At 38.6% G+C, this 288,358-nt stretch overlaps 13 protein-coding genes, 1 long non-coding RNA gene and 1 pseudogene across 36 annotated transcripts; 6 read left to right on the plus strand and 9 right to left on the minus strand.

Annotated features, from left to right (window-relative positions):
- The first annotated feature begins 242 nt into the window (after nt 1–242).
- LOC104591479 (RNI-like superfamily protein) lies at nt 243–3,156 on the plus strand. 2 transcript variants are annotated; one of them, XM_010250322.3, is made up of 2 exons: nt 243–2,297; nt 2,439–3,156. In XM_010250322.3, the coding sequence occupies exon 1, from the start codon at nt 762–764 to the stop codon at nt 2,235–2,237; it is 1,476 nt and encodes a 491-aa protein (XP_010248624.1). In that variant the 5' UTR covers nt 243–761; the 3' UTR covers nt 2,238–2,297; nt 2,439–3,156. The 2 variants fall into 2 exon arrangements, with proteins under 2 accessions (XP_010248624.1, XP_088760619.1); XM_088904493.1 differs by having other exon boundaries at nt 2,946–3,156.
- Nucleotides 3,157–3,815: 659 nt separating this feature from the next.
- LOC104591478 (F-box family protein) lies at nt 3,816–8,437 on the minus strand. Its single transcript, XM_010250321.2, has 4 exons — nt 7,677–8,437; nt 4,882–5,015; nt 4,390–4,572; nt 3,816–4,112 (listed from the first exon to the last, which is right to left on the minus strand). The coding sequence occupies exons 1-4, from the start codon at nt 8,293–8,295 to the stop codon at nt 3,948–3,950; spliced, it is 1,101 nt and encodes a 366-aa protein (XP_010248623.1). The 5' UTR covers nt 8,296–8,437; the 3' UTR covers nt 3,816–3,947.
- Nucleotides 8,438–20,738: 12,301 nt separating this feature from the next.
- LOC104591477 (uncharacterized) lies at nt 20,739–22,786 on the minus strand. Its single transcript, XM_010250320.3, has 3 exons — nt 22,206–22,786; nt 21,963–22,092; nt 20,739–21,837 (listed from the first exon to the last, which is right to left on the minus strand). The coding sequence occupies exons 1-3, from the start codon at nt 22,336–22,338 to the stop codon at nt 21,012–21,014; spliced, it is 1,089 nt and encodes a 362-aa protein (XP_010248622.1). The 5' UTR covers nt 22,339–22,786; the 3' UTR covers nt 20,739–21,011.
- An 18,116-nt stretch (nt 22,787–40,902) lies between these two features.
- Nucleotides 40,903–42,969, minus strand: LOC148792006 (uncharacterized; annotated as a pseudogene).
- Nucleotides 42,970–43,143: 174 nt separating this feature from the next.
- Nucleotides 43,144–51,848, plus strand: LOC104591476 (histone deacetylase 6). Of its 2 annotated transcripts, XM_010250317.3 has the most exons (6): nt 43,144–43,977; nt 44,969–45,409; nt 45,515–45,657; nt 49,926–50,016; nt 50,126–50,253; nt 51,427–51,848. In XM_010250317.3, the coding sequence occupies exons 1-6, from the start codon at nt 43,438–43,440 to the stop codon at nt 51,476–51,478; spliced, it is 1,395 nt and encodes a 464-aa protein (XP_010248619.1). In that variant the 5' UTR covers nt 43,144–43,437; the 3' UTR covers nt 51,479–51,848. The 2 variants fall into 2 exon arrangements, with proteins under 2 accessions (XP_010248619.1, XP_010248621.1); XM_010250319.3 differs by lacking the exons at nt 50,126–50,253; nt 51,427–51,848 and adding an exon at nt 49,272–49,423.
- A 2,587-nt stretch (nt 51,849–54,435) lies between these two features.
- On the minus strand, nt 54,436–57,067 carry LOC104591475 (cyclin-dependent protein kinase inhibitor SMR6). Its single transcript, XM_010250316.3, has 2 exons — nt 56,328–57,067; nt 54,436–55,090 (listed from the first exon to the last, which is right to left on the minus strand). The coding sequence occupies exons 1-2, from the start codon at nt 56,633–56,635 to the stop codon at nt 54,973–54,975; spliced, it is 426 nt and encodes a 141-aa protein (XP_010248618.2). The 5' UTR covers nt 56,636–57,067; the 3' UTR covers nt 54,436–54,972.
- A 9,937-nt stretch (nt 57,068–67,004) lies between these two features.
- Nucleotides 67,005–114,933, plus strand: LOC104591472 (uncharacterized). 19 transcript variants are annotated; one of them, XM_088904086.1, is made up of 64 exons: nt 67,019–67,588; nt 78,736–79,137; nt 79,326–79,755; nt 80,408–80,613; nt 80,710–80,862; nt 80,989–81,123; nt 81,614–81,754; nt 81,878–83,281; nt 83,365–83,493; nt 83,577–83,807; nt 83,916–84,068; nt 84,195–84,314; nt 84,510–84,671; nt 84,782–86,512; nt 86,641–86,769; nt 86,855–87,076; nt 87,182–87,340; nt 87,435–87,554; nt 87,751–87,909; nt 88,059–89,375; nt 89,457–89,673; nt 89,919–90,076; nt 90,221–90,295; nt 90,564–90,686; nt 90,820–90,942; nt 91,032–91,973; nt 92,056–92,172; nt 92,271–92,504; nt 92,608–92,763; nt 92,909–92,989; nt 93,151–93,273; nt 93,393–93,536; nt 93,644–94,408; nt 94,521–94,637; nt 94,734–94,961; nt 95,071–95,226; nt 95,393–95,470; nt 101,681–101,803; nt 101,921–102,109; nt 102,196–103,137; nt 103,214–103,345; nt 103,436–103,597; nt 103,666–103,896; nt 103,986–104,141; nt 104,288–104,365; nt 104,528–104,650; nt 104,769–104,957; nt 105,053–105,994; nt 106,109–106,225; nt 106,323–106,556; nt 106,648–106,803; nt 106,950–107,069; nt 107,281–107,439; nt 107,552–108,817; nt 108,918–109,011; nt 109,087–109,208; nt 109,289–109,369; nt 109,478–111,106; nt 111,263–111,556; nt 111,665–111,937; nt 112,041–112,313; nt 112,399–112,641; nt 113,026–113,526; nt 113,611–114,933. In XM_088904086.1, the coding sequence occupies exons 1-64, from the start codon at nt 67,547–67,549 to the stop codon at nt 114,694–114,696; spliced, it is 21,297 nt and encodes a 7,098-aa protein (XP_088760212.1). In that variant the 5' UTR covers nt 67,019–67,546; the 3' UTR covers nt 114,697–114,933. The 19 variants fall into 19 exon arrangements, with proteins under 19 accessions (XP_088760222.1, XP_088760206.1, XP_088760212.1 ...); XM_088904088.1 differs by having other exon boundaries at nt 108,921–109,011; XM_088904080.1 differs by having other exon boundaries at nt 67,017–67,588; nt 108,918–109,208; nt 111,269–111,556.
- On the minus strand, nt 67,822–117,103 carry LOC104591474 (uncharacterized). Of its 2 annotated transcripts, none has more exons than XR_016085793.1 (4): nt 116,898–117,103; nt 116,565–116,681; nt 87,396–87,525; nt 67,822–70,837 (listed from the first exon to the last, which is right to left on the minus strand). It is a non-coding gene; the product is annotated as an uncharacterized LOC104591474 (long non-coding RNA). The 2 variants fall into 2 exon arrangements; XR_016085792.1 differs by having other exon boundaries at nt 116,565–116,733.
- Nucleotides 117,104–117,128: 25 nt separating this feature from the next.
- LOC104591471 (S-adenosyl-L-methionine-dependent methyltransferases superfamily protein) lies at nt 117,129–118,637 on the plus strand. Its single transcript, XM_010250313.3, has one exon. It carries the CDS (start codon nt 117,524–117,526, stop codon nt 118,529–118,531), a length of 1,008 nt encoding a protein of 335 aa, XP_010248615.1. The 5' UTR covers nt 117,129–117,523; the 3' UTR covers nt 118,532–118,637.
- AOAT2 (alanine-2-oxoglutarate aminotransferase 2) lies at nt 117,463–133,877 on the minus strand. The gene is given in 12 exon segments (XM_088904097.1): nt 117,463–119,830; nt 120,023–120,160; nt 120,279–120,388; nt 121,757–121,821; nt 122,064–122,129; nt 123,920–124,051; nt 124,152–124,236; nt 124,238–124,323; nt 125,387–125,532; nt 131,934–132,051; nt 132,279–132,394; nt 132,790–133,877. Coding segments are annotated over 10 exon segments (915 nt in total). The 5' UTR covers nt 132,007–132,051; nt 132,279–132,394; nt 132,790–133,877; the 3' UTR covers nt 117,463–119,816.
- A 9,119-nt stretch (nt 133,878–142,996) lies between these two features.
- Nucleotides 142,997–149,794, plus strand: LOC104591469 (uncharacterized). 2 transcript variants are annotated; one of them, XM_010250310.3, is made up of 7 exons: nt 142,997–143,533; nt 144,238–144,688; nt 144,872–145,093; nt 146,283–146,456; nt 146,873–146,979; nt 148,361–148,692; nt 149,022–149,794. In XM_010250310.3, the coding sequence occupies exons 2-7, from the start codon at nt 144,440–144,442 to the stop codon at nt 149,501–149,503; spliced, it is 1,566 nt and encodes a 521-aa protein (XP_010248612.1). In that variant the 5' UTR covers nt 142,997–143,533; nt 144,238–144,439; the 3' UTR covers nt 149,504–149,794. The 2 variants fall into 2 exon arrangements, with proteins under 2 accessions (XP_010248612.1, XP_010248613.1); XM_010250311.3 differs by having other exon boundaries at nt 143,395–143,533; nt 144,328–144,688.
- Nucleotides 149,795–155,936: 6,142 nt separating this feature from the next.
- On the minus strand, nt 155,937–219,110 carry RST1 (ARM repeat superfamily protein). The gene is made up of 25 exons (XM_010250308.3): nt 218,589–219,110; nt 218,225–218,506; nt 217,853–217,936; nt 217,418–217,694; nt 200,362–200,606; nt 199,571–199,751; nt 199,293–199,480; nt 198,982–199,082; nt 191,002–191,077; nt 189,510–189,641; nt 189,284–189,365; nt 176,883–176,955; nt 175,752–175,914; nt 175,506–175,636; nt 175,314–175,405; nt 171,771–171,865; nt 171,467–171,682; nt 171,140–171,217; nt 168,871–169,053; nt 167,039–167,938; nt 166,670–166,966; nt 162,580–163,242; nt 162,315–162,462; nt 159,821–159,939; nt 155,937–156,389 (listed from the first exon to the last, which is right to left on the minus strand). The coding sequence occupies exons 1-25, from the start codon at nt 218,979–218,981 to the stop codon at nt 156,030–156,032; spliced, it is 5,559 nt and encodes a 1,852-aa protein (XP_010248610.1). The 5' UTR covers nt 218,982–219,110; the 3' UTR covers nt 155,937–156,029.
- An 8,127-nt stretch (nt 219,111–227,237) lies between these two features.
- On the minus strand, nt 227,238–234,685 carry LOC104591466 (AP-1 complex subunit mu-2-like). The gene is made up of 11 exons (XM_010250306.3): nt 234,211–234,685; nt 233,580–233,726; nt 233,427–233,489; nt 233,097–233,273; nt 232,911–233,014; nt 230,105–230,212; nt 229,875–229,971; nt 229,672–229,769; nt 229,352–229,493; nt 229,055–229,177; nt 227,238–227,627 (listed from the first exon to the last, which is right to left on the minus strand). The coding sequence occupies exons 1-11, from the start codon at nt 234,337–234,339 to the stop codon at nt 227,529–227,531; spliced, it is 1,287 nt and encodes a 428-aa protein (XP_010248608.1). The 5' UTR covers nt 234,340–234,685; the 3' UTR covers nt 227,238–227,528.
- A 5,191-nt stretch (nt 234,686–239,876) lies between these two features.
- Nucleotides 239,877–241,831, plus strand: LOC109114350 (Tetratricopeptide repeat (TPR)-like superfamily protein). Its single transcript, XM_019196703.2, has one exon. The coding sequence runs from the start codon at nt 239,931–239,933 to the stop codon at nt 241,578–241,580; it is 1,650 nt and encodes a 549-aa protein (XP_019052248.1). The 5' UTR covers nt 239,877–239,930; the 3' UTR covers nt 241,581–241,831.
- Nucleotides 241,832–278,580: 36,749 nt separating this feature from the next.
- Nucleotides 278,581–279,395, minus strand: LOC104591464 (oleosin H2-like). Its single transcript, XM_010250305.3, has one exon. The coding sequence runs from the start codon at nt 279,291–279,293 to the stop codon at nt 278,826–278,828; it is 468 nt and encodes a 155-aa protein (XP_010248607.1). The 5' UTR covers nt 279,294–279,395; the 3' UTR covers nt 278,581–278,825.
- Nucleotides 279,396–288,358: the final 8,963 nt, after the last annotated feature.

Consider the following 288,358-nt stretch of genomic DNA (forward strand, 5'->3'; position numbering starts at 1 on the left):
TAACACAACGTGAGTATTCTCAAAATATACAAGACTGGTCTATACAACTAAATAATACACGATGGAAAGGAACCAATTACCAAACCAACCAAGCTAGTAACAACTCAATCTTCTATCAAGTCTGATCAATTCAACCATACCAAGGAATCAAGGAAACTGCTTTTCTTTTCTGGCCCATCCATCCATTCCAACTCTTTAATTTGTAAATGGCAAAATTTACTAATTAATTTGATTTTTATTTAGTTGTCAATTACCATAATTTCCATGCTCTCCCCTCTTTTTATTTTACTAAATTTTACATTTGGAGTTTAACCCAATATTCCTAATTCAATTTCCTATATCTTATCCCTACCTCCTCCCTCCAGAGAACAAACATGTATCACAATTGCATCTGCCACGTGGTCGAAACTCTCAACTTTTTAAACTCTTCTCTTCAACTTCGCTATGCCTCGACGCAACTCTCTAGTCTACGTCGCATTCGCATCCTCCTTTCTTCTCCTTTATCCTCACGACTGTTTTGCTATTGTTGTTCTTCTTCTTCTTCAGCCTGCTTCTCCCCAACTAGAATCGAAAGTCCAAAAGCTAGCTAGCTCTTCGATTTTCTCTCTGCTGCCTACCTTTACAATCGAATTCGATTCTATTCCCCACTCCCTAGTATTTGGTCTCTATCCATCTCCACCAATTCTTCAATAAAAGGACGACGTCCTCTTTGTTACTTTCTAGAAAGAAGAAAAGGAAGACGATTGGGAAGAGTAAGAGAGATGGATAGTTTACTATGCGATGAACTTGTTCAAGAAATATTTCAGCGCCTCCCACCGTCGATGTCCTACACCGTTCCGCTTGTCTGCAAGCGCTGGCTCTTCCTCCATCGGACCTCTAAGTCTTCCCTTTCCGTTCGTCTGCCTACCCATCCTTACTCAATCTCTTCCTTCTCTTCTTTGCTCTCTCGTTACCCCCGTCTCTCTTCCCTTACCGTCATCATAGATAACTCCAGTACTCCCCTTTTTTCATCGGATTCTAGTGCTGAAACGGAAGCCGTTCATGGGCCCTCCTTATTCTGGGATCACCGCCTTCTTTCTGTGGCTTCCAATTGTTCTTATCTCCGCCGTCTTCGATTCTTAGCCGGACCCGTCTCACCCTCTTCTCTCGTTTCTCTATCTTCCTCCTGTAAACACCTCGTCTCTCTTAGTATCTCCTCTTTTCGCCCTTTCTCATTCCGTTGGCTCACCTCCTTTCCTTCTCTCAAGGAGCTCTTCGTCGTTGAATCCCATACCGCAAATTCCATTCACTTTCCTACTCTGGAATTCGATTCCGACGACGATGACGATGGAACCCATACCTCTCTGCCAGCGTCTGAATTGCCTTTGGAAAGTCTCTGCCTGACGGGAATCGGTGCAGGCGATCGCCGGATGGGTTGGCTATGGAGAAGATGCACAAAGCTCCGGAGACTGCAATTGCGGAGCTGTGAAGGTACGGTCGACGGCGCCTCTTTTTCTTCCTTCGTTAGGTGCTTGCAAGGTCTCCAAGAGTTGGAACTCAGGACATGTAGGACGATTGCGGATGGGGTCTTGTTACGATTAGCTGAACACGGAAGCTCTCTCAATTCTCTCCTTATATACGATGGAGGTAGCAGGGACGGTCTCCGCCAGTTTATAAGGCGTTGCAGCTCCACCCTGCAGAAGCTTGACCTGCGTTTACCTCTCGACCTCGATAACGACCACCTCTCCGCTGTTGCGGAGAACTTTCTCGGTCTTGTCAGCCTTCGGCTCCAAAGTTGCTGCCTTGTCACAGGTGAAGGACTCAAGACCCTTGGGACGGCCATGAGCGCCGGACTTGAGGAATTGGCGCTTATTAACTGTGACGTGGTTGAAAGAGAACCTGGATTGCTAGTCACCTTGGGCCAGAGCCTAAGAGTGCTCAGGAAGTTAGATTTGTCTCATAACGAGATGTTGCTCGATAAGGAATTTGTTTCCATGCTCGTTTCCTGCAAAAATTTGGTAGATATTAAGCTGAGAGGATGCAAGAATCTCACGGATGTTGCACTGGTTTCCATCTTCAAAAACTGCAAGCTTTTGGAGAGTCTGGACATTTTACACTGTTGTTGGATTGGGGCCAAGGAAGTTGAGTTCTTTGTTCTCAACCACCCAAGATTGAGGCGGCTTGAGGTTGAAGAAAGCAAGCTATCTGGTGGTGCTAAGATGTGGGCATCCCAGAAATTCATCGAATTTGTTGGTTGATTGATGAACCAATGAAGGAAGACAACCAATCAATTTTACGTTAGGTTTTAAATGAAACAGGTACATGCATATATATACATATATATCAATTATAAATTGCTTTTGTTTTAACCTTCGATGTTGTGAAATAGAGCGAGGAATGCTCTCCTTCTCCTTCCTCTGTTAATAATCTTTCATATGTTCGTGATATTCAAATCATAGTCTCAGACTGGCTTCTTCTACTTACTGGAGTAAGAGAAAAAAGGGGGGCGGGGGGGATACACTTGGTCAAAGAACTCTGCAACAACTACAAGTACTCTTAGTACACCTGAAAATTCAGTGCCACGTTTGGCCTATTTTTACAAGGATTCGATGGATGCTTCATCTGGCAAAACTTTGGTAATCGAGCAAATATATATTGTTTGAGGACATTCATTGGTCTGTAGTTCTTCCGAATTCTAAAACCCAATATGCTTTACTAGTTTTCTTTTATTTAAACTACAGTAACATTTTAGAAGATTGAGATGTTAAAATCTCAGTATTAGAACTCGATGAGTTGATCTGAACTCAAATCATTGATCAAGAATCTGTACCTACCTGATTTTTTTTTTTAAAACAATCAGGGTGGAGAAGCTTCTAGCCACAAAGGTCTTTGTTACACCTGTCTCTGTTGTGTATCTTGGTTTTTATTTGACCACAGTGACAGGTGCGGATGCTTATGGTTTTCAGGTTGAATAGAAAGGGCAGGGATGCCGACCACTTGATTTTGGTAGGAGATAGCAAGAATGGAACACGAATTCTCTTCCCTGTATTTTCTGTAGAGAACAAGAAGTCATAAATGTAAAGGTAGCTTCAACCTTCAGACATGACAAGAAATTACCAGTCCCCATGGTTTTGATTGGGTGATGATATTGATTAAGGAGTATATTGTCCAGCTGCTCAATTGGTCTATGAGCCCGGTCGGTCATGACGCTGTTCTAGCCAACACAAACAGACATGAGAAATATTAGCATACGAGGCTTACGAGCCATCATAAACTTTTCTGAGAAATTAAAACGCGGAATGCATTGAAACTTGGATTATATTGGTAGCTGGCTGGCTGGCTCAGGCATCTGTATCAAGTTCATCAAATTATTATATTATTAGCTGCTGCAGCAACTAGCCAAATACCTGTGGCCGTGATTTACCGAGTAAGAAATTATCTATCTATCCAGAAAAAAAGGAGCATAGGAAAAATAAAATTAGTATGGACTCTATTCTCTTCCAGAAAAATAGGCAAGTAATCTGTATTCTGTATAAGAATAAAACCTAGCTGCCACGTGCGACCATCTATCCTGACCAGAATATCCTTATCTTGTTGGGTTGTTCTGGTTGCTTGTACTGTTTGTTACCGGCGCATCTGCTGAAACATGACAAGTTGATAACTCAGCACCGACAACTCTTAACCCCTGTGTCAACTTCTTCTTTGGTGTCCAGGGCAAGGATGAAATTCACTTGTTGGAAATGCTTGGTTTGAAGTAGTTTTAGAACGGTTCTATACCAGCAGGGGAAGGACAAACTTGGCTAGGCAATTAGTGTAACATCAGAAGGGAAGTTAAGTTATGCATGGGTACAAAAAAATGCAAGTAAAAATATAATGTACACAAACTGTTTAAATACATAGCTCAGCAAGAAGGAAGAGCCCGGTAAAAAATGTAAATGTGATGTATACAAACTGTTGAAATACACATCTCAACGAGAAGGAAGAGCCCGCCAATTGTCAGCTAGGTGCATGGCACGGTCACGTGAAGTTGCAGAAAGCTGTTGGAGGATTACATTCTTAACATGAGCTGCAGCAGTTTCACCTGCTCGTGTAGCAAGCTCGAGGTAGACTACTGCTTTCATCATTTCCCCTTCCTGCCCAATTAGGAAAAGATTGTATCAGTGCACATAAACAGAGAAAGAAAAGAGAAATTAATGGTTTAATGTCTATAACTAGTTGTTTCATATAGCAGATGGCTTAGCCAAACGTGGTGTGTTTTTGGATCATTTGTATAGTTACGAGCTTCCTCCTCTGTAATCTTTTGGGGTTCTTCCCCTGTTTTGTACATCTTCTCATGTACCCCTTATTTCTTTAATGAAATCTGGTTAAATTCCTCTCAAGAAAAGGAAAGGTGGTATTTGCATTACATACAGAGAAGAGACTAAGGCCATGCTCGAACTGAGCTTTACTATGGCCACGATCAGCAGCCCGCTTCATCCATTTCCTTGCTTGTTGATGATTGTGCACCAAACCTTCACCAAATGAGTAGCACAATGAAGTGTTGTACATAGCACGCACATACCCACCTTCTGCAGCTCTAAGATACCATTTAGCCTGAACAAATAAGAAACTTCTATCAGTAAAAACATTCTTGGTCGGGATGCATAGTGGTAAAGAAACAAGTATGATTAAATTGTATCTTTAAATTATATCTTGGAATTTGAAGTACCAACAATTGAAACCAGAAGCATTGAGAAAGGGATCTCTTTCAGAAAATGTAGGAAGTAAAATCACTAAAATTGCAGATACAAATAATTTATCAATGTTTTAGGGGACTACTGGGCTAAAGAATTCAACAGCTTTCATGGATATTCTATTGATTCAGAAAACAATAGATGAACTGAGAGGGGCAAAGGTGCATACAGCTTCAGCTAGATTAGACTCCACTCCACGACCTTGATGCAAACAGAGTGCAAGCTGGTATTGAGCACGGACATGGCCAGCAACGGAAGCTTGGTATAACCATTTCATAGCTTCCTTTGGGTTAGAAGGTTCAGCTGCAAACATGACAAAGGTTATGAACACATGAAGTGAGAATGTTGAATGAAGCCTATGAATTTATAGCAAATTACAAACAACTCCCTATGTGCTATTGTGCATCTCATGACAAACAACTCCAATATCATTAGATTGACTGCAGTATGATTAAGAATGTTCATATCACATTCAATTTATTAACAGTTCACTGAGCAGGAAAAGAAAAGCAGTTTAATGCCATATTTGGATTGGGCAGAAGAAAACATGGTAAGGATAGAAAAAGTCTTACTTGGTCTCACGATTAGGTCCCCCTCTCCCATACATACACACACCATTTTCTTTTCCTTTCAAAATAACGGCTTTATTTTTTTATGGCTTTGCTACTCCTTTCCACATGTGTATTATTGGGGAAGGGGGAGGTTGGAGCACTTTATTGAAGTTGCCTCGGCATTTTTTGGCATATAACTGATGCCTCTAGACACAGATATGGGTATGGCATCTGCTGAATTTAGATTTGTGGTGAAGTATGGTGAATACAAGAATAACACCAAGGTATAATCTTGAATAAGTTTGTGCATAGAACTAAAATTCAAGCAAATAAAATAAGAACAAGCAAGATTAGGAGAGAAAGAACAAGTTTTATAGTGAAGCAACACAGGGCCCAGAAAGGGGAGAATAGAGTGACAAGAAAACAAAAGGAAGTTGGAGATGCATACCTCAGAGGCTATTCACAAACTGATCTCAATTTTTTTAATTGTAAACTGATCAGGTAATTTGATTGAAATGATAATAAATGGTGCACAAAGATAGAAAGAAAAATGAGGGGTAAAAGCCCTCGAAAGGAGTATAAAATAAGAGCTAGCCATTGCTACTCACCCCCAGTATGACAGAATTTGAACCTATTCCAATTCCAATCTATCCTACCTATTTACCCTATTTTCATCCCCGGACCTACTTAGGCTAACTCCTAATCCTATAAACCCATCTAGAGCAAGCTTACCCTACATCAATTTGGTATGAAAATAGTCAATCTTACATCATCTCCCTAAGCAGAATTGTAAACTGATCAGGTAATTTGATTGAAATGATAATAAATGGTGCACAAAGATAGAAAGAAAAATGAGGGGCAGAATCCCTCAAGGAGTATAAAATAAGAGCTAGCTATTGCTACTCTCCCCCAGTATGACAGAATTTGAACCTATTCCAATTCCAATCTATCCTACCTATTTACCCTATTTTCATCCCTGGACCTACTTAGGCTAACTCCTAATCCTATAAACCCATCTAGAGCAAGCTTACCCTACATCAATTTGGTATGAAAATAGTCAATCTTACATCATCTCCCTAAGCAGGTGGGAAAATTTTTTTTCACTGTACAGAGAGCGCAGCAGCTCATATGGTGGAAGGTGACTCTAAAAATGTAATAAGTTGGGCCAATAGTCTGCAGTATGGCCCATAGAGATTTGACTTCTATCTCAATGGGATTAGGGATATATCTGCCAATTTAATCTGCTCTTTTAGATGGATCCCTAGAGATTTCTATAGTGTTGCTGATGGATGGGCCAAAGCTGGGGGTGGATAGGGATATTTTTGTTCCCATGTATCTCCTCCCCTTTTCTAAGTTACATCCATGATATGGTCCTATAAATGCTAGCAGAGACCACACTGCCTCATGTTTTACTCATCAATTTTGAGATCTTTACACTATATTGAGGATGAAGGAAAAGATCTCTCAGTTCTCACATAGGCAATATGATGAAGTATTTGATTTATCAGTTGATTCAGTTCCCCCGTGTTGGAAGCTAGAAGGAGCGCTAAGGAGAGTTCAATAAGGACAACTGTTTAAGCAGTTAGATGAGATCTGATAACTCATAGGCCCATAGCTTAACAGTGAACCTTGATAGAGTACAATAGAAAAAACATAATTCAATTAGCCAACCTCAAGCAGTTTTGAATTGAGCCAAGTAAATATTTATTGTCATCACCACGGTATGGGATTCCTGGCTAAGTTCTTGCATTATACACCAAATGACCTGATTCTTTATTCTTAATGCCACAAGCTGACAGTCAACAAAATCACCTCTACTGCCATGATGGAGGTGGGGGGATTGCCATTCTATCCACAAGCTGGTTCTTAATTCTTAATGTCACCTCTACTCGCCCATACATGACAGCAGAGTCCATAGGGTGATGATAGCTGAGCCCATAAGGCCAACACCATATTCGCGCTAGAAGCCAAGAAAGAAGTAGCTATGAATCCAATAACTCTGACAAAACTAACCAAAGAAAAGAAATGGACTCAGCATCGGGTGAAGAATGAATTTGAAGAATTCCACAATTCACGCCTACAATCCGGCAGAAATGAGAGTGTGGAGCAGAGGATAGGAAGAGATCCAATGAATTCTATCACATCAAATTTGAAGGTCTCTTCTCTGATTGCCAAAGAAGCACAATCATTATCTTTCAATTAAAACACTTCATTAACAGAGACCAATCTAACTTGTTTCTCGACAATTCTCATATGCACGGCAACCTAGTAAAACTGCAGTAGATATCAGAATATCAATATAATGAAAGTCCTTTTCTTTTTGGATTGTGGGGTGGGAGGGAGGTAGAGTATGAGAAAAACTATGCACACAAAACTAAAAGAAAACACGAAAGAAAGATCTGTAGAAGCAAACCTTGCAAGTAAGAAATCCCCAAATTACACTGCCCAGCAGGATCACCGAGTTCAGCAGCCTTCTTGTACAAGGCAATACCCTCCCCCTTCTTGCCTATCTCCCAGTAAATTAGACCGGCATCGACCATGGCAAGCGTAGAGCCACGGGCGGCACCCTTCAAGAAGGAATCAAGAGCCTTGTCGAGGTTGGGGCGGACCCCACCGTGGCCATGCTTGAACCGCTTTCCCCAGCGGAGGAACAACATAGCCTCCCTGAGAGGTCGAAGGGCGTCCCGCCACGAGCGGCAAACCAAGGAAGCCGATTGGAGATTTGAGAGGGTGAAGGAAGCTGCAACCTTAGCCAATACATCAAATGGTAGTAAAGAGAAATCATGGTGGGCAATCTGCGAGGACGATGCGTTGGTATCGAAGCGGCTGCGACGGGTCGACTCGGTTCTTCTAGGTGCGGAAGTGACGGTAAAGTTGCATCTGCTTCCACAAACCTCTAGATGTCGTCGTTCTTGTGGCTTGTATTTTTCGTTGCTTCTCCTGCTCTTTCTGTCGTTGTTGTTGTTGTTTCCCAACGAAAGAGCTGTGATCTGTTCACCGTCTGCGAGGAATGCCCATGCTCTCTGTTTCATTTTCTTATCTCTCTCTCTCTGCTCTCTTGCAGTGAGGTGAGACTAGAGAAAAAAAGGGAGCAACCGAGCGAGAGGGCGGTGGTTGAGTAGGTCGCGGAAAACGGAAGGGGGAAGTGTTAACTACGTCCACAAAAGAGTTGAGTTGGGTTTGTTTGAATCGTACTTGTCCCGTTTTCAGACGGTGGATAGTAGGGGTGTCAATTGGACTGGATTTGGTCCGATCCGGTCCAGTCCAATTTAAGTCCAATGATTATTTTGGACCGGTCGACAGATTGTCCAATCTGTTCAAATTCCTGTTAATTTAGACTGGTTTCAACTCAAACTTGGTCCATTGACACCTAAGTTCTTATCTTCTATCAATGGACCAGATATTGGCTCAATCCAATATAAATTCATTATGGATGGACCAGGTCCAATCCAATATGTCATATTGGTCCATTCAATCCGTCCAAATTCAATGTCTTATTGGTCCATCCAATCTGTCCAAATGGATTTTGTTTTGGACTGAGTCCAACCCAAAATCGGTCCATTAACACCCTTAGTGGATAGGAAACAGTGCGACAACAAATGATTATAGGGGTGCAAGTTGGGCCGGCCCAGCCCGAGCCCGAACCGGCCCAACCCAGAATTTTAGACGGGCTGTACTTGGATTTTTGGTCCTCGGGACTAAGAAGTCGAGTTTTTTATTTTTCGGTCCGAGCTCGGGCCAAGCCCTTAGGTAGCCTGAACTCGGCCTGAGCCCGTCACAATATATATATATATATATATATATATATATATATATATATATATATATATATATATATATATATATATAAATGTTGCATACATATTTACATATATACATATATATTATATATGTATATATATTTGCATTAATATATTTATATATATAATTTTAGAGTGGATTCATTGACCAACCTGAACCCGGCCCGGGCCTAAGCCCAACTCGAATGCATCAAATTACAAGGTGGGCTGGGCTCGAATTGGGAAAACTGGGCTTGACCTCGAGATCGGGCCTTAAGCCCAAATTTTAGGGTCAGACCTGGGTTGACCATAAATCCAGCCCAACCCACTCGACTTGCAACCCTAAAAATGAATATTATTACTAAAAGTGTTGTATATCCACCGTACACATGGAATGCATCGAGTTCACACACCATTAACCAAAAAATGGATCAGAAAACTGAGAATGATGACTGATGAAGTGATGATATTGATACCCATTAGAGACGTGGGACATATTGGTGGACCGATTCAGTCCGACAATTTTATATGGGCTGAGCTTGAATTTTGGGCTTTTTAGTTTTTTTGGATTAGACTCGGGCCTGGCCCTTAACCCGAATTTAGTGCAAGTGCAACCTACTTAATTTGCATCCTTATTGAAGTTAGAATAAATGATAAAGATTGATGGTGTGCACTCCGATAGCTCCCTGTTGGATGATACTTTGGACGTTGGACTAGATAGATTATTTGGTCGAGCTACAAAGAAAAAGAGAAGATTAGAGTACTTGGGCTACTTTATCCAGTATGGGCACTCCGATGCTTAAGTCAGCGAACTGGAGATTTTTCTGAGAGCTAGGAAGCAAGAGAGAGCTAGAGAGCTTGAGTGTTAAATCATGCATACCTTATGAGGTTAGAGGTGAGGCCCTTATATAGGTGGGCTGCCGTGAGCCTCACGAAATGCGTCTAGGATCTCTGACCCGTCTGGTTCGGAAGTGGTTTCACGCTTAGAGATGGACTTTGTGCAAGTAGGTAATGTTTATTCAATCATGCCCGGAGCGGGCGGGGTGATAACCAGCTTTTCCAATGTGGCATTTTGATCTTGGGGAATTCGAAGGCGATAGTTTGCATAACGGGGAGGTTGCTCGGCACATCAGGGAAGTCACTAATCGGAGTGAGGTCAGATTGGTGGAAGCAGGTCACCTCTTACGCCGACTTGAGGTCCTGCCAAGGTGTTTGCAACTCGGCCTACCGGGGTAGTACCGAGGTTGCTGAAGTGTCCGAAGTGGTTTGCTTACGTTGTGTCGAGGTGTCACTCTACTGTTCTTCAATGCCATGTGTCATGATATCATTGGAGGACCATATTATACCTCATCAATTGCCCCCTACTTCCAAGTCCAACGTGGTCAGTACGACAAGGGAATAGTTTTAACCCGAGGTTATTTGATCCAATTTCCATCCTCATTTATGGTCCGATCAATGGCTCGAGTAGGGCTGTTCACGGGTCGGGTTGGTTTAGTTTACTGAGGTTTTTCCAACCGACCAGATCTGGTTGGGTTACCTGAGATGGAAACCGAAACCGACCCAGTGTTAAGCAAAACCGACCTAGTCGGTTTGAGTCGGGTTGGGTCGATTTCGGCTCTAAGTCCATCCATGCCCCCCATGGCCACCTAGTTTTCTGGAAATATATTTAAAACTGAAATATGTATTTTAGAAATATATATATATATATATATATATATATATATATATATAAAATATACATACAAATATATTGGAAAATATATTTTCTGGAAATATATAACTGACATATTTCATAATATATATTTTTTAGATATAGATATTGGAATATATATTTTTAGATATTTCAGTTTTTAGTTAAGTAGGAACTAAGTCGGTTTGGTTCGGGTCAGTTTCGGTTTTCACACAAGAAAACCGAAACTGACCCGAACCATCGGTTTATGAATTTGTACAACCCGAAACTGACTGGTGCTGATGAAAACCCGGACGACTCGGGTTGGGTTGGTCGATTTGGTCGGGTTGGGCCTTCTTATGAACAACCATAGGCTCGAGATCGAGTTCGTTCGGTTGGTCTGGCCTAGGCACAAGGTAGCATACCAGGGATGCGTGGATGCCACACAACCATTAGGTTGCATGGACGTAAAAAATGCGCTAAACTAATTTTGCCTCGGAATACGAACCATTGCATCTGTGTGAAATGTTAGATGCAACTAATCTCAACCGTCCATAGTTTGGTTCATTCGTCTATAAATAGGACCCTCAAGGGCCCATTCCTCTCGTCCCTATCTTTGAAATTCTGGTGAGACCACGAAGCTCGATGTTATCGCAATGATCAGTGTTGTCGGCGAGGTCGGTTTATTCATCCTAGGTGAGTCATCTCCCTTAGTTCTGTTTTTGCTCATAATGTTTGATAGTGAGTTCGGGGAAGAGAGGGATCCGCCCTTCTAGGCCGAGGAAGGGACCTCGACTTAAGACTGACGGGGTTTTCACAAGAGGGCCTCGTCTTCTTGTAGGGCTAAAGCACTAGACCAGTTTGATCCCACCGAGCTCTTTGCCGAGAACATCATTGTGCTTGCAACTCAATATAAGATTCTAAATCAGTTCGGATATTCCCTTCCCTATGGGAAATACCTACAGGAGCACAAGGAAGATGAGGTCATTGTCTTCGAGGAGGCCTTGAAAGTGGGTCTTCAGTTCCCCCTTCATCCACTTATCCCCGAGGTGTTGAACTATTATAACATTAGCTTAGGTCAGCTTCATCCCAACTCCATTAGGACCCTCGTCGGCACTATCTCCTTTTGTCACCACATCGGCCTCCCCCTAGATGTTAAGACCATTGACAGCAAATTCGACATAAAAAAAAACCCTCCAGTACTCTTGAGATGTACAATTGTTACTTGTCCTACCGCCTTAGGTGTAAGCTGATGAATGGCTTTCCCTCCAAAGTAGCATATGGTTGTTCTTGACAACCTGGAGAGAGGGAGTGAGGGACATCGGGGAGGAAACTCTCAGTGAGCAAATGCAGGTCCTAGTGGACTAGAAGTCTATGTTGAGTGAGTACTTGTCCGAGGAGAAGTTGATCTAGGTTGAGCTGAGTGCTTTGGGTAGGTCGTCATCTCAAGATTGAGCATTTTCTTTTTCTTCTTTACTTTCTTTTCTTTTTACACTCCGTCTCACCCTTAAATTTCTCGTCATGTCAGGCATGCCAACTTTCGGGTTGTTCCAAGTTGTGAAGAGGAAGAAGAGGAAGGTGGCTCACCAAGAGGACCTTAGGTTGTTTCTCCAGAGACCACCGTGTGAAGTGCTGTTGTGACTGTGCCGATAATTGACCTAGTCGAGGGAGATCAGCCATAAAGGACCTCGCTAGAGACTGAGGCCTCCCCTACATCCGAAGAGCCCCTTCCACCACCCAAGATTGAGGCGACCGGTGGTTCGAATGTCGAGACCGATCCTGAGGAGAGGCACACAATCATGGACTTCAAGACTGCCCTGGTGAAGAGCAAGGAGGTTGTCTTTCTTGAAGAGGTCGTGAGGCTTCACAAATCACGTCCCAGTGAGCTCGGTGGAAAGCTTATGCATTGCCTCATGGTGGTATGTTCCTGACCTTCTTGTTGTATTCATTCCGATCTTCATTCTAGAATTATTTCCCTTTTTCTCTTTTATAGGTGAACACTTTTGTGCATACCTTGTTGGGGCAGGCTGAGGGAGGTTTGGTGAGGGCCTAGGATGCTGAGAAGGAAGCGGCGGAGTACAGGTCCCGAATTGAATGGGTTGTCTATCTCATCGGCGACCTAAAGGATGAGCTCATAGTGGAGCAAGGTCGCACTACGGACCTGACGGGGAGGTCGAGAAGCTAACCAAGGAGCTTGAGCTCAAGGACCAACAATTACAGGAGAAAGAAGCCAAACTCACCGAGCAACAGTCAAAGTTTCTCGACGACGTCCATGTTGTCGAGGTCCAAGCAGTTTAAGAGTTTAAAACCTCGCCCAACTTCGTAAATGAAAGGAAGGAGTTCGGGTCTAGCACCTTTTGTTAGGAATTTAAACTGTGTCGGATGTTAGTGGCTTCGGTGTGCCTAGAGTTTGACCTCAGCAAAATAAAGTCATCGGCGTTCACCAATAAGATGATGGGTCGGGTTGATCAAGAGCCTAACTCCGAGGAGGAGAAGAAGGATGAGGTTGATGTGGTCAGCGGCGGCACAAACTGCGAATCTGATGCCAGTATGAAAGGTGTGGGAGCATACGAGCCCCAGAATATCAGACTTTTTGCCTTTGTTCTTGGACCCCCATATATATAAGTTGTATGTCGAGCCTCCAAGTTTGGCTTCCTTTATATTTTCTATTGAGTAGCAATGTACTCTTTATTTCTTCCGTTTAATGGAATAAAATTTTTATATATACCGTGCCCCTCTTTCTTGCTTTGTACTTTCAATTACTAGAAAATAGGTTGTTTTAGAAACGCAATCAGAGGTGTTGAAATAATGATGTGCACGAGTTGCCTAGGTGCCAAAGCGATTAGACTCATAATTTCGGCTAAGTCAAAAAAATACCGAGTTGTCAAACTGCTGAGATATTCCGAGATCAGCGTAGGGGGCCTTAGAGCTAAAGTGCTCATAGCGTAGATCGACTAGACCAGGTCACTGGGGTAGGCAGTCTTAGTTTTCACACCCAGTACAATTTGCAATCTTTGCGGACGCAATTCGAAACTTCGGAACTCTTCATAGACAATATCTCCTTAGGTTGTTGACATTCCACGCACAGGGTACTTGCCTCCCTTCCAACGTTTTTAGCTCGTATGTACCCTCATCGATCACCTTGAGAACTTTGTAGGGGCCTTTCCAGTTTGGACCTTGCTTTCCCATGCTGGGCTCAGGTACCATAACCTTCCTGAGTACCAGGTTGCTAACTTGAAATTGACGTCTCTTAACTCGGGTGTTATAATTCTGAGCTACTCATTGCTTGTATGCCGGCATCCGAGTATAAGCACAGGCATCCGAGTATAGGCAAAGTCATAGACTTCTTCCACTAGGTTAAGGTTAGTCTGTAGCTCGTCCTCGTTAGCCTCCTCATTGTACGTCTCAGACCGCAAGGTCGGCACCTCGATCACGATTGGGATGACAACCTCTGTCTCGTATGTTAGGTTGAAAGGAGTATACCCAGTTGCCATATTGATAATAGTTTGATAAGAGCAAAGGACACTGGGCAGCTCATCCACCCACAAACCCTTGGCTTGAGAGAGACGAGCTTTGAGTCCATGGAGTATCGCCCTATTCGTCACTTCGGCCTGGCCATTTGCTTGGGGATGGGCCAACGAGGTGAAGTTCTATTGGATTCCCATCTCTGCACATCAGTTTTGGAACTTGATGTTTTCGAATTGCTTCCCATTGTTCGAAATCAATACCTTGGGGAGTTCAAATCTGCAGGTGATGCTCTTCTAGAAAAAGTTTTGCATGTTCCAAGATGTGATGGATACCAATGGCTCGGCTTCCACCCACATCGTAAAGTAGTCAACTGTGACAACCAAGAACCTCCTTTGCCCACTCGCAGGTGGAAAAGGATTGAGGATATCTATCCCCCACTATGCAAATGGACATGGGCTGGTAAGGTACGTTAGGTCGACGGTGGGTAGGGGTGTCAATTGGATTAGATTTGGTCCAATCCTGTCTAGTCCAATGTGAGTCCATTGTAAATGGACAAGGTTCAATCCAATCTAATGAATATTTTGGACCAATCCAATTCAATGATTGGATCGTCCAATCTGTTCAAATTCGTTTTGGTTTAGATTGGATTAGATATTGGCTTAATCCAACCTAATCCAATATAAATTTATTATGGATAGACCAGGTGCAGTCCAATTTAATAAATATTTTGGACTAGATTGGTCCAATCCAATTTGTCTTGTTGGTCCGTCCAATCCGTCCAAATTGATTTTGGACTGGATGGGTTCCAACCCAAAACTAGAGGTGTAAAGTGGGCCGTGTCGGATTGGCATGGCATGGCCCACGAGCGGCCTACACAAAGTGTAGGCTGTGCCGCCCCTCCTCATTGAAAAGTTTGGGGGTCGGCCTGACATGGCCCATGGCCCAAGCCTGTGTGGGCTAGTGCCGTGGGCCGGGTTGGCCCAAGTCGGGCCATGGACCAGGCCAAAGCTATTTTGCCTATTTATTTAATAAAATTGAAAAAAAAACTTAAAATTTTAATTTTATATGAATTTTAATGTATACAATTGCTTATATATACACACAATAATTAAATAAATTAATATAATAAAAATGAAAACAATTGTTTATTTTATTAATATATTATATACTATATATTATAATATATTTATATATATTATATATGGGCCGTGCTAGCACGCGGGCCGCGGGCAACACGACCCGATTTACACCTCTACCCAAAACTAGTCCATCGACACCCTTACCGGTGGGTATCCCTTCCTAACAGGGTAGGTGGGGATGGATTTTGATATTCTACAACTCATATGAGTATAAGGTATGGTATTAGGCTAAACCAAATCCTTCCTGACTCACATATTGTTGAAAAGCATATGGAACTCGTGTATTAGGTGTTGAATTTAATAATATTTTAAACTTTATATAAAGGACAATTAACAGTTTATGTGTTTTTTACTTGTCTCAATCAAATAATTGAAAATTTTGTTGTTTGTTTATGTTATTTTACTTGTTTATTGTTTATATATAACAAGAAATAATAAGAAATTTTATGTGAGTTCTAAACTCGTCCTTATCTACCCTTAAACATGAGGAAGATAGGAAGAGGGTTTTGCATTTTCATGTATAAAGAGGGTTTAGATTCTCAAAATCCAAACTGATATGAGTTTTGGAGTGGGCATTTGTTGGGAAGTTTTAAGAAGGCGGGTAGAATCTAGGATTTTCAAAACCCTCGCCAAACCTTCTCCATCGCCAATTCGCCATCCCTATTTATACCGTTTAGTAAAACAGGATTTACAAAATGCAGCAATGGATTCATTTTCTAAGGTGGGTTCCACATGGACAGCCTATATGCTATATTTGATGAAAAACCCAAATCAGCCATGTCAAATTAGATCATTCTTGGTGTGCCCATATCAAATTAGAACAGCCAGTGATCAGTGATGGTGTGCCTATATCAAAATTAAATCAGCCGCATGGTGAGTATTCACAGCAAATTAAATCAATCATTGGTGTGCCCTATGTGATATGTCCAAATTCATTTGGGGTCAGAACAAGAAGAGAAGAAGAGAACCCACTGATAATCTTTCTTTTATCGTGCTTCCAATTTGACTAATTAAAATGAAGCGGGTAAGAAGAAAGACCGTAAAAATTAATCACAGTTAAAGAGTGATATGTTCTCTGATAAGATGTTGGACGCACGGGATTTAAGGATATGTCTCATTTGCCATGGATCCCTTTCATGTGAAAGGTACCTCTGGTGGGACCCTTGAAACATCATTCTCTCCGGACTCCACCCCATGTGCAAGATTCTCATTCTTAACCTCAGAGAAACCTAATACAACAGCTCTATATTCACCAAGATTGGTAGGCTTTTCCAGAATACCTTTTTTATACTCCACACAGTTCAATATAATTTTGATATATAGGAGTTACTGAAGTGCAGTAGAAAAATAAAACTATGCATTCTCTTCAATCGCTGTTAAATAATCTATTTATCTTATTATTCAAAATAACCTGTGCTATTTGATCTAAGTTGATCTCAACAATCGGAACCGTAGACATATATTGAAAAGTTCAGGAACACATAATCCAATGGTGTGAAACTGTGAATCACAATTTTGTCCAAACCTTGATAAAGGAACCAGGCTCAACGACCACCCCATCCCGAAGGCGAAATCGGATGGGCTCCCCACAATCCACAGAGCGCCTCATGAAGATGTGCTGTGGGGAGCCCATCCAAACTCCCCTGCTATCTGCCTCCTCCCTTTTGAAAAAGAGGTGGAATCTGTTTACACTTTACAATAAAAATTGTCTCAATACAATTTCAATTTAAGATATTTCATCATGAGATTGGGACCCATAATGCTACTCAACACAGATCATAGGAATTTTTTTTTGTTGTAAACAGATCCAGACCGTTAATAAAAGTAGCACTGCTTAGAGTTGTGTAGGCTTGATGGGCTCTTGGGCCAAGATTGGCCAAGATTGGCATTGATGGGCTCAATGGTGAGTGTTGTTGGACTTTCCTTCACTAAAAGAACTTGAAGGCTTTTCATATGGAGCATATCTTGCAAAGCCCTCTCAATGGGTACTACTAACTTTGGGCCCATGGGCTTAGCAGAGATCCAAAGGTTGGACTTAAAATCCCAATATCTAATATAGAACACGGGTGTAACTTGTAAGTGAGTAAGCCCAACCTCGATGGATTCTTAAAGTGGGCGAGCCTGACGTATGAACTCCTTAGATTGATTGCAAGCCTGAGATCTAACCGGAGTCCAAACCCAATTGAAAGGTCACAAAGCTGAGCAAAATTATTTTGACACCCTTTTGGTTAATTGAATCAATGATGCTTCTCAGTGATCTAGTCTATTATAAGCGATAAATCGGTTGTATCATCATAAATTCATTTGACAACATCCTTTGTCGTTTAATCTGAAAATGAGTGATGACTACTCACTAGAGAGTAGAGCCATAATTGTTTGAAGGAAATAGGTTTGAAAAGTCGCCACCTGTATACATCATTGTTCATTGATAAATTTCACATAAAAGTTGCCACGTGTCTAAGTAAAAAAAAAAAAAGAAAAGAAAAATTGGGATCACCATTTAGATGGGTCCCACATTAATTAAACGGTAGTTAATAGTAACACTAAGAATCAGCATAAAGCAATGATGCCAATTTATTAATTGTTACAACTGCCAATACATATCTATATTATTCATCAATCAGATAGTAAAGCAATTACCTAATCTTTTTCCAATCTATGAAGGGAGGGTGTTTTAGGTGAAGTGGACCCAATTCATCAATACATTAGATACGTGGCAAATGAAGGGACAATTAACCTCATCATAGTCATGCAGATATAGAGGCAGCTATTTGTTTAATGGAATCTTATGGTCTATTGGCATTTCAGGTTAAGCAAAAGATTCGAGTTGCTGTACAACGGTAATAGCAATAGCATTACCCAGTTAGCATTATTGAAGGAGTAGGGCAGTGGCGCTGTGCAGTACTGAGTACTCTCAGAAATGCCAAAACCCAGTGGATTTAGACATACTCGATCACATATTCACATACTCTGGAGTAGCAGAGGCGAGGACAATGAAATGAATGGTCCACGCGATTTTCCTGTACATTGTTAAAGAAACCAGGAAAGGTCCCAGCTCGGTACTTGCAAAAAGCTTTCGAATTTGAACGTAACGAAGCCTCCAAAGCTGATGAGGGTCATCCGGACCCGGTCATGGTCCACACGACTTCTTCGTACGTATTCACCAGCAGCTAGCGGGGAAAAGAGAGCGAGAGAGCGAGAGAGAGAGAGAGAGATGGAACAGCTAGTCCGGCCGGCCTGGCCTCTCAAGAAATTGTCTGTTTGCAATTTCAATCAACTTTTTTTTTAAGTGGATATAACATTACCCAGCTCCAGCTGTTGAATTGGAGCTGCTCAGAGCATAAACCAATGTGGAAGCGTTTGATGCAACGCGTACGCCAATCTCCAAACTCTTCCAAATTAAACCCATTTATCAGCCCATTCCATCAATCTCTCCACATCTGCTCTTCTCAAAATTGACAGCGATGTGACCCCCCCTCCCTCCTTGAACCGCTGAACGTACGAGTATAATATATATTTATATATATATAAAGAGAGAGAGATTCCATAACCATCATTTCTTATCTGTTCTCCGTACGTTCAAACTCACAGCATTTTTGAATTTCAAGAAAGAAAACTAATAAAACAATCAAGTTTAGTGTTTAGAGCCACTGTCAAGTGTCTGTTACCGGTAATTGCAGTGCCACGGACGACTGCAGCAATTTCTCTGTTTATGTACCCAGATACTGTAAGAGATCATTGATTAATGATTACCGGAGGCGGAGCTTGGACGGAGCGCCGGAAATTCAACTATTTCCTTTGGTTTCAGAGGCAAAATTGTTGCTCTGAGTTTGGGTTGTTGAATTGAAATGGGAAAGTTCAAAAACCCTCGATCTTCAAGGTATGTAGACGGAAATTTGGATTGGAGAAGGCCTGGACTCTGGAGTCTGGAGTCAATCAAAAGCAGTAGGACTGACTACTGAGGGCTGGCTGAATAGAGAAGCCCGTTCAGGCAAAATCCCTTTTCTTTAGCCCAGGCTGCCCAGCGTAGAGGGATGTCCTGCTGGCTACTCCAGAACCCAGACCTTCAGATAGAATTCTACTGGAGTACCGGGTTCCTTGTTAGAAAGCAAAGGAAAAAAAAAATATATCTGTTTTGATCCGAAAATCTTCAAAGAAGTAGTATTACTCTTGATCCCAAACGCTATCTGAGAACCATATATAATATAGTACCTAGTACGTACTAGCAATCTGCATTTATTTGAAACTATTCACAATTAATATGTAGGTGACATCATTGTGTGCAATGGATGTAGCAAAAATTCCATAATTCTCTTCTCCAGTCGCGGTTAAAAACGGAAGAAGAAAAAGAAGAAGAAAAATCAACCGTGTCTCTTCCCCCGTTCAGGTTCTTTGCTTACAAGAATGGGTGTTTCTTATCAGTCTCTGGACTAAAATCAAACTCATTAATTAATGAGCCATGAATCTAAACCACCTAATTAGTTTTAATAACTTGACTTGGATGATTTTTGCCTCGTGACATCTCCAACTGGTGGTTGGTTGTCTGTGATGGACGATGCTGACAAAACTTGATCCAACTCACTAAAGTCTAAATAGCTAGTTACCTAACCCAAACCAAATTCAGTTCTGGAATCAGGCTCCTATATGGTTGAGGGTGGACTGGAGTTGGAGTTTGGACATTTCTCAACCCAACCCGAATCGAATTCCCATTACTACTATACCAGACCTGGCCCCCCTGTTCCAGAAAGGGACAATCTACGCGCACGGGAGGGGCTAGAGAGTTAAATCACTTCCCAACCCAACCGACCCATGGCGGAGGGGCTCACTGCTCAGAGAAACAAGCGACTGGCCAAGCTTGCTTCTTTCTCGCCCAGACAAAATGGTGGCCATCGTCCCAATTAATCCCACAGTCGGTCATCTCCACCATGAGATATATATGAACCAACACATACATGATGCAAGTTCAGTTCGTCGAACATGGATGGGCCTGGTCCCTCTCTTCTTTTTTTTTTTCTTTTCTTTTTAATTTTTGCTCAGACTTGGTTTCTTTTTCTATTGACGTGGTGACAGATAAAGTGCTGAAGAAATTCTTGTCCACCCTCCACGCAACACCATATGAACTCAAACTACTGGGTAGAGTAGAAGCTTAGAAAATGATTGGAAGGAGAAAACCATAATAATGATGATACAAAAGAAACAGAGAGAAAGTCAAGGCCGCATTTTTCTATTCTGTAATTAGTGTTAACCCAGACAAGAAACCAATAACAATAGTAATAGTAGTAGTTGATTAATATTAAAATTTTCTGGCCAAAATCAGTATCATATTCTATCATGAGATTACTCATTAGAAGCTAGAATCAACTTCCTAATGGGGCTCAAACAAACACAGTCAACAGTCACCACTCATTCTGCAAAATCCATTTACAGAATAAGAATTCATTTTAGTTCACACAATTCTAACAACATTATTTCACGACTTCTGTTGACAAGAAGGATTAAAAAAAAAAAAAAAAAAAAAAAACAGAAAAGGAAAGCCCAAAGGATCACCAACTCAAACCTTTCTCTGTAGGATCTCTCCATGTACTGTCAACATCTATATGTGTGTTCAAGCGAAGAGGGAGGGGGTTTAAAATCCAACAAGAAAAGAAGAAGAAGAAGAAAAAATTGGTGGAACTAGGTGACGAATTTACAGTCTAGATATGCTGGAACATATCAAAACCCGCTCCAGTTAGGTCCTCAGATAGTGACGTCAATGGAAAGCTACTGAAATCATCTGAACTCTGTGTTTGTTTTTGCTCATCTTGCCATGAACGTAGCTCCAATTCTTCGGATTTGATCCCGTTGAACTGAAACTGGAAAACAGGTTCCAACCTGGTGTCAGAAGAGTCCCAACAGAAGCTTGCATTGCTGACCATGTTGTTCATCTGAAATTCTGCCTGACTGCTCATGTTGCAGCTGTTACTAGAACTTTCCTTTGTTTCGTTGTAGAATAAGCTGCTCACCCTCGAAGTTGAATTGTTTTCGGAAGTATCTGTCTCAGTCACACTAGTTAATTGGGGCATCGAAGTAAACCCAAAATCAAAGGTGGTCGCCAAGTGGGCCTGGTTGAAAGGTCTGAAATTTTGGTGATGTTGAGACACGAGGTTGGAATTTGTTCCAACAGGATTGATACCCGTTTGGAATTCAAACAAAGGAAAGGGATCAAAGATTTGTTTTGTCAGAAATTTTTCTTCTGAAGTTCCATCGAGTCCGGCAACATGGTAGCCCGAACTGTTAACGGAAAATGCCTGCCCAAATTCCTCTGAGCTCTGTGTGCGTCGAGGCCTTTTAGGCTGAGACGGCTGCAAGGAATCTTCTTCCCTACTTTTCTTGTCATCCCGTAATTCAGCTTCACACAACGGCTTGTGGGTGTTTGGGTCAATTCCTTGTTGCTTCAGTTTCTTCTTCAGGCAAGAATTCCAGAAGTTCTTTATCTCATTATCTGTTCTTCCAGGTAATTGTGCTGCAATTTGAGCCCACCTGTAATTCCAGTAAGAAAGAATTAAAATTAAAAGAAAAAAAAAAGTTCAAAATTCATTTAAGTTTTGTTCTGCATCGAGAAGTATATATATTTTCCAGAATCACATTCTCGAGTGTCTGGATACCTGTTGCCGAGGGCTTCATGGAGACTGATTATCGCATCCTCCTCTTCCTGTGAGAACATTCCTCTCTTAAGATCTGGTCTCAAGTAGTTTATCCATCTGAGCCTGCAACTCTTTCCGCACCTTTGAAGACCTGCAAGAAGAGAAGCTTAGAATTAGTGAATTACCAATTTACTACACTACACTACACCATGGATTTCCATGGAAACTAATTAAGGAGGAGACAGCCAGATGATTGATTATTACCTGCTTGTTTGGGAACTGAACTCCAACAGCCAATACCAAACCTAGTGATGTGGTTGAACAACTTCTCGTCCTCCTCAGGAGACCATAAACCTTTCTTTAGCTTTTGTTTAAAACAACAAGAATGGCGCCCCATTTTTGAGATGACGCCGATGATGAGGATATCGATGTCTCTTCTGGGAATTCAAAGTAGCCACTTGCTGGGAAGGCTCAAGGGTTTATACATGATGAAGTGAGAGAAAGAGAAGACGGAACACCTCTTTATTGATTTTGCGTGGAAAAGTTAAGAATATTTGTCCATGATTTAAAAGAGGGGGAGAAAAGTCATGCTTAGGTTTCAAGTTATTAGAGAGAGAGAGAGAGAGAGAGAAGAACCCAGGAAGGTGAAGCAATCAAGTGGGATTTACGCAAGTCTGGTGATGCTTTGCATAAGAAATGAATTGGATTTTAAGATATCTCTATCTCTAGAAAAAAAAGAAAAAAAGAAAATGAAAACAATCATAATGGAGAAGAACATCTCTCTCTCTCTATCAAATGTAAAGTAGAGTTTATTAGTGAGAGTGAGTTGTTAGCTTGGCTTCAATAATTTAAAACTTGTTTGAAAGGAATTTTGTGCTAAATACAGAAAAGAAAATAAATTGTCGGCCGACACCAACGGCCCGATACGCCGTCGAGCGTAAAATGGTCCCGGATCCCGGATTTGCAATGCTAGAGCGTGCGTCAGGACTTGCGTCTCATTCACCCGTATCGCCCAATCTCAATATGTGGGCTTGGCGTTCGTCAGATCGTTGACCACTACCCGGATCAGAGATTGTTGACCACTTCAATATCTTGTACATTACTCCCCATTAATTGCCAATAGACTCTCTGCTCCAAGGCCGTTAGTGACGTTTCTCACAAGGCACTGATCATCGATCATCAAGACTCAAGCACCAGGAAAGTTAAAATGTGCACGTGGTCAATTAGTCATGTTTAGGAAGTAGGACAGGATCAACTACTGATGGAGTAGGAGGACTGTAGGATCTCTCCTCTCCTCTCCTCTCCTCTCCTCTCCTCTCCTCTGGCTCTGCTTAGAAAACAACGAAGAGTAGTTTATGCAACTCTTTAATTTGATTTCTTCCAATTGCAGTTACAAACAAGGTGTGGAAATTGAGAGTCATCAGTCATGGGATCCCACCTTATTCTAAGGACAAAATAAATTTCCAAGAGTTGCATACGAAATAAATTAACTCGCTGTTTACTGTAGATGTGGGCCAGGGCCAATGGACCATACCTCCCGAGGCGTTGAGATTCAAAGATTCCAACCCAATTGCTTTTTTTTTTTTTTCGTGTGTGTGTGTGAAAAATATTTTTTATTTCAAATTTCAATAGGAGAATAGTAGAAAGAATACCATCACCCCGAGACGAGAAAGAAATCAGAAACGTTATAAACGTTTTCTATCCTATTCCTTCAACAGTAAGAGACGAGACGAATTCACATTTGAGAATGAAATTAATCGTGTGTTTCCTTTTCCTGTGCAAGGTTTTTTCTTAAAAAGGCGAAAGAATCTCAAGTATCAAGTATCAAGACGGAGCAACAAATTGTTTGTATTTAGAGATCCTCTAGGATGTAGAATCCACCACAAGATGGAAATGGAAAACGCTGTTTGGATTCCAAAAATAGCTTCATCACATTCACATCAATTGAATGGGATATGGAACAGAAGGGCCCAATCCTCATACGGATACGTATTGTGTCGGGTACCATCCATGATCCATCCCGATAAAACGCGTTTTCTGAAAACTCGAAACAAAAAGAGACATGTTCTATCGATTCGATGCGACCGACAGCCACAGGCGACAGAATCAGAATACTGAATACACCTTGGAGTGTATACGTGTTTTTATATTCTTGGATTTACGTAGCCAGCTCGATACACCTAATCCGTTCCGGCATCAACCGCTACCAGAACTGGGTTTGTACTTTGTACAATCGGGATCACGTGACATTTGTTCTATGAACCGTTGGATTCAGATCGTCTGGTTTGATGAACCGTCCGATTGGTGTCAATGGGGGCGTTACTTGTAACGCCGTTCCAAATGGCAGATAATCAATCAAAACCCTCCCTTCTTGCTATTATATATTGGGAAATCGTAAGTACAGCTCATCTAAAGGTACAGATTTGCCAGAGCGAATGATTAAGATATCGAGATTCGAGGGGGAGTATGTCCCAGTTGTGGGTAGAAATGCATTTAAATATCTTGCTTCTCTGTATTTTTCATTTGCTCATCCATCATCATGTTATGTTATTCGTACAAGAATTCGTAAAGCAAAAGATTAATGGGATTTGACCCAGTCACCCCTGATCAAGGTGTTACGTGGCCAAATTAATGGCCACGTGATAGACCATAAGCATTAAATTGGAGTTTGACGCAACCATCCAAAGAGCGCTGTAATTCTATTATTTATGGAGTGTACTTAAGTAAATAAACATTTAATTAATAGGTTCGTTAACATCGTTAAATCAGCCTGATTTCTTTTTCTTTTATTAATTAATTTTTATTTACAATGTTTGTTGGGTATGCAAGTTTGTCAACAAATTATAGCAGCCTTAATTATTTGATGTCTGTCGTTTATCTATTTTTTCTGGGTGGGGAAGGGGGAAGATCTGATTTTCTTGTTTATGCACGTTATTTTCGTGTATATTGAATTGGTTTACTTTACCAAAAAAATAAAATAATAAACATTGGTTTGGAGTTTGGACCGTTCCGGTAAAATGGAGAAAGAGACTTTACGAGAGGGGAAATTTTCCCTCGTCACTTGTGACTTTTTATCCGCTTATTTTTGTTCTTAGGGTGTGCACGTTGGATCACACGTGAAACATTACATGTTGATTCTTTGAAAGTTAATAAAAGTGTTTTATTCCAAACGGGATTTCCTACTCACTTTTCTTATCCATTTTCTATCTGCCGTTGAATTATAGTCACACATCTCTTATCTTTATTATAAATTGAGACATATATAGTTGTAATTCATGGTGGATAAAGAATGGGTAAGAAATGTGAGTAAGAAATCAGGGTTCGTTTTACTCAGGGTTTGATTGGGAGAGAGGATTTCAAATCAAATTAAATTATACATATATCGATTTATGATTTGATTTAATTTCTAAAATTTAAAAAACTAAACAAAAACCATAAATTAGAATTTGAAATTATCATAAACCAAATCCGATTCGGTTTAGCAGTATGGACTGAATAATGGATACCCCTAAGCTAAACCCAAACTTATATACATTGTCCCTCAAATTGTAAAGGTGGTGCACCTCCAATAATCACACAAAAATTACATGCTTAGAAAGACAAAAACACCCCTTTAATTTTAATAGATCATTATCTTAGTGATTGCTTAGGCTTAGCTCCATTGCCTCTTTCCTCTTAAATCTTACTTAACACCAAGCTAAAATTAGAAACCATGGGACAACTAACCATAAAGAGTGGATCAACGAAGGAAGGCTTCACGCAACAAAAGTGAGGGTGCATCTCCCATCTTCAGTCCATTACAAGACAAAGTAAACTCGGGCCGGGCTCTGCAGTTTTCTACTTTTTCTAGTAAATGCATATCTGATCACCAAGAAGAAGAAAAAAATCGTGTCTTTTCAAAAGGCTATACATCGAACATGGAAAACAAGACCTATAAATGGGTCTAAGGTTTTTATAATAACAACTTTTCATGTTTTAGGCATCAAGACCAGCCAACCTATCCAAATATATAAAAGAAAAAAAAATAGTCATATAAAATGGCCCATCACACAATGAGTCCTAAGGATAAGCATCGATCGGACTGTGGTTTTTTGTTTTTTAGAAATAAGCAAAGGCAGCACCTTAGCCGAGCTAATGGGGTATAACCTCTTCAGAGCTACGAGTATCTTAGCATTTCAGATCTCCACTCTTCCATTGACAAGACTTCCTTGTATTAGAATTAGATAGTTGTTTGTGATTTGAACAATCTTGGACTACTTTCTACTCCTTGTATAGTGATGAGGTTTATTATGTACGGCTCAAGTTCGTAATGTCATGTATCCCGAAATGAAACTAGAATGTACCTTTTGACACTAACAAATTTTGACTGCAAGATATAAATTCTTTAGATGGGGTAAAATATTTGCCTCCCCCCCTCAAGCCTATGGGCTACGGGTGAAATTTTTCCGGGTTAGGATATTGTCAAAATTTTAATGAGCCCAACCCCGAAATAGTATAAATTATTAACTCGGGCCAACGAAAAGGGGAGGAAAGGGGGGGGGGGGGGGTATAGCCCTTTCCTAAGCTAGAAATACTTCAGTTAATGCCCAAATCAAGCGGTTAAAATAGTTTTCTTAAACTGATTTATGTTATAATTAATCAATGTTTTACTTGGGGTATCTCATCTGAAATATAGCAATTCAAGAGGCCTAGACCCATCTAAGGGTCCTGTGTTCCCAAACTCAAGACAGCAAGGCACCCCTTTGAGAAAGATGCCCTTTGCCCATTAATCAGGGTGGTCCATCTCCTCTCCTTCTCATCATCAAGGACAGAGTGTGTCCAAACATCCACCTAAGGGAGAAAAGGTCTTTCACTTTTCTCCCTAAGTCTAAACTCATTTGGATCGACTGTGTTGGAACAGTGAGTGGTGAACAGATTAAAGGCTTAGAGCTAACATATAGATATAATAGAGAGGAGGCAGGTAGGGGATCCCTCTATAACAGATACTTCTTGCCCACTTCCATGTTCCACTCTACTCTATTCCAAAATTATATCAACCGTTATTTAAGTTCACCAGAAACAAGTAAAAGACGGTACTTGTCCCAATAAGCCTGTCCAAGTGTCCACGTAGATAAATGTTCACGCGTCAAATCTCATTGATAGACCAACGACAAGTCTCATGTGCCCAATAGAGGCCCACCAAAGATGGCCTAACTGCCTAAGTAGTACTATAGATATTGATAAGTCTGGAGAGCATATAAGGCTGACGGCCTGACCCGATTTGTTCAGGCTGATTCAACGTGAGTTGATCAGGTTCTCAAAGCAAAATACAAAAAGCTGGGGCGGAATGGTTGTCTACAAGTCATTCTAAAACCTTAAATTAGTCCTGTTTGAGATAATGTCCCTGCCTCTGTCAAGCGTCAACTTCTCACAATTTGGGTTTATTTACCTAAATTTTTACACGAAAAAAATTGGAAATTTTAAGCTTCCAATTCTGTGGTTCGGAAGATTTCATGTGAATTATTGTTGTTTATCACACCCCGATTCATTCTTTTAGTTTTTAAGGTAGGGCCTTAACGCCTTAAGCTGCATTTGGTTTGGGGGAAAATTTTGGTGGGATGGAAGGAGAAAGGGAAAATGGGTGTAAAATTGTTATGTTCCATTGTTTGGTTGTAAAAAGGAAAATAGTGGAAACATATCAGCCCTAATAAAAAAGAAATAGTCTTTTTAACCTATGGTTGAACCAGTTTGTTAAACTTTTTTTTTGTATGCCATTATCATAATTAAAAAATAATTTTTACTTATCGCACTTGTTTTTTAATATGATGAATATATAATATTTGAGATATGAGATTTTGAAAGGGGGGACCAGTGAAAGTTTATACCTATCTCCTAGGTGGGTAAATTGATTTTCCCATTTAGGGGGCATTCTTTTTTTGGATTTTGAGAGGGGGGAAAGTTGGTCAATGGGAGAATCCCATATTCATTTTTCATATTAATGTAAGGATTAGGGAAAGTTTATTTTTCTGGTACCCATCTCCTAGGTGGGTAAATAACTTTCCCACCTAGGAGGAAAGTTGCTAATACTTGAATGGGACAAAAATGTCCATTTTAATAATGGATTTTTATGATTAAAATGGCCATTACCTAATTTACCTAAGAAATAAAAGAACATGGGTAAATGCACTTACTCGGATAAGTGTTTCCTAGAAAAAACTTATCCAAGTAATTGCATTTCCCCGGGAAAATAACTTACCGAAAAGCGAACAATGCCTTATTATTTAATTACCACATCATTAACTGAACCATTTAATCCCATACGGTTGAATCACTAACCTGTCCCCTAAAAATATGTGCTTTTTTTTTGGTAGAAATAGGAGGAGCTACACAAGACGGAGGGTAGCTCGGCCCCAAGCATCACAAAAACAAATAGAACTTAGGATTCTAGAGATAGAAGGAGGGCAAAAACTGAGAGTGCTGAAAATAGGTGTTTTCGTGTTGAAAATAGGTGCTTTTTTATGACAAACAAGTCTCTCCCTCATTTACACTATTTTCACACCAAAGTGGTGTGTGATTCCACTTCTCAAAAATTGATAATTATAATCCTAACTTTTCTAATCTCATCTCATGGCATCCCACAAATTAAATGTGGGAATAAAAAAATATTTCAAAATATTCTTTTATTTTTGTTTTTCTCTTTCAATACCACAAACCAAACGCAGCCCCAACGAAAAAATTGGATGAAGTTGGTGATGGACTTTATTGAATCTGATTAGTTGCCATCTCTACAGTCCATAGGACCAGTCTATCTTAGCATTTAAGGCTTGAAAAATGAAAAATGTGTTGGGATTGGCTCTTAGAAGATTCCAAGCCAAGACACAATTTGTATGGATTATACGACAGGGACCGGCTTGCCACTAAAAGAAATGGCAAATAGAACCTTCAATGCCCTCCGGCCACATAAAAGAAATTTCGATATGGAGTGAGGCTGATGTGATGTGAACAATCTAGCTAAGTAGCTCTACGCATTTCTGATTTTATATTTGCCTGAAAACGACAAATTTGATTGATTCCCATCTCTTCAACCTTTGATATAACTAGAAAAAGGCTTCTCTAGGCTCTCCAATGTTGCATTCGAAAGGGCGGATGATTGGGCAAAACTTAAAAAATTGGAGGATTTCAATTGTCAAAAGGGAGAGTATATTTCATTTCCTTTGTTTGCTTACTGTTTGCTTTTAGATGATAATTCAGATCTCCTATTCACAACAATCCTAGCTACACCTACCCACATGATATTATAGTTTATATTGGGAATATCTCTCCATGAATAATAACATGTAAATAATATAGATATTTGTGGGTAGGATATCCGAATTTAATAGATGAAGGGTAAAATCCGAAATACTAGTGGGGTTTAAAGGGTGAAAAAAACCCTTTTGTAATGAATTTATTTGAAAGTTGAAACCATTTCAAATTTTAATGTTTGGAAATTAATTTCTTTCAGGCGTGAAATCTAAAAATCTATGAATTTATTTTGTCTTTTCGATCCTTTGTTCCAAACACAACCTAAAAGGATATGGTGGGGATTCTTTTTTCCCTCCTATGGATGGTGACTGGTGAGAGAACTTGGCTCTTCGATTGGATAGATCATAAAATATGGTCATGGCTTTGAGAAATTTGTTTTCACAAAAATGAAATTTGAGCTAAAAGCGCTATTATTTTGTGTGATGGAGTTAGCAACTGAGGAGAGGCCACGAATAATTCTTAATTCTTATTCATAACAAATCCAGGGTCTGGGGTCAGACGGTCAGAGGACTCAGAACCAATCTGGGGCCCCACAACTTGCCAGCTGTCCTATATTAGGATGATCAGACTTACCCTTAACGTTATTCCCTTCTGAAGACTAACTTGCCATTTGTCCTATACTTGGGCCATGCTCAAGTAACATTTCCATTTGAACTCTTGGAAAGCTCTCAGAGTCAGTGGATCGAGAACGGGTGGGTTCCATGATCCATCCACAGACATTTGATCATACCGATTTTCAGTTTATTTTAGGACCTTTCCTAAGTGGGACCCCTCCAGTGGTGGACTAGAAGTGGTGGGGATTCAAATGGATTGTCCAGATGCCCCCCTTTCTTGACAAGTTGACAACCATTATAATTGTTGATAGCTGCATTGTATAATGCTCACAGCCATTATATAAGTCCAAAAGCTAAAAGCCATTGCTGAATAATGTTGTTTCTTAATTTCATAACGGCTTTCGATTTTTAATCATTCCCCAAAAACTAAAATGCATTTCTGGTATATTTAACTTTGCTATTTATATTATATTTTATATATAACATTTCTAATAATGGGGTTGTTTGGCTTATTCATTGTCATGGACCTTCATGGCCTGTAGTTTGTACCAGGTGGGCTTTTCCTTAACTTTTATCTTTATTGGACCAAATGTCAGAATACAAATATTGGATTGGAGCTCTTTTTCTCTCTATGCAACCAGAATTATACTATTTACCGAAACAAACTAGGATTGTTCATGCTTTGTAATCGAGACAAAAGATTTGTCTCTGCAGCTATATATATAATATATATTTTTTAAATTCCGTGTGTGAAACAACTTTTTACTCTCCATCAATCAAATGAAAAAAAGTATTCCAAAATGGTGGGGTTTTATTTGCACTCACCCATGTCTAGTCCTGTTCCTTGAAATTTTGCTCACATGGAACCTTTTTTTGTTACCATGTTTTTGTTTGCTTCATTTTATAATGATTCCTTTGGCTGTTTGAAATATGAATATATATATATATATATATATATATATATATATACATATATTGATATATGGGCCACTTGTCAAGGTAAGAGGCCTTCAATCTTTTACTAGTTTATCATATTTAATTTTTTAGAGCCAATGATGAATGCGCACTGGTACTGGTTTTCCATTTTCATCGAATTATGTTGCCACGTATGCAGTCGCATGGTTACGTCACCGTGTCCAGCACATTACGTGTCTGTACTCTGTATTGGAAATATTAGAGAGAGACATAGAGTGGATATGATATCTTTTTTCTTTTTCTCCTGTCGGAAACCATCAACTTTGCAGATTTTATAACGTAGACGCCGATATCATTGCTATTCATCAACTCAACACGTGGCATCATACTATCAACCGAAATCGAGATCGGTTTCAGTCAGTGCAAAGCCCGTTTGAACACCGTTTAAACAGCATTTAAAGCCTTGCATCCTTTGGGAGTATCTCTCTATACTTCTGTGCTTTATTTTTATATTATGAAGAGATATTCTCAATTTAAGGCTATGATGGCTATTAAAACGGGTTTGGCACTGATTGAATTCGATTTTCTATGAACCGGTTCTTTTTATACATACCTGTCAATAAAACCGATTCACCCGAGGCGGTCAATCACTATTCACTTTGTCCAGACTCTCCAGTTGGGTATTTGGTGGAGAAGATCAGAGCCGCATCAAATTTGGGATAGTCATGGTGGCTTGACCAACCAAAACCTATTGGTATCTTTCTAGTAGTATCAAATGAACCGAGTGGGTAGAATGTGGTGAACCGGTTTGACCATATGGTTCATGGGTCTATTTATAATACTCAATTATACACATAAACCTACAATTATATATGTTTCTAGAAAAGAAAAAGAATATGAACCTTGCCACACAGAGACAGTCTAAATCAAACAACAAAAAAGCTTCCTTCCCAAGAGATGAAGACCCGAGACATTTCTTTTTCCTTGATCCATCCTTCACCCCAAATAATTAGGTCTTTTAGCTGGCTCATGAGTCATTAAGTACTTGCTTGTCTCCATTAAAAGGGATAATCTGGGTGAACTTGGTCCATTTGTTTTAGTAGTGGGATATCCAATCACTTGTTGCATCACATAGACCTCACTGTGAGATGAGATGGACCCGATGGTCATGGTGTATAAATAATTTCTCAATCCACCACCCCCAGACTTAGGGTTTCAGATTTCAAAAGACCCCAAAAGAAAACTCTCAATAGAAACCACTAATCTTAGGTCAAAAAGTTCATTAGATTGCCTTGAGAAGATAAACAACCATATCAAATCACCCCTGATCAACAAGTCTTAGATCCTCCCTCTGCTCTCAAAATTCTCATGACTTGACACCAACTTTAGCCTTTAATGAACGCTTATAAAAACACTTTGAGTGACATCAAGTGGCCCAGTTCTTGTCCCAACTTTCTCATTGACAAATAGCAATTTTTAATTTAGGTTAATTATAACATATGCGCCGACACCCACCCATCCACAGAGTTTCATCCATGATTTATATTGAACCTTCAAGCACAGCCAACTTCATTTATACAGAACTCAACCAGTATTCAAGTACACCTAACCTTGGCATCAGCTTGTATATATAATGCCGGTTATGACATTCATTCAGGAACTTCATAAAACCATGGTACCTGCTGAATTCAGAAACCCTCTTAAAGAGAATAATGCTTACCAATTTTTTCGTTGGAACTAAATGTAGTCATCTGTGCCAATAAAATAGAGGGGAATTTGGAGGGAATTCTGCCCATCCTTTAATATATTATATATCGGTTTTTTATCATTTGCGCTAACTAGTCAGACAGATTTAACTTCAAACTAACTTGATGTTTAGTTATTTTATACCTTTACAGAATATTTAATAGCTGATGATGATGATGATGAAGATGATAGACATATTACCTGCAAAGGAAAGCGACAATGTGGTTCTTCCTTCAGAGAAATTTATTTTTAAACTAATCTCAGATCTAAGCCAGTTGTGTAGTATAAAACAAAGGATATCACACTATCAAAAAGAAAGAGTCCTGTAATTAGACCAATAACGGCTATTTTTCTATTTCAAATCCCCTGATTGATTGTGATTTCTGATTTTGATAAGCTAGCTTAATTGCCCAAGAACTTGGATATGCCCATGTGTAAACCAAATTAATCAATATTAGTGTTGGCAAATGAAATATATGAGCGAGGAGAAGGGCTGAAACTATTATACTATGGAACCTGTTTTGTATGAAAAAAAATAAAATTCGTGTACTATTATTGCTTAAGCAGAAAGCAATAATATATGGTCCCAACCAATCACTATATATATATAAAAAAAAGGATTTTTATGACCAAAATTTTAGTTCGTGTCCATCTGAAAGTGAACCATACCATATGAGGTCACTATATACATGGATGGTCCTTTTCTTTTTTTCTCCTACAGTAAACAAAAATTGAATGGGCAATATCACTATGACTGCATGATTTTTCTTGTCAAACTTGAGTAAAATAATTTAATCAAGAAAGAATTGTTCACTGTTCCAGCTCAATCTCAATTTATAAGGACTATAAATACAAATATGTAGAGTGTAGAACCTTGTATTTTGTATGTATTTATATTTGTACTCATTCCAAATTGAGTCGGATTAGACAATCGCATTCCTATCCATTTATACTAGTGCAAATAAAATTATACTACAATCAAACACAGCCTAAATAATTCTAATGGTTCACTCTGCAAAAATGATTCTTATGTGACCTTTTCATCTATCTCAACATTATATATGATTTTAAAATACAAACTCACCATCGTCCTAACACAATGGATAGGATTATTGACAAATCAAAATGTTACTTTTGAGAAAATTATTTTTTTATAATAGGATATTAGATACCTTCACTCTAAAATCTTCATCTAAGCCTTATCTCAACCATATATTTATAGCATCGGCTACATGAATCCATTATTAAATCAATTAATAAAAAAATAGGGTTCACGATCAATAGTTAGAATATCATCAATCATTATGCCTTGAATTATAAAGATGTCATTCAACTGAAGGCATTTTTATTTGTCACATACAATAATTATTTCTTTTCTTGCTTTGGATATGTGGGGTCGGCATATGATCTTAATAAGCAATGTATCCAGACGAATTCAAAGAAATCAAAGGATACCAGATATGTAAAATGTACAGAGGTTCAGGTGCAGAAAACCCTTCTTCATGGGTGTAAATTGTAATTAAAATGATGGGTATTATTGGGTCCCCAAATAAAGATGGTTCAGCTCTGATTGATAAACAATAAAAATAAAATAAAACCACAGAAAGATCTACGACTAAATGTCTTCATTCTACGTGTGAACACATTCTTTGGCGTATTCCCAATTGATCCATTCCTTTCTTGATGTAAAATAAAATAAATGAATAACTAAATGGCATAACATTATGAAATCAAATTATTTGCTTTATATGGGAAAGATAAAAAAGGTTTTAGCTCTTAATATAATGGGATAAAGACAATCCTCCAAAGGGCTAAGGCTCTTCCCCACTGTTCAAGACTCAGGGCTGACTTAAAGCTTACGATTATAAAATGGGATATATGCTTTAAATTAGAGGGGGCAATTTTTCATTCAACCCGTTTAATTCACTCAATCCACTCACTATATAATTTCTCCATTATTTGGTGGGGTTTGAACTGGTTTGATCAACTATTGGATCAATTTAAATATGCTGGGTCAGGTTGGGTTATAGATAATCATTGGTTAATCATTAATAGTAAAGTGTGAATTTTTTAATCATTTTTCTTTAATTTTTTTTTATTTGAGTAAAATAATTTATAACGAATGGATTATTTATCTATTAATTATTAATTAAAATTAGTTTTGACTTAAATCAACATAATTCATCCAAATTGACATAAATCCAAATCAACCCGACCCAAGTCTAGATTAGTTCGACTCAGTTAAGCCTGGTTCGAATACGAATAAACCCGATTACCTCGATTTCATTCATGTGGGTCGGCAATCCAACTAGAACCAAACCTGATTCAAGACGGGCCAAATCCGGTAGTCTGGCCTAATCCAGATTCAGACTGGTCTGACCCAACCCTAATCCAAGACACATGAGCTACTTAGCTTGACCCGGTTTCGGATCGGTTGGCTTCGTCCGAAACCCTATGCAACCCAATATAGATTGGTTCAGGATGACCTAAAATTGAACCGGTCTAGACTGCCCAACTTGACCCGTTTCAGGTCAGTCAACTCAAACCTAAACCCTTGTACAACCCGAATGGATCGGTTTAAGTCAACTTGTCATATGTTGAATTGGTCTGATCAGATCGACCGAATCCAAACAGTTCGACCACTCTTGATGTGATTAGCTCGAAGATAAATCCAGTTAGATAGTTCAAGTTGGTCTCATTGGTTTGAACCTAAGTGGTTCGGTCAAACTCGAAACCCGAACATAGTCAATTGGCTTCAAGTGATTAATTGCTTTTTATTCTTAAAAATAATATACATGTAATGTGACTTATATATACAATAGCTTTTATGACCACCTAGCTATGACCAACTTTTTTTTCAAAAGGGAGATTTTGTACTTTTAAGTTCATAAGTATAAAATAAATGGGTTTAGATGGGTTGGATTGGATCAAGGTGGGTTTGGGTTGAACCCAACCCATTTTATTTTATTTAACTAAGTCATTAATGGGTCGACAGATTAAATGGGTTGGATTGAACTCAACCCAAACCAAACTCAACCCAACCTGCTCAATTGCCACCACTAGCTTAAATACAAGTATCTAGTCCTGGTCGAACCATCTAAAATAAAATTTTCATTTTTTTAGCAAACAAAAAATAAAAAAATTGTTCTTGCATCTTAAATGAGAGTCTGGATGTCTTGCCCACAAGAACTCGCCCACGTCTATCCACATAACATCATATTCGTACATAGAAAATATCTCATCCTTCTATATAGTATTATGCACAGAGAGATGTTACTAATGCATGAGATCGTATATTATGGGTAGATGTAAGTAGAGTTTGTGTGAGCAGAAGATCTAGAGTCCCTAAACGAATATAATAGGGAATAAATAGGGTATTGGGTCTCCTCTTTTCATGCTCCCTGAAAAAGTTTTTCTTTTTCAAAAGATGCAAGTAAAACGAAGACTTAATCTATGTGATTCACCTAAGCTCTTTGGCCTGCATCCATTAATTCTCATTGATATTTGCTTTGGTAATGAAATGAGTGACATTAGTCCTGAAATTGTTAGTGGACCAGCTCAAACAAGCTTTCTCTCTTTCACCAATGGGCTATTGGTAGATGATAGATTAGGGTGGGCTGGTTTAGTTTTCAAGGCATGACTTTCTTAATGATGTGCGTGACACTTCATTCTAGTAATCAGTCATTATGAAATCGTGCTGAGTTGCATTGTTTTCTAATCATGATATTTCTTACTACCAAAGTTACTTTTTTCCTTAGACTTTTAGGGGTAGCATATTTCTTACTAGGCTTTCCTGCCAACATGGACCACCTGACTAGCTTCTCTGATGGCAGACTAGAAACCTTCTGATTCCTTTCCTCCAAATCAGCTCCCCTACCATTTCATGTTTTTTTCCTGATGTGATTGCTCTTTTCATCTTTTTCTTACTTTAAAACATAAAAACTGGACCGGATCAGAAGTGTTTCTCTTCTTGTTTCGTGGCAGATATTTTACATGTGTACAGAGAGCTGCAATTCTGATACATGAACGCTTAACCCTATCTCGGCCAAGTTGAGTTGCACCCCACACAGCCACATTAAATGTGTCCATGTAAAGTGATGTGATTACAGAAATACCCTTATATGAAAGGACATAAATGCACTTGACATTGACACGTGTAAAAGCAAAAGCAATGGCGAAATTAGATCTCACACACTAAATTAGCAGAATTCGGATTAACTGAAATTAATGACGAGTTTCTACTTCTACGCCAGTAACAAATTCATGAGCCCTACCTACTATAAAAGGTACAGGCCACAAGACATAAAATCTTATCATTAATTCCACAGTCCGCTGAACAATCAAAGCCATCCGCTAAACCTTGCTCAAATTAGCATCCTTCCAAAGAAAATATGTGATTTTGATATCGATAGAGACTGTCAACTCTACAAACCCATGAATCATTAGTTGCTTATATGGGCTTGAGGTGGGTTTTTGTTTAAATTTCATTCACATACAATTGTACAAAAAGTGACGGGGCCTATAAATGCAGTTCTTTTTGGGCCTAAACTAGATAAACTTTTCCACTATTACATGGTCATTGAGAGTAGTAATAAGATCGCATCAGCGCCTCGCATACATATCTCAGCGTGAATTGAGAACATCTCCCATAATATTTATCAGTGAAAGATGTTTTCAATACATGGTTGGAATGTGATGTGGGATGCCGATGTAAACTCTGGCCTTTTTTGCGGGATCTATAATCCGTACTTCTATAGGAGCCAGCTGGTCGGGAATGCCACTGACCCAGTTTCGTTCAGAGGAGTGAGGAATCCTTCCCGGCGATAATGTGGTCTGGTTCCTCCTGTCTTGGCTGAATGCCTCTGCCTTGTTCTGGCTGGGGGATGGGTCATGGGTGCTAGTTGTGGGCCGTCTGACTAGTTTTTCTTCCATATAATGGTACATCTCATGCCTTGCACGGATGTTCTTAAAAAATTGTGATAGGAGCCTCATGACAATATGAATTGAGCCAAGTGGTATTAAGTTCCACGCAAATTATTTTTGGATTATATATGTTGTCAAATAAATTTGTGATGATTTTTATTATTTATTTTAATTTTTATTATTTTTATTAATTTTGTTTCTCTTAAATGTAATGCACAGACTTTGTTAAGTGATATTTAGTAAGAGTTTTAGGACATTTATAATTAGGCCAAACTGAATTATATCCATCTTGGAGTCATTTTTGGGTTATGTATTGTCTAATAAAATTAAATGAATAAAATAATCTAAAAGGGATCAGGGAGAGGGAGATTTACCTTTAGTAAGTTAAATTACAAAAATTATTGATTTTCATTAAATTATATTTTTATTAATTTGTATCAATTTTAACTAATAAAATAATTTTTGCTAAGCTTATGATTAGAATTAAAAGAAAAAAGAGAAAAATTCTGCTTCTTTCCTAAAATAAAGCGTTTTTAGTGTATAAATGGGTTTTCTTCCACGCCTTACAAAATGCTTAGCAGTTGAGGTTGGAAACTTGGAATTAAGCCCAGCCTAAGTTGCACATTTAAATGTAGTGCCCATTTGGGAGGGATTTCAGGTTGCGGCTTCTGGCTTTATGAAGTGGGCTTTACCTAGACAGCCCATATGTTATGTTTGGTGAAAAGCCCCGAAAGCCCAAAACAACTGTCTTTTAATCAGAGTAGGATTTTTCATTGAAGCAGTTCACTCAAAGCATTTTAATCAAAACTTCAGCCCCTCCCAAACGGCCCCATATTCAAGATTTGAGATGCTAAATTTATAGTTCCTCGTGAATTGTGATAGGAGGGCGAAGCATATCTAATATTTCCATGTCCTGAAAATCTTTTAGGCTGTGTTTGGTTTGAAAGAAAAAATAGGGAAAAGATGGAAAATATAGGATAATTATACAAGGTTTGTATAGATTTCCCTACCTCTTTCCCTTCCTTTCCCTACCTTTTCTTTCAAACCAAATACAATCTTAGTGATACAAGTAGAATCACTAGCAGTTTTATGTTTTATTCCCTTAAGGTTTTGTTTATAGGCTCAGTTTGGAAGGAGTATAAATACAAAAATGTAGAATGCAAAACCTTATATTTTGTATTATTTTGTATATTTATATTCGTACTCTTACCAAACTGAGCCTAAACCACAATATTTCACCAATCAGCAGGTTGAGTCATTTGAATTGTTCCATATATTTCTAAGTGGATCAAATATACACTTCTCCTCAGTGGGTCAAATACATTAAAATCCAAGGTCTGATTTAACATGCGATTAGATTCAAATGATGTATTTATGCAATTGGATTGGATTTGGATTTGACTATCCAATCTAATTATATTAAAATATTTATTAATTTTAAAAAATATATATAATATATATTATAATATTTAAAATTATAAAAAATATATTTTTATAATTTATGTTATATATAAATTTATATATACTAAAATTCAATATGAATTTACATTAATTTATTATATATAAAAGTTTAGAAGGAATTATCTTTTTTATTTTTTTGTATTTAAAAATTAAAGTAAAATTGAATTAAATCCAAATCCCTTGGGATTCAATTCCGAATTTCGGATCTAATTTGATGCAAGATGCCAAGATTTAATAAATAGGATCGGATTCGGATTTTTCTGAATGATTCCGACCGCGTTACAGGATCTTGGATATCCATGGGGTTCACCTTGATGGGGTCCATGAATCAAAACAGAATGGATATGGATCCAATAGACATGTGGATGTGGGATGTATGTCTCTGGTGGGAATACGTGTCAGTCAAGCAGGAGACGGAGATTCCCGCGCGGCCGCACCAATGCTCTGATCTGTTACCGTGGGGCTTCTTTTCGAGATCACAGGGCCCGCCCATTAGGCGCCTCGTATGCACATTTGAGCGTGTATTGGGAGCATCTCGTGCTTGTCATTGGAAAATGTTTTTAATATAAAGTTGAGATGTATTTTGGGCGTAGATGTAAATTCCTGATCAGTTATAAATAAAATAGGGTAAATTAGAAAGACTCTCTTTATTATAAGGTCAGTGACAAAGACCCTACACTATTTTTTGGGACAAACATCTTCCTGAACTTTGACTGTTAGAAAAGACTCTCTTCATTTGCCTTCCGTCAGTTCTCCAAGAAAAATTCTCACCTGACTGTTTAAAATTTTCTAAATACCTAAAATATCCTTTTCTAATTTACCTTTTTTCTCCTTTTCTACTGTGATCTTCATCCCATTTACTTTTGCTCCATGACGTCTTTACAAGATGTTTGTTTCTGCAATCAATATCTGCTGTTGAGAAGCTGCACATTCTGGTGTTAAGGAATGGGTACTGTCGAAAGATTGTTCCCTACATTGGACACTATCGCTGATCTCAGCAAACTAATCTCGTAGGGGAGGCAACTGGATAACTGGTTATTTAAAAAAAGCACCTCCACCAACTGTGCCTTCTGAATCGGCCAAGTTATTAAATGAAAATTGAGTTAGCTGGAGGAGGTGAGTCAGATGGCAAGTTACATGGTGTTTGGAAGTGTGGGTGCTTTTTGAGACAGATTTTCAAGGAAAAACGTTTATGCTTTCAAGACTCGTTTTTCACAAAAAAACGCTTCTACCATGTAGACAGTGAGCAATACTATACTATTTGGATAGGAGATTTTCATCACTGTTTTTCATGTATGTGCTGACAGGTAAGCAACCATAATAGGATACATCAGTCAACTGTTGAAGGAAACGATTCACTGATTTGACATTTCATACATCGGCGGAATCCCAATTTTTGAGGCATGCCCGATTTTTTAATAATTGGCTGAATCAAACAATAAGATACATGTGCATTTGTTGAAATGCCTATATGGATCCGACGTAATACCGTTTTTTCAAAAAACAACTACGATTCCAAACATTCCCTTATTCAGGAGCCTAAATAGAAAATCCCTTATAGTTGCAGATCAGCAAATTTAGTGTTTGTGTATATGCACTTAGAGAGAGACCTACAAATATTATTCCCTAAATGTGTGACAATGGTGTAATCATTTCTATAAATAAATTGCAGGAGGTTGCCTCCTAATTCCCTCTCATTCCAACACCTTGATGAATGGGTACATGCCATTGGCACAATCTGCACGGGGTGATGCCAGAAAACATAGATATGAAGAAAAATCAATAACCTTAGGAAAAGGATCTCAGATATATTGAGGTTTTCAAGCATTTGATAATTTTCTGCACTCCAAAATTTTGCTATAATATCTCTCTTTATGCTACACTCCTTTCTCCTGATAAACCCCGTTTTTCAGTCTCAGTCAGTTTCCTTCATAGGTGTCCAATCTTCTTGCTGATGGCTTTTTCTTGCCCATGGTGTAGAGGCTTTAGTCGAGAATAATGTTCAGTAAAAAAAAATTATAACCACTCCTGTTTGGTTTAGGATGAGAGGGATCCTTCAATGCCAGCCTGGATCTTTTCTATTGCCGACGAGGAGGTACAGTTGAAGTATTAGTGCCCCAGGACATCACAATTGAAGTACTAGAAATTAGAGACATCTGTAACTCAGGAGGAACATCATACATGACACTTTAAGCTTAATAGGACCTAAACTCACAATCACTAAGGCCATGTTTGGTTTACTGTTCTGGGCCTCATTTCTTTTTTTAATTCTTGCTTATTGTAGGCAATAATGAATAACATTACAGTGCTTGGTTACAGAATTCTTGCCATGGGTTATATTCTTTTTAGAATGAAAAATCAGCCCCATAGAACAAAAATTGAGTATCTTGTAGAATGAAAAATAATCATGCCCCATCTTGTTCATTTTCATTCTTTGAGGAAATTTTGCCTACAAAACTACTACCATAGATATTTACTTTCGTGAAAGCACTTTTACAAAAACACTTTTATAAAAGTACTTTTACAAAAACACTTTTATAAAAGTACTTTTACGAAAGTATTTTTATAAAAGTACTTTTGTGAAAGCACTTTTACGAAATCACTTTTATAAAAATAAATTTATGAAAAGTACTTTTACAAAAGCACTTTTACGAAATCACTTTTATGAAAGCACTTTTATAAAAGTACTTATAAAAAACACTTTCATGAAATCACTTTTTACAACAACACTTTTACGAAAGCACTTTTTACAACAACACTTCTATGAAAAGCACTTTTACGAAAATACTTTTATAAAAGCACTTTTGTGGAAGTACTTTTTTATGAAAGCACTTTTATAAAACATCTATGCCAACAGTTTTGGGGACCTAGGCTGGCGGTTTATGAATACTGGCACAGTTTTTCATTTTTTTTTTTTTTTTGAAGAATGAAAACAAGCAATATAAGACACTTGTTAGTCTGAAAGCAATTCATTTTTAGGAAAAAAGTGTTTGGTTCATAACAGTATTTTCCCATTCTACTGATTTTTACCCATTCTTATCAATTTTAAAATTTCATCACAGGTAAAAATAAAAATGAATGAAAATTGAACCAAACATAGCCTAAATATCCATTGTCAAATTTCCATAGATTATCCGTGTAACCCGACAACCAGCACTCAATTTTGAAGTTTTTGCTAACCAATTTTGTGGTGGTTTGTTTCTCACAAGTAGATGGTGTGGCCCCTCTGCAATCGACAGGGCTTTTGGCTACCAATAAATCATATGCCTGGATTGAAGGGTTGTTTTTACGAAAGAAATACAGCTGTTCATAATGGTGAAGCAATGAATATGTAATGTAGTACTTGTACAATACAAAGGATGCGTTGGTAAGGGTAAGGGTGCTTAGGAAATTGAAAACGGTAATGACATTTCTCCATTTGCGATCTCTTATAACCTCCTCAAGACCACCCTGTGAATCTGTGATGTAACCTCCACAAAAAGTCGATGTAAATCTAGAGACTTCCCACACATGGTAGGTACCATAAACTTAGTTCCCAAAGACCTGTGAAGATCCTTCAGTGTTTCAGTGAACATCTCTGCATTTTGAACAACTTCCTCATATTTTGTAACCAGCGAAGGATGGAGCTTAGAAGGGTCTGATTCTTTATGTGTGTTGTTGGATGGTGTTTGTGGAGACATTGTTGTTTTTGTAGTGGTAACCATTGAAATCAACACCAAGAACTTCCTTGCGTTTTTGTCGTCCAGTGGGTGATCACAGTAGAAGCCGGTGTAATTGCAGATTCTGGGGCCTACTACCAGCATTGTTAATGGTAGAAGTCGGAGTTGGGCAATCTTCTCTGCCCTATTCGCTGGTTTCTTGTATGATGCCGAGAAGGGAGTGAACGAACAGACACCCCTATTTGTTGGTAATGTAGGTCAGCCGGAGGTGGCCGTGGGGATGTTTGTTCCGATTGTTATTATTCCCGTCACGGTGGGAGTGGAGGAGGAGGTGGCAGTGGCGGTGTTTCTGTTACTTTGATGCGGTGAATGAACAATTACGTTTAAAGGTTTTTTGGTCAGTGATGTTTTTAAGAGAGAATGACAATGAAAAGAAAATAGAGAAAGATTAATGGGGTACTTTGATGATTTAACGTCTTTCGTTACATACGTAAAAGTTTAGAGGGTGTTTGTTGCAAAAAATTGTGCACGGTATTTGTGTACAAGCGGGGTCTTTGTAATTTCCCAATAAAATAATCCGACTCGAATCTCGAAGACCCGATTTGCTCGCTTCTACACTTGTACTTGATCGATTGATTCTTCATCTCTTCTCTCCGTGGTAAATGGTAATGAAATGACGAAGGAGACTGGTTTAGTTTACTACTGATCCTACTCAAGTGCTGCTTCTCTTGTATTCTTTCCCTCCAATGCACCCGTAGGAAAGAGGCCCTCCTTAGCAACTAAGGCGCATTTTAGCAACGGTTGACACGATCTTAACGTGCACTCCGCTACAGAAGCCCTCTTGCTCCCGCATTTATTCGGTTCTTTCTTCTCTACTCTAGTGTCTCTCTCACTGAGTCTCTGAATCTAAGCTCGCGCGCGCGCGAGAGAGAGAGAGAGAAGAGAGAGAAGACGATGGAGGATGCCTCTGGGAGCGCGTCTCTCCCAGGAGGACCAGACGCCAAGAAGCGAAGGGTGTGCTACTTCTACGAGCCTTCAATCGGAGATTACTACTACGGACAGGGCCACCCAATGAAGCCCCACCGCATTCGTATGGCCCACAACCTCATAGTACACTACTCTCTGCATCGCCGGATGGAGGTCAACCGGCCTTACCCCGCCGGCCCCGACGACATCCGGCGGTTCCACTCCGATGACTACGTCGAATTCCTCGCATCCGTAACACCCGAAACTCTTCACGATCACACACACTCCCGCCACCTCAAGCGCTTCAACGTGGGTGAAGACTGTCCCGTGTTCGATGGCTTATTCCCATTCTGCCAGGCCTCGGCCGGGGGATCCATCGGTGCCGCCGTTAAGTTAAACCGCGGGGATGCAGATATTGCTTTGAATTGGGCGGGTGGGCTGCATCACGCAAAGAAGAGTGAGGCTTCTGGTTTCTGTTATGTCAACGATATAGTGCTGGGGATTCTTGAGCTTCTCAAGGTGCACAGGGTAAGAAAGTCATTTATTGTTTTTTTTTTCCTTTTTCTCTCCCGTCCTAAGTTTGCGTAGCTGAAATTATTGCATTTTTCTCTTTTTATTTTCCATTTTCTTTTTTTTTTGTTATTTTTGGGTTTTCTCCTCTCTGTTTGTTTTGATCCTTATTTATTTATTTATTTTTTAGCTCTGTAGTTCATGGCTTCATGCTTCCGTATTTGGTTATTTGTACCATTTGTGTTATTAATCTTTTTTTTTTAATTTTTTTATTGGGATGATTTGTTATACATATGTACGTTTTCTATTTTCTTTTTTGGGTTGCTTTTTCGTGTTTTTGATTTCTCTGTATTTTTATCTATACCTTTTTCTTTATTTGGCAACCATTTGTTTGGTGAGTCATTTCTCGGTAAATATTTACTAGTTATATTTCTGGGTATTCCTTTGTCTACCGTGCCTTTCTTTGATATTTTCCTCAAAGGGATTGTTTACAATTTTGTTCTTATATGATTTGCTGAAGGCTGCCTTTCCCCCCTTATTTTACCTGGAACTCTCAGTACATCTGAGTTTGAATGGTGAGATCCATGTTGGGAAACATCATAGATGCCCATATCATCTCTAAATTTAGTTTTATATAAACTACAAATATAATTTTCTGGGGCATGAAGCAAATGCATCCTTTTGGAAATGATTTCTGTTCAATCTACATAATTTGGGGTTCACTGAATTCAAGAGTACAGTAACTTTAGGTTCATAATTAGGTCAGTAGAATGAACCTGTAGCTGTTTGGGTGTTGCTTGTTTTAAATGTGGAGTGATGGTCTAGCGCGTTATATGTAGTGTATATGGATAGGATATCAATTGTGAAATCCTCACTTTTTCTTCCTGATATTTTATTCTCTAATATCAGCTTATAAACAACGAATTTGATACTTATCTGCTTTTTAGATATCAACTTTGTACATGTGGATGGCAATTATTTATTTGATCCATTCCATTCTATTGAGCAGCGTGTACTGTATGTAGACATTGACATTCACCATGGAGATGGTGTTGAGGAAGCATTTTTCACCACTGATAGAGTCATGACTGTGTCTTTCCATAAATTTGGGGACTACTTTCCCGGGACTGGGCATCTTAAGGATATCGGAGCAGGCCCTGGAAAATACTATGCCATGAATGTCCCACTAAATGATGGAATGGATGATGAGAGCTTTCGTGGTCTATTTCGGCCAATCATTCATAAAGTCATGGAGGTTTATCAGCCAGATGTGGTTGTTCTCCAATGTGGTGCCGATTCATTGTCAGGTGACAGGTTGGGTTGCTTCAACTTGTCTGTGAAGGGTCATGCAGACTGTCTTCGCTTTCTCAGATCATTCAATGTTCCTCTGATGGTCTTGGGTGGAGGAGGATATACAATCCGTAATGTTGCTCGCTGCTGGTGTTATGAGGTATTTTCTGCCCGTCGCTGCTCTTCAGCTTCTCTAGCGTTTGTTTATGATCTGGCTGGTCTTGAAATCTAAACTTTCTGGGTTTTTATCTGTTATCTTGCTCAGACTGCAGTTGCAGTTGGGGTGGAACCTGAAAACAAACTGCCATACAATGAATATTACGAGTACTTTGGTCCTGACTATACTCTTCATGTTGAACCGAGCAACATGGAGAATCAAAACTCATCAAAAGATTTGGAAAAAATGAGGTAAGCTTCAAGTAATATTTTACTGTTGTTTTTGGCCATGTTATAGTTCACTATACTGGTCCCTGGAGTTTGCACTACAAAAATTGAATGATGTTGTAATAGCCTGTAGTCAAATCAAACCATCGATTCTACATAGACCTGTTCACGGGCAGGGCTTCAGGCTCGGCCATGAAGATTTTACACTGCTTTGCACTTGGGCTTTGGGCTTGGCCCATTCAAAATTTTCATGACTCACTAGAGAAGTTTATAATGTCTTCATGTTTTCAACATCTATTCATGCATGTTAGTTTCCATCAAATGATTGAGATGCATATCCACATGTTATGTCATTCTGGTATTGGATGATGAGAATGCTGTTGCTAAAACAGCAACTTGTGGCCCTGCAGTTATAGCTCAAAATTTCTTGTTATGTGGATGAGCTGATATAATATATTAGAGCAGTTTTGAAGTTTGAATGCTGAAAAAATATTATGCCAGAGTTTCAACTTTGAGTCTAGGAGTTTTGAGACGAGATTCCCTTCAAGCAAAAACTCTGTACACACTCTGAAAGCATGGGAATCCAACCACACATTGGGAACATCTCCCCGTGAGTTTAACATACATGTTCGGAGATATTCCCAATGTGTGACTGCATGCAATGTGCACAGAAGTTTTGCTTGCAGGAGATCTGGGTTCAGGAATTTTGGCTTATTTAATATGCTAGTCCAATTCATTCCAGGATCTTTGTACATTTATGGCTACTTTCTTTTTTTTTTTTTGTTTTTTAAAGGAAAATTAGACTTTATACAATCTCTTTTTGGTTCATGGAACACTTGTTTTAAAGCCCTTACTAGAAAATGATTTATTTAGTCTACTTAAAACCTTTTTAGAAACTATATTTAGTTTGTTTTCTATCATATGTAGGTTAAAGAGCCATTGTATGTGGTGCCTTCTTTGATGCTTTTGTAAAATGAGAAAATAATTCTCCTTATTCTACTTTTCGTTGTTTTATTTATTTTGTTAGGGTTGACTCATCCATTTGCTCAAGTGCTAGGAGCTAGGTGCAGAAAATAGATAAGGAATAGTCTCCCGCCAATGTGGGGTCTGGGGAGGGACAGATGTATGCAGCATTACCCCTGCACATATAGAAAGGCTGTGTCCAAGATTTGAATCCTAGTCACCCAGGTCACGATGGAGCAACCCAACCATTGTGCAACATGCTATTAGCTGTGTTGCTTTTGTGCTTCAGCATTATTTACTAAAATCTTGAGGCATTTAATATATGAACAACATGTTTAAAGATCAAAATGCTTTTACTAAAATAGATAGATAGCATTTAGTAAGGTACAACAGCTTGAACGGTCTTGATAAAGGGAGAATAACTGTGCAAAGAAGCCCATGACCTATGCCTCCTGTTAGTATATGTATCTAGGGCAGACCCCTCAACACAATTCAGCTTGATTTACCCCTTCTCTTGGCAAGGAATATGCATGTACATTAGCAAATCACCTAACACATCCAAATGGCTTTTTTCATTCTATAGGCTGTATATCTTGCTTGTCTAATTAAATGCTGAGGATGCATCTTTTTTTTTTTTTTTAATATTTTTTTGAAGGGCTACACAACGGGGGGTAGCCTATCCCCCGACCATAACCCTCCCAACCCAGGTGCAGGCGGGATTCGATCCCAAGTCTCCGCTACGACCAGCAGGAGATCTTACCAACCAACTGGTTGGCGCCTTGCGTTGAGAATGTATCCTTACCAGCTGAGAATCTTCTTCTACCTCCAAAATTGTCTATCCAAATGAGAAGCTGAAGAACCATAACCCTTGTATAAGTGATATCAACTTGCTTAGAGTCTCTCTCCCCTATAGGGCCTGAGTGGACCGTCAAAACTTTTCAATTCTGATTTGTAAATGCTCCATCTATTCCTTAGCTTCGTGGGTTCCCAATGCAGCAGCCATTGAAATTGAGTTTGGTAACATTTAGAAGACCAAGATAAGCAAGGTTTTGCTCTTTTGTTAACATTGATGCCATGTTATACCATGTCTTCATGATATCACCAACGATAAGTTCCCTGAACTCCTCTATTCTCATCCGGTGTGCCACTTGGACTGTAATCAAGACAACAAAATCAGAATATAAGGATATTCTACTTCTTATGGTTGGTATGTTAAGAGATGCAACTTTTTCCCATGAAAGAGTTAGTATTTGAACTTTTTTTATATACATATGCATGTCTGGAAGTAGGCCTGTAAATGGATCGAATTCGAATCGAATCAGGCTAGATTCGAATTCGAAATCGATTATAAAAAACAATATTCGAATTCGATTCGATATCTGACGGATATCGAATGTTTCAATTCGAATTCGATTATTAAATCGAATATTCAAATTGATTCGAATTCAACCGGTATGAGGCCTAGAATCTTAAATGACTGAGTTTGCAAAGAAAAGCAAGTGATTAGCTTGAGAAAAGAGGCAGGGGATGGATGGCGGCAGTCGTGGGTTCCTGGCGGTGGGCCAAGTGTGAGTGTGTGACAACGGCAGTCGTGGGTTCCCGGCAGTGCAAATGCGATGGTAGTGACTAGTGAGCAGTGTTGGCCAGTGATGCTGGACTGTTGCAGCACAATGACCGGTGATGCTGGACAGTTGAGGGCCTTGAGGCATTGAGCTTGAGCTTGAGCAGCGGCGAAGGAGATGGTAGTGTCCGGTGACCGGTGCTCGACTGCTATCACTGATGCTGCCATCGGTGCTCACAGCTTGCAAAGATTGGGAATAAAAGAGACAGAGGGAGAGAGAGGAAGAGAAGAGGAGGAAGAAGAATGAAATTAAAACTTAAAAGAGGGAGAGGAAAGGATGAGAGAGAGAGAGAGGAAGGGTTATCGAGAATGACCACTCGAGTAGGTCAGTAGGTGTAGGTGACATCATTGCAGCTAAGATGTCAGCTTGTTTATGATGGACATGACCCCTCCTTAAGACTTTAAGTTTAAATTGATATAACTCTTATATTTTATTATATTTATTATTAATATATATTAAATGTATATAATTAATTGAATTCGAATTTTAATCAAATCGAATCAACACGAATTCGAATTCGATTCAATTACGTCGGATATCGAATTCGGAATCAGATAGTCGAATACTGTTTACACCCCTATCTGGAAGAATATTTTTTCAACAAAGAAAAATGCATTATTTAGAACTTTTATCATTTATTAAAATTGTAGGAGTTGTTTACTGTTCCAAAAAAATTGCAGATGTTAATTAATTTATTGATGCTGCTTTATGATGGGCAAATGGAGCTATGTTGGCAAACTGACAAGACCATGCATACACCATGCCCTTGATGTTATGCCATCTAAAATTGATACTTCGAAGATACAAAAAACAAATAGTTTAATTTTGTACTAATTATACATACACCATGCCCTTGATGTAGCTTTCCAAACTAGTTCTGCATCAAAAAATTATTACCTGACCTCCATACATTTTATAGCTCATAAGTTATTATTGAAGGATTTCTTATTGTCGAGATGTGTCTTGGATTTTATTCATTTTACTGATGTTGATATACAGATCTGATTTGTTCCTATGATCATCTATTTTCATTGGGCTAAAACTCTGATTTAGGGACGTAGAGCCTGTGGATGTGTCTGGGGCTACCATAACTTTTAAGCTGTTCCATATTTCAAGCATCAGATGGGCCATATTACTGGATCAGCTAGCACAAAATTAGCAAGCAGCAGAGATTGTAACCATTTCAAGTCAGATGACTAATTTAGGTGGGATACCAGTGTATTCAGGATCTTAAAACATAAGGCAAGCAGCAAATTGTGGGGCTGCAGACCCATCCATAGGTTCTGTGTCCTCACAGGAGGTGCATGAAAGTAGGAAATTTCAATGCATGGTTTCTTCTCTTTTGGCCTTGTTTGTTTGCAATGCAATTTCATTTGCATTGGTGCAAAAGTATGGAATGAGTTGACTCCAAAGTTTTTTTCTGATCAGTCAAATTTTGGATTTGATTTTTATATGGATTTTACTTTATTTTGTTTATTCCCAGTGCACATGAATCAAAATAGAACCTGAAGCAAAATTAAGTAAATCCTGAAGCAAAAATGAATTGAAATTTATAATTTTCTGATTTGCATTCCCATGCATTTGTACTAGTGCAAATAGAATTGCATTACAAACAGAGTGGTGCAAATGGGAGGTGGGAAAGCAGATGAATCTGCTTTTCTATAACCTTTATTTATTCTAAAATATTTCCGATATGTATTTTTGCAGAAATATACTGTTGGAACACCTTTCAAGAATACAACATGCTCCCAGTGTACAGTTTCAGGCACAGCCTCCCAGTACCCAAGTTCCAGATGAGGTGTGTACCCTGTTACCAAATTGAATTGCTTTCAGGGAAGGTATATATTTCTTCCCCTTTCCCTTTGTTTTTCTTGGTTCCGATCTTTGCTTATCTTGGTTGGAAATAGGGAAAAGAGGGTATGGATCAAAGGCCAAAATGTCGCATTTGGAATGGTGAAGATTATGGGTCTGAATCTGAAGAGGATGAAAAGCCTCGTCGACATGACAACTTAAACATTGTTGATCAGGGCATGAGGTATTTACTGTGTTTTGACCATACAACAATATGATGCCAAAATAATTGTAGTAACAACTCTTGCCAAAAAAAATAATGATGATGATGATTCATCCATGCTTTATCCTAACTATATGGCGTCGGCTACATGAATCCTGTTTCGCCAATCATTTCTATTTAAAGCCATATCCACTGTTAAATTACAAGTGCTTAAGTCATTTTTTACTACTTCTATCCATGTCCTTTTTGATCTACCCCGAGCTCTTCTATCCCCTTCAATGTGTAACAGATCACTTCTTCTACCCGTGTTGTTTCTTAACTGCCCAATACTCGCTCCATACAACATAGCTGGCCTTACAACTGTTTTATAGAATTTTCTTTTTAATCATAGTGGTATTTGCCTATCACATTCACATAAAAGTACAGATGCACCCTTCCATTTTGCTCATCCTGCTCTAATTCTTTGGTTGACATCCTCAATCTCTCCCTTGTTATGAATTGTAGAACTAAGGTACCACAAATGGCCACATTGAGTTTTCTCTTGGTCTCCAATCCTAAGTGTATCTTGATTTACACTCCTAGTATTATTAAATTTACATGTCATATACTCTGTTTTAGTCCTTATTTAAAACCTCTTGTTTCTAAGGCATTTATCCTTAAGCTTAATTTTACATTTAATCCTTCATTAGTTTCATCAATTAAAACAATTAAACAATGGAAAAACTATTTTATTTATAAAAAAGAAAAACCATTTTGGAGAAACGTGCTTATTTGATGGACCATGTGTCTTAAATGTGCAAGGGGTTTCTAGATTGACCATTGCCAAGCACCATGGTCTTCACTATTGAAAAAGTAAAAGGTTCCATAAAATTCTCCAGTAAATAACTGGCACTGTCAGCAAAATGCACGTCTCACTGAGACTATTTCATAGGTACTGGTTGATTTGTTTTAGTCTAGGCATTAGCTTATTTTTGTTGGAATACATGTGCTAATGCATTTTTGGTGGAACCTTTGCATGTGTGTTAGAAATGTGGAGGTTTAATAAGTTATCCTGTTCTGCTGAAAGCATTGACTACATTTTCACCACATGAAGGAGGGTAGATATAGCTTTACAATTTTAAGATGCAAAGTGACATAGTCCCCCAAGCTTTTATTCTCATTCACCTGAAAGTTTGTTTCTGATTTTCAATCCAGAGATGTCAAAGACGAAGTTATTGAAGAAAGAAAAACTGGGGAAGAACAGTGATCCTGAGTTGAATGGATGAAGCTCCATCAGGCCTCTAAATGGAATATTTTTATGTTCAGCCCAAATTGGGGTGGTGTTATACCACAACAGTAGAATATACCAACAAAGTATCAATTGGAAATTCTCTTAACGAGCTTATTGATAACTGTAATCTCGGATGCTATTTTCACGGGCATGGGAGGTAGTAGGCATTTTTCCGGGTGTCAAAGCCACTTATACCTCACTCCTCCAACCTTGATACACCTGATGCTCCTTGACACTTGGTCTCTTTGGGACTGAAAAATTATGGATCATGTTGTTAGTAACCAAAACCATAGAATGTATTCAGTGAAGAAAACAGGGAAATGAAACGCGTTACTTTTACCTAGAGAAGATACCTAGAATCTGTTTTCCCTTCTCTCTCCTCTCCATAGTTTTGTGCGTGCAAGGTGGAATAACAACTGACGAAATCTGGCTTCTGCGCAATTTGGAATTAAAGTTAAAGTTGAGTGTCTACGGTCTGCCTATTAAGTTGTGTTTTGGAACATTTAAAAAGGCTTCCTAATTTTGGTTGGCTTGAATTGAATACGACCTTTATTTGGTTTTTGCCCAACTGCAACTTGATTGGGTGATTTGATTTCTACCGGAAACGCAGGGGAGGCCGAATATGGATTATGTATGGGCCACCCAGTTCACAATTTGGCCTGGCCCATTATGCCCATATGAGTTGTTTTCTGATTCTATTCTATCATATCCATAGGCATACAGTGATGACTGTTGGATGGTCCGAATCATATGATCAGTTTGATTTGGACTTTTGAGCTGCTGGCTTTTCAATTTCTCAAAATGTGGCGATGATCTGGATCTTCCGCTGGAGTGGGTCTGGGTCCCCACCACCATCTTTTATCATGCTTGAATTGTGATCCACGTGGCTTGAGATCTGAGTTAAAAACTGGAAGAATCACATCAATCATGCAGGAGGGATTTGCATGATGAGTCAATTTGTGTGAAAGAGGTCAAAATTGGACTGGTGTAATGTAAGCTGCAGCTGTAACACTCAGACTCTCAGTGCCTCCAATTATTTACGGGAGAGGGGAGACTTTGACTAGTGAGTCTTGATTGGCATTGGCAATGACATACAAGAAGAAGAAGACAGATATCAAGGTTATTTTGGTCACTTCGTTGAATGGTCAGAATCAGATTCAGAAATCAGAGAATGATGATGGGGGCATGTGCATATTCGACATTTCATATTGTTGCCCTAAGACAAAGGCCGCAAGGCGGAAGGAGGGAAATACGACCGAAAGTTCAAGGGCCTGAACCCGTTCCTCCGGATCGCCGTCGCAAGTTGCAAGTTGCAACCCCGGTTTTCCCGGAGTTCTCTTTTTAGCGCGAAATCGTGTTCAGTCTTTCTTAAATTCGTTTTTCCCACTCCCGCCAAAAGTTTTATATATATATATATATATATATATTATTACATAAATAAGAAGGGGGGCAGAGAGAGAGAGAGAGGGTAGGACGGGCAGGTCCCGGGCAAACGGCAAACGCGTTTAGGGTAGGGACTTGGGGTTGGGGTGATCCCATCATCCTGATTCTCTGATGCATTTTTGGGTAACTCAACATTACAAAACTGGGTGGGATGTGTGTGAGATTATCCAAATCCTTTTGAGTTGAGAATCTTGGCCTCCCCTTAGGATTCCTTTACAGGCCCATGTGTGATTGTCTACGCACATACATGGGATTCCCTTTTGCTAATGTCATTAGACAATGAAATTTGGGTTCATCTTTATCCATCTTCTTTCCCTTTTTAAGTACCCTCTCCACTCTCTCTTCTTAATCTTATCTCTTTTAGGCTTTATTGTTCAACTTTCTATACCTACTCACTCCATATGGTTAATCCATTCTTAGCTTAAAAGCCTTTTCCCCAATACCCGTATGTATGGACTGACTGATATGTATGGATTTTCTATACCTACTGTTAGTTAAGTTGCTTTGCGTTATGGAGGCCTCCACACAAGGGTTATGGAGAAATACTTTGAAATTTGCTTCCGCCCTGTGAAAAGTTAAACGATTGTTGCTGCTTGTTACTGTTAGTTAAGATGATGGATAATCGATCTCATTGCATCTAAGGCTCAGTTTGGTAGGAGTACAAATACAAATATGTACTGTGCAAATACATACAAAATACGAGGCTTTGCACTCTACAAATTTGTATTTGTACTCTTTCCGAACTGAGCCTAAGATGAAAATAAGTGTTGGGCTGTTTTAGCAGATACAAAGGGTTATTGTATTGTATAATTGTATGATATGATAAATGTGCCTGCTGTTAGTTAACTTGGTAGTTGGGATCCTAGTTCAATAGATTAATCATTTATTTGTGCCCCTTTGTAATGTCAATATGTTTCATGTAAATCCTGCAACTGTGTTTCTTAATTGTATTTGTATGTTCACAGACTCAGTTCCCCCACCCTTCTTCATGTGCCTGGTTAGTTAACTTGGAAGTCATGTCCCCTCTCTGGACTCTGGACACACCCATGTGTCATGCTTTTCATACTCATAGGAGACTTACTTAATTTATTACTGATGAATATTGCTTGTCTCAAGTCTCTACCATAGGCTAAAATACTTGAAAGTTATATATATACATCCAACCCAACAAACACTCCTCCCCTCTCCTATTCGTTTTTTGAGCCTCCAACAAGGCGTTGATGAAAACGTTGCAAATGTTATACGAAATTAGGGTAAACATATGTGTATGCATCAATCTCTTGCTTTATTTCTTGCTTTCTGGGCTCAGTTTGGGAAGAGTGCAAACACAAATATAGTTGGTTGATCAGTGCAAAATCTTGTATTTGCACTCTTCCCGAACTGAGCTTGATTACAAGGAGAAAGTCGTGGAAGCTGACGAACGCAATGATGTGGCATTGTACATTATCTCTCGAGTCTTGACCAATATAAAGTACTTGAGAGACGACCAGTGTTACTAGTACAGATATACTCTACTCTCCTTTCACATTTATTTTAGTGCTCTGGTCCCAGGAACAATAAAACTAACCACCACCACCACCCCCAGTGTGTGGGGTTAGCTACAAAGATTTCCCATACACATAGAAATTGGAAGGAAATAACAGAACCGTGCATCCCTATCTATCTATCTATTTAACTGATGACTGTTCAATTATCAATTCAATGAACATGATATCGTAACTTGTCACCTCAGATCAGGAGAAATCGCCTTATCAGAAACGAGAGCCCTTATACTGATTTCCTTCTTTCCCCACTGGTACTTGAAGATGGTGCTGAAACATAGGTGACAAGCATTGAATGTGAGGACAGTTAACCAACACAAGTTTGTGTTGTAATTGCCAGTGGACCAAAACAGTAAAGAACCTTCAGCCTACACCGTTAATTGTACAGGAATTTCACCCAACAGTTTCCTTCTTCATTCCCTAATGCTAATGGTGTAGAGTATAGACCGAAGGTTAAGGTTTTCTCTTGAGAAAACCCAGTGCATGTCAAAGCTTTAGATAGATGCAGACTCCCTGGATTATTGTATCCTTGCCTCTTGCCTCTTCTTTCCTGTGTTTTTGAATTTTGATAGACTCCTGGCTCTCCTCTCCTGTATACTTCCACCTTTTAAAAAGAAGAGTTTCAGTTTCACGTAAGAGCAAATCACAACATTATTAAATTAATCACTACTTGGTTAATTATGGTTATCAAAACTGTTCTGAACATGCTCTTCCCTACAAATCTTTGTTTATTTCTTTATTATAGATAGAGAGAAAGCCCTGGATTAGGTGAACTTCCCCTTGTCACTTTTTAAGAACAAATTAATATAAAAAATGAAAGAAAAATCCTTGATTGAACAATGAACATGCAAAATATTTATCCTGTCTACTCCATTATAAACAAATGGGCGCTGAATACATCACAATCTAATCTAACCAGAACTAAACCATTTTAGCATTAGAAAAAGGGCAGGGGGAAAACAAAATCATTTTGGTCAAGCGGTGTAATACAACTAAAAGCTTGAAAGAGTACCATACAATCACTGGCATAGGATTCTAATCCATTACTCCATATGCGTTTGTCTTTTATTATCGCACAAGCATTGCACAAAGAACCTTCCCATGCAATGGAGTCGGAGGGTGTAGTGTATGTCATCATGTGGGTGGGCCACACATGTGAGTGTGGGACATACGGCTGAGGGTAGCCCAGAGCATAAAAGGTACTGGGTCTTCACACGGTATAGGATTTGTCTCAGTCATAGTCAATTAGATTTGAAACATCAGTTGAGCACCTCAGCCATGAAAAAAGATTTACTTTTCCATATCTATGCAAACTTTTGGCCATCTAGGTTAGAATCTCAGATGAATATTGACTTGCATATGCATTCCCTATTTCCTCTCTAGCTAGTCTCTCTCTAGAGAGGTTTTTCTTGGGGTAGGGCAGTCTGTATCAATTGATATTTGATACAGAGAGAGAGAGAGAGAGAGAGAGAGAGAGAGAGGCTTAAAGGAAATTCTAATATGCTAATTAATCTTCAAAGACATCAAGCAAATGCTAGTATGCTACAAAACTCCGTTGTATCATACACAATCAAACTTAGTTTTGCTAATGGTGCTACTCCATAGAGTCTGCAGCTTTACACTATGTTTGGCCTATTGGTCCTAGGGAACTCAGATATACAGTCTGCCTTAGAAACTCATGAGCCAAAACTAAAGCCATTTCATATGTTATAGCTTTTGTACATCAGCTCTCCTCTCTATCACAAAGAACAGAGAGGAGATAGAGAGAAAGAAAAACAAAAAGAAAAAAAGAACAGCAATAAGGTCGGTCGAACTTCTCTTCTCCATCCAACGAGACTCACTTGGCTCTCTGGGCAAGGCGTATAAATACAGTTTCTAGGTCTGGAGGAGTGAAGAACTCCCTAACGCCGTTAATATGACACTTTGAAGAAGGCCTACGCTTCCTTGGAGCCGGCGGGCACGGCAACCTCTCTGGTATCCTCGCTTCTGAGGCCGTGGGAGTAGTCGAACATTCCTCATCGTCGTTATCGCCATCCTCCTTCGGGTTCGTACTTATTGATCTCAAAGGACTTCGTAACGAAATTCCAGCGATGACCCATTTCTTTCCTTCTGATTCTCCATCTACTTGTGGTTTCTCGGGAAACCCCATCTTCGATTAGAGAAAGACGGATGCCTTGGACCGAAAAAACAAAACAAGAAACAAGAAAGAAACCTCAGAGTCGGAGCAAGTACTCTTCTTCTATTCGACTGAGCCAAATAAAACAAGAGGTACAGAGCAATCCCAAGTGAAAAGAAATATATGGGTTTTATCAGAAAAACCAGAGAAATCAGCAACAGGAACTTAGCCCGAGAAGTAGAAGAAAGGGAAGAAACAAAAGGCCTTCCTTTATCCCTCTGTTACTTACTCTTTTAAGAAGCTGGACTCTGTGAGAAAGAGTAAGAGAGGACGCAGAGAAGGGGAGAGAGGTATATATATATCGGCTGAGGACGCAGAGAATAAGAGGCAGAGAGGAGAACCCGAGGAAACCCGTGACCTAAGCAAAGAAGCCGAAGCCAATAAACAATAAGAACAAGTAAAGATTGTGAGAGTTAAGAAGTAAAGAACCAAAAAAGAAAGAGAGGTGCGGCGAAGCTGCCCGTGAAATTTGCTGTCTGACCGCGGGCAGCAGACGCAATTGACTTGAGTTTTGGCGCCAAATTTTTGTGGTACGGTTATATTAACGGCTCTCCTTCCCTCTTTTTCACGTTTGCTTTCCGAATTTCTACTCGCATTGGCAATTTATTTCCATTCTCGTCCATCTGTTCCGTCCTCTGCTAGCTGGCAAGTGTAGAATACACTAAACAGGGGCCAAAGAGTCTCAGTAGGAATGATAGGAAAGAGCAGCTTTTTTTCTTTGTCATTGTGACAATCATCAAGGCTCCAGGCTCCAGCATGGAGGATCCAATGGCTAACTTTGGTGGTGGGGCCCCTACAAGTTCCCTACTCCTTACACCTTACGTGGCAAATTTCACTCTATGGGCGGCCCTACAGGATTATGCCCAGAATTTAAGAGAAAAGGGGTAAGAATAACTAGAAGGGAACTCCTCAAGTATAAAGGAAGACAAGGTGGAAAGTATATCCCAGACAATCTAGAGGTGGAGACCCAAAAGGATTCATTTGTTCTTCACACCAAATTCTAAATTCTCATGTGGATTGTGGAGGAAAGCTTTAGCTCATCAGTACTAGACTACTAGTCCCCTCCCTTCCCTTGTGAAAAAGAGAAGCCTTTTCACCCGTTGTTCTTCCATCGAATTGAAGAGAAAAAAACCATGCCAAGAACTTGGAAGCTGGAATCTAGAATATTGCCTGACCAATTGCAAAGCCCAGATTAGCCACGTCACCCATCCACGTGGCTTAAAAGATGGGATTTTGTGATAGAGATTTAGATGACCCAATTGGGAAGAATATTCCTTTTCATTTTTTCCCAAGTGGATTTGATTATATCTTGTCTCCACAGAAGAGGAAATTAACAAAAGCTTTGCGAAACCTGGTCCAGCTATGTTTTCCTCTTAGACGACATGGTAGTTTTAGACTGGTTGGTTCACCAAATTAGCCAATGAAGTTAATCAGTTTCTTCTGTTTTTCGAAACAGAATTGCATTGCAGTGGCCAACCTTTAATCAATCTAAACACAGAGTACACATCATTATTATTACCATGTACTATCATATATAAACGGAGTTGATTTTGATGTCGTTAATGGTGATACTGTGTTCCTTTCAAGATTTGATTCCAAATGTGAAGTGTGAACCTCATTGAAAGGGACAAACAGTCAATTACTGGGGCCTGTATAATGCAATATTTAATATTCTTCTTTTTCTTTTCTTTTTAATCTTTAAACTACAAATCATATAAACAATGCATCCATATAATTGGTGAAGTGAAGTGCTGACTGCTGACTGTGAAACCACTCGAGCAGAGTAGTTCTAAAGTGTCTCTACTATTTTTCTTTTTGAGGGCTGTTAGTAACCTCCACATGAAACAATATGGGCCCAAGGTATTCAATCTCTCTCCCTCTAAGTGGACCAGATATCATGGCGTGATCAGTCAGTCTCTGGAACTTGGTTTTGCTTAGAGAAAATCCTTCATTAGACAACTAAAATATTGCAGCAACTCTGCAAGCCAGCCAAGTAGGTTCCACCAACAATAGGAAATGAATTGAAGAATGTCGATTTGCACTCTGCAGACACTACAAGTCTTGACAAAGTGGCCCAGTCTATATGCCCCTCTGATCTCTTTCTCTGGGTTTGCATTCGCTAGTGTAGAAGCAGCTTAAATCCAGGTTTCCAAACCATCAACCCATCTTAGCCTCCTAAGTGCTTATATTGAGGGCACACTTAATCTGTTTGATGTTTTTCTTTCCCCCACCTAGGTAGGGTACTTTTCAGTTTTCAACCCGGATTTTAACTCCAGGAGGGGTCCATGTTGGGCATTTTATTTCATCAACCGATTCAGCCAAATGAGTGGTAGATGCAATTGGGGAATAACAATGATGTGTGGGATCAGTCAACAAAGTTTAAGGCAAAGTAACACATTCTTTGTCACAGGTTCAATCCAAGCTTACCAACGACCTGTTTGAATCAATGAAAAACAAAAGAGAAAAAGAAAAAAAAAAAGAGATTGCTTCACAAAGCATTACAATTTGCAACTTGGAAATTCCAACTTTTGAACTTTTGCTTTATTTAAGGTGCTTTGTTATTCTTTTATTTGGGGAAAACCAGATGCTTTAGAGCCTTTAGTTTGGCATTACAAAAAGAGGGATTATCTTGGTTAACCCCATATCATTTATGATACTTCCAACAGGACCTAAAAGAGAAGATTTGTCAGCTTATGTCCATGTCCAGTAACTGAAGAGAGTGGAAATATCACTAAAAGAATTATAAGCTCGACTGGATATTAATGATAAATCTAATTACTTAGAAGAACCACAATGAGGGTTACATTACATAATTATAATCTATCTATTTTTTTAATTTTTTTTTCATTGAAGAAGAATCTATTCCATTCTCATTTTTCACTTTTTTGCTTTTCTCCCCTCTCCCAGTTAGCTTTATTACCAAAACTGCTTTCTGCATTGTTCAACCCATGGCAAGAGAACCATATAACCGAATATCTTGAAAACTTTAGGAGTGGTAGCTTAGCTAACAATAACCAAGCCTCTATAGTTTTGCCACATTCACCACCTCCACGATTCCTATGGCAAAGGATGGTGACCCCCTTTTAATTTGGGATGTTGGTTCTTTCTACTTTGGAATACCTTCCATGAGAACAGGAGCTTCAGTCTCCATGGCAACTTTATGCAGGATTGATTAATGGATATTCTTACATAAACAACAAAGTATTTGGATATTCTTACTTTCTTAGAAGAAAGTGGTTTTCACAAAAGAACGGAATTAGAATTTAGAAACAAAGTGTAGGAATAATCAAGACTTGCAATGATTGATAAAGTGAAGAGGATATGCCTAGATCCAAATTCATCGAATCTTATTGATTGGACTAGGATTGTATTTCGATATCAAATACGATTGATTAAGTGAACAAAAAAATTATCAGAATTTTAGGTGCCGCTATTAAGAAAAATACATTGAAAATAAATTTGATATTCTATATTATAAATAAAATGACTTAAAAGTTATATCATAAAAGTTATTTTCAAGTATAAATTACAGGATAAGGGCATGGCTGTCAGTCCAGTCCCAACCTGAACCATTGACATCATTATTTGACCTGTTCATGGGCCCGGTACCCCGATGTGTTAGCTCAGCCTGACCCATTCTTTGTTGGGCTTGGACAAAATTTTAGGCCCATGGGCTTGGGCTTAAACATTCTCAAATAAGCCCACCCAATATTATTACATATAATAAATTATATATAAATAGTATATAATATAATTTAGCTTATTAAATTATAACCAATATCAATTTACAATTTGGATAGTAGAAATTAATTTATCGGTTTATTAAATTATTATCAAATTAATATAATATTAGTTTATTAAATTACACCATAGGTAGGAGTTTTTATATCTAGACTGAAATTTGAGCTTTACATAAGGGCCGAGCTTGGGCTTAAGATCTAGAGCCAATGGTCAGGCTAGGCTCTAGCTCAGACATGTTTGCCAACCCAAACATGGCAACCCATAAACAGGTATAATCACTAAAAATCGATGTTTATTTGAGAAAAGCATAAAGAAAACACATTTAAGATTTCATACATTCTCTTGGGTTTAAACGATTTTATTCTTCTCCTATTATTGATTATTGATTATATGAAGTTCTAAAGGGATCCCATTTTAAAACTTTCTTTTTCTTTTCTAGAAAGAGAGCAAAGCTTGCTCTAAAGGGATCAGGGTCCATACCCATATCGGGTTTGGATTTCCTACCAACTTGCTTGTACTGTCCATTCTACAAACCCAATTGAATAAGACCATCAGCCTTGTGTTTAAGGCCATGTTTGGGAGTGTTTATGTTAAAAATAAGTGCTTAAAAACAAGCGCTTATTCGGATAAGCACTTATTTGCATTTGGCACCCAATTTTTTCAAGTGCTTCTTTTAAAAAATAAGCACTTATTTCATATTGGGCATTTGGTAGTCTTTTTCTCTAAAAAACATTTAACTAAGCATTTGTGACTATTTTGTCATTCATTTTCTTTCAAATTTTACGAAAGCACTTTTGTAAAAGCACTTTTATGAACGCAACTTTATAAAAGTACTTTTATGAAAACACTTTAATAAAAACATTTACAAAAGTACTTTTATGAAAGAAAATGAAAGTACTTTTATAAAATTCAACTAGGGATAATTTTGAAAGAGAAAAAAAATTAAATAAGTGCTTATTGTATAAGCATTTAAAAATAGCTGGAAATTTGGCTTAAAAATAAGTCCTTATTTTTAAAATAAGCACTTATTTTGGGCTTATTTTCCAAACACCAATAAATGCTTAATGGTGTAGTCCTGGCCCAAATAAGCACTTATTTTTAAGCACTCTGAGACATGGCCTAAGAGTCAGAAGGTGTTAAGCCCCTCCATTAGACACTTTTTTCTAGAAAACGTTATGGCTCAGTTACATAGGAGTACAAATACAAATATATACTGTGTAAATACATACAAAACACAATGTTTTGCACTCTACAAATTTATATTTGTACTCCTTCCAAACTGAGCCTAAATTTCTTTTGTGCACAAAATCTACTCTTAGTTCCTTTCCCCTATCTCCTCTCTACTAGTTCACAGAAACCTACTGTGCCCATTGTCTTGGGAGCTTATTGTGTTCACCAAAGCAAGAAGTATATCTCCATGCCCAATTTTCATTTCTCTCTTATTAGATAACCATCTCCAGTTAGGGAGGAAGGAGTACAAATACAAATTCAAAAATGCAAAACACTGTATTTTCTATTGTTTTGTATATGTAGTTGTACTCCTTCCAAACTGAGCCTTATATGTACAAATAAATTCTTTGACCATAATCAATGAATATTTCAAAGTCGGATGAATTTCTGAAAATAATTTTTGATGCAACCATTGGTATCCTGTTTGTGATGTTCATTATCTCTAGCTATATGCGTTGACACTAATTAAGTTGCCATCGGTAACTATAGAAACAAATAGGTTATAAAGAATTCAGTTGAACCTGTTTAGAGTTAAAGGACAAATTGAATTTATTAGTGTCAAAAGCGTAAAATGTTACATTTAGTATTAGAATGGATTCTGAAGGGCGAAGGTTATTTATCATCCGCACTTAGGCACTATACATCTCAAGATCTCAAAGTTAAATTACTGATATCTTAGCTTTTCCTTTTCTTTAAAAGAAAAGCCCAAAAAATACTGATATCTTAAACTTAAATCTTGGACCTGCAATTCAAAAATATTATTTTATCAATTACAAAAAGGTAGGAAAAAAGAAAGGGAAAGACAGAGAAACCTATACAAGGTTTATACATGCTTTTCTTCCTTAACATAGCCTTAGGAAAAATGTTTTAAGGGGCTTCTAGGAACGGATTGGATTGGATTCGAATAAGGGTATATTCGAATCCGGTCTGACATTGTTTATGTCGGATTCGATCTGATCCAAAAATCCAATCAAATCTGATAGGACTCCATCTGAATCTGAATCCTATCGGATCTTCGAATCTGATTTAGCCCAACTTGTTTTTTTTTTAATTAATAAATTATTAAAAGAAAAAAATAAAATATATGAATTTAAATAAAGAAAAAAAACAAAAAATAAGTATTTTTTAATTATTTTCATCATATACATACATGCTTTTTATAAAAAAAAATAATAATATAACAAATTTATAAAGAATACAATATAAATAATATATTTATTAATAAATAAATAAATAACATATATATATATATTATATTTATATTTATAAATATATAACACGTTTGATCGAATCTTCTCGGATCCAAAAGAGATGATCCAAATCCGATGCGAAAATCGGGGTGATCCTATTTCCACCAAATAGGATCGAATGTCGGATGATCCGATCCATTTGCACCCCTATCAATATCTTCCCACAGTTATTGAACAAGACTCAACTCCCAATGATCTTATTTATAATAGGGTCAGTAGAATGGAGAGTTGAAGTTGGGTAGGCAATCCGGGCCCCACCTAGCAAAGAACATGTGCAAGAAACATTAGCAGTACTGAATTCTGAGTACCACCTAGACGTGACCTAGTGCAGGAACTCTATCGACTTACATATTCTAATTCCATTAGACAATCTTGTGTTGAGAGAGAGAGGTTATCTTGGTCCAACCAACGGTTCAACGTATAGTTGTTGTGGGAAGTGGAGTGGGAGTAGTTAACTTGAAAGGTAAGCCTGCGGTCCTAATCTTAGACTTTTGAATGAACTCGATCGAATTCTGTTATCTCAGGTAAAACACTAGCTAGCAAGGGATGAAGGAACTCTCAGTCTCAGTCTCAGAGAGAGACGACGACACTAAAGAAGAAGAAGGTAGCTCTATGACGACTGTCTATATATGAGGGAGGACTCCCTTGGTTATTGCTAGAGATAGAGATAAGCAAGCATAATTAAACAAGACGTACAATTTGAACTGCGTGCACTCGTACATAAAGATTCCATGCCCAGTTACTTCAATCGTATTCAAATATTGCACTTCATCTTCTATATCCAACATGATCATTTCTCGCTCTAGCATGGTCTCACCACATCGGCCTCAATCCCCACACAACCCACAAGGCCGGTGGGGTCGGTTGGGCAGATGGGCGGTGCCGGTGCAGCGCTATCATTTACCGCCCCAAGAGGACACCGGCAAATAAGTAAGGGAGATGACGAATAGCCACGCCGGCCGGCCGTGAGACGCATCATGGAGTGGTGGTGTTGTCTTTATCAGTCTTGACTAGGAACCCTAGCTTTAATTTGGACGACTACGATCTTTTTCTGTTTGTCTTACATGATTTTCCACATGGGTCCCTGCTGTGCTCAGTAGTCAGTACTATAAACAACTCATGAAGAACCAACTATTAATCAAGATTATCATCTCTACATACCCTTGTTTTGTTTTAGGAGATTGATCTATGGGCATATTATAAAACATGTTAAAATACCCATTATGATTTATGACCTCACAATTCACATTATATAAAGCGGTTGTTTGGTTTATCAAAACTTAGATACTAACCTTCTCAAGTAGACAAACAAAAAACTAAAACCTTCTCCCACCGGCCAGGCACAGGCGGCCACCACCCAAATCCATATTTTGTACATTTCTCCCGGCCATCAATCATAATTTTTGTGACTTGTCTTTAAACAATTCTTAAGGAAATAAACAATTAAGGCCCTGTTTGGTTCATGGGAATAGAGGTCTGAAATTAGAATCGAAATGAGCTATTCTGGTTCCCAACTGTTTGATTGGGTATAATTGGAATTTCATTCTTATTCTTGCTGGAATGGTCTTCTGCCATTCGAGGGAATGGCCTATTCTATACTCCTCTTTTGGGAATAAAATCTCATTTCTATTGATTCCCATTTTCATTCTCATTCTTATCTGAATCAAACAGACTATGAGAATAGATCATTCCAATTCCATTACAAACCAAACGGATCCTAAAATAGAATCCCAGCACCGGTAGGAATGAAAGGCAAATCGTTCATTCCATTTGGGTATTTTAGTCATTCTAAACTGAAAACATATAAAGAAGAAGAATAAGAGTACCACCTACAATGTAAAGTAAAGTGGCAATGTCTGGTCTATTTTAGCTATTTTTAATAAATTAATTAATTAGATAAGAAAAAAGGAGAACAATAATTAATGGTAAGGATAGGAAAGAGAAGGTGAGAGCCTCCTTTTCCGATTATAATACGTAAAGAATAATTTCTGAATAAAAAACCAACATGATGGAGATTGGAATTAAGTGGGGGGTGGGGGTGGGGGTGGTCATTTCATCACCACGTAAGGGGCGGCGAAGGAGGACAAGACCAAATTATTTTGGTCGGCGATTTTGATTTTCTATTTTTCTTCTCTTTCAATTTGTTCCATTTTGCCACCCATCCATGCCTCATGTCTGTCCTAGCCATTTAGCTAGCCAGCTCTGCAATACTTTCTTTCAATTTGTCTCATTATGCACTATAAAATTAGAAAAGAAAAGTTCAACTCTATTTTATGCTTGTTGATATGAAAAATATTTCGTTTTTAGCCACAACCATGTACTCCATTTTCCTCTAAAAAACACTAAAACCCACCTTTGATTTGAATTTTCTACCAATATAAAAGTATAAAACCTTTGATTTGAATTTTGCAACCGAAGCAATTGATCCAAGGATGTGGTGATGTGATGGGGTCATCCAACAGCTTCTATGCATCAACACATGTACTGGTTAATAGTAGCCTTAACTTAGATTCTACAATTTAATTATTGAGGGTAAAGGCCATGTGACTGACATTTGATAAAGGGCTCAGAGAGAGAGAGAGAGAGATTTGATAAAGGAAAAGATGGCAACCAGGATAATAATCACAGTTTAATGGAATAACTCATATCTTATAAAGACAAAACATATCTCTTTCCATATTCTTCTGCATGTCTAAAGTTCTACGACTTCATCACCTTTTTCGGAAATGCTGATTTGAAAGGGAAAACAAAAGTTTTTTTTTTTTCTTCTTCTTTATTTTCTGACGGACCGCCTAGAATATTCTTCACTTGTAATTTAATTTACACTGCAAAATCCAGACCAGAGTTTCTTATCTGTTAGTACTTAATGAATCATGAGTTAGTTAATGGTGAATCAATTCATAGTTCATACTTCATAGGAAGGTCTAGAGAATTTGGCAACCATGAACCAGACCACCCATCTGATCAGTGATCCTCACTGCACTGGTCATATGTACTGTCCTGTTGTTCGTCTCAGCGGTTCATTCTGGTGGTCACGGCGTGCGGAAAATATTTATTTCCCACCAGCAACTTGACAAAGAGTTATTAATTGGTGTCAAAATTGGCACACAAACGGTGAGGTGGCAAATGTGGACATATCTGGGATCGCCAGCTAAGCTCTCCCAGGAAATCCCCCCCACCAGTTGGAAGAATATAAAACCAAATTAAACCTATCCTCGTTCAGTATAGTCCACAGATTGAAAATCAAAACTTAACTGCAACTAATGAAAACAGAGTTTTGATTTGGTATGATCAAAGAGAGAAAAAGAAAAACTGGTCTAATCTGGAAGTTTGATGAATCATTCTTTAATTATACTAGTCGATCAGAAAATGAATAAAATTGAAGGAAATATGAGGAAACAAGTAAAACCCATTCATTCTAGATTCTCTTTATTGTTTCAAAACAAGGGGAAATCTTCAAAACTTTATTGGACCCATAACATCAACTTTGGTTGTGATGCACCTGTTGAGTTTTAAATTAATGGAGGAAGTTCCTGGGTTCATGGGACCATTTATTCCTTGCAGTGGCCACAGTTGATAATGTTAAAAAATATTTTTAGTAGGCTGAGACTCTCGAAATGGACTGATATTAGATGTCTTTAGCATCCAATTCGTTGAATATCAATGTCATCACCAAGTCATTATTGTCATCCAAGAATATACATACACTTGGCCTGAATTCTTTAGAAACTAACAAAACTTGAATCCTTTCAACATATTCCTGATTGTTTTTTTTTTGACATTTTCCTCTTTATTTATTTCATTTATTTAAAGCTAATTCATATATCATACTTAACTATTAATATTTTCACAGTAATATAGAATGGGCATTAATATTAATAATTGGACACCAAAACAAATTAAATATAATCCCACCCAAGAAACTAGAAAGACAGATACACCCATGCATGGGGAAAAAAACCTGAAATTTTCATATAAATATACCCACTTTTGAAAGATAAGCAAGTTTTACATCAGGAGACTAATCACTGAACAAATATCTATCAGAAAAAAAAAAACGCTACTGAAAAAATAATTAAGGTGTCTTTCTGTTCCTGGGCGTTTAGATATTCTAATAGCAGTCAAGGACGACGCTGTATTTTGCCAGGGGGAGCTTGAATTGTCAACAATGTCCAAAGTAAAACTTCCATTTTTTTTTTATTTTTTTTTATCCTAGAAAGGGCCCAACAAGCCAGAGCTTTAGATGGCCTCCTGACAAAAAAGTTGTTCCATATGTGATTGTCAATAACCTTCTTTTACAGCCAAAGGGAAAACAAGAAAATTTTTTCCCAACAATAATTGCTATGTCTATTTCTTCCTATTTGTAATTTGAAATTTCCAAGGAAATTTGTATCAAACCACAGGAGCAAATGATCCATGAATAGGATGACCATTGCTTATCTGGCCAATACTCAGAATGGTGGTTATATAACAAGTGGCATTTTGTCACTTCTGCCTACTTTAGAGTTCACCCCAGTATAGCTTCAAGGATTTTTCAGCACAACCAGGGATATGAAGAATCCTACACATTAAGCTTACTTCTGGAGTTCATCACTATCAAAGGAAAGTCGTTGAGAGTCCAGACCATCTCACCTTGATCTGAAGCAGTCCAACTGCATCAACAATGACAACCGAAGCTGAACTATCAGAATCTAGCTCTGCAATGGTAAGCAATATCACTTGTTTACTTCTTTATTATATGACTCCCTTTTGATCTTCGTGTTGTTTAATCACATACTGTCTGTATTGCTTCAGAAGAATTATTCTTGGTTTAGAACTAAAGCCGTATATAGTTGAAGATCTTACCCAATCTTAATGTTAAAGTTAGTTTCTGAAATACAAGAATCAACATATCCTAGTTATATTGTTGAGAGATAACTTGCAATTTTTGTCATACAGAGCTTTAAATCTCTATAAATATGAAGATCGGGCTCCTGTCTTAATCTGGTTCTGAATTCCCAGAGCTCCACTGGCTTGTCGTGCTTTCATTTATACAACCATAAAAAGTTTGTTTTCCTTGGTCTTTCTATTTCTCCACTTCAGATTAGAATGGGAACCAACAGGAATAAAAAGAGAGGAAGATCAAGAGAAAAATTATTTAAGAGTTTCTGGTTTCTTTTTGTTTGCATCTTATTACTTTTGAGAAAAGCAAAGCAAATGATATTTAGTTTACATGCCTCTTACTCTGAAAGAGAACTTTTAATTCACTTTGTTTATTTGTTTATTGCTGATACTATATATATTTTTTTATCCTCTAATTTATAAGCATAACTTGTAGTTTATCAGATTACTCTTTCTAAAAGGAAAAGGAAAATGAGGAAAATTGCAGGTGTCTGAACTTCTATGATGTGATCTGGATCTGATTATTTCATGCAAATTTATTAAGAAAAAGAGGGAAATAGCAGGCGTCTCTGTTTATCAGGTGGACATGATACCATTATCATGGTCCACTAAACACCTTATTGTCACGTAGTGCACATGCAAGAATGACCCACCCACCATTTAACTGGTCCCACTTTTGGGATCTCTTAGTCTTAGCCTAGATACAAATCCAACTAAAATTCTGTAAGTGATCTTCTCCTGTAGACTTGTCTTCATGTGTACGTGTAATGGCATTATGGCAATATCTATGATGCCGAAAAGGTATGATACCTGTTGAATGGTTATCTGAAAAAGATTTTCAGCTATCATGCTTTTCAGATATCATAATACGTCTCTTATTTATTTAGGGAAAGATCTTCAGAGTGTCATGCGGCCATTCTCCTTTACTTTTCTTTAGCTCAGTTTGTTTTCGGTGCAAATATGAATCGGATGCAAATTTTGCACTTGGTTCAGATAGATTAGTGATCATTTTCAGACATGGCCTAGAAATTCAGCGCCTGGTCCATCCTGTCCTATATATAATATGCATGGTTTTCAAAACCGAACCGGACCGGACTATCAGACTGGAAAAACCAGGAACCAGTCAAGTGATCGATTTCGTTTTTCACCAAAACCGGATTTTTGTTAAAAAAATGTTGATTTGGTCAATAAATCACAGACCCGAGTGGTTGAACCATTCAACGATTTTGACCACTTTCAATTTTTTTTTTTAATTTTTTTGTCAGAACGGGGCCGATCGTTCGGTTCGAGCAATTGGACCATTCGACCCAAGAACCGAACCCCTAACCGGTTTATTATCCGGGTCAGTTTTAAAAACCTTGATAATATGTTATATAATGTAGAATATAAATTTTATGGATATATTATATCACATATGTTTAATATTTCAAAAATAAATACAATTTTTTTTTTTTATATCAGATACATTAAGATCAATAAAACAGAAAGAGGTACATAGATGAAGAAGGGAGCTAAACTCTCTTAGCTCTCCCAAACTGGATGGGGATTACAACAATGCCCAAAACAACCGGTTTTTTCACACCCCTTGTTTGGCCAAAGTTTCAGCAAAAGAGTTAGCATCTCTTTTCACTCATTGAAAACTTACTTCCGTTCCTTGTAAAAGCTACAAAATTCTTCTTTTCTCATAAATATAGTCCTACCGTCCAATCTCCTCTTCCTGAATCCCTTTCAATTGACAGCTTATTGATATCCAGCCAACATTTCAGCCCTTAACAAGTCACCCACCCCAATTGGAGAGTAGAGAGAAATAACTTTCTCTTCATCATTCCTGAAAACACTGTCAGTTCCTGAGGGACCTGGATTTCCTTCATAAATAAATAAAACTCATAGGTCAGGAAACTGGGCTTGATCTATAACCCTTATAACTGCTGAGCCCAGCCTGACCCGGCCCATGATCACCCCTAGTTCATATTTGCAATCATTTGTTTCTATCAGATGCAAAAGTTGTACTTTTTATCTCATTTGTACTCATTAGCAGTGCAAACTTTTTATTTATCTCATACAAGGTGGAATTATTTTTACTTCCTCTTTTACTCCTCAAAAACAAACTTCTTGTTGCCTTTTTTTTTTCTTTCACATAAAGTTATAAACTGGGGATAACATCATTTACTTCTCATTTTACTCGCAACAGACAAAAACAGTCACCTGATGCGGAAGTAAACCAGAATTTATACTTGGCCCATTTGCACTCCCATGCATTGACACCACTGCAGAAGGAGCCTCTCATAAATGAGCTTTCCGAGGAGTAAAATTGGAAATAAAATGGTGTGATCCCTACTTTTTTTTTATATGAAAAAGAATCGAGGAGATGGAAGCTTTTTTGCTGGGGAGGAATCAAATAGAAAGTAAATTGATGTGATCTCCACTTTATGCGAATCTGAACTAGATAAAAGTTTTCATGCAGTTCAAATTTGCTCTTCGAACAAAAAGAGCCTTTAGCACTTATGTATTGTACGTTGCAGCCTTAGATTTTTATTATAAATAAGTTAATATTCCATTGATGTATATGCTCTAGGGGAACGATAACCTGTTCTCATAATAGGTATGCACGTAGGTGAAACATTTTTTATTCAATGGGTCCCATAAAAAATGCCTCTTACACGCATGACTGGCCTAAATCACATTTCCTTTGTGCATTCGACATTTCTACTCACTTTTCCTACCCACTCTCTACCCACCGTGTATAGGACCATATCAAAGCAAAAAAAAAAAAAAATGTTGAACGGATCATTTGGGCGGCAATAAGTAATATGCTCCTCCGCCTCCAGGGTCAAATACCATCCCTGACATAAAAGACCCTCTGAAATTCTGAATTGCCAACGTATTCAGTTCCCAAGTACATGTTAGCTGTGCTATCTGTAAAACATAGGACCATTTTCCCAAATCCCAATTAAGTGATTCTGATTGTCGAAGTCGATGTTTTCAATCCATTCCATTGTTGAATCTACCGATTGACTTATCAACCAGTCAGATTTGTAGGTTCATTACTTCATTTAGCCCCCAAACCGTTTACCTGCAAAAAAAAAAACATGGGCTTCAACAATGATCATTCAATTGAATTTTTGTGTTTTTAACCATTTTCATCCTCAACAATAACAATTCTCATTTGTCATACTTATTATAATATTAGAGACATGACCAATTTTTATTTTTTTCTTTGTATTTTATTTATTTTTATTATTTGATTTATGACATTATGGACGGACCCATTTGACCGTGATGGGAAAAGTGGTTGTTTTCTTAAAACAGTAATTAGAGTATATATGAACTCTTCTAGTTAAAATGCATGGCATAGGGACTGTTTTGCATGGTGGTGGAGGTGTGGAGCATTGGGCTGCAAATCTCCCAATGAATAGGAAGATTGAATGGTGAACTTGTGGAACCCTTGGAGCTTGCCACCTAAGCTGCTTAACTCAAATTACTTAGTTGTCTAGTTTTCTTTAATAGGTGATTCATCTAGAATCCATTTATAATGTGATGTATCAAATGATTCAAAACTGTTTTTTTTTTTTTGCTATGGAAGATATCAATGTGAGAATTAAAGCTGGGAAATAAATTCACTGACCAGTTATTCTTCCTTACTGGTTGAATATTTCTTTCTAGTCCGAACTTATTCCATGGATCATGAATTTTAACTCATCATACCAAAAAGAACAAAAAAAAAAGAAACTCGCTGATTTCCTGATAAAAAAAAGCAACCACAATTGGAATTTATTGATCATATGAAATTTATAAAAATCTAAAATATGATTTATAGTGGAAAAGGATAAAAATAGTTAAGTCTAACAATAGTAAGGAAATCTAAGGGTCCGTTTGGTTCGTAGTCGGAATCGGAATCAAAACCCTCCGGAATCGGAATCGGAATGGCCCATTCCCATAATCTGTTTGGTTCAGACAGGAATGAGAATGGAAATTAAAATCAGCAGGAATAGGATTTCATTCCCAAGGGAGGGGCAGGGAATGGCCATTCCCTCAAATCCAGCAGGAATGAGAATGGGATTCCGATTCCGCTCAACCAAACAGTTGGAATTGAAATAGCCTATTTTGATTCCGATTCCGAACCCCTATTCCTGCAAACAAAACGAACCCTAAGTATTTCTGGGGCCACCTTTTGGTTCTATGATAAAATCTTGGGCTGATAAACATGGGAAAGCAGGGTTGAGTCTAACATAAAAGCCAATTCATGCTAAAATGCGGGAGGTTAGGTCTATATCCAGTCCACCTCCTAAGACCCCCGTTAACAGAGAGTCCTTTTTTCCCCCAAGGTACCCATTTCTTCAGATTGTAAATTGTTGTCCTCTAGCAAGACAGACCACAAGACGGATGAAAAAAAAATGTTTTAGCATGATTATTAGGCCAAGTTTGGGAGTTCTTATTTGAAAACAAGTCCTTACTGAACAAGTGTTTTGTCTAATAAGTGCTTAGGAGTGTTTGGTGAAAAAACACTTATTTTAAACTGTGGCAGTATAGGCATTTTCAAAATGATGTGGCAGGCCAAGATAGGTCAGAAAGGAAATAAGTACTTGTTGAATAAGCACTTAAAAAAGCCCAAAATTTGAGCTTCTCAAATAAGTGCTTATTCTGAGAACAAACACTAATTTCCCAAACGCAAATTAGTGGTTATTGGTGTAGTCCCAGCCCAGAAATAAGTTCTTATTCGAATAAGCACTCCCAAACTTAGTCTTAGAAACATCATTAAAAAAATAAACCAGAAAAAGAACATGTTCACTTGACATTATCTTGAAATCTTTTACTAGAATTGCATCAAATATATTCTCTTGTAAGCATCATTATCTTGAAATCTTTTGATGGAAAGCATATATTCATATCCCTAGCATTTCAATGTGCCCTCCACAATAATCTTGTTAATAACATATTAACATATACCAGTAAGAAGACCTTCAGTAGGTTTTATAGGCATAAAACCGGTAAGATTTTTAAATACTCTAATTCATGTCTTACCTTGGCACCCTCCCTTGAAAGTTTCTTCTGGTTCTCAAACTTGATCCCATGATAATCGGTGCTACTTTTATTCTTGTACATTGGCTTCATGCCTTCATGGTGTTTTTCCGACATCCATATGGACTTCTTTTATAATTACAAGAACCTCTCCCATACAATAGCTCAGTTCTAAAGCATTATCTCTCATCCTTCTCAATCTTCTTTAACTTTGAACACCCTAATCTGAAGCAAATATATATGACATTTAACCATGACAAAGGTCCTGTGTACAATGAGAAGCTGTACAAAATGAAGGACCTCAAAAGAAGGCCATCCTCAAAAAAGTATAATCAGAAGTACTATCTCTAAAAACAGTATGTATAGACATCTAACTTCTCAAAACCAACTTCAGTAGCAGATTTTTTCTCAAAAATCCTATTGTTCCTTTCTGACCATACAGCCCACAGAACTGCCGGAGGAATGGAATTCCAGCATAACTTTCCTTTCTTAGACAGCCCCTGGATATGCCACTCCTCTAACAGAGCTCTAACTGAGGCTGGCATGCACCGGCTTAGATTCAGGGATTTGAAGAAGTGTGACCAAACTACAGAACTAAACTTGCAATGAAGGAAGAGATGCCCAAAGAATTCTATTTGCGTATTGCAAAAACAACACCAATCTGAAAAATTAGGACAAAAGTAAATCTGACTTCTAAATCTGATAAGAAACTTGATTAAAGAAGTAAAAAGTGAGAAAGGAAGAAGAAAACAACAGAATAGAAGAAGGGGATGGAGAAGAAGAGGAAGAAGAAGAGGGTTCGATAATCACCTCTCTCCCCTCACTAATCCTTTTATTAATCTTCACTAATGTGGTTAATTACAAATCAGCCCTTAAGTGGGGCATCCAGCTAAGCATAAACTTAAAATAACTTAAAAGAAGTTAACAGGCCCATTAGCATACAAAATAAATAACCTACTACTGAAACATAAAATAGACACTAGGGCCCATTCGGCCTAGTCTCTCTACACTCCCCCTCAAGCTGAGCATAGATATCAATCATTCCCAGCTTGCTTATATAGTGTGTCAGCTTCCCTTTTGGAACACCTTTGGTCAAGACATCAACCAACTACTCTTTTGAAGAAATAAATGGCAAGTAAACCTCTCCTGAAGCAACTCTTTCCCGTATAAAATGTCTATCAACCTCTATGTGCTTAGTTTTGTCATGTTGAACAGGATTATGTGCAATGTTGATAGTAGTTTGGTTGTCACAGTAGAGCATCATTATCTTTTCATAGTCAACACCCAATTCTTCCAGAAGTGATCTTAGCCACAATAATTCTGATACTCCATGTACCATTGCCATGTATTCTGCTTCAGCCGAGGATTTGGCTACTACAGACTGTTTCTTACTCCTCCATGAGACAATGTTCCTCGCCACTAAAGCACAATATCCTGAGGTGGATCTCCTATCATCAATACATCCAACCCAATCAGCATCAGTGTATGCTTCCAACTTTGTGTGTCCATGTTTGGCAAAAGGAATACCTTTCCCTGGAGTGCCTTTCAAATAACACAACTTTTTCTGCAACAACTAAATGTGTCTTTGGGAGAATGCATAAACTGACTAATAATACTCATTACATAGGAAATATCTGGCCGAGTCATGCAGAGATATAACAATTTCCCAAGCAGTCTCTGAAACACTCCCCTATTAGGCAACAATTCACCATCAGTGGCGGAGAGCTTATGATTGGGATCTATAGGGGTGGAAGCTGGTTTAGCATCAAGTTTACCAGTCTCTACAAGGAGGTAAAGAACATACTTGCATTGAGAAATGAAGATACCATTCTTGGATCTAGAAACTTCAATTCCCAAGAAATATCTGAGATCCCCTAAATCCTTGATTCAAATTCAGAGTTAAGAAATCTTTTGAGCTTAATCACTTCTTCGGTGTCATTACCCGTGACCATAATGTCATCAACATAAACAATTAGAAAAGTCACCAAAGAGTTACTTCTTTTTAGAAACAAAGTATGGTTAGATTGGGTTTGTGTGTAACCAAAGGATACAAGAACAGCTCAGAATATCTCAAACCAAGCTCGAGGAGACTGTTTGAGACCATAAATAGATTTCTGCAGCTTACACACCTCCCTTGCATTTCCTTTCCATACACCTCTGGAGGTAAAGACATAGAGACCTCTTCATGGAGGTCTCCATTCAAAAAGGCATTTTTAACATCAAACTGGTGAAGGGACCAATCAAAAGTAGCAACTAGAGACAACAAAACTCGAACTGAAGTCATCTTGGCCATAGGAGCACAAGTCTCAAGGTAGTCAATATCATACATCTGAGTGTAGCCTTTAGCAACCAATCGAGCCTTAAACCTCTCAATAGTGCCATCACAATGGTACTTAATGGTGAACACCCATTTACAACCCACTAATTCCTTCCCTTTGGGCAAATCCACAATATCCCAGGTATGGTTCTTATGCAAAGCATCAAGTTCAGCCATCATAGCATCCCTCCATTCAAGTTTGGACAAAACTTTTGGTACAGACTTGAGAATCACATGGGTAGAAACAGAGGCAAGAAAAGAGTAATAGGTAGGGGATAGAAGTCTATGGGACATGTGTTTGGAGATACAATGTGATGTGCACTTCCGCTTTTCTTTTCGAAGGATAATAGAAAGGCCAAGGTCTGGAAAGGTAGGTGGGTCAGAGGAGGGCTGACCTATTACCTTAGTAGTGCTGGGAGGTGCAAGAGGCTTTGCGGAAGAAGTGGAAACAACTTGCCCATGCTTGAGTCTTTGCCGTTGGTACGACCTTTGGAGCACATGATGTGAAGGAAATGTAGGAGGATGAGCTGGAGGAGGAGGGCGAGCAGGAACATGTGGCGGAGACATAGTGGAAGGGGAGGCATCAGAAGAAGATGACTCAAAAGGAACTGGAAGAGGAACAGTTGGAGACATAGCAAATGGCTCCACAGGATGCTCCCCCTCAAGAGAAATACCAAAGAAAGGAATGGACTCTGTAAATGTGGCATCCCTAGAGACAAAGCGGGTGCCATGAACCGGATTAAAACAACAATGTCCCTTTTGTGTGGAGGCATATCCTAGAACGAGACACTTATGTGCCTTAGGCTCAAATTTGTGTCTCTGATGATTATGAACACTTAGTATGCCTTGGTTTCTTGCAGTATTCACATATCACTTCTTCCCGGTTGGACCTTTCAGCTTTATTCCAGCATGTGCAAAATGTTCTGTAGGTGGACTATGTAACTGCACCTGTCGCCTACTCTCTTCACTACTTACCATAGCATATGCCTAAGCAAGAGTGACCTCATCCTTCGCCAGAATATTCTGTCTAGTAATGTTAAACTTAGGGTTGAGTCCTGTAAGAAACTTAAACACCCTGTTTCGTTCCACCAGTTTCCTAAGAGTCTCTACATCATTAGTACTCTCCCAAACAACTGTCTCCATAACATCAATTTCCTGCCATAGTGATTTCAGCATGGAATAGTAGATCGCTACACTCTTCTCCCCTTGTCTCAGATTTTTCACATCACTTTTTAGCTTATAGACTCTTGCCACATTCCACTTTTGTGAATATGTTTCTGTAACACTGTCCAAAATTTCCTTAAGTGGGGTGTCCAGCTAAGCATAAACTTAAAATAACTTAAAAGAAGTTAACATGCCCATTAGCATACAAAATAAATAACCTACTACTAAAACATAAAATAGACACTAGGGCCCATTCGGCCCAATCTCTCTACAAAGACCTTTTTTCAGCAGCATTTCTTTGGGCAAACACCTCTCCAGAGCTGCCACCCATAAAAAAAGACTTTTGGAGAAGCCAAATTCCCCCAAATGGCTTGACTGGGAAAAGGGACTTCAGACCTTCCCACAAGAAAACTGTAGAAGGATTTGACTGTGAAATCTCTAGATTTTGACCACTCCAATAGGTGTTGCCACTATTTCATTAAACATCAAAAAGGCTCTCTGATCCTTTCACTTGATGCACATTACATAAGGTCAACATTTTTTCTCTTTTCTTTATTTCATCCTTTTAAGTTCATTTGCATTTATATCTTGAGTCCAATTTAAGTTGAAGCATGTCATAACCTTAGTCTTGCTTGTTTTCTATTGGGTTTTCCCTCTTCATGAGGATGAGTTGGTTATTCTTAGCCTCATAGCCTCATGGAATGGCAGCCTTGTGACCTCACAGGATTGTGACCTCCATCCCTGCAAATCCGCAGCCTCACTAAGCTCCCATGGCTAGGTGACCCTCTGTGGCTCCTCAGATGACAGTCTTTCCAACTCCACCTTGTCACCCCTTGGACCTTGGCCTCATGCAGCATCCGGTCTTACGATTTTCCCCTTTGTCTTCGCAAGCCGGCCTCACCCTCTTGACATTGTTTTCTTCATTGGGCCTCATGGATGGTGGCTCCTCGACCTCGTGCCTCTTGGTATTCTGCAAGCCCATGATCCTTGGTATTTCAAGGACCCTGTGACTCTGTGACCAGATGATTAATTATTCTGAGCATCTTCAATGATTGAAGCATTGGAAGATCGACCATACTCTCATCTATTTATTTGTGTTGCTTCATTCATTTAGAGTAGTAAGCAAGTTTGTATCAGCCACTTGTAAGCGGTGTGATGAGTGAACACCAAGGCCATCCTCTGCAAAAGAGGAGAAGAGTTCATCCTCTTGATATGTTATTCTCTAATAGAGACCAAAGAGGTTGTAATCCCACTATTGTAAGAGATAGTGGAAGTTTCCTAGACTAGTGTCCTTTGGTTTTTCCCTTCAAGTTTTTTAGAAGGGCTTTCAACATTAAAGTGTGTTTGTTTCCTGTTCTTATTATTTTTATTTGTCATTTCCATCTCATCTATTCATTGTTTGCTTTCGAAATCACTCACCTCCTTCACAACATTTTCTTAGCTTCCTTTTTAACATTTCTTATTATCTTTCTAAGCTTGTTGTTTATCATCCTTGGGAAGCCTTGTACTAAACCTGTTATTTCTAGGATTTTGAACTTTGTCACTCCATTACCAAGCACATTTAAATGATTGCCTTCTATAGTTTCTTTAATGACCTCTTTCTCTTATCTTGCATATATACCTATCATCTCATGTTATATAGAATTGATTTATTCCTCCCAAGTATATTCCTTTACTTATCAATTTGTCTTATAGCATTGAAGTTTTCTCCTTTCAGATTGTACCATCCAATTTTTGCACTTATCTCTTTCCCCTCTTAATGCAAGCACCAAAACCACTAAAAGTCCTTGTGACATGTACCTCACCATTACTATGTAGGGATGTGTCTGTTCAGAGAAGGCCAACCAACCTAGTAATCCTCAATGTGGCAACATGGCTGGGGGGTCCAAAAGTACCCAGCATGTTATAATATCTGGTTTAAATTCATGGGAACATGTTTCATCCCAAAAGCCCTTTTTTCTGTGCTCAAAATTAACCTTCCTTTATGGGCACTGATTAAATTCAAACAAAAAAATGAAAAATTGGATAGCTAACACACTAGAGACACTCAAATACAAGGTGAGTAAGGGATCATAGCTGATAGAAAGTCTGGATTGACCATGCTATTCTACTCCTATTATTTATTTATTTATTTATTTATTTATGTGTGTAGGTGTGTGCATGCATTTATGGATGTACAGTTAGCTTTTGTCAGGATGAGAAATTTTAAGTCAAAATAATTGATTAAATATTTATCACTAAAATTTGAGTATGTGAGAGTCCAAGAAATCAGGAGTAGCTGTAACCTTTACAATTTATATGCTACAAACCAGAAATTATGGAAGTTGTGGTTTGTCCAGAACATAGTAAAAAGTTACTTGATACTTCAGTCTTTTGTTTATAACTTGTGCAATATTAAATGGTGTTTATCCAAAGGTCAGGTTTCTAATTTCCTTAATCTTGTATCTGTACTTAAATCTTCTTTGTTGCAGAAAATAGAAGGGGAAACCAAAGAGCTGAAAAGTGGCCATCTTGAAACAACTGTACATGAATCTTCCTTAGGAAAACTGCAGAAAGTTGAAGGTGGTCTTGTCACACTATCTGAGATTGTTGGAAACTCCACAACCATGGAAGACTCGGAAGCAGCTCCGAATGATAAGAATGAACTTATGAGTCCCAGTATTGAAGGCAATTTTGGTCTTCCTGAGGGTGAAAGTTTTTTGGTATCACCCTCACTTCCCAAGGTTGCTTCAAAAGAAACCTGCAGAGCATCTGACATTGGTGAGACTGATGAAGAACTGATAGGAAAGGAAGGGTTGGAGAATGGAATACAACTGCAGAAAGATCAAAGTGTTGCTGAGGAAGATAAGCATGACATTCCAGAATTAGAAAAGGTTGATCTTGTCTCAGTAGAATTAAATAAGAACTTAATTTTTTTTTTTACATATTTCTTACTTTCCTTTGTCCTTTCCATCACTGAATATGATAGTTATTGTCTTTTGTTCTCTCTCTCTCTCTCTCTCTCTCTCTCTCTCTCCTTTGGTGTGCTTTAGCTTCTACTGATATAGAACCAATGATGCAGAATCTGGAGTCAGTTGATCCAACTGGGAAGACTGGATGCCCAGAAATAGAGAGAAGAAGAGAGAATGTGGATAATTCATCTATTACACATCTATTGATTAAAGAAAACGCAGAATCAAGTCATGAAGTCCCCAATCTTGATTCAGGGAAACAAGTTTGTCAAGAAAATGTAGCTCCTCAAGAAAAGCACATTGAAGCACAGAGGAAAAGCATGAAGGAAACAATTTCAGAACAGGAGGAAATTGCAGACAGGATGCTGGCAGTGGGTTTGAACTTACAAACAAGTGGATTGGAAGTTCAAGAACCTGAAAAATCTGGTGCATTGCACATTGAGGAGAAACTGGAGGTCAAGGATACCAGTGATAACATGGAAGTAGAGATGGCAAAGCAAGGAACTTCTGGGATAGGCTTGCATAAAATTGAAACAGAATGTGAGTGGCTTGAAAATTTTTCCAATGCTCTTTATTATAAATCTCACTTTAGTAGTAACAAAAACAAAATTATTCAAGTGAACTGCATTCAAAGGTGGCATCTAGTATTAATATGATAATGCCATATGAAAACTAACACATAACGGTATGCTGCATGGAAAGGATACTGATTAAGCACTATATTTGTGAAAGAGTGTAAGAATTCTACATGAAAATTATCCTCACAAGTGGGGATTTCTGGAATATGGTGCATTGGCCAGGTGGATCAGGACCATAATACATCGGGTCCCTAATTGAAAGTTTCCTCTTCAATGGTCAAATTGATCTGATGTTCAAAACTATGAAATCTAGCCCACAATCAATTAGATTATTTAAGGAAGAAATCTGTAGATTAGATAATCATGATCATCTCACCCTATTTGACCTGCTCAATTATGATTTAGATGTTGGTTCTTGATCACCACTAACATATATATCATGCCCTAACATTCCATAAAATGTATTACTTATGATACTTGGATAATAGAAACTAAATTGATAATACACATAAAAAGGAATTTTATCAATGTGGAAAGAAGGAAATAGAAAAAAAAAAAAAGAGATAAGAAACCCTCCATCCAGGTTTATGACTGTCTTGAAACATTTGGTTCAGGCAAGATAATTGAGAAGAGAATTGAGGTGGATGGTTCCACTACAAAGCAAAGTACTATATTTGTTAGAAACGAAACAGTTGACTATTATGGCCAAGAATACGAAGACAACAGTCTGGCGAAATCACACCGTGATATGAATGGTGCAGATCAGAATTACAAAACAGATGATGCTGAGACTATTGAGCATGCAGTCATAAATGGAGAGGTCCGATCAGAACTGAGTAATTTTATTTTTTATTCCTTTTTTTTTTTCTTCTGGACTTGTACATAATCTTGAACTATTTCTTCAAATTTCATACAGGTGCCTGAGCAACCTAAGAAAGTTGGTCCAGATGGCACCGAGCAACAGGTCATAAATGAAGAAGGCACTTTTAAGGACCTCTTGATGGAATTTACCAGGGAAGAAACAGTTACAGAGAGCTCTACAGAAGACAAAAAGGAGCCCAGTGAAGAGGTCACTTGAGTATAAAATTTAAAATTTAATATGACCTTTTCTTTCTTACTTAATCTCTCTAAGTTGTAAACTGAAAGTCTATTTTCTACTTCTTTGAGTTTATTTTCTTCTACTGTTTTTTGTTAGGTTGAAGTTGCATTTGTTAAGCAGGTAAATGAGGGACCTGGAACAACTAGTGGTGGTAAGAACACAAAGGAAGCGATAATGGAGGAGAATAACACTGTTAAGGACCATTCTGCTGCTCTTGTAAAGGGGGGCAAGGTAAGCTTGAATATGATATTTGAAGTTAATTGCTAACTTTTCTCTAAATTATGTTCTTCATTAAAGTAGAAATCACTGTGTGTAAATCAGGACGAATTCCTTGTGAAGAGAAAGAAGAAGAAGATGAAGAGTTTCAGCAGTAGAGAAGAAAAGAGAGGAAAGAAAGAGTGGGATGATAACCAGAATTGAATTAGTTCTGGCCGCCAACCCCTCATTATATTTTATACTTAAAAGAATGAAAGATTACAAGAAAACCCTTAGTAGGGCAGCTACTAAAGTAGCTGAACAGTCACAACTTAAAACACATAAGCTAATGGGCCTAAAGCCCAACAACTTCCTAACTTAACAACTTAAAATAAGAACAAAACAACTGGGCCCAATAACTAGAAATTGGCCCAACTCAACAATTAACATTAATCATAACATTCAATTTGCATCTCTCTTTTGCTCTTATTCATCTTTACTTATTCAAGCTTCATCTATTATGCAGATGTCTGGGGAACTTGGCATGGATAGTTTGGGAAAGCACTATGAGGAGCAGATTGCAGAGGAAGATAGCACTGTTGAGGACACTTCCAAGGTATCTACTGAAGAAGCAGTTAGAGAAAGTTCTTGGGAAGATGAAATGGAGGTAAGCAAACTAAATGCAGAGGTCAGATTGAAAATAAAATTGAAGCTTAATCTATGACTTCATTCTTCCATAGTTCCATTTAGTTTCTGTTTTAACTTCCACTTGACATTATCTGGTTAATAGGTTAAAGACTATGGCTTAGAACCCACAGAACAGAACTTTGAAGCAACAGGTTGCATAAAGGAGACAGAAATGATGACTTCAAAAAATGAAGGGAACCCAAATAATAAGCCTAATACTTCTTGTGTTACAGAAATGGAAACACTAAAGAAAGAAAAAAATAGCAATCATGTGGGGTCTGAAGAGCCACTTAAGGAGGAATTACAGAATGCAGAAAACCCTGAAGAAAAGTTGGAAGGTGCTTGCAATCTTGCTCCAAGTGAGAAGATTCTAGTTACAGATGAGATGAATTCAACTAGCTCAGAAAGTCCACGAGTCAATTATGTGAAAATTAAGGAAACCTCCAACATAGGTGAAAATGTGTGTGAGGAGATTTGTGGAGCAGAACTAAATAAAGGTGAAGGTGAACAGAATAGAATTAAGTGTGAAATACCAGTGGGAGCAACTGATACAGTTTCAGGACTTGAAGACCTGGGTACCAAAACAACTAGTGAAGAAGAAATTACTTATGGTAAAGCTCCCATAGATGACAAAGTAGAAGAAAATGATCATGGACCTTCAACACTGGCATCACAAGAACAGGAACTGAAATCAATTAAAAGCAAGGATACAGAAGATGAGATTTCAACAATAATTGAAGCTCAAGGTGAGAACCTGGAAACCCCTTTAAATGCAAGCATGGAAGAAGCCAAGATGTCAGAGGACATTCGTGAAATGCAATCTGAAAATGTTGGGAAGGAGAGTCCAAAGGAAGAGCTCCAAGAAGATGATGAAAATTATATCATTGAATTGAAAGATGAAACAACCATAGAGAGGGAAAGAACTACTGAATGTACAAAGACAACTGAGAATATCAAACCAGAAATTTTGAAAAATGAGGAAATTTTGGAGGCAAACTCGCAGGACAAATTAGATGATGAGGAGCCATTTGTTGAATTGTCCACAGATCATCAAAAACCTGGTGTATGTGCAAACATTGGAAAGGATGTATTAAACATGGAACAAGAGAAGGCAACTATTAAAGAACTTGATGAAAGCATCCATGAAGAAGGAAAAGAAGGTGATGAGGTTGACAATGTCTCAGCTACATTGGAGCAGAATCCTGGAAATATTGATCCGATAGAGAAGCTTGAAGGAGCCTCCAAATCAGTGACCAAAGATCAAAGACATGTCACAGTCCTAGAAACCAAAGAGACCAAAATTCAGGAAGATAATATGACTGACAAGGACCTTAATACTACTGCACCTATTGAAGATCAAGCATTTACTCAAAGCTTTCAAGAAGATGAAAAAGAAAGCATGAATCTTGAGGACAAAAGGCCCAAATTAGAGACAGAAGATCACAATGAGAAAACAAAGAATGCAAAGGAGACCATCAAGAACATTCTTTCAAATAAAGATGAAGAGGTCAGAAGGACAAACTTCTAAGGTTTTAATTTTTACCTTTTTCAATACTTTGTTTGTTATATTGAAAATTGTCTGTTATACAGGTTAGTCAAGGAGAACACAGAACTGATGCATGTGAAAGTATTGAAAAACATATTAAAGAGGAAGAAGATGCTACCAAGGAAATCAACTCAAGATCACATGGAAATGAAATAGTTGAAGCCAGCTCAAATGTAAATACTGCAGCACAAGCTCTCATGTTTCCCCTCCTTTCCTATTCCTTTTTTTGATCACTGATCTCTAACATGTTAAATAGGTGATGGACTTTGATCTTGCATTGACTAAGCTCATAATCAAAGAATCCGATGCAGTTACTGATGACAGCATAGATGCAATGACCTTAAATGGCAAAGTACTGAACAAGAACCTTGAATCTTCACCTCTAATAGAACCATCAAAAGAAGAAACAGGAGAAACAGAAAGTAGTGAGAAGCAAATGAACATCCCTTTTTTGGTGTCTGAGGTGTCTGAAGACATAATTAGAGAGGTTTCATGAGAATAAGAATTCAATAATTCCCACTTAATTCTTTCTTTTCCCATTTTCCTTTCCTTTTTTGGCTTTGAGCTTAAGCTTCAAATTCTAACATTCATACAGGGGTTTGAACAACCTAAGATAGTTGATGCAAGTGAGGAATCAAAAAAACAGGTCATAGATGAAGAAGGCATTGCTATCACCCTCTCCATGGAATCAACTAAAGAAGAAGCAGTTGAAGAAATCTCTCAGGAAGCCAAAGAGACCATAGGAGAGGTTAGCTTGATACTTAATCTGACATTAAATTTTTTTTTTTATTTCAACTTCATTTAAGTTGTAATTTATGCCTTTTCCCTTTCTTTTGACATCTTTTGTTGAGTTGAAACTTCATTTGTTAAATAGGCACATGAGGAACTTGCAACCAGTGAAGGTGAGACCACCAAGAAAATGATTGTTGAGTTAAGTAGTGCGGTTGAGGACCACTCCATAGTAACTTCTAAAGAAAGCTCTCAGGAAGATGAGGTTAGCTTGAATAAGAGATTGGAAGTTTCATAATTTGACCTTTTCACTCAACTATGTTTTATTTTATATAATAATTTGACCGTTATCTCGTTCAAATATCATATCCATGTTGTTTGTGTGTGTGTTTTAATGTTCATGTTTGTGAATTTGTACCTTTTGGTTTTTTGTCAATTTGAAATTTCATTTATTATACAGAAACATGGGATACTATGGACAGACAGTGAGGGTGAGGTCAAAGAAAAACAGATCACAGAGAACGATAGCATCACTGAAAACAGCTCTGAAGTACCCATAGAAGAAGACACAGCTAAAGAGAGCTTTCAAGAAGAGGAAAAAGAGGCCAAGAAACCTGAAAATGTAAGCTTGAATCCACACATACATATATCAAAGAAGAGGAAGAGAAGATATAAAGTTTGAATTTCAATCTCTTACTACTAATTATTATCTTGAATCTGATTTTTCAACAGGTTCAAGAAATTGAATTAGTTTCCACAGAGCATAACATTGAAATAACAAGTCATACAGAGGAGATAGAGATGATGACAACTTCAATCAATGAGGAAGAAATACTGCAGAAACAAAAGAGAGAGTATTTGGAGAGCAAAGAGAAGCTTGTCTTGTGTGGGGAGAAAATCAAAGTGGATTTAGAGAAAGAAGAGAACACAAGTAAACAACTCAATACAGAAACTATTGCTGCGGTGACAGAAGGGTCAAGATTGCAGGAAGCTGAACAAGGATATATACAAGGTGCTTCTGACTCTGATTCTGAAGATAAAAATAGAATAACAATTGAAACAAAATCAAGTAGCTTGCAGAGCCTACATGTTGAACATGTGAACCTGGAGAAGAAAGCCAATTTAAATGTGAATGCAGGCAAGGAGATTCTAGAAGCATCTGAAAAACTGGAAACAGATGAATGCGAACAGAGAATTAAGTATGAAATGCAGGTGAGAGCTTCTGATACAGTACCAAGTTTTGAAATCCAGGTTATTGAAATAACCATTCAAACAGAAAAGATTGCTGCTAAATTTCCCTTAGATGACAAATGGGAAGAGAGGCTTCATGAATCTTCTACATCATCAACCAAAGGAAAGGAGTTCAAGTCAATTGAAACAAGCAAGGATATAAAAGATGAGGATCCAATAGAAAATGAAACCCAAGATAAAAACCCGGAAAACTCTTTATTTTCCAGCACTATGGAAGAGATGTCCACAAGGAAAGAGGAGTTGAAAATGCTTGAGGAAGTCCATCAAATGCAGTCCGAAGGTATTAAAACAACTAGTGAAAAAGAGATTAATTATGGTAAAGCTCCCTTAGATGAAAAAATAGAAGAGAATGTTCAAGAATCTTCTGCACTGGCATCACAAGAATGGGAGTTCAAATCAATTGAAAGAAGTGGGGATACAAAGGATGAGAATCCAACAATAAATGAAGCCCAGAGCAAGAATGTGGAAACTCCTTTCAATGAAAGCACAATAGAGACCAAAGTTTCTGAGGTCATTCTGGAAATACATTCTGAAGATATTGGGAAGGAGAGTTCAAATGAAGAGCTCCAGGAAGACACAGGTGAAAAGGATGTCCAGGTGAAAAAGATGAGTCCAAATGAAGAGTTCAAAAAAACTAAATGTACAGAACCCACTAAAAATATCAAACCAGAAGCAATGAAACATGAGGAAATTTTGGAGGCAATCTCAGAGGACAAATTATATGGTCAGAATCCATTTGTCAAATTGCCAGAAGATCTTGAAAAACCTGGTGTATGTTCAAACACTGAAAAGGATGTCCAGGACTTGGAGCAAGAGAAGGAAACTATTAAAAAGCTTGATGAAATAATCGAGGAAGATGGAAAAGAAGGTGATCAAGTTGAGAACTTTATGGCTATATTGGAGCAGAATCCTGGAGATGTTGATTCAGGTGAGATGCTTAAAGGGGCCTCTAATCCAGTGACTAAAGATCAAAGTTACATCATGATCCCTGACACTAAAGACACCAATACTCAAGAAAATCATATGGCAGCAAAGGACCATAATACTGCATCTGTCGAAGAGCAAATGGTTACTCAAAGCTTTCAAGAAGATGAAAAAAGAAGCAGGAATTCTGAGGACAAAGGTGCCAAAATGGACATAGAAGATCACACTGAGAAAACAGAGAATACAAATGAGGCCATCAGGAACATTCCTTCAAATGAAGATGAAGAGGTCAGTTTTTTTTTTCCTGAACTGGTAAGGTATCATTTATTACAAAATGAAGAAAACTTATCTGTTATACAGGTTTTATTTCCCCCTTTTGAATTCTTTGTTGTGTTGAAAATTTATCTGTTATACAGGTGACTCAAGAAGAAGACAGAGCAGATGCAAGTAAGAACACTGAAAAACCCATTATAGATGAAGAGAACACTGCTATGGAACTAAATACAATATCACTTGGAGATCAAACAGTTGAGGTCAGCTCAAATGTAAATATTGCAGCACAAGCTTTCATGTTTCCTTTCTTTTTTTTACTATTCCTTTATGATGACTAAGTTGCAACATGTTACATAGGTGAGGGATTGTGATCTTGCATCCAATAAGCTCATAACCAAAGAATCACATGGAACTGCTGATGACAGCATGCAGACAATGGATGAGGAAGAACTGAATAAAAACCCTGAATCTTCTGTTATGGAATTCCCACAAGAAGAAACAATAGAAAAAGAAAGCAGTGAGAAGCACATGAATGTCTCCTCTTTGGTGCCTGAGGAGTCTGAAGAAAAGATAATAGAGGTCTTATCAGAATAAGAATACATCTTTTTCCATTACAATTCTTTATGTTCTCCTTTCTTTCACTTTGTTTTTAAGTTGAAGATTCAAATTTTAACTTTAATATAGGAGTGTGAAGAACATAAGATGGTTGATGTTGATCCAAGTGAGGAAACCAGACAACAGGTCATGGATGAAGAAGGCATTGTTATCACACTCTCCATGGAATCAATGGATGAGGCAGCCAAAGAAATCTCTCAGGAAGTGAAAAAGGAAACAATAGGAGAGGTCAGCTTGAAAATAAATTTAGAAAATAATTTGAAATTTTTGTCTTTTTCACAACCTTTTGACATCCTCGGTTGAAATTTCATTCATCAAATAGGCACATCAGGAATTTGCAACCAGTGAAGGTGAAGCCACCAAGAAAATGGTTGTTGAGGAAAGTAGTGCTGTTAAGGACCACTCCACATTACCTGTCAAAGAAAGCCATCAGAAAGATGAGGTTAGCATGGATAAGAGATGAGAACCTTGATACTTGACCATTTAATTCAACTCTAGTTTGGAACATTATCTCATTCAAACATCATATCCTTTCTCTTCATGTCTGTGTTTTTGCATGAGTCCAAGTATGCATTTCTGTGCACATGTCTTCATGTGTGCTTATTTTCTGTCAATTTGAAATTTCATTTATTATGCAGAAGTATGGTGTACTACAGACAGTGAGTGCAGGTGAGGACACAGAAGAGATTATACAGAATGATGGCACTGTTGAAGACAGCTCTAAAGTGGCCCCTGGAGAAGAAACAGCTAAAGAGAGCTTTCAGGAAGACGAAATAGAGGTTGAGAGACATGAAAAAGTAAGCTTGAACCTATATATGCATATATCAAAGGAGTAGAGAAGAAGGATATATAGTTTGAATCTTAAATCTCTCTTATGTTTTACTGAAAAGGATCTGTTTCATGTTATTTTCTGTATTAATTGTTAACTTCAAGCTGATTTAAACAGGCTAAGGGCTTTGAAAAAGTATCCACAAAGACGAACACTGGAGCAACAAGTTACAGAGAGAAGATAGAAATGATGGAGCCTTCAAAAAATGAGGAAGAGATACTGCACAAACAAAAGAAAGAGGATTTGGACAGCAACGAGAAGATTGTTGTGTCCGAAGAGCATATTAAAGAAGATTTAGAGAAAGAAGAGAACAAAGATAAAATCCTTGACATAGCAACCATGACTGTGGTGACAGAAGGGGCAAAATTGCAAGAAGATGAACACAAGATGCTAGGTGTTTTAGATTCTTCTTTCAAAGGTAAAAACCTAGCAGCAATTGAAACGAACTCAACTAGCTTACAAAGTCTATGTGTTGAACACATGAACCTGGAGAACACAATCAATTTAAGTGTGCACACAGACAAGGGGATTCTTGAGACAACAGAAAAAGTGAATACAGATGAAGATGAACAGAAAATGAAGATGGGAACTTTTGATACAGTACCAGGTTTTGAAGAGCAGATCATTGAAACAACTACTCATACAGAGATTACTAGGAGTAGAGATCAACTAGAGAACAAAATGGAAGAGAAGCTTCATGGATATTATACATTATTATCCACAGAAAAGGAGCTCAAGTCAAATGGAACAGGCAAGGATGAAAAGGATGATGCTCCAGTAGAAACTAAAATGCAAGATAAGAAGAAAATGCAGTCTTCTACACTGGCATCACAAGAGGTCCAAATGCAGTCTGAGATTAGTAAAACAGAGGTCACTTCTGGTAAAATTCCCTTAGATGACAAAATAGAAGAAAATGTTCATGAGTCTTCTACACTGGCATCACAAGAACAGGAGCTCAACCCAATTGAAAGAAGTGATGATATAAAAGATGAGACTCCAAAGATAAATAAAGCTCAAGATGAGAACCTGGAAAACCCTTACAGTGGTAACATGACAGAGAGCAAGATGTCTGAGGATATCCTTGAAATGAAGTCTGAAGATGTAAGAAAGGAGAACTTAAGTGAAGAAAAGAATCATGGAGATGTTGATTCCGGTGAGAAGCTTGAACAGGCCTCCAAAACAGTGGCTCAAAATCTAAGTCATGTCACAATCCCTGAAACCAAATTGACCAAAATTCAGGAAGATATTATAGTTGACAAGGACCATGATACTGCACCTGTTGAGGATGAAATGGTTACTCAAAGCTTTCAAGGAGATGAAAGAGAAAGTATGAATCTTGAAGAGAAAGGATTCACATTGGAGACAGATCACACCAAGAAAACAGATAACACAGATGAGACCATCCAGAACATTCTCTCAAATGAAGATGAAGAGGTCAGATGGTCAAACATAAAGGTTTTATTTTCTCCCTCTCATTGAATTGTTTGTTATGTCAAAATTCTTTCTGTAATACAGGTCACTCAGGGAGAAGGCAGAGCTGTTGCCAGTGAGAATATTGAAAAACAGAATATGGAGGACAATAATTCTACTAAGGAAGTCAACATAACATCATGTGGAGATAAAAAAGTTGAGGTCACGGACACAATGACCAACTGTGATCTTGTATCTACTGAGCTCATAATCAAAGAACCAGATGCAGCTGCTGATGATGACACGGACACAATGACCTTAAAGTTAAGGAAAAACTGAGCAAGAACCCTGAATCTTCTTTCCTTCAAGAACCATTAAAAGAAGAAACAATAGAAAAAGAAAGTACTAAGAAGACCATGAATATTTCCTATTTGGCAATATGAGGTGTCTGAAAAACAAGCCTCGTCAGAACAAAAGTTCAACAATTCCCAACTTAAATCTTTCACGTCCCTTTCTTTCTTCCACTTCTGTGCTTCAAGCTAAAACTTCAACTTTTAACTTTTATACAGGAGTTTGAACAACCTAAGATAGTAGATGCAAGTCAGGAAAACAAAAAACAGGTGATAGATGAAGAAGGCGCTTTGATCACACTCTCCATTGAATCAACTGGAGAAGAAGCAGTTAAAGAAACATCTCAAGAAGCCAAACCAGAGAGCATAGAAGAGGTCAGCTTTAAAATAAAATTTCAAATTCAATCTCTGAAGTGTTTTTTATTACATGAACTTCATATGGGTAGTAATTTGAAAATTTGTGTCCTTTTTCCATTCTTTTGACATCTTTTGTTATGTGAAATTTCATCTGTTAAAAAGGCACATGAGGAACATGCAAGCAGTGAAGAAAAAGTTAAAGAGATTAAAGAAGGAAAAACTGCACCTGGTGGACAGGTTAGCTTGATTATAGAATTTGAAACTTATTTTGACCTTCCATCTCTTTCTCTAAGTGATAGTTTGGAAGTTCATTTCCTAGTTCTTCCTTGAGTTTATTTTCTTCTATTGTTTTTTTTTCATTAAGTTCAAATTTGAAACTTAATTTGACCTTTCTTTCCTTCTTATTTCCATCTCCTTCTCTGAGTGGTATTTTGGAAATTCATGTCCTAGTTCTTGAGTTTATTTTGTTCTACTGTTTTTTCGTTAAGTTGAAATTTCATTACAGGTAAATGAGGGATTTGTAACAACCAGTAATGGTGAGAACACAAAGGAAGGAGTAGTGGAGGGGAATAGCAACATCAAAGACCATTTTGCTGCCCCTGTTAAAATGATCTGTCAGGGAGACAAGGTAAGTGTGGATATGATATTAGACGCATAAATGCATCATTTCTAATTTTTTTTCTTTTAAACTATTGTTTGCCCAATATTAATCATGTCATTCTCTTTTCATCTCACTTTTGCTCTTTATTCATTTGTGCTAGGTTGAAGCTCCATCCGATATGCATATGTCTGAAGAACTTGACACAAATAGTGCAGGAATGCAGTTTGAGAAGCAGATTGCAGAGGAAGAGGGCTCTATGGAAGCAGGAAAGCTCAATATAAGGGTCAGCTAGAAAATAAAATTAAACTTAGTCTTTGGCATCAACATTTTGGTTTCAGTTTTGATTCCAACTAGAAATTATCTGGTCAATAGGTTAAAGAGGAGCTAGAACTTGCACAACAGAACATTGAAGAAACAGGGTGCAGAGTGGAAACAGAAGAAGCAAGCTCACAGGAAGTTGAACCTGAAGAAGGGAATCTGGGAGTTGTTTATAGTCTTGCTTCTGAAGAGAATATTCCAGAAATAGCTGAGATGAATTCAACTAGCATGGGAAGTCTAGAAGTCAAATATGTGGAAGTTAGAGATATGTCCAATTTAGGCAAGAATGTGATGGAGATTCTTGGAGCAGGACAACTAGATGAGGGTGCAGGTGGGCAGAACATAAAAAAGTGTGAAACAGTAATGGAAGCAACAAATACACAACCAGGATTTCAAGACAAGGGTATCGAAACAACCAAAGAAACAGAGATACATTTTGGTAAACCTCAATTAGAGGACAAAACAGATGAAAATGTTCAAGAAATTCCTACACTGGCACCAGAACAACAGGAGCTCAAACCAATTGAAAGAAGCGAGAAAAGAAAAGATGAGACTCCAAAAATTAATAAAGCCCAAGATGAGAATCTCGAAAGCCCATTCAATGCTAACATGATAGGGCCCAACATGTCAGAGGACATCCTTGAAATGCAGTCTGAAAATACAAGGAACAAGAGTTCAAATGAAGAGAATACTCCTGGAGATGTTGACTCAGGTGAGAAGATTGAACAGGTCCCTGAATCAATATCTGAAGATGCAAGTCATGTCAAAGTCCCTGAAACCAAACAGACCAAAATTCAGGAAGATAATCTGATTGCCAGGGACCACAATACTGCATTTATTGAAGATCAAATAGTTCCTCAAAGCTTTCAAGGAGAAGAAAAAGAAAACATGAATCTTGAAGACAAAGGACCCATTTTGGAGACAGAAGATATGACCAAGATACCAGAGAATGCAAATGAGACTAACAAGAAAATTCTTTCAGATGAAGATGAAGAGGTCAGATGGTCAAACTTAAAGGTTTTGTTTCCCCCTTTTTCAATGATTAGTTTGTTATGTTGAAAACTTGTCTGTTATGCAGGTGGCTCGAGGAGAAGACAAAGTCTATGCAAGAGAGAATAATGAAAAACAGAATATGGAGGAAGAGGACACTGCTAAGAAACTCGATTCCATATCACTTGGAGATGAAACACTTGAGGTCAGATCAAATATAAATATTGCAGCAGAAGCTCTCATCTTTCCCCTTCTTTTTTCCCCATTCTTTTTATGATTACTAAGTTGCAACATGTTAAATAGGTGAGCAACTGTGATCTTTTATCAACTAAGGTCATAATCAAAGATTCAGAAGCAGCTGCTGATTACAGCACAGACACAACGACCTTTAAGGATGAGGAAAAACTGAGCAAAGACTCCAAATCTTCTATTCTTACAAAGCCACCAAAAGAAGAAAAAAGAGAAAAAGAAAGTAATGAGAAGAACATGAATGTCAGCTCTTGGGCGTCTGAGGAGTCTGAAAAAAAGGTTAAAGAGGTGTCACAAGAATAGGAATTCAACAAATCCCATTTTAATTCTTCTATCTCTTCTTTCACTTTTGTGTTTCAAGTTGAAGGTTCAAATTTCAATCTTCATACAGGAGTATGAACAACTTAAGATGGTTGATGCAAGTGAGGAAATTGAAGAACAGGTAATAGATAAAGAAGGCCTTACTATTACCCTCTCCAGGGAATCCAATGGAGAAGAAGTAATTGAAGAAATCTCTCAGGAAGCCCAAAAGGGCAACATAGGAAAGGTCTGCCTGAAAATAACATATGAAACATAACCTCTGACGTTTTATTTCTTATATCAACTTTGTCTAGGTGATATTCTGAAAATTTATGTCGTCTTCCCTTACTTTTGACATCATTTATTGATATGAAATTTCATCTACCAAATAGGAGGCCCATGAGGAACTTGCAAGCAGTGAAGAAACAGCTAAAGAGAGCTTTTCAGAACACAAAATGGTGCTACATGGAGAGGTCATCTTGATCATACAATATGAAACTTAATTTGACAGTTTTCCTTCTTACTTCCATCTCTCTCCTAAGTAGTAATTTGAAATTTTATGTCCAAGTTCTTCATTGAGCTTATTTTCTTCTACTTATCTTTTCGTCAAGTTGAAATTCTATTTGTTGAACAGGTACAAGAGGTAACAGTAACAACCAATAATGGTGAGAACACAGAGGAAAGAACAGTTGAGGGACATAGTACCTTTAAGGGCCACTCTATTGCCTCTATTAAAGATATATGTGAGGGAGACAAGGTCAGCTTGAATATGATATCAGATGCTTAATTTCCATTTTTTTTAACTCTATTGTTTCTCCATGATTAATTGGGACATCCTCTTTTCATCCCTCTTTTTCTTTCATTCATCACTGCTAGGTTCAAGCATCATCCATTATTCAGATGACTGGGGAACTTAACACAGATGGTGCAGAAAAGAACTCTAAGAAGCAGAATGCAAAGAAAGATGGCACTGTTGAAGAAACCTCCAAGGAAGACGGAATGGAGACAAGAAATCACAATGTAGTGGTCAACTGGAAAATAAATTAGAACTTCATCTTTGACTTTACTATAAAGTTTTGGTTTTGGTTTTGGTTTTAATTTTAATTTCGAAATTGTCTTATCAATAGGTTAAAGGGGAGTTAGAACTTGCACAACAAAAAATTGACGCAACAGGGAGTAGAGAGGAGACAAAAGAAGCAACCTCACAACCGGATGAAGGTGCATGTGGACAGAAGATAACAAAGTCTGAAAAGCCAGTGGGTACAACTAATGAAGTATCAGAGTTGGATGACAAGAGGAATGAAAAGACCATTGAAACAGAGATCAATTCTAGTAAATTGCCCTTAGATGACAAAACTAATGAAAATGTTCAAGAAGCTTCTATGATAGCATTGCAAGAACAGGAGTTCAAACCAATTGAAGGAAATGAGGAAACAAAAGACGAGACTCCAGAAATAAATGAAGCCCAATATGAGAACCTGGAAGTCCCTGACAATGCTAATACAAGAGTGACCAAGATGTCTGATGACATCCTTGGAATGCAGTTAGAAGATATGGGAAAGCAGAGCACAAATGAAGAGCTGAATCCAAGAAAATTTGATTCAGTTAAGAAGCTTCAACAGGCCTCCGAACCAACGGATGAAGATCAAAGTTGTCCCACAGTCCTAGAAATGAAAGAGACCACAGTTCAGGAAGATATTGTGGATGCCAAGGGCCATAATAATACTGCATCTATTGAAGATCAAATGGCTACTCATAGATTCCAAGGGGATGAAAAAGAAAGTATGAATCTTGAAGAGAAAGAACCCACAATGGAGACAGAAGAGCACACCGAAGAAAAAGGGAAAGCAAATGACACCATCAAAAACATTCTTTCAAATGAAGATGAAGAGGTTAATTTGTCATAACTGGGGTTTTACTTCCCCCTTAACTCTGACGTTTGTACTTATTGATTCTTAATGAAATTTCACAGTTATTGATAAAAAAAAATCGTTTGCTATGCAGGTTATTCAAGGAGAAGACATGGCTGATGCAAGTGAGAATATTGAAAAACATATTACTGACAAAGAAAGCGCTGCTAATGAACTCGACTTCATATCACTTGGAGTTGGAACAGTTGAGGTTAGTTCAAATGTAAATTTGCATCACAAGCTCTCATCTTTCCCCTTCATTTTTCCTATTCCTTTTATGGTAACTAAGTTGCAACATGTTAAATAGGCGAGGGACGGTGATTTTGTATCCACTATGCTCCTAATCAAAGAATCAGATGCAGCAGCTGATGAAAGCACAGATACAGTCACCTTAAAGGACAAGGAAGAACTGAACAAAAACCCTGAATCTCCTCTTACAGAACAATCAAAAGAGGAAACAAGAGACAAAGAAAGCAGTGAGAAGCATAAAAGTGTCTCCCCTTTGATGCATGAGTTTGAAGAAAAGACTAAAGAGGTCTAAAAAGAATAAGAATTCAAGAATTACCATATTAACTCTTTAGCTTCCCTATCTTATTTCACTTTTCTTCTTCCTATTGAAGCCTCAATTTTTAACCCTCATGCAGGAGTCTGAACAACTTAAGATAGTTGATGCAAGTGAGGAATTCAAAAAACAGGTGGAAGATGAAGAAGATACCATTATCACCCTCTCTGAGCAATCAACCAGAGAAGCAGAAGTTAAAGAAATCTCTCAAGAATCCAAAGTGGAGATCATAGGAGAGGTCAGCTTGAAAATAAAATTATCACCCTCTCTGAGCAACCAACCTCTGCCATTTATCTTTTATTTACATCAACTTCATATAGGTGATTAGGTGATAATTTGACAATTTATATCTTTTCCCATTCTTTTGACATCTTTTGTAATGTGAAACCTCATCTACCAAATAGGCATATGAGGAACTCGCAAACAGTGAAGAAACAATTAAAGAGAGATTTCCAGAAGACAACATGGCACCTAATAGAAAGGTCATCTTGAATATAGAATTTGGAACTTAATTTGATCTTTTTACTTCTTACTTCCATCTCTTTCCGAAGTTGTAATTTGAAAGTTTGTCTTAGTTCTTCTTTGAGTTAATTTTCTTCCACATTTTCTTTTGAGAACAAGAAAAATATAGAGATTCATTAATGAGCTAAAATACATTTACAAAGTGATAAAACCATAAAACATGTACAAAGAAAGAGAAACTATACAACCAAGGGCCACTAGAAGGACAAAAAACCAACATACACTTAACCAGGCCCTTAATTACAAATAAGGAAAAAAACTACAAGATAGATAATGAAGCCTCAGGGAAGATAGCAGATATCCAACAAAAAATAGTTTCAGTTGCAGGCTTGCAGCCCTCAAAAAGTCATCCTCTTTCCTTCCAAGTTTTCCATGGATTGCAGCTGGGATAGGCTGCTAGACCTTCCTTCCTCTGCTGTTGAAAGCCTGAAGCATCCACCCCTCCAAAAAGTGTTGTAGGAGTCAGACCAGATTGGACAATCAAACCATAAAACTTGGGAACCAGAAGCCATTCAAGCCTTTTAATACCCCAGTTTTCAGATTTCTGAAAAACCGGTATAATCAATCAAATCCCATAGAACCATTGAAAACCGACCAGATTTTAATGATCCAGCCAGTTTTCATGACCCACCCAGGTCAATAAATCACTAGAAACTTTAAAATTTTTGAGAAAATTTAACCAAGATTTATTGAGAATGGGGGGGGGGGGAACAAGAGGAGATATACAAAACAGGGAGGGAACCCCTGCAAGTTACAAAGGAGGAAGCTTGTCACTATACAGATGCTCCAAATACACACCAAATTTAGCTAGGCCATCTGCAGTATGATTGTATTCCCTAGGAATCCAAACTAAGTTAACATTCAATCCATCCAAAGAATCCCAAGCTTCAGTCAGATAGTGATAAAGTCTCCAAGGGCCCCCTTTTTTGTCTCTTAACCATTTTATTGTATTTGCTGAATCACCTGCAATGATCAAATTCTGAATACCCAAATTCTTAATTATCCTGATTCCGGTGAGAGCAGCCATCACTTCAGCCTTTATGGAGTCGGCCCAACCGATTGGGCCACTAAAAGTCCAGCAGATATTGCCCCTTTCGTCCCTTACTGTACCACCAATACCTGCAAAGCCCGGATTGCCTAAGGCACAACCGTCAAAATTAAGGGTTATCACACCTTCACTGATGGAAGCAGGATGCCTCAAGGGAGTTTGCTGAGGATGAGGCAGAAACAGAAAGTGGTGAATATTTCTGATAATATCATTGACTGAAAGTCCTTTAAATAGATCTGAATTCACCGACCAAAGGATGCAAAGATAGGTAATATCTGAGATTAACTCCTCCAAGGTTCTGCTTTTATTGTCAAAGATATGGGTGTTTCTTTCATCCCAAACGCCCCACATTACTGCATGAGGCACTGATTGCCAAAAGACTTTACCCCTTTTGCTAAGCCCTATTCCTTGCCATTGATTCAAGTTGTCCATAATGTGTTTTGGAAAAGCCCAACTGTACCCTGCCATATTCAAGAAATGGGACCATATCCTTTGAGTGAAGCTGCAATGAAGAAGGATGTGATCTGTAGATTCACCCTCGCTAAGACATAAAATACAAACATGAGGAGAAATGGAGCATCTTCCCAAAAGCTTTTTCTGAAGGAGATCACAAGTATTAACTTTTTGGAGACAGGCCTCCCAAACAAAGAAGCAAATTCTTGAGGGGATGTGGCTGCACCAAATTTTCTTGTAAGGAAAAGAGGGATGCTGATCTTCAGCAATCAAAGCCCTGAACATAGACTTAGAAGAGAATTCGCCATTTGGGTGAAGGGTCCATATTCGGGTGTCAGAATGAGAGGGGGATATATAGGCATCTTTGAGGGTTTGGATTAAAGCTATTAAATAAAAAATCTCCGAGTCCCTTAGGGGTCTTCTAAGGTGGAGGTTTAAAGAATTCTCGGCGGATTGGTTTGGGAGGCAATCAAAAATAGAGGCTTTTTGGACAAGGGTGAGGTTAAACAGCCTAGGGAAAGAGGCATCCAGGGTAGATTCCCCCAACCAAAGATCTTTCTAGAATTTAATTTTAGAACCATTTCCCACTTTATACCTTATAAAAGGAAAGAAAGAAATATGAATGGAACATATACCTTTCCAAGGATTGATGGCCTTTATCATGTTCAAATGGAGATTGCAACCCCACCCGTTTGTATTTCGTCCATATTTACTTGAGATGACAACAGTCCAAAGAGCATTAGGTTCTTTCGGAAATCTCCAGAGCCATTTGCCTAGAAGAGAGGAAATTTTCTCTTTAAGTTGTCCAATACCCAAACCACCTTCCTCTTTTGGTCTGCATACTTGTTTCTAGCTGACTAAATGGTTTCTCTTATCTCCACCACCTTCCCAAAGAAAATTCCTTTGAAGATTCTCAATCTGATTTCTGACTTTGGTCGGAATCTGGAAGACAGAGAGAAAGTAGACCGGCAGATTTGATAAGGAGGCCTTTAAGAGAGTAAGCCCCTTTGGAGAGATAACACTTTTTCCAAGTCAATAGTTTCTTCTCGCATTTCTCCAACACAGGACTCCAAAAGTTGAGGGATTTTGGATTCCCTCCAAGAGGCATCCCAAGGTACGTAATGGGGAGATTCTCCACTTTGCACCCCAATAAAGATTTGAAATTTTCTAGAAGATCCACTTCCACTGAGTTGATAGCCACAATACTGCTTTTGTAGAAATTAACTCTCATACCAGTGAGAATATCGAAACATTCAATTACCATTTTAATGTTTGTGATGATAGTTATAGAGGCATCTAAGAATAGGATTATGTCGTCGGCGAACTGTAAGTGAGAGAGGTGAAGTTTATCCCTACCCACTTCAAAACCTTTCACCAAGTTGAAAAGAATTGACTTGTCAAAGAGATAATTAAATATATCCATCACCGAAGTGAAAAGTAAAGGGGAAAGAGGGCAACCTTGTCTTAGACCCCTGCTTGCCTTGAAATAACCTTTCGCTTCACCATTTATCAATACTGAAAACCATGGAGAGCCAATACAACCTTTAATCCACCTGATCCAGTTTCTCCCAAAACCTCTTAGCCTTAAGCAATCAAGAATGCAGTCCCAATCCACTTTGTCATACGCCTTCTCAAGATCAAGTTTCACAAGGACCCCCGGGATCCCAGAGGATTTTTGTCTTCTACACACTCATTTACAAAAAGAATGTTGTCCACAATTTGTCTTCCTTTAGCAAAAGCAAACTAATTTGGGGAAATTAGATCTTCAAGGACTTCTTTAAGTCTGTTGGCCAGAACCTTTGCCAAAATTTTGTATATGCTCCCAACCAAACTTATGGGTCTAAAGTCTTTAACTTCCAAAACTCCCCCTTTCTTAGGGATGAAGCATAGAAAGGTAGAGCTAAGGCCCTTGTTAACAATGGCAGATGAATGGAAGTCCCTAAAAAACTCCATGAGATCTGACTTTACAATTTCCCAACATTTTTGGAAGAAAAGGATAGGGAAGCCATCCGACCCTGGAGCCCTATCACTATCCATGCTGAAAATAGTCTTCTTGACTTCTTCCTCTTCAAAACTTCTTTCCAACCAATCCCTCTTTTCAGCTGAAAGGGTAGTGTCATCCCAATTAAATATTGTGAATTGATTTTCACTATCCTTGGAGTAAAGGTTTTTAAAGAAAGAAAGGAAAGCTTCGGAAATTTCCTCAGGATTCTCCACTTCTCTCTGATTAAGATTGAGCTTAGAAATAAAATTCTTCCTACTTCTTCCCGAGGCATAGGTGTGAAAAAATCTGGAATTATTGTCCCCTTCTTTCAACCATCTCACTCTTGATCTTTGTCTCCAATATATCTCTTCCCTTCTAACTAGTTGCTCCCATTCTTTTCTTAATTCTGCTCTTTTATTTCTGTTTAAGGCATTGAGGGTCCCATTTTGCTCTCTATTGTCCAAGTCCTCTAATTCTGAAAGTATTCTTTTTTTCTCCTCTTCCACAGCTTTAAATTCTTCTCTTCCCCACACTTTAAGATTTTTCTTCAAAGCTTTTAGTTTCTGAAGAAGTCTGAATCCAGCCCAACCCTCTACTTTGCAGTCTTCCCACCATGTTGCAACCTTTTTACTGAAATCTTTGTGTTGTAGCCAGAATCTTTCCAATATGAATGGGGTCTTTCTTTTAATTATTCTTTCGGTGTTCAGCAATATGGGCCAGTGGTCTGAGATACATCTTGGACGAAGTTCTTGACACAGATTTGGAAATCTCTCCAACCAATCCTGAGATAATAAAAATCTGTCAAGTCTACAGCTTATGGCATTTTCTTGCATGTTTGGCCAGGTAAAAAGTCCATTGGTAAGAGGGAGATCACATAGATTGTGTCTGTCAATAAAATTAGAGAAATTTCTCATGCTTCTGGTTGGGGTTCTACCATTTGAATGTTTTGAACTGAACCTGGTGACATTGAAATCACCCACTAAACACCATGGTATGTCCTCCTCCTCATGCAGGGACTCCAACTCAGCCCAAAACCTCACTCTATCATAGGGAGAGTTAGGACCATACACACCAGTGATGATCCAGCTGAAGTCATCTTTAATATTAGTGAACAGAACCGAGATTGAGAATTCACCTCTGTCAATCTCCAAGCCTGAAATTTCATCATCCTTCCATGCTAGAATGATACCTCCAGCGAACCCCACAGCTGGAACAGCAGTCCATTTTCTACCCCTTATTCCCCATATGGCTTTCATAAGTTTTCTATTGATGACTTCTTTTTTTGATTCCTGAAGGACAATTATATCTGGATTTTCTCTCTTCAATGTTTCTTTCACTAAGCTTCTTTTGAGCTGACCTCCCAAACCCCTAACATTCCAACTTAGTATCTTCATTGAGTCACTTTGACAGATTTCCCCTTATTCATCCTATTTCCTTTAGAGATGCGATCCCTTATACCCCACTGAAGCCTTTTTAGTTCTTTTTTAGGACCTTTTTTTCTGTTCTTCTCCTGGGCCTTTCCAGATATAGTCACCTCTTTATTAAGGATTCTCTCCTTTTCATCTTCTTTGTCTTTTCTCACAATTCCCAAAGTTCCAGCTATATTGTTCATTCCCAAATTCTGTCTCCTTCTTGCCACTGCTTGGTGGAACAACTGTCTAAATTGGAACGATCTGCATTGGGTGGGATGGCAACTCATTTGAACCTGAAAGAGTGGAAGGGGAAAAAAGACATGAGATGTAGAAGCAGAGCAAGAAAAAGGAGGCTGAAGAGAAGACAGAACCGAATGGGGGGCGGGGGTTTAAAATGCCAATAGAAAGATTTGAACTCATGACCTCTTGATTATTTATGTCAACTTGTTACCATTAATCTATCTTGTTATGGTCACTTGCATAAAAAATCAATGAAGTAACCATCTAGCCACTGCTTTTACATGTGTTTTAAATGACATAATATATTATATATATTATTTGTATGACTCATGGTCAAACCGTTTGACCCATGACCCAACAAGCATTCCAGTATTTTGTGCAGTCCGAGTCTTACAGTACAACATTGCCTCCAATAGCTCTGTCAATGTTTGAGGACATACCAAATTTACACCTAGGAGGTTTGAGGAAAAAACATCCACACCCTCCATATAGGATAGCAGTGAATAAAGAAACAACTGTTGCATTCCTCATGCAGGCTGCAGAAAACACACCTTGTATCAACATGGATGAATGGATGATGCCTCTTTTGCCAAGGTTGTCCTTTGTGAGGCATTTCCCCAACACAGCAAACCAGTAGAGAAAAAAACAAAACACTCATGAAGGAACTCCAGCAACGCAAACCAGATTGTGGGGGAATTTTGGACATCAATCCAAAACAGGATTTTCTTATACTTCTTTTTTCATTAAGATGAATTTTCATTTGTTTTTTATCAATAATTGATCATTTTATTAATTCAATTTAGGAAAAAAATATTACAAGCATTAGTGGAGAGATAAAATGCTTTTATCTCCCCATACAACTTTCCTTACAATTGTGCCCAAAAGATTTGCTCCTTCCACACCCCTCGCTTGGCTAGTTTACCAACCATGCTGTTAGCTGTCCTTTGAACCCATTGAAGTCTCACTTCCATCTCTCCAGTCTGCCATAAGAACTTTTTTAGTTCATCCATAAAACCTTTCATTTATTGAATAGGTATATGAGGGACTAGCAACAACCAGTAATGATGAGAACACAGAGGAAGGAACAGTGGATGGGAATAGCACCTCTGAGGACCAATTCGTTGCCACTGTTAAAGAGATCTGTCAAGGAGACAAGGTCAGCTTCAATATGAAATTAGAGGCTTAATTTCTATATTTTCTCTAAACTCTATTGTTTTTTCCAATACTAATCACAGCATTCTCTTTGACTCTTATCTTTTTCTTTTATTGTTAGGTTCAAACTTCATCTTTTATGCAAATATCTAGAGACCTCGGCAAAGATAGTGCAGAAAAGGACTCTAAGGAGAAAGTTGCAAAGGAAGATGACAATGTTGAAGACATCTCCACCATAACCATTGAAGAAGAAGCATTTAAAGAAAGATCTAAGCAAGACAGAATGGAGGCAGTAAAACACAGTCTAGAGGTCAGCTAGAAAAAAAAGGAACTTAATCCCTGACTTTACCATTGGTTTTAGTTTTAATTTCAACTTTGAAATTACCTTGCTAATAGGTTATAAAGAATATGGAAGCCATGCAACAGATTGGAGCAACATGGTGCAAAGAGGAGACAGAAGAAGCAACCTCACAAAAAGTTGAACTAGAAGAAGATAAGCTTGAAGTTACTTGCAATCTTGCTTCTGAAGAGAACATTCCAGAAACATATGAGATGAATTCAAGTAGCTTGGGAAGTACTCAAGACAAAAATGTAAAGGTTAAAGAAAGCTTCAACATAGAAGAGAATGTAGGAGAGGAGATTCAAGGAGCAGAACAACTTGATGAAGGTGAAAATGGACAGAACATAACAAAGTCTGAAAAGCCAGTAGGAGCAACTAATACAGAAACAGAATTGGATGATAAAAATAATGTCAAGACCAGTGAAACAAAGATCAATTCTTGTAAATTTCCCTTAGATGAAAAAACTAATGAAAATGTTCAAGAATCTCCCAAAATGGTGTCACAAGAACAGAAGTTCAAACCAATTGAAAGAAACGAGGAAACAGGAGATCAGACTCCAGAAATAAATAAAGCCCAAGATGAGAACCTGGAAACCCCTGACAGTGCTAATACAAGAGAGCCCAAGATGTCTGATGACATCCTTGGAATGAAGTTAGAAGATATGGAAAAGCAGAGCACAAATGAAGAGCAGAATCCAAGAGAATCCGATTCAGGTAAGAAGGTTCAACAAGCCTCTGAACCAATGGGTGAAGATCTAAGTTGTTCCATGGTCCCAAAAACGAAAGAGACCACAATTCAGGAAGATATTGTGGTTGCCAAGGACCATGATACTGTATCTATTGAAGATCAAATGGCTACTCATAGCTTTCAAGGAGATGAAAAAGAAATCATGAGTCTTAATGAGAAAGGACCCACATTGGAGACGGAAGATCACATCAAGAAAAAACAGAATGTAACTGAGACCGTCAAGAACATTTTTTCAAATGAAAATGAAGAGGTCAGATGGTCAAACTTAGGGTTTTTATTTCTCCATGTGGTTTGATTGTTATGTTGAGAATTTATCTATTATGCAGGTGATTGAAAGAGAAGACAGAGCTAATGCAAGTTGGAATATTGAAAAACATATCATGGACGAAGAAAACACTGCTAACAAACTTGATTCCATATCACCTGGAGATGAAGCAGTTGACATCAACTCAAATGATGTAAATATTGTTAGCACAAGCTTTCATCTTCCCTCTTCAATTTTACTTTTTTATAATAACTAAGTTGCAAACTTGCAATATGTTAAATAGGTGAGGGACTGTGACCTTGTATCTACTAAGCTTGTAGTCAAAGAATCAGATGCAGCTTCTGAAGACAGCACAGAAGCAATGAGCTTAAAGGATGAGGAAGAAGTGGACAAAAACCCTAAAGAAACAGTTTACATCAGCTCAAATGTAAATATTGCAACACAGGTTCTCATCTTTCCCCCTTCAATTTTACTACTACTTTTATAATAACTAAGTTGCAATATGTTAAACAGGTGAGGGACAGTGATCTTGTATCCACTAAGATTGTAGTCAAATCAGATGCAGCTGCTGATGACAGCACAGACACAATGAGCTTAAAGGATGAGGAAAAAGTCAACAAAAACCATGAATCATCTCCTCTTACAGAGCAATCAAAAGAAGAAACAAGAGAAAAAGAAAGCAGCAAGAAGCAAATGAGTCTCTCCTCTTTGGTGCCTAAGGAGTCTGAAGCAAAAAATAAAGAGGTCTGCTAAGAAGAAGAAAACAACAATTCCCATTTTCATTTTCACTTTTCTGCTTCCAATTGAAGCATCAACTTTTAACCTTCACGCAGGAGTTTGAACAACTTAAGATAGTTGATGCAAGTGAGCAAACCGAAAAACAGGTGGTAGATGAAGAAGGCACCATTATCTCCCTCCCTGAGGAGTCAATTGGAGAAGCAGCAGTTGAAGAAATCCTTCAAGAATCCAAATTGGAGGGCATAGGGGAGGTCAGCTTGAAAATAAAATTTAAAACTCAATCTCAGAATTTTTTCTTTTTCTAGCATCAACCTCATATAGCTGGTAATTTGAAAATTTATATCCTTTCCCATTCTTTTGACATCTTTTGTTATATGAAATTTCATCCATTAAATAGGCACTTGAGGAACCCGCAAGCAGTGAAGAAACAGCTAAAGAGAGCTTTACAGAAGACAAATTGGCACCTGATGGAAAGGTGAGCTTGAGTATAGAATCTGAAACTTAATAGGGCCTTTTTCCTTTTTACTTCCATCTCTTTTCCTAAGGGATAATTTGGAAGTCCATGTCCTATTTCTTTGAGTTTATTTTCTTCTACTGTTTTTCCACAAAGTTGTTTTTTTTTTTTTTTGTAAAACAGGTAAACGAGGGACTGCCAGCAATCAATAATGTGGAGAACACAAAGGAAAGAATAGTGGAGGGGAATAGCAACATCAAGGACCAATCTACTGCCCCTGATAAAGAGATCAATCAGGGAGACAAGGTCAGCATGGACATGAAATTAGAAGCTTAATTTCTATATATGTCTTTGGGCTCTAATTTTCTCCCAATATTAATCATGGAATTCTCTTTGACCCCCCTCCCGTTTTCTTTTATTCTAGGTTCAAGCTTCGACTATTATGCAAGTATCTGGAGACCTTGACAAAGATAGTGCAGAAAAGAACTTTGAGAAGCAGATCACAAAGGAAGATGGCACTGTTGAAAATACCTCCATCATATCCACTGAAGAAGAAGCACTTAAAGAAAAATCTAAGCAAGGCAGAAGGGAGGAAGGAAAGCACAGTGTAGAGGTTAGCCAGAAAATAAATAGGAACTTAACCTCTGACCTTACTCTAACATTTTGGTTTTAGTTTTAACTTCAATTTTGAAACTAACTTGTCAATAGGTTAAAGAGAATGAGTTAGAACCTGCACAACAGAACATTGAAGTAACAGGGTGCAGAGAGGAGACAAAAGAAGCAACACCACAGGAAGTTGAACCAGAAGAAGAAGAGCTCAATGTTGCTTACAAGCTTGCTTCTCAAGAGAATATTCCAGAAACAGCTGAGATGAACCCAAGTAGCTCAGAAAGCCCAGAAGACAAATATGTAAAAGCTATGAACATCTCCTACTTAGATGAGACTATGGGAGAGGACATTCAAGGAGCTGAACAACTGGATGAAGGTGAAGATGGACAGAATATAACAAAATCTGAAACGCTAATGGGAGCAACTAATACAGCATCAAAATTGAATGATAAGAGTAATGAAAAGATCAATGAAACAGAGAACACTTCTGGTAAGTCACCCTTAGATGACAAAATTAATGAAATTGTTCAAGAATCTTCTTTGATGGCATCACAAGAACAGGATCTCAAACCAATTGAAGGAAACAACGAGACAAAAGATGAGACTCCAGAAATAAATAAAGCCCAAGATGATAATTTGGAAACCCCTGACAATGCTACTACGAGAGAGTCCAAGATGTCTGAGGACATCCTTGGAATGCAATCAGAGGATATGGGAAAAGAGAGCACAAATGAAGAACAGAATCCAAGAGAAGTTGATTCAGGTAACAAGCTCCAACAGGCCTCCAAACCAATGGATGAAGATCAAAGTTGTGCCACATTCCTAGAGACCACAATTCAAGAAGATATTGTGGATGCCAAGGACCATAATAATACTGCATCTATTGAAGATCAAATGGCTACTTATAGCTTTCAAGGGGATGAAGAAGAAAGCATGAGTCTTGAAGAGAAAGAACCCACACTAGAGATAGAAAGTCACACTGATAAAACAAAGAATGCAACTGAGACCATCAAGGGAATCCTTTTAAATGAAGATGAAGAGGTCAGATGATCAAACTTATGGGTTTTATTTCTCCCTTTCTCAATGTTTTCTGTGTTATGTTGAAAATCTGTATGTTATGCATTATTGATCAAAAAAAATCTGTATGTTATGCAGGTGACACAAGGAGAAGACAGAGGTGATGCAAGTGAGAATATTGAAAAATATATTATGGACACAGAAAACACTGCTAAACAACTTGATTCAATATCACTTGGAGATGAAACATTTGATGTGAGCTCAAACATAAATATTGTAGCACAAGCTTTCATCTTTCCTCTTCATTTTTCCTATTCTTTTTATGATAACTAAGTTGCAACATGTTAAATAGGTGAGGGACTGTAATCTTGTATCCACTAAGCTCATAGTCAAAGAATCAGATGCAATTTCTGATGACAGAACAGACACAATGAGCTTCAAGGATGAGGAAGAATTGAACAAAAACCCTAAATCTTACCCTCTTACAGAACAATCAAAAGAAGAAACCAGAGAAAAAGAAAGCAGCGAGAAGCCCATGAGTGTCTCATCTTTGATGCCAAAGGAGTCTGAAGAAAAGACTAAAGAGGTCTAATAAGAAGAAGAAAACAACACTTCCCATTTTAATTATTTCACTTTTCTTCTTCCAATTGAAACTTCAACTTTTAACCTTCATGCAGGAGTGTGAGGAACTTAAGATAGTTGTTGCAAGTCAGGAAACTGAAAAACAGATGCTAGATGAAGAAGGCACCATTATCACCCTCTCTAAGGAATCAAGTGCAGAAGATGCAGTTCAAGAAATATCTCAAGAAGCCAAAACGGAGAACATAGGAGAGGTCAGCTTAAAATAAAATTTGAAAATCAATCTATGAAGTTTTTCTTCTTCTCACATCAACTTTATATAGGTGATAATTTGAAAATTTATATCCTTTTCCCATTCTTTTGACATCTTTTGTTATATGAAATTTCATCCATTAAATAGGCACATGAGGAACCTGCAAACAGTGAAGGTAAGGCCACCAAGAAAATGATTGTTAAGGAAAGCAGTGCTGTTAAGGACCACTCCACAGTAACTGTTAAAGAAAGCTCTCAGGAAGTTGACGTTAGCTTTAACAAGAGATCTCATGCTTGATATTTGACCTTTTCATTCAAATTCGCTTATCTTTTTTTATGTAATTAAACTGTTTTCTTATTCAAATATCATATCTTTTTTGTTTGTGTGTGTGTGCATATATATGCTTACTTTCTGTGTTTGTCATGTGTTTATATGTGCCTTTGATTTCTGTAAATTTGAAATTTCATTTATTATGCAGAAGCATGTGGTACTATCAACAGACAGTTCAGGTGAGAAAACAGAAAAGCATATCATAGACAATGAAGTCACCAATGACACCTCTGAAGTACCTACAGAGGAAGAAACAGATAAAAAGGGCTTTCATGAATATGAAGAAGAGGCCAAAAAACCTGAAAATGTAAGCATGAATTCATACATACATACATACATCAAAGAAGAGGATTTTTTTTGGATAATATATAAAGTGTGACTCTTAATCATTCATTTTATTCTGTATTAACTTTCAACAGGTTCAGGAATTTGAATTAGAAGCCACAGAGCAGAACTTTGAAGCAACAAGTGACACAGAGCAGACAGAGATAATAGCAACTTCAATGAATGAGGAAGAACTGCAGAAACAAAACAGAGAGGATTTGGAGAGAAGCAAGAAGCTTGTCATGTGTGAGGAGCAGATTGAAGAGGATTTAGGGAAAGAAGAGAACAAAAATAAAAAAATAGATATGGCAACCATCACCATGGTGAAAGAAGGGTCAAACTTGCAGGAAGCCGAACAAGGAAATATGTATGGTGCTTCTGACTCTGATTCTGAAGATAAAAATAGAACAACAATTGAAACAAAGTCAACTAGCCCAGAGAACCAACATGTTGGACATGTGAACCTGGAGAAGACAACCAATTTAAGTTTGAACATAGACAAGGAGATCCTAGCAGCAGAAGAAAATCTTGATACAGATGAAGGTGAACAGAGGATAAAGTGTGAAACACAGGAAGGAGCTTCTGATATGGTACCGCTTTTTGAAAACCAGGTTATTGAAATGACTGCTCAAACAGAGAACACTGCTAGTAAAGTTCTCTCAGATGACACATTGGAAGAGAAGTTTCATGAATCTTCTGTATCAGAAATGAAAGAAAAGGCACTCAAGTCAATGAAAACGAGTCAGGGTATAAATGATGAGGTTCCAATAGAAAATGAAGCCCAAGATATGAACCTGGAAACCACTTTATTTTGCAACACTACAGAAGATATGTACACACAGAAAGAGGAGCCCAAGAAGCTTGAGGAATTCATTCAAAAGAAGACTCAGGATATTGAGAAGGATAGTTCAAAAGAAGGGCTTCAGGAAGATGGGGGCATAAAGCTAAACAGACCCACTGAACTAGATTCTGAAGAGTGTATCTCTGAGTTTAAAAATGATGCTATTCAAGAGATGGAGAGAACTAATGAATGCACTGAGCCTAGTGCTTATAGACAGCCAGAAATACAAAAAGATGAGGAGAGTTTGGTGGAAAGCTTAGAGAAGGACAAATCAGATGGTGGACAGCCATTGGATGAAGCACCTGAAGATCTTGAGAAAACTGATCTGACTGCAAACATTGAAAAGGATATCATACACTTGGAGAAAGAGGATGATCATGTTAAGAATGTTGAAGAAAGTTTTGAGAACATTCCCGGTGAAGGTGACCTTGAGCACATAATTATGTCAAGGACAGGAAATGACGGTGATGAAATAAAAGAGGCTTCTGATAGTGCAAAAAATGAAAGTAATCTGGAAGAGGTCAGTGAAACATAATCTGAATATTTCAATTACTTCCTTAATGTGTTCTCCATTTTATTCAACAGATATCAAATTCATTAATAACATAGCATCTTTTCAGCAGAATTTTGGAGATGATGATCCATGTGAGAAGATTGAAGGGGCCTATGAATCACTGCCTGGAGATCAAGGCAACCAGATATTCCCCAGAAATGGTGAGGACTGTGAGGTTAAGGTCCACAATACTGTGTGCTTCAAAGATCAAGTTGTTAACCAAAACTTTCAAGCAGATGAAAAGGTTACCATGATTCTTGAGGAAACAGGAGCCAATTTGGAGGCAGAAGATCGCACCAAGAAAACAGAAGATGCAAAAGAGACCATGATGGATGGCATCTTAAATGACAGTGATAAGGTCAGATAGGTCAAACTTCTTTTAGTTTCCATTTCCCTTCTTATTTTGTTTGATATGTTGAATCTTTGTCTACTGTACAGATGCCTGAGGGAAATGACAATGCTGATGCAAGTGAGAGCACTGAGAAACAGACATCTCTTGGGGATGGAGTACTTCATGAGGTCAGCTAAAACTTTGAACATTGGTGCATAATGTCTCAAAGTTCTACCTTTTTTATGAATAAAAGTTCTACCATTTTTTCCATTACTCTAATCTTATTCATTTAACAGATCACTAAAGAAAATGATGAGAAGACAGAAGCAATAAACTTGAAGGATGAGGAAGTTCCAATTAACAAGCCTGAAGCTTCTCCTATTACAGAACTATTAGAAGAAAAGATAACACAAAAACAAAGTACTGAGAAGTTTGCAGATGGGTCATTGTTGGTCTCTGGTGTGTATGAAGGAACAATTAAAGAGGAGATTTTGGAGGGAGCAGAGAAAAGTAATGAAAAGCTTGATGATGCATCTGTTATGACAATAACAGAAGAGACAAGTTTAGAGAAGAGTGAATCAGAAGCTGAGAGGACTGTAGAGGCCTCTGGTGTTGGTTCTCAAGAGAAGATCTCAGAAACAGTTGAAAAAAATGAAACTAGTTTACAGCATGGAGAAATCAAAAGTGTGAAGCTTGATGAAAACTCCAATCCTGTGCAACCAGTTCTCACCATTGAAGCTATGGATGCAGAAAAGGAGGATGTCATTGTGGAAAACCTGGTTGCAGATGAAGTTGAAGAAACCAACAGGTTTTCTGATAGAGTATCTGAGTCCAATGATCAAGGTGTTGAGGTAATTGCTGAACCTCAAAGCACAACTGAGACTAGCCCACAGTGTGAAATCAGAAGAGTGGAGTCCAATGAAAACCCCAACCCTGTACCTTGGCTACAGTCTAAAGAAGCCAACAGTGTGAAGTCTGATGAGAACTCCAATCCATTGCCTCCACTACATCATGAGGAAGCCAAAATTTTGGAGAATGATCAGAAATCCAATCTTGTGACTCCACTTTCAACCATTGAGGGTAAGGATGACAAAAAGGAGTATCTTCTAGTGGAAAACATGGGCGAAGATAAAGTCAAAGAAGAAATAAGCAAGTCTTCTGATACAGTATCCCAATCCAAAGATCAAGGTTTTGAAACAATTACCGAATCTGAGATCACAGTTGATCAGACTCCCTTAGCTGATGAATCAGAAGCAAAGCTTCAGGATCCATACGCATTTGTTTTGGAACCGGAGGTTGCAATGGCAACCTCAATTGAGAAAATAAAAGACAAGATGTTTAAGGAATATGAAACCATGGAAGAGAAGAGTTCAGATTTTCCTTTTATCATGGAGACATCAAAAGAGACAAGCTTTCAGAAAAAAGAGATCAGGGATCCTGAAGTAGTGTTGACAGTGGGAATTGAAGGTACAGAGAATCAGAGCTTAATTGAAAAGATGTGCTTGCAGAGAGAAGAGCCCAGGAAACTTGCACAAGCATATAAAAAGGGGCTCGAAGACATAATGGAGAGTCCAAACACAGAATCCGAGGAAAAAGTAGTCCAGAAGCTGGACAAATCTTTGAAAATAGACATTGAAAAACAATTTTTTGAGACAAAAGATGCTCATTCACTCTTGGAGAGGGAAAAAATTACAGTAGTGAATGAACCCAGTGAATGTAGTGAACATCAGACTCCGAAGGATGAGGAAACCTTGGAATCAAACTCACAGAAGGAAGAATCAGAACGCCAGAAGCTTGAAAATACCTTCAGTGAAGTTTTTGAGGGACCTGAAACAGGTGGTGTAAGAGCAGACACTGAAAGAGGTATCCTGGAGAAAGATGGCTGCAATGAGAACTTTGAAGAACACTCTGAGGAAGAGAGAAAGGTATGTGAAATAAACAGTGTTATCATAGAGAAAACACACACACACACACACAGAGGTAGAGCATGCCTTCCCCTCTCTTCATCACTAAAATAAACCCTTAACTGGTCCTCCTTTCTTCTGCATTTGAATTTTACTAATCTAGTATCTGTGAATCAGAATCAGAATTTGGATGCAATCGATCCGCACGAAAAGATTAATACTGCAGAACTAGAGATCACAAATGAGAACCTCAACCTTGAGAAGCTTGAAAAGATTTCTCAATCTGTCCCCAAAATCCAGATTGATCAAATACTTGCCAACACAGAGAAAAACAAAAATAAGGAAGATGGAGTCCATGTCATAGACCAGAGTACTGTATTGGTTGAAGAAAGTCAGCATCTTGAGAAGGCTGAACAAGATCAGTGTGAGGAAGAAAATGAAGTAAATGACATTGCAAGAGGAGAGGAAGAGGTCATTTGGACTATAAGAATTGACTTTATTTAGTTCTCTCTCTCCTTCCCCTCCATTCTCTTAGTATTTCTTACTATTTTCAGTTAGCTAAGTCAAATCTCTATGCAGGTGTCTGAAATGATTGAGGATCACACTCCAAGTGAGAAGGTTGCAGAATGGATACCTGAAGAAAAGGGAGTATTAGAGGACCAACACCCTTCGTGTGTCACTAAAGAAGTGGCTAAAGAGGATAATCAAGAAGGAAAAGAAGAGGTAAAGAAGGTTGAAGAGGATGCAACTGCATTGGAGCATGAAGATCAGATTAAAGAATTGGAAGGTGTAGAAGATCATAAAGAGAAAATAAATGAAGTAAGACTAACATGCGAAAATTCCAAGGAAGAGGTCACATGGAACATAAGAAATGAAACTTCATTTAGTTTCTTCCATATCCTATTTTTCTTTTCATGTGTGTGCAGTTTGTAATATTGAGGCTTTACCATTACAGGCATCCAAGGAACTTGAGGATGTGAACGCAAGTGAGAACACTAGAAAAGTGATTGCAAAGGAAAAGAGAGCTGTCCTGGACTCTTACCTAGTTCCTCTGGGAGAAAAGATATGTAAAGAGATGCACGATGAAAAGGAGGAAGAACATGTTCTAAAGGTGGCAATTAAATTGGATCACAAAGATCAGACTTACAACGTGGAGATTGAAGACGAACTAAGAAAGAAACTAGATGAAGCAAATGAGAGTGCAAAGTGTGAAACATTAAATGAAGAGGTCTGTTGGTGTATAACAACTCAAATATCACCTGTTCTGTGTATCCTCAAGTGCTGTTAAGTTGAAACTTTATCTCTTTGTACAGGTGTGTTATGAAATTAACAATGCTAAAGCAAACGAAAAAATTGAAAAGAAGATTAAGGTGGAAGAGCAAGCTCTTAAGGAAACTTCCATAGCTTTCAGTGAAAATGAAACAATCAGAAGCCAACAAGAGGATGAAAAAGAGGGCAAGAAGATTCAGGATGCAACTAAATTGGCCTCTGGAGATAAGAATGATGAAGAAAGAGGCAAAAAAGATATGACAGGCTACAGTATTGCAAATGAAGAGGTCAGTTCCCAGAATACAAGTTTAGACCTTCCAGCAGTGGGTCTTTGACTGTCATAATACACTTTCATAAAGTTGCTTTTTTTCTAAAAACAAATTTTACCAAAAACATTTCCTAAATTTAGTGGCCTATTAATACCTAACTATAAAGGTACTAAAAAATAAGAATCCCTCTCTAATCATGTCCAAAAGGTACAATCTTATGTTGGTTAAATGGTGGCTAATCAAACATACAACCTGATGGCTGGATTTCTTTTTTTTTTTTTTTTTGATGAATGAAGAAATTTGTTAGTTCAGAAAAAACAGTACAGGACTGGATTTCATTTTTTTTCTCTCTCCTTCCCTAGTCTTGTATAAATCAATTAAAATGTTCACCCTCTAATGCAGGTCAAAAGCTCTCACTTTATATTGGTGGAACAGAGGTTAGAAACTACAGGTTCTATCAACCAGACAGGAACTGTGGCCATGGAGGACAAGCAAGAAGTACAAGTCAAAGTAGGCAACATGCCTGAAGAACTCTCTGGAGTTGTATCTAAAATATCAGTTCATGAAAGAATGAAGAAAAAAGAAGATCACTCTGAAAGCAGAATTGAAGATACAAGCTCTCAAAAAGACCTTACTGAAGCAGAGAATCTTAAGAGCACTTTTTCTCACAGAGAATCTAGTCCAAGTGGCATTACTGAATACTTGCACAAAAAAGACATGGAGGTTCTAACCAGTGACCCTAGCAATCCATCTCTCACCAAGGCTTCACAAGAAAAAGCACCAGAAAATAGAGGCAAGATGGCAAGAGATGAAGAGGTAATAAGACAGTCGGTATTTGTCAAACAAGCAGAAGTTGAACTGAGCATCCCAAGAGACGTAAAAGAAGAAAACATTAATGATAAGGTGAGCCTTAACACCACAGAAATTGAAATTTTAAAAAAATAGGGAATACTATGAGAAAGTTTCTAACACTCCCCTGTTCTGCAGGCTCCCATAGAAGAAATTCTAAAGAAGGAAGGCAAAGAGAAGTCTGAAGATGGCAAGATCCATGAAACAATATGTACAGACCAGAATGGCGAAACCAAAGTTCAAGAAAGAGAAGACCAGTTTGTTGTCTTATCTACTGAACAGGCAACTGTAGGGAGATGCATTAGAGATGACACCGAAGAGCTTGATGCCGCTTCTAATTTTGTACTCAAACTCAAAGAGAACAGCCATGTGAAGACTGATTTGGTGTCTGAAGCACAGATTCAGACAAATGAAGAAACAGAAAGCACAAATATAGAGGATGCCGGTAGTAGAAATCAGAATCTTGATCTTTCATCTGATATCCAGCATCTAGCCAAAGAGATACCAACAATAGATGGCACTTTGAATGTTCCAGAAGTCATTGAAATCTCCCAGAACATTGAGATACTCGAAGAGGCCTCTGGTGGAATATCTCAAGAAAGGATCTTGAGAAAAGAAGCTTCAGTTAAGGGCACAGGGACAAAGATTCCAACTGAAGACAGAAACATTACATCTGTGCCACAGCATACTATTGAGAAGACCTTACAAGAAGCAGAAGTGACATATCAGAGACCTGGAGAAATTTCAGGAACTGAGCCAGAAGAGAAGGCAGTGGAATATGGAACAAAGAATGGAGTGGTTGATGAAGCTGGAGAAACAATTGAAGAGGTCAAGCCTTCAGATACAGATAAGGTTTCATTATCTGATCTCCTACGGAGACCCACAAAAGAAACTTTGCAGATGGTTGCCCAGGATACAAAGCCACCAGGCAATGATGACCAATTGGAAAATAAAGAGGAACAAACCATGCAAGTGGAAGAAGAGAAAACAGATGAAGAAGAGAAAGATGATGAGGAAGAAGAAGATGAACACAGAAAGGCAGACTCAAGTTCTGATGCCCCACTCCTGGTAGAAGCCTCTAGAGATGTGGATGCTAAACGAACCCATAAAAAATCTCATAACATACTGTCAGGTGTTGGGTCCAAGGTCAAGCACTCAATTGCCAAGGTGAAAAAAGCAATCACTGGTAAGTCCTCCCAACCAAAGCCAGCATTGCCCAAATGAGCGAGCAGATGACTGTTGGCAGTTGAAACCAAGTGAATGGAGGATCTAGTTTGAAATCATTTCAGTGGTATATTTACTAGTAGTATTTTGTTGGTCTGATGTTTTCCTGAGGTCTGAGCACAGTACTTGTACATTTTCTGTTTAAGTGTCAACCACCATATTGTATGAGTGTATTAGCTTTAGTTTGTACATACGACTACATGGGCACCTTCTACACTATTTATTCTATTATTGCAACTGTCAGATAGAACTTTAAAAGTTCTAAGTTAATAAATTTAGGGAAAATTCCACTTTAGTACCCTAAACTTTGGGTATAGTGTCAAGTTAGTACCCGAACTTTCGGACATGTCACTGTAGTACCTAAACTTTCAAAAAGTGTCAAATTGGTCCCTGCCATTAACCAACCGTCAGTTATCTGTTGAAAATGCCAAAACTACCCTTCAAAAGAAGACACTGTTCATTGTCTTCTACCTTGAGACTGAACCGGTTGAGGTGTTGAAACCTGCATTACTGAAGCCTATTTAATTGGGGTTGGAGCGGTAGTACTTTGGTAAAAGATTCAAAGAGAGGACAGTGATACTTCTACTTCATCCGAATTCCGACTTTCAAGCTCAGACAGTACCAAAGAACTAAAGACAAACTCAAAACCCTTCCATCCGACATGTCCACCATGCCGGACTTACTTGTTTGGTCATCATAAAATACAAGGTGATTAAACAAATTGAAAAAGTGAATTCCACATCCTAAAACCCTCTTCTTGTCTCTTTCGTTCTTTCCCCTTCCAATTTCCAACCATTTTTCTCCCTACGCGGACTCAGAATACCGCCCAGGATTTTCAAGACTGGCTCAGCCTCTCTTTCATCTTCTCCTCTCCCGCCTTTCTCTTCTCCAGTCGTTCATTCTTCAGCTGGTAAGGCGTAAGAGAGGACTAGTCCGTTTTTGCATTTATTCTATGATTTTGTTATTCTCTTTTATTTTTAGTACTATTTTGTTTTTTTCTTAGTTCATTTCATGGAGAATATTCAGTTCATCAAATGAAGGGAGGATCTAGCTAGCTTCCTCTGTAAGGTTTGAGCTGTAAAACGAAACCTTTAGCCATCTTCAATGCTTTTTCTCTTATAAGATTTTGGGCCTTAGGGCTAGTATTTCTCAGTAAAATTCAACTGGAGTAAGGCGAAGATAATGAAGAGTCTCCTTACTAGCATGTTGCCTGTTAGGGCTCCGATCCCCCACAGTCAAGATGAGGTCGAATATTCGTTTGCTATGGAGTACCATGGTCCTCCTGTCACTTGCGACCTCCCTCGAGCAGTGCCGATTGACATCAAATGGATCCCGACCGCTACTGTGGTTCCTCCTACCACTCATTGTGCCAGATCCTTCTAGCAAGAACTCCAAAGAACTAACCCTAGGTTTTGACAAGATTGTTTCTCCCACATCCGTGATCGCCTTTGACCAGAGAGATAGAGGTGGTCCTGATTGTGGATTATCAGGTGAATTTAGTAGCTCATGCACGTTAGCATTCTCACGAGTTGAAGGGGGTAGCCGCCGCCTCTGTTCGTTTCAAACAAAGGAGGAAGGTGAATAGTGCCAAACAGTAGAATTGACAGGGAATCAGGTAGAAGATAAGGGTAGTTTTGACATTTTCAATAAATAACTGACGATCAGGCAGGGAGTCAGAGACCAGCTTAAGTATACAGTTCGGATACTAACTTGACACTACTCTAAAGTTCAGGTACTAAAATGGAATTTTCCCATAAATTTACTATAGAAGCATATAGAATAGATTCGAAAGGGAGAGGCAGAGAGCAACTACGAGACGAAAAATAAACAATACGAGAAAAAAATAACGGAAGAACGAGACGACTCACTCTTTGTTTTCCAGGTGAGAAAAACGTGACGACTCACTCCTTCACCAAAATAAGGAATCAAAGACATCCATGAGCCTTCGTACAACTTGCTCATCCCGAAATCCTCACCATCCATTACTTCAAAGAACAATATGTTTCAGCAGTAGAAGCAATAATTGAATTTCCATGGCTACAAAATTGAAAGTATTATATGCACATTGACTAACAGAACTGGAATGCATGAAAAATGGGTCAGTTTTGAGCTCGGTTTTCTAGCATAAACACTAGAAATGTATAAACAGAACAATCCCAATAACCAGAAGAAGAAGAAGAAGAAATCATTCAACGTAATACCTATTTCACATGCTCCGCCTTCTACTCGTTATGGGAAGAAACGCACGAACGCCCTTCCAAATTTCCTACCCACTCTCAGTCACACATATCTCAATTCATAATAGAGATGTATGGCTCCAATTCACGGCGGGTAGAGAGAGGGTAGTAAAAAGGAGTAGGAAATCTCGAGTGGCCGGAGGGAAGGAGTTAGGGTGAGAAATTAGAGAACAAACCTCGAATTCTTCAGTTGAAACCTTTTCCTGTTTCTTCGGTTCTTCAATCTGGATTCGCTATATCGATTTCCAGCATCCAACACCTATTTACTTGCCTGATGATTAATCAACACCGTTCAGTTATTGGAGCAAGTCTTAGAAGTTGGAACGCTCACCCTCTGATTGAAGCCTAAAAGTAATACAAACGGCGTACCGAAAGCTCCCTGATCCAATGGTCCACGATCACTAAGCAATAAGCAGGAGTGCAGGATGCCGGTCCATACTGTCGGTCATAATTTTAATAGTGAAGGGCATAATTGTCTTTGTAGCTTGTAACTTACAATTTATTAGAAGCCCCCTGAAGGACAGAAGGAGGGTAACGCTGGAGGAAGCACTCGCCGAGGAAAGGGATACAGATTCTTCTTTCCGCTTGAAATGAAATCAGTTTCCCATGGCTTCATTTCCCACCAAATCCGACCGTTAGGCTTACCCGCTTTTCAAACTTCCCGCCTCCCTTCCTCGTCAACCCTTCTAAACATAAAATTGTTTCGCAAAAATCTTCCAAATCCAAGTGGTTTCCGGGCATTAACTGTCAATGCTCGACAGACCCATTCCTCCGACGCAAAAACCAAGACGCAGGATGACGGCATCCCCATCGATCTCGTCAAGGTCCTCGTGAAATTCAAGTCCAGGTACAATTACATCAGAGTTCTTGAAGTTTCTAGAAAGGCCGATCACCCGTTTGCAGGGTCCAGACTCCTCTTACTCGATGGTCCCGGAAACATCCACAGCATATCCTTCCTCTTCAAGTTACTTACCAACACTTACTTCGATGCCTTTGCTACTCTCCCACCAATTTTACCTCCGGGGCCCTTGGGCATTCTTGGTTTTGGAGCAGGTTCCACCGCCCGTTTGATCTTGGAACTGTACCCAGAAGTCGAAGTTCACGGCTGGGAGCTTGACCCGTCTGTGATTTCGGTGGGTCGAGAGTATTTTGGCCTTTCCAAGCTCGAAAAACAGAACCCACAGAAGCTTTTCATTTATATAGGAGATGCACTGAAAGCCAGCGTTAGAGATGGGTTCTCGGGGATTTTGGTCGATTTGTTCGCCAAGGGCAGTTTGGTTACCGAGCTTCAGAATCCAAAGACATGGAAGAAACTGAAAAGAAGTTTGAGAAAAGGGGGAAGAATTATGGTTAATGTCGGAGGAAGTTGTGTGGAAGCCGAGGATCCAAGAAGAGACGGGAAATTAGTTATGGAAGAGTCTTTAAAAGCGATGCATCAGGTCTTTCCGGGCCAAGTGTTTGTTTTGAATCTTGGAAATAGGAAGGATGACAGCTCGATCGCTCTGACGGGTGAGTTGCCTGATCCCAGTCTGTGGAAGCAGAAGTTACCTTTATCCTTGAGATGTTATGTGGATATGTGGGTTCCTTTTCATGGATAGTATGATTTGTTCGTGTTCTCTATGTCTGTGGAGCTTTGTGTTGTATCCTACAGATATGTTGGGATAATGAATGATTTAGCAATATTTAACTTCGTTCTTTTTTTCATTCGTGTTTCACAAAATACGCATTTCCTCGGGCAAAATCAATTTATTCACGTCTTTTCTATTAACCCTTCTATGTGTTTATGCCGGGACTGATTGTCAAAATTCTTACTAGTATCTTAAGTTGTTATAGTTGTTTGTGGGAAAAAGTGCCTTTTTGCCAAGTTAGCACTAGCGTTGTTTGACGGTTATTTTGGGAGATTTGCACAAACACACAGAACATTAGAAAGAGATCCAATGGCTGTTTTAAGGATATTGTTGCCAGGTCTGCAACTGCAAATACCTTCTTAAGGTTATTCTGGGAGACTTGGTGCAACCATCAAAGGATGAAAGGAATCAGGTGCAAATTTGGAAATTTGTACCAATTGCACAATGACGGTTCATCAAAGTAGGCTATTATGCTTAATGTTCCATGCATGCTGCACTTGTTTGAATTTGATTTTGAATTGATTTCTGAAGCTAGAAAATGGACACTTCTTTAAATGGTGTTTGGTTCCATTGCCGTTTATCTGAAAAACACCACACCACATAAGCATCTCCACCAATAGACTTTGAAATGTTGTTTAATTAAACCATTTATTAAATAAATGTTTTTCTCGGGTTGTATGAAAGCTCTGTTAGGAAAAATGTCTTTTCTATGTTCCCCCAACATTTGGGCGTTTTTTCACTATGTAGCTTATGTGCTGCCTAGCTGTCAAAAGAACACTAAAAAATGTTTTTCAACCTTTTTTTTTTGTTTCTCAAGGAAGATGTACAAAACGTTTATTTAATAAATGGCAATGGAACTAAACAACCCCTTAGTCTTAGCTTCAGAAATTTCCTTTTGACTTTGTTTCCTACATGATTGTTTTCTACCGAAAAAATCCCCATGATTGGTTAAGGACAACTCCTTTTGTATCATGAAGGCAAACAATAAACCAGATGATTCACAGCCAATATACTTTACAAAAACAAGGACAGATTTATTAACCCAAAGATAGGATAAAGTGTAAAAGGTTAATAATAAGTACATTAATTAATTTCAAGAGCTGGAGAAAATAATAAAAATTGGGATATTTAGAATCTCTTTACATCCATGAATAGCCTCTGTGGTCTCCGTATTGCTCCATGAACTCATCATTGAACTTCTTGAAACTGGCCATGATTGCAGGCATATCTTCTTCAGCTGGCAAAATGGTTGTCATTAAGTGGAAGGCCCTATAAAAGAAGCAAATGAATCAACCACATTTCAAATTAATTTGTTGCAAGAAATGAAAATATAAATGCCCCTTGGATATACACAACAAGATCTCTCAAAAACATATAAGAGACCCAAGCATCTTCGAGAGAGCACAAGAATATCTCAAGAAAACAATACAATTAACAAGTACTCTTCTTTCTGGCCAAAACCTGAACCGGGGACCATGGAGATGCCTGTTGCTTCCAAAAGTTTGAGACAGTAAAAAACATCAGGAACTTTTCCAGCCCTTTTGGCAGTTTCAATTGCTTTTGGTGGTAGACGCATCTGTGGGAAGGAATACATAGCCCCTGAAACCGGTATTTTAATAAGTAGCCGATATCTCAAGATTAAGGAAACATATCACAAACTGTAAGAAGATACTAATGTGTAAAATGGAAGAAGGATTGCCCTGAAATTGTTATTTACCTTCTGTGAAGTTGCAAACAACATTTTTACAGCTGTTGAATCCATCAGTCATAATGTGTGCTCTTCTTTTTAAGGCTGCGTTTGGAAACAATGCAAATGGAGTGTAAATCCTGGTTCAGGGTAAATTTGCACTCTGGTTCACTTTTCCCTGTGTTTGGCAACATTACATTCATGCATTGACAAAATGACAGACCAATGCATATTTGCATTGATAATAAGATGTAAAAGTACACCAATAAAAAAAAGTAAATTTGCATTCAAGTGGGCTTTTGATAAAAAAAGCATATGCTTTATTGAAATTCATATTTGCATCCATTACAGCTAAAAGTCTGTTTGGTAAGAAGATAAAATTGTCAGTGCAAAATTAACCCAAGTTTGCAATTTATATGAACCGTTTTACACTCTACATATTTGCATTCACACTTATTTGCATCGTTTCCAAACACAGCCTAATGAATCAAGGGTAGCTTTGCTGCATATTTTGTAGTTCAAAATTCAAATATGTATTTAGTTCATTGTCAAATAATAGAATGCTAACTGGAACTGTATGGTGACACATTCATCAGTCCAGCCCATGAGAATTAACATTCCCAAAATTGAAATTAAGCAGACAACATGACCATCCAATCAATCGCATCCTCCAGATGGGCAAAAGAAATAGTGAAAGATGAAAAACTGCTGGCAAAGTACCACAAAAGAGCAATTATCATCATCAGACAAGAGAGTGGGTTATGGCCAAATCTAACAAGGCCACCACTCATTTGTTATAACAGTTTGATTAGCATGTATGTCTTCATTATAGATGCATGTGCTTAACAAATTAATAAAATTCCTTAATGAAATTAGGAAAACATAAATTTAAAAATTAAAGAAAAAAAAGGCCATCACCCAATGTTGGCCCCAGTTACCTGGGTTCTTGGGAGGGGTAGACTAGGTATGGTCCTAACCTCTGGCATTTCTTCACACAAAGTGGTCGCCCTCAGACTCAAATCCATGTTCTACACTTGCTAGCCTGAGATTTAACCATTACACCCATTACACCAAGTAATGGTAAAATCTAAGACTGACAAGAATGATATTCGAGTCTGAGAGCTTCCACTTTGTAAAAGAAAATGCACAAGGTTAGATCCATATCCAGTCTCACACCAAGATCCTGGATAGCCTGGGCCAACATTGGCCACCCTTTGTTTAGCCTTGTACCTTGCTTTGTCATTAGAAAACCTTTTATTATATGGCCTACAAGGCTACAACAGTTAACATTATATTTCATCTTGCATATCAAAACAAGTTTTAATCTGTCAGGATCAAATAAAAATCGTCCGTACTTTCTATGAAGATTCTAGGTAAATCGGAAAAAAAAAGAGAAAAAAAGTGTATTGGCAGTGAATTCAACTGCAACCAGACAAATTGACAACAAAAGAAATTAGATTGCAGGGAGAAAAGTGTGATCTACAGGAGTTGAACTGTAGCCATCATACCTCTCTGTAATAAACTTCAAATACGAAATGTCCCCTGGCTTGGGTGGGTTAACCATCAGGCTTAGCTGTAAAAAAAAGGGAAAAGAAAAAGTAATTATTAGGTTTAACAGGTCTAATAAGAGAAAATGGGGGCAATCCCAATAGTACCACAAAATAGAATCTTCTAGGGATTAAAAGAAATTAACCATACTATGCAGTCTGTGCTTAAGTAAATTAATCTTACTTTTTGCACAAATATTCCAGGAATCCAACTAATGTAACTGCAGTATAACTTGCAAATTTCATTTTTTTGGGATAGGAGACATACAAAGATCTGTATGGGGACATTTGGACTGAGTGATATGGATGCAACCTTATAAATTTCATCAACAGTCTGCAACAACAGATTAACATTTAACAGAAAGAAGATGAATATCGATAACCTAGTACTGCTTAGTTCAACTTTTAATCGCCTCAAAGTGGAAGTCTCGTTTTCTCATTTGCTAGAAGGAAGGAATCAACTTCATCATCATCATCACCCAAGCCTTATCCCAACTAAGGAAGGAATCAACTTACAACCAAATATTGGCATGAATACTTTGATATTGGAGGAAATATAAGGTAATCATCGTATATACTTTTAAGAATGGACCAACAATAACAGATAGAACCTGACAACATAAGGTTATCTAAATTCCTTAAGCTAATAATTGGCCTGTGGTTGTCACCATGCAGTGCTAAAGATTTCTTTCATGTACAGTTTCCCACATTTTTATCAACCAAATGAATGTAACATTTTGCTCATGTGCTAGCACATTATCATCTTGATAAGTATTTATTTTTCACTTGGCCAGACAATCCTCCAACTTCTATCCTTGATATTTTGAGGGAGGACTCTGTTATATTGAGATATTTGATGTTGGTGAAATGAAATTTGGCTTAGGCCTCCAAAAAAAAGAATGAATTAACCATGTTATGTGCCTAATGGTATATCTGTATTAGGCCTACCTTGTATGACAGCTTAAATTTGTTTGTGTTACATCATTTTTATCTTATTGAGGGAGGAACAGATAGAACAATATCTGAATTATAAAACATTAAATCCCTCCAAATATTTGCTTGGTCCAGGCTGTTTTCTTATATTAGACAAATGGCTTGTAATGTTACAAATTAACTAACCTTGATGTGCTAACAACCTCCTCCTTCAATAGTCATATGGCATCTCTCCCAGAGGAAACTCAGGTTTAAACCCAAAGAATAGAAGCAGGTGAAAAGTTCCATGGTATGGCCAGTAGGCCTTGTGTAAGTCCCTACTCACCAGCTAAGCCGGTCAGTCCTACTCCTACCTGCTTTAGGGATCCATCTTAACATTGTCTTTTTCTTTCATTCTTCATCATCTAAGCCTTGTCCCAACTATTTGGGTTTGGCTACAAGAATCCTGTTTTTCCATTTCATTCTGTTCAGTGCCATGTCCATTGTTAAATTATGAATGCTTAAATCATTTTTCACTACTTCAACCTATGTCCTTTTCGGTCTGCCCCATTCTATTCTAGCCCCTTCAATTTCTGACAGAACACTTCTTGTGGGTGCTGTTAGATGGTCTTCTCACATGTGATTAAACCATCTTAGTGACTTAGTTTACTTTCTCTCATTTTCTCACCTATGGGATCTATTCCTAGATTCCTTCTAATGACTTCATAAAATTTGGTTATATCATAAAATCTCAGGCTGGTAAGCATAAGAACATGAGTTTAGTCTGAGAGTGACTGTGTCATGCAGATAATTTTGGTGGTAGGTCTCTATCCAGTTCACCCCTCTCAAGATCCCAGATAGCCGGACCAACATTAGACAATGCCCCTTGTTACAATATAAAAGTCAATTCTATAGTTCAATCAAATATGTATCCTTATGACTCTCTGGTATGGTGAACAAAATCTAACCAGAACATATAAAATAGGACATAATGATGAGAGTCCTGCTATGATACTGAAAAGGTATGGTTACCTAACAAGTAACAAACTGGTAATCAATAAATCTGCATATTTGTTCAAATTCATGTTTTAGGAATAGTACCTTTTCAGTACTATAAAAATTGCCTAAGGATGTCCTTATAAACTATAAATCAGTAACAAATTCTCACAATTTAATTAGACCATTTAAAGCAGTTAAAGGAAAGAAGTAGACCTTTGGGGGAATGTTTGTCATCTCAAAGTATCCTCCTCATTGTCCACATTCACCCCAATATCCTTTGGAGACTGTATGAAAAGACACGAGTTGGACCTCCTTGCTTATGGGTGGGCCCAGGTCCATCAAAACCTTGAAGTGTTTGCAGACCAGTTAGTTTTAACAGGAAGAGCCGCTCTCAAGCACATAATAAAAATTAAGGGCAAGGAGCCAAGGACCATAAATACTATACCTTTTTTACACTTATGAAAGGACGCTCATCTTGGTATATGTTCTGCTGATAAACTTCATCTGCAAGCAGGACTAAGTTTTTGGAGACAGAAGTGTAGTATTTCCTTTAGATTAGCTTCACTCAGACACTGACCAGTAGGGTTTCCTGGATTTATAATTACCATAGCTCGGACCTGATCAAATCCATTACATAAGAAATAATTTAGTGATAATCAGAGTCTCCAATATGTGCAAGTTGAAGAAGACAGAAAAGCTTTTCAATAACTGTACTATGGTTCACCTGAATCAATCAAGTCAGATATCTACCCTCCTGTATACTTTTTTTATACACTGACCAACAGTTGAGGAATTTTCCTATATTTTAATCAGCCCCCCCCCCCCCCGGGAGAAGAACATTAAAGAATCCAATTTAATATCAAAATATCAGGTCCATATGCAACAACATAGAATTAACTGTTACCGTTTGATGAATATCCCATAGAAAATCTTCTTTGTTACAAAGTTGCCTTATTCATGGCTCTTTGGATGAGTAAGACAGAAAAGAAGAGGTATAAATTGTTTGCCAGTGAACAAGTTTAGATTTTCACATTGTTGCACTATCCAAACACAAGCATGGAAGAGATACTGGCATAAAATTTACACACACACACACACCAAAAAAAAAAAAAATTGAAGGATGTGGCATGGACATGGGACCTGTTTTGAAGTACCCATGTAGCTTAGGATGTATATATAAAATGAGTTTGCTCTTCAGTATATTCAGGACCTGAACCTAGCTCTTTTTCCAATAAGTGCACTCCTATTGCATATGCCCTATATGTTTATCACTCATTTGACCAAAAAACAGAAAAGGTTTACAATTTTTATGTTGTCTGAATTTTTAAGCCAATGATTGATGAACACAGCAAGGCAGTCATAACTTGTTTAATGAGAGCCTTTGCCTGTTCCTAATTGCAGTCCACATCTTACCCTTGGTTCAAGCTAACATCATGTTGGCAGCCTTTTCAAGCATATGAATTTAAAAGAAACTTCTTGAAACTTCACTAAGTTAATGAGACTGATGCTATATTTTGACCATTCAATTATCTCATAGGGACTTCACAAAAATTTTTTAGTGGTTCAGGTAAACTGAGTTAACCATGGATCATCTCATCAATTGAAGTGCCAACCACACCTTAGGTATTGATTGCTAAAAATATTTTCTGTGCTTTATTGGAATAATGAAGGTGCACTCACTGTTATTCCTCTAGAATGAGCCTGTGCAACTGACTGACGAATGTTATTAATGTCGAGACCCCAATTTGCTGTCTCTTCCAGGTAATATGGAACAAGAGAACCGCCGAATAGAGATATTGTAGCAGAGTACAGTGGATATTGAGGTACTGGGACCAAAATCTGCCAAATAAGATTATCCACCAAAGTGGATCTAAAAAGCATAGGAAAAAGAAAAGTAAACTCTGCATGTAAACAGAACATAGAGAGACAAGTATCCTCCACATATAAACAGAGAAGGAAGATAAGAAAAAAGTGAGATGAGATGAGAAGCATTCTTGCAGCAACCAAGGAGAAAAGGAAAAAAAATATTGGCTAAGGCTGTGTTTGGATAAGCTTCAGGATTTGTGCTTTTAAAGCCCAAAAGCACAAAGTTCCAATTTTAGTTTTGTGCTTTGAGGTTGGGGCTTAAAAGTGCTTTGGCTTTAGATTGTTATGCTTTTAAAAGCAATTCTTACGAAATGCTCAAAACACTTTTTGGTTCATTTTTGTTTCCCACAGCCCAAAGCTCAAGAACAAAAGCTTATTCAAATCGAACCAAAGTCATTCAGGAGTCAGGACTTGCCCCATCCTTTTCACCACGGATGATGGTATTCAAGTTCTGCTTTACCCCTTTGCTTGCACCATTTGTGAGATATATGAGTTCTGGGTCACTGCATATGGGTCCAAATGCATTAAGCAACTCAGCTTATAATTTAGGAATCCAAAAACTTTTACAGAAGATTCGATACCTAACATTATTACCTTGTGTTTTCTCTGTTGCTACAGTAGTCCGAACCAGTAGAAGAGGAGAAGAAGAAGAAGATGAAAGAACAGTCGAACTTAATAGGTTAAACCCTATTAGCCGACCCTTAATATTGATTAGGCTCTAATTAGTAGTATAAAGACTAAACTGCCCCCACTTAAGTATGGGACAGGAAGTCTCTATAAAGACTGCCACATAAGCACATAACTTAACAGAAGTCAATTGACTAATCTACCCTTATTCGGCTAGCTCTAACACTCCCCCTCAAGCTGGAGAATATATGTCATATAATCCCAGCTTGTTACATATATAGTTCACTCTTCCTAAGCTTAAGTCTTTTGTAAACAAATCTGCCCACTGATCACCTGAGCCCACATGTTTTGTGCTTATCTCTCCAGTAAGGACCTTCTCCCTCACAAAGTGGCAATCAATCTCTATGTGCTTTGTTCTCTCATGAAAAATAGGGTTGGATGAGATGTGGAGTGCAGCTTGATTGTCACAGTACAATTTCATAGGTTTATCCATGGAGAACCCGATGTCTTGTAGGAGATTCCTAAGCCATACTAATTCACATGTAATGTGTGCCACAGCTCTGTACTCGGCTTCAGCACTACTTCTAGCCACAACCGTTTGCTTCTTACTCTTTCATGTCACAAGATTTCCTCCAAGAAACGTGCAATAACCTGTAGTAGATCTTCTATCAGACACAGAGCCTGCCCAATCTGCATCTGTATACCCAATTACTTCAAGTTTTCCTCCTGGTTTGTACAATAACCCACGGCCCGGAGCTCCCTTCAGGTACCTTACAATTCTAAGAACTGCATCCCAGTGAGGTATACGAGGGTTCTGCATAAATTGACTCACCACACTGACTGCAAAGGAGATGTCTGGTCTCGTGATAGTCAAATAGTTCAGCTTCCCCACTAGCCGTCTATACCTTCCAAGATCATCAAATATTTCCCCTGTATCATTGCTCAACTTAACATTTGGTTCCATAGGAGTTTCAGCCGGTTTTGCACCTAACAGTCCTGTTTCATCCAGTAGATCAAGAACATATTTTCTTTGGCACAGGTTTACACCTTGTCTTGATCTAGCAACTTCTATACCCAAGAAATACTTCAATGTCCCAAGGTCTTTTGTTTGAAAATGATTTTGCAGAAAGACCTTTAGTTTATTGATTCTCAATTTGTCACTACCAGTTATGACAATATCATCCACATAGACCACTAATAAAATCTTTCCGGCTTCTGAATCATAGCTGAACACTGAGTGGTCAACCTGGCATTGTTTCATTCCAAAATTCTTCACCACTTCACTAAACTTCCCAAACCAAGCACGAGGCGATTGTTTCAAACCATAAATTGCCTTTTTCAGTCTGCACACCTTACCATCCTCCCCCTGAGCAACAAACCCAGGTGGTTGCTCCATATATACTTCCTTCATAAGGTCACTATGAAGGAAGGCATTTTTAATGTCAATTTGAAACAAGGGCCAATCATACACAACTGCCAGGGAAATTAACACACGGACAGAGCCAATCTTAGCCACTGGAGAGAAGGTCTCCATATAGTCTACTCCATATAATTGTGAATAACCTTTAGCAACAAGTCTGGCCTTCAGACGCTCCACACTACCATCTGGCAAGTATTTAACAGTATATACCCATTTACAACCCACAACATGCTTACTAGGTGGAAGAGTAGTGAGCTCCCACGTGTGAGTATGCTGAAGGGCAGAGAGTTCCTCCTCCATTGCCTGCCGCCACCCAGGTGAGCTAAGAGCCTCTTAGACATTCTTACGTATAGAAATAGATGACAATAGTGAAACAAACTGGCGATGTGAGGCGAAAAGGCGAGATACTGAAACAAAATTGGAAATGGGATGGAAGGTATAACTACGTTTACCTTTTCGTAAAGCAATGGGTAGATCAAATCCTGAGGGTTCAGGAACAGGAGCAACAACAGGATCCGCAGACAAGGTAGAAGCTGGAGGAGGAGCCGGTGTCTGTCGATGAGTATAAACGTGCCGGATCGATGGTCGTTCAGTAGGGATCTGCACGGGAGGAGGTGAAGGGTCAATCCCAACAGGAACACCCGGAACGGGATCACGGACTGGAAGAGGAAGAGGAAGCAAAGGTGGAGACACATATACTTCAGGTCCCGAGAAGAAGGGGACAGACTCAAAAAAGGTGACATCAGGGCAGACATAGCACTTCCGAGTAATGGGATTGTAACACTTGTACCCTTTTTGAGTCCGAGAGTAGCCAAGAAAGACACACTTAATGGAGCGTGCATCCAGCTTGTCTATTCCATGACTCAAATTGTGAATAAAGCACACACAGCCAAAGATACGAGGTGTTAATGGAAAGGGAGACAAGGTGGGGAACAAGATAGAGAAGGGAGACCGACCATGAAGAATGAAGGAGGGCATCCAATTAATGAGGAAACACGCAGTAAGTACAACATCACTCCAAAACCGTTTAGGAACACTCATATGATGAAGAATAGACCGAGCAGTTTCAAGGAGATGACGGTTCTTTCGTTCAGCCACCCCATTTTGTTAAGGAGTGGATGCACATGAAGTTTGATGGATGATGCCATGCTGTTCTAAATACTGTTGAAAGGAAGTAAGAAAGTATTCACGACCATTATCTGAACGAAGAATTTTGATTGGAACACCAAATAGTGTACGTATTTCAGCATGAAATTTTTGAAAAATGGAAAATAATTCACTCATTTCTTTCATTAAGTAAATCCATGTCATCCTTGAACAATTATCAATAAAAGTGACAAAATACTTGTAACCATTATAAGACTCTATTTTGATCAGGCCCCAAACATCTGAATGAACCAAAGCAAAATGACTCAACATACGACTTTCAACTCTAGGACTAAAGGAAACACGACGATGTTTCCCATACTGACACGACTCACACTGTAACGACGACAAATGACTCAAAGACGGAACCAGTATCTTGAGTGCCTTGAGAGATGGATGTCCCAGTCGACAATGCCACTGTAGAGGAGTGAGAGAAGTCTGAAGTGCAACTGACGATCCACCACCGTCAAGGTAATACAATCCACCAGCCTCATGCCCCCCACCAATCTTCTTCCCCGTCTTGAGATCCTGAAAAACACAAAAGCAAGGGAAAAATGTAATAGAGAAATTAAGAGTCTTGGTTAATTTACTAACAGACATAAGATTGAATGGATATTTGGAGACATATAGAACAGATGATAAAGAGAGAGAAGTCACGTCAACATTACCAACACCACAAATGGGAGAAGAGGAACCGTTGGCAAAGGTAACAGTTTGAGATGTGGAAGTTTCAGAGAGGGAAGAGAACACACCTAGAGTCCCGGTCATGTGATCAGAGGCTCCAGAGTCAATAATCCAGGGAGAGGGTTTGGATGATAGACAAGCTATACCTGAGTGGGCAAGGGTGGCAGTAGTATGTTGTGAAGTAGTCTGGAGGAACCGCTCATACTCATCACGCGGTACACTCACCATCTCCTTCCCGGAAACAGATGTAGATGTGGAAGGAGTTAGATCTGCCTGTTGGTTATCACTGACATCAACCCCACCAGCTACAGCATGATTGGCCCATGTAGAAGGAGGGTCATGGAGATCATAACAGAAATTTACCGAATGTCCGTCCCTGCCACAATGGGTACACTTCCTTGTAGAGTCACTTTTTCCTTTGCCACGACCTCCCCCTAAGTCACGACCACCACCACGGCAAAATACGGAACCACCACGACCTCCTCGAGAGGCATGTCCTCCCCCTTTAGTACCACGTCCACCTCCTCTGGCTATCACAAATGCTGATCTGTCAGACTGTCTGGGATTCTCTATAGGTCCCAAAGAAATCCTACGAAGTCGTGCAAACATTTCCTCAAGTGTAGGAAGAGTAGAGCTCCCTAATATTTGGGCCCTAACTGGTTCATATTCTGATTTCAACCCCACTAAGAACCTAGTGGCATCTAGTTGTTCCCTCTGTTGTTGCTGAACCTTAACATCTTGAGTGAGGGGATGATAGACATTGAGTTCATTTCTGAGGTTCTTCATACTGGCATAGTACTCTTCTAGGGTTTTATTCCCTTGCTGCAAATCAAAATACTCCTGATAGAGCTGATATACCCTTGTAGTATTATCCTGCCCAGAATACAGCTTCTTGGCATGTTCCCATATATCCTTAGTTGTATCTAAGAACATAAAGTTGGCACTTATTTTGGGTTCCATACTATTCCATAACCATGTCATAATTTGGGCATCTTCCTGTTCCCAATCATCAAACCCTGAAGAGTCAGCTGGTGGTTTATCTTCCTTCACATGCTTCATTTTCCTCTTTGCCTTGAGAAAAACTCCTACTGACTTGGCCCATGGAACATAGTTCTTACCATTAAGTTTAATTGAAGTCATCTGTACACCCAGATAGTCAAAGGGAAACACCACACTAGGTTTCTGATCACTACAGCCATCTCCAGTTGCTGCCATGATGCTCTTCCGATGTTGCTTCTAATCTGAATTCCCAGTCACCAACTAAGTACTGTTGTCAGGAGTTTGATGTTCCAGAAACTACAGCAGTCCCCAAACACAATGATAGGTACACAAGCTTTTGTTCTTGTTCACACCACTACTGATTTCACAAAACCATGAATCACACTGACATTAATTCAGCATTTACTCACAAGCACCATCACACAGCCATAGCTGTCACACATGGTGCAGACCTGTCTGACCTTTTTCAGAGGGCACTACAAGTCCAAAGAAAACTCAATTAGTGCCACTGCAGTACCCCTTACACCATTCGGCCACCTGCAGTAACCCTTACATCATTCGACCACTATAAACACAGCCTGTTCTTGGACATTTTTCCAAGAACCAAGGCAACAAACAACCTAGTTCTCTAGGTTCTGATCAGTCCTCACAGATTTTTTGAAGATTTTCAACCCAGAAATATCAACAGCACAAAAAAAAAGGAGGTAACCAACCTTCTTTTGAGAGCTTCAGTCGACCATTCACTACTAAAGTTGTTCTCTTGAAAAAAAAAAACAGGTTATGCGCAGAGAAAGAGGAACTGAGGTGTTCTCAGACCTAGGCTGAACCTGTGTTCTCCACTGTCAGCCCAAAAAGAAGAAAAAGAAGAGGCCACGAACAGAAAGGAGCAGGTCATGAATCTATGAGGAGATTAGAGGGCAACGTCCTGCTCTGATACCATGTTTTCTCTGTTGCTACAGTAGTCCGAACCAGTAGAAGAGGAGAAGAAGAAGAAGATGAAAGAACAATCGAACTTAATAGGTTAAACCCTATTAGCCGACCCTTAATATTGATTAGGCTCTAATTAGTAGTATAAAGACTAAACTGCCCCCACTTAAGTATGGGACAAGAAGTCTCTATAAAGACTGCCACATAAGCACATAACTTAACAGAAGTCAATTGACTAATCTACCCTTATTCGGCTAGCTCTTTTTTTTTGATGAATTATTCGGCTAGCTCTAACACCTTGGATACCCATCACGCCTTTCAATGAACTCTGCAACCTCCTTCCTTATTCCTGGAAATCATCCAGAATCACTATAAGCACCTAAGTTTTCAAAAAATAATGCATAAGTAGGTTATTCATATTGTCTTTCATTTTATGGTCTTTCCCACTCCTTTCATATTTAATCAAGACCAAGTTCTCTACAAAAGATAGAACATGGTGATATCTCGAATAGTAAACACTTTTTCATGCATGAACATAATATGCAAGATATATCATACCTAGACCACCCGATGTCATTGAAAGATAATGTTTGGATCTTGCAATAGCATCTGCTGGGAAGATGAGTCCCATATTAGGATCATCTAATAAAAATGGAGCTTGACACAGAGCCACCACCTACAATAAGAATTATTGCATATCAAAAACAATAATGGTGGGTCAGGCATACCAAGAATAGAGCATATCCGAGCTAAAAGAATAAAATTTTCTGTAAACAATTTTCCATTTAATTTTCAGTAAAGATTTCATAAAGCTAAATACATATTCTTCAAAACTAATAAATTTGAAGATTAAAACAGATTATTCCTATAAGAGAGTAAAGAAAAAGGAAACATAAAGGCTACCTTTCCCTACATTTTCCTTCAAACCAAACATAGCCAAATTGTTAAACAACCTGCCGAGGAAAGATCAATGGCTTCTGTCCTAGAGCATGAGGGTTGCCAACATTTGTAAAAATAATCTGCAAAAGACAACTGCAAAGGTAAGAAGGGCGAATAACATACATTTAAGAAAAAAAGGAGCCATTAAATATAAAAAGATGAATAATATTGAAATAAATCAAAATCAAAATTTGAAACATCTATATACTCCTATAATTTAGCTAGGTTAAAGTATCATAATGTAATCAGAGACCAACTTACTTGTATATTCATATAACGATTAGTACCACAAAATGTGCCACTTTATTAGTTCACATTTTACAGGAATATAATGACAATCTACTGTACAACCAGTGAAAAGCAAGTCAAAGCCCATTCCCTAAAGTTGCAGCTAGACAATGCCAATAATTAAAATAATGATGACCAAAGAGAAGAACTATATATATCTTGATCTAAAAAAGAGAACTATATCCACCTTCTTTCCTTCCTTCTGAAGCTCAGAAGCTCGAAGATAGAGCTCGTCTCTAACAGCATATGCAACCTTTTTCACATTTTCATTAATCGAATCATAATCTAATGGCTTTGGTTGCATGATGTTGATGTCACTGATATGAATATGAACAGAGGTTCAGCAGACACCTACAGACTCGGTTCACAACCTGAAAACCTTTCATGGAAATGAAAAGGATTCAGAACTTAAAAAAAGAAATAAACGTGGTGAAAGTGAACATATTAAACCCATCAGAACATAGAATCAAAGAAAATAGTAATTTTTACACTTTGCCTACCATCACAAGAAAGACAAAAGATACCTTGTTCTCTTTTGGTCAGTGGAATGAGGTGCCTCAGTGGCCATATAAATTAAAAAAAAAAAAAAAAGGAGCAAAAGATCACCTGTGGTGGCACATTTCATAACAGCCCGCTTTCAAGGGTAAGTAAACTATCTGGCATATGTTTGGTTTCATGTGAATCTAACTTTCAAGTGGCAGGAGTGTATTCCAGAGTTCAAGATAAGGAGAGGCTCGGATCGCACAGTGCTTAGAAGTTAGAATGAAAATACCCGACCCATTCCTCAAGAAACAAATTTTGAATCGTGTTTTGTTTCGAGAAGCAAAAAGAAGTTGCTTTTTTTTTTTTTTTTTTTTGCTGCAACATATCAGATTTAAGCATTAAAATCACCAAGAACAAAAACAATAACATCAGGGGGGCGTTGAGTCAACCCAGGTCTGAGATAACCTACCATCCCTATAAGAAGTAGCAAGTTTATGAGCTAATACATTTTCTTGACTCTTAACATGAAAGAAAGACACAGCATATAAATCTGAGAACAAGGACAGAGTATCGTTAATAATTGGTTTACTACGCCATGAGCAAAAAGTGAGGCGTCTCTTCAAGCAGTTGATGTCTGTTGAATTATCTCCCAAAATGTGAATCACCTTGGCTAGTTATTTCTCAGCAGGGAGAACTGCCTTATAATTAGCGGTGAGTAAAAAGAATCGAAAAATCAATCGACCAAAAAAATCGATCAAAATCGAATCGAAAAAATCGATTAATCGAATTGACCGGTTCAGTTTCGATTTGGTGTTTAAAAAAATCGAAAATATTGGTTCAGTTTCGGTTAACCAATATAAAAAAACGATGGTTAACCTAACCAACCAGTATACATATATTTCTATATTATATATATATATATATATATTTAATATTTTTTATTATTATAAATTAATAAATATGTATTATATATAAATATATATTTATAATATATGATATATTATTTATTATTTAAAATATAATATTTCATATATATTTATAATTTTTTATTATATATTTATATAATATATATTGTAAAAATAAAAAAATAAAAAAACTGATGAATCGAACCAATAATTAACCAAACTGATCAACCGATTAATCAATTGATTTCGATTCAGTTTCAATTACCAGTTTTTTAAAAACCGATAATACTGATTCAGACAAAAAAAAAAGGCCCACGGTTCACCGAACCGCGAGCACCCCTACTTGTAATAGACAGCCCAGGCCTCAGCATATTCAATATCTACCACCTCCAAAGCATCAACTCCAGCCTCCAAAAACTTCAGGGTTCTTATTAACCAAAACCCAAGCACTAGTTGCTTTCTTATGTTTCACCGCACCATCCACAAAGATCAAAATCTCCGCTTGAGCCTGCGACAATTATATTCCATTTGTCTATCTTGTCGAGCTGTGGTGACAGCATGTTATGTTCAACACTAACCCTGTGTGCAGAAGCCAATAGCCATTCGTTTCATTTGAGAGGACTGACTTAATTACCTCAAAAGGGGTAGAAGCCACTGCTTGGAATATGATTTGGTTCCTAGCATACCACAATTGCCATAAAATGTAGACTGTAATGAGAAAGATAGACATGGATTGCTCATTACTGATGCATACATTTTGAATGCAACCCTGGATCCAATCAATTAATGATGAAGATCCAACACTAAGTTCAGGGCGCCAACACAATGGAGAGCCCTACCAAACTGCACGAGCATATGAGCAGTGCAAAAAAATGTGTTCAACAGATTCCACCTCGTTGCATCCCCATGGATAATAGCTTTCATGATTAGTCGAAAATAACCTGTCTCTAGTCTTGAGTCCATTGTGCAGAACTTTCCAAATGAAAAGCTGAACGCCATGATACAAATGCAATTTCCAGAACTTCTACCAGGAGAGATCAACTTGAAGATCCATTTGACTGAAAAGGAACCAGTCTTCTCATAAATCCACAACCGAGAGTCCTCTGAATGTACATGTTTAGAGATGGGAAATTGTTTAACTGCATTGATGGTCAAATGTATCAATCCTTGATGTCATAATTAAAAAATAATAATAAAAAAAAAAGATAAAAACACACAAAATTATAAAAATACAAAAAAATATAAAAAATATTTGAGCACATTTATAATATTGTATATTCATCATATTAAACAAAAAATGTGACAGAATTTACTATCACCATCATCATAAAAAATCGCTCATGTCTTTGAAAATAGTTGAGATCTTCTACCAACAAAACACATTCCAACCCTCTAACAGTGAACATATGAGCATGAGATTGGGACCCGCCATGTATGAGATGTGCAGTGAGGTCATGTTGGTAAAGGGTTGGAACGTGTTATGTTGGTAGGTGGTTTGGACTCCTTTGATAACGACAAATTGTTGTTTTTTAGGGAAATTGTATAAAATTCACTCTAACATTTTATCATTTCTCTTAAATTCATGATGACTTTTCAAAACGTCTAGGGAACCCCATGTCAGTGAGTTTTTGTTTTCCAAAACTCACCATCCATTAGAGCATTGTTACTGTACATTGAAGAAGTTGTCCACATCAACGTAAATGCAATTTTCATGACCAAAATGCCCCTGAATGGTGAGTTAGCCTTATTAAACATATTTTTATGATTAAAATGCCCTTAAATGCCCAACTACCTTGTATATAAGATTTCTACTCATGGAGAGACGTTTTGCTCTCATTGTGCTACTTGAAAGTATTCCAAGAAAGCTTAAAAATGGGTTTTTGGGTCAAATAATAACAGGATTATTTTTGAAATATTGAAAATGGGTCAAATAATAACAGGACTAATACCTGCTAGTCCGTTTAACTTCAAGTTACTGACATGAGGTTTCCTGAACGTTTTGAGAAGTTATGGTGAATTTAAGAGAAATGCTAAAAAGTCATGGTGAGTTTTAGACAATTTCCCTGTTTTTTAAAGCCAAAAAACAAAATTTAAAGTCCAAATATTGTATGATTTATGAGACACGATAAGCAATCATTGGATGAAAACATGAATTTTCAAATCAGAAATTCAATAACATGTTATGTTGTTTCAGTTTTGAAACAAAAAACAAACACATACAAATAATAGCATGTGTTTCAGGGCCAGTTTGGTCTGTAGTTGGAATCGGAATGGTCTATACCCATAGTCTGTTTGGTTCAAACAGGAATGGGAATGGGAATGGGAATTAGAATCAATAGGAATGAGATTTCATCCCCAAAGAGGGGCAGGAAATGGCCATTCCCTCAAATGTGGGAATGTCATTCCAGCAGGAATGGGAATGGTATTCCGATTCCACCCAACCAAACAATTGAAATCAGAATAGCCCATTCCGATTCCAATTCCAAACCCTTATTCCTGCGAACCAAACACAACCTCAGTATTTTTATTTCAAGAATCAATTTATTTTCTGACCAGATGATTTTGATTTGTTTTGAAAAATTGAAAAGCAATTCACATTAAAGAACACCCCTTAAAATGGTCAATGTGAGTAATTTTTTGAGTGAACAGGATTAATCATTCCTAGCCTATCCCAGCCCAGGCCTACATATAATATAGGTTCAGGCCCAACCCCAACCAAGAAACGTTCAGATATAAAAATTTTTTACACGTTATATTATGCTTTACCAAAAAAAATGTAATAATTGTATTATATAAAATATAATATACATTATACATTATATTTTTTACATGTCCAATACATATATACATAGGCCTGAAAAAGCCTAGTATGTAGTGCTAAGCTTGGGCCTAGATTCTAAGCCCAGGGCTAAGGATATCAATGGACCAATTTGGATTGGATTGGATGGATTGTCGGACCAATAAGATATATTGGATTGGACCAATTCGGTCCAAAATATTTATTAGATTGGACTGGACCTGATTTGTCTCTAATAAATTTATATTGAATTCAGTTAGATTAAGCCAATATCTGATCTATTGATATAAGATAAGAATATAATTGTTAATGGATTAGATTTGTTGAATTGAAACTAATCTAAATTAAAATGAATTTGAACAGATTAAATGATCTGAATATTAAATTGAATTAGACTTTATTCATTTGTAATAGACTCAGATTGGACTGAATCGGATTGGACAAAATCCAGTCGGCCCAGCCTGACCCAATCCATCATCATCCCAAACATATAATCGAGTCCAGATTACATGCCAACAAAATACGCTCCAACACTCTCTCCCAGCATCGTAGAACACCACACATGTCATACATATCGGGTCCCAATTTTATAGTGAATCCCACTCTTAACGTGAGATGTGCCGTGCAGATCATATCGGTAGAGTGTTGGGACGTTTTTCTTTTTTTATTTATTTTTTTTTAATTTTTAGCAGGGGATCCCAACTCTACATAATCTTTTTGCATCGCATCGTTGCATGCTCAGAAATTAAACAGTCAGAAAGTGTTGATGGACCAAAGACGTACACTGAATTTGGCTCCAAAAAGAGCTGCCATAATAAAATACGAGAACTAATATAAAACAAAACAAGTTTATGCAACTCTTAGCACCTATGGAACCAGTGAGTTTGTGGAAAGGAATAGTGAAACTAGACTTTTCCAATAACGGTTATAATATGGCTAATAATCCTAAGAATACATGAACATATAAGGCTCGTACAAATGCAAATATTTAAACCTTATATCTATACTGTACATATTTATATAACTCAGTTTGGGAAGAGTGCAAATATAAATATATTCAGTGCAAAACCTCATATTTGTATCTCTAAGTGTTCCATTTATATTGAATATATAATATATTTGTATTTGCACTCTTTTCAAAATTAGTCTTACCTAAAAACATGAAAAAAAAAAATCTAGCTATGCTGGATGGTGGAGTTGCGGTGGTGCTGGATGGTGGCGGAGTGGCCGTGGTGGTGGAAGTTGTGACGTTGATGGCCAGCTTTTGACCCAACGCGCAGTGCTGGCTGAATGTACAGATGTTTGTTGGCCTGCTGAGGTGATGCTGATTGTGGCCGGGCCGTTGTTTTGAACGGGACCAATAGTGCTGCTGGCATCGCAGTTGTCGAAAGCTGTTTTGGTAACTTCCGCCACGTCGTGTTGCGCAATGGTGAAGTTGAACACTATAGAAATATCGTGGAGGAGGAATCAGATTGGAGACTGATTCACTGAAAACCATAGTATCTATCTATCTAATTAATTAATTGTTCAGCCAAACGTCAGAAGAAGAAGACCCCTTAAAGATAAGAGAGGTAATTAGAATCTTACGGAGAGTGTCCCCGACCATGAAGGTCTTCCCAGAAGCCCAAGTGGATTATGCAATAGAGCTACCTGGAGGGACAAGCCAAACCAAGCTGTCTCCGACCATGTAAGTTGCCGGTGATCTGGAAGGGGTGGGAGTCGGAGCCGTAGCGGCAGTATAACGTTAATGGCTAACTTTTGGCCAAACGCGATGTGCTGGATGAAGGTGCAGATGTAGAAGTGCTCGCCTTGTGGAGTTGAGGATGATTCTCACAGGACTGGTCGATTGAACGAAGCCGATAGGGCTGCTGCTGTTGCAGGAATCGAATCCTTCTTTTGTCACTTGGGCCACGTTGTATGCTCCACTGGTGAAGTTGAATTCTGCAACATGTGATTACAGAAGATTTTACTTACAGAGTCATAAACGTATTTGATCAAACTTTGTCGTAAGTGGGTGGAAGTGGCAGCTTTGGGCAGAGGCAGAGGTGGAGGTGGGCGGAGGCAGCAACAAGCGGCAGTGCGATGAATGATTTGCAAGAAGAAGAAAATGAATAGTATTTTTGTTCTTATTTAATATTATTTTTAAAAAATTAACATATTTTAAAAATTTTATTAAAAGTATTATTTTTATTGATATTAGAGACCAAAAGTTGTCTTTATTCGCTATAATCCCTATTTAAAAAAGTAAGCATTTGAAAAAATTGGATGTCAAATACAAATAAGTGCTTATTTAAATAAGCACTCCTAAACATGGCTTAAGTTATTTATGTTTTTCTTTTTTTTTTTTCAGATCTATGTGAGACCTATGAAAATTTACTTCCTTAGGTATCATTTACCCAAGTAAACGATATTAATCTCCTATACAGAATTCTATCATGGAGAAATTGACAACATTGGAATGGAATAAAATTGTCTGTGGTTTTTTTTCTGACACTAAAGTCATTTTCTTATTTATCTGAGAAGTAAAAGGACATGAATAAAACACAGATAAGTGGTTTCCGAAAAACGAACCAGGCCTAAAAAGATAAAATATTATGAAACAAGAAGGCTAATTCTGATGAGAGAGTTGCCGCTTAAAAACTATAGCTTGGCAAATGAGGCACAAGTCAATGGGTTGGCCACCAATCGGATTGCTTAACAAATTAATAGATTTGTTTAACCGTTAAGCTTAGTTTTGCATCAGCTCCATTGTTTTAAGTTTCATTGAAGGACTTGGCTTGGGATGGGCGGCAATGTATCAATTTGATTCCTTTAATTTATATACTAATCAATTATTTTTCCCTGGAACTACTAGGTTTGTCCCAACTCCCAACCCTTTCCAAGGGTTAATTAAGCTTATATAGCTCTCTACTTCTGTTGTCTTTTTGAATATTTTTCCAATAAAAAATTTGAGCTGATCGATGACTGTCCTCTTCTGTAGATGGATAGATGGATAGTGAAACTGTTCAGCTAGGACATGGTATTTCTTAATTGATTAATCCATAAATCAGATGTCTCGTGTGTTGAATTAAACCTGAAAAGGGTCGCACTCTTGACAGGATCCAATTCACTGAAACCTACCAAGGTAGGACTTTATTAAATACTCTCTAATTTATAAAAGACAAACTGATTATAAATTTATAATGCCTTCAATCTCCATCAGTGTTAACTTTTACACTAGACAACTGCCTTGAGACACAGTCCAAGAGCATCTCTGCATTATTTTATGACGAAATAGTCCTCCTTTAGACTCTCAAACAAATCACGGATGCAAATATAAAGTGACACTTTTGGATTATAATTTATAACTAAACAGGTTCTGTGTTCATGGATGGATTGATATTGGCTTTGTACCTTATTCCTATTTCTTTATGTACTTGTTTGCGTGTGCATAGGGACCAGAGATTAATTAGGGTTAGCCTTCAAGGTTACGATTAGCTAAAAATCGGTTTTAGGTGTCAAGGGTACCTGATTACCCGGTTATGATCAGATGTATGTACCACCCGCTATAAATCGGATATGGGTCCTACTAGTTTTGGCCTAATCAATTGGGTCGAATCATAGGGGGTGTAAGCGAGCCAAGCTTATTTGTCGGCTACTCGGGCTCCCTATGCTAAATACTCGAACTTGACTTAGTCTAGTGGTTGGTTGGGTTGAGTTTGAACTTGACAATATTTAACTTGAGTGGCTCGCAAGTCTAATCAAGCTCATAATAAAATATTATTTTTTTAATATTTCTGTATTTATAATACAAATGTTTTTTGATTTTTTGAAATTAACTTATTTATAATATAAATAAATACATTTATAATAATTGATTTTTATTTATAATATTAAATTATTTACAATTTTTAATACTTATGTATATTCAATTGGAGTCGAATCAAGCTGAGCTTGAGTAGCTTGTGAGTATCAACTTGAGTCGAGTTTTATTCACATGAATTGAGTTCGAGGCAAATACATAAAACTTGATCGATCTTGAATTGATTTCAAACTTTATATTTATGAATCAATCTCAATCTCGATCTCGAATAGATTAATACTTGACTTGATTACAATCTTAATTGGATCTATCTAACCAAGGAAAGGTCACCATTTCCACTGATATCTAACCAAGAAGAGATATCAGTGGAATCTGATTGTCAAACTCTAGTGCAAGTTTTGAAGATAGGAAATTTGGATATGACTTTGGATGCAAACTTTTTGTGTATGGATATCAAACTGCTAACTGAAGACTTAGCTATATTTTTTAATCATGTAAATAGATCGTGTAATGTTGTTGCACATATGCTAGCTAGAAAAGGTCTAAAAGAGTTTGGATTGTTCTCCCATGATCCACCTGGGTGGGTCCAAGGTATGGCCAACCAAGACTTAATTAAGCCTTAACTTGTGATGTTTTTGTTATGCTGCTACTTGTTTTAATGAACTTTATCTTGTTAGATTCTACCAAAAAAAATGGGCTGGGTTTGGTCTAATCCGATCCAGTCCAATGTGAGTCCATTATAAATGGACCAAGTCCAATGAATATTTTGGACCGGTCCAATTCAATGTCTGGACCATCCAATCTGTTCAAATTCGTGTTGATTTATATTGGTTTCAATCCAAATCTGGTCTATTGATAACTATATTCTTATCTTATATCAATGGACCAGATATTGGCTTAATCCAATCCAATCCAATATAAATTTATTATGAACGGACCAGGTCCAATTCAATCTAATAAATATTTTAGACCGAACTGGTCTAATCCAATATATCTTGTTGATCTGTCCGATCCATCTAAATTGATTTTAGACTAGACGGGTCTGATCCAAAACCGATCCATTGATACACTTAATTGCAACTGCGGTGAGGTTTCAATTTCATGACTTATCTATTTCTAGTGGACCCAATGGGGAATGGGTCCAGAATCTCCGGTGTGCAGTGTACCTGGACATGGACCCCACAAGCTTTCTTGACCTGGATTCCACCTGTTTGCACCTGTAAGCTTAGAAGGAAAGGAGATTGGCTTAACATAACTTTCACTTTTCCACATGTATGGGCGTGGCATTAGTGTGAAGCCATGCCATGCACATTTGCCCCCACAAGTCGAGTCAATGGATCGATCAATGGAAGCCACGCCCGCGCAGAATAAATGGGTTTACATGTTTATCAGTCAAGCATATTTAGTGCACCATTCACAACTTTTTTACCCCTCAATCTAAGCTTTTGCTTTTTAAAATGGGTTCGAGTTCGATATCCAAATTCCAAATCATCTTCTTCTGTGATAATTTGACTACCGACCAGAATAGAATATACCCTAACCACAAAACCCCACCTAATCCGAAAATATTGCGTGCATCTGTAACCGATGTAGTTAAGTAAAGTATCAAACAAAGGACAATTAACTTTAGCTTTCAAATTTCAACGTCAACAATTACAAATTTACAACCTCCGATCTTCTTGGGTATTTACAATATTGGCCTGGGATTAAGGTACCGTTTGGTAAGTTTCTTTAAAGAAGATTTTTCAACAATCCAGTCCAGATGATTAAAAGGCATATTGTGTTTTGAGATTTTGTTTTTAATGATCAAAATCTTTTGATAAACATCTTGGTCTTTTATTGTCTATCGAACTGTTAAATGAAACGTTTTATGGAGTTTAAATTAGTCCCACAATGTTTCACAGCACATCCATGTTATATATTGGGAACATTTCCTGATGATGATATCATCATTTTTTATATTATCATTGAGAGATGTTCTCAATACACAAAAGGAATGTGCTGTGGGACGTTCTGGGGGGCTGATTTGATCTCCCTTTTATCTGCAAAAAGATGAAAAGCAGCTTTCCTTTGAAACTTCCTGGTTTTTTACTGTTTTGAGTTTCCACGAGCTTTGAGGATGTGAATGTTTTTTACTTCTGATTTAACAGTCTTCAAAAAATTTAAAAGATCTTTAAAAAAGATTTGCCAAACAAACCTTAATTTAGACTGGGCTTCCCCTTTCGGGCCGATTCTCATAATAAGGAGCGGTTCAGTCTTCTTGCTGTTGTAGTGTTTGGGCCTGGGTTGGACCCGATAATGATTGGGTTTGGATCCAGAGTTTGTGATAACAGGACCAAAAATCACCTCTGTAATAGCCAAAACCCAAAATGCCCCTTTAAAAAAGAATGAATATGATGGTGTGATTGATGCTCCACCAGAAATGTAGACGGTCGAGATACCGAAAGGTGTCACCGACCTAATATTCCTAGCCGTTAGATGCGAGAGTCCTTTACGCCATCGTCATCCGAAAGAGATTTTCTCTGCAAATTCCTTCCACTTCCAGCGATTCCATCGTTTGAACTTTTGAACTTCAGACTTCGAATGTGATTTTTCACAAGGACGAAAGTACCCGGGAAAACGACATCGGTGATTAGCTGATTATTATCTACTTGTAACCGTTTGTTTCTTTCCCGATTCTTATATAAGCAGAAGGAGCCCTTCTCGACGTTCTCGTCAAGCGCTGGTTACTCGGTTTCGAGCAGAGCTTCAAAACCAGAGCTGCAATGGCGCTTGGTTCTTTTACGGTTATACCCCTAACTAGCCATTCTATGGGAATGAACTCGGCTGATTCTCTCGGACCTAACGTTGAAATCAAGGTCAATTTTATTGGATGAGCAGAGCCATACTATCTGAAACTCCAATATCAAGTTCTGACAAAATAAGCTGATCACTCAACAGAACGGTAAGAACTTCTATCATATTGGCGTTTTTCTTCGTATTTAACGGACTTTTCAAGTTTTCTTAAGCTAAGGTTTCTTGTTTCTTACTTTCTGTTTTGCTTCAACTGGTTCATCTATCTGTTCTTGTGGACAAATATTTAAGAATAAGATAAGTGATAGTTTATGAATCAGGAGAAAGGTTACAATGTTTGGTTCTTTTCTGTCGCATTTTCACTGTACATACGAAGAAGTCAAAAGTATTTCAGAAGTTATTTGGTGCTGAAACTACCGGAGCATCTGATTCTTCCTGGAACAGTGTATCCATTTACTTTTGTTTCTCTGCTTTACATGTGGATAAAAGAATTGGGTGTGACGTACCTAAACTTTTTTGTCTGTGTCATTTTCTAATTTTTCCTGATATTTTTGAAATATCATTATGTGAACGGAGGATAAACCCTGTTCACTTTCAGGTGCCTTATCCTCAGCGTTATGTTCTTTTCCTCTACTTTTTTTTGCTCCAATTTTTCCACTGATTCCAATTTAACTCCTTTGGGTATCTCAATCATGGTTTGCAAACAGATAAAATCCTATTCTTTTCTCCTTTTTCTTAGGAGCCCCAAACCAACAGCCAGCTTCTCTCGGGACATCGTTCTTATGCCTTGGTTTATCCTCAGATTAGGATAGTTATAAATTGTTACAAATAGTGACATTCTTTATTGATGTTCAGGAATTAAGCTGGGAATCAGATGACCATCACAGCATTCTTTGAGACCGTAATTATGAAGAAGAAATATTTACACTGTATATGGATATGCAGGAGAAAGCATTTTGGAGTATGTGATGTTATGGGTGCAAACTTTTATCAAGGCCATGAGTTGTCATATAATACCCCTGTGGAGATTGATAATATATGAAAGGAAAATTGAGTGATGGATTTTAAGAACCAAAGGCAACAAGAATTAGGAACATTTTTTGTTTCAGAGCTCAATCTTCCTCGCACAATGAACCTAGATATCACAGAAACTCTGTCATCAAGTTTTGAGTTGGATACTTCTGTCATCTCCTGTACGGAGTTTCTGGGTGCCGACTGCGGGGACACTTTACCTAACAAACTGGAGGTGGACGAAGAACATGATTCAAGATCCAAGCGTCTAAAACTAATGGCCCCAGCTAAACACGTAAGTGTGAGCAGGACTTTCTCTGAAATTATATAATAATTTATAGAACCTTTCCAGTATTTACTTATTTATGTTTGAATTATAGTTATAATTTTTCCAAGTTTCACTCTGTCACTCTTTATGATCTGGATATAAGCTTTAGTTTGGTACTTGAAACTAGACTGATTGATTTTCTTTGCTCAGTGTTCTTATCTCACCATACCAGAAAATTTGAGTCCTTTAGGATTGACTTTGAGAAAAACTCCATCTTTCTTGGATCTTCTGGAAAGCAAGTTATTTTGCTCCAGTTTTTCATGTTCTGAGAAAAGGACAAATCCAAATGATGGTGCCAGTGCTCCACTAATCAATGGGAAGGCAAAGGCTTCTAACTTCTCTGCTTCACTCCTGAAAATTGGCTCTTGGGAGGTAATAAATTGATTTCTTTGCGGAATAATCTATGCTATTTTATAAAACTTGCCTATCATTATGGAAAATGGTAGAATTAGGATACCAGAGGTAGAAAAACTGCTTAGTTTTATATATGGCATCAACAGAATGCATAGTGAATACTAAATCTCTGGTATTCAAAGTGAAAACAGAGACATATTTATTTTATAAGGTCTGGGTAAGAGTGTAATTATCTGATTTGGATCTTCTATTTATAGGACAGAGCGGGCAAAATTAGTTGCTTTTGTTATTTTCAAATAAAATTTAAAATCTCCTTGCCATTCTTTGCAGTCATCATTCTCTTTTACAGATGCACAAAACATGCCTGCATATAGTCTTTTGTGGCAGTTCAAACAGACGCTTATCTATTTTGTTAGCTGTGGATATGGATGATTTTATGTTAGTTGGATCTTCCTTATAGGACACAGTGTCTAAGTCAGTTCCTTTGCTATTTTCCAAATGAAATGTTAAAATCTCCTTGGTTTTCTTTTGAGTCGTTATTTTCTTTTATGGATATATAAAATAAGATATGCCTATTTGTAGTCCTTTATGGCAGTTAAAGTTTTCGTATAAACTGATATTTTATTGTAGTCCTTTTGTGGCAACTGCACTGCCAATGCACTGACTAATTTATACATAGACACATAATGCAGTTATTTTTTCTAAACCCTAAATTTACTGGATGGAGTGGCATCTTAAAATTTTAAATTTTATAATAGAAGAAAACTAAAAAACACCTTTGTTTGGGGAGAGGGGATGTTCCAACCTTACCCAGTCCTTTTAAGTGTATCTTCTCAAAAACCCTTCCCACAAGCAAATCGGAGAACAAGAAGTGGGGGCATAAACCTTTAACCATTACAACCGATTTAAAATGAGAATACAGAAAACAACATACCAAGTTGCCAAGTCTGATATCTGGAATGGCCGGTTTATCTAACCTTACAGTCCCTGTTTAATGAATCATAATATGCTTTCTTGGGTCATTACCTACAGCAGAAATGAACAAGAAATGTCACTTGTTGAAATTAGGAATATTTGGTTTTAATGTTCTTTTCAAAAGCTTCCTTTTCAACCATACTTTGCCTCCATGCTCTTGATTAGAAGCACTAAATTCTTCCTTGTACTGTCCTTGTTAATATAAACTTTTTTCCATACAATTTACTCACAGCGTGTTTCACGGTACGATGGGGAAGTGGTGGCAAAATGTTACTATGCAAAAAGGAAACTTGTATGGGAAGTATTGGATGGAATGCTCAAGAACAAAATAGAAGTGTTATGGTCTGATATAGTTTCCATCAAAGCAACTTGCAATCATAATATGCCTCAGACACTTGAAATAGAGGTAATTGGAGCAAACTCAGTTCTATTACAAACTCAATCTCTGAATATTGGGATATACTAGATTATGGGTCATCATGTCATTGTCATGTAAGCATGATAAGAGGATTTGGTCGCAAGGGATATTGTTGTTGATTATCCATTGGACGTCAACTTTACATTTCTTATACCATTATTTATTTCACTTTTTTAGTTTCATAAGCTGGTAGTTGAGATGCACCATCTTAATTGACTGACTGGATTCATAAAGATTATATACTGGCAATCTGGCACACAAAGTTAGAATATATTAACAAGACTTTAATTGTGTAGAAGTAGGATATGATTGATATGTTTCCATTAAGTTTCCATACTAAATTTACTTTTACTACTCATTACTAACCAAAGACATTTAAACCTAAAATACCTTTGAACCTTCAGTTGATGAATCCGCCTTTGTTCTTCCGGGAGACAAATCCACAACCTAGGAAGCATACTTTGTGGAAATCTACTGGTGATTTTACTGGTGGGCAAGCATCAATCTTCAGGCAAGATTCTCTGGGATTAATTGAAACCATAACATTGCATTACTATCAATTGCTTTATAATTATCAAATCAAAAAGTCCAAAACACATTTCAGAAAGGATTTTTAAGCATGGACTACCAACCATAAAGCAGAAAAGACCTGCAACTCTTGAAGGAGTCACCACTCCAAGCACTGTGGCAGATCTTCCCTTTAACTGATAATGCCTATCCTCTTTCAATGATTCAATGAATCAACAAAAATAACAGTGCATATGTTTATTAGAGACCAGTTTGTCAATGGTGCAAAGTCCATCTCAATTTTGTCCTCTTGGTGTTTCATTGACGCATTAAATCCAATAAGGATGTCAACCAGACCTGGCCTTAGCCTGATAATGTAGTTTTTAGCATGTTTTTATTCCCTTGGATAAAGGAATAGAGGCTTAAAAGAAGATGAACGGACAAATCAATAAACAAGAGCACAATGGAGTAGTGAAACCCCGTTGAGTTGAATATCCATTTTCAACATTCCATAGGGGTCAAATACTAATTTGCTTTACATAGTTTTCAAGGTGTCTAAGCGATTCTGGGCGACACTGGGGCGCCCTAGTCGCCTAGGCGATAAAAATTTTATAATATGAAAAACTGACTTTTGGCTAGTTTCCTAGTTTTATATACCATTCAGCATGTATGTTAATTGAAAAATAGCAATTCTCTTTATTAAGAACATTAAATTTCCTCTAAAAATGTGGCAAATCATCACACCTAAAAGATAAAAATCTTTTACATATATTAATTTCATTATTTTCAAAAATAATACTACTATAATAAGTATTTAATAGAGCAAGTTCATATTAATTAGCAGCTAAAGAAGGTTATTAACTTTATATGATAAATATTCAAGATGGAAAGTAAAATAGAAAAAAAAAACAAGGATGGAGTTTCTGTTTTATTTAATTAGAGAGAGAATAGAAAAAAATAACTTTATTATTCTATTGTTTCTTTCCCCTTTCTTTTCTTTTCTTTTTTTCTTTCTTTTTCTCTTCTTAAAACCCTTTGATCTTTTAAATTTCAATAGGAAAATATTAAAACAAAATATAATTGATATATAGCATATAATAAAATGTATTAACACATACATTAATAAGATACAGCAATATAAATGATATTATAAAAGGCGCCCGCCTTGTCATTTTTGTCGCCTAGGTGGGCGCCTAGTTGCTAAAAGTCAAGGCGTTTGGGTGAGGCGCCCAGCCAAGGGCGCCTAGTCGCCTAGGCAACACCTCGACAACTATGATGCTTTGTATCCATATATAACTTTTGTATTTTCCTTGTTTTCATGCAGCATTCATGCTATCAACTAATAACACTAAATTATTGTTTTTTCCTCTATTATGTGGTTTTAGGAGACATTTTCTGCAATTCCCTCAAGGAACTCTACAGAAGCACTATGAGAAGCTTTTGCAGTTGGATGACAGACTGTTTTCCCTTAGCAAGAAACCTTACCCTTCCTTTGATTCCCCATTTTTTGATCTAGATAAGGTACAAAATCATCACCCAAATGATTATAAGTCATTCAGATTGGAGGGACAAAATTCAAATCTTCCAACCGAGCTGCTTGGCTCTGGGAATAATGATGGCTATTTGGAGGAGTTCCATTGCTTCACCATCTCAAAAACAAAACTTCCAAGGCAGGATTTGAATCTAGAAGACAGAACTGTTGCTTCTGCTGAAATAGGTTCTGCCAGCTCTTGTTCTCTATACCTGATTTTTGTTTTTATTATCATTGTCAGTATTATCTAGTACATTACTAGTAAAATACTCTTCTTTTTACATAATATCATATATGTATATATTTTCTTAGCTTTTATATCTCAATGTTAAACTCTATAAGTGATTTTCATTTGTTCTCTTCCATTAAAATGGTCAATCTTGAACATTGCTAGGACTAATATGTAGAAGAAGATTGAAAGTGTGCCTTCTCAGCCTATTGGGGTCCTAGTGGACATAGTTTGCTTCATTCTTAATCTTGTGTCTTCGGTAATACTAAAAAAGAGTTTCTTGCAGGACATGATAACAGTTGTTTAGCTCATGGTACTTCAGTCTCAATTGAGAAAGCATTCCCCACTGTATTTGCCTCGTTACCATCTTCAATGCCTGATTTTGGTGCAGTAAGCTTGACCAAGTGCTACAAGTATATGAACAAGAGAACATATGAAGGAAAAGAGATATTGGGCTACAATCTAGCCATGTCAGAGATTCCTGAATGTAAACTCAATTCAAAGGTAAAATTTGACTCCACCTCTGATTTGAAACCAAATTGCTGGATCTCAGAGATTCAAACCAATTGGAATCCAATCAGTTCATGGAAAGGGGTTGGTTACAAACGTGAGATGGATATGTACTTCAGTAGTGGATTTTCTTATTCTGAACAGATAGGTAGCACAGAAATTTTGGGCAACTGTGATGAATTATTGGCAAATATATCTTGTGCCACCACCTTCCCTGTTTTTGTTGTAGAGGATGAGGAAGTACCTAAAAGGTGGTAAACGAAGTTGTTGACTGGGTACCATGGATTTGAACAAGTAGATGACTGGTGGGTACCATGGATGTAACCAACATATTTCATACACGTTTGAAAGTTGCTTCTTTCTTTTCTTTTCTTTTTATTGTTCTTTCTGTAATTGATTAAAGATGTAAGTAATGAATTATACAAATATGTACATATCATAGTATGAAAGGAAAACAGCTCCCATTGATTGGGTGATGTGATCATCGAAGTGATCCATATGGTGGATATGAAAGAGCTTAATTAGAAGTGTTTAGAAATTTGCAGCCAATACTCTATAGATTGATGTAGACTGACCTTAATTGCAGGATGTTGGTTGTATTAAGTTTCAGTCATCTCTAGTCTTTTGATAAATTCGACTGAAACAGATGATAATTTTAATATATATGCATATATCTATATAAATTTTTTACCAAAGGACTGTAGGTTCAAATCTTGCAGTCGCAGGAGCTATTTTTGGCTTAATTTTATGGATATGTGATATGGGGCCATTCTAGTTCATTTTATCAAGGCATGGTGTTTTAGTAATGTTTGATTTATTTATTGATGGCATATAGTAAGTAACTGAATACGATGGATTTGATTCAATTTGAATTCAGATTCATCCAGATTGGCCTTGTCCCCAATACTAATCTAGTGCCCTCAGAGGACATTTCTCAAATTAGAGCATCTCCGCTTTGGTAAAGACAAGAACTTGATTTGTCTTTGGCAATTTGGGCAGGCCCAACCTGAGTCCAAATGGACCCAGCCCAAAACTTTACACAGACTGGGCTTGGATTTTTAGTCCTCAGAATAGGCTTGGGCCAGCCGAACTTGAAGCTGGCCCAATTAATTAACCTGGACTGGTTGGGGCCAAGCCCAACCTAGACTTAGGGTCAAATGGTCAATTCCTTGACATGTCATGCCTAACCATAAACGGGAAGTTCGTGCTTCTTTGTACTCCTTAACTCTTGTTGCCAACAGCTATTTTCATCTTTGGGTGAAACTGAATTCATGATACTAATGACAGTATAGCGGATATCTTGAATATGATTCACCACAGAAAAAAAAAGAAAAGAAAAAACTCATGAATACAATTTTGTTGAGTCTGGATTTCCAATTCTGGTCTCAATTGTCAATCCAATTAGAGGTGGTCATGAGACGAGCTATTCGAGTTCGGTTCGTGAGAAGCTCGGTTGTAGGTTCATTTATTATCGAGCCAAGCTTGAGATGATAATAATAATAATCTATATAAATATATTAAGCTGAAATGTGTACGTAAGAAGGCTTGATGATGAAGGAAATGGAATCTAATAGTATCTTGTGCCTTTTTTTATGAAAATTACAATAATGCCACTCTCTCTCTCTATATATATCTCTTTTTCTTACAAATTACAAGAATGTCATCTCTCTCTCCCTCCATCTCTCTCTCTCTCCTTATAAATTACAAAAATGCCACTCTCTCTTCAACTGAGGGAGACCTTAGCTCGGCATCTCGGTTACTAAGGGATCTACGTTGAATTTCTAAACTCAAGCTCTAGTCTCTAATTCAATCGAGCTCGAGCTAGACGACACCTCGACCATTGAGGGAGACCTCGGCTCGACACTTCGGTCACTGAGGGAGATCTCGGCTTTGCACCTCAACAACTGAGGGAGACCTCAGCTCGACACCTTATCAACTAAGGGAGACCTTAGTTCGACACCTCACCTGCTAGGGAAACTTCATCTCGACACTTCAGCAGTTGAGGGAGACCTCGATTTGGCACCTCGACAATTGAGGGAGACTTCGGCTTGGCACCTCGATTGCTTGAGAGACCTGCAATCAAAGGTAGTCGAGCTCGAACTTTCAAACTTTTGACTCGAGCTGAGTTCCATTTCGAGCTCAAATCTCTAATTCGAATCGAGCTCGAGCCTGATAGTTTATGAGTGAGCCCTTGCAACGCAGGGCCCCCTCCACTAGTAACTAGTTATTATAATTCTTAATTTTTAAATATCAAATAATTATTTTTTTATTTTATAAAACATTTTTCTCAAGTCGAACTTGAACTGAGTCGAGCTCAAGCCCGAGCCTCGTACTGCCTTTGGCAAGCTGAGCTATTCGGCTCTGCTATGCTCGAATCCACCCCTAAATCCAAGTACAAAATGAAGCCAGAGCCAAAGCCCAGCCCAAGACAACCAATATTACCAAATCCCCTGCCGTTCAGAATGAGCCCGTCAGAGACCAAATAAAGGCCTCTTCTACGAAGAAATCATGCACCTGATCCAAACACCAAAAATCGTGTGTTCAGATCTCCTCTCCGTCCAGTCCAATTTGCCATCTGGCGACCCTTCTCCAATCTCCACCTTCATTTTCTACCACATCTCTTTATCACGTAAATCCATTCGAACTGGTCTCCAAAGCAAAGGAATGGCGTCCATCTTCTTCGCCTGTAAAACCATAAACCAACAATACAATACAAGGATAGCCAAAGCTAGCCTCATTTCCAAAATGCTGGCGAAATTTCAAGAAACACATCAGTTTAGTACATAATAGTGATAATACACTGGTCTGGTTTGCTTCTGCTGGTTTCTCAACTTCTGTCACTTGAGACAGATAAGACCCAAGAGCAAGAGATGGTCGTCCCAACTCCAAACTGTGGGCTCAGCAGCAGTTTAATCTTCTCATCTACCTTCTATCCGTGTTTACCTAATTCCAAATAAACAAAAGAATGCCAGTTGACATACTCATATATATATATATATTCTATTCAAGTGTCTCAACTGAGTGATTGACCCTCGTAATCAGTTGCCCTATATCCAATTATCCATTTCTAAACTGGAGATCCGGTGGTACTTAGGCCACCAAACTTTGTTTGTGTGTCCCACCTTATGGTGGGTTCCACTGCTTATTCCAATCAGATGGTGACGAAGCAACCTACTTGATTGAGACCCACAACCCAGAATATATATATAACTTGAAGGAACATTCTATATTCTGGAAGCGACTCAACAAAAATGAAGAACCAATTAACCAACTCCGGCCACGCCCTCTCTCATATATTGAATGGCAGCCGCCATTGCGAGTAAAGTAACCACCTCTCTCTCTCTCTCTCTCTCTCTCTCGTATACGGTATATCCATGATACTGGTCTAGATGCCGTCGGACGACCTCGGAATAGAAATTCGGAGATAGATGGATGTAAGCGTGTTCCCAGCAAAGCTATTCGTAGCAATGTTGCTGGGACTCTTCCTTCTTTTACGCTGTTTTTCAGCAAATGCCGCCTTGTTTCCTTCTGGTATTCTTCTTTCCTCAGCTTGTTTTAGAATTAATGAATTTCGTGTTTTCAGCAAAACATGCACGCAAGTGTTGATAATTATCCAAACAAGTCTTATGACTTGGATAGATGTAGGCATGCTCGCTCAGAGCCGGGGCACGTACCAAAGCCTAAGAAATGAGAATAGATTTAAGCTCATGAAAGTTAAAAGCCATGTCGTTCGTCTGGGTAATCTTAATTTTGGCTGTTATGGTTAATTAATTTCTATTTCTGCTCTTGAAAGGTGATGAGATGGGTTCAGGAACATTTTCAGGATGTCAGGAAAGCTCAAGAAAGATGAATCCAAGCAATAAAGCCGATAGTGAATGCGGAAGTCGAGTGATTCCTGGAAAGAGAGTGGCATCACCTCGAAGTTTAAGATCAAAATGGCCTCCTGGACCACCATCTCCAAGTCGAAATCAGCCAAAGATACTTGGTTATGGATCGCCACCTCCCGGAACTAGACGAAACTAGGAACTCCATCTCCATGTATTTATTATATGTAAATACCGATTTTTTATTTAATACCAGAGAAATCGACTTCAGTTTATGTAAATGGTTGACGAGTTTTCATGTTTTTTGACTCGTGGATCGTCGTGGTCAACTTGACAACAACTACACAGCGGGACTGAAACCAAATTCAGTGCCACGACATGCGTGTGAGACTTCAGGCAGATTACAGCCCTCAAACCCTGCAATACTGCATAGAAGCTTTAATTCTTAAGGCACAGAACCACTGGAAAGTCAAAAAGTGCGTTGTCAAAGCAAAAAGTTCCCGAAAGCCCTTGGGCACCCAATCGTCCGATACCCTACAATTGAGGATTAATCAATCAGTGGGACCATGGGCCCATACCGCCATACGGCTAGGGATGATAATTTGTACCCCTGATGGGGAGGGTATTTTCGTGAATGACGGGTTTTGGGATTTTATAACTTGCGTTTGGGTAGGGTATTGTGTTAAGGCAAAAGCCGACCTCAATTAGGATATTGTTGGAAAGCATACAAATTTTATATATTAAGTTTTAAATTTAATGATATTTTGAATTTTATGTTAAAGATAATAAAAAATTTTGTTATTTATGTGTATTATTTTATTTATTTATTATTTATATATAATAAAAAATAATAGGAAATTAGATGCAGGTTTTAAACCTAATCTGTCCCTACCCTTGAATGTGGGGAAGGTAAGGTCAGAGAGGGTTTTGCATTTTTATGTGGGGAGGATTTAGATTCTCAAAATTCAACCCCCTACAGGTTAGAAGGTTTAGAAAAGTGGTAGGTCTAAAATTTACAAAACATTCCCCAAATCCACCCCGTTGCCATCCCCAAGTGACCACTTTTTTGTACTATTTTTAATTTAATTTTTTACTAATAACAGTAACACCATTAGAGTTGTCAGTGGGATGAACCAGTCTCAAACAAATTATTAATAAGTTCTGTAAAATAGAGAGCCAGAATCGAATCAACTATTAATCGGGATAATTGGGGCAGACTCGATACTCAAGGTTTAAAGTATCGATACGCATTGATCCGTATCGACTGATACGTATCATTCTGGGACCCCTTTGATACGTCCCTACAGTGGTGTATCGGAGGTCTGACTGGTTCAGGGGGTACCGGGGTAGACCTAAACCGGCCCCCCTGAACCGGTTGTGATAAAAAAAATATAAAAAAAGCAATACAAATGTGTATCGATTCCCCTGATACACCCCTACCAGCGTATCAGGCGTATCAATATTTTAAACGTTGTCGATAATTACCTATGGAACTTTTTTTTAACACTAATCTAAATAAAAACGGCACTAAATTGGGAACTGTATGTACGTTTGATAAAACAAGCCTCTTTAACCAAAATTATCATATATATATATATGTAATATGAGATTTACCCTTTTAATAACAAACAATTATGTCATTAATTACACAACCAGTTTGGGTTTTAACAGTTCGAAACAGCAAAAACTGATCCTGATCCACTGTTATTGGGATGCAAAACTCAAAACCAGAATCAATAGAATGATTAGGTCAATTTGGTTCTATCCCAATCATTGGCTTCTCTAGACATCATGAGTTGACTCACACACCCAAACAATTAAACCACTAAACTGTTGACCCAACGGGAAAAGCAATTCAGATAACCACAACACCTTATTGTAGTGCGGTTCAGATAACTTCCAAATTAATTTTTTTACAAGGGGACCGAACACATTGAAGTGAATTGTCACTTAATTTATGATTAATACTCAATTATTACTCTTCCTTGTATAGCCTTGAAACTTTAATCAATAGACACCTCTACAAAGGTTATAATCAAAATATGAGGTAATCAATTAGGCTACGTTTGGTTCGAAGGAAAAAGTAGGGAAATCTTTACAAACCTTATATGGATTTTCCTGTCTTTCCCTTTCTTTCCCTAACTTTTCCTTCAAACCAAACATAACCTTAGTTGACAAATTGTCCTTGCAACATCAATTTAAGTGAGTTTAACTCAGATGAGGATTAGGTTGATGTATAGTGTCACAGTATAATGTGTAGTATATCATTTCGTTATTTTTCTATCTAGTCCATCAAGAGATATCACTCCTTTAGTGAAAAAAATTTGATAATTTGTAGGGCAGTTGTCCATCACATGTATATAATGGATCAATGACCATTATTGGTATAATGATATTGAGATGGATGAGCGAAAAAACTATGAAAAATGGGATAGGAAATGAAACTATTGGTAGGAGTTCATAAATAGCCCCAAAAGGTTATAAAATGAAAGAAAAGGACCAAAGTGGCTTTATCACATGCAAAAAACAGACCATGTACAGCATCAATGAGAATAGGGTTGCAACCGTGGGCTTCAGCTGAGCTTTTGCTAAATTTTGAATGGACCCAATCCGAAGGTCCGAGCACAACACAATGTAAAATCTTCCAACTCAAGTACTCAAGTTGTGTCCGTAGGTTAGAACAAGACAACAAGTCATTTATTGCAAACTGAAGTATTTAGAAGGAATATGGGGCAGGCCAAAAAGAGACTTGAACAGTGGATATGGCAGAATACTTGAGTAGAGAGTGGAATGGCAAAACAGGAGTCTTGTCATCAGTCACCACACCTTATCTGGTAGACCTAAATTATCATATCACCCCCACATGGTGACGCTGACACCAAGTTGTATTTTATTTTTCTGCTCTACCCCAATTACTAGCATTGAGTCTTTATATACAGCTAACTGCGACACTGGTACATTCAGAAAAACAAATTGGCAAGCCTCAACTGCTTCTCAAGAGGCAAGTAGTGTTTCAAGGAGACACAAACATGATACATGATACGTGAAAGGAAAAGACCATTTACGTTCTCACTCTTGTCAATACCCTGCAAACTAAAGTTATCGTCTCCACTTGCTAAATGTGAAGCCCAACCATAGATACGTTCAGTTGATGTCCATAGGCTCAACACTACAGATTCTGCAACTTCCTTCCAGCTGCTTTCTGACAAAAGAGAAGGAAGCGTAATTGGCAGATCACTCACCACAGCAACTGGATCCAGAACCAGCAGAGGCATATATTTGCAACAGCTACTGGATAATAGGCCTATAAATTGCAGCGCCTATATAAAAGTAGATTTTGTCAGAAGAGAAACAAACAGAAACATATCAGTGGACATCTGGATGGTAATATGAAATATAAATAAATAAACAGAAACAACCAAGCATTAGGAGCCATGTAGTATGAAATTATTTATTTTGAATTTTTCATGCCTTTGAAAGCATGGGTTTATCATCCTAAAAGGATTAGCTTTGTTTGTTAATTAGAAGTAAAGTTTGTTTGACTTCAATTATGTTTCTGGTGACATCCCTGTAATAAATCGGTTTTAGAACATAAACTCATGATGCCAAATTTTAAGGACAAATTCGATGAAATGATTCCATTCATGTCCACCAAATTTCCTCATTTAGTTTAACCATTTAACTCTTAATCAAATTCTCTCTTTCCAACAATTAGGCGTTCAGAAGTTTTGGGCAATTACATAGCCAATCAAGCTCAACAAATGGGTTTCCCAAGGCATTAAATTATGATATTAACAATGTGGCACTAAAAGTTCTTTTAATTGAATCCTTAATGAGAAAGATTCCATTTGGAAGCATATCTCTGAGACCAGTTCAGGGCTCTGATGATGTATCAGATCCCCATAGATGGCTTTGGGACACATGAAGCCATGGCAAGTTCAGCTTTCAGCTGGTCCAAATGATACCCTGTCAAGCTGAGACTGGAACTATTAATGTAGAACCCCTCCCCCCTCCCAAACCCCCAAGAAATCCCCCATTCAGAAAGGACCTTAGAAGTCCAAACCCACTTCCTTCCAGCCAAGAAAAACTTCCAAAAAAAGAGGAAAAAGTGACAACAGAAAGACCAAGGTTAATGCTCCAGAAGTGAATATCAACCATATTCAGATCAGAACCAGATGAGAGCTGGATATCATATATTCTCGATATTTAAGTAAAAATATCTTCTGAGTTATGAACCTAGAACATTTTATTTTAAAAACAAATCAAAGTGCTCAAAGTCTCAAACCAACTATGCTAAAAATATAATACAGAAATATCAAAGGGTTGAAACTGAGAGCCACTTTGTACTAAAATGTCACAACTTAGGTCCACATCAAGTCCAGCCTGGGCAGATAGGAACAGAAATAGGTAATGGCCTCCTATAAGAAATAAGTATATTTAACAAATCTGGTATCAATTACATCATACAAGATTGAGGTAAATGTGATTGTGATCTGATTACAAGTGCCTCTACCATTTAAGATTCAGATCCAGCTTAAGATAAGATTGGGATCTGATCTGGATCATGATGTAATCTTTAACAGCCTTGGAGTGCTTTAAGGAGAACTTAAACATTTTGATAGTTGTCTACTTAGGAAATCAGGTTTGTGTACAAATGGAGATTCAGGGGTATGTAGTGGATCATGGATGTTAATTCAGATCAAACAGGAAATTAGCTTCCTTGCTCTCTTATTGAACACTTTTTGATGAGTGCTGACGTCCAATGGATGAACTAACCAAGTCTAGCACTGGAAGATGTCTTTCTTATATTATGCTGACTTAAAGTGAGCTTTGGACTTTTATTATAATAAGTTAAATTTTCATTAAAAGATGAAATTACAAGAAAAGGTGAAGAGATTTCACCTTCAAGGAAAAATTACTTTTTACAGAAACACAATTAAACCAAAATGTCAAAAAAAAAATCATAAAAAACAAAACAAAAATGAAAAATCAGCACCAAAGGACACTTTAAGTCAAGAACCCAAGTTGAAGAATTTACACTATATGGGGCCTGGGCTTTTGAGCTGGTCCCATTCAAAATTTGAAAAATTATCAACCCAAGTTGCTCCCCTACTTCAAACTTGGAGTGTGCCATCATTAATTCAAACAATGAACAGATATCAACCATTTTCCATCTACTATTTTGTTGCTTCCCTTGAATATTCTTCTATTTCTCTCCTTCCAAATTCCCTAACATGTTGCAAAAGGAGCCATCCTCCACACCACTTTTGCCTTCTACTTTTTATCTTACTCCTTTATATTTGCATTTGTTCTTTACCTCTACAACAAAGTTCCCATTATTCATTTAATGAAAGAGATGATTTTTTTTTTCTATTTTTCTTTTTGAATGGGAAATTAGAAATACTTCACCTTAATAATCTCTATTATGTTCAGTGTACTTGAAATTCTTCTAAGAGTAATATCTTAATTCCCAAATGACCAAAACATAGCAGTGTAGCTGATGTCCGACCACTAACATCTCTAGCCCAATGAATTCCCCTTTCCACTGCCCAATTACCTCTCCAATTCCTAAAGCTTTATGGAAAAAAAGAGAAGGTTTGATTACCACACAGAAACATGAGAAGGGCATTCCTTGTTCCTTCTTTGAAGCATATTGCTTGCAATTATCATTTTGAGAACCATAACCCAAACAAATGCTTTGAACATGTACATGAAAGAGGGTTCCCAATATTTTTCATTGAAAGCGAGAGTAGACGGAATAAAGAACCAAAGCACCTGGCATAAAAATCAATCGGTTCAAGAACTGAATCTCTAGGATCTTTCAAGGAAGAGAAGTTCATAGCCACCTTTAGAGGGTCAGTGAGATCCTCATTTCCAAAATTCCATGCCTTCTAAGATTTCTATGAAGATTTAGATTTTACAAAAGACAACTCATAGAAGAAAAGACAATGTTTGAAAAAGAGAAATAACTGAAAACAACATAAAACAAGGGAATAAGAATAAAAAGGGAGTATCTCTCTACCCCGGGGTCCCAAAGTATCACTCAAAGAGGCAGTGACAACAATTTTATAAGAAGCAAAAGAGAGAAATGTCAGAACCATCTTATTTATGAAAGACAAAGGATTTAATTCTTTCTTACTCTTTAAATATTATCAACAAATCAAATTGTAGCTATCTAACAAATAACATTAAACAGTAGCAGCTATGGCAGAATTTCTTCCTAAATGTCATATGCCACAAGTCAGCAAAACACTTAAAATGGCACTCAATTTGCCCACAATAGTTTACTTGTACATCCAGAATTCTTTATAAAAATTATTTATAAAAGAAATGAGAAACTATATTATATATGGACAGTTAAGCCTTGCAAATTATATAAGATACCTGATCAATAAGACACAAACAGCATGCATCATACATGTCATTTCTTTGTAGATATTTAAAATGGCACTCATGCATAAATAAAAGAAATGAGAAACTATATTATATATGGACAGTTAAGCCTTGCAAACTATATATCTGACCAATAAGACACAAACATCATGCATCATACATGTCATTTCTTTGTATTGTTCTGTATCTCTTGATACATATCCCCCAAAACAACAAATAATCACATGAGTGTGCAATTAAAAAAAAAGAGAGATTGGAAACAGGTAACAATTTTTGAAACATATCATTCAGAAACCAACATAAGTTTACAAGTATCTTCCCTAGATTCACATATCTTCAAAATAGAACATGTTCATACCGTGGAAGGATAATTTGTTATGCAACTAATATCCACTGCATCAACAAGCCATTGCCTTTTGATACCTCCATCTGCATGTTGAAGAGTTGAAACTACTTCTACCAATACATTCCAGATACCTGCAGTTTTGAAAAAATAAAGAAAAAGTGCAGAATAAGTATTACAAGCAAAGTGCAAAGCCTTGGATGTTTGCATTGTCATCTCTGGAGCAGTCATATACAATGTTCAGAGAACCGGACTGGGCATTGATTATGTTATAACATATTTTTATTTTATTTTATATTATAATGTAATGTAATATAATTTATACAAATATATTATATATTATATAATATGCACAATTATATGATATATAATTATAGATATAATAATATTAATTATATGCATATTTTCAAAATATATAATTGTATTCTTCTATAACATATATATTTTATTTTAGTTTCAATTTTTTATATTAAAATTAATATTTGAAGCAAAAGGCGTTTTTTTAGCAAAAACAGTGGGGCGAAGCGCCTTTTTCACGTTGGAAACATGTAGATCGCAAAAAGTTACCCCAATCGGACATCCGAGTTATGGCCTTTAGAAGTTCACATTTATGTGCAAAAAGAATTGTCAAAATCCAGCCGGTTTTCTAAAACCAGGACTGGGTCACTAATTTTCCGATTTGACCATCTGGGTCACTGGTTCTGACCCGTTTTTTTCCCGGGTCATGGTTCAACGGGTCCAACCGGCTGGTCCGGTTCATTTTCTAAACACTGGTCATACATGCATGATCCCAGTATCGTACATATGTGCAATGCATGTTGGTTCAACTCATCAACCACCATAAGCTGGGCCTAGAACATTTTAGTGGCCGACAAGGTGAACCAAACCCTTAAACATTTTAATATGACTAGCTATGCTTGATACTAAGTTTTAACCTCAAATTATATAATCAATTCAACTAACTGGAGAACTCATTAGACCTGTAAAAACATAAAGCCAAAGAAAAGATCACATAATCCCTTCTCTCTCACTTCCATCACTCTTAAACATGATCCCCAACTGAGGCAACTAATTGGTTTCTCAGTTCAGAAAACCTAAGACCATTCATAGACCCTTAATAACTTTGAATTTCCAGATTTTTTAGTATATATAGCCCAATGCATGCAAAAACAACTTAATAAGTCTATTCTAAGGTTTAAATAAATAAATGTAGAAAAACAGCCTAGATATCAAGGACAAAAAAATGGATATTCATGATTGACAAAGGAAAAGGATTTAAGATCTAGATTAAATGAATACCAATAGAAAAATGGGTGATAAAATAGAAAGGTAGTTCAATTTAGGGGATCTAAGAACAAGCATACCCAGAAATAGCTTTAAAGAAATTAGTAGAAAATAAATGGTATCTAAACTGACCTGAGGCTGGTCAAGTAGGACATGACAGATGTTTCTCGCATGGTAGCATTTAGATAACAGGACCAAAGAAAAAGACATTAAAAAATTACTCGGGATAGACTTATCAACTGCTCTTGCAATGCTACATAGAATGTTTAATGGAAATCAATGGTTGTTAGCTAACAGAAAAAAGACTATTTAATTTCTGAGAAGAAATAAATCAAATTAAAGATCATAGAAGAATTTTAGAAAACTACTCAGGATAGATTTATAATTGCTCTTGGAATGCTACAGTGTTTCTGGCATGGTAGCATTTATATAACAGGAGAAAAGAAGAAGACATTAGAAAACTACTAGGGATAGGCTTATCAACTGTTCTTGCAATGCTACAGAGAGTGTTTAATGGAAATCATTGGTTGTTAGCTAAGAGAAAAGTGATTATTTAGGATTTAAGAAGAAAAAAAGCAAATTAAAGATTATAGAAAAACTTGTAGAAAAAAATAGTCACAAAGAGTTGCAATAATAGGTTCTCTATGAACCAGCAATTAGAGGTTTTGAAGGCGTCTGCACCTTAAAGAAAAAATGAACTAAGATTATATGATATTAAACCCAATAACCCATAACAAACTAACTCTCCCATGACCTAAAAATCCATTTTCTCAAAATAGACTAAATCATCCCATTAAGAGAAGAAGATAAAAAAAAAGTTTTACTACCCAAGACTCCAGTAATTCTAAAATTAGTAAATACACATCGGTAGTAAAACTAAGGAGATTCTGAAACCTCCAAAGCAGTGCAGGCTTAAGTTTGACCTTCAAGTGCACAACTCCTATCAGATCCACACCATCAAACTAGTTGTTCTCTTTATTCTTCTTGATTTCTCACTCTTAAGACAAACCTTAAATGGTTTGGATTTACATTGACCAACCTCGAACCCAACAGTCATAAAATCAATACAGTACTGGAAAAGCTCATCATAGCTTGCTCTTTCGCATGCATATATTCCAAGGCATGCATGCCATCATGCTAAAACATTGATGTTTATGCACAACTCTAACATGCATATAGTTATGAACTAGCTGCATGTATAATTTGTTTATGTTTAGAAACGAACCAGCTGATTCTGTGTTCAGAATATAAGCTTTTAATTTTGCCAACTCAGTGAATGGAACTGAACCAATCATAAATAGCCTGGCTCTTGCTTGAATTCTTTTTATGGTTTCTGCTAATTGTCTTCCTTGTACTAAACCCACCTCTGGAACCTGTATGGTAGGAAGAGCAGTTCAAGTTATTAAGAATCAAATGAAGGCTAAGATGCCAAAGAAAGATCACTTAAATTCTGAACTGCATATCAGATAATTGTTAGCAGGACTATATACCTCCAGAAGACTCATTAGGTAGCCATGACGAGCCTTTCTCAAGCATCTTACTGCCTCTAACCACTCTTTATGAGAGTTTGCCTGATCAGGATCAAGGTTGGCATCAAAGTGCATTACAGGCAAGAAGGCAAATAGCAACCCCATGCACTTTTCCATGTTTGTTAGATACTCCGCAGACTCAGTGGAGGCTTCATCAAGACACAGGTTCAGACCCTCCCACAATGAAACTCGCAAGTAACTTTTCTGAGCTGGATTATAAACCTGGTATGAAGAAGTTGGAGAACATATGTAATCAGCCATATGATCAAACAGTTTCTCCAGCCTGGAACCAGAGAAAATTTTTATCAGGTCTGCCAAATGACGGAGCAGGAATGACTGCAGATTCAACTCTAGTGTCCTGAACCTTGGAAGGTCAGAGAGTTCATCAAGAAAAAAGAGGAGGGAACTCAGTTGGTTTGCATGAGCTAATGAGAACTGTATGCACTCCTGTCTAAGGTTTCCTTTCTTAACAGCCTGACCTGTGGATAACTTTCCAGATATTTGATCCTCATATCTCATGCAGCGTCTGATTATGGATCCCCAATCCACTGAGGGCAATCTGGGAGCTCGTGACAGGTACCTTAAAACAGCTGCAACTGTGTTTACATCTGTGATGGCTCCCATCTGAATTGAAGTCAGAATACAGTATAGTGATCAGTGGTTATTATAAGCAGATAAGCTAAACAAAGAGTGATTGCATAAATAGGTTAAATAAAATATTCCTAACTAAAAAATTGACAAGTCATATAATGATATTTTTTAGTGGCTATTGACAAGACAAAGTTGTTATAGCACAATGAATTGATGAAGCGCAATTAAAATGAAAATCACTACACTATAAGTTTCATGTTATGTCAATATTTAAATGTCAAAAATTAGTCACTTAAGCCCCAAAAGACAGATAGTTCTAAGCTGAGTATATTTTGAGATACCAGTCTAACACAAGTCATTTCACAGAAATGTGTAGGGGTGAGCATTCGGTTTATTTGGTTAAAAACCGAATTTATAAAACATAAAACCGAACCAAAACCAAATTATTAAAAAACCGGAACCAAAATTTTCGGTTCTGTTTTCGTTTTTTTCGGCTAAAACCAAATTTTATTAATATTATACTAATACATATTATAAATTATATATATTAATATATTTATGTATATTATAATATATGTAAATGTTAATGTATTTTATATATTTTAATATTTTATATAATGTATATTATATACATATTATAATATATTATGTTTTACATATTAATAATATATATTATATTATGTATATAATAAATTTCGATTAATTCGTTTTTTTTCAGTTAACCGAATTTCCAATCCTGAAAACAGAAACCGAATCCAAAATTTTTTAAAACCAAAACCAAAAATTTCAGTTCATTTTTTCGGTTTTAACCGAACAATTCTCACCCCTAGAAATGTGAAAAAGAAAAGAAAATGCACTAAAAATGAGGTTAGATGTTGTTGATTGGGTTTATGTGAATGAATCGGGAGAGGAATTCATATAATGGACTGAATAATTCATGGTGTGAATTGAATGGTATATAGGGATATATATACATGATTCATCTGAATGTATAAGTTTTTCTTTGAACTTAATGCATTTCTATCTTGAGAACTCTAGTCGAGAGATCAAAGGGTTACTTGATAGAAATAGATTTGATATATCTTGGGAAAGAACATTAAATAAATTTGGAAAAACTTCAGCTTATGGAAATGATAAATTATCTTGGTTAATCTCATCCATTAATATTCATTGGAATGGTTAGGCGGACCAATGGTCCTAGTGATTTCAGTTAATCGTTGCATATTCAGCTATTGATCATCCTTGCTTTTATTTTCTTTTTCTATTTTTAATTTTCAGTAGTTCTTATTGTTGGATCTGAATTTCGGTTGTCCAAATAATTAAGGAAGGTTGTAGTTCTAATACTTATTTTGTTAAATCCTCGTGGGAACGATATCTTTATACTACTTGATAACTAGTGCACTTGCTAGGGTTATAATCATAGCTATCAGCTATGACTAGGGCCCAACATCTCTTTCTTTTGGGCAAATTGGTGCTCATGTCTGCACATTAGTTTGAAGGGGAGTGTGGAGATTATGTGACTTGATGCATCTTAATAGTATGGTCCCTATTGTACTTTGTACCTTGTTCTTTATTCTTTTTTTTTTCTCTTTCAACCCTGTAAGGAAATTTCTATATTTGTACATATCTTTTAATATAAATGAAGCTCTTTAGGGCAGGGGTCAATTCATTCTAAACACCCCTTAACCATTTTAAGCTTTTCTCTATTTTAAGTCAAGAGGGTTAATATATGTCTCAGTTTTTGTACATATCTCAAAGTTTTAAACATAAAGGCATGACACAGCGTTCCACTATCCTAAGGTGTAAGCCTCCCAAGCATGGATTTTGTAATTAACAAACAACTGAAAACTAAATATGTAAAAAAATATATTAGATATCCCAAAAAATGGAAAAATTATAATAACATATAAAATTTCATATTTACAACTTCTAATAATAAATCCATTAATTTTAAATATAAAGTTGAAGTATCACCATTCATAGTTATACAAGTATTATCAGCTATTAAGTAACAATACATTGCTTTACAAAGTTGCAAATCACTATGTCAAAATTTAACAATTCACATAAATTGCATATTATTAGCAAAATCTAGTTTGTCATCTCATATTGAAATGAATGTATAGCATTGAAAGCAATTAAAGCAATGGTGCCAAAAGTTATATTTATAGTATTTTATTATAATAAACAAGTCTGGAAGGTTTTCCTCATTTCTTTTTATCAGTAACAGAATTTCATTATATTAATATATAAAAACAACAGTACAGCAATCATAGAGTTAAAAAGTCTTAACACTCCCAAGAAAGCAACAACAAGCTCACAATACAGCCCAGTACAAATGAACCCTTCCCACACCCTGTTTTGCCAAAGCATCTGCAAAGGCTTTTGCTGTTCTTTTCACCCACTGAAATTGTATTTCCACCCCCCTAGTTAGTCATTTGATTTCCTTTCTTTCATTAGCGAACTTCCAAAGGCCACTTCCCCTCTGCATCCAGTTCAACACCAACTTTGAGTCCCCTTCAATAATTAATTTTTGTATTTCAGTTCCTTGCTCTTTCTAATACCTTCCAATACAGCATAGATCTCAGCTCTCAAAGAATCTCCAATCCCAATGGAGCCTGAAAACAATGAGGAAGGTTTTCCTCATCTCTTCTAATGTTTAATATGTAATTGTGAACACAATGAAATGGTTCTCACACTTCCATTTATTTTTTTTATCAATACTCGCACTCCTATTTATAACATCTCATTTTAAAAATTTGGCTTAAACGGTAAGAGTGTATGATGGTACTAGGCAAAACCTAAGTGCCTCCAAACTATGAGTGTATTCAACAATTGTGTCTATGCCTCTCTTGTATGCCAGCCTCAGTGCCTTTTAAAACAGTGATCAAGAGGGATCTTCACTATCATCTTTATACATGTACTGGGTCTCAAAACTGGCACATAATTGATCCTTTTCACAAAATGGAGATAATGTACTCCACAAGTAAGCTTTCACATCAAATGTACACTTCTTGATTGGAGCTTCTAAAGGCAAATAGATAGATTAATCTTGATTCTGGTTTTGGAAAATGCAAATAGAAATTCTGTAGCAGATGCCTTAGCTAAACAAGGGGTGGAGAGAGGTTCATTTTTCAGGGCATAACTGTAAGGGATCTGATTGTAGGGGGAGAGATAAAAGGTTTTATCTCTCACAGTCCAGTTGTATTTAATGTATTGTACATTCCTTTATATTAATTAATAAAAGGTTGAGTTATTGATAAAAAAATGCAGATAGCAGTTTATTGATCTAGAAATTGATAACATATCATATGAGAATAAGCAAATATGAACAAACAGCTTCCGTAAGGTGCCAAAAAAAAACCATATTTCATAGGAAAAGAATACATCTACAGAAACAAAAACATATTAAAGCATCTCATCTCAATTAGCATTTAAAAGCTGGTAAAAGAAAACCTACCCCAGAACAGTCAAGATCCAAAAGCCACATGCTAAGCTTCAAGACTGTACTGTCCTCTGAAAAACTTTGTGAAACAGGCATATGATCATTTAGGTTACTCTGAGGACTATCTTTCACAGCTTGGAATTCCTTGGACCACCATTGATGTCTAAGAAATGAAAGAGCCCAGGCAGCATGTCTTCTTAGTTGCTGGTCCTTGGAATCCTGTGCAACTAGGAACAGCTCTTGCATGTAGGATGTCGATAGTGGCTCACAAACAGGACATGAAAGGATAGGCCCTCTGATATAAGGTGAATCCTGTCAACCAAAACTAGATACAATTAATTGTGCCAATGAACTAGGGAATAGTATCTGGTAGAGTGTAATCACCTTTTGCTCATGTGCAGCTTGCAAATTGGAGGGCCAAGAATATACACCAGTAGGAATCCCTGCACCAGCACCCAATGCATTAACAACTCCAAGCATCCCACCTAAGTGAATTGTAGAAGGATAAGGATTGGTGTAACATCTCCTAAACAATTCCATCAAGCTTTTGACATCTTCAGCTTTAATAGGATGTGATCCTTCACTTAAAATGGATGAGAGGAGGCTTCCTGCTCCAAGGCATGATGCCATCAACAAACTCGGATGGAAATTTCCAGATTTTTTTACAGAAAGAAGTTCAGAAATTAGTTCTCTGTAGCCATTGACTAGATGATCTAGTTCACCATCATCTATGAGTTCTACCCTCCGGAAAAAGGCAACCACAATTGGCAGTGCAAGACAGGAACCCACTGATAATGATATCTCCGGCTTCTCATTACCGCCACAAGGGTTTTGAAGACCAGGATTCACAAACGGAATCCATGATGTAATCAAGGCCTTTATCTTGAGCAAGGCGTCATGGGCCCCATATCTGTATATTGTGCTAACAGAATTTCCTAGACCAAGGATGAGTCCTGCAACACCCCAGACATCTTCCCCCATATTATTACTGTTATTGTAAGACAATTCAGAAGTTCCACATCCATCCTGATGATCTATGTCTACGGGAAAATAATCACAGAGACTCTGCAGAGAATAAGATGAAGATGGAATAAACTGGCATATCTTCAGAGCTAGGGTCCTAACAATCTTTCCAAGTAAGTTGGCTTCCTTCATCTGGTCAGTCTCTTCTACCAAATTAAAATCATCAGCAGCTTCATCACCAGTAGGAAGATCTTGACAAATAAAACCCAGGCCAACCCCACAGGCTCCATTGACAAGAATGCTTTTGCTATCAGAAAGAACCTGAAAGAATGTAAACCACCAAGAAAAATGTGGCAGCAGCAGTAATCCATTTTAATATATAATTCATAGTGCATAAATTCAGAAAATAGGACCCAATGAAAAAATAATTCCTGGAGACAACCAGTTCGGTGGTATTTTAATACCCAAACATTTAATATTAAAAATATTTGTACATTAAAGATATACTGAAAAAGGAAAATGGATAACTCAAAAATTAGTGCCTTGCTTCAGAAAGGCATATACCTCACCTCACACCTTGTGCATTGCACCTCTGGTGCTAAAAGGCCCTTGTGCTTTTCTTTCACCTTGAGCTTTTAAAACATTTGATCATAGAACCCTGGTTTTCATATTTTTGAAAAACTAGGTAAACAATCATTGACTTGGATGTTTCATTATGAATAGGAGCTCTAGTTACAAATATGCAATTTAAATATTCAAACCTCCATTACCTTTTTATCTTCAATCTAAGACACAAACCATTGAAGGATCACCTTATTTCTCTCTATCATTATTTATAATAATTAACATTCTCATAATAAATATGCTTTTGTTAACAAAGATGCAACTGCTTTTGGGTGGGGGCGGATATTTGGAAAATGTCTAAATTTTACTGTTTGGATTCACTCTCAAAGTTAAGCCTAATTTGAAATGTCTTCCCCTTCAATTCTTGGTTTTTGTTTGATCTGGAGTTCCTTTTTTTTTTTTTTTTTCTTTTGTTGGGGAGAGGGGGTAGCTATTTGAATTCCAGGAAATCAAGGTGGGAGTAGGAAATGATTCCAATTCCATCCTAGCACTCCATTGCAACTACTGCGCCACCTCCAGAGGAACATAATGGGCAAAAAAAAGAACATGTACAATAAAAAAAATACCATGTGTAAAATAAATCCACGTAGTAAACATTTCAAACAATATTGTATCAGAATTCTATCCACCTTAAGAAGTCCACTAATGATTTGAAATTTCTGCTTGTAATCAGTTGCATGCAAACCAATTGAGACAAACCCAAGTGCAATTGCAGCAGCCCACTGCCTATGTTCATGCTCGTACTGAAGCAACCACTTCAACAGGAACTTTGAGGCAGATGATGCCACTGCATGAGCAGACGGAGGTAAAACCTGCCCATAAGAAAACATGTTAAATGAAATGAGTACAAAAGACCAGATCATGGTAATAGCATGGGAAAAAAGAACATATTTTTCTATCGCAACCAAATAGGACCATAGAAAACCCACAACTGCACGACAGGCTTCACAAGTATTAGTAGTACTACAGGCAATCGGACGTATTGTGAAATAATCACTTTTGGTTATTTGAGAATGAGAAATACAAAATCTCCACCAAGGATTTTTCTATTTAACAATCAAAAATTGTATTAATTATTAATGAGTTGTAGGGACAGGGGTAGCTTGGTTGTTGTGGGAGATTGACAAGTTGTGATCAGTTGGTGTCTATCGAAGACTGAAGGAACTTAATGTTTAAGATCCAAATCACAAGAGCAATGGTTTATCCTTCCTGTCTGAACTGTTTATTCAGTTGAATTCCCAGGTCCACTAACAGCTTAGCAGACAGTTTAGCCAGGTAGAGGGTTAACAAAAGAGAATTAGAATGAAGGTGCTAGGCCCAGGGGAACTTCTGTAATATGTTTTAAACTTGGACTTTTTGATTCTGTTAGCCAATGGCTGTGAAGCTTTTTTTCTCCTACCTCTCTAAGTAACTTGGAGTGTAGGACTGTACTGTATATAAACAGTAACTTTTTTAATAGAATTTACTATTAATAATAAAAAAAAAGTACAAAGCATAGGAAGAAGCATACAGGCAGCTCAAGGACATAAATGTGTATATCTATACTGCAAAAAGGTTCCATTGAATAGATTGGTCCTCACAAACCGATTCTACTTTTGCCCAAAAATTAGCAGATCTCCATACCCAAAATGGATTCAACCTGGAGGTTAAAAATCTCAGTTTTATAACCTGATGGTCAACAACCTCCAAGGGCCACTCAATATGCTTCTTATTCGATTTATCACAATCTAGAGTCTCCCTCAGTGATGCCTCAAGTACAACAAAAGCCAATAAGAAAGCCCCTTGAAGTAGTGACAATGGTTCTGCCCCCCTCCCCCTAACTTCTACTTAGAAGACAATATCCCATGGAAACTGGTAAAATAAAACCTTGTATCAAAAACAGCATCTGACCTTCTGTGAAAGCATCTGTCATCTTTTCTGTTCTTGCAGTTTTGCAGCTTGGATGGGAATCTCTTTTATCTGTATCAAGTATCACTTGTTTGGCCCAGTGAAGATTTTTGTCATCTGCACTGTCACAGCTGAAAGAACCTTAGCCCCTCCTACTTGAGGCTAAAATAGAAAAAAGAAAAAAGAAACAACATGACCCTCTGGAGAATTCTTTCTTGTGCCTTATTCCTAATAGAATGGATATTGAGACATCCTATTGTGGAGGCTAGGGAGTTGGCATCCAGAATAAACTCCTCATTCTAATTGATTCCAAACTCAGCTAGTGCTCTAATTGCTAGCCTTGCCAGAAATTCTTAGAAGAATTTATACAAGTCACTTGTTTAATCTCTAATCAGTTACTTAGAATTATAAGTGAAAAGTATACCATGTATTATGTAAGAAGAAGAGAGAATATACGAAAGAGAACCAACCAAAAAGCATGAGACATGTGCCTCTATTCCATTTATAAGTCAACTTCTAATTACAATAAAATGGTCAGTTTATCCGCGGTTGCCATTATTCCCTATAACAAAGAAAAAACTAGCACAAAATAAAAAACAAAGCAAATATATCAACAGAGTCCTAATATTGAAAGAGCATTTTTTTATGTTAAATCGACTTGGGCTGCATTTCCCTTCTTTCTTATTAGTAGCATGTGATTGTATTCATGCTTCTTTTCTGTTTTGATGGATTTTTCAAAACCGAGTACCATCATATCAATCATTTTGACATGTATCTGGGAATACATATCCCCTTCACTGTAAGCTTTCCTTTACTATATAACAAAATAATGGCAATGAAAGGAATAACATAATTCTTTTAATCTGGATACCAATCAAAAACAGAAATAACTTTGACCTAACATGTTTATCTATTAGGATCTGGAAAAGGAAAGCTATTTTCAGCAATGCTCACATCCAAAAGCATTTATGAGAATATATAGCAAGGACCACAAGGTATAAAAATTCTTACCACACACAATGCACCCATGGCTAGTGCCATGTTCTCAGCAGATCGGGGGATAGATTCTTCTGCAATTCTACAAAGAATCTGCATAAACTAGGAAATTATTATACTGTTGTTTAAAACCTATGCATTTAATAGAATGCAATGCAAAACCACATATAGGCTAAGAAGGAATCTCACAAGCGACAGCAGCAGATAAAGTAATCTACATGAATTACAACATATTTTATACTAATCTGGCAAAAAAGAAAAGATGATGGACCTAATGTTTTTCTTTTCTGGAATTAATTTCAAGCACCATCTGTACAGTGATCTGTTGGAGGGACAGCAAACCTTGAAAATATCATTAGCTGCCTTTGAAGTTTTATCCAACACACTGGATGGAGCCTTAGCATCAATAAACATAACAACTGCCCTCATCCAGCGTTGCATGAAGGGTTTCCAAGATTGCAGAGAAAGAAGTGCTAGCAGAATATTTCTTGAGAGCTGCAAAGATTCAGCTGCTTCAAGCAAAACATCTTCATGCATAGCATGCAGGTCCAATAATTCCTGAAAGCAAAGTACAATATTCCTAATTCAAAAGCATAATAAAACCAAATAAAGTATCTTATCATAAAGCATATTTTTACAATCTTACCTTTGACATCCCTAGGTTATGTAAATTTTTTGGGGTAAAGGAAAGACATAAAAGAGCTGCACCAGCTAATTCATTAACATTCTTGCTTGTTTGTCCTGCATGTGAAAAGTTAAATACGAACACTGTAAGAGAACAAACCAAATATAAGAATGCTTCATACCATGGTTGTTTATATATAAGTAGGATGAGTTCCATTTCTTAGATAGTTTTTGATTTTCATGTCCATATCTATTGTTCTACTTTTAATTTTTATAATTCAGAGTTTTGTTAATTAAAATGATCTCTAACAGTGCAAAGCTGTTATGGTCTGCCTCCTTTCCCCATCAGGTGAGAAAGAAGATTACCACCAGAATCTAGATTTTTATGATAGATGATGTTTGAGAATTTCCTTGCTGTTATCACTTAGTTTATGCCAATTCTGGCCAAAGAAAGGATCTGGTAGAGCCCCCTTCCATTTCTTCGATTAATGACTTTCATCTTTTCTTCTCATTTTTTCTCTATTTTGTTAAAATCCTTGTTAGTTTCTGAACTCTCATTTTTTATGATAAGTAGAAGTCATTAAATCATATTAAGCAACTGAAGTACAATATTACAAAAACCCTAACAAGAGGCATAAGATGCAGCCTCAAGAATCGCACAAGAGATACAATTATGCCCAAAAAAAAACTGCCCCTATGCACCCCCTGTTTCGCTAAACCATCAGCTATCGCATTTGCTGTTCTCCTTTCCCATTGAACATTTACCTCCACATTGGAGGTTAACCATTGATACCTTTTGAGAACCTCCCTATACTTCCAAAGATCTGTGTCAGGATTCTTTAACCAGCCCACCACTATATCATAGAGTCCCCCTCGATGATCAACTTATTTTTTGATCAGCAAGAAATTCAGAATTATATAAACAATAATTGTTCTGGGCACGATTGTAATCTTGTAAAGTTGTCTGGTCTCAATGGTCAACTTGTTCTTTTATAAGAAACGGTAACTTTCATTAAAGATATTAAAAGGAGAGTACAGTTATCACCACCCAAAGGATGGGTGGAAAATCAGAATAAAAAGTCTTACATACAAGCCCAAGACAAAGTCTCCCTAATAACTCCTTGCTTAGCTAAGTGTCAGCCATTCCATTTGCTAACCTTCCTACCCAATTAAATTGCACCCAAGTTCCCTTGCTAAGCTAATAATCTCTTAGAGGCCATCTAAGTGACCATACTCCAAGTTTCTACATTGCATCCACCCTATTACCAGCTTGGAGTCTCCTTCCACTTCTAAGTGTTGCATACCCCATTGTTTTGTCAATTTCAGTCCTTGAAGTAAGGCTATGACTTCTGCCCTCAAAGAAATCTCCCACCCCTATCGGGCCTGAGTAAAGGGCCAAAACTCTTCCTTCCTCATTTCTGAAGACACCCCCAACTCCCAACTGGCCTGGATTACCTGATGAGCATCCATCAAAGTTTAATTTCATCCTTAACTGAGACGGTAACCAAACCTCAATGGTCAACTTGTTTTTTTTTTTTTGATGAATAATGAGTGATTTTATTAATAGATTAGAGGCAAAAAGATACACAGAAAGTTCCCAAGATGAGACACGAGATGCAGCCTCAGAATAAAACACAGAATTACAGTTTAGCCCAATACATCTGGTTCCTATGCACCCCTTGTTTAGCTAGTGAATCTGCTAACCTATTCGCTGATCTTCTTTCCCATTGGAATTGAACTGACATGTTTGTACTTTGTAGTTAGCCATTTAAACCTTCGTAAATCCCCTTTATAGGACCAGGCTGCTGTTTCTGGTTCTTTTAACCACTGGATCACCAGCTTGGAATCACCTTAAATTAACAGCTGTTCACAATTCAGCTCTCTGGAAAATTCAGCTCCTTGTACCACAGCTCTAATTTCTGCATTAACTGAATCCCCTACTCCTATAGGTCCAGAATATAAAGCAATGATTAGTCCGTCTGTATTTCTGAACACTCCCCCAACACCAGAAGGACCCGGATTGCCTAAACTGCTACCATCAAAGTTGAGCTTAATGATACCCTCTTGAGGAGGCTTCCACTCTATTGATGGTTTAGGTCTCGTGCTAGAACTTTTGGCCACCACTTCCTAATTTCTCCATAAATCATCAAAGGAAAAAGGAGAAAATAGTTCCAAGGTTTTCACCCAATTGATTGCTCTATTAATTAAACACTCCCATACAATTACCTCATTCCTCTCCTCATCAAAAATCCTGGCATTTCTTTCCTCCTAAACAGTCCAAACCAGTGCAGCCCTAGCACACCTCCAAATATCTCAAAGGCCAACTAGAAATCAGACAACCTAACTCCTCAGCTACCTCACCCAATTCCTCCTCTAAATTCAGCCCCACTACACAACTCCTTTGAAAATTGATTTTTAGCTTTGACACAACCTCAAATAGTTTTATCACCCCTTTCAAATTCCTTGCTATCCAAGGATCCCCAGTCACACAAAAGAGGATAGTGCCATCTGCAAACTGTAAGTGTGTTACCAAAAACGCCCTCTCTTCCAACCCTCCATCCTCTAATCAAATCCATCATGCCTGCTCTCAAGATACGTCTGCTAAAAACATCTGCTATCAAGGTAAAGAGGAAGGGAGAGAGGGATCCCCTTGTCACAAACCTCTAGTAGCTGAAAAGAAATCTCTAACCAATCCATTAACTAGCACTGAATAATGAGCAGTTGTCAAACAACCTTCAATCCACCCACACCACCTATCTCCAAACCCAACATTCCTCAAGATTTCCATCAAAAATGATCAATCTACTAAATCACACGCTTTCTCCATATCCAATTTACAAATGAAACCTTTCATTCCCCTTCTCTTAAAATCCTCCACACACTCATTAGCTATTAGGACTTGATCAATGATTTGTCTATCTTGGATGAAAGCCCCTTGTGATTAACTTATTAGAGAGGACAAAACTATTTTTAACCTCAAGGAAATTACTTTGGCCACTATCTTATAGATACTAGTCACCAAACTGATAGGTCTGAAATCTCTTGGTTGAATAGCATCTCCCTTTTTAGGTATCAAAGTTAAGAATGTGGAATTAATCCCTGGGCTAATGAAATGTTCCTCGGCAAACTCCTCAAAGAGTGCCCATAGATCTAACTTGATAATATCCCAACAATCTTGATAAAAAGCCATAGTGAAACCATCTGGCCCTGGAGCTTTAGATCTATTCATTGAGAACACCGCAACCCCTACTTCTTCCAACTCAAAATCCCTTTCCAACCAATGTGCCATTTCAGGGTCCAAGCTTGGCCAATCTAAGCCTACCAGGCTATACCTAGTGCCCTCTTGTCTCTTGTAAACCTCTTTAAAGTGATTAACGAAACAATTAGCAATCTCTTGAAAGGGGTGATAAAACTATTGCCTTCCCTTACTAGAAACCAAAGGCCTACCATCTATCTTATGTCAAAAACACTCGTTCAATTAGAAATTCAAAATTTCAGAAGTAGATGCATTTCTTTCAGAGAAAATCACCAAGATTATGCAAGTTCCAAGAAGGTTCCTTAATACCTTTAGTAAAAACGACCTGAGGAATGACGTCAAGCAACTTTTCAATTTTATTCCCTGTACTTCTTTTTTCCTTTAACAGTCGGCGTCGAGTGCTGAAACCAGATGAGTAGAGGTAATGAGCATCCTCACCTCAATCATATCCTTAAGAATGTGGAGCAAACAAAAAACAATAAAATAATACACATTCCTAACATGTGCTCAAATGTCATAATCTTGACTTCAAAGCCCTCCATGGCCTGGAGTACATCAGGATTGTCTTCAGAAATGAGCAACTCCACGTTCCTTTTCTTAAAATCAGGAATGTTTTTCTGAATATAATCTACCTGGGAAAATAGTGTACATTGCAGGTGTAAGAAGGGACGACATGAGAGAAATTCAAAGGGGAAAAAAGTGAATTAAAAAAAAAAGAAACACATGAGCAGCAACCAAGAATTTTACCTCATAATAGGCCAATGACTCAAAGGCAGAGACCCGTGCCTTAATCCACCTATAGCCAGCCTGTCTAAGATTTCCAACTTCCCACAGAATCTGCAAAACACTTCTTGAAGCTTCTGAATATGCTTCCACATCCATTGCACCCCATCTCAGAAGAATGCATAAACTGCACATAAGTAGATAAAAAGGGCAGCATTTTAAGAAAAAAAAAAAAGAATGAAAATGCCCAAATTTTATTTATGCTTCATTCATGATATATGGGGAAAAACATGATGAATAGTAATCATAGCTAAAAAAGGGCAGCCCAGTGCATGAGGCTCCCACCACTGTGGGGTCTGGGGAGGGACAACTACAAGGATATAGGATTGATGTTCTCTTTAGGTTTCAAGACGGTTGAGGTTGAACATAAGGTGATCTAACAGATCATGGGTTGGATGGATGTGTGGTAAACCACCTAGTCCATTGCTCCTTTTCAACTTCATTAAGGAGGCTAGATCATTGACATTCAGAGCGAATGTGTCACTCAAATGGATTCCTCAATTAACCAATTCCTTGGTAGATGATATAACCATGAGAAGGGTTAGAGAGGTATGACCTAGAAATTAGAACAGAGGATTTTTCTTCCAGAGTCATTAACAGATCATAATTAGATGGATATGTAATAGGGACACCTGGTCCATGGCTGATGGTACAGTGGGGGATCTTCCCTCTAGGATAACACTGTCATCCTATAGTGATTCTGCTAACCTCTTTCAGACTACAATTGACAGATGCATACATGGACATCAACACCAATATGGGAAATGGGGATATAAGTCTCCATTTCCTGAAATACAGGACACAGATATGTATCATTGTGAACATGAAGTTACAACATGCATCCATGGAGTATCTGGTGTCATATCAAGTACATATCATGTCTGATGCATAAAAGCCAACCATATAAATATATCTAGGTATTAGCTTGCAGGGGTGCTTTGGGTACTAGATACACAGCACCAGTCTTTACATCTTCCCTGGTGTGAGTATATAAATGTTGATGCTGAACAACATTAAAACTATAGAAGGCTCCACCACAAAGTGACAAGAATATCCCTAAAAGCATATTGATGAAATCACTTAATCCATTCATACCCATTTGCAACAATTGGGTCTTCCATGTAGTCCAATACATGCTTTGCAACAACATCCCATGCAGTATAGAAATCTGGGAGAGGAAAAAAGAAGGTATTAGTGGACTATGACATCAGTCTTTCTTATGCAGAAAAAACAAGGAAAAAAAGGGAAAAAAAAAAGAAACTTTTTTTTGGTAAGATAAGGAGGAGCTACACAAGATGGGGGGTAGCTCGACCCCAAAAAACACTCAAACAAATATACAATAAAGCTCTGGGAAGAGAAAAGATATTAAAGAAAAAGGGTTAGGAGAAGAAGAAAGAACTTGATGCACCAACCAATCCGCAGCTTGATTTGCTTCTCTGGAAGGTGGAACAAAGACTCATAAAATTTAAGAAAAAAACATTAAAAAATCATCCTGAAAATAATTTACCTGTTTCATATTGCAAATTACAAATTAAACCATTTTGCAACAAACTCATTGAAACTAGACTTAATCCAGTTGCCTAAAAAGAAGAAAAACACAGTTATAGAAAAGCTGACTCAACCCAGATATTACAATTGAGTTCTTTGTACCCCTTGCTTAGCTAGACCATCTGCCAAGCTGTTGGCAGTTCTTCTCACCCACTTAACTCTGATAGTCATATCCTTTGATAACCATTTAAATCGCCTGAAATCATTCCTCAGGTGCCATGTCACCCCCTCCCCTTTCTTCAGCCACTTCACAACAGTTTTCGAATCACCCTCAATGACTAGACTATCAATGCTGAACTCCTTTGCCTTCTCAACCCTGTATACTGCAGCTAACAGTTCTGCTCTTGCCACATCACCCTGTTCAGCAGGCCCGGAATATAAGGCTATAATGTTTCCTTCCTCATCCCTAATTACCTCTCATATGCCTGAGGGGCCCGGGTTACCCAGACAACACCCATCAAAATTCAGTTTCTTCCAGCCGCATAATGGGGGTGACCACATCTCAGCAGGTTTCTGTTTTCTAGAAGATGAAGCAGCAATGACAGCCCAGGCCCTAAAAAAGTCTTCAACCTTAAAGTTTGAAAACAGTTACAAATTTTTTGCCCATTGTGACACTCTTAAGGTTATGATTTCTACCAAGGCTTCCTTGCTCCTTTCTCTTTTTTCAAATATTGTTGAATTTCTTTCCTCCCAAGCTGTCCATAGTATTGCTGCTTTTTTTATAAGTTCTCTGATTTTTTTGTATTTTATCTATTTTTATTATTTAATTATTACATTACCGTTAGACTCATTTGACTTTGACAATTAAATCATTGACCCACCACCTAAATAGGAAACTGGTTTTATTTTAGGGTTGAATGCGTATCCCCAACCCAACCCAACCCATTTAACTTTACTCAATGGGTCATTCATGATTCAACCCATCTACAATCCACTACGTAAATCAGTGGGCTATAAATGGTGGGTTTGGTGGGTTCAGCGGGTTGGGTTGAAAATTGCCATCCCCACCAGTGGGGTTTAGAGGTGTGTCTGTGGGATTCCTCTTTTTGGTTTGAGAAAAGGTAAACATATTGATTGTAAACTATATAGCAAGAAATGAATACAAGCAGAACATATGTAGAGACATACTGTTATGGACAGCCCCTCCCATGGCATAAAATCTACTCTAGTAAAGGCCTCTAACTATAGCAAAAAGGCTTCACAATCACAGTATCTAGCTGTTGGTATGAAAATTTTAAGAAATTCTCATGCAATATAATTCACTCAATCAAGTGATTGAGTTCTTACTTTTTGGGGTAAGGACAATTCAAGGAATCATATGGATTGTTCCCCTTAATTACATCTCTACAATAAAGTAAAGAACACCTTTGATTCTGACTTAGAGAAATGAATGCATAGAACAAAAGAAAAAAATAATAGAGTACTTAAAAAGAACTTTTCATTTGCATTTCTTTTACATACTTCAAGTGTACAAAAATGAGAAAGAAAAAAAAAATACAATTGAGGAAATCCACAACAATACATTTCTCTCTTTCTTCTCTTTTTATTACAAAGAAGATTTCCTTCTCACTCCTTTCTTCACAACAAGCTGTAGTCAATCAAACAAAATTCTGACTGTAGACAGCATTACTCTTCAGGATTTTGTATATGAAAAGGGAACCATCATTAGTCAAATTGACTATTTGACTTTAGATGGTTTTTATCTCTCTGTTCTTCATTTTCATTTGAAGGGAACCATAATCGGCCATTGGGAATAAGACTGTAAATGGTTTAAACCCTAACCTGTCTTGAGTTGATAGAGGGACCATAATCAACCAAATAAAAGCACCTGGTCGTAGATGGTTTATTTCTCTCTATTTCCTTTCTTAGAAGTAAAACAAAAGAGAGAGGAAGAAGGATTTTTTGTTGGATAGTTAACAGAATTTTATAATGATAGCATAAAGTGCAATAGAAAGGAGAGGGGTAAAATCTCTTAACCCTCCCTGAGAATGATATTCATATTACAACAATGCCCAAAAAAGACTATCTCTTCCCACCTCTTGTTTGGCAAGTGAGTCAGCAAAGGAGTTTGCACTTCTCTTAATCCATTGAAACTTAATTTCCATGCCTTTAGTCAGCCATTTAAATTTCTTTTTCTCATTTAAAAATTTCCAGAATCCCATCTCTTCATTCTGCAACCAGCCAATAACCAACATCGAGTCATCCTCCACCATCAGATATTTTGTATTCAAATCTCTTGCTCTCTTTACCCCTTCGAAAACTGCCAAGTTTTCAGCTCCTAGGAATCCCCAATTCCAATGGGCCCAAAAATAATGCAATAGTTCGTCCACCCTCATCCTTGAAAACTCCTCCAATACCTGATGGCCTTGGGTTTCCATCACTGCTACCATCAAAATTCAATTTGGTGAACCCACCAGCCAGAGGGGACCAACCTGGATTAGTGACAACTTTAAGAGGAATTGAATAGGCTACATCTTTCCAATTCTTAATAATATCTACTGCTGTAAACCCCTCAAAGAGCTTCATAGTCTTGACCCACTGAACCACCTTAACAGTTATGGTTTCTATGATGACCTCCTTACTTCTTTCTTTTTCATAGAAAATTCTTTGGTTTCTTTCCTCCCGAACAGTCCAACAAATAAAGGCTCTAACACATCTCCAAAGTATTTTGCCTCTCCTCTTTGACCCACTAACAGAAATGGAGTTAAACAAGCTCTGCACATTTGGTGGGGGGGTCCACCTGCAACCAAATAAAGAGAGAAACCATGTTGGGACCCAAACACTCCCTCCGAACCCAACTATAGGAGTGGAGAAGGCCACCACCAAGCAGCATTTCACTAGAAGACAGAGAAGATAGCGTGACACGCGGCAGAGCCTCCAAGAGTTAGTTACACTGCCACCAGAAGATATTCTCTCCATGATTGCATACATGTAGGCCAGCTATATAAGGCCCTGATCATGTAATAAGTGGTGTGAATGAATATCCCTTTCATCTCTCTCTCTAAGTCATTTTCTTCCTACCTTTCCCCTTTCCCTCCCATCTTTTGTTTCAAGAGGTTAAGCCACCCTCGAAGGGGCTTCCGAGGTGAGCGGTAACTCATCAGATTGGTATCAGAGCCAGGCTATCCAAATCCCAGGCTTCACGATGCCACAGACACATTCCACTACCATGGATGAAAGAATCGACCAGCTTGAGGTTGGATTTCACCAGGTGTTGAACGAACTCAAGGAACTCAAAGTGGTCGTCTCCAGCTTCGTCTCTCAGCAACAGTCCGGCGAGACCAATCACCTAGCAGGAGTGAAAGCCTCTGCTTCCAGTAGCCAAAGAACAGGGGATTACCCTACTGGAAAAGTCACTAAGATCAACTTTCCCAACTATTCCGGTGGAGATCCCATTCCTTGGATCTTCCGAGCAGAAAGATATTTCGAATACCACGAAACTCCCGCACACCAGCGTGTCTCCATTGCTTCCATTCATCTAGAAGGAGATGCGATTCTATGGCTCCAGTGGTATCGCCGGAATCATCCCCAGGTAACTTGGGCGAAGTTCACCAAAGCTTTGTGCATCCGCTTTGGGCCGACGGCATTCGAGGACTACGACGAGCTGATCACCCGGTTGAAGCAGACTGGAACGGTAGCAGAGTACCAGCTCGAGTTCGAGCGGATGGTGACCAAGGTACACGGCTGGCCGGAGAAAGCCTTAGTAGGATGTTTTGTGGGAGGTCTCAGAGAGGATATCCGTCTAGAGGTGAGGGCTCTTCGTCCAGCGACTGTCATGGCTGCGGTGGGATTGGCTCGCCTGCAAGAAGAAAGAATCGACAACCTTTGTAGAGCTAGCAAACCGACCTACCCGAATTTTAGGACTCCTCCACGGGTCGATCAGCAGCCCATGAAACCGGCTGGGGATCATCAGAAGCCCATATTGCCCCGGCCTACTATGCCCTTCAAACGTCTCTCATGGGCTGAGATGCAAGCCCGACGCAAGAAAGGCCTTTGTTATAACTGTGATGATAAGTTTGGACAGGGCCATAAATGCCGGGTCCAGCGGGTGTTTCTCCTACAGACAGAGGAAGAGACGAAAGAGACAAACCCAGAGCACTAAAATGACTGTGAACTTATTCCAGACGGACCAGAACCTGACGGGGCCGAGATCTCCTTACACGCCCTCATGGGCCTCAACTCTCTTCAGTCCATGCGAGTAGAAGGAAGATTGGTGGGCCGGACCGTGATGATTTTGATTGAAAATGGCTCTACCCTGAATTAATCACTTGCCGTTTGGCTAAGCAGCTAGGTATGACCATACAACCCACTCCTCTTTTCAATCCATGTGGCTAATGGGAGTCAAATGTCGTGTAATGGTGTATGTAAGAAGGAAAAAATCCTCATACAGGGCCATAATTTTGGGGTGGATCTCCACACATTGGATTTCTCGAGGGCTGATATTATTTTGGGGGTTCATTGGTTGCGTAGCTTGGGCCCTGCTCTATGTGATTGGACCAAAATGACAATGGATTTTCACCAAGATGGCCAGTCTTGTCATTTACAACGGGTGCGGCCCCCTAGTCCACAAAGTGACACTAGCCTCCATGATACGGGCCTCCAAGGATGCTGGTCAACCCATATTTATGCACTTAGGAATTCGGCCCACAGTCCCAATTCTGGACAACCATGGCTGTGTTCACCCCACAGAAGCCCAACACAAGGCCTTACGATTGATACTCGATCAGTTTGGCGATGTATTCAAGGAGCCGAACCAATTACCTCCACCCCGGGCTCGTGATCATCAGATACCTCTCTTACCCGGTTCTAACCCGGCCATTGTGAGGCCATATAGATACTCTTACTTTCAGAAGTTGATTGAGAAGACAGTGAGAGAACTATTGGAAAAAGGGCATGTACAGACCAGCACCAGCCCTTTTTCATCTCCTGTACTCTTAGTAAAGAAGAAGAATGGTAGTTGGCACTTTTGCGTAGATTACCGGGCCTTGAATCAGATTACTGTGAAGGACAAGTTTCCTATACCCCTCATTGACGAACTACTGGATGAGTTAGGAGAGGCACGAGTGTTCTCCAAATTAGATCTGCGGTCCGGGTATCATTAGATTTGGGTCCACCAGGCTGACATCCACAAGACGGCCTTCAGGACCCACGATGGCCATTATGAGTTTTTGGTTATGCCTTTTGGACTCACAAACGCCCCCTCCACCTTTCAGGCCCTCATGAATGACATCTTCAGGCCATTTCTAAGGCGATTTATTCTGGTGTTTTTCAATGATATTCTAGTGTACAACAGGAATTGGGACACACGTATGGAACATCTGAAACTCACCCTCACAACTCTAAAGGGGCACCAGTTACATGCCAAAATGACAAAGTGTTCCTTTGGACAAGGACAAATTCAATACTTAGGCCATGTAGTTGCAGCAGGTCGGGTCATGGCAGACCCAGAAAAGGTAGACGCCATCCAGAAGTGGCCCAAGCCCACTACTGTAAAGGCTATGCAGGGCTTTCTTGGGCTTACCGGATATTATAGGCGCTTCATTAAGGGGTATGGGCTTATGGTCGCCCCTCTAACACGTCTATTAAAGAAGGATTCCTTTAGTTGGACTGATAAAGCCCAATAGGCTTTTGAAGACTTGAAGACAACAGTTTTCAGCCCTCCAGTCCTCACTCTTCCAGACTTCTCTCAGCCCTTTGAAATAGAATGTGATGCGTCAGGTGTAGGAGTAGGGGCCGTCTTGATGCAGAAAGGGCAGACCATTGCTTATTTCAGCAAGGCTCTCTCAGCAGCTCACCAAAGTCAGTCCACTTATGTCAAAGAAATGATGGTTGTGGTAATGGCAGTGCAAAAGTGGTGTGCATACCTATTGGGACGCCAATTTGTTATTAGGACAGACCAACAAAGTTTGAAGTACATAGCAGAGCAAAGGGTGCACACGCCAGAGCAGCAAAATAGGCTTAGTAAACTGATGGGCTTTGACTACCTCATAGAATATAAGCCAGGGCCCGCAAACAGAGTAGTTGATGCCTTGTCACGAGTAGAAGAGTTTGCCCATCTGACCTGCTCTTAGCCCAGCTTCCCTTTGTTTGAAGCTATACGGCAAGAAGCCAAGTCTGATCCGCAGTTGCAGGTCATTAGAGATAAGTGGAGGCGAGACCCTTCACAAGTTGTTGGTTACCAAGTTGTGGGGCTTGATCTTTTCTTTAGGGGTCGGTTTGTTGTTGCCTAGAATTCGGCCCACAAAGCTGAACTGCTAAGGTTGTTTCATGACTCCGCCTTGGGAGGGCACTCAGGGGTGCTATAGACCCTAAAGAGGCTCAGCAGCCACTATCATTGGGTAGGAATGCGTAAGGATGTATTACAATATGTATTCGAATGCCAAACCTTCCAACAACAGAAATAGTCGTCACAGTCTCCCACTGGCCTTCTACAACCTCTCAAGATTCCAAATCAAGTGTGGGAAGACCTTTCCATGGACTTCATCACGAGTCTTCCTCGTTTTGCAGGAAAGGAGGTTATCATGGTAGTGGTTGACCGTCTCACCAAGTACAGCCATTTCTCTACATTACCTCACCCTTACACCGCAGCAATGGTGGCTGACATCTTCATCCGGGACGTCGCCAAGTTGCATGGAACCCCAAGATCCATTGTCTCAGATCGAGACCCTGCTTTCCTGAGTTCATTCTGGAAGGAATATTTTCGGTTGCAAGGAACCCAACTGCACCCCTCCACGAGTTATCACCCGCAGACTGATGGGCAAACTGAAGTTCTTAATCGTTGCTTGGAAGCCTACCTTAGACGTTTCATATGGGACCTCGACAGTGGGCTCACTGGCTTCCGTGGGCAGAATACTGGTACAATTCGACTTTTCAGCTGGCTGTTGGAATGACACCCTTCAAAGCTCTTTATAGCAGAGAACCTCCTCCATATTACCTTATGAATATGGATCATCCAAGGTGGCAAAAGTAGAGACCCATCTACTTGCGAGAGACAAGATTCTTAGATTGCTTAAGTCCAACTTGACAAAAGCCCAACAGCGAATAAAGGCCCGCTATGACACTCACCACCGCCCGTTAGAATTTCAGGTGGCTGACTTCGTTTACCTTAAGCTCCAACCTTACCGCCAGATCTCAGTAGTAAGACGGGCTTGGCACAAGCTAGCACCCAAGTATTATAGGCCTTATAAGGTTCTGGAGAGAGTGGACCTTGTTGCTTATCGGTTGGACCTCCCTGCAACCTCAAAGCTTCATCCAGTGTTTCACATCTCACTTCTTAAGAAGGCGGGTGGGAAATCATACACCTGTCTCACCCAACTTACCCCAATTCACTGAAGAAGGGGACATTGACACGGAGCCTATCAGAATTGTGGATTTCCGTTGGGTTCAACGAGGTGGTCAGGTTGTGCCAGAAGCCAAGGTAGAATGGGCTGGGCTTCCTCCAGATGATGCCACTTGGGAACCTTATCTTAGGCTGAATGAGAGGTTTCCAAACCTAGACCTTGAGGGCAAGGTCAATGCTAAGGGGGGAGGAATTGTTGGGACCCAAACACTCCCTCTGAACCCAACTATAGGAGTGGAGAAGGCCACCACCGAACAGCATTTCACTAGAAGACATAGAGGCTAGCGTGACACGCGGCAGAGCCTCCCAGAGTTAGTTACACTGCCACCAGAAGATATTCTCTCCATGATTGCATACATGTAGGCTAGCTATATAAGGTCGTGATCATGTAATAAGTGGCGTAAATGAATATCCCTTTCATCTCTCTTTGAGTCATTTTCTTCCTACCTTTCCCCTTTCCCTCCCATCTTCTGTTTCAGGAGGTTAAACCACCCTCGAAGGGGCTTCCGAGGTGAGCGGTAACTCATTAAACCAACTCCATATATCAGAGACAAAAGAGCAGGAGATTTATAAATGAAAGCAGCTCTAACCATTATCCTTACAAAGGACGCACCAGTGTGGGGACAAACACCAATTAGGCATTTTCTTTTGGAGTAAATTGCAAGTGTTAACACTTTTCTAAGAAAGCTTCCAAACAAAAAGCACCTATTCTGGGAGAATTGGCTTACCCCAAACTTCCAAAACTGGGAAAGGTTGTTCATTATTGGTTGAGGGTATAACTAACTCTCTAAAGAAGGAAGAAAAGACACCAGAGGGGGAAGGGATCCAAATTCTGCTATCCCTCCTAGAGGGATCCAGAACCACCTCATCAAGGATTTTTCAAGTAAATCAGAAACACTGCTCAATTCCGAGTCTCTAAGAGCCCTTCTAAAGCCCAAGTTCCAATCCAAAGCAGAAATCAAGTTAGAATGGGCTAGGAAGGTGGAAACAAGCTCATTTTTAAACCTGGAGAAGGAATACAAAGAAGGGAATTGCTCTTTCAAATGTATGTTTCCCACTCAAACATGCACCCAAAATTTCACAAGGTTTTCGGAGCAAAGATTGCCTGATGTGTGGAAGGACGGACGGAAGAATGGCATGAATGGATTTCCAACGAGAAGCTCTTGTAACCCTAGTTGATACTCTTGCATCCCAACCTTCAATTGCTTGCCCATGTATACTCAAGATTACGTTAGCCCACAGCTTATCCCTTTCCACAGTCAACCTCCATAACCATTTTTATTTTATCAATCAACCTCCATAACCATTTCCCCAATAAAGCCTCATTCTTCTTTTGTAAGTTGCCCAAACCTAACCCACCTACACTCTTGGTTTTAGTAACTACCTCCCACCTAACTTTGTGGTCTCTCTTTTCCTCCCTAGGTTCCCAAAGGAAATCCCTCATTAATTTCTCCAAACTCCTACATACTCCCTTAGGAATCTTAAACACTAACAAAAAATATATAGGCAAATTAGCCAAAGTCAATTTAATCAACATAATCCTTCCACCTAGGGATAGGTAGTTCTTCTTCCACGAGGCTAATCTCTTGGTGAATCTATCAACCATCGGGTTCCAAAAGCTCCTTTTACTCAGATTATCCCCAAGGGGTAGCCCCAAATAGGTCAACGGCCACTGAGCAATCGCACAACCCATAACTTGGGCCATTTCTTCCACTTCTCTATCACTCAAGTTGATTCCAACCACACAACTCTTATCAAAATTGACTTTAAGATTAGTCATTTGTTCAAACACATAAATCACCAATTTCAAGTTGCGGACCCAATTGATCTCCTCCCCTCTATAGAACAAGATGGTATCGTCTGCAAACTGTAAATGGGTAACTAGAATCCTATCCCTTCCTACTCTCCATCATCTCACCAAGCTCCTAGATTCAGCCCTCTCAATAAGCCTCCCCAACACTTCATCAATCAAGATGAATAGGAAGGGGGAGAGGGGGTCCCCTTGCCTAATGCCTCTAGTAGCTGGAAAGTGGTCCACCACCTTACCATTCACCAAAATAGAATACTAGCATGTCTCAATACATCCTTTCACCCATTTACACCATTTCTGCATGAAACCAAAGGATTTGAACACTTCCAACAAAAAAGACCAATCCACTAAGTCATATGCCTTTTCAAGATCCAATTTGCAAGCCAACCCCTTCTTTCCAGATCTTTTTAAATCGCCCACACTCTCATTTGAAATTAAGATCTGATCCACTATTTGTTTGCTCTTAACAAGAGCTCCTTGATTATGGGAGATGATTGTGGGAAGCACCTCTCTAATTCCCCAGATAGCACCTTAGTAATGATTTTATATAAACTATTTACCAAAGTAATTGGTCTAAACTCTCTAGGGTGACAAGTTCCTATCTGTTTTGGAATTAAAGCAATGAATGTAGAATTTAATCCCGAATCAATCACTACTCTTTCAAAGAATTCAAGGAAAACCTTTTGGATATCATCCTTAAGTATCTCCCAACAATCTAAAAGCCATCGTGAAACCATCAGGACCATGTGCTTTAGATCTATCCATAGAGAATATTGCTTCCCATACTTCTTCCATGTCAAACCTCCTTTCAAACCAGACCTTCAAGTCTTCAAGGAGCTTAGGCTAATCCAAGCCTTCTAGCCTTAGTTTGTCATTTAGGGGTCTTCTAAAAATAAATTTGAAGTGATTTACAAAGGCCCTAGCAATCTCACTCCGTTGGATTAAGATTGTACCATCAAGCTCAAGTTTATGGATGAGATTTTTCTTTCTTCTACCATTGGCTATAACATGAAAGAATTTTGTATTCCTGTCTCCTTCCCTTACCCACTTGTGCCTAGACTTTTGTCTCCAATAGGTGAGAGGAAGAAGGATACATAACAAAAGACACATATAGGAAGTATTTACATAGAGGACTTTCTTTTACCTAACTGTATTAATGAGATTTCTTTTTTCCTCCCCTGAGAACTCTCTTCTTCTCTCTTTATCTTAGCTTTTCTTAAGAATCTCTAAGAGCGGTATGCTCTGAGACACAATTTTCTGCGAAGAGAGACTGTAGTTTCCCCTTAAGGAGCTCAAATAGGGAGTGCTATAATTATGCAACTACCCCCTCCCCCTAGGTGAAGGACACATGTCCTTCCCATTTAAAGAGAGGGAATTCCCATACGAGACACCTCACTTAAATCTTGAAGATTTTAGCTAACGCACTAGCTAACCTTCTTACTTGTATTATGAACTATTTTTAAGTTTATTTAGAGTTTGTTAAAAAAATTGCCTTAAACACTAGCATATCAGTGCGTCAAACGGTCTCGAGGTATGTCTTTTCTATATATAATATTCTTAATTTTAAGAATTATAATAATTAGTTGTTATTTTATATAAAAATAAAAATATTATATATAATATTTTTATTATATATATTATTTTCTATAATTTTATATTACACTATTATTATTATATGTATGTGTGTATGTATGTAGCTATTTGAGCTCGGTTCGCGAGTTTCATGAGCCAAGCTTTATTAGGCTCGAGATCGACTTGATTAATAAATGAGCCTGTAAATTGGGCTCAAGCTCAGTTGAAACCGAGCAGAGTTGAGCTCGAATAGCTCGTGAAGAGCTCGTCTCGTGGCCACCCCTAGCTATTCAACATGTTCCTCTCTCTTTTATACAAATATTAATCGATTGTGCAATTACAATATTACCCATCTAATAAGTTTCACTCTCCCACACTAGTTGTTAGTCGAACTCCTCTCACAACAATAATGTATATATTATTCTTGTGTATTTTCTATTTTCCCCTCCTGTAGGTTGTGCTTTTTCATTTCATCTTGCACTCTATAGGATTGCCAACTTTCAAGTCTTCTCCTTTGCCTTTAAAAAGAAGTTTCTCATGATCACCAATGAGTGTAAGGTACCAATGAAAGAAAAGGAAAAAAGTAGAATCTTGTAATAATCGGATCATCAAATGACAGAAGGTAATAGAAATTAAGACAGGTATCTAAAGCAAGAAAATATAGAAAACATAATGATAGAAAGATGCAAAGTAGTTAAGTGGATTGTCATAAGCTAGAGTTTCTAAATATATCTAGATCACTTTTTTCTTCTGGCCGTAAAAAAGAAGAAACAGAAAATTGGCCAGCTAGACAAATTAGTTTTATAAATGACCAGGCAATGTCCATATACAAAGCATGTCATATGCAACCGTAATAGGTTAGCTTTAAATTGGAATTTCAACACATATAATTGTGTACTTTATTGTTGTATGGTGATATTGTTCTTAATATTTTTTTATGATAGGGTTCTTAAGATTTTCGAGATATGCTAGTTAGCAATGCTTTTATGCCACATTTTTAATTCTTCCCCCTACAGATAAGGTGGGAACCATAAAAAGACATGTCCACTCTGTCTTGTAGTGTGTCTTTGCATGGGCCCCACCATGTCTATGGAGCAGAGAATTTCAACACTTGCTTGCATAAAGTGTTGTTTACTATTATCTTCAAAATTCTTTTTTCTTATTTCCAAAATGTAAAAGAGCACCTTTGAAGTTACCAAAAATGCATGAGAACCAAAGGTAATTTACCAACTACATCAGTTTCACAGAGATGGGCAAGGCTTTGAAAACCAAGGGCCTGTATGGTAGGATCTCGACTCTCAATGCATGCCTGACATTCAAAACAAAAAGAAGATAAACGTTGTGAGAAACACATACAACATTAAAGCAGAAAGGAAGCAGCTTTTGGATAACATATCGTGCAAGGGAGTTAAGAGACAAAAATAAAAAAGAAATAGTTTGTGGAATATCATACCGACACAGAGAGGATAAGGTCCACACCCCTGTCAGGATTTTTTCTGCAAATATCACAAATGGAAGCAGCCATACTTATAGAAATGTTTTTGTCAGAAGAAAACTCAATGAAATCTTTTGGATGCAAAATTCCCTGGAAATGGAGGAAAGCAAAAAATATATATATCAATAGAAGAACATGTCCATTAGACAATATTAAACAAACAGAAAGAGTTCTCAAAAGCAAGAATAAGAACAAAAGAAAAGGAAGAAAAATGGTACAGTAAACTAATTCAGCAACCAAATTCAATCTTCACTAATTTCTTAGCTCCAATATGGAATTTTTTTAATCAGTATATTCAAATTTTTAAGTTACAATATGAGAAAATAAATGTTTAAACTCATTCAGATGCAATAACTATTAGCTTCATCAAACAAAGCCAAGATGGAGTTTAATGAAGTTGATCTGCAATCTATCATCCTATACGGCCTGAGCAACAGAAGGATTCAAGTACTGTTCCCACTAATACTTCTAACATCAGAGCAGAAAAGTCAGATCAAGTGGTTTGGACTCCAAAATTCAGAAGAAACCTTCATGACCAGAAGATTGGCCATTTTGCTGACTTACTAAGCTCCCTCCAAAATCTCAAGCCCAAGCTGGATACCAAGGATAGCATAAAATGGAAATGGCACAAATCCAGCACCTTCTTAGTCAAGCCTTTTGAATACCCCTCTCAGCTGACTTCCCCCATCACCTCATCTGATCCCACTTCTTCCCATCTAAAGTTGCCTTCCTATCTTGGACTGCTGCTCTTGGAAAATGCCCAACCAGAGATAAGCAATCCAGCAGAGGCATGAATCTCCCCTCAACTAGTTGTGTCTTCTACGGTTGTAACCCTGAAAAGGCTAACTACCTTTTTGATCTTTTTGTAAGCATCTCAGGATAGATCTCTTCTGTACAGACCCTCTCTATATAGGAGTAAAACTTCCACCCTTTTCTTTTGATTCAATACTTTACTACATTCTTTACCTTTTTCTAAAAATAAAAAAAAAAAACAAAAGAAAAGGCTCTATCTGAGTCACTATAGTAGGTTCATTGCACACTATTCAAATGACAGTGTTATCATATACTTATGCAGAGAAGTAAAAACATCTTAGCATCTTCAACAAAAAGATAACCAACAATTAAGAAAACCATACATAAAACACCACAAGTATAAGCATTGACTTGCATCTTAAAAAATAGCATTTGATAAACTGGGGCCATCCTCTCTTTTTTTTTCTTCTTTTTAATATTGTAAGAAGCAGATGGCTATCCAGACTCCCAAAGTAAGGAAGAATAATTTGCAACGCCTATATGCATTTGGTTTCATTTAATATTCTTGCTTTGCTTTTGTTGTGCTTTGTTTTTTAACAGGAGGCTTCTCTTCAAAGAAAAGAAGATATTTTTGAAAGGATTTTTCGGAAAGAAAAAAAAAAGAATAAAGAATGACAGAATGACTACATAAACGTACCTGCAGAGTCCCAAAGACACGATCTGTAACTTCCCATGTCTTACAAAGTAGACGAGTTGCTGTAGCATATAACACCCTGAGGTGTAGAAGAAACAAAACTACTGAAACCACATGCAATTTATTCATTAAAAATGGGGAAAGAAAACTAGAGTATGTATATGTTATAAATCTGATATGTTCACATGTGCAATTTTTTCAAGTATCTGACAGCAATGGGAAACAAGTTGTTCCCCCTAAGGAGTTCTGGAATCATCACCAGTACCCTAGAAGGTATCATGTATAATATGAATATCAACTTTAAGAAGGTGTATTACAAACAATAAACTACTGAGAAGTGGAATGGTAATCCCATCTGCTAGTTGTGTGTTCTGCCATCAGGAGATGGAGATAGCAGACCACCTTGTCCTGCATTCCCCATTCAGATAAGCTAATAGGATCCATTTCTTGCAATTATTCCACTACAGTTGGTACTTGGTATTGTCTTAAATCTGAAATGGAAATGCTACCGGCATGGATGGCCAAAGGCCTTAACGAGAAAAGCAAGATAACATGGAGCATAGGCCCCCAACAATTATATGGATCCTATTGGCAGGAAGAAATGCAAGAACTTCTGATAACAAAGCTGATGTAAAGGATGAGGCATTGTGAAAGGCCACAGAAATGGTTAAGTCCTAGGCTCCTAGCTTTCTGTGCATTCCACCTTGAGGAACATAGTTCATAGCTCATACTTCTCTCATCATATACCTTTTGTGCAGTTTTAGATTCTTATCATTTACTGTTTCCTTTACAGGGTTGAACATTCCCATATAGCAACTCATAATCCATGTGCTACATTTGTAACCTTTTGCAAAGTTAGAATTTGTACAAACTATCTTACCTTTTCAGATAAAAAAATATGTAAACTAGAAAAACCAGCATATGATTTTTTTTTTGATAAATAAAAACCAGCATATGATCAATATGAGTAAAACACGAGCTCCTAAATGAATTTAGAATCACAATCCTAGAATTCCTTTCCTATCAAACGTAGTTTGTCATGGCATTGCCTAGGCAACTAGGTTCCCTTGGTTGGGCACCTCCCCTAAATGCCTTGACTTATAGCAACTAGGTGCCTGCCTAGGCAACAAAACACACACATGGTGAGCGTCTTATTATAGCATCATGGCTATGGCTGCATCCTTAATAGTATGTATAAATCAAAAGGCAAGTGCATTATTATGTGTATATAGTATCACTTATACTTTGATTTAAAATTTTACTAATGAAACTTAAAAGCTCTAAGGGTTTTGAGAAGAGAAAAAGAAAGAAAGAAGAGAAGAATAAAGAGGTTTTGCAGGGAAGATGGAGGAAGAGAGTTGCAGTGGACGTCAGGGAGATAGGGAAGATGGAGGAGTGGATGAAGGTTTTGAACATGAGCTTAGTGGGAAGGGTGGTAGTGAAGGAGATGGACAAAAAAGAGTTTGACGCCTGGGCAAAACTAGAATGGGAAAGAGAGAAGGTGTTAGAGGTGAGGAAATTGAATGCAGAACTATGGTTGTCCATGTTTCACTCAAAGGATTTCGCAGAGGAGGTTTTGAAAGGGGAACAGATAAAAGAAAGGGCTGTTAACCTGAGGTTGGGCGGGTGGTTCCCAGCAATTGGGGAGCTAAAGGGGCGGAGAGCGAGCTACGTGACATGGATTGGTGTAGCAGGGATCCCACTCCATGCGTGGAGTATTGTTACCTTTTAAGAAGCGGCTGCAGCTTGTGGTAGATTCATAAAGTTTGACGATCGTAACAGAACGTAGGAAAAGATTGATGTTGCAAGGATCCTAGTCGAGGTTGAGAATCCAGCAGATGTACCTAGGAGGTTGATCCTGGAGTTTGCAAGGGAGGAGTATGAGCTGAGGCTGCTGGTAGAAGGGATTGATGAGACCTATCGTAAAGAGGAGAAGCCTTACTCTAAGCGCAGAGAAAAGAGGAGATCTGAGGAAGAAGTCAGATGCTCTGATGCTCGGGAGAGTGCAGAGGCAAAAATAGAGGAAGGGCAGGAGGAAGGGAGGGAGCAGAAGAGTCAAGAGGGGGAGGAGGGAGAAGCAGTGAGGGAGCTGAAGAGTCGAGTGGGGGAGGAGGAAGTTGCTGAGTCAAACTTAGGGTTAAGTGGGAAGGCACATGTGGACGAAGGGGTAGCCAGAGAGGATAAAAAGGAGGGACAAGTGGATGGAATGGATGTGGACCAAAGTTTGACCGGGATTCTAAAGAGGGGCCAGGAAAGAAGGAGAGGGAGGAACCAACTATAACTGGTTGGTCACTCAAGTGAGAAGGAACAAGGATCACCGCTTCAGCAAGCTCTCAACAGAGTGTAAAAGGAGAGGAAGGGGCAAAAAAGTCAAATGCATGAGGGGCTCTTCGGGAATTTCCCTCATGCATTTGAAGACAAGAGAAACTGATCCATTTCCTCCGACCAGGAAGAGGAAATTGGCTATCAGTAAGGACTGGATCTAGGTGATAACAAGATACGAAGGGAACGAGAAGATCGCGGTTTGGGAGGGATGGAAGGCAAAGTTCCTTTGGTCAGACACAGACAGGGGAGAAAAGGATGAGACCGCTGCTTCACTAGAAAGAGAGAATCAGGCGTGCGACAATCATATGCCAAAGATAAATGTAACAGAGGTTGCAGCCGTTTCAGAAGTAAGGGTGGAAGAAGTTGGGGTGGAGATTTTAGAATAAAGACAGGATGGAAAAACATGGTAACGGCCATGACCTTGAGCGATAAAGACTCACCTTCGGTAGGGAAAGAGGTGTTTCTAGATGGAGTTGAAGTTGGTTTCAATCAAAAAGAGGCCAGAGAGCTTAACGAGGTAGGTTTAACCCCTGGAACCCTATCTGTTTGTGCTTCTCCCTCCGGAACATCTCCCATCTCTGTTCCACCTTCAATTAAGGGTAGTTCAAGGGCTGAAACCAAAGGGGAAGGGAAGACGGTTTCCGACTTAGGGGTCAGGAACTCTGGCACAAAAGGAAAAAGAGGGGTGGAGGAGAAAAATAGAGTTTATAATAGGAAGAAAAAAAAATAAAGAAGTTTGGGGTGAACAAGACGGGAAAGGTTGACATAGGAGAAGGTTTCAAGGGGTGAGACAGAACGCAATCAGGAAGAAAGAGGAGAGGTGGTAGAGAGGCAGGAGTCATCAGTGGGGAGGAAGGTGGACAACGAAGAGTTGGTAGAAAGACAGATAGAGGTAGGCAAAACCTTGGGCCTGTTCTTCCTGGGAGGACAAGAGGTGGTGAGAAAGACTATTGACAGTATGAGTGGTCTAGAAGGGAGGAATAAGAAAAAAGGGCTAGTGGGGGAATTGTTGAAGAAGGAGAGGAAGATGGGGAAGGGAGATTAGCAGGGCTGCCGGAAGAGGAATAGAAGGGTTGCTAGAGGGGGGAGGGGAGTGGCAGGAGCAAAGCTTTACCTTGGAATGTAAGGGGATTGAGAGACGGGAAGAGGAGAGAGGTGGTAGAATCTTCTGAGTATTGCTGCAGGGAACAAAACTGGAACCTTTTGTTAGAGTAAGAAGGTGAAGCTGTTATGGAGTTGTATCCCATTTGCAATTTGTTGGAACATCTGTTAGGAGAGGAACAGAAGGACTTTCGAAGACATAGCTTGCAGCATGGACAAGATGGTTGCGGCTGTGGGCAGAACAGTGACAGAATGGGTATTGATTCTTCCAGAACTCAGTCAACTAGAAAAGGAGGAATTTGGAGATAGGTTAGGGGAGATCCTGGGTTATCAAATATGTAATGTGGAGCTTGTTATTTAGTCTTAAAGTTGGTCTTGTACTTGGATGATGACTTATCACCCTCATTTGTAACTTCTTTTAATAAAATCTTTTTAATTACTTATCAAAAAATAGAATAAAGAGGTTTCTTTTTTCTACTCTCTCTTTCTCTCTCTCATTTAAGCATTCTTTACTTGCTAATTTCATATGAAATTGAACTACTAAATATTTATTTACTAGTGTTATTATTGAAAGTATTTTAAGTTAAAAATATTTAATATACCATTATCCTTTAGACATGATGGTCTGCCATATTTTGAAAGGAAAGTCTTTTCTTTTTCTGAGAGAAGGTGAAGTTAATGTTCTTAATAAAGAGAATTGCTATTTTTTTTTTTTCAATTGATATGCATGCTGATGGTATATAAAACTAGGGAACTGACCTAAAATTTAATTTGTTGCTTTATAAAATTCTTATTGCATAAGGCAATGCCTAGGCACCTGCCATTCCACTCCGCCTAGAATCATATAGATGCCTTGACAACTTTGATTATAAATATAATGGTCACTAACACAAAGTGCAATTTAATGACAAATTATGAGTTTATGATTTAGCAAAAAAGTTTCTAGTATGCCTGACACATTTTTCCTACAAATTATAACAGGACCTTTTTACACAAATGCATGCAAACATATGAAGTCCTTGATGCAAAACAAACAAAGCATTATGATGGGCCCACTGAAAGACAACCATTGTGCACTTTGGTTTTTTTTTGTCCTTTTTTATAATAAAGGGAAAATTTTATTAAAGAAAAGAAAAGAGGAACACAAGGTGACAAGGTATCACCCAGAATGAAGAGAACCCCTTTCTACAACAAAATTAATGATTGACCTCCCCCAGCCCAATTGCTAACCTTTTTGATGTCTTTCAACACTATTTCTCCAACAATCACTTACAAACACCCAAAAGATTTGACCTATCAACCCTCCAAACTCCTTTCATCCCTTCATACCTCTTCAAAGTTCAAACACCTCTTCCACTTCCAAACCCTCCCCACTTACTTGGAAACCTCTCTCAACTCCAGTTCCATAAAAGCATTTTTCGTAAACTCCTTCCCACCCAAAAAAAAAAGGAAAAAAAAAAAAAAAACAAACTCATTCTCTTGATAATTTCAACTTCAAATTGACAGTTTTTTTCTAATTCAAACTCTTTCTCAACTGACCTGGCTTGATCACAAATGATTTGCCCCTTCCACTTGTTCCTCTGATTCTCCCGAACTACAGTCAACTGACCTGGCTTGATCACATCCTCCTTGGAAGTTATTAGCTCCCTTTGGTTTCTTTGAAGTCAAGTGCTCTGCATTTTCATCATCTTTAAAAGAATTCTTCCCCCATCCATCACAAATCCTTACCTCACCCACCACCACAACTGCAGTAGGCCCTCCAGAGTCTCTTTCAACTTCTTCCTCCTTATCTTCTACACTATTTGATTTATTAACATTATCATCATCACTTTAACCAGTCTCTATCTCAGAACTCTCAGCTTGGTTGGGTATTAAGACATTCCATCTCCAAATTTTTTCTTACCCAAACACATGGGATATCAACATCAATCTCTGTTACAAACATATTTACTTAATTCAACCTGTATGCCCTCTCATTCATCTCCTTTTTCTCTAAATGACTCAACCTCGAACTCACCTGTTGAAGACAGCAACACCATGGGAAGTTTCCCATTCAATCTACTTCGAAGAATTGCTTCACCCATTTTATTGCCTTGGAAGTCTCTATACCTTTGCATGCAGCAATCCTTCTCGATGCACCTAAGCTTAGAGGGATCTCTCCAGTTGGCAAGAGAGAAACCACCACCCCTAGCAACTTTTTGTCCCATTTTTACCATATCTGGCTTTCAGTTTTCATGATAAATAAGCTTGCTTTTTATTCCTTACAATGACAGTTCAAATCCTGATTTTTTTTTCTTTTTTTGTTTTTGAGGAAGGAGGTGCAAACATATATTTTGTATATTCACATTGATCCCGTTGAAAGGGTTAGGATCCATCATATAGATGGTCGAACCATGCTAGATGGCTGGGCAAATTTTCAAAAATTTCCTAATCCTTCTGTGAATCGAATTCCCTATGTTTTTGAAAAAACTGTATTTTTCAGGATCGGTCTTGCACTAAACCATACCAGATTTGAAACCAAACAAAGAGGAAGATTTATACTTAACACGGATACCACAAATGCAAATCCCAAGGTGGAAGTTCATGCCCAAATCAACCCTAAAACCAGCCTCCACTGAAGATGGCGCATTGTATAGGTGAAGTTGATTCAACAACACAATTTTCAACAAAACTGCAACTCAACTGCTTGGACCGAACTAGGATGGTGAGCTTGAAAAAATCAAAAGAAAACTGATCTCTATAAGTCCTTGAAAGCCTAGGTCGTGATAGGGTTTCTTGGAAGACAAAAAAGAAGAGAGAACAAGAGAGAGTGGTCTTCTACTCTAGTTTGCCCTCTTCTTCTTTTATCTCCTTATGGAGCACTCTCCTAATCAAATTAGGAGATTATCCAAATTTAATTTGGATTTGGACTCTATTAAGAGATAAGCCCTATCCTCTTAAGAGGATGGGTGCTCCATACCCATTTCCAAACTCAAATTAGACCCAGAGCACATGCATGTGACAACTTACTTAATCTTATTAATTATGGGCCTTAGGCTCATTTCTTTCAAAGACTCATGACCCAAGATGTTGCATGGCCAACTTAGGCCTGATTTGTATGGCGTGGGACCCCACAATGACTTCACATAAGTCCACATGGGTTCAAACCAGCCTCTATGAAAAGGCTTAACCGAATTTACTGCTAAACACAATGAACCCCTGAGCACATCACTATGGGCTCAATATCGACCCAACATTTACACCTAAATGATCCTTAAATCTAGCCATTCTATGAAAATCTAAGGATAATGGACTTAAATAAGATAAAGCTCATCAGGTAATCAGCCTTGTAATGGTCTCTTACACTTAACCTCCCAGCCCATAATGATCACAACACTGCCCGACAGGAAAAAACCTCTCCTTTGACTACAAGGTACAGTGTCACACTCTCTGCTCGAATGGATCTCGGGAATTAAAACCCTTTGCAAACATTTTCATAAAACATTAATATATGTATATTAGTATATATATATATATATCATAAATATATTTTGCAAAATCAGATTTCAAAACACTGGTGAAATTCACTGCCAGCAGTTTAAGTTTCCATCAGAGAGAATGTAAGCCCTATCATTCACTTTGTCCGACAAAGAGGTTGATCCTATCACTATGATCACCCACTTAGATGAATTCTTAGACTGCCCCAACATACCCAGGTTTTGGCCCTTAATGGATCTCATTTATTGGCATATCAAAGACAACCCAATCCAACACCTAGTATAGTACCATAATCAAGTCTAGGGGTTATGTGTAACTTTCCAATTTTGCCCATCAATCTCTAAGGTTCAAGGCATAACTGGAAAATGGTTTATGTTCAATGTTTCATCCAAACACACACTGCGTGTGCTTTGTGTCTAACCCTAGCAACTGAAACAAATTGCCCCAACTTCTTTGGCAGCATATCAGTGTCAGCCTTGGCAAGATAAACTCCTCAAATTTATCCAATGGCTAAGAACATTCTAAACTAACACGAGTCTCATAAGTGTTCAGTTTAAGGGGTAATTTCACAAAAGCATACAAATATCAACATGAAACATAATGTATTTTTATTCATTTACAATAAATGTATCTATACATCAATCTGATTAGAGCTAAGGGCATACATTGTCTAACAAATCCTCTCATGTTACCACCCTTTTTGTATTAATACAATTTAATAGTTACTTTCTTCAAAAGTTTATGTTCATAAGCTAAAGTAGTGTTTCAATAATACACAGAACACTATTCCAAAACTCACAATCCATGGGTTATCTTATATTCTTTGAATTTAAAAAAAAAAAAAAAATCATTTACTTGATCAAAAGATTTAAATAAACAAGTTAAATATATACCACTCAACAAGGATATCTGAGAAGAATTAGAAGACATCAAAAGGCAATGTTATGAATGCTTGAGGGCAAAAGGATCATAAATCAACAAGTTGTATGGTAGCATGCATGGCATCCAGATGATTGCCAGCACTCATCAGCATAGGAAAGAAACATAAACCATAGACATAATATATGGTAGAGAACTTACGGTCTAGCATCCTTCTGAAGCATTGGTAAAAGAGTTTGAATAACGAGAGGTATCATCATAGAATGTGAAGCAAGTGATGGAAGCATCCCAAGAAGTTTTAGCTACATCCAATGTTGGAAGATACTAAGTTGATGTTAAAAATGATGAAATGACAAGCTAAAAAAGAACACAAAAACATTAATCTTGCACCATGCAATGACAAATGAAGTGGCAAGCATATATCCTGCCTTTTGTTTTGGTCTTTATTCTTTACATTTTGGAATTATAAGTGATACTTTTCAATCATTTGTCAAGAAAAGAAAGAAACTTACAGACATTGAATGGAAGTCACTCTTATTATTGCAGAAAACTTTATTATAAAAGAGAATCGCTAGTAGTAGTGATACACTCAATTTAGGCTCCATAACACCAAGAGCAGCCAAAGAATCTATAGCAGCATTCCCCAATGAATGATGGATCACTAGAACAGCAACAACTGAACCAAGTACCAGAGGCATCTCTACAAGGAGAAAAAATCAGTCATGAAATAAAATTAAGGGAATAAACTTTTAAGCAAAAGCTAGCCTAATATTGCATAATGTCAACTAACCTGTTAAAATATTTTCTTCAGTCTGAGAATTCAATGGGGATTTTTGTCTTTCAACAGTCAATAGAGAGTATTCTCTTAACTGAGAAAGCCAAGATTTTGGTTGACTATCTATCACTTTAATATTGGTTTTAGCGATGGAAGCAAAACTCAAGAAGTAAGAACTGGATAGTGAAGGTTGATCCTGAAAGTAGAGAAAAGAATAAAAATAGTCAAATATCATGTCCCTACTAATTCAACATGTTTCCTGGCTTAAATATGCCATAAGAATGCTAGGCTTCTTGTGCCAATAACTTGTCTGAACCACTATGGTTTCTTTACCATGTTGTCAATTTCTAATTGAATTTGTCTATGACAACTTGTCAAGGCTCCAAAAGTTCAAAAATCTTTGGTTGCCACCTAGCGGTAGGCCTATGTAACTCAAAGGCCACTCCAATACTGAAAAGCCCAAAAGACCTGCAAATCTCTTCCCCTTTGTTCATGCTAATACCCACTATACAACTCTTCCCCAAATTGGTTCTCAAATTTGATGCACCCAAAGCACTTAATTAGGAGCTAGAGGTTATACGCTCGAGCTCCTAATGGCATAATGTCATATGCAAATCATAAATGAGTGATAAGATGAATACTGATGAGATGGATTAAGCAAATGGTTAACCATTATAAATGCATCATGATAAGCATTGATGAAAATGCAAAGGTTAACCTGTAAAAGTCAAATGACTTGAACAAATGCCATATAAATCTAGTTTAACCAGTTGACAGATTTTACTGAGTACTGAAAGAAAATAAACCTGGAACCACAGACGCTGCAACAGCCTATAAATAATGGTTTCCAGTTTGCTAGTAGATTTAGATTCTATATTGGTAATTGGTTGCTTCCTTGGCATCACCAGCAAGTCTACTACGAACTTTTCCAGCAAGAAAAGAAAGTCAGTGGCTGCAACTCTAACAGATTTAGAAGGAGATGAGGCCAGGTTGATTAGAGGAAAAATAAATAGAAGCTCTTCAGTAAGACCACTTTCTCCCACAAGATGTTCTGAACAAGCAAAAATCATATCAGATTTTTTTCAGCATATTACAGTGAAGAAGAAACCATCAGAAGAAGATGCAAAGTAAAACTAAACTCAGATGAAAGTGAAATCACAGTATTATGAAAATGAATGTAGATGAACAGTGATATCAGTACACATTCATTCAAGAAGCAAGGCATGAAACGCCAGGAACAGGGTTAGAGTCACACAGAGATATAGGTACAGAGCTTAACTTAGCTACCATAATAACAGATAGAAAAGTTATAGTTTATTATGTTAGTATTATAAGAAAACCTACATAATACATTTACTCCAATAGCATGATAACACCAAACCAGCACCACCACTAGAAAACCAAAAGATCCCATTCTTAAGGTAAAGGTAGCAGTCACAATGTTTTAAATTGTGACATGTGTACTTCAGAAGCCAAGGAACTTGTGTTGCCTGTTTTGCCATGTTATGCTTAAAAGCAAAGAAACAATTGTAGTTGCAACCAGCCTATCTCATCTGCCTCATGTTGCTTTTGGTCCAGGTAGGTAAGATGAAAGTTTCATCCTCCCATCAATCATTAGATCACAACCTATAGGCATATTGAAAGAATCATGTTAAAAGTCATTTCTAATAACATCTTTGTGATACACTAATGCCTGTCTATGCTGGAAACTGTTTTGCAACAGTAGATATCTATAATAGAGTAGGAGCTATCAATTCCCATTTATTGGCCAAAGGAAATGGTTGCAATGCTCAGATATCGATACAGGAAACAAGAATACAATTCTTCATTCCTAAAACCCTGGACAAAGGTACAGGTAAGGATATCCCATTTAATATTACCTATATCATGCTTTTGTATCTAGTTCTTGAAACTAAATGTCATTCCTCAAAACTTTTAAGTCTTGACAAATCTAATTAAAATTCTAACATGTATAGATTAATATCATACTGTGTACAGAATTTTAACATATACAGATACTTTTATAGTATAATTTGTTCTTTTTTATCAATAACATCAGTTTTATTAATCTGAGAAGAAAGTGATAAGTACAGACTGTTAAAACAGTTTAAGTTCATGAGAGATAAAAATTCTTATCTCTCCCCACAAAACCCCCAAATCCCTTACAATTGTGCCCAAAACAATGAATCTCTCTCCGCCCCTTGCTTAGCTAATAAATCAGCTATGGCATTTGCACTCCGCTTGACCCACCCTGTCCTTCCATGTCTCTAGTTAACCATCTGAATTTTTTCCTTTCATTATTGTAAATCCACATTTTCACTCCCTCATCCTGTAGCCAGTTGATCACCAATTTTGAGTCTCCCTCCACACTTAGTTTGTTGATGTGCAGAGCTTTCGCCCTTTGTATGCCTTCCATTACAGCCATGACTTCTGCCCTCAATGAGTCTCCTTCCCCTGCCGGCCCAAAATATAGTGCAATAATTCTGCCCCTTTCATCTCTAAATACACCTCCAATGCCAGAGGAACCTGGATTCCCTATGCTACTACCATCGAAATTTAATTTAATAAAGCCCGTCTGGTGGGCTCCAATGATGAATTGAGACAGCCTTAACAAAGGAAGAATCCGCCACTGCCCTCCAGTTCCTCAATATATCAGTTGTTGAAACACTAGAGAAATCTTTTAGGGACTTCAGCCAGTGCACCACTTTAATTTCAATTGCTTCAAAAACTTCTTCTTTACTTCTTGCTTTATCCAAGAAGATTCTTGGGTTCCACTCTTCCCAAATCGTCCACAATGTAACAACTCTTATACACCTCCTCATAGTTCTCCCTTTCTTTTTTGGCCATGAAAATGCAGTTACATCAAACATGCTTCATACACTCACAGGAGGGATCCACCTACACCCAAACAAAGAGAAGCACCATTCCCAAACCGAAGTAGTAAAAGAACAAGAGACAAATAAGTGATATAAACTCTCACCATCAGCCTTACATAAGACACACCAGTGAGGGGATAAACACATATTGGGCCGCTTTCTTTGAAGAAGATCAAGTGTGTTAACCTTTCCATGTACAACTTCCCAACAAAAAGCCACAATCCTTGGCGGGACAGGTCTGCGCCATACCTCTTTCACAGGAAAAGAAGGCAGAATACTAGGGGAGGGCTGTAACAAAATTTTGAGGAAAAAAGCACAAGAAAAGGAGCCAGAGGTTGTACAGGTCCAGATTCGACTATCAGGTTCAGATAGCTCAAGAAAAACTCCCTCCAACAGCTGTAATAGGTTAATTACACTCTGAAACACTGAATCTCTGATACCCCTTCGGAAGCCCAAATCCCAATTAACCCCATTATTTGAAGATAATTGAACACAGAATTTGGAAATTGGCTCATTTTTAAGGCTTGAGAGGGCATACAGTGAAGGAAATTGATCCTTTAGGGGGGAGGTGCCTATCCATATATGTTCCCAAAATTTTATACCATTACCATTACAAAGATTGTACCTGATGTAGGGGATGAATGTAGGTAAAATTGCACTGATAGCCTTCCAAGGCATCTTCCGGGTTGCCCTAGGCAGTAGACCAGCATCCCATCCATTGTCCAAGAGCCCATGAATGCTCACTATCACCTTAGCCCATGAATGCTCCTTGTCCCTAGGCAATCTCCATAACCACTTCCCAAGTAATGCTAAGTTCCTTTTCTGTATATTGCCTAAACTCAACCTTCCTTCTTTTTTGTTCCTACACACAACCTCCCAACTTACCCTATTATATTTCTTTTCCTCCCTGGTTCCCACAAGAAATACCTCATCATATTCTCTAAGCTTTTGCAAACACTGACTGGAGCCTTGAAAACTGACAAATAGTAGACATGTAAGTTGGCTAGTGTTGAGCTTATCATTGTAATCCTGCCCCTTAATGACAAATACCCTTTATTCCAACTAGCTAACTTTTTGGAGAATTTTCCTAAGACCGGATTCCAGAAACCAACTTCTTTTGGGTTAGCTCCAAGGGGCACCCCTAGATAGGTCAAAGGCCACGATCCAACACTACAACCTAAAATCTCTGCACATTCTACCAATTCCCCTTCCCCCATATTTACCCCCACTACGCAACTTTTCTCAAAATTGATCCTAAGGTTTGACATCCTTTCAAAGAGCTGCACTGAAAACTTCATGTTCCTTACCCATTCCAACTCAGTTCCTTCACAAAAAAGAATAGTGTCATCTGCAAACTGTAAATGGGTAATAGGCGCACCCTCTCTTCCTACTCTCCACCCTCTCAACAACCCTCGCTGATCAGCCCTTAGGATAATTCTGCTTAGACAATCAGCTATAAGTGTGAAAAGAAAAGGGGAGAGAGCATCTCCTTGTCTTAACCCATGTTTAGCTGGAAAGAAATCCGCCACTATGCAATTAACTAAGATAAAGTAGTGACAAGATCTTAAGCAACCCCAAATCCATTTGCACCATCTCTCACCAAGCCCACATTGCCTTAAAACCTCAATTAAGAAAGTCCAATCAACTAAGTCATAGGCTTTTTCCAAGTCCAACTTGCAGATTAATCATTTTTTATTTGATCTCTTCATTTCCTCAATACATTCATTCCCAATTAAGATTTGATCAGTGATTTGCCTATCTTGGACAAAAGCCCCTTGATTGGAAGTTACGAGGGAGGGGAGGACTTCCCGGATTCTTAGATCCAAGACCTTAGCTAGAATTTTGTACAAGCTATACACCAAGCTGATGGGTCTAAAGTCTTTTGGATGACTAGCTCCATGTCTTTTAGGAATCAAGGCAATAAATGTGGAGTTCGCACCTAGATTTATTATTCCCCTTTCAAAGAACTCATTGAAAGCCCCCATTGGATACTCTTTTAGCACTTCCCAACAATCTTGATAGAAAGCCACTGTGAAACCATCTGACCCTGGTGCTTTGGCTCTATCCAAAGAAAACACCACCTTCTTGATCTCCTCCTCCTCAAAAGGTCTTTCCAACCAAAACTTTTGGTCTCCCGAAAGGCTAGACCAATCCAAACCATCAGCCCAGAAATTTTCATCTAACGGCCTTATATAAATTGATTTAAAGTTTTCCACAAAAGCCTTTGCAATTGCTCCCTGCTAAGATATGACCTCACCATCTATCTCCAACTTAGAGATAAAATTCTTTCTTCTTGCACTAGCCATAGCATGAAAATATTTTGTATTTCTATCTCCCTCTTGAAGCCATTGAACCCTCAATTTTTGTCTCAAACTAATCTCCTCCTTTAGAAAAATGTCTTCCAATTGTCTCTTGAGCAACCCCCTTAACACCCTATCTCCCTCTTCCAATAGACCCTGAGATTCTCTGACATCCACCTCTTCAATTCCAATATAATTTGTTATTTTTTGAAAGATAAATAAACCATTTTATGTACCAAAAAATGTACAGATATTTGTATTTCTTTTTCTTTTTTCCTTTTTTATCAGAGTAGAAAACCTTATGTGCTGATTTCGGCCAAGCTTCTTGTGAAGGAAGAGTAGAAAGTTGGGGATTTCAGCAAGAGACAGAGGAAAGGGAAGAAAAGAGAAGAAGGTCGACTAGGATAGATTAACTTAACCCTTAGTAGGGCGGCAACTCAACCTAAGTAATTACAGCTCTTTAAAAAATAAAAACTAATGGGCCCAAGGCCCAACAACATCTTAATTTAAAAGGAAATAAACTAAACACAAGTCGGCCCACTCAACACTCCCCCTCAAGTTGGGAGTAGATGTCATACATCCCCAACTTGCATAGATCATGCTCCAACTTATTCTTTGCAACGCCTTTTGTGAGGACATCAGCAAGCTGCAGATCAAAAGAAATGTATGGAAGACAAACTTCTCCAGAAGTTACCCTTTCTCTGATAAAATGTCTATCTACTTCAATGTGCTTAGTTCGGTCATGTTGGACTGGATTATGAGCAATATTAATTGCTGCCTGGTTATCGCAGTATAGCATCATAGGTTCTTCTGCCTGAACACCGATTTCTTCCAATAGAGAATGGATCCAGAGAAGTTCTGAAACTCCATGTGCCATGGCCCTATATTCGGCTTCTGCACTTGATCTTGCCACAACTGTTTGTTTTTTACTCTTCCATGAGACTAGGTTAACCCCAACTAGGGTGCACACTCCTGAAGTTGATCTTCAGTCATCGAGGCATCCTGCCCAATCCGCATCTGTATAGGTCTCTAGCTTGAGCTGTCCATGATCAGTAAACAATATGCCTCTGCCTAGATGTCCCTTCAGATAAGCAAGGATCCTGTCAACTGTCTTCCAGTGCTGGTCTCGTGGAGCATGCATGTATTGGCTCACTACACTTACTACATAGGAGATGTCCGGTCTTGTCATGCACAAGTATAGTAGCCGACCCACAAGTCTTTGGTACCTCCCAAGGTCCTTTACTGGTTCACCTTCTGATGCACTGATTCTATGGTTCTGATCAATGGGGGTGCTAGCTGCCTTTCTTCCAAGTTTCCTTGTTTCTTGGAGAAGGTCCAAGACATACTTCCTTTGAGATATAAAAATTCCATGTTTCGATCTTGCAACTTCAATGCCTAAGAAGTATCTCAGTTCTCCAAGGTCCTTAATCTCAAATTCCTTATGCAGGTTCCTCTTCAGACTATCAATCTCACTCAAATCATTCCCAGTGACAACAATATCATCCACATAAACAATTAGGATTGACACCAAGGATCCCCTGCGCTTTACAAACAAGGTGTGATCAGATTAAGTTTGAGTGTCGCCAAAAACAATCAGGGTCTTTCTGAATCTGTCGAACCATGCTCTGAGGGATTGTTTCAAGCCATATAGTGACTTCTTCAGCTTGCATACCTTTCCCTCTTTAGCATTATCATAAAAACTAGCTGGAAGATCCATATACACCTCTTCTTGCAGATCCCCATTTAGGAAAGCATTCTTCACATCCAGTTGAAACAAGGGCCAAGAGTATGAGGCAGCAAGAGAAAGGAGTATCCGAACAGAGGTCATCTTTGCAACTGGTGCAAAGGTCTCTAGATAATAAATGCCATAGGTTTGTGTGTATCCTTTTGCAACAAGCCTTACCTTGTACCTCTCTATGCTTCTATCTGCCTTATACTTTACTGTGTAAACCCATCTGCATCCAACTGCCTCCTTGCCTTCTGGTAGGTCCACAATCTCCCATGTCTAATTCTTAATCAAAGCCTCCATCTCTTCTTGCATAGCGACCTTCCACTCAGGTTTGGAGAGAGTCTCACTAACACCTTTGGGTATAGACACGGAATCAAGAGAAAAGAGAAAAGCACGGTAGGAAAGACAAAGTCCAATGTAGGATAAGTATTGTGATATGCAATGAGCAGTGCACTTCCTCTTCCCTTTTCTAAGAGCAATAGGGAGATCAAGGTTATCTGCAACAGTGTTAGTGGGACCAATGGGAACTGAAATAGTAGAGGGATCAAGAGGAATACTTGGATCTATATCAGTCAAATCTGGAGTCTCCAAGGGATCGACAGGAAGTGGTGTGAGTTCTACTGTAGTGGAATCAACCTCCTTATGAAGTCTCTGCCGTGAGTAATACTGTGAGACGGAACGCAAAGGGGGGGACAAGGTAGGTGACATTGGATGGTTGTCAAGCATAGTAGTAGGCACAGGAACTGAAACTGAGAGAGGGATAGACTACTGACTTACTTCCCCAAAACACTCCCCCTGAGAAGGATTCCTTGAGAAGAAGTATGTAGATTCGAAAAAGGTGATGTCCATAGTAACAAACTGGTTCCCAGAGACTGGATCATAGCAGCGGTACCCTTTCTGATTCTCTACATATCCAAGGAAGACACATTTCTTTGCCTTGGGATCAAGCTTCAAACGGTAAGGACCAAGAATATGCGCAAAGCAGACACACCCAAACACCCTTAGAGGAATATGAAACATCTCCCCCTGAGGAAAAAGAAGGCCGAATGGAGTGTTGAATCCAAGTATACGAGAAGGCATCCTGTTAATCAGATATACTGCCGTGAGAACAGCATCACCCCAAAAACGAACCGGAACTATCGCTGTGATCATAATGCTTCTTGCCGTCTCAACAATGTGTCTGTTCTTTCTCTCTACAACACCATTTTGCTGTGGACTGTAGGAGCAGCTACTCTGATGGACAACACCATACTCCAACAGATATGAGGCAAGATGTCTCTCAAAACATTCCCTAGCATTGTCAGATCTGAACATCTTGATTCTAGTTCCAAACTGTGTTAATACCATCTGATGGAATTGTCTCACCAAGGATGGTACCTCATCACGTGATTTCATCAAGTAAATCTAGGAATATCGAGAGAAATCATCCACAAACAGGAGAAAATAGCAATAGCCGCCCATAGAGGGAACATGATAAGGGCCCCACACATCCAAATGAATAACATCAAAAAGAGAAGAACATCTTTTATTACTCGGTTTAAAAGAGTGTCTACAATGCTTTCCAAGTTCACAACCTTCACACTTCAACCTTGACAGACTCACAAACTCAAACAGTTTTGGAAACAAAGAACTTAAAGAAGAAAAAGACAAATGGCCCAGACGATTATGCCAAAGTATAATCTGATCCACAAGTTTTGACTCACTGTCCTTGCAAACATGATGACTTTGGTGAATTGGAAGAGTATCCAGGAGGTAGATTCCATTCACTTCACGACCACTCCCAATCGTCCTCTTTGAATCCAAATCCTGCAAAATACAAATGTCCAGGAGAAAAAATTACTGAGCAGTTCAGATTCTTAATCAAACTACTAACAGATAACAAGTTGGTGCTCAATCTAGGAACATGGAGGACAGAGGGTAAACAAATGGAATCATTAATCTTGACAGATCCCTTCCCAGCAATAGGAACATGGGATCCATCAGCTGTGGAGACCCTATCTCTGCCAGAACTGAGCTGGTAAGAGGAGAAAATGGTGGAGCAATGGGTCATGTGCTTTGAGGCTCCAGAGTCTATAATCCAAGGAGATCACTCCTTACCTGAAGCAGAAACATAGTTTGCAGTGACATGTGGACTACCTGTGTGGGCAAGGGAGGTAGAGTGAGTTCCACCTGTGCTACATGTACCTTGTTGTCCGGTTGCGGCTGAATTGGAACTAGTTGTATCCCTCTGATTCAGAAGTAACCCAAACCTCTCAAGCTCGGCCCTTATTGCAGCAGCTGCAACAGACTCCAAGGCAGTTGTAGTAGAGGGGGCCGGAGTGTCACCAGTAACTGCCATATGTGCATTTCCTTTCTTATTCTTCAATCTGGTCGGCACAAGATGTGGGTGAAGCTTCCAGCAAGTATCTCTTGTATGCTTCGTTTTGTTACAGTAGTCACAGACTAAGTCTCTTTTGTCTTCCTTCTTGTTCTCATTGCCATTCTGTTTAGGTTTCACAGCACTTACCATAGCAGACTGATCAGTCATGAGATTCTTCATCATTACATCCCTCCTGCACTCCTCTCCTGACACGAATGCATATGCTTGGGAGAGAGTGACACTATCCCTGGAAAGAAGATGCTGTCGTGCAATGTCATACTCAGGGTTAAGGCCAGCAAGGAATTCGAACACCCTATACTTCTCTAAGTGTCTTTGATAGGTAGCTGCATCCTTGGTGGTTTCCCAAGCAAAGGTCTCTAGATGATCAATCTCCTGCCACAGGGTCTTAAGGACTGAAAAATAAGCTGCAACAGATCTATCTCCCTGCCTAGTAGCAATAATCTGATTTCTTAGTTGATAAGCCCTAGCAACATTCTCCTTCTGTGAATAGGTCTCTGCCACCCAATCCCATATCTCCTTAGCAGTGTTTTCCCATAAAAAGTTTTTACTTATATGTGGCAACATAGAATTGCACAACCATGTCATTACCATATAATTTTCTTGCACCCACCGGGAGTTGCCAGTTTCGGGTTTTACCTCTTCACCAGTAATATATCCCAATTTTCCACGAGCCCCGATGGCTATCTTTGCAGATTGGGACCATTCCAAGTAATTTGTACCATCCAACCTAACTGTAGTAATGGTTCCGGCTCCGAAGGGGTCTCCAGCACCTCCTCCCACTGGTCTCATTTCATTCCCGGGCTTATATTCAACTCTGTGTCTCAAAGAGGTACAGAAAACAGCTAAAAAATGCAACAAGAATAAACAGAATACCTTCTGGAACCAACGACACTCCTTTGGTGTCCTAGACTTTCTTCCCACGAAAGATTCCTTTTCGGTGGGATGGGGAGAAGAGAGAGAAGAAGCAACCGCCCTCTCTAGAGGCCTCCAAACCACATGGAACTTGAATCGCCCCTTACAAAAAACCCAGAGGAACCCTATGGAACTCTTCCCCTTTCTCCAGTTTTTCCTGATTCTGATGAGAAACCCTAGACCAACTACAGGGCATACAGATCCACCAAGAAAATCCAAAAACTGGGCTTACCTGAAAGCTTCGATCAGCCTCTTAAATCTCCATGCAGTCGGCTGATCTAGGGCTGCAGGAACGAATCTCTTCAAGAACCTTCAACCCGCTCTGATACCAAGTAGAAAACCTTATGTGCTGATTTCGGCCAAGCTTCTTGTGAAGGAAGAGTAGAAAGTTGGGGATTTCAGCAAGAGACAGAGGAAAGGGAAGAAAAGAGAAGAAGGTCGACTAGGATAGATTAACTTAACCCTAGCCGCCAGCCCCTCATTCTATTTATAATTAACTTAAGTATGAGATATTACAAAGATGCCCTTAGTAGGGCGGCAACTCAACCTAAGTAATTACAGCTCTTTAAAAAATAAAAACTAATGGGCCCAAGGCCCAACAACATCTTAATTTAAAAGGAAATAAACTAAACACAAGTCGGCCCACTCAACAATCAGCAACAGCAAAAGAGAACTTAATTAATTAAAAAAGGCATCCCTACACTACTAATAGAGAAAAGAAATGGGCAAGAAAAAAGACTGAGCCATAAAGCATGGGCCAGCAACCCATATTTGCAGACCACATGCAAGACAGCCCATGTGCTAGGCCCATCCCAGCAGTGATGGCCAACTCAAGTGGGACACAGATTCTCTCAATCAAAAAATTGAGATCCTTGCAGATTCTCAATCAAAGATTTGATTTGACATCATATGAGTCAAAGATTGAGAAGGTGTTTTAGAATTATCTCTCCCCTTTTAGTTTTGATAGAGATTGAGAGAATGTTCTAGATTTTGTTTCTTTCCTTGTTTAGTTACACTAAAGGTTTTAAAACCACTGTTGACCCGAACCATCACTGTTTGGCCTGGAAACCAACTAGGATATAGGTTCCATTTTAGCCGCGAACCATTATTTTCCCAAAAACCATTGAATTGGTCAGCAACCTGCTGACCTGAGCAATCGAACCATCAACCCAGCCAACAGTTTTTTGAGCCAATTTTATTTTAATTATTTTTTATTTTTTATTTTTGTAAAATGTCATGGGCTGATCTGTTCGGAATGGGTGGTTGAACCACTAACCTGGTTCCAGGTTGGCTTTTAAAACATTGGTTACACTTAATTAGAAAGCTAATTATATTGTACATCTCAAAAAGTATTGGTGCTCATCTATATAAACCATTGTAATGACTATTTTGAGATGATGAATGAATGAATTTTGAATTACTCCTGCAAGCTTTCTGGTTTGGTGCTGACTCCAAGCTTATGAAGGTGTTGACTCCATCTCTAGGTATCAACTCCTAGAGGAACCTAATGGTGCTGACTCCAATAGGACCTATCTTTGGTTTACTGCAATTAGCTTAGTTATTGGTTGAATAGTATTCTACTAAATTCTACTTCAATATTCCAGGTTTTTTTTTTGATAGTTAGGTTTGTTATTGTCATTGTTCGTGTGTTCTTTTTTTTTTGATAAATTTTTTGTTCGTGTGTTCTTCTTGCAGTTTAGGTTACCCCCTAAACTTCTACATGTCTCATAAATCTTAATTTCCCATTAATTGTTCCTCTGCATTTTCTTTGCTACTGAATCTTCATCAGTTCCATTTTTTAAGATAAATAAAGAAGAAAATTTATTGAAAAATAAAGCAAGGTACACATTATAGGTGACAAGGAGTCATCACCCAACAAACAAAACTGGAAAAGAACAAAAAAAAAAGCAGATCACTAATCCAAGATACCAAAAAGAAAAACTCAAAAAAAAAAAATCCAGTAACACCAACATTCCACTCCAAAGGTTTCTTTGCTGAGGCTACCAAATTCTGGAAGTACTAAAACCCATCCATTTAACTTCGAACTGATGAATGACCCTATATCTCCAGTGCTTTTCAATTTTCCTTCAAAAATTCTTCTGATCCTTCCTTCCAAACCTCCCAGCACACTGCACAGAGGATGCAACTCCAAATAACATTTTGCTATAGCAATCCCGAGAACTCATGACCAGCTACCAAAGATCACAGTATAAACTTTCCAAATCCCCACACAGCCCCAGACACCGCTTCAATCCCTCCCCCTTCCATCTCCCCAACCCTTCTGGCCACATTGAAAACACCCCTGAACAGCCACAGATTGAACCCTGCATCATGAAACACCTCCATCTCCTCCACATCTGCTCCCTACCCTGAATCTCAAATAGAGATTAATCCCCCTGACCTTCTGCTTCCAACACCACCCAACCCCAATTTCTTGAGACCCTGCTTTCACTTATGATCCTCCAATCAGCCTCCTCCAATTTTGATTCTTGTATCCTTAAAAATTCTATTTTCTGAGCTGCAACCATTCTATAACCACCTTAGAATCGTCTTCAACAAAAATCAGTTCTCTGAAGGTTCCTCCAATACCTGAAAGTCCCAGATTACCTTCACTGCTCCCATCAAAGTTCAATTTGATAAATTCAGGAGCTGGTGTAGACCAAAGGGGGTTGGTTTTCATTTGGACTGGAGATGAATTAGCCACTTCCTTCCAATTTCTAATCAATACATCTGTAGATATATCTTTAAATAGCTCTAATGATTTTACCCACTGCACTCTGATAGTTACACCTTCAATTATTGCATCTTTACTTCTTTCCTTTTCAGTAAAAGTCTGTGAGTTCCTTACTTCCCAGATCATCTAGCAAATAGCAGCTCATACACATCTCCACATTATTCTACTCTTCTTTGACCACCTAACAGAGGAAGAAGCAAACAAACCTTGTATACTTGGAAGGGGAGTTCACCTGCAACCAAACAAAGAAAACAACCAATCCCAAATAGCAGAATGTGTTTCATCAATCTCAACCACTTCGCCTTTGTCTTCCAGAGGCCCAGTTCTGTATTTTCATCTCCTCTGATAGACCTGCTCTCTTCCTGTTTCCTTTGCCTTAGCACTTCCCCTTCTTACTCCTCCTCCCTCCCGTCCTTTTCATTCTCCACCCCCACTTCTTCCTGTACCCCAGAATCCCTGATGCAATGCTTTCTTCCTTACTCCCTTCTCCCTTATTCCTTTCTAAACCTCCCCCGGCTATCTCTCCTCCTGCTGAATTCCCTTCGCTCTCTCTTCAACCTTCCCTGCTCCTTTCCCACCCTTGACCCAATTATTCACAGAACCCTCAGATCCCTACCCTGTAGCCCTTCGGCCCCTGCCTCCACATCCCCAAATCCTCTCAATTCCATTTTTTCCCAAACCTTAAGAACCATTTAGGTTCATTTTCACTCAGTTCCAAATCTGGTTTGCTTTTGTAGTGATTATTCAATCACTTTAGGTGGTGCCGGTTCAGTCTTCAGTGATCGATGGAAAATGAAACCAAATGGATTTGAATTTTTACGCAGATGGCGTTTGGTTGCCACAGTGTAAAAGTGAAGCTTCCCACTCTGTTTCTGTTTTGAAACTCTTTCTTCCGTCAAACCTAGTTTTTGCTCTCTGGAACTCTCCCTGCTCTGAAATTCTCCTGGGTTACTTCTGTTTCTGCTCTGAAACGTCCTCTTCCTCCGGCCTCTGGCAGAGATCCAAAGAGGACTACAGTTGCTGCATCCAAACGTCCTCTTCACCCACACCACGACTACAGTTGCTGTCTCTGTAATGAAGATGCAACGAAACTCCTGGACTCGAGTTCCAACACCAGAGAGGTCAAGAAAACTTGAATGGGAACCCAGTTGCCCTGCGCCATGGACAAGAACATATCTTCTGCGCTCTGAGATGGTGGGAACGCCGGTCGAACCCAGTTGACCATTGCAGCGCTAAGAAGAGGTGCGAGCTCCGGTTCATTGTCGTTTGGTACCAACCTAGGGGAAGGAACAGATGGAAACTTCTTACGCTGGTGAAGAAGCTTGTGGTGCGGAGGCTGAGCAGAGAAGGTAATGTTTTGTTCAAATATGATTGAGATGCGCTGCTCGTCTTGCAAATCTCGTGATTTAATACAGTCCACAGATCTGCAACGCCGATGTGAAGTCTTCATCGTTGGAAACTTAGATTCTCTGCTCTACAGTGGAATGCCGACGCAAGTGAGATATCCAAAAGAAATAGTAACTGATTGGAGAAGGGGGAGAACCACTACTTCTGGAAGTTGCAGTGGCAAGTAGGAACAGATGAGGGCGAAACCAGGGAGGAAGAAGAATAAGAAGGAGAGAGAGAGAGAGAGAGAGAGAGAGTCCGTCGAGATTTGAGAAGATGGAGTTTTACATTGATTTTATTGGTGGTAACTTTCCACCGATTTTCAATGTAAAACTTGCCTAAAGTGGAGTTTGCACTCATCTACGATGTAAAATAACATCTCATCCAAATGTTAGCAAAACTGAACCAGAGTGTAAAGCTTACCCCGGTTCACATTTACACCTCAAACAAACGCGGCCTTAGGTTCTTTCTGACCTGCTTTGCATAGAAAGTAAAGACTGAGGGCTTTCTGGGCCTGTTTCCATAAATTACAGCATACAAAGAGAACAGTGCTTAGCCATTCAATTCTAATAAACAACAAACAAAATGACATTTTTTGTTCATGAACAATATGGGACAACATTCTTGTGCATAAAATTCCACCAATAAGGCCATAACCCAATGATGGTCCTGACTATCCGAGGTCTCAGGAGGAGCAGACTGGAGATGGACCTAACCTTTGGAATTTTTGTGCATAAAATGGCCACTCTCAGGCTTGAACCTGCATTCTCATACTTACCAGCCCAAGATTTTACCATTGCACCTAGAGTCGCCCCTGCATAAACTTCCACTAATGAACTATCAAAAAAAAAAGAATTTTATATCATGTTTCTCCCTACATTTTGTTCTAGAAAGACCTTCAAATGGTCTAAATCTTAAGAGGAAGAAATTTAGGTATGGAATCCATGGTTTTGTAAATCCAAATGGGCAATTAGGAGATATGGTAGGGAAGGAAGAGCAAAGTAAGCCTCCTCAATTAGAATTTTGTCATGGAACACCTGTCATTAAAAAAACCCTCTCTTCAGATAGGTTCAAAATATAGAAAGGGGTAATAAATTTGATATTATCTTAAAAGGAGTCCAAATTGCAATCAGTGGGCATTAACCTATGTATGAGATTTGGGGATTGAATACTGGGGAATGGTTGGCCTTATCAGCAGAAGGATTGGTTGGAGATTGTCTAACAACTTACAAACCGAGAATCGTTACTAAGGTGGGGGAAATGATTGGTGATTTGCCGTCTCAATACGATTCAAGAATGTTAATGAGGGAGGTGAATTGGTTCTTTCTAATGTTGATCATCCAAACAAGGATTAAGAGAGGCTGCTTGCAGTAGGAGATAAAAGGGGCTTACAGAAATTGGGGTTTGCCACAGTTACAGAGAAGAGTTAAAGTGATGAGGCATAGGAATCATATGGAAGGGGTCATAACAATGGAATATCAGCAGCAATAAGAAGTTTTGGAAATTTTATTATTAGAAATGCCCTCATTGATTCACCATTATGTGGCATTTGATCTAGTTGGTCGAATGGGCACACACTTATCCAGAGAAAGATGGAGTCTGGACAGTTCCTACTCACAACTCACAAGAGAGTGGGAGGAGAATCTGTTGGAATTGATTCAAGAGACTCTGATTAGTCCACAATCCAACCAGAATCCTACTTCTACTGGGGATTTCATACAGAATTGACATCAAGACCTTTTCGGTTCGAGAAACACCATGGTTACTCAAATTTTGCAGCCATGATGGATTAGTGGTGGAGGAACACCATGGTACCCTGAATTCATTCTTTTTCAGAAAATTGCAACTTTTAAGTTTTAACAAGTTAGGAGTTAGAAATTTATAAAATGAAGGTTTTCATGAACATTGAAGATATAAGAAAGTAAGAGGAAGAAATGCATTGCTAGATGGATTAGAGGAATCCAGGTCACCTAGGGAGGAGGGGTTGGTTATCTTTGTATTTTTATGATAAAGTAAAAGAAATTTTATTAAAATTGTTGATAGTTCAGATAGTGCGCCAATAGCTTTATGGGCTCAATTCTCTTTTATGTTTTTATTTCTTTTTATGTTCTTTTAGTTGTTGGGCCTAAGCCCACTTGTTCTTTTTTTTCATTAGCTTGTGGTCCCTTTGGTCCAGCCACCCTGTTAAGGGATGTTTAGTCTTTTTATTTAAAAAATTAAGTATGGATACAATTGAAGGAGGCAGCTAAAGAACTTTTTGGCATCTCCCATTATTGTTATCTTCTTTCATCTTCTTCACAAAGCCCTTGTTCTCTTAATTTTCTAGCAATCTTTCTTTGATTTTTCAGTTTCTACTAAAATAAAAAGATTAAGAAAGTCTAAAAGAGATTACATCAAACACAAAAACATGACAATTGTTCTCCAAAACAAGACAACCAACAACAACATTCACCTACTTCCCAGAGCATTCCCTAAACAATCCCAAAGATTTGCTTAGATGCTCTTTGGTATCTTTGAATTTAAGATGATACAGCACCTGGCATTGACTTGTTTGGGCTTGCCTCAAGCGGCTTGGTCAGGGATCTAGGGGCCGACCAGCAAATCCCTAGGCCCATCCACTTAACTTGACAAGGCACACGCCTGAGCTGAGGCACAAAGCTCACCAGGCATGCGCCTTTTCAAAAGGGTTGCACCTGGGCCTAGGCAAATACACCTTGCAATGTGTCTCACCTATGCGCCTAGGCACGTCTAAGGTGCACCTTTTTAATCACTATAATTCTTTCTTCCTTTCTTTAAAAACTCCTTAGCACAAAGCAAAAGTGATTAAATTCCATAAAACCTTCATTCTTTTACCACCTCTAACATTAGGCCAAACAGAGAAGGTCCCATTCAACTGAGATGCCTCTACCATTGGAATCTTGAAAGTCAGAGAAAAGAACACCTAGATGAAACCTACCGTGCTGCACTTACTAAACCTCATCACCCTGCTATAAATTGTATTCTCTTTTTCTTTTAATAATATTTTCTTTGGTCTTCATAAAAATCTTAATCTCTTATTTTCAAACAATTGCTAATCTTATGGTCCTTCCTTTTTTTCTTCTTTTCTTTTTCTTTTTTTTTTTTGAGAGCATTGCAATCATTGTGTACAGTTGTTTGTAGCACGAGATCTAACTTGTATACATTTACACTCTTGTAATATAATTTACAGTATTCAAAGAGTTAATATAAGAAAGGATTCAAGGAATTAATATAAAATTCTATGATGTTAAATGAAATTGAGAATTAATACGGTAACTAACAGATAGAGGAATGAAGTAAATAGGAAGAACAAGGGAAATAAAAAAGTGATAAGATTAAATAGTTTTTTATCATAGGTGTTTAGTTTCCCTTGAAGTTTTGAACAATCACAAAATTCCACTGAAATATCAGTAAAAATTTTCATTTCAGACCAGGTCTAAACATGGTTCAAAATCAATTAAATCCTTGGAAGCACTTTAACATAATGACTTCAGCAGAAGTTATTTCCAATAATAGATAATACGCACCATGTTCATTTTTCCACTTCAGCAATAAAATTGAGAGTTTGAGCACAGCAAGTTGCTCATGTTCAAATTCTGCCCAAGTGATGATCACAAATAAGGACAATATAACTGATGAGAATTCGGGTAAATATCGCAGACCAAGCTCTTTCTGAACAATAAATAAGCAATTTGACAGTTCCATAATGGGTTCAATCCCACCAAAGCAGTTGCAGTAATCTGAACAAAGTTGTAAAAGAGTTTCCAACATTTCCAAGGCACATAACTGTGCTTCATTGACCTTCTGCAAACATTGATTTGAGATTTCTTAATATAGAAGAGAACTTGCAATTAAAATAGTCATTCAAGTATGTGTAAAGCTAGAAAACATAAAATCTGCTAATATTTCAATACATTTCAGCAGAGTAAAAGGAGTATCAAAGAAAGGCTTCAGAAACATACCAAATTAATTTCAACCAACTGGATCAAGACCACAGTAAATGAATCCACCAGATATTTAGCAACATAAAGGATGGTTTTTAAATCCTGTGAAAATTTTTCAGAGTAAGAGCAGCAAAAGTTGCAATTGTATATAAGGTTTTGATTTGGGGGCATGGGAAATCACATGAGGGACACTTTTCTTCTGTCAGATCGGAATATACTTAACCCCCATCACCACCTTGTATTGGCATAGGACCTATCTGACACGAATTCATTGGTCCCCCTTGTTGGATTCCTCTCTTAGCATAAATTTCGTAGCAGAAATCTAAAAAATGACATCAAAACAGATTAAGTCAAGACTTCACTAAAACTTAGAACAAAAGAACCACTTACTTCTGCATTATTGCGAGGAAAAAATTTCAGGCAGCCCGTTAACAGCTTGACAACAGGCACTGCTTCAGAGGGAAACGAGCAAGATAATGACGCTACCGACAGGATTAATTGTCTGGTGAACAAGGATGATGAATCCGAAAAGGGTATTCTTAACACCGAAAAGTTCAAAAAGGGCCCTAAAAATTTACAGACTTCCGCGACTCCCAAGCGCTTATTCTGCACAATAAATAAAAGCACCTGTTGTACAAGTTCAGTATGGACTTCGGTTCGACAAGAAAGGACCTGCAATGCAAATTCCCAAATTATGTCAATCTTCTTCATATATTGAATAACTAACCACAGATAAAAAGACTCAGTTTCAGACCTTAACGAACGGGTGAGTCTCTGGAGAATCAGACCGCCAAGATAACTCGCTCTTTTCGAATGAGAATCGAACAAGAAAACCGATCCCTTTAACAAAAATATCAACGAAACGCGAGTTGCAACCCTCGAGCGCTGATTGAAGCTCTAATAATCCACGAGAAACCTCAATTTTGCCATCTCTTACTAGACGACATAGCTCTCTAATTGATTGATCGACAACAGAAGTTGAATTGGAATGCAGGCACTGAGAAATGGCGTCTCTTCCGGAATCGGAGTTAACGTCCAGGTGAGAAGGAGCTGAACGAAGCTTTTCGAATATGGAAATCACTGCAAATTTCTGCAATGAGGGTTGAGGAACTCGGATTTTCTCCAGCAGGAGAGTATACGAATTCATTTTTCGGTTTGAGAGGGAACTTGGAGTTGGACTGTTGGACTAGGAGGAGAAACAGAAACAACATAATAAAAGCGGAAAAAGGGTGGGAAAAGAGAAAAAGGACAAGTTTGTGGCGGGCTGGGCTGGGCTGGCCTCGTTGGTGTCTCGTGGGCTGGGGTAGGCTCATAGGCCTAGGGCTCTCTTTTATACAAAACTCGGCCACTATTTGGGCTTTTCTTTTCTCTTTTTCCATTTTTTTCCTCTTGCACAGCACTCCCGATCACCTGCCAACAAAACACATTCCAACTTTTTATCAGCATGATCTCGTACGCACATCTCATATATGGCGAGTCCCACTTTTATGGTGGGTTCCGGTCTTATGATGAGACGTGCCCTGTTAGATCAAGTTAGTAGATGGTTGGAACGTGTTTTATTGGCAAAAGATCTCAATTCCTCACTCAGGCCTCTCCAATCTCAATCCAACTGGCAGCAGCAGCATCAGACATAAGTCATGCCCTTCTGCCAGGGACCAAGGTCAAGGTGTTGTTTGTCAGATTTTTGCTTTTAGTTTCGAGCAGCCTCAACAACCTTGCATTGAGAATATCTCCCTGCTTATGTGCTTTATTTCATGGGGACATATTCCCCCAAGGCAAGACTGTAAAAGGTGGTTGGAACAATGTGGGCACGGAATTGCCTTGAGGGAAGCCGATCTCCTATCTGAGTAAGGTTTAGCAGGCTGTGGAACCAAATGATGAGACTCCATATTGATAATAAATTACACAAGGCCTGCACCTTTTACAATGGAGCCATGAATTTATTATTAGAATGCAACCCCCTCATTGGTTCCGCTTCTACAGCTCGCTGAACAGCCAAAGTGTCGAGAGTTCAGCTAATCCGAATTCAAGACATCCAACATCTGTCGAAGAGAACTCGAATCTGCTGCACTTGTATGCGCTGCACTATCCATGCACTTTTAATTCAAGCTGTGACAAATGTCCTTCAACAAACTCAGTTGGAGCCTTTGAAGAAAATTCGGATCTGCTGCGCTTGCATACTCTCCACTAGTCATGCACTTGCAATTCAATCTCCCACGAACCCTAGTGGTGTCAAACTTTAGCATGTCTTGGTTTGGCTCGATTAAAATACTATCAAGCTTGAATTCAAGCTCGGATTTGACTTAATTATATTTTATTGATTTGAACTCGATTCAATTAAATATTCGATGAATTTGAATTTAGCTTGAAAGTTCAAAATTAATATATTTTTATATTATGATATATTTTAGATTTTATAATACATTCATACCTATATTTTTATAAGTTTAAAGATAAATTTATTTTCAGGTTTCAAGATTCAAACCAAATGTAGCATAGGAAGTACTAATGGCTGACATCGGGATCTTCTTCTATCTCTATCTCTTATTTTTTGGTGTATTGGCAGGTTAAAAACCAAATCCAATTGGAATAAAACTCTAATTATTTAAATAATTTTTTGATCGGGGCATAAGAATAAAACTCTAATTGTTCAATTCGTTTGCAGACCTACTAAATCCAATTGAAAAACCCTTTTTCAATATTGAGAAGGTGAACCTTTAAAAAATACACCAAAAAAAAGAGGTAAATCTTTAACTTGTAGACTGTTGTAGTTACAAATTTTACTTCATAAACTCATTGAAAATATTGAATCTATCATCCGACAATAAAACTCTACAAATATGAAATATATGCAAATCGAATTACTCTTCTGCAATATTGTCAAATACCAAGTACTTGCACGTTTTATCTTTACTTCGTATGGTTTCAAAATAAACATGCCAGCTAGAGATTGCTGGTAAAGTCTCCTGCTAGTCGTTGGCAACCAGGAACTAAGCTTCAAAGCTGTAGAGGTGGACGGAGGTCTGATACAGGTCCAAAATTGGAGTCCCATCTGTAATGAAGTTGCAGTACAAGATGGTTGTGTTCGGCTAAAGTTTGTAGGTCTCCCCTTCCACCTTTGGCACGAATCTGTTCTTGAACATATAGTACAGAGTTTAGGAGGAGTCTTGGTGGAAGCTAATAAACATAGCTTAGTCGTCGTCAAGGTAAATGTGGCTGGGATTAAGCACGAAGATATGTTCGGATGAAGTTTGGTATGAGGTGTGGGTAGCTACATAAGTGGAACAGGCGTGGTGGGGAAGAGGGCCCAAGGTTGAAGACGATGAGCTGGAAGGGTGGTTGACACATGGAGGGAAGAGAGTGAGCGGTCAAAAAGGGGTGTAGGTGGAATTTAAGGAAATAATTCAAATGTTTTTGAAAGGATTAAAGCTAAGGTGGGCTCCTTATCTTTCGCTGACGTGGCGAAAAAGTGGAGTGGCCCAGGGTGCAGTTTGGTTCGATCTGAGCCAGTCGAGTTGATAGGAGGGTCGAGCGGGCCAAAGGATAAATCGGGGATGATTTTAAGTGACTCATGTGACAACTTAAAGGGTCACGTCGGTCGGGATAAGGGAAGGAGTTTTGGACGGATGGTAGACAAAAACTTGGGTCTATCATCGTCCCAAATAGCGAGGGGCGCTGAGAAAGGCTCACATCAACAGTAAGCGACCAAACAAGGGAACCTCCAGTGGGTCCTGCGTCATAACAGTGAGGAGCTGAGACTAGGGCAACGCTTCTCAGAGAAGCCAAACCCAAGGTACACAAGGGAGAGAGCTGAAGAGAAGGAGGAGGAGGATGAAGGATGGGTACTGTGTAGTGTAGATGAAGAAGATTCAGAAGACGGTACAGATGATGGTACCAGTATTGGCAGCATGGACAATGAAGGCGGCTACGGTGTAGGTGACATGGAAGAGTGGAACATTGCAAGGCTGTTTCAGGGGGACTTAGAGAAGAAAAGGAGGCATGAATTAGGCGGCCAGGAAGGTCAGTTAAAGGAAGAAGGAAGCTCAGGATTCCATAAAATAGGTGAGATTGAAGACAGTGAACAGAATAACCTATTCTTAAGACTCCAGATTGGGCAAGCAACAAAAGAAAGGGAAAATCAAGAAAACCTAAAGCAGAGCAATAACACACTAATCATGAGTGAATTAGGGGTACAGAGGAACGATCACCATGTTAACCAAGGGACAGATGGACTTCCCAACCAACTCAGGGAGACAGATCTTTACCAACCTCTAGAACTAGAAAGGGAGGCCGGGACCAATCCTATCCCAACCTCTCTATCAAACCCAGGTAACCGAGTGAATTTAGTTTATGCTACTAACGAGTCTTCTGTGTCCTTTGTTCCAGATTTTGTTCTCGTTTCATGTCTTACAGCCCATGTATGTGCAGTCAGTCAAGGTGATGAGACCTCTAAGACTTTGGGAAGGGGATTGGAAGTTAGTGGAGAGGTGTGGGAAGGAAAGTATAGAAAGAATATTTAATGAAGTTGAAGGACATATAAATTGGAGAGAGGGTGGAGAGGAGAGAAGAGGGGAGGGAAGGAAAGGAGAGCGGGGTGGAAAAGATAATATGGAGTGCACAAAGGAGGTGGGGATAATTATCATAAGGAGGAAGGATGGAGAGGAGAGAAGAGGGGAGGGAAGGAGAGAAGGATAGGGTTGAAGGGGAGTGTATAGGAAGGGTAATGGGGGGGAATCTAAGCAAGAGGATTTGATAGCGGATTTTGTAGGGAAGTTGGGATGCAGATTATAAGATTTGAATGCACTAAAAGATGGTCTAAGAAGAGGAAGAAGGAGGTTAGAACAAAGAAGAGAAAATTGAGTGAAGTTGAGAGATTGAAAAGAGATGTGGAAGGTGACAAGAAGTTCGAAGCAAAAGGAGAGAGAAGGAAAGGGGGAAAGTAGTGGTCAGGGGTATAAAGGAAATAGGAATGAAGTGAGAATGAAGATACTAAGTTGGAATGTGAGGGGGATAGGAAGTGCAAGGAAAAGATAAACAATAAAAGAGGTTTGACCCAGACATTGTTCTATTGCAGGAGTCCAAGAGAATGGAGTTTAATAACAGGTGGGCAAGAAGTGTATGGAATGCCGAGGAAATTAGTTGGGTGGCTGCTCCCTCTTGGGGTGCTTCAAGGGGGATAATGACAATGTGGAAGAGGGAAGTGGTTGAAGGCTTGGAGGAACTGATTGGAAGATACACAATTTTCATGAATTTCAAACAGAAGGAAGATGGATATGTGGGTGCTTACAAATGTCTATGGACCAAATGACTACAGAAAGATAAAGGAATTGTGGGAGGAATTGGCTAATGTAAGAGGACTGCGGGAGGGGCCTTGGTGTGTGGGTGGTGACTTCAGTGTGATTAGATATCCAAAGGAAACTAATAAGACCAATCAGAGGGTGACAACAAGCATGAGGAAGTTTAATAGGTTTGTGGATGCCTTTGAGCTTAAGGAGATACCATTGGCCCATAAGACATTTACTTGGTCAAATCTCCAAGCTAGTCCCATATGCTCTAAGTTGGATAGGTTCCTTTTTTCTGTAGAATGGGAAGAACACTGGGGGAACTTGACATCTAGAGCTCTACTTAGGGTGACCTCGGATCATTGGCCTACAGTGTTATGCAAGGAAGAGAGAAGGAGTGGAAGACTTGCCCCATTTAGATTTGAAAATATGTGGTTACTCCATCCCGGGTTTACCAATAGAGTAAGGGAGTGGTGGAATAAATATAACCGGTGGAATGAGAGGGGATGAGATTTCATAAGAAACTACAATTTTTGAAAATAAAGATCAATGAGTGGAATATCTTGGATTTGGGGAGGTTAGAAGAAAAAAAGAGAGATTTGATGGACCAGCTTTAAAGCCTTGACTCTAAAGAAAAAATGGGAGAATTTGGAGAGGAAGACAATGAACTAAGAAAGGGCTTGAGAAGACAATTAGAGGATTGCCTACATAAGGAGAAAATAAGTTGGAGGCAAAAATCTAGATGTAAATGGTTGCAAGAGAAAGACTCAACAAGAGGAGATAGTTGGGAACCGAGTTAACTCAACAAGAGGAGATAGTTGGGGCATGTGTATAACACTTTAAATCCATTCTAAGAAGGCCTGTAAATGGAAGGGTGTGGGTAGAAGGTTTGGATTGGCCAGATGTAGGGGGGATAATAGGAGGAGTTTGGAAAGGAACTTTGACTTGAAAGATATTAAGGAGGTTGTGTTTTCTATGCACAGAACAAAAGCTTCAGGGCCGGATGGGTCCATAATGGCTTTTTATCAAGATTGTTGGGATATTTTGAAAGATGACCTTCTGATGATTTTTGAGGAATTTCATAGGAGAGGAATTGTTAATCCAGGGGTGAATTCTACTTTTATAGCTTTGATTCCCAAAAAGAAAGAAGTTTTACATCCAAGGGACTTCAGACCAATCAGTCTGGTAAACAGCCTGTACAAGATTATAGTAAAGGTGTTATCTTTGATGCTAAATAAGGTATTGCCAGACATAATTGAACACAATCAAGGTGCCTTTGTAAGTGGAATGTAGATTACAAATCAAATCCTCATTGCTAGTGAGAGTGTGTAGAGTTTTAAGAAGGATAAAAAGGAAGGGAGTGGTTTGTAAACTGGATATGGAGAAGGCTTATGACATGGTGGATTGGGAATTCTTAAGGAAAGTTGTGTCCAAAATGGGGTTCGGGGCTAAATGGTGCAAATGGATCATGGGTTGTGTTCGAAATTGTCATTATTCAGTGCTAGTGAATGGGACAGTGGCAGATTTCTTCCCAGCCACTAGGGGTATAAGACAGGGAGACCCCTTATCTCCTTTTTTGTTTTTACTGGTTGCTGATGTTTTGGGGAAATTGATCCACAGAGCAAAATCTAGGAGTCTCATTAGAGGCTGGAGGGTTGGAAGGGAAGACATCCCACTCACTCACTTACAGTTTGTTGATGATACGATCATGTTTTGTAAATGAGGTAACGTGAGCTTCATCAGTAATCTGAAACTTGTGATCCATCTTTTTGAGCAAATGTCAAATTTGAAGGTGAACCTTGGAAAGAGTTTGTGTAGTGGGTGTGAATCTAGAGGAGAGAGAGATTAAGGAGAGTGTAGAAGTACTTGGGTGTGAAGTCACAGGGTGGCCGTTGAGTTATCTAGGGTTGCCCCTAGGTGATAATCCTAAGAGAGAGCTTTTGGAATCCGGTGGTGAAAAGATTTGAAAAAAGACTTGTCTCTTGGAAAAATAATTACCTCTCTGGGTGATAGGATTACACTAATCAATGTCACGTTAGCAAACATACCCATTTACTTCCTTTCAGTGTTTAAGATTCCAGGGAAGGTTTGTAGTAGGCTGGAGAGGTTGATGAGAGATTTCCTTTGGGAGTTGGGAGAGGAGAAGAGGGACCATAAAGTTGGTTGGAGGTGGTGACTAGGAGTAAAAATTTTGGGGGTTTGGGGCTTGGGAACATTGGGAAAAGGAATTCAGCCCTTTTGGGGAATTGGTTGTAGAGGTTTCCTTTGGAGCGAGAGAAGCTATGGGTTAGAATAGTGGCAAGCATACGTGGGTTGGAGCAAAATGGATGGGATGCTAGAATCAAAGCAAGGACCACAAGCACTTCACCTTAAAAAGTCATTCATGATATGCTTCCAATTTTCTCCCCTCTTGTCAAGTATGATTTGAATTCAGGTAATTCCATAAAATTTTAGGAACAAATTTGGGCGGGGGATGCTCCTCTTAAGGACCGGTTTCCTTCTTTGTATGCTCTTTATGATCTTAAACATGAGCCAATTTCTTCTTTCATCACCCATTCCTCTTCTAGTTCAGGGTTTGGGTGGAACATGGGTCTAAGGAGGGCTGTGAGGGATTCAGACCTTGATAGTATTTCGAGCCTCCTTGAACTTATTGATAATGTGTTCTTAGACCCTTCTAAGGTGGCCTCTAGAATTTGGACCCCTACCCTCACGGGATCTTTTTCCTATGCTTCCTTCTTCAAAGTCCTTTGCCAGTCCACCAGTCCTACAACCTCCCCTTTCCCGGTTAATGAGGTTTGGTACAGACCAATTCCTCCTAGGGTTGGTGGTTTTTGTTAGGAAATCTATTTGGAAAGATTCAACACTGGGGATTTGCTCCAAAAGAAGAGACCCAATACTTGTTTGTCACCTCACTAGTGTGTTCTTTGCAAAGTGGATGGGGAGACTGGTTTTCACTTACTGGTATCTTGCCAATTTGCGAAGTCAATTTGGGAGTGGGCTTTTTCTCTTTTTGGGTGCAGGCGGAACCCTCCATCAAACTCGCAGAGCCTTTTTTCCCCTTCTTTTTTCAGGTGGCACATGAAAAGGGGAATGGCTATGTAGAGAGGGTTGAGGGCTACAATATGCTGGTCATTATGGGAAGAAAGAAATTCTAGAATCTTCTTAGAAAAGGAGAAAGAGGCTGAAGAATTGATGGTCGTGATCCATATAAGGGCTGTGTAGTGGCTAAAAGCCTGAAATCACTAGAGCTATTTACAGACTACATAGTGGAAGACATGTTGAGAAAGTGGGGTGAGATTGCAAATTGTACACGGATCAAACCAATAATAAGGGTGTCTTGGACTCCCCCACCTGCTGGCTTCTTAAAATTAAATTTTGATGGGAATTGTAGGAGGAATCCTGGACAATCAGGGATTGGAGGTGTTTTTAGGGAAGAGAACGGGATCATCTCTGCCCTGTTCTCAAGCCCAATTGGTGTGGGGGATTCCCTTAGAGCTGAGATCTTGGTAATTATAGAATGAGTTCAGAAAGCCAAGGAGATAAATATTAAAAGACTCTTAATTGAAGGAGACTCGGAGGTGGTGATAGGGTGGCTGATTAAAGACAATTGCGGCTTATAAAACTACAAAAATGAGAAGAGGAAATTCAGGTGGCTGGTGTGGGGGATGGAAATCAGGATGGGCTGGGTTAAGAGATCAACTAATTCTTTAGTTGATGGGTTAGCTAAACAAAGGATAGAAAGGGAAGCAATGATTTGGGCTATGTTGTAACTTAACTGTTTCTTTTTTCCTTTTCCCTCTTTGGAGGGTTTAAGCTGTATTCCGAAGATAAAGAGTGTTTGTCTTCCGTGCTGTAATTAGTTTGATGTTTGTACATAAAAACGACTAATATGGTCTCCTGGATATTCAGAAGAATGGGTTGATGCATAAACAGTTCAGAATTGTAAATTTCATATTAAATACAGCGTGATAGGCAGAGCCTTAGAACTTACAAAATTTCCCTTCCCGGCCTTTGAAAAAATCAAGTAGAAGAAAGTTATTATTATCTTCGAGCTTCCCCTCCCTACCCAGAAAGGAAAAGGAAATTGAGTCTTAACACGAACCTTGGGAAGACGCCCTACATTGACAAAGCATGCTCCGTCAACTAATTCCAATAAATGATTCTTAATTCTCACAAAAATGGACAGATAAAAACATTCTTGGGTGGCCAACTGGCCATTACACCCTTACAAACCACTGTAACACAAAAACAGACGAGAAGGTATGAGACTAAGTATAGATAAACTTTTGCTAAACCCACCACGGGCTTTAGAAAGAACAATAACTTCGCACTAAGCTCCTCGAAATCGCCGGCTGCAGTTTTTCCACTAGATATATTACATGGTTGGCAGCAGTAGCAGTTGAAGCGGGATTTTAGACAAGTCTCAACTCATACTCGCCAGCCATTGTTATGTATCTCACCCATGGAAGAGCCTGGTATCCACTTTTCTCAATGATCTTCAGATAACGAACCTACAAATCCCAATTTTTTCATGTGCAAATTAGCAAAAGGTCATTATGATTATCACGATGGGATGGGGGGAAGCCATATTTAGAATTAGGGAGAGGAATAAATAAATGAACTTTGTACTGAAATTATAAGCAACAAGAATAAACAAGCACATTCACCTTTGGCTTTGAGAACATTGCATCTCAAAGTTAAGATAGTTTAATATTAACAGTTTCATCATGGAATGGAATGGAATGAGACTAGGGGGGCAACATTGCTCTGATAAGCTTGGATCATCAAGAAGAAGCTACTGAATCAGGGGAAAGCTTAAGGGATTTTGTGTACCAACAAACACAAAACTTAATTTTCAGCATTATCAAAAGAGACCCATGCACAGATCATCAAAAAGATTCACCACATGGTGTGGATACTTGAGCCAGAAGCAATAAAAACATGCATTATTATGGGAGCCATTGCTTTTGTCCAATGGTAAAATATTAGGCAGACAAGCATGAGAATTTGGATTTAAATTTAAGCAGCTATTTTGGGCAAGAAAATGCCAAAGGTTAGGTCCATATCCAGTCCACCTCTCCCAAGACCCCACATAGCTAGGGCCAACATTGGTTACGCCCCCTAGGCGTTCTCATTCTTTTGGTGTAAAAGTCATCAGTCGGGTGGACTGAAAGTTCAAGGCCTCAGTTAGGGTAATAATGCAGCCAGAGACAACAGGCAAACCCAATAACTGGAATGGTCATTCTTCACCCCTGTTAAGAGGCATGTGAACTGGAGTGTTTGTCTTTTCTCTTTACATAGGTTATAAAGGGTAAATCCATTCTATCAATCTATGTATATATTGTAATCAGCAACGAACAAGATTGATCAAGTTGCATAAATCAGCTTGTCCATGCAAAAATAGAATTAAACAGAGTTATATCCTATTTGACTGTTAAAGATAAGGGGGGGGGGAACTTCTGTAAAAACAATATGCAAATGAAAACTAGTTGAATGATATGCTAGCCAAATAACCTTTTCTTAGCAAACAAATTTCCTATACAACCAATCCACTGAAGGAGTTTTCACCAGCCAGCAATCATACATGTGGCAACTTACAAGGCACCAGCCTAAAGTTGTCCAATTTTCAGCACCTTACCCTCCAACTATGAGGAACTTTTCATCCCAAAGCCCCCTGCCACATGGCAACAATATAGATTTTCCACCCTATGTAATACAAAAAAGTTGAAGTAACAAAACACATCAAAAAGGGTAGAGTGCAGGGCTGGCATGACTTATAGCAACCATATATACATATAACATTTCTCTATATTTGTTTATCACAATACAGAAAACAAAATACTTCTAACTGAAATGTGAAGCATTGTATATCAATCAAAAGAAAACAATTATGAAACAGCCCACTAAAGAAAGCAAAATTTCCAGTTTGGAATAGAACCTGTATTCCTGAAACGGTAAAATATGGTATCTCAAACTTCACACGGATAGGAGCTTTTCTCTCTGGAGCTGCTTCTTCAGCAGTTATACTGGGAAGACTAAATTCGGCTCTTAACATGTACTCCTGGACAGTTTATTTTCAGAAATAAAGAGAAAATGATATGTATATTTAATAGATTACAAAACCCATTCACAATCTATGGCCATTGATAATGAAATAGGAAATAGGAAAGAAATCTCTGGCCTTCTTGCTGAATGGAAATAGAAAAGGGAAAATAGTTAAAATCTAACTCTTTACCTTGCCACCAGGAAAGGATTTTATTTTCCATATCAATGCATCATTTTCAGGTGCATACGAAGCAGATCCCATGGAAGTTCGTATATTAGGATTGGTAGCATCTGATGGCACAGGTAACTCAATTTCAACATTTGTTGCAGTGCTGCACAAGCAACTTTCCATTAAAGACTACTGAATAATTGAAACAAAGGGAACCTATTATTAAAGAAAAGCACATATGGAAATAAATTAGCTCCCAGGTCCCCCGAGTTAACTCTTAGTAGCAATAGACTCGTGGATAAAAACTATTGAACAATTGAAACAAGGTGGTATAAACATGCCTACGCTCCTTGAACTGGCTCCGTGCTTTTACCATGAATTCAATACGGCTTCTTGAATGCCTCTCTACTTGAGCTTCCACCCAGATCAGAGGCTTTACCTGAAAGTATATGGAAATAAGTCTCGTATATGACCCAGAGAGAGAGAGAGAGTATGATGGTAAACATATTAAACCAAAAACGGAACATAAAGCATGAAAATAAACCTGAGTATTGAGTCTATATGTCATCAGATCAAAAGATCCATCAGGGGGTATGAAAGATATTGTCCTGTCATTTTCAAATCGGGCCAAACGCACACACCTGCACCAAAAGAGTTATTAGAACAAAAAGTGGTGGAAAGATTGTCACCATCTGAAGTTGGACTTTAGTAAAAATTGCATAATTTCTTATGAAACAATGCAGAATACAACTGCTAAAGAATTTGGCCACATACTGGTGAAATTTGATATCATCCAGATCAATTGCTTTCCCCTTTGTTGTTCTGCCTTGAGCTTCCAGTAGCACTCTGTCATTTAGGCCAAGCTTACATTCAGGCATTCCACTGCAAACAGATCAAGCATGATTAGTTTCTTGCTTTCCAGCTAAACTCATTTCCAACAACTTCCGCCAGTCAGATAGGAGCACCAGGATCCTTGGGGTACCTAAATGGATGAATATACACTCAGGAAAGAAACTAATAGAAGGGGGGAAAAAAAGAAAATAATCCTTATTTTCCAGAAAACCTATTAGGTCTCACTCTCCTCCTTACTATTATGAAGTTTGGACAGCTTCCCATTTTAATGATAACCAATAGTGTGTTTACCATCCATTACAGCAAAAGATTGATAAGCATTGATGTTAATAATCCATAATGGCCAACGAATGGTAACATGAAATTCCATGTCCCACTCATATAGAAACAAATAGCAGCCCTTGAATCAATCCCTATCGAAAACATGAAATTCCATGTCCCACTCATATAGAAACAAATAGCAGCCCTTGAATCAATCCCTATCGACTATCAATCCACATAATGATGTTATGTTGCACCTGTTATTTGTTTTGCACTTTTTCCATGCAAAAGAAATAAGTGAAATTCACTCTCCAACAACAACTTTTCAGTGTATTACCCCAATAACATTTTCAAACCTTCCCCAGATTATCAGAGTGCTTTTATTTGTTTATTGATTTTGATCACTAATTAATTAAATTATTGTTAAAGAAAAAAAGTTATATGTTACTTCTTAATTATTAACAGATGCTTTATTGATTAGAAATAAAGAATGAATCAAGGCCATTGCCCAATGGCCAGAAACAAGGAAAGTTTGGTATTTCTTATTAAATATGGTGGGATATTGCTGTGTGTTTCCTGAACACATTGAAGACTTCCTTTGGCAATGGCAGGGAAAAGGCCTTGGAAAGAGAAGAAAAGTTCTGGCTCACTGTGGTACGAGCAGTGTTTTGGGGGGTGTGGGAGGAGAGAAATAACCGAATATTCAACAACAAGGCTAGAGCTATGGGCGAGCTGATATCCCACATACTTCACTTGTGCAACTCATGGGTGCTGAATTCAGAAGAATTAGAGGTATTTCACTAAATGATCTCCAGAGAAACCACTGTGGAGATTATTTTTTCTTATCCTTCCTCTCTAAAAGCAATCAGAAACCTTCACTCAAGTTTGGTAGAGGTAACCCTGAACTTTGATGGAAGTGCCCTTGGGAATCCAGGTCTAGCAGGAATCGATGGTGTATTTAAAGGAAGGGATGAAAATCTTCTGTGGGCTTATAGTGGCCCAATAGGGATTGCTGATTCTACAAAGGCTGAAGTTTTAGCAATGCTAACTGGACTTCGGATTGCAAGAGATCTTGGATTGTCTTCCCTAATCATTAAAGGGGACTCGAGTAACCCCATCAAATGGCTTGGGGAGAAGAATGGAGGACCATGGAGGCTGGCTCATTATTTGGACGAGGCTCGAGATATCCTGGAATCTTTGAATGCATTCCTGCTCTGGATTCCCAGAGAGTTAAGTTCTGTAGCAGACAGCTTGGCTAAAGCAGGAACTCATAGGGATATTTTATATAGCGAGAGAGTTATACCTTTGTAATCTGTTTGTGTGTCTTTTTAGTGCCTCCTTTGTACATTCTCTCATGTGCATTTCCCTTTTAATGAAATCTGTCATCTTTTAGCTCAAAAAAAAAAAAGTTGTTCCTAGCTATCTAGGGCCTTAGGAGTATGGTCCTAACCTTTTTTTTGGCACAAAGTTACCACCCTCAAACTCGAACCTGCATTCTTATGCTTACCAGCCTGATATTTTACATTACACCAAGTAATGGCCCCTAGAATAAAGAAGGAATAGTATGTAGGATGATGTCATGCATCCCCCAGCTTACATTGACTGTCACCACCTATCCTATGATCCCTTTTTTTTATCAATAACTATTCTATGATCCCTTTTTTTAATCAATAACTATCCTATGATCCCTTTTTTTATCAATAACTATCCTATGATCCCTTTATATTATACAATTTGTGTTACATTACTTGTTCCCACCTGCCCCCCGAATAAGTGTTCTCTATTGACCCCCTTGTTTTGTCATTACACTGGCCAACTCATTGGTTGATTTGTTATACAGTTAGAGCTGATAACAATTTCCCTTTTCATTGCACTTATCTCTCTCATGGTATTTTTGGTACTGCCATGGAACCAGACCATCATTTCTAAACCAGCTTGCCACCACTTTGGAGTCTTCTTCCACTACCAAGTTTCTATAGTTGAACTGTTGAAGTTATATGTTATTCATCAGTCGATAAAATATTATAGTAAAAAACAACTGATGTTGACAGTTAAAACTTTATTCATATGGCAAGCTGTAAGCCTAATAACCTAACAGAGATTATTGTATAAGGTAAATCATAAATGGTAGGTTACAAAGAAAAAGTTAGTAGAGTCATTTCTTTATTAGCTACTTTTTGGTACCATCCTATTAGATTATTATAACTATTATCCCCATTATGTCTAAATTATTAGTATGATACACTCAACTATATGCTTAATTGCCTTGTCCTGGACACCCGGGTGCCTAAGCATTCATTTGACAAAACAGACTGAGATACTGAATTCAATATGCAGTTACTTCTGAGTTCTTACTATAAATTGTGAGTGGTAGGTAAGTGATAGGCTTTCAACAAATCTTCCCAATGATTAAGGTTTGCTGAACCCTGAATAACTCTACATGAAAGACTGCACAAGAACTACGCACCTCAAATATGTTCTCATCTTCAATGCCCCAACAACATCTGAACGAATTATTTGCCCATTGCTGTTGACAAGTATATTAACACTTTCCACAACATCCAGGAACACCTGAACAAACATTAAAGAAATTTTTCTAAATTATATTTAAGTGCCTAAGAGCACCATTGTTACTGCATGTAAATCGACCTACTTCATTCTTCTTGTATCGTATCCCTTCACTGCGCCAAGACACTGCATTTGTTACAGCCATAGGAGGTCGTTGAGTAACCTCCATCCTGTATGCATCCGTCTTGATAAACTCACTAAGAATCTTTGCTTCCGTATATTGAGGGTAACCAAAATCCATCATTTCATCAAGTAACTCATACTGCCAAAACAGCAATTGCTTCAGAATGACCCCATCTGAGTATTATATAATATGTTCATCCACCAAAGTTCTTAATTTTAGTTTTCTCCAACAGAATAGGTTGCCAAGCAAAAAGGGGGAAAAAAAAAAAGTAGAAGAAAGAGACCCTCTTACCACAACCACAAAGTTATCTCTCAGTGATTCCTCTTCTAACTCCTCAAAATAATGCTTAAAAACCTGTCTTTGTTAATCAGGATACCAATAATGTAAAACCAATTGAAGCAAAAGTTTTTTTTCATAATTTTACTAGAATTACAAAGATCGTACGTCAACTACACGGTGTAGAAAAAGAAGAAGACTGGCAGCATTGCTATTCTGCCTTGACGCAGTCATCAAGTAAACATTGTTGTGCTGTATGAACATATAGGTGACGCCATTGTCATACACTACTGGATCTTGGGACTCCGGATCACCCTGAGGAAGATCAAAGAGAATAGGGAAAGAAATAGCTATTATTCAGATAAGAACTACAGGTGCAGAAATTGTGTTCTTAAATTGCATACGTTGGCCAGAATGAGTAAACATATGGCATCGAAATTGTAAAGTTAAATTCATTGACAGAGAGAGACTTGGAAGGAAAACTTATGGCAATCCTGAAGTAATGTTTAATAGATGCGCTTAACCGTTTTTAAAACAAAGCTTGTAGAGGATGAATCAAATTTTCCAATTACAAAATGAATACCAATTTCTATCCAGGAACAAAAAAATAAAAAAGCAAAAGTTCCAGAAACTGCCTTCAAAAGGAGCAGAACTCAGATGAACTTAGCTACAACCACCCTAATCAACCCACACAATCATTTAACAAGCTAAATACATATAAAATCTGTGCCAAACTCTCGTCCAAATCAAGAAAATTCGAGACCCGAGTCATCCAAAGAAAAACAATGAGTCGGCTCACCTCTTTCTCAATAAGCTTCGTGAAGAAACGCTCTGCTTGTATTGCTGAGACGTCACCTCTGTAGTCGCGCCACACCAAAACACGGCCTTTGATGTCCAGAAAGAAAAGCGCCGAGACGGCGCCTGCCATTTCTAAGGTTCAAGGAGATCGGAGATCAGATCGGGGACGCAGAGACGGATCTGGTTTTCAATGTGTTCAATAGGACGGAATATTTGTGAAACGGGAATTCTAGGGTTTCCTGCAGCATTCTAATGCCTGTTCCCAGTTTTGGTTACCTGTGATTTTTCGAGGAAGTTAAGCTCGGGAAGTGTTCGTAAACAAAATAGAAAGGTAGGAAACGATAAAAATTGGAGGACCTCCTCCGATTTCTGTCTGAAAGCCAAGAGGATTTTTCCAGTACTATAACCCGCTTAACGTTGATATACGTAGATGGCGTAATACGCATCCTTTGCTACTTCGATGGTCGACATGCGGTGAGTCCGGTGACGAGCTACACGCCTACACAAATAGGCCTGGCCTTACTAAAACCCAATCCGTAATAAGCATCCTTTGCAAAAAGAGTACAAAATATAAATACTAAGGTGTGACCTTATATTTTGTATATTTGTATTTATACTCTTTTCAATCTGAACCTAAAAAAAAAAGTAATTGGATATGGGAATTCTCTCAATGGAATCTCTTTTATTCATTTTTCTCAACTTATTTCTAGCCTCATGAAGTTGCTCGCATAAGATTTGCTTTGGTGAAAAGTTCATCATAAAAAACTCAATCGATGTGCTTAAAATTTATGTGGATTGTTTGTGCTTTTTTATGTGATAATCGATGTAACTAATACATCAATTATCGATAAAAAAGGTCAACGGATCGAAAGATTTATATCGATTTTCAATATAAACCTTACATTAAAAAAATAAATGCGTGAAAATACGGATTGGGATATAGAATTTTGCACCAGTCCATATTTATATTGAAAACAAACACGAGCAAATGTGAATTAATAATGAAATTTTATGTCGATTCACATTTATACCGAAACAAATGCACCTAGACAATAGAGAATGATTTTTGTATCTTGGGTTTGGGGGCAATGTGGGCTATATCATCCCTTGTAATCTTATTTTTATATCTTCTTTTTATAATAGTTAAGGGAGGGAATTGTTGGACAAAAAGGCTTTGGCCAATAAAACCTCCTTGAATTTTGATTAAAACCCAATTAATTGATTGTCACTTTTATGATAGTGATCGATTGGTTATAAGTATTTTTTGCATCATAGTCGAACCCTAATAAAATTTTAAGGTGACTTCCTTCCGTTTAGAGTAAATTTTCTCAAAGTTTTTAAAATTAGATCGGATAGAGAATCGTTCTGGGGACTAATTCCTGGATAGAGTGGTCAAATCAGCTGGTTCGAACGTATGGCTTGTGCTGACAACAAACTAATAAAAAAATTGTCAAAATTTATTGTTTGGGACAACGGTTCAACCACCAGAGTCGGCGGTTTACTGACCAAATCAACAATTTTTGGCCAAAAAGCAATTATGGGGTAAAATAGAACCGATCAGGTGACCGGTTCCTGGTTTTCCCAAACCGGTAGCCAGGTCTGATCTGTTTTTGAAACACTAAATTTTCTGGTTACTCATTTTAATTAAACTTGGATCATACTGTATTGCTTCTAAACGTTAATTCAACCTGAAATTAAATAGTGTTCATGTTTTTCAACCTAATTATAACCTAACAAACATAAACTTTTGGATTTGGTACAGTAAGTTGCACCTCTGATTAAATGTATTTCTTTGTTAAAGATGTTGATATGTGACATAAGAAAGTATATATGGATTATATAAAGTAAGCATTGGTTACATATGATATTTATATATGTAAACATGACAAGTCTGGGTCAAGTTGTTCAATGACTCCATTTGATCCAGTGGCTAGTTGGTGAGGTTTTCAACTGGTTGTAAGAGAGACTTGGGATTGAATCTCACCTGCATCAAGCAAAAATTAATAATAAATAGTTCAACTTTTGGGTTAAAATGTGTTAACTTTTAATGTCATGAATAAATAATAAAAATTAGTAAAATATAAAAATACATAAATTAAAAAAAAGCATTCAAGCACATGTATACTATCATATATTTATCATATTAAATAAAAGGTAAGTGTGATATATTATAACTATTTTTACACATAAAAATACAAAAAAAAATGTATAAAATTTGAATGCATCAATAATTTTATATTTACACTACTATTAAAAATATGAATAAGATTGTAGAACTTTCTTTTGATTAAAATACTCAATTTTGAATTTAGTCATTATTTAATTATAATGTTTAAATTGTAAATTGAACTATTACTTTTCACTTCATTCAATTCCCTCTATTTAAATCTTACATTTTTGATAAATGAACAAAAGATAAAATATATACAAAACACTACAAAAAGAGGAGTCTAGCCAAACAGGTATGCCTCTCAATGATATTTGAAACTTCATAACTTTTTATGATTATTACATATTTAGGTGAGGTGTTTGTGTAATCAGATTTGGATTTTGCATTTTGCATCCGATTAATAATAAAAATAAAAAGATACATAAAATTTATAAAAAACTTTATAATATTATTACTATCATTATCATCATTTATAATTGCCATATGCAAAGCACGTGTGCACGCTTACTAGAATGCCTGTATTTGTGTATTTAATCAATCTCTAATTGTAAGGGTTGAAAATGCAACTTCAGTTATTACTTATCACCTCATTTAGTCTCATCTCATTAAGTCTTATACTTAAGGTATTAAATCATATTTTCTGATCATATGTTTTTTAATTATTTTCACTAATAAATGCTACTAATTAGTTCTATGTCAATATTTTTAACAATATAAACCCATATATTTTAAAACTAACTCAAAAATAAAAATAATTTTTTTATCGAAGTGGTGGCTAAGCAATTCAACCATTCGAATCAAATTGATCAACCTATAAGTTATCATTATGTAATAAAAATTTTAAAATAGACATAATTTTTTTTAATATTGTATCTATGTCAATATTTTGGGTTAAATGTGTTAACCTTTAATGTCATGAATAAATAATAATAATTAATAAATTATAAAAATACATAAATTGTTTAAAAAGCATTCAAGCACATGTATAATATCATATATTTATCATGTTAAATAAAAGGTAAGTGTGATATATTAGAACTATTTTCACACATAAAAATACAAAAAAAATGTAGAGAAATTGAATGCATCAATAATTTTGCATTTACACTACTATTAAAAATATGAATAAGAGTGTGGAACTTTCTTTTGATTAAAATACTCAATTTTGAATTTAGTCATTATTTAATTATAAGGTTTAAATTGTAAATTGAACTACTACTTTTCATATCATTCAATTCCCTCTATTTAAATCTTACATTTTTTTAATCAATGAACAAAAGAAAAAGCATACAAAAAAAAAAAACAAAACACTACAAAAAGATAAGTCTAGCCAAGCAAGTAGGTCTCTCAATGATACTTGAAACTTCATAACTCGATCTGATTATCATATATTTGGATGAGGTGTTTGTGTAATCATATTTGAATTTTGCAATTTGCATGTAACTAATAATATAAAACAAAAATAAAAAAATATAAAAATTATAGAAACTTTGATATATTATTGCTATCATTATCGTCATCTAGAATTTCCATGTGCAAAGCATGTGCACACTTACTAGTATATATAGAAAGAGGAAAGAGGGGAAGTGCGGGTCTTTTCACCATAGAGATCATACATACCTCCTCATTCTCTCATTTTCTCACACAAGTGTATTTATTTTTAAATTGAATCATTAAAAACCTTGTGGGTCTTTATTGTTTCTCACAAAATACATATTTACTCTATAATACTCCCATTCTTAAATCTCTTTATAACCTTACTAATCGATGTTTGTAACATCTCCAATCCCCATTAAATCCTTATTTTCCTCTTAAATATTTCTTAATCCCTTTTGGCTCTTTTTAATAAAGTAGGGTGTTAGCTTGGACCCTATTTAATGTAAGAAAACCCAAATTTGCCCACTAGTACACGGGGTGAATCAATTTAAACAAATCACTACTCCTTTCCTTGGGTTATTATGGTTTTCCCTATGTTTTTATTAATTTAATTTAATATAGATTTGTTTCATGGATTGTTCTGGTTCAATAATAAAAAGTAGTAAGAAATAATTTAATATAGCTTGGACCCTATGTTTTCATCAGTTTAACTTTTAAATTATTATTTTCTTATTTGGTTATTAATCTCATGCTTAGCACATTTTTTGTTTTATATGGCTATAGAATGGGAGGTACCCCATTGCCCCAACCCATATTTTCTACAACTAGCTAGACAATGTATCAACTATCAGTTGGTTTTTACGTTTATCATAAAGGAAAGCTTGTAGCTCAGTAACTAAAAAAGAAAAATATGTATTTTTTATACTAATCTACATCAAAGTCAATGTTTTAAAAACCGACCAAAAAAATGGAAACCGCTTTGGCAACTGGTTTTCCGGGTAAGTGGTGCAACCGTTCGGGTCAAATGGTTTAAACACTTTAACAAGTGATATGCTATCCTACCCATTGGAATGGAATCTTGTGGTAAGATGCATATAAATATCATGAGAAGATGGTTTGAGAATGAGAGTGAGATTTAAGAAACTGTTGGCCAATATAATTTAGAGGAAAAAGAAGATTGAGTGAGAAGAAGAAGAATAAGGAGGTCACTTGTAGTAGCAACGACAACGGGAGCGGCGAACTATAGTAGCAACGATGGCGATGAAAGTAGATATGGGATTTCTCTCATATCTCTAACATACACACACTATCTCTCTTGCAAATATTTTGTCTAGATTGCTCTCCCATATCTCTAAACATGATGTCTCTTAGATCTCTTTGACACATATCTCTCCAATGATCTCTTTATCTATTAGATATCAGATATGAGAAATTTGAAGTTATGAACTTTTTCTTTTTCATTATTGTTTTGTCATAAGTAATAAATTGTGAACCATTGTCCGAATGGTTCAGTAGTCAAACCATATGGGTCAATGGTTTTTAGTCAGGGACCGGGTTTGGGGTAAAACCATGGTTTTCAAAATTGGATGGGATCGGACCATCAGATCAGAAAAATTAGGGACCGGTCAGGTGATCGGTTTTGTTTTTCCCCAAAATCGTTTTTTTTTTTCAAAAACCATTTATTTTGGTCAGCAAACCGCTGACCTAGGCAGTTAACCGTTCGAACGATTTTGACCATTTTCTTTTTTATTTTTTGCCAGAATGGGCCGACCATTCGGTTCGAACGACCGAGGAACCGGACCCCTGACCGGTTCGTTATTCGGGTCGATTTAAAAAACAGTGGGTAAAACGGAACGGTCACCTGGACGGTTTTCGGTTCGAATGGCCCGACCGTCCGGGTCAACGTTGGTTCGAAAAATAGAGGCAGCCTGCACCACGAAAGAAAATCGTGTCGCAGGCTGCCCATTCTCATTTTCTTCGACTTCGACACACTCAGACACCCTCTCTCTCTCTCTCTCTCTCTCTCTCTCTCGCTATTCGCAGTGGTCTCTCGCCATCAAAAACATCGGTTCTCTCTAAGGCTTCCGCCGATAATTTTTTCTACCTGTGATATCTGATCTACGTAAGTCTCTCTCTGCTGCGTTTGTCAGCTTCACCATGGCCTATTTACTATAATGTGCTTTGGGTTAGCTTTTCTCGTCTATGAACTCTCACAGTCTCACAACACACTCTCCATTGTCAAACAATTACATGCCCTCACCATCAAGTATCACCTATCTTTCGATCCTTTCTACGCTACCAAAATCATTCGTTTATATGCACTTAATAATGACCTTCATTCTGCCCGCATTGTATTTGATAGAATTCCCTGCAGAAGCGTTTACCTTTGGAATTCCATCATCAGAGCTTACGCTAGGGCTCATCAATTTAACCATGCCTTATGTTTATTTAGTCAGATGCTAAGAACAGAAATTGAACCTGATAACTTCACTTTTGCTTCTGTTATACGTGCCTGCTCGGACTATCTGGACGAAGTGGATCTGAGAGTTGTTCATGGACGAGTGATTATAGCCGGCTTGGGGTCAGATTCGATTTCTAGTAGTGCACTTGTGAGAGCTTATTCAAGAGTACGCTTTGTTGATGAAGCTCGTAGAGTGTTCAATGGGATGCCCAAACCAGATTTGGTTATGTGGAATTCAATGGTTTCAGGTTATGGGTCTTCTGGATGCTGGGACAAGGGCCTGGAATTGTTTAGAAGAATGCAGAAAATGGGGGAAAGGCCAGATGGGTATACTATGGTTGGATTACTCTCGGGTTTATGGGAACCCAGCTTACTTCAAGTTGGAAAGGGGATTCATGGTCTTTGTTTGAAAAATGGATTTGAGTCGTACGCACATGTGGGAAGTGCACTTGTGACTATGTACTCAAGGTGTGGTTGCTTGAGTTCTGCTTATGGAGCTTTTAATAGTCAATCTCTGCCTGATTTGGTTCAATGGTCTGCTCTGATAACTGGACTCATTCAATCTGGAGCTTGTGAAGAAGCCCTGTTATTGTTCAGGGAAATGAACCTCAAGGGTCAAAAAGCAGATGCTATTTCAATTGCCAGCACACTAGCAGCTTGTGCTCGGTTGGCAATGATGGGACCTGGCAGGGAGATCCATTGTTATGTTATACGGCATGGATTTGAGTTAGAAGTCATGGTTTCCTCTGCTCTGGTAGCCATGTATTCAAAGTCTGGTTTTGCTGGATTGGGATTTCGGGTTTTCAAAGCTATGTCTAAAAGAAACACCATTGCCTATAATTCTGTAATTTCTGGTCTTGGTTCAAATGGACTTGCCTCCTTTGCCTTTGATATGTTTAACGAGATGTTGGAAGAGGGATTTCAACCTGATCAATCCACTTTTTCTGCTCTACTTGGTACATGCTGCCATGCTGGGTTTGTTAAAGATGGTTGGGATCTTCTCAGAAGAATGGAAAAAGAATTTAACATTGAACCTAGTACAGAGCATTATGTATACATGGTGAAGCTCCTTGGGATGGCTGGAGAGTTTGAAAAAGCTTATCAGTTAATCCATTCTATTCCAGGATACACAGATTCTGGCGTTTGGGGTGCACTGTTATCTTGCTGTGAGGTTCATGGGAATTCTGAGTTAGGAGAAGTTGTAGCCCATCGGCTTTTTGAGATTGCACCAGACAAAAGTGCTTATAGGGTCATGCTTTCTAACATATATGCCAGTAATGGGAGGTGGAATGATGTGAAGAGTTTGAGAGATGATATGATGGAAGGAGGGCTTCGAAAAATGCCTGGTTTAAGTTGGACATGATTTACATGCAATTCTTGTCTTCTGACAAGACAAACATGATCAAGCTTTCATATCAGCTCCAAAATGAGCATTGAAAAATATAGCAGACTTGAGGAGCTACAAAATAATTTAACTCCTCATATTATTTGTCACCAATAATTTGGATTAGAGTCTTGCTCTTTTTCTGTTGTTGTTTTTCCAGTCTATTATTGTTCTGTGAGGTAGAGAACAAAGGGTGGTAGATAGGTGATAAAATGTTAATTTAATAATAAGTAGATAGTCACCAAATCTTTGTTAGTGCGACACATGGATCCAATCCGGCTCAGAGTAGGAGAGAAAATGGCTAGTCGGGAAACACGGCTCTGTGTTAGGATTGGGCTGGGCCTAGATTTCTATAGAGGGCTTAGTTGACCCTATATCTATAGGATGACCATGTCTGTCATATATACTGAGCTATAGATATCAGGGCCAGGAAAATAGCTACCCATACGGCGAACCATTGTTTAGTTCCAAGTGTTTAACCATATGGCTGATCCAATTTATCTCCTCTTTGTTCTTGAACAGGCTTTCTTGGCCATTGTTTGCTTACTACATGGACATCTAAAACCAACACAGGTCAGGATACAGATATATCCTTTAAATGGGCGCTCATTGTTATTTATAGATACTAGATTGGCAATTGAGTTTAATAACACCAAATGAACATAGTCAGCGAAGGGGCTGTAAGCATGTAATAAGTAAAATTCGAATTATTATGGTGATGTACAGGAGTAGGATATTTTGTAACATAGCATTTATGGAATTGGTAACAGTCAGCATGAAGCTGTTGTATGCCTCCCTTGCTCACTGTGTGGATCCTTTATTCATTCATACAAACCAAACTTCATAGGACAAAAAGTAAATCCTTCATTCATTTAAATGAAAATTTGAGAATGTCTTCAGTGATTAGAGACCTGGAAATGGATATGACTGAAAGAGGTAATGATCCAAAGATTGGAATCAACAAGAAGTAAATATTTGCCAACAGTCATTCTGGATGCTTATGCTTGGAGTTGCAAGCGTAAACGTGCGTGCCATGATTCCTTAGGCAATTAGAGTTGAGATAATGTTGAATCCTTTAAAGGAGTATACTAAGTGGGTTCATTAAGGAAATACAAAATTAGCCATAATAATATCCAGTTCAATGAATCAATGTCTATACATACCAATCACTTGATTGAGATTTGAGAATATGAATCTGTTATATACCAAAAGAATATCATACTTTGTTGTCAACCATCATATATTCTGCTGATCAAAACAATTATTATTATTTTAAAACCAAAGGTCATAAAAGAAATTGATAAAAAGGGTCACAATAGAAAAACTCTCTTTATCCTGAGTGTGGATTAGCTTGTGTTGTTTATAACCATTTCTCTTATTATAACAGTTAAACTTTGCTTAAGATACCATTTAATTTTCAAGTGGGGAAGATCAGTGATGAGGGCGGATTTGGCCCTCCAATGACAATGTGACACCTGGCACCTCGTGACAACTAGGTGCAACCTCATGACAACTAAGTGCTAACTTCCAGGCAGCTCGCCACTTATAGGAAGCTCGCCGCTTGCAGGCAGCTCGCCACTTATAGGCAGCTCGCCGCTTGCAGGCAGCTCGCCACCATGCAACACTTACAGACAGCTCGCCACCCAAACAACTCGGCACTTCACAGGTGGCTCGACAACCGCATGATAATTCCCAGGAGCTCACCTCCGTACCCCGCATTTTACGGGATTGCGACTTGTAACTGCTATATTAGCTCACCCACTCCCCGATTCAGGCGGAGATGGGCAACCTTACCGGTTGGTGGCTTTATCCCCACCTAACACGAAAACAGGTCCCATCATAGCGGGAATCCAGGAACTGCTCCACCAAACCCACGAGGACTCCAGTATATAAAGATCTCACCCCCCAAGGGCGAAGGTAGGCAAAAAGGGGGAAAATGATGCTTCTTGCAGGCAACCAGTTCCCGCCGTCTACAATGATGAGAAGATCATCTCCTGCAGGGAGCAGCCGGGTTGCACTACACCAGGGAGCTCCACTTCAGCCCCTGAGTCATCGGCCACCTGGGAGCAGACCAAATGACGAGGTACTTAGCCAAATGAAAATGATACGTGACCAGAAACGATTACATCAATTGGCGCCGTCTGTGGGAATATGCTACAAAAAGCTAAGTTCTCATTCTACAAAAGCTAAGTTCTCATCCTACAAAAAAGCTAAGTCCTCTTCTCCCAGAAAATAAAACCTCATCAGTCCTCTTTGCGAGGTCCTCTCTATAAAGATGAGTTCTTCATGGTTTCCGCGGAAGTTGGTGGCCAACAGACTACATGGGCGCCCTTGCTGGTCGAGCCTTCCAAGGCTCCCGTGCGAGCTGGCGACCTAAAGTCAGTAGTGCTGCCCTCGTTGATCGAGCTCCTAGCAGCTTCTTGTAGGAGTGGGTGACCGGCACCACGAGGCTGATGCAGTGCAATCATAGCTCTAAGGCGCCCACCCGACGACCTGCGCGCAGCCTGACATAGGCACCGACCTGGCAACCTGGCCCAGGCGCGACCTGGCACATGCGTTGACCTAGCGACTTGCAAGACGTGCTCGCCGACGAATTCGGCGTGCATATCCAAACACTCTCACGATCCTTGGAAGTTGGCCCACGTGCCAAGCGATCTAGAGGGTGGTCAATGTGCATGGCGGTTACCTCTAGGATACTCGAACCACTTAGACGACCTCGCAGAGATCTCAGATATGGTGCGTGAAGCCCACGCCAAACAATGCCTGTATAAAGGCACCAATCCCAGAAGCAAGTAAGCAAGTTCTAGCTCTCAGACTGTGATTTTTAGCTCGCAGTCTACTATGAGAGTACTGACTTAAGCATCAGAGCGACCTCACCGGGTTAGCCACCTCGGGTCCTCTGACATTTGGTTCCTTGTAGGTCTCTAAAGAGCAACGAAGCTCATCAATTTAGCTTGCCACCAGGCAGCTCGACACCTGGTTAGCCCGGCACCTCACAGGCAGCTCGGCACCTCACAAGCAGCTCAGCACCTGGTCAGCTCGACACCTCACAGGAAGCTCGGCACCTGGTCAGCCCGGCACCTCACAGGCAGCTCGGCACCTGGTCAGCCCGGCACCTCACAGGCAGCTCGGCACCTGGTCAGTCCGACACCTCATAGGCAGCTCGACACTTCATAAGATCCAGTCGTCTCTTCGGCATGGGCAAAGTTCAGGAGTGGACTATGAGTCGCTCCTAAAGCCTAAGGGCCACGACACTGCTCAAGACCCAGCCGCCTCTTCGGCATGGGCAAAGTTCAGGAGTGGACTCTGAGTCGCTCTCAAAGCCTAAGGGTCATGACACTGCTCAAGACCCAGTCGCCTCTTCGGCATGGGCAAAGTTCAGGAGTGGACTATGAGTCGCTCTTAAAGCCTAAGGGCCACGATATTGCTCAAGACCCAGTCGCCTCTTCGGCATGGGCAAAGTTCAGGAGTGGACTATGAGTCGCTCCCAAAGCCTAAGGGCCACGATACTGCTTAAGACCCAGTCGCCTCTTCGGCATGGGCAAAGTCAGAGAGTGGATTATAAGTCGCTCCTAGAACCTAAGGGCTAAAGTACCGAACTGGCAGAGACCTCGACACCACTTCAGACACAACCGCCTCTTCGGCATGGGCAAAATCCAGGAGTGGACTGCGAGTCGCTCCCAGAGCCTAAGAAACTGAATCAGCACTTACGAGCTCGTCGAATTACGGGCCAAAAGGATAAATTTACTCCCTTCGCCGAGTTATCTTCAGCTTGGGAGTGGGGGGCAAATGATGAGGGCGGATTTGGCCCTCCAATGACAATGTGACACCTGGCACCTCGTGACAACTAGGTGCAACCTCATGACAACTAAGTGCTAACTTCCAGGCAGCTCGCCACTAGGCAGCTCGCCACCATGCAACACTTACAAACAACTCGCCACTAGGCAGCTCACCATCACACAGCCTGGCACCTTACAGGCAGCTCGACCATCGCATGATAATTCCCAGGAGCTCACCACTGTACCCCGCATTTTACGGGATTGCGACTTGTAACGGCTATATTAGCTCACCCACTCCTCGATTCAGGCGGAGATGGGCAACCTTACTGGTTGGTGGTTTTATCCCCACCTAACACGAAAACAGGTCCCATCACACCGGGAATCCAGGAATTGCTCCACCAAACCCGCGAAGACTCCAGTATATAAAGACCTCACCCCCCAGGGGCGAAGGTAGGCAAAAGGGGAAAAATGATGCTTCTTGCAGGCAACCAGTTCCCACCGTCTACAATGATGAGCAGATCATCTCCTGCAGGGAGCAGCCGGGTTGCACTACACCAGGGAGCTCCACTTCAGCCCCCGAGTCATCGGCCACCTGGGAGCAGACCAAATGACGAGGTACTTAGCACAAAAAACTGATACGTGACCGGAAACGGTTACATCAATCTGTTCAGTTGACTTTCATTGGACCAAGGATCTATTGGTTGCAGCCATTCATAATGGTTTAGTATGGCTTTATAGCATTCCAATTGCCATGGAAGTGGGCTACTTTTGGAGGTCTACACTTTTTGTGACTTATCCGCATCATTGTGTCCTCAAATGGCCCACAAAATGCATACCTTAAGATATGGTTTTAGGATGGTCATAGGATATTTGCCACATAAAGATTTATATGATGGCCTGGAGTTGGATTAGTGCTCTATAAGCATCCTCCTTTGTTTATTTGCTATTTCTTGGTACTATTGCAATAACTTTGCCAACACCTTGCTGTACCAGTTGCTTGCACTTGTGCAACTATTGGTTATTGATGTGTTTTCAATGAAATTATTGATCATACAAAATACTTGCAATTTTTTCTTGTAATGAAATTATTGATAAAAATTGTTTTTTAATAGCAGTCAAGTCCATTTCAAGCAATTTTCTATTTAATCACGGGGAATAAACTCAGAAATACAGACAACTTATCTGCTGGGTTGAAGTGTAACTGGTCACTAATGGTTTCATTCCCCCCTTTTCCTATTTCTTTTTACTTATTCAATATGATCTTCAGGTTGTTGAAGACAACATATCATAAATAACACAATGCTGATCATATATGCTTTACTTACTGTCCAAGTTCTTTTATGTTCTCTTCAAGATACAAAATAGATTCTAATGATGGTGAGTTTCTAAATTTATATTTTACAACTTTGTGGGTGATTTCAATTTCTCTTATATATGATAGCAATCACCTTTTTTTTTTTTTTTCCTTTTCCTTTCCGGAGTTCTTGCTGTATGTTTCCCTGTACAATAGTTGATATCTCCATTACTTAAAAGGGCACAAAGAGAGGTTTGATCCTTCAGTTATTTTCCTATTCTCTTAGTAACAGGTAAAATATAGTTCATGCTTAATACCTTAACACACACAAACCATCTCAGATAGTAATGCTCCAATAAGATGTGTACGAGGTAGTATTACATGGATTTCAAGTTAAAATTGAAAGACTAAAAATAGAAAGTGTTTCAGTGGACACTCTATTTTGGGCATGTGCCATCTATTTCTGCTTCAATCTTTATTTTGACTATATTTGTGCACATTTTCTTCTTATCATATCCAAAATCAGTATTTGCTTTGTATATTCTGTTAACATTAAAGAGAACTGTGTTTTGGCCTCTTTTTCTCTTTCAGGTTTGACTTGGAATTTTGATTTCCAAAGGGGACTTGAGGATTTTGATAATGGGGAGTGTCTCTTGAATGACTTTTTCTTCTTAGAGAGGGAACTGATTACAGAGTGTGGACTCCAAATCTTTTGGATGCCCTTCCATGGAAATGCACAATGCCCAAATCTCCAGCAAGAGATATACTGGAAACAATGAATGCAAACCCTTTTTGGGTTCCCAGAGATTTAAATACTTTGGCAGACTAGTTAGCAAAATCTGGTGTGCTCAAGGAGTCTCTGTATTGTGATGATATCCCTTATCTGTTTGCTCCTGTTGTACATCATCTCATGTACCAGTTTTCTTTTTAGTGAAATTCTGCTATCTTCTTCAAAAAAAGAAGTGGTGACAATGTCATCCATCTTTTTATCTTGTGCTCTTTTATTATGGTTGTATGGAACCACTTTTTCTGTCTTTTTAGAGCCCGTTGGACTCCCCCTTCTGACATTATGCAACTGTTCAAGACTGACTCTCTTGTGTACAGAGCTGTGGTCTTGTGGGGTGTTTGGAGTGAGAGGAATGCTAATGCTGGAATTACTTCCTAGGGTCAAGAAAAGAGTTGAAAGACAAATCCTTTAGCTGTCTATGCACTGCAGCCCATGAGTAGATTCTTCCCCATAAGCTTTTTAAAATCGTATCCCCTGTATTGTATTTATTTTAAAAAATTCTCCTATTTCTCTCCAACCAAATAGACCAAATCACTGCTGCTGGAATTACTTCCCACAATGCTCTCCCTCTCTTGGACAGACCCTTAAGCTGCCAACACCATAAAAGGGATTTCAGGTCTTTTGGGAAACAGAAACTAACATTGAGCAGCCCTAAAGCTTTCACCCAGATCTTTCTAGCAAGCTTACAGTGAATGAATAAATTGCTAATTTCACAGGGATCTTCCATGGGTATAAATTGCTGAACCACATTAAACCTTGTATGTTCTCTCTTTTGCATTTTCCTTATCTTCAGGGTTTCTGTCACAACAATGTTCTTTGAAAAGAAGCTTGAGGTTTCTTTAATTACCCTACCACTATGAGGTTGGCACACTAAATTTCCATTATGTAATAGTTTAAAGGAATTCTCTTGGATGCTATTCTTAGAGACGGGCAGCTGGTTGCTGCTTTTGCTTTTCATAGAAGATGCCCTATGCTTGATTGGATTGCACCAAACCATAGGTCCATCAAACTAACTTTGATGAATATCAGGGACCTTGGGTGCTTAGATTTACTATTGGAGAAGCTAAGACAATTGATGCCACTTTGAACAGCTCATTCAAATGGACCCCTATATCAGCCGATGCTCTTTCCAACCAATTAACCAGGGAAGGTGTTGGGAGGACAAAGTTTCGTTGTGTGTGTGTGTGGGGGGGGGCACTAGGTCCCAGAGTGGGACAAATCGCCAAAATAATCAATAACTGTTTGTATCTACATTGTTATTTTCTTGGAGTGTTTTCTCAGACGTATCTGTATCTGTATTATGTTTTGTTTTCTTCCCTGCCATTGCGCTCATAATCACTAATGTGCATGGATAAATTCACTTTACATTAATAAAAAAAAAACTGTGCTTCTTTGTGGATGGACAGATGGTGAAACATGTGTGTGTTCATTTGTTGGGCCCTGTGTTACTGATTCATTATATTCATGTTGGATACAGAAACATTTCTTTGTATCCTAGTGACATCTAGAAACCATATAACAAAGTACAAAAAAGTAATTAGGGTTGTAACTTGTAAGTATGATCTGTCTGTGTGTGTTATGAACTTAAATCACTAGAGCGATGGAAAAGGGGAAATGTTTCTGCTTCAAACTGCACTCCTGGTGTTTTAGAGTGGAAATGTCCTCAAGTAGTGCTCTTAGAATTCAAGGATGTGATCTTCAAGAGAGATGTATAATTTTCCCTACTAATGAGTTCTGTTATCTATTCCTTGTGGGATTTGTGTTGCTTTGTAAACTCTTACTTCAAAGCTCGAGACCTACAGACCTTTGTTGTGTCTCTAATTGAAGGCATGCACATTTTGTACAGGTACAATTACCCTTGTCTAATGCTTTTAGATTTTGCCAAGGAATCTCTACTATCTAGAAAATACCCAAGACATAAAAGTTAATATTGTTATAATCCTCTAAAATACTTAATTCATCCTCATCCACCTGTCCTCCTCTTCTCTCTATACATGCCTACTCATGTACTTGCATGCTCTAAAGTTGCTTCGAAAGTTTGGAGTTTTTCAAAGTTTGCATACCCACTCCCTCAATCATACCTATTTGTGCTCCACGTATTGGACTTAAGTGTTGATTCATTTTATCCATCTCAGATTCAAAATAAAAATAATAAACTCACTGAAGGCAAATTTTATGACCTTTCTGCATGCATGCCTGCAGCCTGCTCTTGTGCATATGCACTTGCTAATGTGTATTTATTAATTTATCATTCATTGCATTGGGTTCAATCTGCCATGTTGATTTGTCCAGACATGGATCTAACATGTCATCAGTCATTCATTTTCTCCTTGTCTATTTTCATTTAAAAGCACCCACATTCTCTGGGGCTATAACTACCCTCATGTAATGTTTTGACTTTTGTTGAAGTCTCTATCTATCCATCTATCCGTGCATCTACATCCACATACACACAACTTGATGGGAAATGCACAAGGCATGGTGCCATTCATGCCTAAGAGAAGGTGTTAAATTTTGTGGAGATGTATTAGGGATGCATTGATTTGGACGGTGTGGGAGGAAAGGAATGGCAGAGTGTTCAATGATAAAGAAAGAAATAAGGAAGCGGTTCTGGATTGCATTTTATATAGAGCTTTAATGTGGGCCAAGTCCCTAAAGTTATTTTCTGAATTCTCCTTTGATGATATGCGGAGAAATTTGGAAGTTGTAGCTAGAAGTTCTGCTACAAGGGTTAAACCTGTTGTGGGCTGGAAACCACCAGATGAAGGATTCATCAAACTGAATTTTGATGGCAGCAGCCTAGGGAACCCAGGCCCGACTGGTATAGGGGGGGTCTTTAGAAACTTTGAAGGTCACGTTGTTGCTGTGTTTTCAGGTCCAGTTGAAGTAGGGGACTCGGTTCTTTGCAGAATTCCAAGCTGTCTTGCAGGGAGTACAGATTGCTAAAAATTTAAATTATGATAGACTGCTAATTGAAGGGGACTCTAAACTGGTAACAGGGTGGTTGAAGGAACCTGAAACTGTAATTTGGAAATACAAAGAATATATGAAAAGATTTAAGTGGCTGGTCAGAGATATGACAATTTCAGTCCAATGGGAAAGGCGGTCAGCTAACGGGATAGCTGTTTTTTTTCGCAAAACAGGGGGTGCATAAGGTTGAACTATTCTGGGCTCAGTTGTAATCAGTTTATATGGCTGGGGCTGCATCTTGTGCCTCCGCTGGATGTACTTTGTAATCATGTGATAATTATGATCTAATAAAATTTTTATCATTTGTCAAAAAAAAATCATGCCTAAAATGGGGGAAGAAGGGCCTTTCAAAGGTGACCGTTTTACATCATAATTGACATTTCTTTGTATGCTAGTTGTTCTCATGCCAGTCTATTCCAGTCCTTTATATATGTGAATAAACCCTAGTTGATTCTAGGTCAAAGTAGAGAAGAAGGAAGAAGAAAGAAAAGAGAAAGAAGGAGAAGAATGTTCGGCCAGACTAGAAGAGAGAATGTAGAAAAATCACTCTCCTAGCCGACCCACTTGGATTTTATTCATAAAACTTGGAGTTACAAGAAAGACAGTTTTGTCCCTCATATAAGATGGGACACATAACTTAAACTCAGATACAATAGACCTTTCACTTTCAAGAAGATAAACCAGAATGACCAAAATACCCCTGACTCGAGCACTCTAACACTCCCCCTCAAGCTGGAGAGTATATATCATATAGTCCCAGCTTGTTACAAATGTAATCTATTCTTCCCCGAGACAATCCCTTTGTGAAGAGATCTGCCCACCGATTTCCTGAGCTCACATGAGATGTAGTAATTACCCCACTTATCACTTTCTCTCTCTCAAAGTGACAATCTACCTCAATATGTTTAGTTCTTTCATGGAAGACGGGATTGGATGAGATGTGAACAGCAGGTTGGTTATCACAGTATAGTTTCATGGGTTTGTCAATTGAGAACCCCATCTCCTGTAGTAAGTTCTTCAGCCATACTAGTTCACATGTGGTATGGGCCATAGCCCTGTACTCTGCTTCTGCACTACTTCTTGCCACCACTGTTTGCTTCTTGCTCTTCTAACTTACAAGATTGCCACCCAGGAAGGTACAATACCCTGTGGTTGACCTCCTATCTGATATAGAGCCAACCCAGTCAGCATCTGTGTATCCTACTATCTCAAGAGTTCCCCCCTTTTGGTATAACAAACCACGACCTGGAGCACCCAAGTACCTAACAATTCTCAGAACAGCTTTCCAGTGAGGAACCCGGGGATGTTGCATAAACTGACTCACCACACTCACAACAAATGATATATCTGGTCGGGTAATGGTCAGATAGTTCAACTTTCCCACCAACCTTCTGTATCTTCCAGGATCATCAAACTCTTCACCGGCATCCACACTTAACTTGGCATTGAGTTCCATAGGAGTCTCTGTTGGTTTAGCACCTAACAACCCTGTTTCTTCAAGTAGATCAAGAACATATTTTCTCTGACATAGGTTGATCCCCTGTTTTGACCTCGCAACCTCAATCCCTAGGAAATACTTTAGCTTCCCCAGATCTTTCGTATTGAAGTGGTCCTGTAAGAATTTTTTCAACCTGTCAATGCCATTGTTGTCACTTCCAGTTATGACAATATCATCTACATACACGACTAGCAAGATTGTCCCATCTTTTGAGTTATAGCTGAACACAGAATGATCAATCTGACACCGTTTCATCCCAAAGGCCTTCACCACTTCACTGAACCTGCCAAACCATGCACGTGGAGATTGTTTCAGTCCATAGATTGCCTTTTTGAGCCTGCACACCTTACCAGCCTCCCCCTGAGCAACAAACCCTGGTGGTTGCTCCATATACACCTCCTCAACAAGATCACCATGTAGGAAGGCATTTTTGATGTCAAGTTGCGCAAGAGCCAATCATACATAGCAGCTAATGAGATTAACACCCGAACTGAACCAATTTTAGCCACAAGAGAGAATGTCTCCATATAGTCCACACCATATAACTGAGAATAGCCCTTGGCCACTAACCGTGCCTTCAATCGTTCCACACTGCCATCAGGAAGATGCTTCACTGTATAGACCCATTTACACCCAACAGTGTGCTTACCAGGAGGAAGGGTGGTGAGTTCCCACGTGTGATTATGTTGTAGAGTAGAGAGTTCTTCTTTCATGGCTTGCCTCCACCCTAGGGAGGTAAGGGCCTCTTGTACAATCTTGGGAATGGGAACCGATGAGAGTAATGATATAAACTTGCAATGAGAAGCAGAAAGGTGAGTAGTGGAAACATAGTCTGAAATGGGATGAGAAGTACAAGTACGTTTACCTTTCCGCAAAGCAATAGGAAGATTGAGATCTGAGGGAGAAGGAGCAGTAGCAGGATCTGTCGACAGGTGCTGAAGTGGAGGAGGGGCCGAAGCACTTCTGCGGGTATACACTTGGTAATTGGCGGCCTCTCTGTAGTAACAGGCATACGATGTGCATCTGCACTAGGAATGGGAGCTACGGGGAGAGGATCCATAACCGGTACAGGAAGAGGAACCACAGAGGGAGAAGAAGAGACCTCGGCATCTGAGAAAAATGGAACTGATTCAAAGAAGGTGACATTAGAGCACACAAACGATTTATGAAATTTTGGGTTATAACACTTATACCCTTTCTGAGTCCTCGAGTAGCCAAGAAAAATACACTTCGTAGCTCGAGCATCTAGCTTGTCTACTCCAAGCCCCAAGTGTCGAACAAAATAAACACAGCCAAAGACTCTTGGGGTGAGAGGAAATGGAGACAAAGTGGGAAACAACACAGAGAAAGGGGATTGACTTCCAAGGATTGACATGGGCATCCGATTTATCAGAAAATAAGATGTAAGAACAACATCACTCCAAAAATGCTTTGGGACATGCATATTGATCATCAAGGACCGAGCAGTTTCAAGAAGATGTCTATTTTTCCGTTCAGCTACACCGTTTTGTTGCGGGGTGTAGGCACAAGAAGTTTGATGAATTATTCCATGATGTTCTAGGTATTGCTGAAATGGTGAGGAGATGTATTCTTTGGCATTATCGGAGCGAAGTATTTTCATATGAACACCAAATTGAGTGCGTATTTCAGCATGAAATTTCTGAAAAATAGAGAACAATTCACTACAGTCTTTCATAAGGTAGATCCATATCATCATTGAAAAGTCATCAACAAAGATTACAAAGTACTTAAACCCATTGTATGACACAACTTTAACTGGACCCCATACATCATAATGAACTAAAGCAAAAGGACTAGAGACACGACTATCAATTCTTGGACTAAATGAGACTCGATGATGTTTTCCCAATTGACATGACTCACAATCTAACGATGAAAGATGACTCAAAGAAGGAACTAGCAGCTTCAAAACCTTGAGAGAGGAATGACCGAGTCTGTAGTGCCATTGGAGAGGAGTAAGAGACGACTGAAAAGCCACTGGGGGGCCACCACCATCAAGGTAATACAAACCACTTGCTTCATGCCCTCCACCAATCTTCTTCCCCGTCTTGAGATCCCGAAACACACAAGAAGAAGGATAGAAGGTTACAGAACAATTAAGAGACTTGGTTAATCTGCTAACAGACATAAGATTAAATGGGAACTTAGGAACATATAAAACAGACGCTAAAGACAAGGAGGAGAAATCAACATCACCAACACCACAAATAGGAGATGTAGAACCATTAGCAAGAGTAACTGATTGAGATGTGGAGGAGCGAGAAAGGGAAGAAAATACATCAAGAGTCCCAGACATATGGTCCGAGGCTCCGGAATCAATGATCCAGGGTGAGGCTTTGGAAGCTAAGTAAGCCATACTTGAATGGGCAAGTGTAGCTGTGTTCTGCTGAGATGTTTGAAGAATCTGCTCATATACTGCCCGTGGTACACTCACCATTTCCTGCCCGGAAGCACAAGCGGGTGTGGAGGGGGTTGGGGCAGTTTGCTGGCTTTCAGTAATTGTGCTACTACTCTTAGATGTAGCATGGTTAGCCCAAGTGTTGGGTGGACCACGCAAATCATAGCAGAAATTAACTGTGTGCCCCTCTAAGCCACAATGTGTACATTTTCTCTGAGCATTGCTCCTTCCTCTTCCACGGCCTCCCCCTGACTCTCGGCCTCCAGTCCGGCCACTAGCTCGGTTAAACATGTGTCCACCACGGTTGCTTGGAGGGCCACTGTTGCCACCACCACTTCTACTTCCATGACCACTCCCTTTAGTCACTACCAAACCAGATCTATCAGAGAAGGAAGAATGTTCCACCGGCTCAATGGATGTCCTCTTAAGATGGGCAAAAACTTCTTCAAGTGAGAGGAGAGCTGATCCCCCTAATATCTGTGCTCTGACAGGCTCATACTCAGCCTTCAAGCCCACAAGAAACCTAGTCACATCAAGCTGTTCACGTTGCTGTTGTTGGATCTGGACATCTGATGTTAGAGGGTGATACACATTTAGCTCATTGCGGATGTTCCTCAAACTTGCATAATACTCTTCTAAGCTTTGCCTTCCTTGCTTCAAATTGAAGTACTCTTGGTATAACTGATATACCCTAGTTGTGTTGTCTTGTCCAAAGTACAACTTTTTAGCATGATCCCAGATCTCTTTGGCTGTATCTAGAAACATGAAGTTCACACTAATCTTTGGTTCCATGCTGTTCCAAAGCCATGTCATTATCTGTGCATCATCTTGTTCCCAATCACTGAACCCAGGAGAATTAGAGGAAGGTTTCTCCTCCCTCACATGTTTTACTTTCCTTTTGGCCTTCAAGAACACCTCCACAGATTTTGCCCATGGTACATAGTTTTCACCATTCAACTTGATGGATGTCATTTGAACACTTATATAATCTGAAGAAAGCATGATGCTGGTTTTGTTGTCATTCCCATCTACGGAAGAAGCCATCTCCATTATTTCACCTTCAAGTATACAACACAACCACACACTCTTTCACACAGCTTATCTCACTTATAGCACCACCAACCCCAGCTTTAAATACACATTACACACCACACACTAAGGCTGAAATCACTCAGTCTTCACATCAAACACCTGGGCTGCACACTGCAAAACCATTCACCACCACACACTAAGACTGAAATCACTCAGTCTTCACATCAAACACTTGGGCCGCACACTGCAGAACTGATTACACACAAGGTCTAGGACACAACCACCACCACCACCAATCACCACGACACAACCACCACCAATCTACTGCTGTTGTGAACTTCAGCAGTCGACAACTCTTCTTTCAGCATACATATGAAGAGAAATGCAGAGAAATACGACTGAAATGCATATCAGTCACACCGAGCATCACCACAACCAACTTTTGAAGCAACAAGAAAACATTCACAATCCCTTACTTGGACAAACAACAGTAGTGTTCATACCTGTCCACATTCAGCCCTCTTCGATACTGAATAGAGGGTTTAGTATACCACTTCAACAACCACCACAGCAACGACTGGAGGCATTCTCACCTCCAGACCCACAAAACGACAGCTCCTTTTCAGCCCCTTATCGAACCTCCACGCAGGTCAATCAAAAAAGAAGAAGACGACTGTGAAAGTTGGCGGCGAACCCAGAAAGAGAACAGCAACAAGAAAGAAATAAGGATACGACCTTACAACTCTGATACCATGTGAATAAACCCTAGTTGATTCTAGGTCAAAGTAGAGAAGAAGGAAGAAGAAAGAAAAGAGAAAGGAGAAGAATGTTCGGCCAGACTAGAAGAGAGAATGTAGAAAAATCACTCTCCTAGCCGACCCACTTGGATTTTATTCATAAAACTTGGAGTTACAAGAAAGACAGTTTTGTCCCTCATATAAGATGGGACACATAACTTAAACTCAGATACAATAGACCTTTCACTTTCAAGAAGATAAACCAGAATGACCAAAATACCCCTGACTCAAGCACTCTAACAATATATATATATATATATATATATATATATATATATATTTCTTTGTTCTACCACTTAGGCTGATGTTAGGATAGTGCTCCTTGAAGTGCAATGAAGTCTACTAACCTAGGCCAGGGGCATTCTTAGATATATTAACCCCTTTCGTCTCTCCTCTCTTGACAAGAACCAGGGAGGAGTTTGGAGATTATTGCTTGTTCCTTTTAGTCTCACATTATGGAAAGCCCTTGGTTTGGTTGATAGGGATGGCTGGGGTTTTGATGATTTGCTTGCTGTTTGTCAAGCCATTCATGGTTGATTTTTTACATATTTCAGTTTTGCAGCGCTTGCCTTGGGGGTTATGTGTGGGATTGCTTTTCTTTGTATGTTCCTCATTGTTTAGCTGTTCTTTGTTTCACTTTTTGGCTGTTTACCTGTATACTTCTTCTGTATCTTTCTTCCCTTAATTCAGTTTTTGATTTGTTATTTATCAAGAGAAAAAGGCAATTATGTTTTTCCAGTTCATCTATCCTAATTCTACTAGTGATGCTCCTTGGCTTGAATAAACAACAAGGTTGCCCCTTGGCAAACAAGTTTGTTCCTGTTTCAAAAATAGGAATTGATTTATTCCCTCTACATATTGTACAGGATCAGGAGATGGAACTTTGCATCCATTGAACATCAGTGAGAGAAATGTGGTGTGGTTTTATTTTTGTTCCATATACAAGTAAAAAATATATTTGTTTATACATGTGAATATGCACATATTGCAGTAAGGTTAAGGTTTTAGAGTTTAGAGTCTGCATCAATTTCTATGTTTGAAAATTCTTTGAAATGTTAACTATTGTGAATTTGTATAAGGTTAACGTGAATTGTTGAATCTTTGGAATTGTTTAATATATAAAGAAAATCTTGAATGTGGATTTGAATCTGAGAGCAGCCATTTTGTGCGAAACAAAGGGTAGTGGGTTGGGTCTGTAGTGTGTATCCAGTTCACCCTTCCTCAATGCCCCAGAAAACTGGGACCAACATTGGGTAATGGCATTTCTATAAAGAGAATCTTGGAATTCTTGAATGTTTTCAAGATTTGGAACCTTGAGGTAACTACATTTTATTGGTTAGGGAAGTTTAACTTGAACATGACCGCAACCTGGGGAAGTTTTTGGAACCAAATCTGACCCTTTGCCATCCCTATTTTGGACCCAAATTCACTGGTGTCTGAACTGTTATTACCTTGATTTGAGGAAGGTGGATGGTTTGCATTTGATAGGGTTCTCTCAAAGTGCTGAATCTATTTGTTGCTGTCTCATTTTAAAAGCTATTTGTAAGTTGTATTTGCAATACTATTGATCAACCCTAGATTGATCAATACTAATAATAGTAAGCTGTCTCATTTTAAAATCTATTTGTTGCTGTCTCATTTGATAGGGTTCTCTCAAAGTGTTGATCAATCTGATCGAACCAACAGTCACATTGGTGTGGCAACTTGCTTGAACTTGAACTGGGATCCCTGAAAAGGAAAGAGAAGATGAATTGATCTGGAGACCTGATCCAAAAGGCAACTTCTGGAGATCTGATCCAAAAGGCAACTTCTGGAGATCTGATCCAAAAGGCAACTTCTCCATCAAGACTGCATATAGGTTGCAAGCTCTTTCTGGTGAAGAGTCCACGAGGACTCATCATGAGGTTATGAAAATCTGGACTTAAATTGTCCCCTTCACAATAGAATTTCCTCTAAAGTATTCTTAAAAAGAAGGGGCCTGAATTTAGACGAAGGCTGTGATTTCTGTGGAGAGACTGAAGACATCAATCACATATTCTTAAGATGCAATTTTTCCAATCAGGTGTGGAGCATTCTGGGAGATCCAAGAGTTATACCCTCTTTAGAAGACCAAACAATATTTGACTGGTGGAACTGTAGAGAAGATAAAGGGTAGTTTTGTAATTTTATTGTATTTTTATTCTTCTTTCTTGTACTACAATAGGTGTGCACATTAGTGTAAAGCTCTTTTATTTCTTTGTAAGGACAATCTTGTCCATTCACTTGAGTTTAATATAAATACCTCTCTTTTGGGTTGGTTCGATCATATTGATCAACCTAACAGATCTGAACTTGTGTTTGTCTTCTTGCTCTTTCAACTTTTCACAAACTGACATGGTATCAGAGCAGGCTGCTCTCTGATCCATATCTCTTCTTTATTGATCAGTTTGAGAGCTATCATTATTGCCGATTGGTTCTAGACTGTTTTGATCTTTCCAGGGGCCATTTCTTTGTGTTTTGCGCATCTAATAAGAGAGATTTCATTAGATCTCTCTCATATGACATCAGTTTGCAGTAAAATTTGAAAGGAAGTGTCGCCTAGCCCTCCTCATTACATTCTGAAAATTTTTATTGAGATCCGAGAAGATTTGAGAGAGATCTATACATCTCTTATGGGCAGTTGCAACCAGAATTTCCTTTTCTGGACTGTGTATTCAGTTTTTGCCTATTGCCGTATTTTGGATAATCTCTTGTGATTGTAAGAGGTTTCTTCTCTCAGTTTTAGACTCTCTTGGATTTGTTTATTGCTTATTTTGCTTGCTTCGACCAATTTTTGTTTTGTATTCTTTTTGACATGGCTTTGGAAAAGAATGAAATTATTTCTGTCAAGTTTGATGGAAGCAACTATGCTCTCTGGAAATTCCATTTTCAGTATTTTGTCAAAGGGAAAGGTATGCGGGGTTATATTGATAGTTCCACTCCCATGCCTGATGCCAGTGATGTCAAAGGGTTGAAACAGTGGAAAACTGAGAATGCTCAGGTTACTTCATGGATACTTGGTTCTATCTCTATGGATGTCAGTATTTTGATGAGAAGACTCAAATTAGCCCATGACATGTCCACGTACCTTAAAAAGGTATATCATCAATCAAATATGTCTAGGCAATATAATTTGAGATTGATATCTTCTCTTATGTTCAAGGGGAGAAGCGGATTCAGGAATACTATGCTGGGTTTGTGAATCTTTAGACTGAATATGAACTGGTTCATTTTGGGGATCTGTTTATGGACTGTTGTGTGAAAACCATGAAGAAACACCTCAACAAGAAAAAGACCATGCATTTTTTGATGCACCTTAGACCTGATTATGAGACTCTATGCTCTAGTATACTCAGCAGAGAGCCAGTGCCTGATCTTGATGCAATTCTTGGAGAGTTATTAAGGGAGGAAACTTGTCTCCATACATTGTTTGCACTGGATTAGAAGAAGGAACATGGAATTGATACAGTGTTTTTGGCTACTAAACAGAAAGGTAAGAAAGACTTCTTGAAGATGCAATGTTATGAATGCAAAGAATATGGTCATGTAGCATCCAATTGCAAGAAGAAAAAATTTTGCACCTACTGCAAACAGTAGGGACACATTATAGTGGAATGCCCAACCATGCCTCCCAATAAAGGACAACATAAGGCTTATCAGGTCTCGACTGAGCCAACTTCTATTGATACTGTTGCCTCATCATCAACTCACAAATTAGATGCACAAGGAAATTTGACTGAAGAAAAGATTTGTGAACTCATGTCTTCCGCTATTTCCTCTGCTTTTTTTGCTTTTGGATTAGTTGGTAAGTCTGCTTATTTGTGTTCATCTCCTTCTCACATGTGGATCATTGATTATGGGGCCTCAAATCACATGACTAGGGCCTCCTTTGGTCAGTCTCCTAAACCTTACACCTCTGTCAACCATATTGTTACTGCTAATGAGGATTCTCTACCTGTATGTGGTTGTGATGATTTATTTCTGTCCACTTCTGAGTCCAAACCCTTACATCTTCCAAAAACCTTCTTTGTGCCTAAATTGACAACTAGTCTTATCTCTGTTGGGCAACTTGTTGATGATGGTAATAATGTCTTATTTACTCGTGATGGTTGTTTTATCCAGGACCAATACACTGGGGAGCTGAAGGGGAAGGGGCGTAGGCTTGGAAGACTGTTTGCTCTGGAATTTGAGAATAAGAGAGCTTCACCGGACTCCTGTTTGCTATCTACTACCCCTAGCTTTTCTATTTCTTCTTGTAATAATGTGTGGCACTTATGGTACAAACATTTGGGTCACACTCATGCTAAGAACTTGGGTTACTTATTTTCTTCTGGTTGTTTGCCTATGACTACTTCATTTAAGAATGTTGATAAATCCTGTTTAACTTACTGCTATAGTAAAAGTCATGTTTTACCCTTTCCATCTTCTACTAAACATGCTTCTACACCTTTTTACCTTATTCACAGTGATGTATGGTCATCTCCAGTTATTTCACGCTTGGCTTATAAGTATTTTGTGTTATTCATTGATGACTGTATACATGGGTTTATTTTAGAAGTTTTATCCATGTTTAAGAACTTTCATGCTATGGTAATGACCCAATTTAAAAGTACTATAAGCATTTTGAGGTCAAATTCAGGGGGAGAGTATTATGATGGTGAGCTTCAAACATATCTCAAACAACATGGTATTCAGTTCCAGAGATCTTGCCCAGGTACTCTTCAATAGAATGGAGTATCGAAGCGCAAGAATCGCCACATTGTTAGTATGGTGAGATCCTTGATACAAGACTCTCATGCTCCCCTTATGGGCCTTACCTTTTGGGTAGAGGCGACCCGCACTGCTGTTCACCTCATCAACATTCTTCCTACATCTATCCTTGGGAATTCTTCTCTCCATCAATCCTTATTTCATTGCCCACCAAACCTATCTATACTTCGTGTCTTTGGATGTGTTTGTTTTGTCCATCTCCCTCCCCATGAACGCACTAAGCTAACAGTTCAATCAACTATGTATGCATTCATGGGATATAGTATGAAACACAAGGGATTTTTCTGTTATGATCCCAAAGTCCGTAGATTGCGCATTTCTCGCAATGTCATCTTTCTTGAGAACCTTTCATTCTTTGAACATATTAGTAAATTGTCTGCACCATCCATTTCTATTCTGCATAACTTTGGCTTTGCAAGTGATTGTCCTCCATCTCATCCACTTCAAATTTATTCCAGGAAGCATCCAGTTCGCCCATTGCTTATGCCTCCTCCACTTCCAGCAACAATGACTGGTCACTCCTCTCCATCTATTACTACTGTAAGTACATGTTCTCATCTTGAGGATTTACCTTCATCTATTCCTTTGCGTCGATCATCTCGTATTTCCCGTCCACTTGATCGCTATGGCTTCTTTTCTAGTCATAGTTTCTTTTCAGCTATTTTGTCATCCATAGATATTCCTAAGTCTTACAGCCAGACTGTAGTAGTTAAACATTGAAAAGATGCTATGGATTCAGAGGTTCATGCCTTATTGGAGAATGATACTTGGGAACTTGTCTCTCCTCCCCTAGATGCCTCCATCATTGTTAGCTGATGTGTTTACATTGTGAAACTCAAATGAGATGGTACTCTGGATAGATATAAGGCCCACTTGGTTGCTCAAGGTTACAAGCAAGAGTATGAAATTGACTGTGATGAAATTTTTGGTCCTGTGGCTAAAATGACAATAGTTCGTTTGCTCCTGGCCATTACTGCTCTTAGACAATGGACAATTCACCAGATGGATGTCAAGAATGCCTTCCTCCATGGACATTTACAGGAGACAATTTATATGAATTATGAAACCACCTCCCGGTTACTATGACAACTCTCTGTTGGTGTATAAACTGAAGAAATCTCTATATGGTCTTAAGCAAACTCCACGATCTTGGTTTGACTGCTTCCGTACAGTAGTGTTGGAGGTTGGTTTTCAATAGAGTGCTTCAGATTACTCTCTTTTTACTCTCAAGCGAGCTCAGGGATTCACTCTTCTTTTAGTTTATGTTGATGATATCCTTATCACTGGAGATGATGTGGACGGTATTAACAATCTGAAGCTTTTGCTTAGTAACTCCTTCAAAATGCAAGATCTTGGTCCAGTGACCTACTTTCTTGGGCTTGAAATTCAAAGATGTCATCAAGGTTATTTTGTCAACCAACAGAAATATGATTTTGATTTGGTGACTCTTGCTTGCTTGACTGACTCTAAATGAGTTGATACACCTTTGGAGCTTAACTGTAAGTTGAGTAAGGACGAGGGTGGTCTTCTCCTTGATGCTACTTTATATTGGCAGCTTGTAGGTAATCTTATCTACCTAACCATGACTAGATCGGACATTTCCTATGCAGTCCAGATCGCGAGTCAGTTTATGTCTATTCCACGTCAGCCTCACTTTTTTGCAGTTCTCCGGATTATTCTTTATGTCAAGGGCACTCTTCACATGGATTATTTTTCTCATCTTCCTCCTCCACTTAGCTCCGAGCTTATGTAGATGCCGATTGGGCAGGTTGTCCTGACACTCGTCACTCAACTACTGGCTGGTGTATATTCCTCAGTGATTCCCTGATTTCTTGGAAATGCAAGAAACAACAAACAGTTTCCAAGTCTGTTGAGGGCCCGAGAATAGGATCTTGTCACGGGTCGGTCCACGGGGAAAACCCCCTGTTTTCCCATGTTCCTTTCTGTTCGTGATGAACCTATCTTGGCGCCTTTGGTGATTTGTCCAAGAGATCACCAACTCTCCTAACTCACTTGTTGACTGAATAATTTGATGATTTCATTCAATAAGGGTGTCTCCTTAAATAGGAGATTACAAGAGTCCTAATCTGAGGGAGTCTCCTTGTTGAATAGGGAGACTTCCAGTTCTATCTTGCTAAGGATAAGATAAGCTAATCCTAATCTGATAACTTACTAACAAGATTAGATAAGAGCAATAAAATAAGATAAGAACAAGCAAGATAAGCTAATCTAATCTGGATGAGACTGCTGCTGCCGAACTGGGTAGACTGAGAATCACTGAATCATTACTGCTGTTGCCGGCGGCGATGGTATGTCTTCCCGAGGAATGCGTCCATAACATTACTCCCCTCCTGGACTAAGAGCTTGTCCTCAAGCTCGGATTCCGGGTATGTGGCCTGGAACTCTGTCAATGGGATCCATATGGCTTTGGCCGATGGTAAGTTACACCATTCCACCAAGACTTCAAGAACTCCTCGATTGAAACGAGAGCGGAGGAGAACTTTCGGTTGGGGGATCAGTTTGCCATCTTTCAGGGGTGGTAGGGGGGGTACTTGGTCCGGAGGAACCCCTGTAAATGGCTTCAGCAAGGAGATGTGGAAGACATCATGAATCCGGCTGGTCGCTGGCAGTTCCAGCTGGTAGGCCACACTGCCAATCCGTCGTAGAACCTTGAAGGGCCCATAGAACTTAGGGGGCAGCTTCGGGGCAGCCCTGTGGCACAAGGAGCGTTGCCGGTAGGGCTGGAGCTTTAACCAAACAAATTGTTCTGGATCGAACGACAGTTCCCGGTGGTGCTTGTCATAGGTGAGCTTCATGCGGAGTTGGGCTTGCTGTAAGCGAAGGTGGACGTCGGCTAGGAGGGCGTCGCGCTCTTGTAAGGAGTGATCAATTGCGTCCAGACGAGTAGAACCAGGCTCGTAGGACAGCAAGCGGGGAGGGTCCCGGCCATATACGACGTGAAAGGGAGTCATGCCGAGGGAAGAATGGTAGGCTGTGTTGTAACAGTACTCGGCCCAAGGGAGCCAATCCACCCACCGTCGCGGTTGATCGCCGATGAAACAACGGAGGTACATTTCGATGGTGCGGTTGACCACCTCTGTCTGACCGTCGGTCTGCGGTCGGTAAGCTGAAGAGTAGGCCAGGGTGGTGCCGTGCAGCCGGAATAACTCCTTCCAGAAGGCACTGGTGAAAACCGGGTCCCTATTGCTGACAATGGATTCTGGTAACCCATGTAAGCGAAAAATATGTGTGAAGAAGGCGAGGGCAACTGAAGTGGCACTGTACGGGTGTGATAGAGGAATGAAGTGGGCGTATTTAGAGAAACGATCGACTACCATGAAGAGAACTGATTTGCCACCTACCTTGGGTAGTCCTTCAATGAAGTCCATGGAGATGTCGGCCCAGATCTATGACGGAATGGAAAGGGGCTGAAGGAGGCCTGCTGGGTGTAGGCTTTCCCATTTATGCTGTTGGCATGTGGAGCATTTCTGGACAAAATCTCGAATGGAAGTTTTCATACCTCGCCAATGGAAATCAGTCCGGATGCGGTGTAGCGTTTTCTGAACGCCTTCATGGGTGGAGTTATGGATGGATGCTGGTGATGATGGTGGAAATCAATGGAGAGTCGGACGGAAGATGGACCCGTCCCTTATATAGTACCAACCCGTCTTGAAGCAACCAATTGGGGTCGACAGTGCCTGACTGGATCTTCTAGACCAAGGGTGACCATTTCGGAGATTGTGGTGCTGCCTTCTTAATGTCGTCAAACAGAGAGATCCGGGGTTGGGAAATGCCATACAGAGTCATCGCGTCTTCATCTCGCCTAGATAAGGCATCAGCTGCGCGATTGGAGGACCCTGCCTTGTACTCTACCCGGAAGTCGAACCCGAGCAGTTTGCTAACCCAATGCTGCTGAGGGGCAGTGGTGAGACGTTGCTCTAACAGGTATTTGAGGCTGTAATGATCAGTTTTGACGACGAACGACCGCCCCCACAAATATGGTTTCCAGTGCTGGACGGCGCGGGCGAGGCCGATCAGTTCGCGCTCATAGGCTGGAAGCTTTAGATGCCGATCGGCCAGTCGGCGGCTGAAGAAAGCAATTGGGTGCCCTTGCTACTGTAATACGACGCCGATACCTACTCCGGAAGCATCGCACTCGACAGTAAACTCGAGGGCGAAATTAGGTAACTGTAGGACCGGGGTGGAGGACAGGGCAGTCCTTAGTGCTAGAAAAGCCTCATCTGCTGTGTCGTCCCAGCAGAAGGAATTTTTCTTTAACAGGTTGGTTAACGGTGCTGCCAACAATCCATAGTTCTGAACAAATTTGCGGTAGTAACCCGTTAATCCAAGGAATCCGCGCAAGGCCTTGGATGATTGAGGTTTGGGCCATTCTTTGATAGCCTGAATCTTGGAACCATCAACTGTCACACCCTGCCCATGGATGACGTGGCCGAGATAAAGAACCTGTCGCTCCCCGAAGGAACACTTGGACCTTTTGAGGAATAATTTGTGTTGGCGCAGGAGCTCGAAAACTGATCGCAGATGATGCACATGCTCTACCCATGATTTGCTGTAAACGAGGATATCGTCAAAGAAAACTAAAACAAATTTGCGCAGATGGGGCTGAAATACCTCGTTCATTAATGACTGGAATGTGGATGGGGCATTGGAGAGGCCGAATGGCATGACCAAAAATTCGAAGTGGCCATGGTGGGTGCGGAAGGCAGTCTTCTTCACGTTGCCGGAAGCCATGCAAACCTGGAAATACCCTGATCTGAGGTCCAACTTAGAGAAATACTGCGTACCATGCAATTCGTCTAGCAGTTCATCCACAACGGGAATAGGGAACTTATCCTTGATCGTCCGGTCATTGAGTTCTCTATAGTCAACACAGAACCTCCACGTTCCATCCTGCTTTGCCATCAATAGAACCGGCGAAGAGAAGGGGGAGTGACTTTTGCATATGATTCCTTGTTGCAGCATCGCTGTACACTGTCTTTCTATCTCATCCTTCTGTAGGTGTGGGTAGCGAGCCGAACAACGACTGGCGCTGACCCTGCTACTAAAGGGATGCGATGGTCGCAAGCCCGGGGAGGAGGGAGTCCCTTGGGTTCCTGGAATAAATCTGAAAACTCGGCGAGGAGTTTTTCCATAGCTGTCGGTTCTGTTTGAAGGGTATGGACCTGTGGTCTCTTTTCTTTAACCCTGCAACCGTTCCATGAAACTTGTTTCCCATTTAGGTGAAATGTCATTGTGAGTGCACTGAAGTCCCATAAAATCGGCCCTAAGGTGATTAACCACTTGACCCCAAGAACAATATCGAACCCATCCAATGAGAGTACAAATAAATCAACAAGAAGTAGTTCAGAATTGACCTGTATCGGGATGTCCTTACAAATCCCTAGACTGTGAACCTTCTCACCATTTGCGACGGCTACCTATAGCTGTGGCCGGAATTCCATTGGTAGTTTTAACTGCAGGGCGGCATGTTCACTTATGAAGTTGTGTGTGCTCCCTGAATCGACGAGAATGTGCACCGGCTGACCTGCGATCTGTGCCTGTAACTGCATGGTCTGAGAGGTTTTAATACCAGTGATCGCATGGAAAGAGATCTCTGGCTCGAATGTGGTGGGATCCCCTTCTTCCTCCTCTTGCTCATCGATGAGAAGGCAAAAAAGCCTCTTGCATCTATGTCTTGCCGAGTAGAGGTCATCACAGTTGAAACATTGACCTCTCGCTCGACGTTCTGCCATTTCTGCTCTGGTCAAACGCTTGATGGGAGGAGTGGCCATGTTACTGCCTGTACTTGTCACTGCTCTAGAGGTGGTGGTCGTGTGAGGTTTCAGTTCTCGGCTGGTAGCCGAAGAGGGGGTCGTTGCTGCTGATCTTGGGGGCACCCACGAGTTCGGTGGACGACCCACATTAAAAATTCCGCGGTTGAGCTGCAGATTGCGCTCAAATGCGTGGGCTAAGTTCATGGTTGTGACCAAATTTGGGGGATTCTACATTTCGACATCCACTCGCAGGGGTTCTACTAGCTCTGTTGTGAACATATCCACTTGCTGGTCGGGTCGCACGGATGATGCCCTTGCGAGGAGGGTTTGGAACTGTCGCTGGTATTCAACAACTGTTCCGGTCTGTTTAAGGTTAATTAGTTCGCCCAGCGGGTTACTGGTCAGTGGGGGTCCAAACCGGAGAAGGCAATAGGATTTAAACTGGGGCCAACTGAGCCCGGGTTCTTCTTGCTCTAACCGATAAAACCAAAGTTGTGCTTCTTCTGTTAAATGAAAGGTGGCTAGGTTTACCTTATCCCGGTCATCTGTCCGTTGATTCCGGAAGAACTGCTTGCATCGATACAGCCAGCCTAGGGGGTCTCCGTTGCCGTTGTACGATGGGAACTCCAGCCTGCTGTACTTGGGGACGACGGCTGCTCCATGGCTAACGGACTGCTGTTCGCCGGAAGACTCCGACAGATCTGGTCGGCGGTCGTTAGCGGCTGTCCCTCCTTCAGAGTTCCTTTCCCTGTTGGAAAGGAACACCTCCATCAGATGTCGCAGTTCCCTCACTTCGCTTTTGATCTCACGAACTTCGGAGCTGGTCTCCACGAGTTGGTGCTCGAGGTCGTGGACCCTGGATGGTAGCTGTTCTAGATCTCCCATGACGCCTTGCTCTGATACCAAGTCGTTGAGGGCCTGAGAATAGGATCTCGTCACGGGTCGGTCCACGGGGAAAACCTCCTGTTTTCCCTTGTTCCTTCCTGTTCGTGATGAACCTATCTTGGCGCCTTTGGTGATTTGTCCAAGAGATCACCAACTCTCCTAACTCACTTGTTGACTGAATAATTTGATGATTTCATTCAATAAGGGTGTCTCCTTAAATAGGAGATTACAAGAGTCCTAATCTGAGGGAGTCTCCTTGTTGAATAGGGAGACTTCCAGTTCTATCTTGCTAAGGATATGATAAGCTAATCCTAATCTGATAACTTACTAACAAGATAAGATAAGAGCAATAAAATAAGATAAGAACAAGCAAGATAAGCTAATCTAATCTGGATGAGACTGCTGCTGCCGGACTGGGTAGACTGAGAATCACTGAATCATTACTGTTGCTGGCGGTGGGTCAGGTTTCTGCTGCTGCCGGCGGCGATGGTACGTCTTCCCGAGGAATGCGTCCATAACAAAGTCATCTACTGAAGCCATGTCCTTAGCATGTAGTGAAATAGTCTGGCTTAAGGCACTACTTCATGACATGGATATGGATCACTCATCTGCTATCCCTCTGTTTACTGACAACACGAGTGCAATCAAGATTGCATCCAATCCTATATTTCATGAGTGTACTAAACATATTGAGGTGGATTGTCACTTCATTTGTGACCTTCTCCACGTGGGTCACATCTCTCTCCCACATGTTTCATCGGGCCTACAGCTTGTAAATCTCTTCACCAAAGCTATGACCAAAGCCCAACATAATTTTCTTGTGGACAAACTGATGCTTATACCCCATCATCAGTTTGAAGGGGAGTGTAGAGAAGATAAAGGGTAGTTTTGTAATTCTACTGTATTTTTATTCTTCTTTCTTGTACTATAATAGGCGTGTACATTAGTGTACAGCTCTTTTATTGCTTTGTAAGGACAATCTTTGTCCATTCACTTAAGTTTAATATAAATATCTCTCTTTTGGGTTGGTTCGATAAGATTGATCAACCCTAACAGATCTGAACTTGTGTTTGTCTTCTTGCTCTTTTAACTTCTCACGAACTGACAAGAACAAGCTCTTTCTGGTAAAGAGTCCATGAGGACTCATCATGAGGTTATGAAAATCTGGACTTTAAATTGTCCCCTTCACACTAGAATTTCCTCAAAAGTTTTCTTAAAAAGAAGGGGCCTGAATTTAGACGAAGGCTGTGATTTCTGTGGAGAGACTGAAGACATCAATCACATATTCTTAAGATGCAATTTTGCCAATCAGGTGTGGAGGATTGCGGGAGATCCAAGAGTTGTACCCTCTTTAGAAGACCAAGCAATATTTGACTGGTGGAACAAAGTTTTCAATTTTGAGAAACTGGAAGGGAGAACTTCCAAGGAATTGGTGACTTTGCTTCTGTGGTGGTTATGGAAAAACGGAAATGAAAAGGTGCTTCATAATACACCCCTTCCTCCTGTGAGGGTCTGGAAAAAAGGCGAGGGAGGAAGCTATGGAATTAAGACTTTCAACATTCCCACCAACAGGATTCTTCAGACGGGAACCATTTGGGTTCGACGGGACCCTCCAAGGGCTTCTTGCATTAAGATTAATTTTGACGCTTCGAATAGGAGCGATGCTTGCTCAGAGATTGGTTGTGTTGCTAGAGATGAATGGGGTCAAATTCTAAAAATCCAAAGCAAAAATATTGGGGGGTGCTCCATAAGTGTGGCTGAGCCTTGCCGCTTGGGGCGCCTTTTGAAGCTCACATTTTGGCTTTGGAGTTTGCTGGTCAAATTTAATTATTGAAGATGACTTGAAGCTTGTGGTTGATTGCCTAAAGGGTCGTGATATCTGTCCTTGGAGCATAAGTTTGTTGATTGAAGAGTGCTATCTCTTGTGCGAGAAGAGCGGGTTAAATGCCCTGTACTCCTTTTTACAGGGAAGTAAATTATGCTGCTGATTGGTTAGCGAATATAGGTTTGATGAGGTTCTGTTAGATTCCCTTCTTTCTGATTGCTCTTTTTCTTTCATTTGTCTTTGTGATGCTAGAGGGAGGGCTACCCTCGTGTTGTGTACCCTATTTTTCATTCTATCAAAAAAAAGGACCCCTGCAGGGTCATGTTTGTTGCTGCATTTATTGTTCTCACATTCTGTATTCCTAACTACTCAAAGTTGAATGCTGAACCTAGTACTGTTGACTCTGATGTTACAGTATGACCATAACATATTTCTTAGCCTAAATCATGTTATTTCATTCTTCCCTTCATTCTTTGCAATAGATGTATTAAGGGCAAACTTTCTTTTATAGTATAAGACAAATTGAAACGCCATTAGTTTTTTTGATCAATATTCAAACACCACTAATGCTCTAATTATTTCAAGCCTGTTACAACTATTTGTCTTGCTTTTAGTTTGTATGTCTTTCTTTCTTGTACCAAGTAAATTTTGATCATGGTAGTAATTTTAGTGTGCAGTTATACCAAATAGAAAAACTATGGGTATGGCTTATATGTTGAATCTCTCAGTGAATTAAAAAAAAAAGAAACACATATCCGTGTGTTTCTAAAGCATGGTTGAGTTGTCTTTAGACGAGGCATATTACTGCTTTTGAAGACTCCTTGGTATGGATAAACTTATCATCTTCTATAGAATAACCCATTGGACATCTTGCTTCTCCCTCCAAGTGATGTTTCCCAATCTATCGAGGAGAGCAGGATCCAATAGTGTCAGAACAATTTCTTTCATATCTGGTTGGTTAACTGCATCTTAAATAAAATACTGCCTAGAAGTTTCTATGATCTGGAAGAGAGAGATAGGTCATGGTGGATAACGAGGAGATATGGATGTATAAAAAAATGCCTACTTGTATATGTTTGTACAATATGTGTACATGGAAAAATGCTTGCTTTAGAATTTGAGGACAGGAATAAGCTTCCCTCCATTGTGCACAACAAGACGTATAATCATGAAGTTGGGAGTTTGTTGGAACTAGGATATCTATATCAAATATTTTTTGAGAAAAGGTAAGGTATGCTATGCCAGTTTAATTCTTGTAGTTTTCTAACCTGTAAGTTATTTACTAGAAAAAAATAAAACTTAAATTCACCAGCTTCTCTAAATTGGGGAACAAAAAAGAGCATTCATTATTATTTGCCTTCTTTATGAATTAGTGCAATAGTTTGGATGGTGGAAACTACTTATTATTTCCCTCCTTATGAATGAGATCTTTCTGGATGGGAGGCATCAAATGATGGGTGTAATCTCCTGCATGCGATGTATTTGTACCATACCAGTCAGAGGACCACTTCTTACAGAAGTATTTTTGCATACATTTCCTTGTTCATGTTCTCTAATTGACTCTTACCAGCATACTTTATGCTTTTGTTTGATTTGGAACTGTAGACAATGTTTGGTAGACGTTGATCTGTGCAGTTATAACATATAATTATTTAACAAGGATTTGTTTTTCAATAATCTGTTGGTATTGCTGTGAGGCCCAAATGTCCTTTAAGTTTTGGTCCTTGTACTGGAGCTAAGATGTTTACTTAAATAGGCTGGGTATCTTTTACTAATGGATAGTTTTTCTTCTAAAAAATTAATGGTCCTGTGGAACACATAATGTTATTTTGGAGGGGCCTGGGCCTGATGCATTGTAAATTCTTCAAATCAGAATATAAGATACCTGATTTACACCCCTACCTAGATGTGATGAGGAAATTTGAAAAAAAAAGGGCCTTCAAATAAAAATTTACACTGAACATAGAATTTTCTTTCAGTTTCATTTCTCTGAGGAGGATTGAAATGCCAAAATTTTGGTTTGTTTAGGAAAACCTTGATATTGGTGTTTGTTGTGCAATAAGAAAAATTATAGGGACAAGACTGTCCTTGTTGAGGGAAATGATATAACAAATTCACTTGGGGATTCTAGAAGTTGTCCTTAATTTGGTTAGTCTTCCTGGGGCGCACAGATAATTATGACTTTGATCTGTTGTAAGCCATTCATTTGACACCATCTTTACATTTTATATCAATGTAACAAATGATGAAATATTTTTCCTGATTAGTAAAAGATTTGTTCACCTTTGGTTTATCGATATCTTTTAATTATGGGTCATGAAGATGCTCACTAGGTGAACCATTATGAACATGCTCATAGATCCACTAGCATATTCAAACAGCTCCACCTATTAAACAAGTCTTATTAGTAGAAATGTTTTGCCCAGGGTCTTGTTGCTGATCATGGCCTTTTGGACTTGATCCTGATGACTCTTTACCACATTTATATGATTTATCAACACCTGAAGCTCTGAAAAGAACTCCTTGGACTAGTAAGATTTTATCTTTTTAATTGTAACTTCCTGTTACCAAAGTTACGTATAGTTCTGTGCTTGAAATTCCAGGGACAAAGAAAATGACAAAAGTAATTAGCAGAATATATGGGTTAGTGAGGCTTCCCAGGCCTGCTCTTCCATTACACAGAAAAGCAATCATGTCTGTATAATTATGCAGCTTCACTCTGAAGCCAATGCCAATTTGTATACTTTTGCTATTAAAAGTCACAACTGAAATACTGTATCTGATACATTTCAGTTCTGCATTACATGGTTGATGTGGTCCTAGAACTGGACTAAGCTTTCTGACCCACAGCCAGGTTTTCTCTGTGGAGGCTTTGGTTTTGCAAGGAGGGTTCTCCTGGCTGCAACTGAGGCTTCTGGAGACCACCAAGTACCAATATGCTTATTGAAGGTAAAGTAACCGATGACACTATGCCAATGATTTGTTGACCATTTGTGTCGTCTTCCTGAGAACATAATCAAGAGAAGCATATCATCTATCTAATGTTTGAATTTAATACCACACTCCCCAAATATACTGATATTAATTACTTTAGACATCCAATTGGGTTGAACTTGGGAAATTTTGATGAACTTGTATGGCTGGCTTCATAAATGTCAAAAAGTTAACTTTTAGATAGTTTCATTGCGAATAAATGGTACTTCACCGACCTTGAGGGTGTGAGTTCCTTAGATCTCCATGTGCACAAACAGCACCCATCCAACCTATAGAAGCTGGATCTTCTATAATCTTCCACCTAAGCTCACAATTTGACTTAACTGAGCAGACAAGAGATGAGCAATCCCTGACAAGGTATCATGCTCTACAACTGTGTGTGTAGTCATCACTTGGGAATCTGCTTTCTGACATCCAGACAAGACGCATTGAAACCACATGCCCTGGAAAGGAGTTCTCTACTTTCTCTCTCCTCCATTAACAAGTTTCACTGTAGAAGTATCCACTGGTGCCATACCGCCATTGGCCTCTCTGCTGGAGAACGGAACCAATATTACAACTTTACAAGGTACTTGTTTGGTATTATGGTTTATGGGTTTGATTTGGGATGTATTTACACTTTACAGAGTAAGTGGAGGCAATGTTCTATGTTGAGACCACCAACTCATTTCCGTGTTGAGGGAAAAACAGAATGAGATTGAGGGATCTGTTTGGCATAACAATATGGGCCTGTTTGTCTTGTTCCATCATCTCCCGTATAATCTTTCCACGAATTTGTTTTAATTTAATGAATTGCATTCTTAAATCTTAACAAGAATTCATAGATGGGAGAATAGTACCTCTTCGTTCACTCTCCCTGATCTAAAGTCCAAATTTTTAGGTGGTTGATATGCTATTATCTAAAATTCACTATGGCTTTTTTGCATTTCCCTTAAACTCATTATGGCTTTTTAAAATTTCCAGAGAGTTCCCCGTTAATGAGTTTTATTGTACAAAGCTCACATTCTGTTAAAATTTCCATTAAATCACCGTTTGTGATCATTAATAGAAGCTGTTCATATAAGCATGTAAGTATTTTATATGACCAAACTATTCAGAATGATCAATCAACCTTATTAGATATTTTTGTGATAACATTACCCGGCTGGTGTGGGTTCAGACTCAAGTCGGGGGCAATTTTGTCATGAAAATATTTTATAAGCTTGACTGGTCATTCAAGAGTAATTTGGTCATTTAAAATATTTAGGTGCTTACATGAATGACTTCTATTAATAACGGTTATCTAATGGAAAACTTAGCATAAACTCACTAATAGCTCTCTATAAGTTGTGAAAAGTCGTGATGAGTTTCAGAGAAATGAGAAAGAAATCATGGTGTTTTTTTAAGGCTTTCCCCAAAGCTTTTGGTTTTAAATGTTAAATGATGGCCCTAACACGTTAAAAAAAAAAAGCTAAAAAAACTTTTGTGGTACATTTTTTTTTTGAAAATGTTAAATAATGGCCCTAACCATGGTTTTTAAAACCAAACCAGTTAGGGCACCGTTTTCCAGTTTGGCGGTTCAACCGTCCGGGTCGAGTGGTTCGACTCGTGATGTCATAAATAAATAAAAAAGCAAAAAATATTTATATATAATAAAAAATACCATAGAGATTTAAATAAAATACAAAAAATACAGAAAAAATTTCAAAAATTCCAAAAAAATATAGAAAACATATGTAAGCAAGAATATGTAATGAGCACCTGTTTTTTTGAGAAGAAAAAAGCATATCAGTTCAGAAAAAATTGTTTGAACATATTTTGAGAAGAAAGCATAAATTTCATATCAAAACATATTTTGAGAAGAAAAAAATAAAGAAAATTCAGAAAAAATGTAGGATGAGACCCTGTTTTTTCATAGGAAACGAAGAATAAGAAGGATAGAAGAAGAAGAATGTGTTGATTTGTAATCTATGAACGTATTGTCTGCTGCTCCTAATTATAAAGTATTCACTAAAAGCCTTTGCCTAGCAGGTCCAAAGCAAAATGATGAACCAAATGAAGAACAAACAAGGGTTGATGAACCAAATGAACCAAAAAAAATAAAAAAATCAATTAAATCACAAAAAAAAATTATACCTTCAGGGATTTGTCGCCGGTGGGCTCGTGTAGTGGGGCTTGGTCGCAGGAAAGTTGTCGCTGCAAGCCTGCAAGTGCTGCTCCAAGAAGTTTGAGTGTTTGACAGTGGGCTTACTCTCCAATGCCCAATGCCGAGTGCCACTGCAATCTCGCCGTCCGCCGTTGCAAGTGTTGGTGTCTGGTGAATCTTTTCGTTGCTGCAAGTTTGTCGGTTGCCGTCGGTGTGTGTCACCGTCAGATGTTGGAGTTGATGGCCGCTACAGGTGGTAGGGTGTGAGGGTTGAGACTTGAGAGGATTGAGGAGTGAGGAGGGAACTCGGGAAATAATCCTAAAGGCTAAACCGAATAAGGGATTGGGATTCGAAAATTGAACTGGTTGGGATATAATTGGTATTTTATTTTTTGTTTTTTTATTTAAAACATTAAAAATAAAAATATTATCCCGTGAACTGCTGCTTGGGTCAAACGGTTTAGCAATCCAACTGCCTGGGTCAACAGTTTTTTGACTTTTCAATGTTTTTTTTTTCAAATTTTTGGTTTCTAATAAAACTAGACCTAGGTGGCTGACCGGTTATTGGTTTTTCTGGTCCGACCGTCTGGTTCGGTCCAATTTTGAAAACCATGGCCCTAACACATTATTGTGGTGTATTGATAATGCCCCAATGCACCTTAGGGCACACTCATTTTTTGGATTTTGAGAAGGGGGAAGTTGGGTCAATAGAATTTTGGCTTCCATGATTGAGATATTCATGTTCTTTTTTTAGATTTATATGGGGTTCATGGAAAAGTTATTTTCCTTGGATAAGTGGCACTCATCTCCTAGGTGAGTAAAAAAGGTTGGCAACACTTAGATGTAATAAAATTATCCCTTTTAATAATGATAAGTGCAATTACTATGTAAGTAACTTTTTGAAAAGCAAATGGGGCCTTAAAAATATTAAGTCAATAGAGCTTTGTTGATACGCCCTGAATCCCTGATTGATTCTGATAAACTTCTCCAAACAAAACTTCAAAACCTTAATAGGGATAGGGCTTTGTCGTGGTCAAGATTTTGAGATAATTTTGGCCCTTATAAAAGGAGCAAACGCTCCTATTTTGCACAAAATAAAAACCAAATTCTTATTTGAATCAAAGCATCTAAAGCCCAATAAAGCTGTGAAAGACTAAAACTGTTCTTACGATAAAATCAAAATTAGTGTCTTTTATTTTCACTATTTTTGTTTTTAATGTATATTTTAATATTTTACATTATTTTCTCTTGAATGTTATCAGCAAATGCTCCTGTTTTGCACACACACACACAAAAAAAAAAAAAATCTTATTTTGAATCAAAGCACCAAAACCCAATAAAGCTCTAAAACTGTTCTTATGACAAAATCAAAATAAGTGTCCTTTATTTTCCACTATTTTTTTTTTTTGTTTTTAATATTTGTCTACTACACCATAGACCATACATCGCACGGAATTCATTCGTTTTCTTTGGGTAGAATTGCACGGAATTCATTCTAACGCCTGCCTTGTTTTCGTCGTCCAATCCATTACTATTGAATCTGAATGAATTTTTTGCTGGGAGACATTCGTTCTTTTTAGCATTTATTATTATTATTATATTATTTATTTAGTGGCAACATACAAGTCGTACTCCACAGTTTGTGGCTCTACGCTGTACTCTTGGATTGCCAGATTATATGCTGCTACGACGTACGAACCATCTCGTGAATGGGGGGGCATGGGATGAGGCTAGAACTCAGTCCAACAATCCATCCATCCATCCATCCACATACCGTAGTCGTAGAAAGGCTACAACTCGGGATCCAAAGTTGAGTTCGGATTGTATTCGGATTCGGACAAGCCCTGCTCCGTTCTGATGCTGATACGAGACTGAGAGGCCTATGGTCCCTAGTCTAATCCAACTCCATACGGATATCTTGTAAACGTACTGTACTTACATGTAGCCATTTTGCCTTTTTTTTTTTCGATAGATTCTAGCGCTATTACCTAAGACACCACTTTTTTTAACAAGATCCATTGGGTCTTAACCAGGGTCCAGCCGGATTAGATGGAACCAAACTCCCTTTTCAAATCCGACAAGCACGAAACTAAATAAGAATGTTGTGTAGAAGTAGAACTATGGTTGTGTACCATTCATGAATGGATGGCAACGAGCGGGTTCAGTGAATCCGGGTTTGCTCCTCACAAGCCTCAATCCACGGCTGAGGCACGTTCTATGAGTCCGGATCTGAATCTGCTCTTCACACAGTGCGCCTTACATTGACCTGCTCCTCACACCTGGTGCATTGGGTCGGTGTGAAGCACGATCCGTGAGGCGCAGATCCCAATTCACGTATGGCAATTGCTACCCTACCCATAAGTTTGGCTTCGGTCAGTGCAAGCCAATTCTCACATCATGTTTGAATATCCTCTTACAATCTTGCGTATGTAAAGTTATAAAAACTGTTCGAACGGGCGTTACAGACCAAAGCTGAACTCTTTACCTATACCCGTTTGTTTGAAGGACGTTGCACTGGCCCAAGCTGAACTCCTTAGCCATACCCAATCCAGCGGGGTGAGTTTTTTTATTTGAAGGACACGTTTTGAAGCGAAAACAGATTTAGGGATTCTACAATCCAAACAGGTACAAATAGAGTATGATATTAGATTAATATTTTGCATTATATGTAAAAAATAATTAATAATTTGTGTATTTATACATATCTTAGTCAAATAATTGGACAAATAGAGTATTATATTAGACTAATATTTTGAATTACATGTGAAAAATAATGAATAGTTTATGTATTTTTACATATCTTAATCTAATAATTAAAAATTTATTTATTATTTATATATCCAAAAAGTAATAGGAAATTAGGACATTGGTGAAAATGTAACATTCCGTTCTCCTGAGGACTTGTTCCGTCAGTTACGGTTGGGAGGAGATGGGGATTAGCAGCATTTGGCATTAAACAGGGAATTAGTATTACTGTTAAAACGAGCTGCCTAATCAAGCACTGTTTCAGAGCGTAAATCCCGGCTGTTGTTCCTTTGCCACGCCAGCTGAAGTGCTGAACGCCTGAGCGAGCAAGACGAGGTCAGGTGTGGCGTGTGGGGGAGTTAATGATTAATTTTGGGGTGGGGGGGAACCCTCTCCCTTCACTCATGCGGTCATACCCTCTTTAGCCCCATGACCATGAGAGATGACTAGACGTTTCAGATGCGCGAGGTTTGGCAAGAAATGAATGTTTCTGTTCGAACATCGAACGGACCCCTCAAATTCCGCTGAATGCTCATGCTGCTGCTGCTGTTGCTCATTATGAAATTGACCTCTCTCGAGACCGGATCTGCTGCTCACATCTGGCGCATCACATGCACATCCTATCATACTTTCTCCCGTACTTATTAGTTATTTTTCACCACGAAAAATATTCCCAATGCACGGTGGATTGGGGGGTTTGGGAGTTGGGACTCTCCTTCAAGTTTCAAGGCTGAACTCAAGCTAAGCTATCAAGGGGGAGAGGGAGAGGGAGAGGCATGCAATATTGCATGTTCCTTTCCTTGTTGCCAGATACAGATTGCCAGATTGATTATTGGTACAATGACGCCACGCTAAATGATCAAACAGTACCAGAAGCCCAGGAGGAGATGGCACGGATCCACCACCAGTGCCATCACCAAATGGAGTCAGTCATGAATTCCCTACCTCTCTCTATCGACTACTTGTTCTCCGTCACAACCCAACCCAACCTACCGCGTTGCCCACGCAATTCCATGTGGCTGGTCGACCTATGAAAGCTACACCATCATTAACTTTGACATCTTCATACTTACGTAACCACATCTCGAGGTTACGTTGACACAACTACCTACTTATTGCATTGTCTGTACACGATACATTAGACTCTCTCTCTCTCTCTCAGCCTCAGCCTCAGCCTCTGGTACGCACGTCACTCCCACAGAGCCTCAGACTGTGGGAGGAAAGAAAACAAGCTCATCAACCAAATCAATCTCTTTCTATCAGTGTCTACCAGCAAAACACTCACTTTCAATTAAAACAACATCATAATAACAAGGTCTATGCTTCAACATAATTCTGATATCATACAACCAACTACCTACTGATATAGCCTGAACCCTTGAAACGACCATTGAACCAAAAACAAACAAAACCCCCTTGAACAGTCAATTCCCTCCCCTCCCCGCCATGTCCAAACAAAGCCCTCCTCCACCCTTCTCTCTCTCTCTCTCTCTCTCTCTCTTTGTCTTTCTTTCACCTTCCATTTGTTACGTTCTTTCCTTGGGCCATGCTCTGGATCCCATGGCCGACGTCCTTCGTCTTCTGACCCACGTATCCTGCTGTATCCTGCATGCGCTGCTTCACATAATCCAAGTTCTCAGTCATTGTCCCTCCCGTCCCACGCAAGTAATTCAGCAACCAAGACACAGACAACAACGCAGCCAGCCCCAAGGCACCCGCCGTGAGGAACCCCATCACCGCTATACCGATGGTGATAGCTGATGGCACCAACACCGGGCTGAAAATCACGAAGAGTGGTGTCGCCACCACCAGGCCAATGATCGTGCCGATTAGGGTTATTCCGGCAAGGGTGAGTAGGAAACCACCAATGGGTAGCAGCGTGGCCACGGCTAGGACTTGGGAGTTTGAGGGTCTTTTATCTGGGAGAAGGCCCTTGATGGTCTTAACCGGATATTGGGAATTGGCTAGGAGTTGCGCCATTGATACTGATTGATGGTTTTGTGAACCAGAAGATCAGAGATTGGGTTACAAGGTAAGTTTTGGGGAAGCTGGGTTTTCTTGCAGAGAGAGATACGACAGACTGATACAAGTTTGTTTGTGTATTTAAAGAAAGAGAAGGATAGACACGTTGAAACATGCGGATACGTGGCTGTGAGTTGGGGATTAAAGGCTTGCATGAGAAACAAGTTTTTTCTGACTGAGGTCGGAAAGAGGTGAGAGAGAATTGAATCTGTTGCCACTTGCCACATATATCTGTGTTCAGTACAGTATGATGCTTTCTGCAACCAATTCGGAATTGGGTTCTTTCCAAACGACGACCCCAACTCGAGAACGTTCCAGAACAGATGTCGGATTATCAAGCATCGATAGCCCGCGCGCTTCCCTTAAATTAATTAAAGGGCTGGGTTTTGGACGATCAGATCAGCCTAAATCATCGCTCCTTGTACAGAAGCGGATGAGATGGGACTTGAACGCCTGATGTTGCGTCCTTTCGAGCTTCGAAGGGTTGGTTGTTGTTGAATCATCCGGCCAAAATTCCGATAAGAAGTGGACAGTGGAGTATAGTTGCATGCTTCCGGTCGAGTTTGACTTGTATGACCAATTCAAATTCAAATGGTCCACCACTAGATTGATGGTCTGTGGAGTCAATACTCAATACAGTGGTCATTGCAGTTCTTCGATTGTTCCGACAGGGAAAACATTTTACCTTTCCGGCATTATAGATTTACTGATATACCCCAAAAACTTATAACCAATTTACTTGTATATATCATGAAAGTAGAAAGTAGCAACAAATCAGCTGATATTCAACAAAATTCACAGGTTTTGATTGGCCAAAGTTCTTCTGCTATCCGCATCATAGATATATGCAGGGGTGTAATAGAGTGGAGCCGAGTCGATATACTACACTGTTCGAAACTTTATTTAAACTTAACTAATATTTTATTAAATACTTGATTAGGCTCTCTTGAGCCGTTTCAAGCCAAGTATTAATTAAGAAACTCCAATCTTGACTCAATTCACTACGAGTGAACATTGGTTTTGATTTGCGTTTAGGTTTAGAACATTGGTTAATTGAATATATAGTATAATAAAATTCATTTTTAACTGAAAAATCAAACTAAAAATTTTGATTTGGTTATTTCAATTTTATTTTAAATCGGTTTTCATTGTTTTTTTTTTCAATTATAAGTTCGGTCTCTAAAATTTTGATTTATTTGTTTAATAAAAAAAAATCGAATGCTAATCCCCACTCAAGCTACTTGAACTTAGCTTGAACTGGATTATCTACATATCAAATGTGGCTTTCATCGAACCATTTTATACAAGCTATTAACAAAAAGCTCGAATAAAAAGTCTTTTTTTTTTTTTTTAACTAAATGGGCATAAGCTGTCCAGTTGGGGTGAGTTTTGCAAAGCCAAAAGCTCTCCCAAATAACAACTCCCCCCTCAACTTTGTCCCAAGTCCTAACTAGCACTTAAATCCAAGGTGTAAAAAATCAGTCTGGCTCTTCTGATCACGAGAATCCTGCCCACGTCTACCCATAACACACTATTCCCCGTGAATTGAGAACATCTTCCCTTATATAATACTATGCAAAGGATGAAATATTCTTTATATGTGACTGCGAATTCTTGTAGGCAAGAGATCTTGACTCGTAAAAAACATCATTGCCCTACATAATTCAACGTTCAATTTAGTAATTGGTCATATAATGGATCCCATTTAGGCAGGAGATCTGGACTCGTAAAAAACATCATTGCCCTACATAATTCAACCGTTCAACTTAGTAATTGGTCATATAATGGATCCCATTTATCATTTAACCCGCTTTTTCAAAAACTGTTGATTGAGTCAAAGAACTGCTGACCTGGGTGGTCTAACAGTTTAATCATAAACAAAATAAAAAAAATTGAAAATTACAGTTACATCCTTGATTCTAATCACTTTTGAGAACTAGGATTTACTATTTTTAATTCTTTATTTTGATGTTTTCACTTTTAACTTTGAGAGTCCAGACCAAAGTGGAGCCACGATTTTTGTTTTGGGTGGGGGGTGGGGGGAATGGATTTGAGGGGGTGGGGGGCAAAGTTTTTTTTCACTTTTTCTCAATCTATCACTTTATTTTGTTTACATCAACCTTCAACTGTATTTGGTGTAGAGATGGACAATAAATTCAAAACATTGAAATTTGAAAGTTCAAACATAAAACTAGCAAATTAGAATGAGATTAAGAATTGAAATCCCAACTGTTGCTTTGTAGATACAAAGATTATAATCATACGGTCCTTTGTGTGATTGATAAAGCTTCCTTGCTTCTATCATATCAGAATACTGCAGTAGTCCTCTGTCAATATTGGGGAAAACCATAATAAATAATTTTATCTGATTTTTTATCTTAATAAACATTTATTATTTTATTTATAGCATCATGGGTCAAACAGATTGACCCGTATATCGAAAGGAAAAGTATAAATTTGATTGATATATTAAAAACATTGTTTAAATCACCAAACGAAATTTGATACCAAAATTAAAATAGTATAAACTTAATCAAAATTAAAATAGTATAAATCACCATATGATGTATTTGACATATATCCATGGTCATGGTGATCAAATACATCATTTTTCTCCCAATATATGTCACATATGGAAGAATAATCAAAGGGTGTTATTTTGTTACCAAGTTGGATGGTAACATGCTCCTGAATCATATGACCCCATGCGTTTTCAAATAACCCTTGTTTATGTCTTGTCTCGGACAAGGCTCGTGACACTAACATTGCTCGTTACTAAAAGCTTTCTTAAAAGTGCATCCCATTTTAATATTTTTTTCTTGTTTGGTTTCTTTTCTTTCATGATAGTTGTAGGTTGAAAAACCAACATTACTTGAGTAAGTTCTAGAATCTATCTGTTTTCTTCCACTTAATTATTTATTTTCGTGTGGGAAAATGGGTGAACTGTTTTTCCCACTTTGTACTCGATCAAATACAGCCTCAGGTTGATCTGCATGGGTCAGTGCGACTGTGAGGATTGGAAATTAATGGAAGAGTCAAGACTGAAGAGTGAATTATCAAATCACTAGTTCACTACAATTAAATTCAGTAGAATAAATTCTTCCTGCCCCCTATTTCATCATCTAGAATGGACCAATTCTCATTTCCTAAATTCCTAATCATTGTAGTGTATGTTGAAATTGAGGTTATCTTTTCATGCTTTGATGGACATGGGAGTTTTATTATTAAATAGGAATGTGTATCATGGTTTTTAAAACTGATCCGGAGACCGAACTGGTCAGGGGTCTGGTTACTGGGTCAAACGGTCTGACAGTTCGAATCAAATGATCGGCCCATTTTGATAAAAAATAAAAGATTTAAAAAAATTAAAAAATTAAAAAATGGTCAAAACCATTTAAACGGTTCAAACAGTTAACCACTTGGGTCAGTGGTTTGTTGACCAAAATCAATGATTTTTGAAGAAATTCCGGTTTTAAGAAAAACTGAAACCAGTCACCTAACTGGTTCCCGGTTTTTTCGGTCCAACCATCTAGTCTGGTCCAATTTTGAAAACCATGAATAATTGAAACTGGTCTAGTAGACAAACCCTTGTTATAGCACACTGTATAAACACTCAATACAGCCGTTTTAGAAGATTGCTTGGAATAATTTATATCGTATGTTGAGGGCAAGGATTAAAATACCGATACACATGGATACATACCCATGGTACATATCAATATGATTGATACATTTTTTTAATTTTTTTAATTTTATAATAATAAGAGGACCCCATAAAAGATCTTACATTCCTTAAAGTTCTAAAAATATATGTATCAATATATTCAAGCTTATCAGTATACTCACTGAATGTTTCAATACTGAAATCCAATTCATATTAATTCTTTTTTTTCTTTTTTATGGAGAGGTGATACATCAGATAACTCGATATTTTTGATAATAATATCAGAAGGCAAGAACAAGAGTGGTAGCGGAGAAGAGAGGAGCCATTTCCCAATAGTCAATATATTACAAATTCAAAGAGATACAAGGAAAATCGGTAGACATCTATTGAACCCTTGTGATGAGTTGTGACCGATATTCGTTAGCCAATCAGCAGTGATTTACTGAGGGAGGAGATTGATTCCATATAAGAGATCAGAAAAAGCCTCTTAAATGCATAAGAAGAAAAGAAGGAAGAAAAACAAATATTTATTTTTTTAACCCATCTATCTATCTATTTATCTATCTATTAAATCATTTTAGTTAGGGCCCACAGATTTTATGGAGCACGTAGGGTACCTAGATAAGGATAAGGTGAGAGTCTGTTGTTTTAAAATTTAGTATAGGACAGTCACATGCGCACCTTTTATATACATCTCATCCCAACTCAACTTACCCCATTTCTTTTAAGATATTTTAATTTTCTCAATCTTTTCCTTTTTCCTTTATTTTCCCTATTCCTCTTTGGAAGAACAACAAAAACACTCTGTTGAGTCTCGAGGGAAAATGTTGTTGATTGGACAACATCAACCTTTCTGACTATCACCATTTGTACTCGTCCTTGTTTTTATTATATAGAGGCTCTAACAAACCAGGAATGCGTGTCTGTTTTTAACTTGTGACCCCACAAGCCGATTCATCCGGATCTCCTTCATCTTTGACCATTGATTTTGTGTGGGATGATCCAACAGATTGCACGGTGGTGATCTTCACTTGTAAAAGGGCGGCCGACATGATAATTATACCTGGAGTTTGATGATACTGTCACACAGGGTATTACAGTGAGTAGTAAATCGGAGGAATGAATGAAGCTTGTCACTACTCACAACTCCCAAGCGGCGCAATCGCATTATATCCAAGGCCTCTGGTTAATGGTGCTAGGCACAGTCTAGCTCATTCTAGGGATGGCATGGTCAAATGGACATCACAGCAATTTTTTTGGGGCAACGAGCCAAAGTATGCAACTCATAATGAAGTTGGTACTTCTTTCTATTGTGAACACCGTAGTGAGCACGAGCACCATGTATTTGTAATAATGTGTTCGAAATCGAATCCTCTGTCAGTCAAAATTTACTAGTTTGGGAGGATGGTGATGAGGGTCTCTAGATAGCTAGTCATTTGAATTTGGCCGTGGGATGGAATTCGATTCGATCCATTTTTGTCTATATATTACAGAAACAATAAGCAGTGGTTTCTTAACTGGGACGTCCATGATCGATCATGGCTGCGACCAGCGACGGCTTTGTTTTCTGAGAACTAATGTTACGCGCGTTCTCCCTTCAAGGCTTCAACTTAACGAAGTCGTCCAATCTGCTAGCTAGAGCAGCTGCGACTGAATTTGTTAGGGTTGTCGATCAGTAGACGAGATCAAGTTACAGCACTGATAGCTAGAGCCGATCGATAAGAATGCAACCTACAAGCCTCTAGCTCGTTCATTACCGAGACACCTTCGAGAATCATCTCCCCACATTGTCAGTAACGTGGACCTCACCTTCGTCACTCTGCCGGCCGGCCGGCGTGTCCACTCTCTAATTTCAATAACTGAGTGAATAAGAAAGGAAGGAACGATCTCTGGCCAACCGGAAAGGCCGAAACTTGCTTGCTTTAATGCTTGACAATCTGATTTGGCTCTATACTGCACCTTGGATTGTAGTTTTCCCAAAAGAAGTTAGCCCTTAATATTTGGATTTTTTCCAGTTAAAACAAGGCGCAAAGGAAAGCCTATATGTTGAGACTGATTAAAGGCTATGGGGTCATGGGGTCTTAGGCTATAGCTTGTCTCGTGAATAGCGATGGAGCGGACGACATGGCAAAAATACATGGAGACTTGGTAACGGGGCCGGCGCCATCAAAAGCTGGGTGGACGATTACCGGGTCATCTCCATCATGTGACATATACACATACATACATACTTGTTAGGACTTCACCACCACCTTACTTTGAACTTTGAAGCTTTGGAGCTGAAAAAATATACCTTTTGGTGATGGGGAGTTGGGACCAGACTACATATTCACATGAAAAAGCAAACCTGTCGCATCCATAAAAACATTAACCCCGTCTATATAAGACTAGACCATGGACCACCCAATTACAACTACAACTTTACAACAATAAGAGATTCTTTGATTCTTGTGCTTGGGCATGCACTCCTTCAAATATAAAAAAGGTATTAATTCAACCAAAAGTTGATTAATTTCTCTGATTATACTGTTGATTATCGGTGGTTAATTAATTATCATAATCAGTATAATCATCTATACTCATCATTAATACTAGTAATCAATCTGCCAAAAGAACTGATTTTCGCAATTGGCCACGTATCAAACAAAGTGAAAGTGAGAAAATGAGCTGATTTTGAAAGCTATATAATTTGTTTTACTTCAAAGGCCAAATGGTAGCTTCAGCTTTCAAGCGCTTAAAGTGTCATGATAAATCAATGCGACTCCCCCCGCAATCAACAGTGCTTCTTTCATCAAGTGATGACAACGAACATGTGGTACTTGTCATCTTTTAAATATACAATTTAAAGCTCTAAGAGCCTCCTGGCTCCAAACTTGAAATAGTTTGCTTAGAAACATAACATAAACCAAGAGGGTATCTTGCAAGTTGCAACTAAGTGGACCAATCTTGAAAAAGTGAATATATGTAGCTAATATAAAATGCAATACTTGAAGCTAAGCTGGAGGAACAAATTCGTTAACTGTTTGGAATCAGTGTAAATCAAGAATCGATGTAAAAGTTTATGTCGCTTCAATTTTGTCAACGTTTAGAAGGAGTGGAATTTTACGTCGTGAATTAGTGTAAAACCTCATCAAAAGTAAAAGTTTATGTCGCTTCAATTTTGTCAACGTTTAGAAGGAGTGGAATTTTACGTCGTGAATTAGTGTAAAACCTCATCAAAAGTAAAATTTTATATCAATTATCGATATAAATACTATATCGATAAAATTAATGTAAAACTTTATACCGATCACATTACGTTTTTTAAAAGTGCAATAATCATTGAATCATAGTTCAATGTAAAACATTACCGATATACTTTTACACCAATTCCAAACGCAACTTAGGTAATTTGTGGTTGAGATGATGGCTTGTTTTATTGTTGGTGAAAGCAACTTGAGCTCCTTAATTCCTTGAGCAAGTCATTCGCCAAATTCTAGTTCTGACAATCAAAGGCCATGGCCGCTTCCATTCAATGGAACAACAATCTATGTTTTAGGAAGAATTAAAGGATCTGTTTTCTCTAAAAGTTGGTGCATTGGGGAAAGCATGTTTGGATCCTAACCCAAATTCTTCTTAATATTTTCTCTTTCCATTACTCTGTGTATTGGCTTGGTGCCTCTATGCATATATATCATTATTACAGTGAGAAACTTATAAGTAGCCTTTCTGAAAAAGAGAAAATATTAGGACTTGTTTTTTATACTGATTTTGAATCCAGAATCAACTACAATTGATAGATAAACTCTGTAGATCCTAAGGACAAGAAGAGATGAGGTATGAAATACTCCATACTCAGTTTGTTCGTGACGTTGTTTGCTCGGTTGATATATGTATGGATGCCATCATAATATCATATGTATTCTAGATATTGCTAAATTCCAATAAACTATTGAAATTGTTTTAATAATTCAAGGTTAATTCTATTCACAAACATATTGCATGATTTCATATTTTGGATTGTATCTCACCAACAATATTAGCTGAAGAAAAAGAAACAAAATTAAAACGACGATACATTACCAGACATGCTTTGAATCAAGCCAAAGAGCTTATTCCCTTTTGACTAATTTTACTTGACCAAACCATTGAAAAATCCAAATCAAGGTTCAAAATATTGATACGCTTGATATGCCAGTATGGGCATATTGGGCGAATTGATATTCATTTTGGTGTTTTATTTTTTTTATTTTTTTCGCCAATTGGTTTAGGTCTTCGCCACACCCTGAACCGGTCAGACCATCGATACATCCACTATAGCAGCATATTAGTGGGGTGCCGAAATATCTGTAGACCTTGTTAATTAAGTGGATGTTTGGTATGGTGGGTGTTTTTTTTTTAAAATGATGCTACGTGGGATCCATGTAGGCGATTCCACTTTTCACCGCTTACATGATTGTTTGGTTCAGGTGATTTTTGAAAAAATGGTAAAAAATGGGCATGCATCGTAAATCGCATCCCTCTTATTCATGCATCGAAGAGTCATTGCCCTCATGACTATACGATGTGACACTTACCTGCATCCTAATTCTCGATAAGAAAATGATGTAATATGTGCACATACATGAAAAACGGTAATGAAAATCACCTTACCAAACAACATTAATATTACTTACTAATTAATTACATGGCACTACCAAACATATGAATGTATTTATTTGTGAAAAACATGTTTAACAAGTGTAAACGATTTTTTTTTTTCAAAATTGATCCCAAAACATACTCACGCTTTCAAACACTATCTAAATTGTGACCTCCCTTGATTTTACACTATTCACAACTTTTCATCACTTTTCTCTACAGTACATCACTACAAGCCAATCTTTTATAATGATGAGAGAGAGAGAGATTGCAAATTGCTAGTATGATTTGTCTTGGCCAGTTACCACAATCGTCATTCAACATCAACATAGCGGGTGGTTGGCATAGGCATAGCTGGGTTTTTTAACATTGCCACATCAGCCTTTCAACAAACGATAAAAAATAATGCTTTGAGATGCCCATTCTTACAAGAAATGCAAAGGCAACAAGCCCACCCTCGAATTTTGTGTTATGGATTATTGCAACAGTGCATCTCTCTCACTGACGTGGCAAATTGAAAAGTAAGATTGGGATTTTACTTTTCTTTTTTTTTTTTGAATTGTCACATCCTAAATTGCATCAAAAAGTTTAAATAACAAAAACATCATGTTGTATTTGCCACATCAGCATAGTCTCTACCAAATAGATTGCGTTCAAATAAAAAAAAAAAAAAAAAGAAGAGCCATACTCGCCACATACCATCACAGAAATTCTTCAAACTTAAAAAAATAAATCGATA

Source organism: Nelumbo nucifera, chromosome 4 (genome assembly GCF_055504915.1).
Source record: "Nelumbo nucifera cultivar China Antique chromosome 4, China Antique-T2T, whole genome shotgun sequence".
In the NCBI taxonomy this organism is placed as follows: domain Eukaryota; kingdom Viridiplantae; phylum Streptophyta; class Magnoliopsida; order Proteales; family Nelumbonaceae; genus Nelumbo; species Nelumbo nucifera.

Coding starts and splice junctions, on each gene's coding strand:
- LOC104591479 (XM_010250322.3), top strand. CDS start 762: ATGGATAGTTTACTATGCGATGAACTTGTTCAAGAAATATTTCAGCGC.
- LOC104591478 (XM_010250321.2), bottom strand. CDS start 8,295: ATGAAACAGAGAGCATGGGCATTCCTCGCAGACGGTGAACAGATCACA. Junction 5,016..7,676: donor GGGGATTTCTTACTTGCAAG/GTTTGCTTCTAC, acceptor TCATGTTTGCAG/CTGAACCTTCTAACCCAAAG. Junction 4,113..4,389: donor ATGGCCTTAGTCTCTTCTCT/GTATGTAATGCA, acceptor CTAATTGGGCAG/GAAGGGGAAATGATGAAAGC.
- LOC104591477 (XM_010250320.3), bottom strand. CDS start 22,338: ATGGGGCGCCATTCTTGTTGTTTTAAACAAAAGCTAAAGAAAGGTTTA. Junction 22,093..22,205: donor TTCAGTTCCCAAACAAGCAG/GTAATAATCAAT, acceptor CTCTTCTTGCAG/GTCTTCAAAGGTGCGGAAAG. Junction 21,838..21,962: donor CATGAAGCCCTCGGCAACAG/GTATCCAGACAC, acceptor CTGGAATTACAG/GTGGGCTCAAATTGCAGCAC.
- LOC104591476 (XM_010250317.3), top strand. CDS start 43,438: ATGGAGGATGCCTCTGGGAGCGCGTCTCTCCCAGGAGGACCAGACGCC. Junction 43,978..44,968: donor AGCTTCTCAAGGTGCACAGG/GTAAGAAAGTCA, acceptor TCTATTGAGCAG/CGTGTACTGTATGTAGACAT. Junction 50,254..51,426: donor ATTGTTGATCAGGGCATGAG/GTATTTACTGTG, acceptor TTTTCAATCCAG/AGATGTCAAAGACGAAGTTA.
- LOC104591475 (XM_010250316.3), bottom strand. CDS start 56,635: ATGGGGTTTCCCGAGAAACCACAAGTAGATGGAGAATCAGAAGGAAAG. Junction 55,091..56,327: donor CGCCTTGCCCAGAGAGCCAA/GTGAGTCTCGTT, acceptor TCTTTTTAAAAG/GTGGAAGTATACAGGAGAGG.
- LOC104591472 (XM_088904078.1), top strand. CDS start 67,547: ATGACAACCGAAGCTGAACTATCAGAATCTAGCTCTGCAATG. Junction 92,990..93,150: donor AAATGGTGCTACATGGAGAG/GTCATCTTGATC, acceptor TTTGTTGAACAG/GTACAAGAGGTAACAGTAAC. Junction 111,557..111,664: donor TTGCAAGAGGAGAGGAAGAG/GTCATTTGGACT, acceptor ATCTCTATGCAG/GTGTCTGAAATGATTGAGGA.
- LOC104591471 (XM_010250313.3), top strand. CDS start 117,524: ATGAAATCAGTTTCCCATGGCTTCATTTCCCACCAAATCCGACCGTTA.
- LOC104591469 (XM_010250310.3), top strand. CDS start 144,440: ATGGATTTTAAGAACCAAAGGCAACAAGAATTAGGAACATTTTTTGTT. Junction 144,689..144,871: donor TAATGGCCCCAGCTAAACAC/GTAAGTGTGAGC, acceptor TTCTTTGCTCAG/TGTTCTTATCTCACCATACC. Junction 146,980..148,360: donor GGGCAAGCATCAATCTTCAG/GCAAGATTCTCT, acceptor ATGTGGTTTTAG/GAGACATTTTCTGCAATTCC.
- RST1 (XM_010250308.3), bottom strand. CDS start 218,981: ATGAATTCGTATACTCTCCTGCTGGAGAAAATCCGAGTTCCTCAACCC. Junction 218,507..218,588: donor AGACTCACCCGTTCGTTAAG/GTCTGAAACTGA, acceptor TTTGCATTGCAG/GTCCTTTCTTGTCGAACCGA. Junction 191,078..198,981: donor CTTCAGAAGGATGCTAGACC/GTAAGTTCTCTA, acceptor TCTACACCTCAG/GGTGTTATATGCTACAGCAA.
- LOC104591466 (XM_010250306.3), bottom strand. CDS start 234,339: ATGGCAGGCGCCGTCTCGGCGCTTTTCTTTCTGGACATCAAAGGCCGT. Junction 233,015..233,096: donor TACGATACAAGAAGAATGAA/GTAGGTCGATTT, acceptor ATGTTTGTTCAG/GTGTTCCTGGATGTTGTGGA. Junction 230,213..232,910: donor AAGATGAGAACATATTTGAG/GTGCGTAGTTCT, acceptor ATCTGTTTGCAG/TGGAATGCCTGAATGTAAGC.
- LOC109114350 (XM_019196703.2), top strand. CDS start 239,931: ATGTGCTTTGGGTTAGCTTTTCTCGTCTATGAACTCTCACAGTCTCAC.
- LOC104591464 (XM_010250305.3), bottom strand. CDS start 279,293: ATGGCGCAACTCCTAGCCAATTCCCAATATCCGGTTAAGACCATCAAG.